Source organism: Anastrepha obliqua, chromosome 1, assembly GCF_027943255.1.
Source record: "Anastrepha obliqua isolate idAnaObli1 chromosome 1, idAnaObli1_1.0, whole genome shotgun sequence".
Lineage (NCBI taxonomy): Eukaryota > Metazoa > Arthropoda > Insecta > Diptera > Tephritidae > Anastrepha > Anastrepha obliqua.
The window spans coordinates 155318056-155606413 of record NC_072892.1 but is presented as its reverse complement, the minus strand read 5'-3'; the positions used below and the strand labels follow the sequence as shown (position 1 = coordinate 155606413).

Here is a 288358-nt window from a genome sequence, read left to right as displayed (position 1 = left end):
TTAGATTCGCAAAAGATGCAGGTTTATTACAAAAAGACTACTACAAGGAAACGTAAAGGCCAAGCTCCATCTGGTACCACTAAGGACCAATAGGTCCAATGTGATGGCTTTCCGCCAGTCAGGTCAACCTAACCTTACTTTTCCCATCGCAATGAGTTTTATAGACAACCGACAGCACCGGGTGAGCAGAAAGTCAACAACTAAGCGCGTTTTTTTGAAAGACCTTTTACATGTTAATTGTAAAACAGAAACAAAAACAAAGGCAAAGGCAAAAAAATCTCAAATTAATATGTTCAATAAATTCTTCAACAGAAAAAGAAGCAAACGCGCACAAGTAATTCCAACAAAATTGGTACAAAAAAGTAAAACCTGAGATGTTGAATTTTCATTAATCGCACATGCATAACATTTGACTGCAAATTCATTTATAAAATTCTTAGCAATTTTAGAAATTTGGGGCAATCGCAAATATTGCGCTTCGATCACGGCACCCAAAAAAAAAATCACAAAACCGAACTTAATAACAAACACCAAACACATTTCACTCAATCGCTTTAATTTGCGTTGCGTGCCATGTGTGTGTTAAATTCATAGATGCATTGCCAACAACAACAATAACAAAAATTAACAAATGGATAGTGTTGAAATGAAGAAAAAATGCGATATAAAATTTTAATTGCAATTATTACATAAACTTTGCTCCACTAAAGCAACACAACACGAAAACCAAAAAATACAAAAACAAAAATACAAAAAAAAAACATAAACAAAAAACAATCATCAGCAAAAGTAAGCGCCAAAAGACGCAACAGGTGGAGAGCAGCCAGACAACCGCGCAGCCATGCAGGAGCTGCAGCAAGCCAAGTTGTAGGAAAATACCGTTAAGAAGGTATTATAAAACAACCACACCACACACAGCCACTCACTCAGCAGCTGCATAGAAACATGCATCGTCACATGAAAATATTTATAAGTACCGACATATGTACACACATTCACACACATGTTTATATGTATATAGTAAGCAAAATATGTCATGCTCCGATGAACCGAAATGAATGCGGCCAATAGAGACAGGCGGTATTCGCATAAGCGGACAATCACAGCCCACCCCACCCCACTGCCGAAGAAGTTGCCAATAACAACAATGCCAAATTACTGAGTTGCCAGCCAACAAATATATCTATTTGTATATGAAGAAATGTGAGCGCGAATGCATGAAAGTACAGAAAAAGAAATTAAAAAAAAAACAACAAAGTAAAAAAGTGACTGAAAAATGTCATAAAAATAAAAATTATGCACTTATGTGGGCAAACCGTCTGAGGATCACATGTCTTTACTTGGCAAATGTGTATGTGTGTGTGTATTAAGGGGCTTCTTTTGGGGTCTTATAAAAATTCACAAAATTAAAAGAAAAAAATTGAAATCTTACAGTGAATGAAAATGAGATGAATATGAATGAACGAAAATTACAGTGGAAGGTATAGAGAGGCAGCATAGATACAGTATGGATGGTGAGACGGAGAAATTGGTTGGAGGTCACTCCTCCACGTTTCTTTGGGATTCATTGATGAATTTTAAGAGATCCGAAAGAGGAAGAGTATGAACGTTATACATGCTCAGAATATCGCCTAAGTCTGATGCTATGCAACGCCGGACAGTTATAGAGAAAATGATCTGCAGTGTCCTCATTGTGCATTGCCAATGATTCTCATGGTAGTCATATGCTGACCACAGGCATTGTGCCCTGTTATTACACCTATCAATGGGTTAGGTTAGGTTAAATGGCTGCCCTAGCTTATGGCACACTTGAACAAATATTGAAAATTCGTCCGTTGTGATGCTATACATGGGAGAGGAGAAAAGAGAAGGGAAGGGAGAAGGAGCCTTGGGATTAGGGACGCTGATGACCATGCATTTAACGACGACGCCGACGGTGGCTGAGTTGCGTTCGTAGTTAGCCGCAACAAGCTACTGATGAACTTCACCAAATTTATGATATTAAGACTCGCTATATCCGCAGGCGTAGCGAAAAAATGAGAGCCCAGATGTCTTAATCTTTGCCAGACGAGAGCAGGGCAGCTGAGAAGAAGGTGTTGAGATGACTCCACCTCGTCCTCCAGACAGCTTCTGCAGAACAGACTTGAGGCGATCCAAAGTCTCACGGCATGAACAATGTCCGGTAAGGATACCCACCAAATTCGAGAGCTGGGGCTTTGTTAGCCTTAGGAGTTCCCTCGAGCGTCCCCGATCTACCCGTGGCCAGAAGGATCTTGCGACCTTGCACGTTTGCGCACTAGGCCAGCGCCCGCTGAGTTGACTCGAGGCCAATCTTTCCAGGAGCAGACGACAGGATCTTAAGGGAACCCCAATTCTCTCATTTCGCGACGAAACCGTCTCCAAAGTTCCCTGTCTAGCCAGCTCATCAGCCCAACAGTTTCCCCCTATGCCGCTGTGACCGGGAACCCAAATGAGCCTGATGTCGAAGTATTCGGATGCAATCGAGAGAAGCCAGACATTCCCCCGATCAATCTCGAACGCACAAACAACGAGCCCAAGGCCCTAATTGCCGCTTGGGTATCGGAGTAAATATTTACTTTCTTAACGGTAATTACCGAGGTAAGCAACCAGTCCACCGCTTCCTTAATTTCGGATACCTCTGCTTGAAAAACACTACAGTGGTGGTAAATTAAGGCTACACCTACTAATACTGTCAGGTCTTTTCTATTAAGTTTTAGAAGAAAGGTGGCTATTTTCCTGTTTGGTTCTTTTACATAGCAATTGGCTACTCTGCAGGAGCCCAAATCAGACCAACGTCTTTTATAGGTAGACCTTATGAAGTCGACAATCCATAGTTGAATCGATGCGGAATTGACACCTAAAAAGGGTTCAGGGTCTAGTGGCGTACTTGCAGAGCCTTCATTTGCCAGTTTATCAGCCAACTCGTTCCCTCTTGTGTCTCTGTTGTGTTTTGCAACACTTTTCAGTTTTGTCTTCCATTCACCGACTAATTTCGAAGAACAGCGTGGGTTAGCAAGGCACTGAGAGGCAGCTTGACTGTCACTACAAATTCTAATACTACTACCCCGCCACTTTTTTTCAATTAGCCAGTGTGCTACATTCAAGATGTAGACTTCCGTTACGAATACCCTAGACATCTGTCTTATAGCGTATGAGTACTTAGTGCCTTCGGCTAAGTACTATCCAGATCAGCTACCATCGCTGGTGTTGGATGCGTCGGTGTAGAAAGTGTGCTGAAATCCCGTTAATAGGTTAGATGTTATGTTCACTTAGTAGTATCTTAGAAGCTGGACCAAGAGTAGGGGACTCGGTATAAGCCCCGCACAAACTGAAATAATTCTCTTTACAAAGAAACACAGGCTTCTTATGGTTTTTAAGGGAGTGGAGATTCTTTTGAGAGAGAAAGTCAAGTATTGCAAAAAAGCGGGGACTAACACCTCGTGTTACACAATAGCTCTATACTTTTGTAGTTACGCCAATCTTATATATGAAATACTTGTATGGTGGTCATCTGCGCCAAAGGCGAGTTACACTAAAACCATGACAAAGGTCCAAAACAACAGCTTTTTTATGAATCTCTGGTGTTTTAAGGACTACTCCAAACAAAGCGATGGAAGTGCTAAACGATTTGCCTGCACTAAATCTTGTAAGGAAACACTAGTCCGCTACTTCTATGGAAAAAACCGCCGCTAAAGAAAGTCGTGTGGTTTGGCCATACCTCTATTTTCCATGCACTGAATAGTCACAAACAAGAAAAACACTAGACTCACCTTCAACCCTCAAGACGAGCATACCGTCAAGAGGAGATTGGCAAACACCAAAGTCATGGAGAAGGGAAGAATTAAGTTTCTATAGAGATGGAGCAAGACGATAAGGTTGACTGTGGAGTATTTTCAAAGGAATTAGAAATGGAACTATCCGTTCGACTATCAGACTACTGCAGCGTCTATCAGGCAGAAGTTCTATAGTAGCTATAAAAAGAGTGACTACGTACCTAAAAACGCATGGCGGAACAAAAACTACACTATATATATATATATTCTCGGATAGCCAGGCGGCCATTAAATCAATGAATGCGGCTATGCTAAGACGAAGGTTGCCGGGCAGCCCTAAATGATATTAGTGTCGTATTCAAGGTCAGCCTCATTTGGGTTCCAGGGCACAGAGATATTGAGGGAAACTGTAGAGCTGATGAGCTAGCCAGAAAAGGTACTGCTCTTCGACTGTTCCGTGATATAAGTACCATTGGAATACTTTTGGCCACGAGTAAATTAATAATTAAAAACAACATTACCCAAGAGGCGAATAGGTTATGGGAAGAAGATACATGCGTAACAGCCAGGCTACTATGGCCGTAAATAAACAAGAAAAGGACAAAGGAATTGCTTAGCCTCAGAAGAGAAGATATCTCGAAGGTCGTGGCTTGTGTCACCGGCCACTGGTTATTTGGAAGGCATTCCTTGAGACTAGGAGTATTCTCCCATGAATATTGTAGAAGCTGTAGAGATGAGGAGGAAGAAATAGTAGACCACTTCCTTTGCAATTGTCCAGCCTTAGCTAAAATCAGAGCAGGTTGTCTAGGTAAACACTTTCTCAATTCTCTTACAGAACTATCTGGCGTGGGGATTAGCCCAATCCTGCGCTTCAAAAGAGCCACCAAATGGTTTCATGGAAGTAAGGCACCCGTGTCGCACAGTGGTATCACAACGGACCTGTGAGGTCTAAGTGAGTTGGTCATACGGACCGACTACCACCATAACCTAACCTAACCTACTCTAGAGGGACATAGACTGTTTAACCTCCCTCTTTTCTGGACTCTCCATCCAATGTCGTGTGAATTATTTGCCTCAGGAAATGAAATTTAAAAAATGAGACAAAAAAGTTCAGCTTCAAAGCTGCATCATCTTAATGTTTTTTTACGTAAGAGAATAGGTGAATGATGTGACAAAAGTTGAGATGTTAAAAATATTATATTAGTAGACTACTAATAAAATACTGAAAAAAGGTAAAAAAGAAGACATGAAGAGAAACCCACAAATATTTAGACAGGCAGCTAAGAAAATCAGCATCTTAATCCAAGTGATTCCTTGTAAAAGTCTATGCCTCTTCAAAAAGCAATTTAAAATTTTGAATTGCATGAAAGCACTCGAGAATAGTGTGCGACTGACTGTCAGCACATTTGTCAGCTGTCACTGGTCAGCTACCGCCGCATGTTAGCTTCTCTTTTTTTAGCTATTTCCTCTTTTTGTGTTAACAAAAAATTAACAAGCGGCGGACGACCAGTAATCAGTGCGCACGCGTAACTTGAGCACCTAAAAGTTTTGCTGTCGCCACAATGTCTGGCACGCAGTCCACGCCGAAATACATCAACGGAGGTAAATACATAATACCTGCAAATGTTTTATGATTATTATTTTAATTTATTTTTCATTTTTATTTCTTTTTTTTCCACTCTGTGACTCGCTGTTTTGGGCTGGTTGAAGTTTTTGACGTGGTGTGTCAGTTTATTTGAAATATTTTGGCGCAAACAAAGCAATGAATGAATGTGTGACTAGCCGAGCGAATAAATTACTGAATGTGGGGGAGAAGAGTAGTTGGGGAGGGAAGTGTAGTGTCATCAGCACCTTAGCACCTGCTACAGCAACATCATCAACAGCTGCTGCATTGTAGTGCCGTGCCATGTCAAAGCTCATAATTTATGAGGGCGCCTGGGTAGCGATAAAAATGCTGCTTAACGCAGCTGTGGAAAGGCAAAAATGCAAAAAAAAAAAAAAAAAATTAATTAAATGAATAGAAGCAGTTCAAATAAAAGTGAAAATGAATTAAAAAGTGAATTTCTTATATTTGCTATTGAGATGTGTGCATGAGCACCTCGTATTTGAACCCACTACTATTCGTGTAGTCTCTCTGTAAAGATTTAAAGACAATGCGATAGCCGTTCAAGCCAATGTTAAAATTTTTGTTTTCTCCTCGCTGCAACTGCATGTCGATTATTTACACCTTAAAGAATACATAAACTCTCTGCTAATATTTATGGCACTTGACTAGAAATAATTAATTCACAGATTTGCATTCGTAATTATAATTTTTTACAAGTGTCTGCACTGCATGCAGTTTTTTTTTTGTTTTTGTAGCCAGCTCACATCTTTATGCACACTCGCTTTTATTGCTTTCTGTGATATTTAGTTTGATTGCATGCCCGCAACTGGCATGACAGAAATTTGTTTAATGGTGTGAGAAATATTCAAATTATATGGATATAATCGTGATAGATCGCGCAGACTAAGTCATGGTTCATTAAATCCGCCTTAGCAGGTTAATGAAATTTAATGAGATGAATAGTGGATCTACACTAAACTAAAATTTTTTATTCAAAGCATTTAATGACCCTTAAATATTTTCTTTTCAAGGGTAATCTTTAGAGAATTGCAAGCAAAGAAATGAAATACAAAGGAAAGGGTGGTCCATCCCGCGTTTGGAGCTTAATTCCGCTTTTTTCTATTCGAAAATTTTCATTTTTTATTGTAAAGAGGAAACTTGTTTACTTAAACATGGAACAAAATTTCACTGAAATGACTTCCTTAGCTGGGCTTGCAGTGGCTTTTTCGTACATTTTCGCGAGTTTCCAGTACACGAACAGTAACACATGGGCTGCCGGACCTAGTACATAGATGGCACTAGTTTTAATGCACTCACCTCTTTTTCAGTTAGTGCTAACCTTAAAAAGACAGCTGTTCAAATTTCATGATCTTCTATTCATTAGTTCGTAAGTTTTTGTGGAGTGGAGCTACTTTTGTTATTTTCAAATCAATGGATCAAACAGAATTTCGTGTTTTAATTTTGCTTGCTGCTTATTGATGGGAAAAAATGCCATTAAAGCGAAGCAATAGCTTGAAATGTGTTTGGGGACACCGCTCCAACAGAAATAACAACAAAACGATAGTTTACTGACTTCAAACGTGGCCGTAGAAACACCGATGATGGACAACGCAGTGGACGACTAAATGAGGCGGTAACACCAAAAAACACCAAAACCGTTTTGAATGATGGAGAGGTGAAGTTGCGTGAGTTAGCTGGCATTTTAAAAATATCAAAAGAACATCTTGGGTTTATATTGCATGAGCATTTGACTATGAGAAAGGCAGCGGTAGTCAACGGTGCTCTTAAGAGAATTCTTCCAAATTCTTCTTCCGTGGACCGCAAGGCGCCAAAGGCACCTCCGGGCAAGTGTGGTGGATTCAGTCATCTTATATGCTGCTCCTATATGGGCAGGAGCTAAGCCATCGAATGTTAGACTAGTAGCTCAAGTGCACCGACGAAATGCACTAAGAATCGCGTACGCATATAGGAACCGTATCAGACGACGCGGTTTGCGTCATCGCTGGAAAGCTCTCAATAGATATACTTGTGCAGGAAATGATACAACTTTATGACAGACAAGGAGTATTTGAAGCGAAAGCTGCATAACGTCTCCATTCGTTAGAAAAGTGGTAAAGCAGATGGGACTCGTTTGTTAACGGACGTTGGACCAATAGACTTATCCCGAAAATTAGCCAATGGGTGACCAGAAGGTACGGAGACATAGACTATTATTTAACCCAAATATTGAGCGGTCACGGATGTTTCTTGGAGTGCATCCATCGTTTTCACATAGAGGACACGTTCTATGCAAGCTGCAACAATGCAATAAAGAGCGCGGAGCACGTGTTCTTCTACTGTGATCGTTTCAACGAAGAACGCCGCACGCTTGAGTTAGTCTTGGGGGAAATGCTGCACCTGCAACGCGCGGAGCGTCAGCGCAAAACGAATAAAAAATCAAATCAGCCCTCGATAGGAGGTGGACTGGACTGTCTGCGAACTGACGACAAATCACAGACGGTCGAGTCATTTGCTCACGACGGCATAAGACGGTAAAATATTACCGCAACATCTTCTTTGAGAAGATGAGAGGAACCTGAGAGCATGCCCCATATACCACTGATACTACGGCACAGAGACATTAAAATACGAGCCTGTAGTATGAAAGTTGGCTACAAAAATCGGTAAAAACCCAGATCTGGGTGAATAGAATTGGTCCTTTATGGATGCCGTTTTGGGCGCAGCTGAAATATTGCAGAAAGTAGTCTCGAGAAGGGGTGTCTCCCCAGAAGAGGAGGAGGGATTGTTTTAGTGGCTACACCATTCTACGCAGTTGACGACGGTCGCTGTACGTGCGAAGGCATGTGGAACCCTCCTCACCCACCACAAAAAAAAAGAGAAAGATCTGTTCAAAATGGAAACACCTACCGGGAAAGTAGTAGTCCAGCAGTCCGTCTCGCCTCCGTTTGGCAATTCCTGTGGAGTTAAACAAGGCGACTCGCTACAACCGTTTTCAACATCCTACTGCATTATGCCATTAAGGATGAGGAAAATTTGGATTCGCTACGACTGCTAGAATGATGGATTGCTGCAGCTATGTAATGGCGAGGACATTGTGAAGTACGTCAAATCCTAAACACTGCGATAGTTCAGTCATATTACGTGCATGAGAGATGACCGCGTGTTAATCGTGTCATACAACCCCGGATCGCCTAAAGCACGACGACGTCCAAAACTAACATGGTTTGCACAAGTTGTAATGGACCTGAGGGTACTGGGTGTTAGAATCTGGAGAACTGTTACCCAGGATCGAGATGCGTGGAAACGAATCTAAAGCTCACCCCGAGCGGTAAAGCTGTCCGACGATGATGACGATGAGGATGGTTCGAAGCATTTAAGGGATAACTTGCCATAAAAGTTAGTTAAAAGTTTTTTCAAAATGTTACGTTTTTGGTTCACGTAGAATATGGGAAGCTGAGAGCAAATAGTTTGGGCTTGTTTAAATCGATTACTTACTTTACTTTCAAACTTATCTAAAGAGTTTTCCAATAACAGGTGATATTTTGAATAGCCTGCTATTTCGGTAGATGTCACTTCTGATGCTGTAATTTTTTGATATTTGACAAGTAGAAACTACGCCATTAATAAAAATGGAGCAATACACGCTTCAACAAGGCATTGAAATCATTAAAACTCACTATAAAAATGGTGAAAATTTGGCAGAGACGATTCGTAAACTCGAACACTTTCGGGTCATCGTGAAGCACCTTGTCAGACCGCAATACAGAAATTGGTGAAAAAATTCGAGCTGTTGGGATAAGTGAGTGATGTGAAGAAAATAACCCGTGCATCTCGCTCAAGAACAGCCGAAAATATTGCTGTTGTAGCCGAAAGTGTAGAAGAAACCCCAGGTTTGTCCATTCCTCGTCGTTCTTTGAAATTAGGCATTCCACAAACGTCATTACACCGTATTTTGCATAAAGATTTCGGTCTTATAAAGTCCAGTTAACACAAGAACTCAAGCCGGTCGATCATCAACAAGGTCGTGCCTTTGCTGATTTGGTCGTTGAAATGCATGAAAATGATCCGGAATTCCATCGAAAAATCATATTGAGTGATGAGGGAGATTTCCGCCTCGGTGGCTTCGTCAACAAGCAAAATTGTCGAACCTGGGGCTCAGAAAATCCAAGAGTTATTTTTGAAGGGCCTCTCTATTCTCAACGGGTGACTGTTTGGTGCGGTGTATGGTCCGGCGGAGTCAATGGCGCTTACTTTTTCGAATGTGAAGCTGGAGCAACAGTTACGGTAAATGGATTGCGCTATCGAGAGATGATTAACGATTTTTATGGCCGGAATTGGATGGTATTGATCTGGACAACGTTTATTTTCAATAAGACGGCGCCACGTGCCACACAAGCAACAAAACCATTAATCTTTTATCAAAATACCACCTCTTATTGGAAAACCCTTTATATATTATATATCTATAGCATATCTTCGAAAATATCTAAAATTAGTTCCTATAATTTTGGCTGCATATTTTTTTAAGCCTTAAATATAGATTTAAGCAAAAAAAAAACAACAAATCAAATTAAAAAAAGAAAAAAAAAACAAATTAAAAAAATATAAAAAATAGCAAAAAATGCTTTTTTTTGCATCCCCTGACGCTTTACTTAATAAACGAAAATTAAACAAAATATTTTGATTGTACTTTTATTAAAAAAAAAAAACATGTCAATGCAAATGTGTTCTGCAGTGATGCAAATTGCAAAAAAAAACAAAAAAAGTTTAATTAAAAAAACCCAAAATATACTGGTTATATCCTGAAAATGATTAAACCCGGATTTCATAGAATAATCAGTATTTGGCCAAAAATAATAAAAATGTATTAGCATACAAACTTTTAATGCAAATACGTTTAAAAATATAACAACGGCATTACCAAAAAAGGGGAAGCAGTCTGTGGTGAAACAAAAGCATCAAATAAATTAAGCAACAACCAACTGAATAGTTAACGAAATTAAAAGTGGCAATAACAATAAATAACAGACATGGTGACAGATACAGATACAGATAGCCAGCCGGTGTGGTTGATGGTCACCTTACTTTACCTTACCGAAAAGGTAATATGAATAATTCGCACAAAATCAATTGGCAACTTTCAATGAATAATAATTTTCGCATCGAGAAGAATAATTTCAGACGAGTGCAGCCTTTGATAATAAATATAAGCGCCAAAAACAAAAGCAACATACCAATGAGAAGCGAAACGGAAAGATGCAATTAAAAGCAGTTAACCAAAGTTGGAAAATAAGCCACTAAGCGCACAACAGAAAATAAGGCACAAGAGGGGGAAAAAACCGAAAAAAAATTGCTCATACAACTCAATGCATGTGAAGTGCGTCAACCGCAATACAATATTTGACATTTTTCTGTGGCACTCGCATGGCGCATGCGTGACTTCCTCTCCTAACGTACACATATGGCTTGTTCGTAGGTAAAATACTTATTTGCTGGTTCGTAAAGGGGTTGTCGATAGGAGCATAACAGTTTTTTTTAACTGATTACGGGGAAGGTCCTTCGGGGCTTAGATTTGTATTATGGTGAAATTCCAAAACCACCAAGAATTGGAAAATCTACCACACCTAATTCTCTTTTTACACGATTTATTTTTTTCTACACAAATTTGATTTAACAAGAGTTAAAACGAAAAAATAAAATCTTGTGAAAGACAGGGAGCTTTAAAATTTTTGAAAAGTACACACTGGTTTGTCTTGGTAATGTCCTTTCGCCCCTACTTTGGCTAGTTGCTATTGACGAAGTTCTGATAATGCTAAATAAGGGTAGGGGGCCGGGACTGTTTCGCTCAATCATGGCTGAGATTTTGGAAAAGTCATTGGCTGTACTCAGTCACTAGGCTGTCACTTGCGGCCTCCGAGTTAACTCTGACAAAACAGAGCTGGTGATATTTACCAGAAAATATAAACCTCCACCCTTTCGACTTCCTAAATTAAACAACCACTTTCCCCACTCTCATCGGAAGTTAGGTATCTTGGAGTGATACTTGACTCCAAACTCCATTGGAAGCTACACATTGAAAATCGGGTAAAGAAGGCGAGTATAGCCTTCTACTCGTGCAAATCTCTGTTCCGTAAAAAATGGGGACTCAAGCCACAGGTCGTGCTGTGGATGTACAACGCAGTGGTTTTGCCAATTTTAACGTATGGATGTCTGGTTTGGTGGAAGCTCTTCAGAAGGGCTATAATAACACTAAACTGGGGAGGGTGCAAAGGACTATATGCATTGGCATCACCGGAGCATGTAAAACTTGCCCCAGTGCTGCCCTGAATGTTCTTTGCAATTACTTGCCATCGAATTTTTCGTTATTTTCATCGCAGCTCAAAGTGCAATCAGGTTAAAGGAGATTGGATGCAATCTCTCGAGGTACATGGTAGCATTTTCGGGCAGTTAATATCGTATTTCTCCGAACTTCGAACAGATCTCTCTATTCGCAAACTAGAGTTTGAGGGTCGTGCTAGGGCAATCTTTCCAAATAGGCAGGATTGGATCGAGGAGAAAATCTGAAGCTTGCACCTCTGTCTTCACTGATGGTTCCAAGATGGAATCGAGGGTCGGAGCAGGGATTTTCTCTAGATCAGCCAATTTATCTATCTCCTTTAAACTGCCGAACACTGCTAGTGTTTTTCAAGCAGAAGTGTTTCGGATCCTGCAGGCATGAAAAGTGCTTAGGGAACGCGAGAGCGAGGGAGATATTAAAATTTCTATGATAGTCAAGCCGCGATTAAGACTCTGACGACACCATGGTGGAGAACGAAATTAATAAACTTCTGTTAGGAGGAGATTAAATCTCTTGGATGTGCAGTTATTTTTTCTCTGATCTGGATTCCAGGACATAGGAACATAGAGGGAAATGAAATTGGTGATGAGCTTGCCAGGAAGTGGACTGAATTGGCCTCAGAGACCTCCGCCCGGTCATCGGCATCCCCTAACAGTTGTTAAAGGGGAACTGCACAAAATATTTCTCAGGAAAGCGCAGAAAAGATGGAGCTTCATTTCTTCATGTGCTATTTCGAAAACCCTTTGGCCCCAATACGATATACGAAGGACTCAGAAAGTCCTTTGGCTTCCTCGCCATTCAATTTTCAAATTCGTATCTGTGTTTACCGGTCATTGGACGATCGGCACACATGCGGAAAAGCTAGGTTTACCATTTAAATCTCATTACAGAAGCTGTGCGGACCTTTCAGAGAAGGTGACTGTAGAGCTTTTTTTCTGTAAATGTTTGGGTTTGGCAGCTAGACGACTAAGGTCAGTGGACGCTCCTTTCTTCGACAGCCTGGGGCAGTGTGCCAACCTAAATCCAATCAATCTCCTCGGCGCTTTAGTGCTACTTGACGAGTGCCAAGACCGGCACTTCAACCATTTCACCTACCTACCTACCTACACACTGGTTTTAGGAGAGATAAGAACAAGTCCCCAACGTGGCTTCTCAATAGGCTATTAGCCTGAGTGTGTCCCACAGTGGACAACTGCTTCAATCTAATATTATCTAGAGCAGTAACCAAATAATAGAGTACCTGCTATTTCCGACGAAGTCCCCACATATTTCTCCTTGGACTCATAGTAGGTCCAACACGATTTTGAGGAATATTTTTATGTGCCATTCGAAACTAACATTGTCTTCATATGGCATATCCCCTATCTAAAAACCCTTTACGAGCATACAGACGTTTACTTAAGCGATTCGTGGTCTTACTTTCAAATGCCTTACAAGCACATTTCGATTGCTGTTTCACACACCGCGTTTTGACTACTTTTTGCAACTACAAATTAAAAATTGCTAAACGGTACTTGCATGCACGTTGGTCAATTGGTCTACCCATAAATACTTTTGCGCCAACATATGCAGTACAGATTACGTACAAACAAGTCATCAGAGCTATTACGTTAGCACATTTGTCCGCAGTAAATGGCGCAAACAGTTGTTGTGAGCGACGGTAGAGGGAAGTCGTGTTATAAAAAACCAAATTATTCTTGTTGCTTTGAGTATGGGAAATGCCATTGATGGCTGGGAAAATTCACATATGAACGATAGGCGGTGGTGTAGCCTGTCTTCAGTCCTTGACCTGTGAATATCTATTTTCAGTAAGCAGTTCGTATGTTTAAATATGCGCTTATATTAATATGATTAATAATTTTGACTCAATTATAAGTAAGAAAATGTAGACGCTTTTTTTATGTTTCCGAGGTTGCTCAAATATGCCGACGGTAGTTGAAAACTTGCAGAAAATTTTCACTAAGAAAACAGCAACTTATGATGACCGAGGTCTGTTATGAACAATCCAGGTTATGAGGTTTTAAGAAGATAATTAATGAGGCTTTTCAAAATTTAGCCATTTATTTAAAGCCTCCACAAAAGAGAATCAAATTATAACAGTTTATTGTTGCTGAATTTAAATCTAGAATTTAAAAGCTGCGGATTCAGTTTTTCTTTAAATTCGCTACTTTCAGCCGAAAATTAACACCTTGGGGCAGATTTATTACGTATTCCAGCCAGTTTCAAACTATGCGCTGCTTTTATTATAAACACAACTGTACGTGCTTAATGGGATCGATTAAATTACCTTTGTACGACTGCTGAGGTCGATGGGTTTTGAATTGCTGGTGTAAAAGAATTTCATCACTTACCTGGAAATAAATGAAGAAGAAAATTTTACAAACAATTATAAAACTTTGAAAATAAATAAATAATAAGACTAGAAAAAGTTAACTTCGAATCAAATACAAGGTGAAGTCCAAAATAAACAAGACTGGCGTCATAAAAATGTTTTTGATTCCACCTTTTTTTAATGTGTGCGTTGGAAGTTACATCCCTAGCTGACTTCCAGTGAAAGCTTGGTGACTTTCGGTTCAGTGGAAGCGAAGTTATTGCGTCTAAAGTGCCAGTATGTTTGTGTCATCGGTACAAAAGTGAGTTTCGAACAAAGAGCTAATACGAGTATCAAATTTGGTTTTAAAATCGGTAAAACGTTTACCGAAACATTTGAATTGGTGAAAAAAGTTTATGGCGATGATTGTCTATCTCGTGCCAGAGTTCATGAGTGGTTTACACGTTTCAGAGATGGTTATGAGGACGTACAAATGTAAATGACAAGGAACATACGGGCCGCCCAAACTCAGTAATCACAGAAAACTAACATCCACATTGTTCGTAAATTTATCAAAAATGAACCGAAATCATCGTTGAAATTCATGGAATCGGAGTTGAATATCTCCAGAACATCGATTTATTGCATTTTAACAGATCATTTGGGCTTACGAAGGGTCTATGCACGTTTCATTTCGCACAAGTTAACTGAGGACCAAAATTTGCTCAGAATTCAACATTCAAAAGACCTCATTAAAGAGGCGAGAAAAGACGAGAACTTCATTTACAGCATTGTAGCTGGTGATGGAACGTGGTGTTTCCAACATGTTTCCTGAAACTAAACGTCAAAGTGCTCCAGACGAACCACCACCCAAAAAATCGCGTTTTGAGAAGTCAAAAATCAAGTCGATGCTCATTTGTTTTTACGATTCCAAGAGAATTGTCCACAAGGAATTTGTGCCAACGGGCCAAACCGTCAATGCAATTTTCTATCTTGGCGTTTTGAAGCGTTTGTTGCATCGCATTAGTCGAATTCGCCCCGAATACCGCGAAGGAGGAAGCTGGCGCTTATTGCATGATAATGCACCATCTCATCGATGCACTCTTGTGACTGATTTTTTGACTACAAATCGCATTTTAACCATCAATCACTCACCGTATTCGATTTGATGTGGCTCTTGTGACTTCTACCTATTCAAAAAATTGCATTTGGCCATGAGAGGAAAACATTTTGCGTCCGTAGAGGCCATCCAAAAGGCTTGTACCGACATCCTGAAGAACATTCCGGTTAATGACCTGAAACACTCTTTCGAAAAGCTTTTGGAATAGATAAACTCGAATTTATCAGAATAAATCTCCTGTCGTTTCTATTTTAGCTCAGTTTTGTTTATTTTAGACTTTACCTTGTATGACTAGCAAAAGAAAGCTCCGAATCAAATATTACACCCAAGTCTTGAATTTATCTTACAAAAGTAATTTAGAAACACTTATTTATGTTCAGCAAGAGACGATTATTGACAAATCAGTTACTGAAATTATCTAAATCAATTTGCATCGATTCTGAAGCGAGAGAGCTACTGATCGCCAAATCAATCTGAACGTCATAAAGCAGAAGTCTTGTTGACGAGAAGCAAGAGCAAATGTCATTGATAAAATAAATATACATATAAATATTCAGTTGGCTCGTACACTTCTGTTAAGTGTTTGGTAAACAGAACAAAAAAATGCAGAACCCCAGGGCAAGCAACGAAAGGAAGAGACCTAACATTTTCGACGAGCACCAAGCAATGGCGATTGAGCAAGTAAGATGAGATCCAACTTAAGAAGGCAGAGTGGAAGCCAAAGCAGGCTAGTTTTTTAACTAATATTACATGGGAAACTCGATCAAAATCCCTGAAAACCCTGAATGGCAGGCAGTGATACAATAATCCGCTGCAAAAGTCGCAAAATTAATACTTCAAATCCCAAATGCTATGAAAACACCCTGTCAATCCATTTAAATTTCTTTGAAATTTACATTAGAAAAAAATTATTTTTACCAAAGAAAAAAAACATGATTTTATGCTCCCTTTAATGCAACTTTTTAGTGCGCTGCCAATCAACTTTGCTACAATCAAAGGAAATCGAATAAAAATCAACAGGGAGTTGAATGTGCGAATATACAAGTAAACATACGGAGCGGTTGGTTTTCTCGAGTATATCTGGAATTGGCTATTATGTTTTTTAATGTCCAATTGTATATATGTATGTATGCATGTATGTATGTATATAATTTAATATCGACAAGCGTTAGAAGAATTGCACAAGACATAAACCTCATTTGCAATGACGCCAAAGAAAATCAGCAGCAAAATGACAACAGCAGCACATGAAAAGAGAATAGAAGTGTAGCAAAGACATACAGTTGTCACACAATTTATTCGTACACTCACAATTGATACTTAGCACAAAATTTTAATATATTCGTAAAAAATAACATTTTTACTCAATATTTAAGGAAGCAAAACTTCCAGATTCATTTCTGGAATTAGAGAACTTAAAGCAATAACGGAATTAGAAAATAAGGCAAAATTTTGTGCAAAAATATTATTCGCACGAGTACTTAGCCATATAAAGAATATTTTATTAAAAAAATAATAGAAAAAACGAGTATTCAGTACTTTGTTGGGTAGCCTTTAGCTTTAAGGTTAGGGGTAGTCAGAATTAAAAAAAAAAATAGATTTTTTTTTGCATTTTCTTAAAATATAATATCTTACAAATATTGTATGAAAATTTGAAATGAATCCGACAAATACTTTTTGAGTTATTCAACAATTAACAAAAAGGGCGCTCGGGCGCTCCGGAGCGTTCGCAAAACTTTAAATGCGTTTTCTTCATAATCACTCATCATTTTTTCGAGCTTCTGACTGCCCCTAACCCCTTAATAACTGCTCCCAAATGCCGATGCATACTTTTTACCAATACCTTGGTTTCATTAGCTAAATAAAGCTGTCTTAAATGACGCCTTTGATGTTATTTTGTGCTTTCTGACTCTCATTTCTCAGAGCTCCCAGACATACTCAATTGAGTTCAGATGATTGAGGTGGAGTTTCAAGCTGTTTACAGTGCTAAATAAACCATTATTGCACGAGATATTATATGATAAGATGAGTGTTTTGGCTCATTGTCTTATTGAAGCAAGAACCCTTGAGTCTAACCCTTCCAGTCCACGTTTAACGGCACTATCATGCAAATTATTCTTCAAAATGTTTAAATACAGATGTTGTTAAATACAGATGAAGAATCTGGCTCTTTTATATAGCATTTGGCGAACTCCAATATCTTTTCTGAAATGCAGGGCTTGCCGCGTTTCACTCTGCTATAATAACCGGCGTTATGCAAAAAATTACGGACTATTTGTGGGCTTACTTTTTTATGCAAAGACTTTTGAATATTTCGACATAGTATCGTGAGGGTTATTTTAGGATTTTGCGCGACTGATGGCACTATGTTTTGTTCCTCACGTCGAGTCAATATTTTTTGCCTTCCGGTTGGTGGTAATTAGCTTCCAATTTATCAGCATTGACGTAATTAGCAGTAACACTTTGCACCGCAGAACGCGATTTGCCAATTGTTTTGCCGCCGATTTCGATTTGTTTTTCAAATAAGTTTATTTTTACCTCGTCTGCAAAAAATACGGTTCTCCAAAATGCTGCGGTTCTATTTAGATGGTTACGCGGAAACCGCAATCTCTTACTTCTATTCCTTGCACTTACGAAAGGTTTAGTATTATTAAATTTGCTTCCCTCAGTATTTTCGGAACAGTTTCTGGATGGTATGTCTTACCTAAATCCTTTTTGGTCATTTCAGTTAATTTTGAGGCGTTTGTTGCTGGGTTTTTCTACACTTCGCGCACTAACCACTGTCAAAGTTGTATTTGGGGCCTGTCGTCCCTTATTTACCACACGATTTTCATGCATAAAGCGTTCAATAACTGATGAACTGTTGACAGACTTAAATGCATTTTACTATACGATATTTCTTTCTCGAAATGCTCCAAAACTAACTCGCATATTTCTATCGAAGTACGAGGTCCCATGGTTAAAAAAAAAAAAGATTTCGTTTGTTGAAACTTGCCCCGGAAATAGCGGTGCTTTTAATGTATTAAGCTGTGGCATTAATTCTCTGTATGTGCTTTTTTTTTTGTTTAGCATTATAATGAAATGTGTTGACACTGTTTTGTATTTTTTGTTAAAAAATGAAATAAAGAAAAATAAATAAAAAATCTGCATACGCTGTTTTCCCATTTTCGCAAAATATTGTGAAATATAGAACACTTTAAAAAACTAAACTGCCGACAAAGTTTTTTTTCCAATATATTTAACACTAAACCTACCGATACTTTATGTATTCCTATTCCTACCAAAGTGGGTCAAATGACCCGCCTTTAAAATGTTATATATATTACTAAATCTAGCGAAAAATATCATTTAGGCCAATTTGGTACATGAATGAAACAATTGTTTTCATTTAATGATTCAAAATAGTTCATATATTAAATTTAAAAAACATATGTTAAATAAAAATAGTTTATTCTTTGCTTTGTTTGTGCTCCTGTTGAAAATCTTCTTTCGGCAAGTTCTTCAGCTAATTAAAATAAAAATTGTTATCTAGAGGTGTTTTTGCTGATTGTTTCTCTATATAAAACTCTTGAGTTGATTCCAGCCAGGTCAAGAATATTGAAGAAAATCTGCGCAGGCCATCTTTGCGATTTTGATTTCACTGAGTATTTTCTGGCCATCTGATTCGTCATCTCTACACCGTACTTAGTATTATTGTAAAATCTTATCGTTTCTGGTATACGCTTGCCATATGTTTCAATGCTTACAGATTTATGTTTTGCGCTTAGTAAAAGCACTTTTTTGTTTGTCTTACTTTTATAAATGGTAAGTGAATAATGACTCGATTTATATAGTATTGTTGAGAAGCGTGGCGCACCATCTTTCTTCTACTTGGCTAATTTGGGCAGTTCTCTTACGTTTCCGCGAATCGTTTCCAAAAGAGTGGTTCTCTTTTCTAATAGTTTCGTAGCGAGTGAAGCGCTTGTAAAGAAATTATCTGTAGTGACGCTTCTTTCGCATCCTGTGAACGGTTCCATTAGTTTGAGAACAACGAATTTCGCAAGCGGAGTTGAAGCACCTCTTTTTTCTTCCTTTTCCAAATATGAAAATCCATTTATGATGTATTTAGTGCTAACATCAGATGCTAGCCAAAATTTGATACCAAACTTATTCGGTTTGTTCGGCATATATTGTGTAAATCTACTTTGTTTTCGAAGAGCTGTCTCTCGATAGTTACATGTTACACAGGCTTCTAACAATTTTGGCTATTCTTGATGAATTTGTACCATACTTCTGAGATTAGAGCGAATTTATCATTTTGTAAGCGCTGGCTTCGTTGCTGGCTAGACCCCATTTAGTGATAGATATGACATATTCAAATTTTTTGCCTGATATAAGCCACGTGCATATACATAGAAGACCAATAAATACATTTACTTTTGCAGGAGTAAAATTCCATTGAGCTCCCAATACTCGAGAGGCTTCGTCTTCTATGCATTTTCTTATGTGCTCCATTACACGATTGACAATAATCAAAGAAAATGCAGTTCTTACTTTGCCCTTCATTATATTTCGTTTGGCATACGCTGTCGGCCTACAACCTCCCTGAAAATATTATAAATTGAAGAACGTCCAGGTGTTGAGCTTTGTTCTATTTCTTGCCAAATTGTACCATCAGGCGCAATTTCAGTACATCGGTCCTCCACATATTTTTCACTTTCTGAACTCGATAACGGTCTTTTACTCGTCTTCGCTTTCTTTACCTTCGCTTTCTTTACCTGAGGACTCACATTCATCTGTACTGTCAAATGAATTATTATATTGTACTATGTTATCTACTTTACTTTCAGACAGTTGCTCCTCACTGAATTCCGAACACTCTTCATCTATGTTATTTATAACTTCCAATGATTTCAAATATCTTGAATGTTTTGACATTTTTGGGATAAAAATTATATGTAAAATTATCAAATAAGAATTTTTTATTCACAAAATAGCACTATAACTTGAAATTTTTACTGTAACGCTCGCTTGTAGTAGAACGAAATTGGCTATTCATCCGTCAGTCTGCAATAAATATAACTCAATGGAGCGAAATATATCACGTAATAGGAAAAACGGCTCAATCAAGAGACACAATCTGTGCATGGGTCAAATGACCCGTTACGGTAGTTAGAGCAGATCACATATATTTCTCGGTAAAACAATTAGCAAGAGAGGAGTAAATTTTGAAAAATACATTCGATGTATTTTTTAATAAAAGTCGTGAAAGAAAACGGCGATTTAATAATGTTATTTCCAAAATCTTCTGAAAAAAAGTTTAAAATGGGTCATTTGACCCGTCATGGTAGGTTTAGTGTTAAATATTGCTTGGTGCCCATCGTACTGTCAATAAACACAAAGGCTTCTTCTCCTTTACTTGAAATGCATCAGAAAACCATAATGGACATTTTTCCCAAGTTTAACCGTGGGAATTATATTTCGATTTTGTAAAGCTGTCAAGGGCTTGCGCCGGCTTGTTTTTGCTTCTAGTTGGGCTGGCTGAATTTTTTCAGTCAAAGTTCTATAACTCCTGCAGCTTTCCTCTGATTGAACTCGGTTTAAAAAATCAGTCAAATGAGCTTAAAGCCTCACTAGTTCCATGTTGTAATACACCAATATTTTTGTCTCGTCGCAAACTATTTACATCAAATAATCTTCTGGTTCGAAAATGTGGTTCAAAGCTAAAGAGCGGCGTTTTTCTACATTTTGTGCAAATGAATGAATATTTGTGGTGCAGTATGGCTTGATGCACTGCTTCATAAGAGACAACCACACTCCTCGTTAAGCTCCTTTGCAAGTGCTCTTCAATTTTCGGATCATCAAGTCTGAGTTGGAAGTTTGCATCTGGGAATGGATTGCAGACAGGACAGCAATGGCTTTGGTTGTGCGCAGGGCTGATATTCAAAAATTTGCCCTTCAAAGAGCAATTGAATTGTATATATCCACAGAAGAATTTAAAGCATCGTCACACTGGTTGGACAACTTCCTTCAACGATATGAACTGTCTCTAGGGAGATCAACAACATTGTTTTAGCTGTAAGGCAATGATGTTGTTAAGCGTGCACTTGCGTTTAAGCTTTTTGTTGATGGCATCGATTTTTCGAAATATCAACTCTCCAACAAGATTGCTACGGATGAGACCGCGGTATACCTAGGCCAAGGAGATCAAACGGCAGTTCACCACAAGGCTTCTTCGTTAATTTACGTTCCTTCTACCAGTTACGATAGTGCTGGTGTTATCTGTATTTTGGCGATTCGTCTAGATGGCAGGAAAGTATCGCCATTTTTAATCACTAAAGGTAAAAAAATACCAGATTCAATGTGTTTCAGGAGTTTATGCCATTGAAAGTGAAAAAGTCTGGTGCACCCAAGCAGTTATAAGAAAGTCACAATAGGCTAGTTTGGGATTCAGCCCGTACTCACCGCGCTAAAGACATGAAAAACTTTCTTCCTGAGCGAAGGATTGATCAAATAATTACTCCGGTAGGAATGACTGGTTACCTCCAGATACTTGACATTGCAAAAAACGAGTCATTCAAGGATATTTGCGGATGGAAATCAATGAAAATATTGAAAACAGAATGGTGAGAAATCATCGAGGTAATTTTGTAAAACCAGCTTACAAGAAGTTGTGAATTGGGTATAAAAATTCATGGCACAAAGTAACTGATAGTGATGTTTCCAATGCACTACGAACAGACTACTTGGACAAGAAGTATTCATTTAACGATAGCTATATCGCAAAGCGTTAAGTTTTTCCAAAGTTTTTTTTATTAATTTCCTTTATATGCTGTGAATAAATATGAATGAGTACAGAAGGGAAGTCGAAGATAAATAAAGAGTGCTATTTTTTGCTATTAAAGTCGAGAAATTGAATTTATTTTCTATATCAAAACTCACTCGTGACATACTGTATATCTATTTCTACGTAGTCTATCAGTGAGCTATTTATATGCTGCAAGTAGTTTACCAGATCGAACGACATCTGGTACAAAACAAACCAAAAAATAATAACTCATTAGATAATAAGAGCAACGAGCAACGAATAGAAAACATCAGCACAAGCATTTACGAGTAAGAGTAGAATGCGCCTGTGCGCCTAGTTCGAACTCATGCAATTCAAATGCGAGTACCTACGATGCACAGATGCAATAGACGAGAATGTATATAGGTATGCATGTGCATGCAATGGCACCGACTAGTTAGTTACTTATGTGTATGAAAAAATAGAAAAAAATAGAAAAAATAGAAAAAAAGAAAGAAAAACAACGTAGCAAATGACACTCAAGGCCGTTGGAGGCTACTAACATGCGGATCAACGTCTACACTATGTAAAAGCCAGCTTGCCAAAGCATCGTCAATAGTCGCTGCTGCTGCTGTTGTTACTGCTGATGGCTAATACTCGTACGGCTGTGAAGCAATATGTAGCAGCTAATGGTAGTGGCGCACGCTTTGTTTTATTTACTTATTTTCAATTTTTCTTCTTTTTGCTAGTTTTAGTTGCATTTGTTGTTTTTTTTTTCTTTTTGTTTGTGCTCTTTGTAAGAATCGCCCAGTTCTCAAGCCATGCAGAGTTATAGATAATTGCACAAGCGGTTTGCAGCGTGTTAAGCAGCATTCAATGTTGCCGTTTCGAGTTTCTGTTCCACTGCCGATAATTGAGGTATAAATCAAGGCGATTTTGTGGCAAAATAATAAATAACACTCTTTTTTTGTATTGGTTTGTGCTTTCGCGCCCATTCAAAAATCGTGCAATTTTTTATATGAACAGGAAATCATTTACAGAATTCAAGAACTGGTCATATTGTCAAAATGTTTCGTGTACTTGTAGCAACAATGTATTTGGGGCGCGCATGCCCAACTTTATCTGTAATTCATGACATTTGCTTTTTCAATTTTTGTTTTCATTTTTTTACATTTTTCGATTGCAAGTTCAATTTGGTGGTGCCGTTTGTGCGTGCTTTTAAGTCATGCGCTACTTGAACATAAATGGTTAATCTCCATGTAACATTAAATCACTAAAACCTTTTCTACCTGATTGGCGCAGTAACCACATAAGCAATTTTGATCGAGTTCAACAAAGCGCACTAATCGTTCCTTTTTCCGAATAACTGGCAACAATTAGTACGACCAAGTATTTCTCCGCTGGGTCGTTCGAACGCGGAGTAGACCTTCCTTTTATTCTCTTTCTCCGCCACCAACTGATACGGCTTGAAATATAATACTTTCAGTGCTGGAGCGTGTAACACCCATTCCGCTTGACTTTAACACTCTGCTCTATGCCTAAACCATAGTAAAGGCCCCGAAAAGGTCTATCAATTACAGCTTCAGCAGAATCCTTCTCCAAATACCGCTTCAATAGATTTTTTTATTCTCTAAGCTTTGGTTACGTACAAAGCAGCATGGACTCTGTGAGGCACGTTCCACATTTTTTATTTGTCAAAAGAAGACCTTACTGTTCAATTGTGTCTCATAAGTACCAAGTGGAATTAGTTGTAATTGGGTTAATGTCAACACTAAATGTACCACCATACCATGCCAAAATACATCAAATAGTATTGTATGTATCTACTATATTTTAGAAAAGGTAGAGAGAAAGGTTCAAATCCCTTTGAACTCTATCTAAGATACAAAGTAAACTTCTGAAACCAAAAGTATTCATAACTGGAGCAAAAAGTTTTGAAAATGTTATGTTTATGAAATTTTATGTTTCTAAAAAAATGGTAACGATAATCTATCATACAAAGAATCGAAAATGTAAGGAACAAAGCATTTGAGTGATAAACAAAAGTAGAACCCTATCAGATCAAATTTCAAATTTCAGTTCAACAATTCTATAAACATGAGGGCTTATGTTCCATACAGGAATAAAAGGATCAAATATAGCCCTATAAACTTCTGGAATCGAAGAAATTACAATTATCAATCACACTAAAATGTCCTTTAAAGGGTTGATATTTTTCATCCAGCATACTGTATACGCCATATTGAATTATAATGCTGAACTCAAGGCGAATTCACAGAAGGTAACTTCACTATAACAGCTGAATTTAATTTTTTTTGTTTTTGATTTGCTGGTTGGGATATCAAAGTGCCCTGCCTCTTTGTGGCTGCCTTATTGGTTTGTTGACATACTCATTGAAATACCTTTTCATACGCCAACTACCAAATTGCAGAAGCAAAATACGTATAAGTGTTGTTCTTCCGCGAGCAAACTCATCTCCTACGAATTCGCCTTAGTTGAACTTATACGTTCCACTGTTGTGAGAGTGACCCTCGATGTCGAAGCGACCGCTCCATATGTCCCTATTGATATTATTACCATGATGTACATCCATCTCAGGATTTTTGGGCTATAGCCTCAGGATTTTCCTGCTAGACGTTTGCAGATCATGAGAGTCTTTGTTGCTTTGTACAAGATGCGTACGCATGCCTCTTCCAGCTAAACTTGACATTCAGGAGAAGGCTTAGAAACTTATCTTCGTTGATCAAACCAATAGCAAGCCTGTCCATGCTGATCTCTTTCATTCCTGGTGAAGCTCTTTTCCTAGCTCTTTGCAGTATATCGCAAAGAGTGTTCTCGAACCCGCCTCCCGCAATAATTACAACGTCAACCACGTATCCCTGACAACGGATTTCATTGTTTGTCAGCAAGTGAAGCAGGTCATGCAGAGTGTTTGATCCGTTTTCATTATCAATAATTTTAGCCATTGTTTTTGGTACAAAGGAGGCGAGACTGATTTATCTGAAGTAGTCCTTTTTTCCTACTTTTGGTATAAAAATAATTTCTGCTCTTCTTCACTGGTGGTATGTAGGGCAGCGCAAAACGTAATTTTTTTGGTGGAAATAATCGTCCGAACGCGTCAACAGTCAAAGATTAGTGAACAAATTTCAAGAAACTGCTGCTGTGGAGGATAGAAAAAGGCACGTAGACTGGCAGCCCAAACACTGTACGTTCTATTGAAAATATTGCTGCTGTAGCGTGAAGTTCTGCTGAACAACCTTCAACATCGATATTTCGGCTTGACGTTCTCAACGAGTAGGCATTTATGAATCGACTGTTTACCGGATTTTACCTGTAGGCCTGGGTGTGATGTTTTGTGACAAGCCCCAACAGAAAACTGTCAAAATTTCTACTAAACTTGGAAGGAAGGTTGATTGTCGGCACTATTACAGGAGACAACCCATGGGGTCAATATATGACCACCATTGGAATCATTGAGGACCCAATGTACCCGTCTTGCTTGGAAGAGGTAGCACTGAGCATTTTCTCTGTGGGTCTTCTGCCTTTGCTGGAGCGAGGCTACGAGTTTTGGGTTCCGATGTCGTGAAAATGAGTAATATTCTTTCTCTAAAACTGGAGGACATTTATAAATTTACCAAAGAATCTGGAAAATTCTCACAGGACTAACTATCTCTACCACTATCTCTGTCGCTATTCTTTCCTATCCCTTTCTCTGATACTTTTCTCCTTCCCTCCTTGACTATCTACCCTCTTTCCAGAGCTCTAAATACAATGGGCTTTTTAGGCTGAGTGGTTTAGAAGCCATCAAATCTCTTGGTGCTCTTTGGCTCGACCAATTCAAATTTCAAAGAAATTTGTTTAAAATAATTTTATGACATTTTTTATATTATTTACAGTCATACAACAAGCTATAAGTAAGTATTAACAAAACAAAAATTTACTTTACTTGAAAAAAAAAAAAAATAATAATTTATGCATTATTTGCACATTTTAAGCAAGTAAAAAGGGAAATCTGTATATTTTCTGTCCATTTGATCCGCCATCGCAACTAAAAAATTTTTTTTTGGAATAAAAATTACAAATTGATGCTTGGAATTTAGAATAGCTTTACTCTTTTATATATTGTATACATATTTTTCTGATTTATATAGGAGAATGGAAAAACGAGGCATGTTATCCTTCGTTTGTTTGCCTGTTTTGGGTAGTTCTCTTTTATTTCCTCTGTGTTGTTTTCTTGGCCAATAATTTCGTAGCAGTGACATGCTAGTAAAAAAAGCTATCGGACGTGATATTGTTTCCACAGCTTGTATATGGTCCGACAAGCTTCAGAATAACATGTTCACTATTGACGATGGTTTTTATTCACTTTTCCCCAATAAGGGGAACCATTCAAAACCTACTGGCTACTAACATCTGATGCAAGTCCAAATTTGATGCTAAATTTTTTGGATTTATTAGGCATAAACTGTATAAACTTGTACCTGGCTCTTGCCGGAAAAAATTGCTTGTTAATTTTGCCTTGCTTGACTTTTTTCAGTAAGCTAGTCCCATATTTTTGAAACAATTGCAAATTTATTTGTTTAAAGGCGTTTAGTTTTTTCAAATTATTTTGCCAAAACAAATAAATCGCAGGATTTGCTTGAATTTATCTCTGGGCATAGTTTTTCTAAAAAATACGGGACCCAACTTTGCTGACTAAAAATAGCTCAGTTTTAAATTTTTTGTCTCGTAGCATATAAAATACCTACAAATGCACGTATTTCCGGTAATGATGTTGTCCAATCGTACCCCAAAATTCGGCGGCATTCTTCTTTTGTAAACTTTTTGAAGTGAAACTTCTTAGACGTCGATGGACGAGCGAGAATGGAGAGTAAAATATCAAGGTCATGCAACGTTCTGCGCATTTTCGTTCCGCGAGAGAGAAAAAAGATATAACGTACAGCAAAAGGGGAGAGAGAGCTATATATATATCTTAGATACACTTTAGGCTATTTTTACGTGAGGTTGCTACTTTCTAGTGAGAAATAACTACTTTTTGGCGTTTGTTTGTTGGTGCAAACTTGTAGGAAATATATTTTTGGTGCCTCCTTTTTGGCGTTGTAGATATTTCCTTGCTTGGTGCCTACTGCTTGGGGCGTTTTTTGGTCCCAATTTTTTTGGCGTTTGTTTTTTTTTTTTTTGGTGCCTAATTTTCGGCACTTATTAATTTGTGCCGTTTCTGCGGTCCTGGAATCGCTGCGTTTGTGTGGGTGATAAACGCTCGGAGTAGTGCGCGTTGTTGCCACGATTTTTGTTGGGCGTTTACCTACACCGGTCGACCCTTCTCCGTTTTTTGTAAATTTTGTCTATTTGTATTCTCTGCATATGTTGTGAATTTATTTAGATATATATTCTTTCTCACTCTCTCTCTCTCTCTCTGTCATTTTCTCTCGGGTATCTCCCTCTTTCTTTGTCTGCTTTAAAAGTTTCACTTCTGTTATGTGTACTCCGCCGGACGCACTTTTTTATATGTTCGCTAATATACAAGTAATTATCTTTTATCAACGAGAATGCATTGACGAGATTATCTGCTATAATGCTCATTTTTACATAGCCTGTTGGCCCTTTCACATTCTTGAAAACACAAGTAGATGGTGGATTTTAATCACACAGTACTATCGGCCTGTGTTTCGGTGACCTGAAAGGTGTTTATAGTTTCTTCCTCAGAGCCTGAACTACTAGCACTCTACACCTTTTCCTTTCATTTTCGTCGTTGTTGATCGCCTCTTCAACGCTATCTTCAGCATGAGATATCTCATTTTAAATATAATTCGTTTCATCTTCAGATGCAATTTCTAAATTTGTGGCATCTGATTCTATATCGGAACACTCTTGACGTATGTTCCTTAGCATTTCGAATAACCCTCAAAAAAAAAAAAAAAGTAAATAAAAAAATGTTATTCTAATCCTAAGCCGAACTGGTCATATAATACTCAATTACTCAATTCAATAATAAAAAGCATTTGATTATTTAAAACTTTTCAAGTAGTCAATATAACTGTTTTTAATCAATACAGTTATAACATATGTATCTATGTACACCGGAAATGAAGGAGGTGGAAGGCAACTATAAAAAGAAACTAAATTATTAGAAGCTGTGTCAGAATTGAAATTGAAAATCAGTCAAAATTACTTCTTTAGGCATTCTAGGAAATAAACTATTCCGTTTCATTGGCATATCTGAGTACAGTTTGCACCAAAGTTATGTAGCCATGAACATTCCGCAATATTTCCCTATAGAAATATTTCACAGTAGGCACGCGGATATGGAGGTTCATTAACAGTGAGCGACCCATTAATTTAATAATAAAGTCAAATTATATAAAAAATAAAGAGCAAACAAAAGACCAAAAATAAAAAACAACAACAACAATAACAAAACAAGCAGAAAAAAACCAAAAACAAAAAAAATCAAAAAGTAGAAACTATTAAGAACAATGACTTTGAATTAGCGCTTTACCGCAAACAATTCAAGCCCAAACATGCACACACAAACACTCCACTACATACATTCAAATGCCATATAAAATTCATAATTAAACAATGGAATAACCAACTTTGCCGCCATTAGTTAGTATCTCATGACAAATTAGCGAAAAAATCTGTAATAAAAGCGGCCAAAGCTCCACTAAGCGATTATGAGCAGTATAAGTAAGTAAAAAAATAGGAAATAAAAGAATTTTAAATAACTGGAGCTCATAAAGGTGCAGATTATACATTTGAACTGCGAAGAATGACAGACAAGCTGTTGGTGAGCCTGAAAAAGCGTGGTAAATTTCGGTAGAAATAAATAGCGATTTTTTTGAAGAATTAGAAGGCGAAGAATTAGTTGGGAAGGTGGCACGAAAGTGAATGTGAATTGCGGCAGCTGTGGCAAAGTGTTGCAATGCAAAGCTATGAATGCGAGCAAGTATAAGGAATTCAAGTACATTAAGTTTGAGAATAAATAAAAATACAAAAAAATGAATTATGTATCACTTGGTTTGCCCAAGTCAGGCATTCGCGCGCCCATTCCGCTGTCTACTCCTTTGGCATATCAATCGAACCGAATGGACATTCATACTAACGTCCGGCGATTGGACAGTGCTGCAATTGTCAAAAATCAGAGCTGAAGTATGCAATTGCAACACAACGACAACAAAAGTAGCATGCAACAGCGCGACAGCGGCAGCGCGACACTGGTAACCAAAAATCGACATTTAGTCCGAAATCATTTTAAGCGCAAAACCAAGTTTTCGTTCGTATTTACAACGAATCTAGTTAACGACAATAGTTTTGGCGTTTTTTGACGTTCATCGATGGCAACCGCTGATTGATAGCAATCAAAAGTTACAAGCCACGGCGTGCGCTGCGCGAACGCCAAACCCAAAAATAGCCAAGCATCACTGAGAGGCGTTCGAATATCGACTGTCGACTGCCTCCTGTGACCAATTTAAGTATCGTAATATATACTTGTGGGCATTTATTTTTTTGTTGTTGTTTGATTTTACTGTTGCAAATTTAAATGTGCCAGCTAGCAGCCTCCGTGCTTAGCACATTTTTTGCCCAATTTTGGCATTTTTTTAATTAAATAAACCAAAATAACGGGCTGTGTGAAAATTCTCGCCCAATTAATTAATTGAATGACTAAGACGTTTTGCTTTATAAATAAATATAAATAAAGAGGCATAGGAGTCTAAGTTCGGGCGTAAAATACGATCATCAGACCCATCATTTTGACTTATGGAGCTTGCGTGTGGTGGGAGGTGGTGCACAAACAATCCTACCCTCTAAAGAATCTCATAAAAGTCCAACGATTAGCTTGTGTAAGAATAACAGGTGGGCGCCGATCAACGCCTCAGGCGGCGCTGGAAGTGATCCTACATATTCCACACCCACTGATGTTAAGGGATAGCGTCCAAATCTGCTTCCAGGATCGAAGCAGCAGGCATGCTAAAAGAAAGCACGCACGGTCATACCCTAGTTCCACTATCTGTGAAGCACTTGCAAGACGCGTCAAAAACAGACTATCTGGTTCCCAAGATAGATTTGAACAAAGACTATAAAATACGCATACTCGACAGAAAGGAGTGGCTGACCAGAGTCAAATTGATAACCACATTTATAGTGACGGCTCAAAGATAAGCAATGGCACTGGATCGGGGATATACTCGAAACAATTATCTTTTTATTGTTCCTTTAGATTCCCAAATCGGCGAAGCGTCTTCCAAGCTAAGATCTACGCTATATAGTAGACAAAGCAACCAAAACTACAAGACTAATAGTTTTGGCACCATTTTTGTTGATAGTCAAGCAGCGATCAAGGCACTGGCCTCAGCGGAGGCCAGATGTGTTAGGTAATGCAGAAGGTCCCTCTCGCTTATCAAACAACACAACACCACACTGTGTTGGGCCCCCGACCGCTCTGAAGTGGAGGAAAAGTGAAAGAGCGGATGAGTTTGCAAGGAAATGCTCTGCACCGGACTTTCAGCGAGTGGTAGAGCACATAAGCATTCCTGTAAACGAACTGCATACTGCGATTGACTTGAGCATAATTCGCGGAAACCAATAGAAAGTGGTCACTGACCACTAACTGCAGGCTCTCCAAAGCGCTCTGGCCGAAACTGAATCTTAAAAGGACAAAAAAAAAGGCAGACCGCTGGGATTGAACAGAACAACTACCAGCGTCCTCACAGGTGTCCCTCACAAAGACTTTTGCAGGAGTTGCGGAGCTGAAGAAGAAATTGAGTCAGTACAACACCTACTCTGTAAATGTCCTGCACTTCAAAGAAGCCGTGCCAAATATCTTGGCGGGACTAGTTTAGTTACCTGCTTAAAAAGATCTAGGTGGTTTAGTGAGAGGATGGAAATGAAATGGAGGTATCACAGTGGGTCTTAGGGCCACAGAGTGTTTTGTCATAGACAAGCACTTTGACTAACCTAACCCAACCTGAGTTCGAACAAAACACTTTTTTATGAATCTACGCATTTCTTTGTGCTGCAAAATGTATACAGTACTAGCCTTAACCACTATTAGTTCGTACCCCTACGATATTTCCTCTTATGCACGCCAGTCCAAAATATAAGCAACGCGTGGTTTTTTTCAGAAAAAATATAGCTCAAACTACATTAAAAAGGTTATAGGATCACAAAGTTTTGAACATTGTGCAACATTTTTCAAACTTCCAGCAAAACTTTAACTTTTTTACCAGATTTTTGGGAACTTCTGGAATGCTGGGTATGCATTTTTGTAGCCCATTGAATTTTAGTTTAAGAAAGTAAGGAAATGCCATTGATTTTTAACAATTTTTTTCGCTGAAGTGTCATACATTCAAATTTTGAAATTTGAAAAGTCGAGCCAAGAAGCACCGACAGATTTGGTAACTCTTAAAAACACTCAGGCTAAAAGCCCATTGTATTTAAAGCTCTGAAAGTGAAAGGGCAAGGAGGAAAGGAGAGAAGTAACAGAAGTAAAAATATAGGTTAGGTTAAACGACTGCTCTAGCTTGGGGCCCACTTGGTCAAATATTCAAAATTCGTCCGTTGTGATGTCATACAGGAGAATGGAGAATGGAAAGAAGAAGGAGCCTTGGGATTAGATGCACTTACGACGACGCCGACGGTGGCTGATTTACGATTACGATTTACGAAAAATATAGAACAGAATAGAGAAATAGATGTAGCTAAATCTGAGAAAAATTTCCAGATCCTTTGATAAATCTGAAAGTATCATTCAGCTTGAGAAAACGAATTTTACTCGTTCTCATGACATTGGAACCCAAAAATCGTAACCTTGCTTTAGCTAAGGCAAGACACTTAGAGTACAAAATGCTCAGTGCTATCCGTCTCTTCCAAGCAAGACAGGCAAATCGGGTTCTCAATACTTCCAATAGTGGTCATATGCTGACCTCATGGGTTATGTCCTGTAATAATACCCACCATCAACCGAACGTCTTTCCTTCCAAGTTTTAGTAGAAAGTTCGACAGTTTTCTGTTCGGACTTGTCACAAAACACTTTGCAGTTCTGTAGCGTTCTAGATCGGACGATCGCTCTTTATGTAAATTGCATACGTAATCGCTGATCCACTTCATGATTCCTGAAAAACTGATTCCGATTATTGGCTCTGTGCCCTGTGGGATAACTGCTGATTAACAGTTGGCAATTTCTTTTCCTTGGTTCTCACAACGCAGTGTCCTGGAACCAAGCTTATTTCAACTTGTTACAGGTTGAAGATTCTCCTTACATTCTTGAAAAATCTTTGAGGTTTGCTTTGCGTTCTCCAGAGCTTTAAGGCCCGTCTAACTGTCACTTAAGACTTCAATCTGTTCCCGCTCCATCTTCTCTCAATTCGCTACTTGCAGAATGCCAAAAATTTCTGTTTGTAAAATAGTTGCCATTCCCCCCATGGCCTTAGCCTGTCAGGCCTTACTTGCACACAAAGTACATGCCCGAATTTTTTAATCTGAAGAAGAGAATTTTAGTACGAAGTCTTACAGCCCACTAAATCTTAGTATAACAAAGTGCACGTTTAAAGTGGCTAAAGCGTTTCGTTGATTTTTGATGATTTTTCCCCTGACGGTGTTGAGCACTTGCTGCATATAATGAATGCAGACTTTTGTTTTTATATAGACAGACCCATATCTTTAAACAAAGCTGCATATAATGAAAGCTGCTTATATTTATTTTATTGTCTATTAAAATTAAAACATCACACTAAAGTCAATACAACAAATTCCAACAGCTTTACTTGTGGGAAATAATTGAGTAGCCAAGGTTAAGCCGCATTTAAGTAGAAAGTATTAATTCATGGTCCATTAGATTAGCTATTCATGTCTAAGCATTGCCACACAGAGCCACCTCATTAAATTAAGAGTAATGAAAATAACTAAATACTAACTGCTCAATTCCCACGGCTCACGTAACACCATTTCACTCCAACAAATTAACAATACGGAGCAAAAACAAAACACAAAAAACCCATTGTATGTGTGACTCATGCAATACGGGTATTATGCAAAACGTATTGGTTCACACTTCGATTTTGAACAATTCTCAGAGAACGCGTGAGCAACGCCCACACTGGAGCTATTCGCTGCTAGACGAGACTAAAAAAAACAAACATGGAGCGACAAGTCAAAAGGGTTCGTGATATTTAAATAAATAAAAACCAAAAACAAAACTAACTAGAAAAACTAATAACGGTATACTTTACATGCACAAAACATGTGGCGTGTGTGAGCGGTTATTTGTTTGCTTACCTAAGTACTTAGTCACTTGACCTCAGGTGTGCGCCTAGCCTGAATAGGTCAAATCGGTGGACTTTTATGGTTAGAATGCAATCACGACTACGTCAACGCATACATGAATATTCGGGCTGATACTTGAGAATGAATTTAATGTGGAAATTATTTGGATATGAAAAAAATAAAGCTGAAATAGGAAATAAATGACATCAGGGCGAAGAAAAAAAAAATGATAAGAAAACTTAGCTCACTCACTCTATTTATTTATTAAACCAATGAATGAATGAAGGCTAAGTGGACATATTTTAAGATTAATAGGCAATAAAAAAAAGAAAGTAATAGGTCTATGAATAAGTTCGTGCGGTTTTTTTTCGAAATTTGAATTTCGGATCATTCCCATGGCTTTTAAACGTTTGGAAATGGTTGATTGATCAACTCCCAAAGTTTTTGCAACCTCTTCTTGCGTTTGAGCCGGATCTTGATCGAGCAATTCCTCCAATTCGGTATCCATGAACTTTGGCGGCGCGGCCAAAATCACCACTTTTAAAGCGTGCAAACCACTTCTGGCACGTTCGCTCAGCTAGAGCATGCTCACCATAAACTTCCACCAAGATACGATGACTTTCGGCTGCTTTTTTCTTCATATTAAAATAATGAAGAAGAATTCCCCGCAAAAACACATTATTTGGCACGAAATTCGACATTTTCAAGTGTGGTAAAAATATTGTTGTTTACGCTTCAAATAAAAAACTTATACTGACGTTTGTGCCTTACGACAGTAGCTCTCCAATGAATGTTTGGAAATGTGGATCGATGGAATAATAATCAAGTTACGCCATCTGTTGTAAAACCGCACGAACTTATCCATAGACCTATTACAATTCAACTATTTATAATAAATAATCAAAGATTTTAATACGTGATCTATTGAAAATGAAAAATCTATCTCTACAAATTAGAGATTTTATTAAATTCAATTAGGCTCTAGTAATAGGAGCATTTCGAGCATAAAGGGATTTTGAAAGACCGAGATAGAAGAACTCTGACCTACGCAGAGCTCTGACCGGAATATTAAAGAAAATCCTCTCAAGAAGCATAGGGCAGTCAACAGCCCCACGGATTAAGTCGAAAATGAAAGATAAAGATAGGATTATGCTCCTGCTTTGCAATGATTTGAAGTTGTTCAATAAGCATAGCGCTTCATATGTAGGGATAGGATCCGAAAAGCGTAAATTACGCAACGCGAAATGTAAGAATTATTTCTGGAATAATATGGAGACCAAATGAAAGATGCATACTCCAGTTTGGAACGGACAAACGCCGTATACAAAAGCTTCAGCGTATAAGGGTCGGAGAAATCGCCTAACAAAAGCAAGCATGGCGTAAGATTTGGCAATAATTAAATGTATATGACTAGTAAAAGTAAGCTTCGACTCCAATATTTAGTGGTGATTCTAGATAAATGAAATTAAAATTATTGCAAGTTAAGCAAAAATATTAGCTTTCGTGGAAGTCAGAGCTTCGAATTTTCATTTCTTTGAGATGATGCCAGAAAACTTTTTAAACTACAAAAAACGAAACAAAAAAAACTTGCAATACTAGCTAAGAGTTTTACTACGGAATAATTTTAATTTTAATTCTGGGCGACCAAACGTAGTCAACTTTTCGTAACCAAAACACAATGCAATATCTGCAATTTGCATTGAAACCTTATAAGAAGGAAGCGAATTTCACATTATGCGACACATAAACCCTCTGCCCCAGTTACCTACTCATATCCCTAATCCAACTGAATCTCTAATAGGCGCGCGCACCATCTGTAATCGAATATCTCACATCCATATGTACACACACACATACATACATGAAGCTTATGCAATAGCAAAAGATTACCAAACTTTGTCTAGTTTGTCTAGCAACATAGTGTCATAATAATCTGCAGTATTGTTAGCGGAGTATAATATAATCTGGAGCTATTGATGTCCAACGGCCAACGGACAGCCGCCAAAGCGACATCGCACTCCACGAGCACGTACTTAGTATAACTACAACGTACGTACAGCTGTGTTGACAATAATATGACAATAAAGTTTTGAATATTTATTTGTTTTTTAGTAATTTTTTTTATTCATTTATAAAATAAGTGTTTTTTTATAAATTAAAATTTCAAGTTTTGTACAAAAATTCAAAAAAATTTTAAAATTTGCATCACAATTTCAGACTTTCTAGTCAGAAGCTTTAGAAAAATTCTGGGTATGCAGTTTTGTAGCCCTTTGAATTTTGAAAAGCACTGCTGATTTTTGGCAATTTTTGTTTTGTTGCTTATGCTAAACTTTTACTTTAAATTCTACTTTAACTACAAAATTTAAAATTTTAATTAAAATTTCCTGAATTTCTTTAAATTTCATATAAAGATTGAAATGTTGAGATATAGGGTGTTTTTTTGTAGTATGAAGTTTGTATGTAAAAAAAATTTAAAATAATTAAAAAAACTTAAAATTAACAAAATAAAAAAAATCCTGACTTACATATATTTTAAGATTTGAAATTTTGAGTCATATCGTTTTAGTCGTGGAATAAAAAATATATTTTTATAAATAATTATAATAATAAAATTATAGCTTACATTTTTTTCAATTTTGTACAAAGTTTGAAACTTTGAGGTGCTTGATTTTTGTTGTGGTATGAAATATATTTTTATAAAAAAATTAACTAAATAATATCTAAAAGTGTTAAAAATTCTGATAAAAAGTTTAAAATGTTGATTAAAATTTGTTGTAGTATGAAATATATTTTTATAAAAAATGAATAAAATAATACTAGTTTTTCTAAAAATTCTGACTAAAAAGTTTAAAATTTTAATTAAAACTTGTTGTAGTATGAAGTATATTTTTATAAAAAAATTGAATAAAAAAATACATAAAATATTTCTAAAAATTCTAACTACAAAATTCAAAATTTGTATTGAAATTTGCTGCACTTTTTTTAATTTTGTACAAAGTTTGAAATTTTGAATTATATGATTTTTGTTGTAGTATGAAAACTATTAGAAAAATGAAAAAAAGGACCCAAAATTGTCTAAACAATCTGACTACAAAGTTTAAAATTTTGAATAAAATTTACCGAATTTTTTAAATTTCGTAAGATGCTTAAAATTTTGAGTTATATGTTTTTTGATGTACTGAAGTTTTTCTGAAAATTCCGACTAAAAAGTTTAAAATTTTAATTAAAAATCTTTGTAGTATGAAATATATTTTTATAAAAAAAAGAGTAAAAAAATACATAAAATTTTTCTAAAAATTCCAACTACAAAATTCTAAATTTTTATTGAAATTTGCTGAATTTTTTTTTTTTAATTTTGTACAAAGTTTGAAAATTTGACTTATATGGTTTTTGTTGTAGTATGAAAACTAGAAAAAAATGAAAAAAGTACCCAAAATTGTCTAAAAAATCTGACTACAAAGTTTAAAATTTTGATTAAAATTTGCCGAATTTTTTAAATTTTGTAAGATGTCTAAAATTTTGAGTTATATGGTTTTTGATATATGAAATATATTTTTATAAAAAAAATGAATAAAAAAAACCTAATTTTTCTAAAAATTCTAACTACGAAATTCAACATTTTAATCAAAATGTGTTGAAATTAATGCCCAGAATTATTCTAACTATTCTGACGAAAAATTTCAAATTTATTGAAATTTTTTAAATTTTGTCCTTTGTCAAAAACTTTGTATGATTGTTTTCGTAGTATGAGTTGTATTAAAAAAAAATGGGAAAAATTAAAAAAAAGGAAAAAATAATAATAAAAAATACTAAAAAGTTCAAACTTTGCAATAAGCTCTGCTCTACTATTATTATGAACACAGCTGTACTATATGTGTGTACGAGTACATTACTTAGCAATGGACCGCAAGTTAGACGCGGCATAGTGTTGGCGGCGATGTCCAGCTGATTTAAAATGTAATATATTTTCCAAGAAAAAACAAAAAAAAAAATTTTAAACTTGGATAAAAAATAACAGCCAACCAGAGCACAAAACAAAACTTGGTGCAAATACTCGTAGAGTAGCAAATTTAGTAATGAAGCAGAGTTGAGCAAAAGTGAATGCCTGACAAAGATGTTTCACACACATACCGACCATATGTATGTATGTATGCACCTAAGCATAAGCATATAATCTTCAAACAACAACCACAACAAAGTGAGGGAATACGATAATTTTTCATAGTCGCATTTCAACCAGGAAAACACTCAGATAATTGAGCAAAACGCGTGAAACTGTAATTGCTTGGGTAGCTGAGATGGAAAAGCAACAACAATAACGGTGCAGTGTGCTCTGCCCATTGGCAGTTAATAAAAATATTTTTTATTATTATCATTTTTTTTGTTGGAATTTCATATGCAACAAATCTAAATTAGGCAGCAGCTGAGATGAAAAGGCGAAAACAAAGAAATAAAAGAAGTGGAAAAAATTGATTGAATTGTAAATGGTGCAGCGAGCAATCGATTCAGGAAGCGCCACCAGCTGATAGTCGAGTTAATGAGATGACCTCGAAGATATATTTTAATACACGGCACGAATTTTTAATAAAAATAAAATTTGTAGGCAATTGGTTTTGTTGCTTGGGGTGTGGCGCGCGCAATGGCCATTCACGTTTGTAGTTGTAACACTTAAAAAAACATATACAAAAAAATTAAAACTTCTTTAAAACGTTTTGCATACGCCCCTTAAACATGTGGATGCAGAAGTACGAGTATATACATATATACATTCTAGTAGGGATGCCCTAATTTCTGTACTTATTTTATCTTACGTTAAAGTTAGTAAACTTTTCACTTCAGCTTCTTCTTAATTGGCGCGATAATCGCTCAAGCGGTTTTGGACGAGTTTAACAAAGCGCACCAGCCGTTTCTTTTTCGGAGCTAACTGGCTCCAGTTGGACACATCAAGTGAAACCAAGTCCTTCTCCACCTGATCTTTCCAACGCATAGGTGGCCTTCCTCTTGCTCTGCTACCACTAGCTGGTTAGCGTCGAATACTTTCAGAGGCGGAGCAATTGTATCCATTCGGACGACGTGACTTGCTTCTATGTCACAGTAAAACTCGTACAGCTCATTGTTCCATCGCCTACGATACTCGACATCACCAACGTGCAAAGATCCAAATATCTTCCGCAGAATCTTTCTCTCAAATACGCCCAGTGACGCCTTGACGGATGTTGTCATTGTTCAAGCTTCTGCGCCATACGTTAGGACGCGCACGATGGGAGTCTTATATAGTGTTAGTTTTGTTCGTCGGGAGAAGACTTTACTACTCAATTGCCTACTTACTCGAAAGTAGCACTTGTTGGCAAGAGAGATTCTACGTAGGATTTCACTTAATCTAATTGCTAAGAAATTAAGTAAATTCTCTTTTTCTTCAAGGGAAAATTGCATGTTTGAATGATCCACGACATCCCCAGCTAAACTTTGAATCTTTCTAAAAAACGATACATGAGTAATGGGATTGGCAAGTTATAAATTTTTATAAAAATAGTTAGCTTAGGATGAATGGCTGCCCACGCTGTTCTTGGACAAAGAATCGAAATTCGTCCGTTGTGATGGAGTATAGAGGAAAAACAGAGTGAGAAGAACCGAACAGGTAGAAAAAGGAAGAAGGCGTTGAATTGGAAGATTACGACCAAACGGCGGCTAATTACATTTGAATTAACCGCTTCAAGCTACTGATGAAATTCACCAAGTCTGTGATATTTAAACAAGCAATATTGGAGGTGTACCAAACCGAAAGAGCCCAGCTTAGAAGAAGGTGCTAAGACGTATCCAAACGGCTTCTACAGAAAGAACTTGAAACAATCCTCAGTCTTTGGAGAATGCCTGGTAAGGACACCCACCAAGTTCGAGAACTGCGGCTTTGTTAGCCTTACAAGTTCCCTCAAGCGCCCCCAATCTAGCCGCGGCCAAAAGAATACCGCGACTTTGAGTTGACCACAGGTAATCAAGGAGAGCTCCTTGCATAGGCAGTTCATCCGCCTTGTAAGTTCATGCAATGCTTCTGCGACCAGGTCGCTTTTTTTGCCCCTTTGCATACTAACCCAGCGCTCATTGAGTCGACGCGAGGACCATCTTTCCAGGAGTAGACCATAGGTTTTCAAGGGTCGCCAGTCTAGTCAGATCATCAGCCCAGCAATTTCCCGCTATGTCATTGTGAGCAGGAACCCAAATGAGCTAAATATTGAAGTATTTGCATGCAGTCGAGAGAGACATCAGGCGAAGACCGAATTTTAGAAACATTTTTCGAATACGCTCAATCCTACTGGTGGCAAACTGGTTGGCCGGTCTCCAAATAAAGCATATTCAAGATGATAGAGAGAAAAGCTTATGATATATGGATCAGAGAATTTAGAGGCATTACGCCTTACAAAACCTAGTATAGGGAGTAAGACCTGTATAACTGGCAGGCCTAGTAAAAAAGAACCTGCTATCGAAAATTACTCCAAGGCCTTTAATTTCACAAACGCTTTTAAGGACACAATTTGATAAAATTCAATTTGAAGGCAAAATGTTAAAAACCTTTGCATAAACCATGTGAAACATTTGTGCAACTTCAAAGAGAGTCAAGACTTCAGGCACCATAAGTCAAGACAGTCTACAACCTTCTGAAAATCAGTAACAGCCAAAGGGCTTTTAACTACCGCAAATTTGAACTTAATTATGAACTACTATTGATTTTGTAGAAAGTCAAACTAAAAACTTTTCGTTTTCTTATTCAGTTTGTAAGCAAACATTAAAAAAACTGTATAAGTATAAAATTCTTCAAGAAAACCTTTTACGCATACTAATAAATTTGAGCGCTTAACATGACACGCCTAATGTTTCATTTTCACTTTCAAATTTTACATCCAAGTCTGGCCAAATTATAGTTGTAGCGCGAGCGCGAGCGCATGCGCCCAATCACCCCCATTCAAACCACCGCTGTACGGGCTTACACTCACATTTATGTACTGCATATAATTATGTAGCACTGCAATGCTCTAAACGGAGCATAAAAGTCTATTATTGAGATTTGCTACAAGCACTAAACTCTTTCATTTAGGAGAAAATTGTAGTGCAATCAGTTGGACGAGGGTTTGAAGGAATTGTTCAAGTGCGGTTAAAATGAAAAAAAAGGAAAAAGAAAAAAAAGAAAAACAAGAGAAAAAAAGAGAAAAAAGAGGACAAATGTGATAATTTATAGGAAACGGTAAACTAAGTTTAGTTCAACACCCGTACTAATGCTGCTGGGGTCAATCAAAATAATTGGTTTATGTATTTGCAGGTTTTTTATACATTGAATATTACTGCAAGAAAGTACAATACATATATTGCGATTATGAAGTATTTTCATCAACATACTGCATATACCAGCAGTTACCGGAGCTCCTACTTTATATCTAAATAAACCAGCAGCAGAAGAATTTTTAAAAATATTCAGAATATTTTTTATGTTAAATATTGTTTGTAATTTTTTTTTATAAAAATTTAGCTCGTTAAATAACATACATCCACTTAACCGAAGATTGAATCTTAAAAAACAATTCAAGTAAATTTAACCAATTGAAAACTTTATATTAAAATAATGTCAGAATTCATAGAAAATTTTAGATTATGCAGTTTCAAAACTCGTTCAATTGTAGTCTGTTAAAGTCCTCGCCTGATTTGAAGTGGTGATTCTTTTAGGTGTCTCTTCAATAGCGTGTAAAACGGAAATGAAAAAATTTTCTATTTTTGTTGTGAGTATTTTATTTTTTGATTTATTGTTAAAAAATAAAAATGTTGTTTGGTCATAAAAAGTCCGTCCAAAAAGCTGTCAGCGTTCAAAAAATGATCTTACAAAAAAAAAAAAATTTAACCAAATCGTGTCATCAAAGATGAAAACCCGGTCTTTGAATCGTTTTTTTACTTTGAAGGTCCTATAAAACAACTAAAAAAATTTCTTTCCCGAATGATCGTAGTTCACACAATAACGACATCAATTCTAAGTCATTTAAATTTTATTTCATCAAAATCGGTTCAGTATAACCGGCTAAATCTGTGCACTGTGTCCATATGAAGACCATTTTTTGAAGGCTGGACGACTTTTCAACGAAACTACAATAGTATGGCTCCAAAAAATGTTATTTTTTAACAATGGATCAAAAAATAAAATACTGAAAACACTTTTTTCATGCTGTTAAAGAAGCACCTAAAAAATACCATTTCAAATGAGGCGAGGACCTCAAAATATAATTCTGAAGCGGCTCAAAATTCGCGTTGCTTTTGATCATTTTTTCTGCGCTTTTTTTCAATATAAAAACCATTTCGCGCATGCGTTGTACAAGGTGGCAAAAAAGGCTCACGTGCGATGCCATTTTGCACCACCTTGTGTGAAAGTAGATTCAAAAACTCCTCTTTGCGGAAAAATATAAGCAAAAATCAGAGTGATTTTCAAGCCACTTCAAACTTAAACTTTTTATACTAAAATTGAATGGGCTATAAAATTGCATACTTTAAACTTTTTAAAATTTCGGGTTAAAAAATATAAAGTATAAAAAAAATGTCCGAAGAATCTTCTTGAAATTTGGATTTTTGATTTATACAGATTTAGGTTATTGAATGAACTATGCTTTTATAAAAAAATAATGAGAAATATTTCATATAAAAATCATTGTGAATATTGTAAAAATAATCACTGTACGCAGACTTTTGCTGCTGGGTGTTTATACCACTTTGATCAAAAAGTTTCCGGAAAATTGTTAGAAAATTCAAAATATAAGCTTATTCTTCAAAACTGATATTATCGCCTTCAAAGTACACTTCAACAACTGCAACGCACTTATGCCAGTGGTTGATCCAGCTCTCGAAATATTTGTGGCAATCTATTTTCGGTATAGCCATCAGTCTTCGTTGTTTCATTACTTCCTATAGTGGTTTTTCGATTCGATTCGCAGGAAGATGAATTCGATGACTGTTGGAATCGTATTCGCTTCATTCTTCCATGGATAAGGACGGCATTGTGCGACGGTGCACAATCCCCGAGTTGTTTTCTCTCAAATCCTTTCTTTTTCGGAGAATTCCTTCTTCTCTCTTTCTTTTTCGATTGAAAACGACGTGGTTTTTTGGTATTAGTTTTTTTGAAGCTCTCCATTCATTCGCCTAATGTTTGGATTGCTTGTCGTACTCATAAGCCCATGCTACGTCTCCTGTAATGATGCGTTTGATGAATGTTGGGTCAGACTCAGCCTCGGAAGTCATGTCTTTGGCAATATCAATGCGGTTCCTCTTTTGAATAATATTCAGTTCCTTTGGGACCAATTTTGCAACAACATGGTGCTAACCCAAATTATTAATACACCCCCATGTGGCCTCCCAAAAACTACAGAAAGGACTTGATAAAATAACTCATTAGTTGAAAGAGTGGCGCATTAAGCCAAACGAGACAAAATCTTCCCAAGTCACTTTTACACTAAATTGAAAAACTAATGTCTCAAAATATCTCGACATGCATCTTGATAGCAAACTTACATGGAAAACCCATATTTTCACCAAACAGAAGGCTCTAGAAATAAAGCTCAGAAGCCTATACTACATAAATCAAACTTCTCATGTTTCTCTCGAAAGCTCTATCTTAAATCTTGAAACTGATATGGGCATACCGAATTCAACTTTGGGGCACTGCAGCTAACTCCAACATCAAAATACTTCAAAGATTGCAGTCAAAAACCCTCAGAATGATCTCAAACTCCCCTTATTATATCACAAATGCACACATTTCATTCTGATCTCTAAAACCCACAATAATTGAAGAAATAAGAAAATATGCCACACCACATAACACACGACTCCAATCGCACTCAAACCCTCTTGTCACAGCAAGTCCCATAACCTTCACCAGACTCAAGAGAAAATCTACAAAAGACCTTATATAATATTGTAATAAATATTCTAAATTATTAAGTTCCTTAAAATTAGTAAATGGGTGCATTCCATAAATGTTTTTCTCTTAATTTAATAAATAGATTTAAGAAAAAATATTGCTTAATATTTAAAAAACAGACCGCAATAAAGAAAAAGACTATAAAAAAAATTACAATGGCCTGAACGGATCCATAAGTAGTGTTCAAGTCCTCTGCTAGCTCTTTGGTTATTAATTTGCGTTTATTGGTAAATTTTTCTTTCACTTTATTGCTGTTTTCAAAAGTTCTTGTTTCCGACGGCCTGCCACTTCCTTTGCCATCCTCGATGGACTCTCGATCTCTTCTAAAACATTCATCGCATGCAGTAGAACGCTTTAAAATCATGCCGGACTGTCAAAATCATGTTTTGCTCATTCAACCCAAGAACACGCAACTATCCCTTAGCATTCTCAAGGGTAGATTGCAGACTGACTTGGAATTGGGGTACTAACGGCTGTTGTTGTTGAAAACATCTTACGAACAGAAATGGTTTGATATAGAGTGAAGCAAGCATAGCCCATAACCCTGGTTACAAGGTGCGCAGGACGCATAGGGGCACCACCTGCCATGTCTGACTTGGTTCTGCGGTCCGGCCTCATTGAAGATAAGCAAACCTCAGAGGATCAACAATCTGCCAAAATGTGCGAGTAGAATCTGAAGACTACACCTCTATACAATCAGCAATCTCTTAGCGACACTAGGGATCGATTGTGGTCTAAGGGACGATATTGCTAATCACTCATGTTGGCCTAACCTACCCTAAAACTACATACATATATATATCGTGATAAAATACAGGGTGGTATCTAAGAACAATTTAGCGTTTTTACAGAATAAAAAGCTGCGCTTCTGCTACTCCGAGCCTTGCAACTAAACTTAATATCTTTTAAAAAATCTTACTCAAAGAAACTGACCCACCTCATTTCGTTTATTATCTTAATCGCATCATCATCATAAATTCCTAGAGTTCCAGTGTGAAACATAGAGCCTCAACGAACTTCTTCTATTCGGGTCTGTTTTGGGCCAACATCTTAACTTCATTCCAGCTAAGCTGCATGGCGCGGGTTTCTGACTGAAGCAGTCGCTTCCAGGTATTCGCTGGTTTTTCACATCTGCGGCTTCCTTGGGGGTTCCAGTCAATGGCGACCTTTGTTAAGTCACTATTTCCTATACGTAGAAGATGACCAATCCAGCCCTATTTTCTCTTTCACATACTCTGTACATATTTTTTTGCATGCGAAATCTAAAAAAGCACGGAAGAGATGTTCACTCAGGGATATAACAAAATACCTACTAACCCAGTTAACAACCAACGTGACCAGTTTTTCACAATTTCTTTCAGCAAATATGTGAGCTGAAATTTAATACTGAATATGTCTAGTAATTTATACTTACACAAGAGTTATGATCTATAAGAAAAAAAAAAAAGACAAGAAACAAAAACCAACACAGACCAGGTCAAATTACTGCAAATAAATCGTAATTGAAGCTTTTGTTTAAATTACGCAACTCAATCGAGATTCGATGGAAACAAAAACAAAAAAACAATATACAAATTTAGATTAAAGCAGCGTACTAAAATGATTTCGAACTACGATGTGGCGAAAATTATATTACACATTTCTTATTTTCGCCGTCGTGTCATTGGTAAGTTAGTCATTTGCCTTTCTTTTATCGCTGATAATCAAGAAATCTATAAAAATTGTACTTGTAAAAGGTGATCAGATTGGATGTACTTTTTCCAATATGATTTTTTTGACAGATCGCTACTGACTACTGTTAAACTAACATAATTTTTTTCAGTATTCATTGACATTTTATCATGTTACGCCTCAATAACATTTACAAATCGTCCAAATATATTACGAAAATCGACGCTCAGTGCATCGCGCGCTTAGGCCAATTTGTGGTTACAGCGATGAGGCCCATTTATGGCTAAATGGCTAAGTCAATAAGCAAAATTGCCGTATTTGGGCTGAAGAGCAAGCCGACGCCACTCAAGAACAGCCATTAGATCCATTGAAATCAACCGTTTGGTGCGGCCTATGGGCTGGAGGAATCATCGGCCCACATTTCTTCAAAGACGAGGCTGGCATCAATGTAACAGTGAATGGCGAACGCTATTGTGCCATGGTTAACAACGTTTTGATGTCGAAAATTGAAATACGTGACCTCCACAACAATTGATTCCAACAAGCGGGCGCTTCTTGTCATAAAGCTCGTGAAACAATGGATTTACTGCGTCGACGCCTCGGTGAGCAATTAATTTTTCGCCACGACCAGTGGATAGGCCAACAAGAACGTGTGATATCACACCTTTGGACTTTTATTTGTGGGGGTATGTAAAGTCTAAATACTTTGTGGATAAACCAGCTTAGATTGAGGCATTGGAAGCCAACATTACTAAAGTTATTTACGAGATACCGGCCGAAGTCCTCCAGAGAGTCATTCAAAATTGGTGTTTACGGATGACAGAATTACAGAGCAGTTGTGGTCAACATTTGAAAGGGATTATCTTTCAAAAATAAATTTCATGAATGGTTCTACACAAAAATAATAAAGATTGCTTTATCAATTTGAATTTCCGTTGTTTTATTTCAATTTAAAATTCGATACCTCTAAATTTCCAAATTAGGCAATTTTTTTCCTCTCTTCTTTTATGATTTAAGGATAAACTTCCTTCAATTAAGTAATTCTAATATCTCTATTTTGTATTAATCCCACGCTTTCATAATTACTGAGTAGTTCCAACAAAATTAATTTTTGTCGGGATACGCCGGCCAGCGTAACTGAGTGGATTTTGTGCGTGGCAGCAATCGGGTGGTTCAGCGTCCAAATGCCATGTGGGATATTTTACAAATAAATATTTTTAACAGCGATCGTCTTTAGGGTAATAACGGTTAGCCTCTGTACAAATTTCTGCCTCGGTACAGATTCTCAAAAACAATCTAAGGGAGAGAGAGACAACTCATCAGCTCTAAGAAATTACTCTACTGCAAGTGCTCAAGAGCAACTTTTTTCTAATAGCGTTCGCCCTGCCCCTCACCAGGCAATTCAAAGCTGGAGGTGTATTTCGGCAAAGCAATGTCGGAACGACATTAAAAAATAAAAAAATATAAAACCCTACTTCTCCCTCCTGCTTTAAGTACTTAGGTCGTGGACTTATTAGTCTAGCCGCTTCTCATAAACAAATTTGGCTTCATCGGTTTATTTGTGTTCCAGATTTAAGATCAGCTGATTTAAAAAATATGGCTTTGAAACAAATAAACGAATGCGTAAAATATTTTAAGTTTCACAAAATTTCTATACCTCCACAGCTTTTTTACTAGTGTGCGAGTATTATTTGGCGATATAACATCGAAATGCTCCCATAAGCAATTTATTGTCTTGACAACTGGTTCGTATCATTTTGCATTAAATTGATCAAGTTGGCGCTTCTCACACTTGTCATTTTGGGTTATTCAATACGTTTCACGTAAATTACCAATAAATAATTAAAATCTCAAGTGACGATTTTGCAGCTGCCGCACGGCTGCTATATTCAGCAGATGTAGCGAAATCTGCCTGGGTCGCAATGGCATGGCATTGCATAGCCGCGGCATTCAAGACGAGACTGCAAATTCATTTATGTATGAATGTATGTGTGTATGTATGTTTGTATGTGGGTTCACCACCAATCGAGGGCTGCGCATGCGGTGTAGTAGCATTTGGCAACTACATACATACATACATATGCACATATCTCTCTTGCATTTCAATTGGTTTATTGTTTCTAATTTTGATATCGGAATTTTTGTATTAAAATTTGATTGCCGCAAGCTTTGGTATTTTATTTTGACTTTAGCCGGTATTTGGAAATTTGATTGCTTTTGTCATTTTTGGTTAAAAGAAAATGGCTTTATTTTGTGCGATTTTTAAGATGATTCTGCGGTGAGTAATAAACGATTTATCAAATGAAAAAGAAAATTACCACTTTTTCGCGTAATTTTTGATCGTAAATGTCACTACTTTAAAATGTGGTGTTTTCAATTGCATGATCCTACCGACTCTAAATCCATTTTCACTTTGAGTTTTTTTTAAAGAAAATCGTTCAATATACGCACTCGGTTACACAATTATAGAACTATCTCATGTTGATGAGTTTAAACAATTTATTTTATCTTATAATAATTTTTTTTAATAATTATTTTGTACTAACTTTTTAATGAAAATATAATTAATCTTCATACAAAAAAAAAACAATCCAAGTTTAAAAGTTTGTGCAAATAACAAACCAATGCAACAAATTTTCAATAAAATTTCAAACTTTTTAATATGAATTTTTAGAGAAATTTCGAGTATCAAGTTTTATAAAGGGTCCGCCATATAACTTTACGGAATTAAAAATGCTATAAAAAAGAAACTACTCAATATTTTTCCAAACTGTTTTTTTATTTTGAAGTACAATCCTTCCGGTTAATGATGGAACACAACTTCATGCATATGGCTGCCTCGGCTAGCCATGCACCATCCCATACGGCGTCATACCAAGGTCTTTACGCACAATTCGTCTCAATGATATCTCCGAAATGTCCAATTGTTGAGAACGACGGTGAACTGATGCTCCTGGTGATTCACGAACACTCTCGGCCACAGCTGCAATATTTTCGGGTGTACGCACGGTTTTTGGTCGCTCACGCGTTGGTTTGTCAATAAGCAACCCAGTTTCTCTTACTTTTTTCGCAAAGTAACGCACATACGCTTCATTCGGTACTTTTCTTCTTCCCATTGCCGTACGCACTTTTCGTACACATTCTGCAACATTACCATGATTTTCAAAGTAATGTCGCAATATTTCCCAGCGTTCTTTGAGCGTATACACAACCATTTTCGTTCAGCGGAAGAATAAAACTAATTTTCTGTCAAATCAAATGACAGCTAAGTGTTACCATTCTTCAAATAATACCTAGTTCAAATCCGTAACGATAGATGGCGGGCCCTGTATACATATATACCTATATAAAGGGTGTTTTTTTTAGAGGTTAGGTTTTCAAGATGAAATAAAACGTATATAATTTAATGTTATGGCCAAGAATTTAGCTTTATTATAAAGATAAGGGTTTGCCATTATGTTTTAAAAATGATTTCGGGCAAGTGGCCGCCGCGGCTGGCTCGAATAAATTCCAGCCGAGAGGCCCAATTTTCGACCACTTTTTGCAGCAATTGGGGCCGTATGTCAGCAATAACGCGCCGAATATTCTCTTCCAAGACGTCAATCGTCTCGGGCTTATCTGCGTAGACAAACGACTTCACATAACCTCACAAGAAATAGTCCAGCGGAGTTATATCGCACGATCTTGGAGGCCACGCCACAGGTCCACGGCGCGAGATAATGCGCTCACCAAAAGTTTCCTTCAATAAATCGATTGTCGGTCGTCCACATAAACATCGTCCAATTCAGGCACGAAAAAGTCATTAATCATGGCTCTATAGCGCTCTCCATTGACTGTAACATTATGGCCGGCTTCATTTTTAAAGAAATATGGACCAATGATTCCCTCTGCCCATAGAGCACACCAAACAGTGACTTTTTGAGGATGTAACGGCGTCTCAGCAATGGCTTGTGGATTATGTTCACTCCAAATGCGACAATTTTGCTTATTGACATACCCATTCAACCAAAAGTGAGCTTCATCGCTGAACAAAAACCATTATTTTCGAACCGCGCGAACCGAACCATTATTTTCGTAATAAATTTGCACGATTTGCAAACGTTGTTCAGGTGTAAGTCTATTCATTATGAAATGGCAAACCAAACTGAGCATAAATCAAGTGACAGCTGTCAAAAAGACCATCTACGAAAAAAGTAGTGCCAACTTGAAAACCTAACCTGTAAAAAAACACCCTTTACATGGGTCATGAAAAATTTGTTTTCTGACACGGCTATAAAAAAAAATAATCAATATTTTTTCAAAACTTTTTTTCATTTTGAAGATTGAACATTGTCATTTATGAATGAAAAATAATATCGTTCAAATGACTGCAACTTCGTTTTCGAGTTTTAAAGCATCAATCGTCTCCGAATGGTTCGCATAGCATTTGTCCTTAACGGCTCCCCACAAAAGCCGAGCTTAAATCACAGCTCCGAGGCGGCCAATTGATATCGGAATTCAAAAACGGTAGCCAAAAGTTCGAGTGTAACTTTGGCAGTGTGACAAGTTGCACCGTCCTGTTGAAACCAAATGTCGTCCATGTCATCCTCTTCAATGTTTGGAAACAAAAACTCGTTGAGCGTATAGCGTCCCATAGCTTGAAACTGCAGGCCCCTCCATTTGTGTAACAACATCAAGACGCACACCACAAATAGGAGAAGGAGCTCGGCCAAACACCCAAAAAGGGTGTACGCGCCAATTATATATATATATATATACATAATGGTCCACCCAGGACTGTAATGCCAATATGATTATGTAGTTAAACCGGGACAGATATTTAGTTTGTACGTGGCTACGATGTGGTAGATGCCGAGCGCTCAACGCTTTCTGTGCCTAAAAAAAGAGGAAACAGTTTTTTCTAAAGCAGTCGTCGGATCTCGGCGAGATATGAAAAAACTAAGAGTTCATTTCTTCAATGAAAAAATGTGTGTTAAAAAATATCTGTCGTTGATAGACGACCTAGACGACTAATTGAGGCCGTCGTCGATACGAATGTTGAGGCTTGTAACATAAATTGCAGGAGAAGCTCGGCTAAAACAACTAGCAAAGGATGTGGTACTACGATCTTAGAAGTTCTAACAAATGATCTAAGAATGTAAACACCTTAAATTGGCTGCCTAGTTTGCGTTAAAGTACACAGTCAAAGCAAGGAATAGGGCTGTATAAATCGATGCATCCTTTCAACGCCTTAGCTCTTTAATCTTCGAGTGCTACAAACCCAAATGTGCGGAGTGAATTCGCGATTTAATTTTAATGAAATGTGAATAATTTTTTCATTATTATTATCACTGAATTTAACAATGCGATAAGAAAGATCTATTATGCACGCCTTCATGGATTCAGAGTATTTCTCTTTTCTCTGCATTTTTTATGCAACGAAAATCTCGTAATCCAACGATCAAATCAATGACACAATCTTTGCTTATTTGCATTTAAATTTTCACATAATTTATTTTGCTGCAATTTTCACAAAAATAGGTCAAAATACAAGCAAGCTAAGTTTTTTGGCGTTCATTCTTTAAAAATTGAATATCACAAAATCAAAAAAAAGTATTGCAAGAGTTGGCAAAAATTGCTGCTGTGCGATTCAAATTAATAAATGCAATTTCCCATGATGTCAATAATTAGCAATCGCATTCGCAACCACATTTCAGCGAACATTTGTTGCACGTCAAACCAGAGGTGCAACCGAAAAAACTCTATGCAACTATCATTAGTAGCGGTAAACAATATTTACTCTGATGTACATACATACATTCACACATATATACATACATACATTCATACATGTATACATATGTGCATATGTTTGTTTTTCTTCAAGTATGCACCAGCTGAGCTCTTCAAACTTTGCACGATTGTTGATTTACTCAACCGCAAAATACGACCTCCTCACTGCAGCTTTGAAATTCATCGGTCCCTTACCTCTTCCAGCAAGTACAAATAAAAAGTAATTGAGTGTGAAGAATTACGATAATTGGCATTTTTTTTTACAGATGAGTTTACAGCAAAATGTGTTTTTAGCCCATCTGTTATGCTACACCAGGACCCTATTTGTTTTACACGTATGTTTATATGTATGTATGTGTGAGTAGGTATGTACGGTGGCTTTTAGTGTGGTTTCTTTATGGTTTCTTCGCCACACTTGACATAATGAGAGCGCAAATTGACGTCGTTTAAACGCCTTTAATGATCAATTTCAGAATCAGTCATAGTTTTGGTGGCACATGAGCTTTTGAAATTGAGGTTATGATACTGCATTTCACGGTCATTGCAGTAAATTTTGTGACAGAAAAATTGGGAAATAGGGTATACGTTTTTTTTTAATTGAGCTTTGAAATTAAAAACAATATTGTATTTTTTGCTTTAGAGATTTTCAAAAGCTTATTTGTACTACATAAATCTCGAATCTTTAGCAAAAAATTATTAAAAAGGAATTAAAGTATTTTTTTTTTGTTCAACGGCCTTGATAATAACTTTTGTTTCTTAGTTAAGTTTACGTTAAGATGGCGCACAGTGCGGAGCAATTGGAAGTAGAATTTCATAATTCATTACGAGGGTTAGATGAGATTTGTGGTGGTTGTTCGATAAGGAGAAGCACTCAGTCAGGAAGACCATTGTACTATACCCGGATAGATTACAGTAGAAATTATAGAGAGGCAGGATAGAAGCAATGTGGATGGTAACGAGGGTTACGATATGCTTACGAGGGTCGCTACTTATATTTCGGAACTAGAGCACTTTTAGCGTTGACAGACACCATCTGACGTTTTTATTAGAAAGTTTGGCATATTTTCCCACAAAAGCTCTCAGAATTTTTTGATATGTGAGCGATATTAGTGTTGTTTGCAGTGGCTTTAAAAATTCAGCTCAGCCAAAAAAACTTTGAGCGATTATTTTCCACAATTTTGGACGTCGATTAATAAGTTAAGAATGCATCGATGAACTAAAATTATTATACGACGAGCAATCACCAGCCTTCAGCATAGAATTTCGCTCACCGATGAATTCTGGGTAGGTCGTCCAAATTCAGTTGTTGTGCCAGAAAATATCGATGATGTGCACAAAATAGTTGAGAGAAATCATCATGCCACACACAGTTTGATTGAGACATCCTTTGGCATTTGTATGAGGAGCATCAAAAGATATAGCATATGGCCACCTTGTGACAATTAAAAAAAAAACACCCAGAAAGCTCAAGCCGTGCTTTGAAAATTACTTCAAACGAAATACAAAAGTGTATTGATCATCATGAAGAATATTTTGAAACACTTTTCCGAAGCCTAATTTAAAAAAAAAAAAAAAAATTGGCTTGAACTCTGAAGCAAATAGTCCGAATTTTCGCTTTGACTGCAAGTAAGACTCAGTCTGATAATCTCTTAATTTCCGTCCTCCCTGATGGGACATAGGGCCTCTACAAAACGCTTCCAACGGTCAAGATCCTTCGCAATGACTTTGACTTCTGTTGCAAGTGCATCTTTTTTTCTACCGCCTTGCGGGTTGCAGTCGAGTGTTTGGCTGCATACTTCTTTGGCATCCTTTCGATGAATATTGCCAATCTACCTCCACTTTCTCTGCTTTGTTGCAGCCTGGATGGGTAACTGATTACAATGCGCCCAAAGCTCTCTGTGGCTGATTGCTCTGGGCCACCAAATCCGCAATAAACGTCTTGAACATTTGTTGACAAAAACTTGCAACTTATTTGCGAGCAAGTCTGTCATGAGCCAGGCCTCACAGTCATATAAAAGGACCAATTTGAGTTGAAAATACGCAGCTTTGTATGTGTGGAAATCGATGTAGAATTCCATATCTTGTTCAGCTGAGCAAACGCGCTACGAGCTTTTGCGATTCTGCTTTGAATTGCAGCAGCCGAAATATCAAAAATCAAAGAGCAGTATCAGCAATTTTTAAGGAAAGTATTGATTTCATTTCAAGAATTGAGAATTTAATTGAATTAAATCATACAATAACCTCACTTCGTACTCAGTCTCGTTCGGGGTTTGGAGTTAGTGGTTGGATATTTAAATGTCGACTTAACCAGTGAACTCTGCTAGAGAAGCGTCTTCTTACAGTTGCAGATAGGGAGCTCTAAAACCTCAAACCTCATTTTCAATCATTCGCCGAATTTCTATTCTTGGGTACAAAATATGTGCCGAATTTGAGTAATACAGTAACAGAGAATCACACTTCTTTGTTTTTAGAAAATTACCGTGCGTAAGCACGTCAGATATACGAGTATACCCATCACTCTCCTCTCTGAAAACGAAACTAAAAGAGGAATTACCTTGGAAAACGCAGTCGATATGAGAACACTCAACTTCGTAAAAAACTGGCAAAATTATTCTAAGGACTTGGAATACGAAAACTACAATTTTTATTTTATCACTATCTAGGAAAGACTACAAATTATTGGTTGGAGTACTGACACGACACTGTCACGCGAAGGAAAAGCTAGGGGTACTTTGGAACACCTAATTTGCTGCTGCCCTGCCTTTTGTAGGACTCGGCAAATGTGCCTAGGATCAGCATATTTTTCATCCTTGAAAGATATTGCTAACAAAAGGCTGAACAGCTTGTTAGAACTCGTGAAGAGGAGCTTTCTCATAGCAGAAATATACTCGGAGGTTTGCCTGCCGAGGGGCGACTGTTATCAGAAAAAACTATTTCTTCATTTTGGTCTTTCACCGAGATTCGAACCCACGCACTTCCGCATGGTAGTCACGCACCAACCCATTCGGCTACGGCGGACAAAATTATGCTACTCTTAAAAAGGAAACTCACTGGGGAGCTTGGGCCGAACTGTAGGTTGGATAACCAATTATTGTGAATTCTGTAGCTTTTAAGCGTTCTTCGAAATTCGAACGGTGTGAACGATTGGGGTATCTTGCACAGACAGCATTCTAATATATACTCCAAATTACCAAGTTTTTTCTGTAAGACTACCGCACTTGATAGACATGGTAAATTAGCGTGGTATTGACCATTCATTGAAGGTCTTCGTCTTCCACAGTATTACAAAAAGAGGCGCGTCAAAATTTACTTCACAAAGCTCATCAAAAGCGGTCGATCTTGAGCTATTGCTTCGTGGTTCTATATTCCGAAATTCTTGAGATCGTTTTCCACTGCGTCTAACCATCGGTTTCTCGGTCCGTCTTTGACCTTGAATCACCCTGCCTTGCGTTGAATCACATAACATTAGAGATTCAAATACTTAAAATGCTGCATTGCTTCAAAAGTATAAGCTCCCACATGGAAATTTTGCACCTGTTTGCGACCTACGCCTTGACTTCAGCAAATATTTGCTTTTGCTCTCGTTTACATTCATTAGAAGGTAGACGCTGATTTTTTCACACTGAATCTCATTGATGCCCTTTCTGCTAACTCTTTCTTGGACTCCGCTCCCTATTGGCATATACTGGTTTCATCAGCGATCACAATACGGTGAAAATCTCGTTCACATTACTCTGGCACCACTTCCAAAGAACTCTATAACGTCGTAACTTGTCGAGTGATGTCCAGGTCCCTAGTGCGCGCTTATTTCTTGTGCGAATGCTTCTTCTTTGTCAGTACTAATTTTTGAGCTTTTGGACCGTTCACTACCGTCACTCAACAAATTCAATGAACTGAAAAAACAAACCGCTTGCAATAATTCACTCAACAATTTGCTCTAGCTAATGATTTTAGCATTTCATAAATTGAGTTTTTGGTGCAAGATGAAAGAACACACAGCGATGACAGCGTGAATAAATTCCAATGCAACTGGCCAAAAATTTGCGTTGACCGCTTCATATCCCTTTAGAGTGTTTACACATAATAACGCACGCACGCATATTTGCATTTTCAATTGAATTAATGGAAATGCCATCATCGCGGCTAAACTCTTGCAAAATACCACGAAAAAGCGCTTAATTTTTTTTGTTCAATTTTACTGGCGCATTTTCACACTTCAATTGATTGGTTGGTTAGCTCAGATTTTTTGGCAGGTGTTTGCTTTTCCGCAAATAAACGTATTTGTATAATTTCAAATTTGATTTGGTCGTTGACTATGGATGATGATGGATATCGCCGAATTCCTGATATGTCACATTTAATGTGCATATTTGAAATTGACGCATATTTCCTTCGTTAGGTGTTTGGCCGAGCTGCTCTTCCAATTTGTTTGTGAATTTGTATGCTTTGCCGAAAATGTATGATGACCAACAGTTTGAAGGCGTTTGCGAACAGCAGATGATTTTTATCTGAAGCTATTTTTATGTCAGAAATTCACTGCCTCCTGCCACACTTTGAGTGTAAAAACAATGGAAAAAATATTTCCATAATTTAAAAATGTTTTACTATTGTCTCATATCCATATTGGGGTTCGAATCCGAGACCAATAGAAATGTAGTGACGCGCAAAAGCACTCGACTAAGGATATCGCACATTAACTGATGCAAATAATCGCATCTATGCATAATACAGCTGCGGGCATAAAAATTGTGGACAATAAAAAAATAAATAAAATATTTTGATTTATTTTTTTTTGCGATTTTTCTATTCCATTCCAAGCGAACCAAGTATCTCGGATAGTATCGTGAAATCTTCCCCAAGTTTTTTAAAATTATATTTTACCATAAATAATAAACAAAAAATTATAAAAATGGAGATACTATATTACATTTATTAAGAAAATTTTTTCCATAAATAATTACCAAAAAAATTCTAAAAAATGGGGATATTACACTTTTTAAGTACATTTTTTCAATATATATAGGGTTTTTTAATAGGTGCGCTTCAACTTTTTTCCGATAGGGAGGGCGAACGACGCAATATTTTTTATTTTTCGCTTGTCATTTGTAAACTTCATTAGTATACATTTCATCATGGAACGCTACACACTTGAGCAACGATTGCAAATCGTGCAAATTTTTTATGAAAATAATCGTTCTGTTGCTGCAACTTTAAGAGCATTACGGCCATTTTACGGTCCATTTAACAAGCCGTCCCGTTTTGGGGGTATGTGAAGTCATTGGTCTACAGTAACAAGCCGGCGACGATTTGTGAGCTCAGAGCCAATATTGAACGCGAAATTGCTGGAATTTCGGCCGATTTATGCAAAAGAGTAGTCGAAAATTGGGTTCAACGATTGGACTTCGTAAAACGTGCACGCGGTGATCATGCAAAAGAAATCGAATTTCATACTTAAATGTATATGTTCAAACTCGATAATAAAAAAAAAATAGTTAAAAAAGTCAAACCATTTGTGTTTTATTCAAAAAAGTTCAAAAGTTGAAGCGCTCTTACTGAAAAACCCTATATTAAACCAAAAAAATATATATAAAAAATGGAGATACCACATATTACACTTTTCAAGTATATTTTACCACAAATAATTTAAAAAAAGTTATAAAAATTTTAAAAAGACCCGAAATATTTCACTTAAAAAATTCTATACCAAATTTTTCACCATTGAATAAATCTCAAAATTATAAATTTTTTTTCTGTTTACTTCTTATTATCCTCGTATCTACAAACACACAAATTTTGCAACAAATTTACAATGCCAAATATATTTGAATCACCTGATACGATTTAAGTCAGACAAAGGCGTGCCTATCTTTTTTGGTACCCGAGTCTTCAAACTGTGCCAATTATTCTACAAGGTGAAGTCCAAAATAAACAAAAATCGGAATTGAATATCTGCAAAACATCGATTTATCGCATTTTAACTGATCATTTGGGCTTACGAAAAGTCTGTGCACGTTTCATTCCGCACAAGTTAACTGAGGACCAAAAATTGCTCAGAATTAAACAATCGAAAGACCTCATTAAAGAGGCGAGAAAAGACGAGAACTTCCTTTACAACATAGTAACTGATAATAAAACGTGATGGTGTTTCCAACATGAACTTGAAACTAAGTGTCAAAGTGGCGAATGGAAGGCCCCAGACGAGCCACCACGCAAAAAATCGCGTTTTGAGAAGTCAAAAATCAAGTCGATGCTCATTTGTTTTTACGATTCCAAGGGAATTGTCCACAAGGAGTTCGTGCCAATGGGCTAAGCCGTCAATTTTTTATGTTAGCGCTTTGAAGCATTTGTTGCATCGCATTCGTCGAATTCGCCCAGAATACCGCGAAGGAGGAAGCTGCCGTTTATTGCATGATAATGCACCATCTCATCGATCCACTCTTGTGACTGATTTTTTGACTAGAAATCGCATTTTAACCATCAATCATTCACCGTATTCGCCTGATATGGCTCCCTGTGACTTTTACCTGTTCAGAAAATTGCATTTGAACATGAAAGGAAAAGCTTTTGCGTCCGTAGGGGCCATCCAAAAGGCGTGTACCGACATCCTGAAGGACATTCCGGTCAGTGACCTGAAGCACTCTATGGAAAAGCTTTTAGATCGCGCAAAACAGTGTATCGAGGTCAGAGGGGACTATTTTGAATAAATAAAGTCGAGGTTATCAGAACAAAGCTGCTACTTTAAAAGAAGATTTATTTGGTTTTTGAGTGATTGTCAAAATATGCGGCAAATGTTTTTGTAACGCCGAAATGTTCATACAACACAGGTATATACCTATGAAATGAGACTTTCATGGGACTTGATTAGTCCATAGATGTCGCTAAGAGTATTTTTAAACCTTCCCAAATGTGTTGTTTTTTTCGTCTGCCATCTGCCAGCAATATTCAGTTCATTGCATACAACAATGCATTTTTGTCGATCTTAAAAATGTCGAAATTCGTGCCTTCAAACTACTATTTGCGAACATCGTTGATTTTCTGAAATTTTTGAAAAATTCCGAAGTGGTGATTTTAGCGTGGAGAACGAGGACCGTGGCCGGCCACCGAAAATTTGTGGACGCCGAATTGCAAGCATTGTTGGATGAAGATGATGGTCAAACGCAAGAAATGATGGTAGAGCAGTTGGGAGTGACCATTTCCAAACCTTTGAAAGACATGGGCATGATTTTAAAGGTCGGAAGATGGGTGCCGCATGACCTGACTGAAAGGCAGCAAGAGAACCGAAAAACCACTTGTGAAATGCTGCTCTCCCGGTCCAAAAGGAAGCGTGGTATGATGAAGGTGAAACAGTTGGCGGTGCACGCTACCAACGACAATTGGCCGATTTGAGCAGCGCTATACACCGAAAACGCTCAGAATATGCCGATCGGCGTCAGAAAGAAATTTTTCTTGATGACAATGCACCGCCACATCAAACAAGAGCGACCCGGGAATTGGTGGAGACGTACGATTGAGAACCGCTGGTGCTATTATTTTGAAGATTAAATTTGTAAACATTTTTTGTTAATAAATGTTTGAAATAGAAAAAAAAGGCTCATTTCATATGTACGCGAGTGAAACTAATGCCCACGTTTGTCGTCTTCTCAAGGTGCTTCACATGACGATGGTGCAATATCAGTTCATGCACAGTACCGATTTTTCTTGTGAATAGTACAACAGCCAATTTTGCATGAACTTCATGAAAGCTTGTAAGATTGTTTTTGTTACTGTAACAGCAGTTGGATACACCAAGTGAGGCCAAGTCCTTCTTCATCTGATCTTTCCAACGCAGAGGGGGCCTTCCTCTGCCTCTGCTACCATCAGCTTGTACCGCATCAAATACTTTCAGAGCCGGAGCGTTTGTATCCATTCGAACGACATGACCCAGCCAACGAAGCCGCTGGATCTTTATTTGCTGCGCTCGCTTCTCTATCACAGTAAAACTCATACAGCTCATCGTTCCATCGCCTGTGATATTCGCCGTTGAAAACATGCAAAAGTCCAAAAATCTTTCTTTCAAACACTCCAAGCGTCGCCTCATCGGATGTTGTCATTGTCCACGCTTCTGCACCTTACGTTAGGACGGGAGAGATGAGAACCTTGTAGAGTGTTAAATTTGTTCGTCGAGAGAGGACTTTACTACTCAATTGCCTACTTAGTCTAAAGTAGTACTTGTTGGCAAGAGATTCTTCGTTAAATTTCAGGGCTGACATTATTATCAGAGACTTTTTTTGCGTTCCATTATTACTGTTTTCTTTATTCAACCAATTCGCCTTGGAAATAATAATTTTGACAATTGAGCTCAAAAAGCAAAAAGAAATTACATGCCACTTTTTTTTGTAATACTGCTTTCACATTGAACAACTTCGCCTTGATCCTTCTACATTTCTTAAATTTTTAATAACTTCAATATTCATTGGATAATAAATTACTCCAAAAATTAGCGTACCTTGCCAGAGTCTGTTACCCCATAAAAGGGTCTCTATCTTTATGCTCGCAACTGTATGCATTCTATTTGTGTGCTATAATGCGCTGATAATTATACGCATGTGTAATATATGTGTGCGTATGTATGTATGTGTGTATTAGTAGTTCGTTGTGGGAAAAGCTGCATTTTATTTTGGCTATTTATTCTAGCTGATGGATGAGTTTTATATGCAGATTTACGATCATTGCGATATGCATGTGCCGTTATGCAGACAAACACACAACAAAGCGAAAAAGAAATTATGGATTTTGTTGTTAATATGGCTCAAAAATGGCAAACATTCGTCAAAATTCCCGCCACAAGCGCTTTCATAGTTCGGCTGAGTGAAGAGTTTTTACAATTCTCCCCTGCCATGGGGAAAATACATAAATGCAAATTTGTGTTGCAAATATTTACTGTTGCCATTTAGAGAAGCATTAGAGATAAGCTGTTGTTACAGGGGGGCATTAAGCACTCAAGCACAGGCGTAATGCGTGATTTGGTGGTTAGTAAACTCTTGTGGGTATTTAAATTATGAAAAGATATTTGTCAAATACAATTTTAATACGTATTGCATTACCGAGTTAACAATTATTGCAACCCACTAAATAATTTTTTTATATCATTAGCAATAAAGTGAAGATTATGAATATGGCAGGTACTTATAAATATGTGAATGCAGCGAATGTTATTAGATGTTAACATGGTAATGATACTGTAATGACAATAACTTAGGGTAAATTTTTTTTTTTTTTGGACCAATTCTAACCATGCATTTGAAGATATTAAAAGCAACAAATTGAAAGCCTTTTTGTACAATTTTTTTTTTTTTTTTATATTGGATGAGTGAGTATATTTTAAAGATTTTGAAGACCTTAATTCCACAAAAAAATATTTATTTCAAATATTTGATTCAAAGTACTTTCCTTCGAAGTCTGCAACTTCTTCCCATCTTTGAGTGAGCGCATAAACACCGCCCCAACGGAACCACTCATCTTTGACTTTAGGCTAAGGGCTAAGTCTTAACTCATTTATCTTAAAAGTGTTTGAAAGATTGATTGATAATCATATCCGAGAGCACATCGAATCCAAATTATCTCCAGCGCAACACGCTTACCTGAAAGGGAAATCCACGGAATCAGCCTTACACGAAGTCGTAGGGACTGTGCAAAAATCTCTGAAAGGCAAACAATGCACTTTGGCAGCCTTCATAGATATAAGCGGTGCTTTTAAAAACATCAGGGAGGAGTCAATTGTCACTGTGTTAGATACACTAGTATGGAAAAACCTACCTGTCTCTGGATCTAGGTGGAAAAACCTACCTGTCTCTGGATCTAGTTCATGCTAGTCTGCAAGGAAGGTAATGCGGTCCCAAGAGGGACTATAGTCACTAGATTCGTTCACAAGGGGACGCCGCAGGGTGTACGCCTTTCGCCACTACTTTGGCTAGCTGCTATTGACGAAGTTCTGATTATGCTAAATAAGGGTGGGGTTAAGGTAGTAGTACCGGGACCCTTTCCCTCAGTCATGGCTGAGATTTTGTAAAGGTCACTCGCTGTACTTAGTCGCTGGGCTGTCACTTGCGGCCTCCGAGTCAACTCTATCTGCTATATACCAACCAGAAAATATAAACCTCCACCCTTTCGACTTCCCAAATTAAACAACTACGTTCTCCCGCTCTCATCGGAAGTTAGGTATCTTGGGGTGATACTTGACTCCAAACTCCATTGGAAGCTACACATTAAAAATCGGGTAAAGAAGGCCAGTATAGCCTTCAACTCCTACAAAGCTGTGGTTTTGCCGCACGGATGCCTGGTTTGGTGGAAGCTCTTCGGAAGGGCTATAATAACACTAAACTGCGGAGGGTGCAAAGGACTGCATGCATTGGCATAGCCGGAGCATGTAAAACTTGCCCCAGTGCTGCCCTGAATGTTCTTTTGCACTTACTTCCCATCGACTTTTCCGTCATTTCTATCGCAGCTCAAAGGGCAATCAGGTTAATGGAGATTGACCTCTGGAGACAATCTCTCAAGGGACATGGTAGCATTTTCGGGCAGTTAACACCGTATTTCTCCGAACTTCGAACTTCGAACAGATCTCTCTATCCGCAGACTAGAGTTTGAGGGTCGTGCTAGGGCAATCTTTCCAAATAGGCAAGATTGGATCGAGGGGAAAATCTGCACCGAAGCTTGCACCTCTGTCTTCACTGATGGTTCCAAGATGCAATTAGGAGTCGGAGCAGGGGTTTTCTCTAGATCAACCCTTTTATCTATCTCCTTTAAACTGCCGAACAGTGCTAGTGTTTTTCAAGCAGAAGTCTTTGCGATCCTGCAGGCATGCAACATGCTTAGGGAACGCGAGAACGAGGGAGATATTAAAATTTTCTATGATATTCAAGCCGCGATTAAGACTCTGACGAGACCATGGTGGAGAATGAAATTAGTAAACTTCTGTTAGGAGGAGATCAAATCTCTTGGGTGTGCAGGTAACTTTTCTCTGATCTGGGTTCCAGGACATAAGAACATAGAGGGAAATGAAATTGCTGATGAGCTTGCCAAGAAAGGGACTGAATTGGCCTCAGAGACCTCCTACACGGTCATCGGCATCCCTCTGACAGCTGTTGAAGGGGAACTGCGCAAATTATTTCTCAGGAAAGCGCAGAAAAGATGGAGCTCTATTTCTTCATGTCCTATTTCGAAAACCCTTTGGCCTTAATATGATATACGAAGGACTCAGAAAGTCCTTTGAACTCCACGCCATTCCATTTCCAAACTCGTAGCGGTGTTGACCGGTCACTGGACGATCGGCACACACGCGGAAAAGCTAGGGCATATTTAATATTACACTTCAATCCATTAAAGCATCTTAAGATTTGAGTGAAATTTCTGACAGTCGTTTTTCATTTACAAGCCACATTAACTTCATCTTATCAACATCATATTGTGTCTTAGGCTTTGTGAACCCTTATACCCTGAAATTACTGCTTATTGTTCACTCCAGGTTTCAATACTCCGTTTTTATTTGGAGGCCACACCATAAATTTTTAATTGATAGCATCGTACATGCCCAAAAAGTTTCTGTGAAATTTATACTAGGATCTGTAAAATTTTACTGATCCTATCACATCTTACACATCATGATTGCTATTCAATAATTTGAAGCCTTGAGAAAGTAGAAAATCGATACTTGGGCTCTCGTTGGTTTTCAATGTCCTTAAAGGCGAAATTGATTGCCAATGTCTGCGTAAATGTATTAATTTTCCTACACCTCCTAGAATTCCTCTTACAACACAAATTATGGTCGCAATGCTCCCATTGAACGATATCTTCGGGATTTTAATGAAATCTTCAATTCTAACTTTCCAGATTTCTCATTTTCTAAGAAAGAAATTCCTGTACTATTGAACTCTACACTCCGAAAAATTGTCGCCTTATAATTTTCGGAGAACATTTTATCTCTCTTAGCTCTCTTGGATAAGGCAGCCTATCAAGCTGTCAGACCACAGAAGTATTTTCCAAGCGTAAGTTTTTGCTGTGGGGAAAGCCGCCGAGCTAGCCTACACAAAAACAAGAAAGAACTCAAAAATTAATGTATACGTGGACAGTCAAGCAGCAATAAAAGCAATAAGCTCATATTGTATTAAGTCCAAAAATGTTCGACGGAGCAGGGAGGCCATAGAAAGGCTAGCCGCAAACAGTAGGCTGCATATCTACTGGGTACATGGTCACAAAGGCATTATGGGGAACGAAGTAGTAGATGAGATAGCAAAAAGTGCTGTTAGACTTTCTTTTGAACAAGAGAGCGACATACCAAAACCGCTAAATACAATATACAATGAAATGGAAGACTACATGAAAAGGCGAGTGGAAGCTAGGTGGACAAATCTGACCACATGCAAAACAGCAACAGTTATGTGTAGAGCTAACGACAAAAAACTGACTCAATTCATACTTACGCTCTTGCGAAAGGACAGCAGAACTATTATAAATATGCTTACAGGTCATAATCTATTGGCTGCACATGCGTACAAGACAGCAATGGCTAACACAGACAAATGCAGAGAGGATGTTGAGAAAACTTTAGAGCACCTTCTGTGCGTTTGTCCGGCATTATTAAAAACGCGTTTAAAATGCCTGGGAGCCCGATTGTTTGAGGGTCTGGAGGACGTCTCAAAAGCGGATCTCCCAGCGCTGCTTAGATTCGCCAAAAGCGTTGTCATCCTTCTTGATGTCTACTTTCAGAATTCATAGAGGTCGGTATCGCTAGGGACCAAAAGGTCTATGCGTGGCTTAATGCCAACTTGGTTAACCTAACCTAACCTTTACCTCTCTTGACTTTTTAATGACCTTTAATTTGTTTTGAGAACTGGCCTAAAATGCCCGTTTAAGTAGAAGTTAGAGGTTTAAATTATACAATAAAATAATTCCTCGTTAAATTCTACTGCAGGAGTTTGAGGGCAGACATTTTATTTGAAGTCGCTATCTGGCGTCTCATTTGTTCGCTATTGTTGCCAATCGGTTCGCGAAACTACAACGTTCGCAACAATATTTTCTATAAATTTATCTCACTTTAGGGCAAAATGTTAAAACTTTACGAGATGAAAAAAATTCGACACTTTGGACTGATACTTTCATCGGCAAAGTTGTACTGGAAGACATCCCCATTCATAATTATAATCGCCTGCTCGTGTTGAGTCACATTTTTGTAAAAATGTTGGGCTGTGTTGTTATTACCATTGGAAAAAGCTAAGCACGTCATATCGAGGTCCCGTATTGTATCCACTAACAATTTAGCATTTGATGCAGCAATAGAACCGGAGTTATGGAATGAAATTTTGAAAAAAAAAAAAGATTCTTGTTAGAACTCTTTCCACGAATGATCTTCTTTATTTTCCAAAATATAAAAAAAAAGAAAACCCTCGAAGTTTCCTTCTTCAGGCGAATACATGTTTTTTTGGTCATAATTGAAACCCAAAATTGGTCTGAGTGCGCGTTACACAATTTTCACAGAGCGTTGATTTTCGTTACACAATTCAACGATTTGTAAACGTCTTTGAGACGTAAGTCTTTCCATGATGAAATGTCAATGAATACTGAAGAAATTTATGTATTGGATTGCCCAGAAAGTAATTGCCGATTTTACATTTAGACGGCGTTAATAATTGTTTTGAACAGCTTGTGACCATGTATTTATTTTAATTTTTCTTTTGACAGTTATTAGCTGTCAATTTTACTTGTTTTAGAAAAAAAGTGCGCGTAATTTGGTTTATATTTATTTGTTTGGCGTCAATTTTAATATAGAGCCCACAAAAGGGCATTTTCGTCATATTTTATTTTATTATTTCCATAAAGGAAAAATCGCAGAGAAGGTTGCTAAAAAGTTGCGTGATTTGTATCGTGATAAAGCATTAAAAGAAAGACAGTGTCGAATTTGGTTTATCGAATTCTGTTCTGGAGATTTTTCACTTAAAGATGAGCCATGTTCAGGCCGGACAAGTGATGTCGATGAAGACATTATCAAGGCTTTAATCGAATTTGATCGTCATGTAACCTTGCGTGAGATTAAAGAGAAGTTAAATATAACAAAAGCCACCGTTAATTAGTATATAAAGAGTCTTGGACTGGTAAAAAAACTTGATATTGGTGTAACACAGGAATTAAAAGAAATTTAATCATTTAACAAACCGAATTAACGCTTGTGATATGCATCTTAAACGCAATGAAGTTGATCCGTTTTTGAAGCGGATTATCACTGGTGATGAAAAATGTATTGTTTGCAATAACGTCAATCGAAAACGATCATGGTCCAAGCATGATGAAGTGCCACAAACCATTTCAAGGAAGGATGTGGTATATTTTGAGCTGCTTCAGAGGAACCAAACGATTAATTCGGATGTCTACTGCCAACAATTGAACAAATTGAATACAGCCATCAACGAGAAGCGATCAGAATTGATCGATCGTAAAGGTGTCATATTTCATCAGGACAACGCTAGATCGCATACATCTTTGGTCACTTGCCAAAAACTGATAGAGCTGGGCTGGGAACTTATGATCATCTACCTTATAGCTTTGACCTTGCACCGTCAGACTAACATTTGTTTTGGTCTTTGCAGAACTTCTTAAATGGTAAAACTTTCGGCAATGACGAGGCTATAAAATCGCATTTGGTTCAGTTTTTTGCAAAGGCCAGAAGTTGTATGAATTTACCGGAAAGATGGCAAAAGGTTATCGAACAAAATGGAAAATATATAATTGATTAAAATTCATTCTAAGTTTTAATAAAAATGTATTTACTTTTTTACTACCTTTAAAAAATCGGCAATTTCTTTCCGGACAAAAACACCTTATTGTTAAAAGTACCTCCAATCTGACCACCCGTTCATATATTACTACAGAATGTAATGTAAGTATGTATTTCAGAGTTTTTATTCAAAAGTGTTTAAGGAGAAACAAGTTGCCTTCAAATGAATTTCGCAGAGTCTTAAAGAATCGCTAATCGTTTATGAATTTTTATAATTTATTTATTAAACACTTCAATGCAAGTCGGACTCTCACAGCTGCCGTCCACACTCCAGTTACTCCCACATGGGAAACAATAATAGCCTCGACTGCTGGGAAACAATAATAGCCTCGATGCTTTAATTATTGATTTGAACAGTAGCACAAAATCGAATTATTCACAATAGTTTCATAAAATAAAATATAAATTCCATAAAAAAAGAAAAAATGCTTACGCAAACCTAACAACAACCAATCGGTTACAACCAGCGTAACCAGTGAAGCCACATCGAATGAGCTTTGACGCGGCGCGTAAAATAACAACAAAGAAAGCAATTGAATGGAATGAAAAATTTCAATATGAAAATACTAAAGAAAAAAAAAAAATCAAATAAGACGATATAATCGAAAATTCGTAAAAGCAAAATAGTGTATAAGTCATACAACTGCAGTTGGTAGCCATAGAAGTTGCGTCCGAACCATTTACGCAATACTGCAGCGAGGTGTTACACTTTTCCGTGACAATGGATGAAAAGGTGAAACGACAGCAACACAGCAAATGAGAGGTGGCATGGCGGAAGGTGAGTGACAGTGCAAATAGAAATTGTACTGAAACTGGTTTGATGTGGCCCAACTGCCTCTGCAAGTAGGTAGCTGAGTGTCGAAAGCGCCGATATATCTAATTAGTGCACTAACCAGAGTGATTTATGTATGACTCAGTGTTTCAATAAGAGCTACTAATTAAACATCACTCATACGCCATGCAATACCACTATATGCACGTATGTGATGTGTGTGTGTGAGTGCGTGTTTGTCGGAAATTCTGCCAGCTGGGCAATCGCAGGAAAGTTATATTAGTTCGCTGAATGGTCTCTCAATGTGTGTCTGCATAGCTCATTTCCCCTGAAAATTGTTGTTACGTGCAAGGAATATTATGCCAAATGGAATTTATATTGGCTAATGCGACATAAGATATTAATTGAAATATGCAAACAGCAAAAAGTTCGCTCATAAAAATTTGCATGTGTGTAACATTTGGAGTAGGAAACTTTTCGATATAATCGTAAAACAGCATTTTAAGACATTAATGTCAAAAAAGTTGCAAGAAATCTATAAAGGCATATACAAATACGTATACATATATGCATACATGTATATATTTGTATGTGTGCGCAAGTGTGGAAGAGTAGGAATTGCCACAGCTGCTATTCGCCTTCTGCTATTAATCGCCAGCGTATGGCCAATCTGTAGCAGCATTTCAAGCAAAGAGGCAAATATGTATGCATGAGTATGTGAATGTATGTATGCGAGTATGTGTATGTGTGCATTTGAGTATATTTGCATTGGCAACACCATTCAAACGTTTTAAGTGCGCACTGGAGATGCATTGAGCATTAAACCCACTGCAGCTGCCAGCAACACGTTCCAAGGCATGTGAGTACACATAACATAACATAGCACAGCATATAGTGGTGCTCATACATACATACATATGCACAGAGGCGCTCGAATTTTGCACCACTTGTACCCCATTTGAAATTGCAGGCCCATGAATACGCTTATATCGGTAACGGTTAAATGGCCAAACTCTAGCTGGTATTGATGGCAGGCATAAGCAACAATCTGCTACCAAATAGACAATGCAGTGGGATGTAGTAGACTTGCGACGGTGCAAAGCGAATGCAGCAGGCAACTGGTCACTTTTCTTTGTGTGACTTACAGATAAGAATCTGAAATGAAAATATGGAGACGACTGTTGGCCAGCAGGAAATTTATAGGCACCAATACAAAAAAAAGAAGATAGGAATTGGACAAACAGGCATTTTTCGAAATTTTTAACGGACAAGAGTTCTTTTCCCCGCAAGAAAAGTTTGAAGTTGAGCGCTTGATCATGAATTTTCTTTTAAGGTAAATATTGTTAAAAAATAGAATTAAAATAGTTAAAAAAAAGAATATAATTATGTATTCATGCAAGCTTTTCTTTTTAATTAAACAGAAAATCAAAGTAACAAAACCACTTCAAATAGCAAAAGAGCTATTGCTTGAACAAAAGAGCAGCTAACAGCTGCTTACCGGTTATATCAGGAATAGCATTCACATAAACCATATATTTTTTTATTGAACTACAGAATGAATGAAAAAAAATAAAAAATAAATAATTAGCGCGCACACTTCGGTTAGGTGTTTTGGCCGAGCTCCTCCTCCTATTTGTGGCGTGGGCCTTGAAGTTGTTCCACAAATGCAGAAGCCTACAGTTTCAAGCCGACTCCGAACGACACATATTTTTTATGAGGAAATTTTTCATGGCAGAAATACACACGAGTGCTTTTAAAAAACTTTTTTTTATAATTTTGCTGCTTCATGTAGGAGATTCGAGCCTATGCCTTCCCGAATGATAGTCACGCACCAACTTATTCGGCTACGGCGGCCTTTGTAAAATGAATTATAAATAATTATTAGGAAGTTGAATTAGTTTTAAAGGTGACACACAGATGGCGCTATTTATCACTTTATCGCGTTGGCAATACTGAATATATATTCATGACAAAGCCTCATCCATAGGCTTTGTTTATCAGTATCTGTCATTTCGCTGAACTATGAACAACTCAGTGTTTTCGTGCTCCGAGTATATCAACTTTCGTGGCGTCGAAACGCAATTTGCGGGAAGCTTTGCTTTTCTGCTTCAATTTGAAAAAAAATACAGCTCAAGCCCGTGAATTGCTGCAGGAGGCCTACCCAGACCATACTCCGTCGATTTCAACATGTGAGTACTGGTTTCGACGATTCAAAAGTGGTGATTTTCACACCGAAGACAAGGAGCGTCTTGGCCAGCCCAAAAAGTTCGAGGACGCGGAATTGGGGGAATTGGTAAACGAGGACTCGTGCCAAACCCAAGAAGAGCTTACTGAATCATTGGGCGTTGATAAATCAACCGTTTGCAAGCGTCTAAAAGCGATGGGAATGATCCAAAAGCAAGGACATTAGGTCCCGTACGAGTTGAAGCAGCGCGACGTCGAACGGCGATTTTTTACGTGCGAATTGCTGATCGAGCGACAAAATCGGAAGGGTTTTTTGCATCGGGTGGTGACTGGCGACGAAAAATGGATCCACTACGATAACCCAAAACGCAAAAAATCATGGGGTTTGCCCGGCCACGCATCAACATCGACGGCCAAGCAGAATATTCACGGCAAGAAAATCATGCTCTGCATTTGGTGGGATCAGGTCGGCGTGGTATATTTTGAGCTGCTCCAACCGGGCGAAACAATCACGGGGGATCGTTACCGACTGCAATTGATGCGTTTAAGCCGGGCATTGAAAGAAAAACGCCCGGAAACGGTAAAAAGGCACGACAAGGTTATTTTGCAACATGACAACGCTCGGCCGCATGTTGCTCAACCTGTCAAAAAATACCTTGGAACGCTTGGCTGGGAAGTGTTACCCCACCCGCCGTATAGTCCAGACATAGCTCCCTCCGATTATCATTTGTTCCGGCATATGAGTCTCGATTTGGCGGACCAGCGGTTCTCCTCGTACGAGGCTACCAAAATATGGGTCGAATCATGGATAGCCAAGCAGCGGCCAGAATTTTGGAGAAACGGCATCCGGAAATTGCCCGAAAGATGGGCGCAAGTTGTAGCTAGCGATGGCCAATACTTCGAATAAAATATTTTGTACCGTTTTTTCACAATAAAGCCCCAAATCTTCGAAAAAAAATCTTTAAAACTAATTCAACCTCCCAATGTATTACAACAGGAAAGGCACCAACAACTTAGGCCGGAAGCATCTTCCTTAAAATGAAATCAAATGAGACAAAACAAAAAAAATTTAATTTGAATTTTTATTGTACAGGGTGAACGATATGAAGTGTTACCAACTTCACTCTGCTTGTATTTGTAAAATAGCTCATGACATCGACGTCAAAATTGTTCTAATGACAGTTCAATATATTGTTTATAAGACATCAAAAGCATTTGCGTCTCAGTTTTGTTGAATTTTTTTTTCCTGTGATAGAATTCAAACGTAATAGATTGCGTTATATTTGCATGGAAAGTCACAACCAGCCATTGTTCGTGAGCTCAGTCACCTCAAAGTGAATAAAATGTTTGTGTATCGCACTATAAAACGTTACAATGATACTGGTAGCATTGTAAAACGCTATGGAGATGGACCAACAAAAACTGCAACAACGCCAGAAATGGTTCGGAAAGTGAAGGCTCGACTTGAACGAAATCCACGTCGAAGTGGAAGAAAAATGGCCAAAGAACTGAAAATATCGCAAGACAGCATTCGACGCATATTGGAAAATGAGCTCAAGGTCAAGGCTTACAAGCAAAGTCAAGGCTTACAGCAAAAAAAAGTTCGGTGCGAAACAGCAAAGGAGTTGTTGCGCTTGTACGAACGTGGCGAATTTCCTAACATTGTGTTTTCTAATGAAAAAAATTTCCCAATTGAGCAGTTCATCAACACTCAAAACGATCGTGTTCACTTGACCGAACGCTCATACGAAAATTTGAGCCTACGTATGGCCACTCGAAGCAATTTCCCATCGCAAGTAATGGTTTGGGCCGCAGGGACCGCTGATGGACGCTCGCCAATCGTTTTTATCGAGCCTGGTGTCAAAGTGAATGCGACTTATTATCGGGAAAATGTTTTAGAAGCTGCTTTAGAGCCGTGGACACGCAAACATTTCGGTCGTAGACCATGGACGTTCCAACAGGACTCGGCACCGTCTCATAAAGCTCGTGTGAACCAAGAATGGTTAAAAAATCATCTTCCACACTTCATTTCGTCCACACAATGGCTTTCGAATTCGCCAGACGTAAATCTGATGGACTATTCCATCTGGTCCATTTTGGAGAGCAAGGTGAGGACTAAAAAATGTGCCAGTATGGGTGCGCTGAAAAAAGCGATTATACGAGAATGGGCAAAATACCTCAAGATCACATTCGTGCAGCATGAAACTCATTTTTTGACCGTTTGAAGGCTATAGTCAACACAAAGGTGGTGATATCGAGCTAAAGTGAATATATGTTAAAATTGTAATAATTTTTGAACACTTTGGTGTTTTGAATAGGTAACACTTCATATCGTTCACTCTGTATACGAGGGCAGTCTACTACGAGGAAAAACTTTATATTTTCTTAAATTTTCTTTCTATTCATATTTATTTTCTTTACTTATTTATTTTTTATTTATCTATAATTTTTTATTATAATAAAATAGTTATAAAAAAGTATTATTTATTTGTTATTTTTAATTTTTATTTTTTATTTCCCTATTATTTTTTATTTTAGTTCATTTATTAGTTATCATTTTTTATTTATTTATTGTTTCTATTTATATATTATTTTTATCTATTTGTTATTTTTAATTTTTATTTCTTATGTTGCATTTTTTAGTGGTTCATTATTTTTCATTTTTATTTAATATTTTTTATTTTTTAGTTGTTTATTATTTTTCATTTTTATTTAATATTTTGTATTTTTAATTTGTTTATTATTTTTCATTAGTTATTAAATTTTTTTTATTTATTTATTTTTTTTATTTATTTATTATTTTTCACCTTTTACTTATTTACAACATTTATTTTTTACTTACTTATTACTTTACATTTGCATCATTTGTTTTTTTTGTATATATTTTATTCTATTACTTTTTTCTTCTTTGTTTAGAACTCTGTTTTTTGTTGCTTTATTCTTCTTAAATTTTTTTATACTTTTATATATGTATATAATTTTATTTTTAAGTATTTATCATTTTTATTTTTTGTTGTAATTTTGATATTTGTTTCGTTTTTTTACTTTTTATCGCATTATTTTATTTTCATTTTTACATTTTTAATTGTTTTATTTTATTTCATTATTAAATCTTGTTGTTTCTTAGAACTTTGTTTTCTGTTTAATTTTTCTCAAATTTAATTTTTTTATTTTTTGAATTTTTTGTTACCCTTTTTTCATTTATTGATTCTCTTTTATTTTTATTTTATATTTATTTAGTTTTTTTAATTACATTACTTGCCTTTATAATTTATATTTTTAATTTTTTTTTGTTTTTTGCTTTATTTTTATGAAATTTATATTTTTTATATTTTAATAAAAATTTTTTTATTTTTCATTTAATATTTACTTATTAATTTTTTATTCATTTATTTATTTTTATATATTTATATATTTTTTTATTTTACTTTTCACATTTTTAATTGCTTTATTTTACTTCAGTATTTGTTCTTATTTTTTTAGAATGTTTTGTTTTCTGTTTTTTTTTCTCAAGTGTAATTTTTATTTTTTTCATTTCTTTTACTTATTTTTCATTTATGATTTATTTACTTATTTATTTTTTGTTTTTTATTTCATATTTATTCAACCATTTTGTTTACTACGTTATTTGATTTTAATATTTATATTTTTTTGTTTTATTTTATTTCATTCTTATTTTTTCTTATTTATTTAGTACTTAGCTTTCTCTTTTTGCTCCACTTTTCTTAAATTAATTTTTTTTTTGTTTTTATTTTTTCCTTGTGTTGTATTATTTTATTTATTTATATTTTTTATTGTTTCATTTTACTTATTATTATTTATTTACTTATTTTTTTGCTTTTTTCCTAAATTGTTTTTCTTTAATTTTATTTTTTAATATTATTTTAGTAACACATACGAGTACAACTTCTATATTTTAATATTTAATGAATCTTTACATCTTTACGAAGATAATTTCCTAAAGTTAGCCTTTGTAATTTTGTTTTTGTATGATGTTATATGAACAAAAATAGTCTACACAGTGCATCAAATTTCAGCACCAAACAAAGTAGTGAGCGAGACTCACCTCTCGAGTGCAAAGTGTTAAATTCCAAGTCAAGTCAACCGCTTAAGATTTATTCCTGCTATGACTCCAACAGATTAGAAAAATGTGGGTTCGAAAAATGTGAGCATAAAGTGTTCCGCACGGGTAGAGGCTTTTCAAATAACTTCAAAAGAAAAGTCGGTACACGGTGGCGCAAAATTAATCATTCATTTTATTTTTTTAAACTACTTTTTTAACTAAATAAATAAAATTATTTCAAGGGCGTGCAAAATTAATCATCTTTTTATGTTTTTGTTTTGAAGTGATGGAAACATTTATTTTCACCTTTACGCGCTTAATTGCTTATCTGTTGGTATACTGCAGCTGTCTAGTTCACAAGTGTCAAATGTCATTGATGTACGACGCCACCTGCAAACATTATAAATCTTCCAAAAAGGTGATTCATTTTACGCCACCTTGCATTTATACATATTTCCCTCCCTTATTCTTTGAGTGCTTATTTTGAAGGTATTAAAGCATCTTCCAAACAAATAAGAAACATTTTTTTTTTTATTTCTATAATGGCATATTCCTTAATGCCATGTTTTTCATTTTCCACTTGGGTGTTTTTCTTTTTGCAACAAATAGGTAATCCCCCTTTTAACGATTCCAAAAAGTTGGCCATATGTTTATTGAAATATATTGCACTTCTGTTGCAACCTCAGTTCGTAGAGATTACCACATCGCACATAGCGCTGCGGTGCAACAACAGTGCATGTGGCACATGTGTGTTGCACGAAAAAGGCTACAATGTATTGCACTTTGCACACAGTTGACATGCCAGAGACTGCGTGAGTGCAGGTCGGTTATACGCGCCTTCCACACAACTCAGAGTGGAGCGATTTTTTCGTGCGGATGCAACCGAATCGCGTAATCAAATAAATAAAAATATTTAAGTATTATTTGCTGTACTTTCCGACATATTATTTTGACATTAGTTGTACACTCGTTAATTTCTGTTTTTTTTTTTTGGGTTTTTTGGTTTAAATAATAACCATAAAAAAATTAGAGGCATAACTATTTTATCTATTTGTATTTGTAATGTATTTGCGGCATTAATTATCCTCGTTTTTATAGTTATTGTGCGCAGTTGTTCAAGCTGTGTTGGTACCACTAATTATATTTGCTGGTTACTCACAGTGAACTGCAGCAAAATTGCCACCACCATTCCACCATCAGCGCCATGCACATACATGCATACCTACATACGCACGTACATTGCACGTTCCTCGCTAGTTGCCTGCCTCTACTTGACAGTTCATGCGTTCCTGGGGCTTTCCAAAACCGCCAGCAAATGCATTTGATGGGGTGGACCAACTACCAATTGATGGCCGTAATTACTTGTGGCGTTTTAAGAGCAAATTGTACATTCAGATGGACAATAAAATTAGACTTTTCATGCATTCGCTTGAGTGTATGTGATAATTATAGGCTTTAGTGAAGTTGTAATTCGCCTTTAATAAGTGCGAGAAGATGTTGAAAAAAAATTAAAAAAAAGAACTAAAAACTAAAAATATTACGGTATTAGAGAACGAAAAATGTGTGACTTTAAATATTCAAATTACTCAAATTGGCTTCAGTCAGAAAACGATATACGATTTATGTTTATGAACAGTCCTAATGTTCTCATATTCAGACTTATTATAAGCTATGAATCAGCCACATCAATAGCCTGAAAAATTTGACAATCAGCAATCATAACATGAATAAATAATCGTGTTCGATAACACAAAAATTTGTAATAGTTTTTACTAATTTTTGGAAACAGGTGTTCGTTAGCGCCATAAAATTAACGATCGCTCAAAAATTGAGAGAGCAAAGTAACTTTTCGATGCAAGAGAGACGCTCATTTTGGGGTAGAGAAATTTTAGCCAGTAAAAATTATCCTTCAGGAAAATATGTAATGACTCATGTTTGAATTATTAAAGGTTTGCTCACTTGAGACACATTCGATTTTTGACTCTCGCGATTTCTATTAGTTGATCGCAATTTACGTTTACCTAAATGCAATACTCAATGTGAGGCAGAAGCCTATGCGGCAAACATGACTAATTAGGCAAATGTTCACACAAATTGTTTGTGCATTTTGACTGCTGACTGTAGTAATTATGCTGGCTCTTCAGTCAATGTTACAACGAGAGTAATGTAGTTGTAATTATTCAGTCTGTGCTGTTCTGTCGGTGCTCCCATCACTGTTAGCATTAGCGCTCAATCGGACTCATTAAAATCGACCACTGTTAAATCGCTTCCATTAACTGCGAAAAAGTTCGCTCAACCCATAATAATATCTCGGCTGCTGAAACAGCACCGTCATTATATGTTGTTGCTTATCGTGCAGTTGACATTCTTTTGGCGCCCTCGTTGGTGGCAGTCGAGAGAATTCATGTTAAAGCTGAATCGGAGACATTAACTTCGGCCACTGTTAAACTACCGATATATGAGCTGTAGAAATAAATAGTTCATTCAGCCAACTGTCACATTTCGACTACTAAAACAAAATTTTCATCACATGTTGTTGCACTATTTATACCAACGATGCTGAGGTACTGGCAGCGCTGCTTCCGTTCGTGCTGTTCACATGCATGCTCTAACTAGCAAAATCGTCACTCTGTATTGGCCTCTGGTAACGATACAGCATGCTTGACTGCGCTTTGTATGTGTTAGTGCAGTCGGGTGGCGTCGTGTCACACATACTTGTTGTCGGTAAAAATCAAAAATTTTAGATATTAGCGTCAAGCACCCGACACGCACACATATAAAATTCTTGTCAAACAATGCTTGACCGTCACCAGAGGCCATATTGTATGAAGTTTTCTCAAAACTTGAAATCTCTCAACGGAGCGCTGATCCAATGCATCAGGTGCACGATGGAGAGAACAATAGCAGAGAGAATTTCATTACTGCAGCAGGTGCATAATGAAATAGAAATATGCACTCAGTTATTATTGGTAATAACGCCAGCAGTGAGAGTGTCATTTTTGACTTCAAACTCTTCTTCTCTAGCCATATTGGCTTTATTTATGCGATTTTTTTGCAATGATTGGCTTTATTAGACGTAACTCCAAAGACTTTAAACCATTTCCCCCCCCCAAACTAATGTGCACAAGTACTAAAACGGTGAAATTTTAGTTTTTAATGATATTGCTGAGTTGTACACAAAAACAAAAAAAAATTAAAAAAATACGATGTTGGCAATGTTAAGGTAAAGTATGGCAATATTAACACACCAGAAAATAAAGAAGTCTGTTAATGTTAAATGCTAATAGGTCTATGAATAAGTTCGTGCGGTTTTTTTTCGAAATTTGAATTTCGGATCATTCCCATGGCTTTTAAACGTTTGGAAATGGTTGATTGATCAACTCCCAAAGTTTTTGCAACCTCTTCTTGCGTTTGAGCCGGATCTTGATCGAGCAATTCCTCTAATTCGGTATCCATGAACTTTGGCGGCGCACCCTCGCGTTCTTCGTCTTCCAAGCCAAAATCACCACTTTTAAAGCGTGCAAACCACTTCTGGCACGTTCGCTCAGCTAGAGCATGCTCACCATAAACTTCCACCAAGATACGATGACTTTCGGCTGCTTTTTTCTTCATATTAAAGAATTCCCCGCAAAAACACATTATTTGGCACGAAATTCGACATTTTCAAGTGTGGTAAAAATATTGTTGTTTACGCTTCAAATAAAAAACTTATACTGACATTTGTGCCTTACGACAGTAGCTCTCCAATGAATGATGTTGGAATGTAAAGTGACAGAGAGAGAGAGAATCTAAAGATTCCACTTATACAAAACAGAAAAACAACAACGTAACCAATGCTGTTGTACCGTATTTTAGTTAAAAAGTGACAAAATTAGCAAAATTAACACTCCAGTTAACATAGAAATATGTTAATGTTTGAATGCTAACCTAACGTAGATAACATAGAACTGTGAGCACCCTAACTGTTTTAAAGGGGGAATGTTAAGTAATAGAGAGAGAGAGAACCATATAATTTTGATTTGTGCGGCTTTATTACTATGGCGAGTAAATTTAAAACACATAAAGTTGAGGAAGAGGAAGACAAAAACTGATAAATTGATAGTCTGTACCCTATATTACGTTTTTTAAAGATCAATATTACCGATGAAAGAGGTATTTAAAAGTATTTAAATTTAATGTTTGAGCTACTCTAAATCTAACTTTCTTAAAACACCTTTTTTCGAACTTTCTTCCTTTTGTTATACACTAAAATCGCGAAGCAACATCACTTTCGAACAGTAGGTCACATCAGCGGCAAAAAAGGAAAAGCCTCAGACAAGTTCTGGACCTATAATGAGGCCATAGATAATCTTGTGCCAGATCGGAGCTTCTTTTGTTTTCCAAGATTAATAATATGGCAGCCTCAGGAATTATTTTTCAGATTTTCGAGAAAACACGGACAATTAATTGTTAAAAAAAAACGAAATTTTTTTAAATAAAAATCCTTCGATCAGGCACGAGTTTTTTATGTTTTTCAAAAGCAGTACACATTTTATTGAAATCTACGGAGCGCTTTTTACGTTACAGTGATCACCAGTTCATAAACCATAGTTTTGAGAAAAACGCATTTAAAGTTTTGCTATCGTTTCTGGAGCGCCCGAGTGCGCTTTGTTAGTTGTTGAATCACTCGAAAAGCATTTGTCGGATTCACTTCAAATTTTCACTTAATATTTTTAAGATTTTTACTTTAATGAAATGCAAAAAAAAAATCCAATTTTTTATTAATTCTGACTACCCCCAACCCCTTAAAAAGACAACTGGGTAAATTTCATGATATTCTATTCATTAGTTCGTCAGTTTTTGTGCTAAGAGTGACGCTACTTTTGTTATTTTCAAAACACTGGATCAAAAAGAACTTGGTACTTTTATTTTACACTACTTTTTGATGGAAAAAAAACCGTTCAACCGAAGCAAATGCTTGAAAAGTATTATGGGACTCCACTCTATGAGAAACAGTAACAAAACCCATCGTTGCGGACTTCAAATGAGGTCGTAGAGACACCGCCCAAATGAAGCGGTAACACCAGAAAACACCAAAAAAAATCCACAAAATCGTTTTGAATGATCGAAAAGTGGAGTTGCGTGAGTTAGTTGACATCGTAAAGATATCAAAAGAATATCTTGAGTTTATATTGCATGAGCATTTGACTTTGAGAAAACTCTGTTCAAAGTGAGTGCCGCGTTGCTCACTGCATCATGACCGCACCGTGTAAAACTACATAAATTGAACTTCGAATTGCTCCCACATCTACCGCATTCGCCAGACTTGGCGCCCAGCGATTACTGGCTGTTCGCAGACATTAAAAAATGGCTCGCCGGTAAGAAATTTCGCTCGAATGAAGCGGTTATCGCTGAAACTGAGAACTATTTTGAGGCATAAGATAAATCGTTCAACAAAAGTAATATTGAAATGTTAGAGCGGCGCTGGAATGATTGCGTTGTTTTTGATGGAAATTACGTAGATGAAGAAAGTTAAATTTGAACAAAAAAAAAACACGTCTTTTCTTTGTTAGGCCCGGGACTTTTCCGCCGATGTATTAACTATTAACTAAATTACTTGACCACACATTACGTGAAATGCTGTCCCCCTTCGCGTTTACATCAATGAAATAAAATTTCAAAAAACACACAAATATTTGTTTTCGTGACGATAGATTAACGGACAAGCACTGTTTTGAAAATGTACAATTACAATTTATTATAATTAATAATTTTTTTTTACTAACTTAAGTTATTTTGTGACACATATAATTGAGAATAGTATTAGAAATACTACTGCTCTAAACCACAACGTCAATGTACAGCTTCTGTTAAGGAGAGGCGGATGGTTAATCGTTGCCAGCCGTTACATGACAAATTGGCCTTAATTTGGTACTGGCCTCGGTTCATGACCAGGCAAATCTAAAAGCGGCCAATTCAAATAAGCTGTTATAGGTATTAATAGAAATATAAAAATATGACATACGAATGCATTTGCTTCAAATCAAATCTACTAGTTGAGCTGAGGAAAAGTTTGAGAAATTTACAACCAAAAAAAAACCATCACATATACATATATATGTGTGCGATACACATATTTATGTATATGCATGTACTTATAGCAATTTTACGACCAAAAAATAAAGACTATATATATGTAGACAGTGTGGAGGTGGGCAATTTTCACTAATGACCAACATTATACATTACACAAATAAAAAAAATATATATATATGTATATATAAATATAAAAATTTCTTTTTTTCCCATACAAGAATTCAAAGGCATTAGCATTAGGTCCAGAATCAATCAGATACGCTGCTCAAAATGATAATGAGTATTGTGCCGTTCGAACAGTCTTAGACTAAGCCAACGGTTCGTGATCCTCCTCGTCGGCTCGCAACCAGCTGCAATTGAGTATTTCGCGTAGATTCCAACGCGCATGCGGTTCGGGCTCCAGCAGCACCGCCACCGTAGCCTTTGCCTGCGCTGATATGTGATCTTGCAATTTGCGTCGAAATGCGAACTTCTTACTCCGTTGATCGTCCAGCAACTTACTCAGGTTGCTATCGTCGAATGGCATTTTGGCATTCAACATTATGAATAGTATGACACCAAGTGACCAAGCGTCCGCTAGTTTGGGATCATATGGACGTCCGCATACCACTTCGGGTGCAGCGTATGCCGCCGAACCGCAATAGGTTTCCGATTTAATATCACGTCCGCTTTCGTCGCAACAATAGCGTGCGAAGCCGAAGTCAGCCAATTTGATATTGAGACGCTTCGAAAGCAGTATATTCTCGCATTTCAGATCGCGATGGGCGATATCGTGCGAATGCAGATATTTGAGAGCTTTAGCCATCTGCATGAACCAGGCTTTCGCTTGCAGCTCCTCAACCGGTCCCGACTTCTTGATATGACTCAATAGATCACCATTCTCTGCATATCGCATGAATATGAAGATTTTCGGGCCACGCTGTAGAATGCTGTGTATCTGTATAATGTTTGGGTGATCGATTTTCGTTAAAATTTCCAATTCGCGCGGAAAGAATTTGTGTACGAAATCCGAGGGTGCCTTAGCTTTGTCAATTATCTTGCAGGCCAAATGTACACCGTGCCCAGCATCGTCTGCATAACCGGCTGTAATTACGGTCGCATAGGAACCCTCGCCAATTTTGTGTCCGATATTGTAACCACGCTGAGCCAAGGCATCGATATCGGAGCTGCGCGTGTTCAATTGGCGACTGGAGGTTGTCGAAAATTTTGACATAATTGTTGGATTTTTATAATGTTGAAATTTTGTATAATTGCATCTGAAGATGGTACTCTGATGATTTGAATTTGCACTCGAAAGAGTCGACCAAAATAATGTTTATGCAAACTTTTATTGATATCAAAGAATTTTTATTAAAAAAAATATAAAATTTAATCTCCTTTCAAAGAAATTTTGACAATTTTGGAAAAGAAGCTATTGAGAAAAGAGTTTCTCCAGGCAGTTATCGTTTCATTCTTTTATCGGATATTTCGTTGTTTACTAATTTATTTGCTGTTTTTCTCGCAGCAATGAACCGGAAACTCAACGAAAACGTTAGAAAGTCTCGCTGCACAAAACAAAAACAAAATAAAAAAATTTTCCGAATGAATTGTATGCATAATTTTCGCAAAATAAACAAAAAACGAGCTGAGCATTTGTACAAGGTGGTGCAAGATGAAACATCTAATTTTGTTTTGAATAACTTTTTTACTATTATAAATAAAAAAAATGATTCCAAGGTGGCGCAAAATTAATCATCCTACTTCATTTTTGAATAACTGCTTTACTAAAAAAAATTTTTGTTTTGAGCGATGAACATTTTTTTATTCGACTTTTAAGCGCTCCATTGCTTGTCTGTTTGTATAGTGCAGCTGTCCAGTTCATAAGAAGTGTCAAATATGATTGACATACGATACCATTCGCAGAAATTATAAATCTTCCGATAGGGTGATTAATTTTGCGCCACCTTGTATTTCATAGTTTGTTACCAGAAAGTATCTCACATTTTTTTTTTATAAAATAATGGGCTCAATAATCTTCAATATTTCATTCGTCCTAATTTATTACTACTCTTTGCGGAGCCAACAACTCTGTGCACTACTGAGCGAAGATCAAGAAAATCGCGAAATAGAGAGATTGCAGAGGATGTTGAGGATTTTTGTTACCGCGCATTACTTGACAACCCAATATACCTATAATTATTAAATTTCAGACAAAACGGGGAATTTCTTTTTAGATATCGCCGGAGAAAAAACATTGCCGGAGAAAATTGAGATTCAAACCGGGCTAAATTCCTCACTGAGCAGAGAAATATACCACCGATAGTTTGGGAAATGATGTCATTTTTTTATTTCTGAGGACAATAATTTCAAATTGGCATAGGAAAATAAATAAATTTATATTAAATTCACTCCTGATTTTTTTACCTGCCTTCACGCAAGCTCTTTTGTAACTGGTGTTTCGTACTTGGTCTTTCACCTCCTGAACTATTTTAAGCTACCTATTAATGATAATGCAACTCCTAAAATAATCGATTATTTTTTTTTTATCAATTTTTTTTATTAATTTTTTTACTAATTTTATTTTTTATTATTTTTTATTTTCTTCCAGCTCTAGTTGCCAAGCATGGCCAGTGTATACAGGTCAGTCCAGATCCGAAAACAAGTAACATCACACAAACTCTGCTCCGAGAAAATCTTCTGCTTGCCAAGGATAATGTCACTACTGTTGGCGACTCTATATTAAGTGCTTCCGAACGCAATCGTCGCTTGATACCCTACATGGCTTTCTATTTGCCACCAGACTTCCCCATCAATCAGCAATACGCCGTTCAAGGGGTAAGTAAAAATAGTTGGTTATGATTTTATCGCAGAACTGGATGATCGAATAGTAAAACTAAAAGTTGTTCTACACTTAAAGCTTCTAACCCAAGAGTAATGCAAAGTTTTTGGCAGGTTTGTTATTTTTTAAATTGTTCAATAATAACGAAATCAGAGTCAAAAAGGTCAGCCGACTTTGAAAAATTGCATCGTTCAAAAAACATTAGATTTGTTTTAGTTTTGTTCTAGGCAAGAAAGCTCTACTAAATATTTTTGTTTTTCAACTGAAAAAAATTAAACTAAATTATTTTGTTACTGGTGCATAACAAAGCTGAAAATCTCCAAATTCATGAAACACTCGCATCAGAAAATGAATGCCAGTTCTTATCTCTCTTTCTTCCTCCAATTTTTTCCTGCAGATTCACAGGAACTAAAATTCCGAGTGAGTTTATATAAATTTTTCCTTTTAATTTTCTGCATTTTTATGGAAAAAATAAAATAAAATTTCAAGACGATTTTTTGCCATTTTCAAACTTGCACTTTACACTGTACTAAAATTTTATAAGTTTTAAAACTGCATACCAAAAATATTTACAAAAGTTCTCTTAAAAACCGTGAAATTGGGATGCAAAGTTTGTGGAATTTTTCTAGTTTTTGCATAAAATGTGAAAATTTAACTTATATGGTTTTTGTTTGACAATGAACTACACTTTTATGTAAATATAATCAATAATTGTTTGCCGCCGCGTGTGTAAGAGAGGGAAAATTTCATTGGAAGGGGGCTCTTCAAAGTGATTCTTCTATAGATATCTAGTGAAATTTTTTTACCGCCTTGAGTATTTACTTAGTAACCAAAGGTTAAGTATGACTAGGGAAGGTTTTGGTAAAAGATAAGTATTCACACCCAAGAACATGGAGCCGTTGAGCCGTCAATTTCCATTTGCTCAGCTACCACCCAGGGATGATATCATTACTAAGGATTTTAATTTTGAGTAGAAGTGCAGGATCGATGATAGAGTAAGCTGGAGCTCAACTACTCTTGAAAGGAAACTCCAGATGGCTCGAAGACATCAGAAGGCATAGGCACTGGAATATATGGCGGCAAAACAAAGCGGTCTGTGCCTAATGAGGAGTTTTCCACCTGTCTATGTGCAGAGATCGTCAACTTAGACAGAAATCTCCGGAATGAGCGAATTGACATTCTGAGCGACAGTCAGGCGGCACTAATGGCATTGCCATCCTTTGAAGTTAAGTCTCATTAGTCCGTGAGTGCATCAAAAAATTCAATTTGCTAAGAATACACCATCCAACTTACTCGTTATTAATAGGGCACCACACTATGGGACACCACATCATTAAGAAGAAGCTTAGAAGCGAAGAGCGAAGGCAAAAAAGACGTGGGCTGGCACCAAATTATGGGGCAACGCCAGACGGAGAAGAGCTTAATGAGGATGTTTAATGGCTCATTCAACTTATAACCCTCCCGAAGGACAAACTGAGAATGTTCATGTAGTCTGTACGTAGCCATCTGCATAGGATTGGGATACAATCCATTGAATCCTTTCGTTTCTGCGACCTGTCCCAGGAGACTCTAGCGCACCTTAATCTTGAATGTGATGCTACAACACGATGAAGGATGAGATATCTCGGTTGGAAGAAAGGCGCATAGTTTTAGCTCGACCCAGCTCTATCTTAGGTTTACTAACAGAACTAGGTTTGAATGAGGCACTTTGATGAGTAGAGAACATAAAAGACCATGAGGTCGAAGTGCGACCCATATTTTCATTCATTCATGTAGTCGAATTAGCAACTTTGTGAGTTTAAAAAGACGCTTGTATCTGCTCATTCTCGCGAGATTCTTCCAGGTATAAGCTAAAGGCACTTTTCTACAATTATGCAGACTGCTTTTAGTTATCCCTGCACAATACAACATCTCTGATATTTTTTGAATAAAACCAGTAAACGAAGACAAATGCAATCGAACACTCGGTATGCCAGTTTTTTTTAACTCACGAGAAGAAGGGTCATTATGACTATCCGTGGCCACATGCCCGCACTTTATTTTAGTAATTTCTTCATTCAATTTTGCGGCTTCGTAATTAAAGTTGGGTGTGTATTAGGGCGGCTCGATTTAAAAATCGCTCATTGCTCTTTCAAAATCGTATTCTAGGGATCAAAATAAGAAACTTTGCCGAAGGAACCATACCTCTAAAACGAATTCTGATGTCCCCCAATTTGGGTCGAACGAAAAATCCCACTTTGACCCATTTAGAGTGCTCCAATCGAGTCCAAATGTACGACCCCCACTAACTTTGGACAGCCCCTGGGGGGTTCCCCATACAATCATTTCAAAATATCACCATTTTTGGCCTTTACATGAAAAAATCAGCTAAATGGCTGTTTTTTCTTTATTTTTAATTATTTATAATAATATTTATTATTTATTTATACTAATATTTATTATTTATTTATAATAATATCCATTTTTTCGCTTAAGAAATTTATTTAGTCAGAACATATGTAAATGAAAAAATTAATTTAAGTGAGTTATATAAAAGAAACTAAAAAGTTCGACCCAAATTGGGGGACATCAGAATTCGTTTTAGAGGTATGGTTCCTTCGGCAAAGTTTCTTATTTTGATCCCTAGAATATGATTTTCACAGAGCAATGGGCGATTTTTTTGCCTCCCCACAAAAGTAACTAAAAGTTCGACCCGAATTGGGGGACATCATAATTCGTTTTAGAGGTATGGTTTCTTCGGCAAAGTTTCTTATTTTGATCCCTAGAATATGATTTTCACAGAGCAATGCGATTTTTTTGCCTCGCCACAAATCGACCAGGCCTAGTGTGTAGGTAACATTTGTCTGATCTCCAGAACATAGAGAAAAATGAAACAACTGTGATGAGCTTGCCAGGAAGGGAACTGAATTGGTCTCAGAGACCTCCTACCCGGTCATCGGAATCCCGCTGTCTGTTATTAAAGGGAATTCCACAACTTATTTCTCAGGAAAGCGGAGAAAAGATGGAGCTCCATTTCTTCATATGGCATTTCGATAACCCTTTGGCCCCAATACAATAAACGGAAGACACAGAAAGTTCTGGGAACTCCACGCCATTAAATTTCCAAACTCGTAGCTGTGTTTACCAGCCATTGGACGATCGGAAAACCTAAGTTTCCCATTTAATTCCCATTGCAGAAGCTGTGGGGACTTTTCATAGAAGGAGGCTGTTGTGAATATCCGGATTTGGCAGCTAGACGATTAAGGTCACTGGGCGCTCCTTTCTTCTGGGGCAGTACCCCAACATAAGTCCCATCAATCTTCTCCATTACATCAGCAGCTCCCCCTGTTGGAGGTCTCATTCATAATGGTATCAAAACGGAGCTTTAGTGCTACTTAGAGAGTGCCAGAGTGGTACTTCAACCATTTCAACCACCTATATTTTCTACATGAAGTAAAAAATTTTAAGTTTTTCTTAGATAAAAAAACTGATACAGATTGAAAAAACTTTGAATTTATAAAATAAAACCCAATACGCAAAACATTTAAGCGATTTTCTTAAAAAAAAAGTATGAAATGTTGAGAGCGATACTCGCTGAAGTATTTTTCAACGACTGCACATCCCAAATTCGAAGAACTTTTCATTGAAAAAATTCCATTTCTTTCCACTAGCCCAAAAGTGCTCACCCAATCGCCACCAAATATACGAAACCAATAGCCGTGGAAGGTCATTTAGCACCAGGCGCCGTCGGTGGCCTTATAGCCGTGCCCCAGGAGTACATGCACTTACGCGCTCCACCGCCCAGCACCTTGAACAATGGAGACTTGGCATATGCACCAGCGCCACAGCCACAGCAGCATTATCTGCCAAGTGCAGGCGATGTTTACCATCAGCTACCCTATGCTGCAGGTCCAACGCCAACAGTCATTCCACATCACACCCCACCGCCACTATCCCAATCGGCGATCAATACCAAAGGCAGCAAAGTGCCTGTATTGCATTTGCTGCCTCCCGGACCACCGGGTCCAACAGTTGCACCGATTATCAAACATAAAGTAAGTGAAAAAGGGCTAAGCTAATTTGGTTTAGGGCATTTGCCATGTTTAACTAACGGGAAAATTAAATTCATTATGTTGTAAATGATTCACAGCACAAAACGGTACAACATTTTCCGCCCACAAAACCACCAGCATTGCAACAGCTGCCATATGAGCATTTGCCGCCGCCACAGCGCCAGAAGACGATGATTCGTCACAATGCTGTGCCAGAGCCGTTACACCAACAGCAACAATTACCAGTATTTACGTCGCAATATGAGCAGCAACAGCAACAACAACAGCAGCAGCAACAACAACAACAACTACAGCAGCAACAACAACACGCATCGGCACTGTTGTTTCGCCAGCAAACTCGTCCAAAACAATCCAAAGTCAATTTAACACCATTTACACCATCAAATACACTGCCCGGACATTTTATACCGATTATTTACACGCCAGTGAGCGACGACGGCAACGACGCCACTGCCATCATCTCCGGCAACAACAACAACAATAATCATCATGATGCTAACGCACTTAATTATGGCTATGGCAACCCGACGGTAGTGTTAGTTGATGATCTGTCGCCACCGATGCAGCCAGTCAATCTGCCACAACAACAACACCACCAATTCAAGTCAGTCCCACTGCAGAATCCCACAATCAGCAACGAATATACGCCAACCTCTCCGGACATACCAGTCGAGGCACTTCAGCAGCAACAGCAAAAATACATTACTGCAACAGGCGCACCATCAGCCGCGCTAGCGCCTCAACAAGCAGAGTTGCCAACGGAAAGCGCCGCCAGCGCAGCACTGATTCCACACTCAACGACAAGGTAAAATTTATTTCAGCCATTTCCCATACAAATAATGACAATACCAATTGAAGCGTACTTTTCGTTATGTTGGCGTTAGTGCCGTCATTTGGTTGACATTAAGTGTTGGGTGCGTTTTGGGGGAATTAAATATGTTGCAAGTAATAGCACTCGCACTCCTTTATGTGCAACCAATTGCAGTTAACTTTGTTTTCACATAAAAGTGAAGTGAACTTTCCAAAGGAGACACATTTGTCAAAGGAAAAAATTACGGCTGAATGATTGCCCATCAGCATCAGAATGATCATGAGATAGTTTTATTTTCGTTTTTTTTATTTTAAGTTTTTTATTTCATTTTATTTTTTAGTTTTATTTTTTTATGTTTTATTTTATTTCTTTTGTAGGTTTTATTTAATTTTTTAATTTAGAGAAAATTAAGGCTGAATGATTTAAAATTTTTTTTTTTTCAAAGATTTATTTTATTTTTTATTTTTAATTTTGTTTTATTTCTTTATGTTTTATTTTATTTATTTTCTATGTTTTATTTAATTTTTTAATTTAATACTTTTTCAGGGCCTTATATTTTTTTCCAAGTTTGATATTATTTTTTCAGATTTATTTCTTTTTTTAAGTTTATTTTATTTCTTATGTAAGTTTAATTTAATTTAATTTAATTTTTTTTAGTTTTATTTTTTCCCAAGATTTTTTTTTAGTTTAATTTTTTTTGTTTTTTTTTCAAAGTTTCATTTTATTTTTATAAGTTTTATTATTATTTTTTTTTTAGTTTTATTTTAGTTTTGTAAGTTTTATTTTTAATTTTTTAATTTAATTTTATTTCTTTTGTAAGTTTTATTTAATTTTTTAATTTAACTTTTTTTCAAAGTTTTATATTATTTTTTCAGTTATATATTTTGTTTTTGTAATGCAGGTTGGAATCTCGGTGAAACACCAAAATTAAGAAAAAAATTTTTGTAATAGCGGTCGCCCCTTGACAGGCAATGGCAAACTGCCGAGTGTATTTCAGCCATGAAAAAGCTCCTCATAAAAATATTTGTCGTTCGGAGTCGGCTTGAAACTGTAGCCCCTCCATTTGTGGAACAACATCAAGACGCACACCACAAATAGGAGGAGCTCGGCCAAATACCCAAAAAGGGTGTACGCGCCAATTTTTAAGTTTTTTTTTTTTTTTTAGTTTTATTTTTTTTTTTTTAAGTTTTATTCTATTTTTTTTTTATCTCAAGGTATAACTGTTAAGTTTTTAAGCCCATTTTGATGTATAAAAAAAGTTTCATTCATCTCACGGACATTGTCTGTTGGATTTACATCATTGAATTCGTATAACCTCGTAAGACCCCGTTACCACCTTCAGTTAATTTTCAGTTAAAATTGTATAAAGCCATAATTTTATAATTGGGAACCCGAAAAGGCTCGTCAATAGTTAGCATAGATTTTGTTTTGTTCACTCATTCATCACGCATTTGGATTTGGTAGGCAATAACAGTAAATAACGTTCCAGCGAGAGCAAAAGGAAAGAAGAAAATTTTTTATTGTGTTTTAGTAATAGTGAGCGGTGCCTAGCTTTAAAAAGTAGCAATCATATATGTGGGCTAAGTGCTTTCGTTTGTGGTGTCAGGAGGATAAAGTGGGTCACTGATTGACACGTAAAAAGGGATGCTAAGGTTAAAAAGTCCCACATAAATGATCTTCATAAAATTCCACTACAGAACGTTGGCACTAATATCAGATCTCGCTGTGTTATTTGCCCACATTAATCGCAAAATTAAAAATTTAATCGCAAAATATGACAAGATTTCTAAACCCTCATTTGCATCATCATGAAAAAAGTTGACGTGCTAGACTACGAGCCACAAAAGTGGTCTACTCATGAAGTGCTTTCAGGATATTGAGCTAACTTTTCTGTTCCAATAAAAAAATTAAATTTATTATTCTGTCTAATTCAATTCAATAATTAAATAAAAAATTAATACAAACAATATATACACACATACACATAGGGTCATTAAAATAGCTACCCACGCGTCCATATGGAAAATGAAAATTTTTTTAATGTAGGTAATAATAACAGATATTCACTTATATGTGTGTTTTTTTTCATAGATTTATAATAATTCAATCATCTTTTAAAACTTAAACTGGTGGCAATAGGAAAAAAAAGGAAATATTCAAGTGATCATTAAAATCGGTACGAAATAGAAATAGCTGCGATACAAAATGAACTTATTGATTTTATTAAAAATAAATTAAATTATGGAAGTGTAATCCATAACTATTTTTTTATTATTCTATACCACTGTGTCCACCGTGATTGTCTATGACGTTTTGTTTTCGATTTGGCATATTGAAAATCTTATGACAGCTTTCTGTGGGAGTAGAATACCATAGTTCTTTGATTGATTGCCATAAATTCTTGCTAGTTTTGAATGTTTCCTTTCCAATTCGCTTCTTTAAATCTCCCCAAAGATGTTCAATGGGGTTTAGGTTGATCCATAACTTGAGCATTATTTTGTAAAAACCATTTAAGTACCAACATTGAGGACTGCTTTTGGGTCATTATCTTGCATAAAAAGCCACCGAAATGGCATATTCTCCTCAACAAATGGTAGCATCTCTTCTTGAAGTTTGTCCTTGTAAATAAATTTGTCCATTTTATTGGTTATGAGGTGAAAAAGTATTTGAAGCAAACCCTGAAGGAGAAAGAAGGAGAGGCCGGCCAAGGAGACGATTTTTGCAAGACGTAGAAAACGATATACGAAGATGAAAATCTCACAACATAGAGCGAAATTGGACTGTCGAGAAGAATGGAGGCGTATTGTAGAGGAGGCAATTGTCCACTGCGGACTGTAACGCCAAGATGATGATGAGGTGAATAAGTCCTACTCCATTTCCAGAGAAACACCCCAAAATCGTTAGGTTGCCCCCACCGCGATTGACGTTTTTTTGGAGAACCGCTTTTGCCCTTTAGGACGTCTGACATTTAGCCCAGCATAATTTCCAAATAAATTTATCTTTGTTTCAGCGCTCCAAAGTCACACCATTTTGTCGTACTAGTCCACAAAATGAATTGTGCTTTTGAGAAAAACTTCCCCCTTCCTTAAATTTGCATGTTTCTATAGAGGAACTTTACGAGCTATTCTGGCTGGTAGGTTTATGTTGTAAAGTACAATCGACGCCGTACAGTTACCGCTGATATAACGTTGTGGATTTCAGCTGCAACGGCATTTGATGATTAAATAGAACAATAAATTTAATTTGTTTAATTGGAACAGAAAAGTTAGCTCAATATCCTGAAAACACTTCATGAGCAGACCACTTTAGTGGCTCATAGTCAAGTACTTGTACTCTTGAAAAGAGTCGCAATTAAATTATCAGCAGTGCAAGTCATTTTCTTCTTGTCACCATGAAGTTCTGTCGATTCCTGGGGTTTAGGACATTTACAACAAAATATTTTGACCGTCCAAGTGATTCAGCGAAAAATTTGTACGATTTTTTTTTGTTTTTGAAGATAGACAACAAGTCTCCGTTCAATATATTTCAAAGAAATTCATATTATTTATTAGTTTTTAAATTAATTAATCAATTACATTCAATATTTTCTACTCATTTAGTTAAAATGAGGAGTTATCCGCAAAGTACCTGTTTTAGTGGCTATGCAAGATTACAATTTATGAAAATAACCGAATCTGTGCAATCAATAACGCAACTTAATATAACGGTCGTTTTAAATACACAACGAAACAGTTATGCCATTTGTAAAAAAACCGAAATTTCAATAATAATTTTAAATTTTTTCGAGCGGCACATAGAAATCGTTAGATAAAGACAGTGTACCTATTTTAATGACCATGTGTGCATATAAGAAGTATTCCAATTTCTGCTGACCTTGAAAAAATGCTTTCCATTCAAGTATGGCATGCAAATTATTATTGGATAAGATTGTTGCATAATCGCCAATGCAATGAAAGCAAGTCAATGTTAAATGCAATTAAAATATATTTCATCTGGCAAGCAACAGGTGCAACAAAGAAAAAATATCTTTATATGCGCATATTGAAGATAATATAATCACATATGCACATGCATACACACACACACATACATCTGTAGGCGCTTTAACAACCACGCCAAATGGTCATGGCTTGCATGCAATTTCCAGTCGCTGTTTACGGTTATGGCCACCAATGTTCACAATATATAAGCAAATACATACATGAGTATGTGTATGTGTGTATGCATGTAGGTCACTCATACTCCAGTTATTGACGAAATTAATGTAACAACTGCAAATTGAAAATGCATGTCATAAATGGCTACCGGCGAACACGGCAAATTGCAGCGATAATACGTGTGTATGTATGTATGTATATGCATGTTTATGTGTGTGTGTGTGTGTAAATTGCAGCATTGCTTTCGTTGCATACCGCTGCAGCCTCCTACCGTTCATGGCAATGTCACAGCAATGCGGCACATGGGCGGTTCGCAACAAATATACCAAAATGTATGTGTGTGCGTGTGAATGTGTTTGCATGGGAGTAGAATATAGCCAATAGCATAAACTGTAGCGTCATTTAACACAGTTCATTACTCATATTGTTCTTATTGAGATAACGGCACAATTTCACTTATCGTCAACCACAAATCGCGCCAGCTCGCGCACGCACACACTCATATCATACACACCCATTCATGCTCTCAGGCTCTCAGCCTCTCATTCGCTTATTATCTATCTTTTGTATGTGGTAATTTGTAGCCCAACCTATCACATAATCAATGAGGCATCAGCACCTGTTCATCCATTAACAACCACACCGCAAAAAGACACACTACTGAGCAACGCGAATCAACAATCGCAGCAACTACAACTACAACAACAACAACAAACACATGCACATCTACATCCCCATCAGCATTCGCATTCGCATTCTCATACGCAGCAATCTCATCGCCATTCAACGCGACCTCGCCAAAAACATCCGCATTTCCAGTCGCCTAGACCGGAGAATTTTTTCGACGGCACTGACACGACACAGGAATTACAACCACCACAACAGCAGGAAATACTGCATCAGGAGGATTCCTACACATATTTGAATGATGAGTCAATGACGCCACAGGAAAAATACGTTCGCTATTTACAGCAGCGCATACGTTACAATAAGCAGCAGCAGAAGCAACGTGACCGCGCTAAGGAGCGTGAAAATTTCATTGTACAACAACAACAAGAACAGCAGCAACAGCAGCAGCAGCAGCACTCAGAGTATGAGCAGCAACAGCAACAGCAGTTGGCGCATTTACAGCAACCGCAATCGCAAATTGTTGTGCTAAGCGAGAATGATGGTCCAGCAGCCGCACCCACGCCGTCGCCCTTTGCCCCTCTATCCAATCAGCAACAATTAGACGTGGACACACAAGGCAACTATCCACAACACAGCCCTATAAGGCATGCCGTGTATCCACATCCAGAGTTGCCTGTGCCGCCGAATCATCAACCGCAAACGAATGTAGCTACGATTAAGCAAGTTGTAAAAATACCGGTGCGCACTTTGGTCAGTGAGGCATTAGATGCATACCAGCAACAACAGCACCAACAACATTTGGTGGGGCAGAGTGCAGGTGGTGGCGTCTATAGGCAACAACCGCAATTCACAAACGGACTAGGGTAAGTAAATATTCCATGCAAACATAATCGAACAATTTTTTGTTTTCGTTTTTGGTGGTGTGAGAATGTAAAATTTGCTAATTGGCGCCAAAGTATTATTTATGGAATTGAAGTATTAAAAATTCCATAATTCGAAATGAAAAAATTCGTTCATCAAAGGCTTTACATAAATCAACTCATAGTATGGTTTTCATGTTTTGGAAAATGGAAACATTATATTCTAAGTAATGTTATTTATTTATTTTGCTTTATAATTACACGATCACAATTGGATTGGTTCAATATTCAGCTTATGCCGTCATTTAGAGGATTTCAAGCTTGGGAGTGGAATAGTGTTCGATAGGGATCGCTTTCGATGGTTTTGGAAAAATATAGAACCACCGAAACAGTACTCGGATCTTAACCCAGTATAGTCATTTACCTGCTACTTGTAGTTTAAATATTGTAAATTACTGGGAAAATACAAAAAATTATTCGCGGAATACCTTCTACTCAAATATGAACGAGACGTTATCAATAGCACGGTCCGCGGATGACATATGGCAAAAATAAATTTTTTGTTTTTTAGTAGGACTGTTATAAGCTTACATGGCAAATTTCAGCGTGATATGTCACATAGTTTGTTTTCTGTGCTACTGTAAACAAGTCAAGCTCGAGTGTGTTCTTCGAATTTAACGATGGAAATTCAAGTTGAACAAAGAATTTGTTTGAAATTTTGTTATTCCAACAAAATTTCGGCTTCAGACGCCTTAAAAATGTTGCAGACAACCTATGGGGACTCTGATCTATCGCTTGCACGTGTTTTCCAGCGGTACAAATCGTTCAAAGAGGGCCGTACATCAACCCAAAAAACCACGCCAAAGTCGCTCAAAACTTAAGGTTATGCTGACTGTTTTTTTCGATTACGAAGGTGTGGTGCACACGGAGTTCCTTCCGCAAGGCCGATCGGTTAACGCTGAATATTATTTAGACGTTTTAAAGCGTTTGCGAGAGAACATTCGTCTTAAAAGGAAGGAATTGTGGGACAACAAGTCATGGTTCTTGCATCACGATAATGCACCAGCTCACACATCACGTCTTGTTCACGATTATTTGAACAAAAATAATGTTAATATCGTTCCGCAAGCACCGTATTCGCCTGATATGGCTCCATGTGACTTTTTCCTGTTTCCCAAGCTCAAGTTGCCGCTCCGTGGAAAACATTTTGAGACAATTGAAGTCACAAAAGAGAATTCGAAGAACACACTCGAGCTTGACTTGTTTACGGTAGCACAGAAAACAAACTATGTGAAATATCACGCTGAAATTTGCCATGTAAGCTTATAACAGTCCTACTAAAAAACAAAAAAATTATTTTTGCCATATGTCATCCGCGGACCGTTTTATTGATAACGTCTCGCTCATATTTGAGCAGAAGTACAACGGAACTATTTATATTTTCTTTGATATACTGTGTATTCAACAAGTGATTTTAATCGCGGATAAAAGCACGTGTTCTTAAAAAATAAAATGGAATCTTCGGACGCGTATAAGAGCCATATTTTGTATTTTTTTTATAAAATTGGTAATAATGAAACAGTCGATATGATAGCTCAGAGGTTAAATTCATCGCATCGAACAGGTCACAAGCACCTGGTTCAGTTGAGAAAGGTTTCAAAGCTGGGAAAATGGGTTCCGCATAGACTTTCCGTCGCCAACCTTCAGAAGAGAGTGAATGTGTGTTCTCAGTTGCTGCAACGGCTTGAAAATGAAAGTTTTTTGAACCGTATCATTACTGGTGATGAAAAATGGGTCCTTTACAATAATCCTGTTCGCAAACACCAATGGTTAGATAAAGATGAAACACCAGAACCGACCCCTAGAGATGGCCTTCACCCCAAGAAGATTCTCCTGTCTATTTGGTGGGATATGGCCGGTATTGTTTATTATGAACTTCTGGAACCAAACCAGACGATAACTGCTGATTATTATTCCCATCAGCTATCAAACCTGAATGTGGCACTTAACAAAAATCGACCGTCTTTAGTGAATAGACGCAAAGTTTTGTTTCACCACGACAACGCAAGACCTCATACTGCAAGGCAAACATTAGGCAAGCTGAACGAGCTCGGATGGAAGCTAATGCCGCATCCACCATACTCTCCGGATATTGCACCTTGTGATTATCACCTTTCTGTGAACTTCAATCCCATACGAGTAACAAGAACTACTCCTCAAAAGATGCTATAAAAAGGGATATCGAAGCGTATTTTGGCTCCAAGGACAAACAATTTTTTTAGCAGGGAATTAAAAATTTGCCTAAACGTTGGGAAGACATTGTAAATAATGAAGGAAAATATATTATTGATGAATAAATACTTTAAACATATTTTTTATTAATTTTAAACCATCTTTAAAAAACGCACGAACTTATGGGCTGACCTGATAGTTTAAGGACCACTCAATAATGTGAATATTTGTATTATATATGTATGTACTTTTAGGTACATAGGCAGGTAGTTAGGGGGAAGTGGTAGTCGCTTCAAATGTAGTACAGGGTCCGGCACTCGAAGTGTAACCAACATCAGACCGCTCGCGCAGCTGATCTACGGGCTAATGGACAGTCCATAGTATTGTTTATAAGCGCGCGTAAGCATTTTGCTGAGAGTAAACGCGAAAAAAACAGTGATGGATTTCAAACGTAATAAAACCAGCGATTGTTCGTGAGCTCGAGCACCTTAACATAAATAAAGTTTTTGTTTATCGCACCATTACTCGTTACAACGATACCGGTAGCATCGCGAAACGTCATGGAGGTGGTCATCAAAAGACTGTTGCACGTAAATGATTCAAAAAGTGAAGAAGCGACTTGAGCGAAATCCCGGACGAAGTGCCAATCAAATGGCGAAAGAACTGAAAATATCTGGCCTAGTATTCGCCGCACAATGAAAAATGATCTCACAGTCAAGCCTTACAAGATCGCACACCAAAGGAGCAACAAGTCAGACTTGAGAGTGCGAAGGTGTTGCTTCGCTTGGCCGAAAGCCGTCAATTTCTGAACCTTGTGTTTTCTGACGAGAAAATTTTCGAAATTGTGCAATTTGGAAACTCCCAAAACGATAGGGTTTATCTGACCGACCGTTTATACGAGAATTTGAGTCATCGATTGGCCACCAGGAGGCAGCACCTGCCACAAGTAATGGTTTGGGCCGCTGTAACCGTAGATTGGCGCTTTCCAATCGTTTTCATCGAGCCTGGCGTCAAGGTAAATGCAAAATATTATCGGGAAAGTATTCTGGAGGTTGCTTTGAAGCCGTGGACAGACAAACATTTCGGTGGCACACTATGGACGTTTGAGCAGGACTCGGCGCCATCTCACACAGCTCGAGTGAACCAAGAATGACTAAAAAACAACGTTCCGAACTCCATAACGGCCACACATTCGCTCTGAGTTTCATCAGACGCGAGTCCGATGGATTATTATTTTAGGAGAGCGAGGTCCGAACTAAAAGATTCAGGAATCTCGAGGCGCTGAAAAAAGCCATTGTCCACGAGCGGGCCAAAATACCTGCTAGCCATATTCGTGGAGTTTGCGATTCGTTTCTGGACCGTCTCAAGGCCATAGTCAAGGCAAAAGGTCATATGGAGCAAAAGTAAATTGATTCTTAATTTTGTATTATTTTCACACATTTTTCCTCTGAATTGAATTTTCAAACTAAATTGATGGCCTTTTTAACTGGTTTCACTTCGAGTGACCGACGTTGAAATTTTATCATATTTATAACTATCTAAGTTAATGAAAGCTCAAGGAACCCTGAGGACAGGAAACATTTAGATGCTGTTGGGACAGAAGTTTCTCATTATGAAATTTCAAATTAATTCTCATAATTTGGAGTTCCTTCTATTTGTTTTTAAAATATGTTATGCAACTAAAATCATGCCTTTTAAGGCGCAAATATATATCTAAGAACAATTGAAAATTCATTTAATAATTTGAAAAAAAAAAAAATGATTACTTAAAAAAAAAGTATTACTTAAAAAAAAATTATTACATTAAAAAATATTACTACATTAAAAAAAATTATACCAGTAGTAGAGAAAAAAATTTAGTGTCGCTGGCAAGGGCCGAAATATTTTCGCTTTTCGTCATATCTTCGGCATTTACGAACTGATCTTGAAGTATGATATATGAATGTTTTTTTCTCAAAAAGACAATTTGTATTATTTCTATTATTGACTTCAAGTACCCCTGTTCTAATTCGTCGCCTGCGGCTTATTGGCAAAGACTTACGAGCTCAAAATCTTCGTATCAAATTTAACTTCCTCTGCGGGAGATAACCAAAACCTCAATTCATTCATAACAAAGTTGTATCATTTGCACGTGTTGCATGTTACTTGCCATGGCGACGGTTTAATAAACAATGCATCTGGCGGGCGATGTCAAAACAACATGGCCGCCACAGCCTGTTAGCATCCATCCGCCCCATTAGAAAACCTGGTATAAGAAAGTGATTTGTATAAATGAGCACAAAGCGGTAGAAGAGAAGATTAAAGCACTTCACATACATTTGAATAGTCCGAATATAGCATTAAGAGAACATTCGATCTGTTAGCGCTGCCCAGGCCTGAAAATTCAGGGCTCGTCTCCATTCTCACTGAGCCTTAGCCCAGTGACACCCACGTTAGATGGTTGGGGGTAACTTAGAATGATTACTGAAAAGGCCGCAGGAGTTGCAGCTGAGGAAACGCAGAATCACGCTTGGAGAGTTGGAGTGTAATTCTCCGCAGGATTTGACCAACCACAGCATTCGAAACATTAACAATTTTATCAACTGCGCTGGCAGATTTTTACACAGCCATCTGTGAGTTAAGGCCTCAAAACGGCATTTCATTGTTACCTGGCGCGTCGAGTCTCTTCGCTACCATTTGAACCTAACATAACCTAAAAATTTTGGTAGCATGTTGCTAAAATTTTGCACACTAGCATTTTAATATGAAGGTAAGGCATCTATATCGTGTAAAAGAGAGCCTTGGAGTTAACAAAATATTAAAACAATAAACAAAAAAGTTGTAATGAAATATTTTTACTGTAAATAAACAATTTTTATTATTGCAAACCGAAATTTTTGCGAGTTCGCAGTTGATAACTCTTACATTTGACATTCACATACTTGCAACCACCCGCACAGGCCTCCAACAACTCAATACATCGATTACATTGTCGACGATCCCAAACAATCACTCGACGAAGAACAACAACACAATTCAGCAGCATCGGCTGTGCCACAAAAATCTGCACCACAACAAAATGCTTTTATTGTCATTTCAACTTCATCGCCACCAATGATTGCGCCCGCCGGCATTAACCAAGAGTACTACGACTCCACCAGCAGGCCTGTCTACAAGCAACAACCGACACTACGTTTGCAGCCGCTGCCACCGGCAGGTAAGTCGCACAACTACGCCACAAAACGTCCAATCGTGGCCACAGCGCCAGCGCCACCACAACCACCGCTACACATACCGCAATCGAATGCATCGCCGGCGGCTGTTAAACCGAAATACAATTTTGGAGATGTTATAAAATCCACAGCACAAGCAGTCAAACCGAGACCATCGCACAAGTATTCGGGTGGTATTGGCAGTAAGCTGCCACCACCCGCCGCACCGCCACCGCCGCCACAACATCACGATAAGCAACAAGTAAATTTACCAGAATATTATAATCCACCAGTGCCAGTGGCATTGAAAACTGCGCCCGTCGCCGATGCCAATCAATTGCCCGACATACGCTCATCTTCGCTGGCGGAAATATTGCACAAACTACAGGCAAGCAATCACTTGCCGAGAACGCTGACGCCGGAAAACATTGATAATTCGATTAAGACTCTGGTCATGATATTGGAGAATCTCAAGCAAACACAAACAATTGTGCCAAATCCATCGCAACATCACGACAAACCTGCTTCCTCGCCAGACTACGACTACGGCACGGGCAGTGAAGAGGTGAATAGTGGTGCGCCTGACCTATCGAGCGTACTGTCGCCAGTGCTGCCAAGTAAGTGTTGACATCATAGCGAATGTGCGTTGTGATGATGTGAAAATATTTTAATATTTATTCTATCGTTTAGACAAGCATCCAGGACCGAGCACGGGACGTGCCGGCATCGATTATCCCAACTTAGCTGAGATACCACAAACCAATTTCAATTGCGCGGAGCAACGGTATAAGGGCTTCTTTGGTGACCCCGAAACGAATTGCCAAGTGTGGCATTATTGCGATTTGAATGGCGGCAAGGCGTCATTCCTCTGCCCCAATGGTACCATTTTCAGTCAGGTAGGTGGCAAGAATTAGTCATTTGCACAGAAGTATGCGCTAAAATATGTGCGATGCTCGTAAGTGCATTGGTGTAAAGCTTAAAGTCGTGCTTGTCCTACTTTCAAAGTCTAACTTATTTATAAAAAAGTCGTTGCATAAAACGTTCCTTAAAAATATTTGGATAATACTGCTGATGTGATAGCTTATGACCGGGAATAAATTCCGATTGTTCCGTCAAAGATGTTTTCAAATAGAAAAATAAAAATTATTTAAAATATTTCGGATTGTCCGATTTGATCTGCTGCAGGCAGACGGTGATGTTCAAGGGGGTATTTTGAGTGCAAGAGGCTCCTGAATGAGTGTGTGTTGAATAAGTGGCAAGACCGTTGAGACAATAGTCTCAAAGGCCTTGTGACATATGAGTAAATTCGGGATGTTTCATTTGTCGGGGAAAATCCGGATTTTGGATTTTCCCTTAGCCTGAGCTTCCTCCTTACAGGGCATAGGCCTCTTAATGCGTTTTTGCACGAGAGGCTGCTGTCTATAAATGACGAATGTATGTATTTGTCGGTCGCCAAGAGAGGACTGGGTTCATGTCCTCTGCGAATGCCTGATGTACTCAGCCATTAGGAATCTTGCGGGTGTGGAGATTAGTTGGACCGATGGACGGTATGATGTGAGTGGTGTAGTCTTTACCCTTCGGAATGTCGAATTGTTAGGTCAGTAATATTAAGACGGCGAAGGAACTTTTAGGCGTTCAGTTGATTAGCTTTAGCTTGTGTGTGCTGTTGTGGGATTTGGAGCTGTATGGAAGCTCAACTGGTCTTGGCTACGGAGTCTGACCGAAGAATTAAATCTGGTACCATGTGGAACAGGAGCCCTCGGACCTTGCTTCGACTTGTTCTTGAGGTAGGTCCCTCGTGGAGTATGTGTGTGACCTCGCGTTGTCCTGATGAAATACAACACCTCTTCGGTTAACTAATCCTGGCCGTTTCTGTTCAATCCCTAGCTTCAAACGATCCGGTTGTTGGCAGTAGAAATCTGAATTTAGTATTTGGCCATACGGAAGCAACTCATAATAAATAATTCCTTTCAAGTTCCACCAAAAACACAGTTGAATCCATTACTGATCCCCAGTCACCATCCGTTTAAAAAATGGATCGATTTCATTCCGTTTGACCAAGACTTCGGAAATGGAAATTCGATCTATTATAATTTTTGGTGTTAATTGGTGTGGCACCCAAACATCGAGCTTCTTTTTGAATCCAGTTTTGCGCAAATGGATTAAAATTGTTGTTTGGTCGATCTTTATCTGCTGGGAGATGATACGACTACTCAACTTCGATTATTTCTGTGATTTTATCGACATTTTCGACGACTGGCCTGCCTGTGCGACTGTGATTTGTTGTTATTCCCGCTTTTACCTTAGTACCATTCCTTCTGCATCCTTACTGACGTCGAAGGTCAAAAGGTTCTCCCCATCTTACCTAACGAACACAAGTCCGATGCTTCTGATGGATCTTCCTCTCAAGGGAGTGCGTGACGGAAACAACCGCCATGCTCATAAGCTTTCCTCCTATAAATATATTCCATCATTACCTCTAAAAGTTGAGGGCTATTTTCAGTGGAATCGACTTGGTGTACTTAACCATAAGTTATGTCTTTCTGTGTATCAACATAACAACCGAGAAGAAATGTTCGAGTTAAGTGTCGGACGAGGTAGGCTGTAGTAGTAGATTCCTTCTATCTCTTTCAGCACAGAGAATTTGAATGAGAGCCAGGCATGAACTCACGGGCATTTTTAAACAGCGTCGGACGAGGTGGGTTGCAGTAGAAGAAGATTCCTCCTATCTCCTCCATCTTTTGACCGAAAATATTACCAGCTCCTCATACAACGAAGTCAACCTCTCGTCCTGAAATAAATTTACGTAAATAAACCACGGCGCTATCCATGACTTTTGCTGTTGTTGTTGAGAGCACATAATTTTCTTTATACAATAAAAAAAATACTGCTGAAGCAAAAATAATTGGTCGGATAATAATCCAACCCTAGACCCGGCTGTCGTTGAGACGATGATTTGCCTCGAATACAACGTGACCGTCGTGCTCCCAGACAATCAATCAAGGGAATTATATGATTTTCTTAACTAACCTAAAAACTGTGCGTCGACAGTGGCCTAGCGGGTTTCGAGGACCATACGCACTGTGGACATAAAACAATAAATGAACGGAAATAAATTCTTATATGCGGTACAAATAACCACAAAAAAAGAAAACAATAATTGGCGTCTACCCTTCTGTTAGGTGTTTGGCTGAGCTTCTCCCGCTATTTGTGGCGCGCGTCTTGATGTTGTTCCACAAATGGAAGGTCCTACAGTTTTAAGCCGACTCCGACAGCAAATAGTTTTTTATAAGGAGCCATTGTCATTGTCTTCTGAATGGTAATCACGCACCAACCCATTCGGCTACGGCGGCCCCCAGTGCAACTATATGCCCCTCCACATTTAGGACACCAAAAAGCTAATTCGCTTTCTACATTTTTCAGATTGCCCTCACTTGTGACTGGTGGTTCAATGTGAAATGCTCTACAACCGCACAACTTTACGTCCTAAACGAGCGGCTGTACAAATACATTTTACCCTTTACGCCGAAATTCCCAGAAGACTACAGTGGACCGCTTGTCGATAAGTATGCATAAATATTGTACCAATCTAACCAATTTCCAATTGCTAATGCCTCCTTACTCCCTTGCAGATATTTAGCAATGAAATTCCAAGAAATGGAAGAGAAGATGCGAGTTGAAAAGGAGAAAGTGGACAAAACAGCAATCGCCGCAGTAGTGGCAGCAACAACCGCCACACAAACGAGCAATCACATTGAAAGCGAAGAAGTCAGTGGCGGAGTTGATGTGGAGAACAATAACAATGTCGCCGACGACAACGTCAATGATGCAGAAGTGACCACAGTGGCAGATCCGCGCACATTGCCGAGAACACTGAACTCGCCAAACAAACTGGGGGCCATTAATGCGCACGTTAGTGAACAAAGCTCTGAGCGTAATTTGCTGATCGACGATGAAGTCGATGATATATCACAACGCGGCAGCGTAGATACATTTGAAAGTTCTACCCAACCAACGGTGGCGGCAGCATCAGTGAACAAAGACGATGGTCTACTCACACTTAGTCAGAAACCCATTGTGGTCTCCTCAACACAAGGACCAGACTATGATGATGCGAACTTAGATGAACGGCACATACCATCGCAGCATTCCATACGAAATGCTGAAGAAGCAACAAGTCGAGCGGTAACAACCGAGACTGTACAGCGGACACCATCACAGACGGCGCCAATGCAATCACAGGCGCAGTTGTTGCAACAGGACAATCATCAAGAACATCAAGAACAAATAGAAGCATCGCCGAAGCCAGTACGTCAAACGTCAAATATCGATGTGGAGAAAGTGGAAGTAATCGAAATCAAAGCAGAAGGTGCAGCTGGTCAAATGGGACCGAAAATGTACTATGGCGCTGAGAGTGCAAAGGATGCGCGATAAATGTGAAAGGATAGGAAGTGTAGGTGGCGGACGAGAAGTGGGGGAAGATGTGTGAAAATGTGAAATGTAATTCAAATGCAACAAAATGATGTTATCAACATGATTTCTACATACACACACACACACATCTATACAGATATAGTTTTCTTACGTTTAGCAAATAGGCAAATATGAAGTGGAAGAATTGCTATTGGGAGTCAAATAGTGAAAGACGATCTGGTTAGATGGCATTTGTATTTGCTATTTCAATATTTTCTTCATGGTATTATTTATGTTTCACTTTTCTACTCTAACAAACACAAAAGTAATTGTAGCACTAAGTTTTTTGTTTCTAGAAAATTGGTTAGCGACTAATTTTAATTAACGCTTGTTAATGATTATTTCTATTACTTGCCATATTCATTAACTGCTTGTTTTTGTATTTATATGCAAAAACTAAAAATTTAGTTCGTAGTGACGTAGATGATGATTAGTTTAATAGCAATGTAAATATAATGAATAAGATTTAAAATTAATGAAAAATTAATAAAAACTTATATAAAAACGACAATAATGGTACTGGACCAATTATTACAAGAACACTCCGGGAAATTGCAGTGTTCAGTAGTCACAACACTCCGACCTAAAAAGGTTCCAATAGGGATATCGCGGCTAAAAATCACAAGAGCCGACGGCCGAGATCTATTCAAAGCTGGAGGCGAAAAGCTAGCACACCCGTTCCCATGGCAGCCAACTTCTTTTCAGAGCTGGTATTGAACCCAACCCTAGACCAAAGGTATTCTATTGCTGTATATGCCACAAACGGCTTCACCCGAACTCCACCTCGGTTAGGTGCAACAAGTGCAACGGGTGGTGCCATCTTAGGACCTGCTCAGACCCAGTGAGTGGTCCACACGGTATGTGGCCACATGTTGCTCTCGACACCAGACGACCCCTGCCTCAACGGCTACATCCTCAAATGTGACGGCACGTGACACTACCGCCACAAACCACACGTCAACGGTGAGGAGCCCACAGGTGCAACACAACTCCCTCACTGACTCACAACCCTCCTGCTCCAAACCCAGTGCGGGTTCAAACCAGCAGCTCTTGGTCCGCCGCACAGTTTGTTCCCTGTGTCAGACCAGAGCTCCTCGAACCTGACAACAGTCAAGTGCAATGCTTGCAATGGCTGGTGCCACTTTCGGAGGTGCTCTGGCCTGCGCACCACCCGTCAGTGGACACGCGACTACGTTCCCCGTGTTACAGTGGGCTTCGGGCTTGGTAAGTCTACTATTGGAGAAAACCCACGAACGACAAATCGTCGATTTGAAAGCTGCTTTCGATAGCACAAACAGGAACGGCCGCTTATGCCGCTATGACTGACTTTGGTACTCCGTAAAACTTATACGGCTGTGTAAAATGACGTTGAGCGCTACGGTAAAATCCGTTAGGATCGGAAACGACCTCCTCGAGCCGTTCGATATCAATCGAGGTTTCAAACAAGGCGATTCCCTTTCGTGTGATTTCTTTAATCTCCTATTGGAAAAAAATATTCGTGCTGCTTAAACCGAGAATCATACAAAGGGGACTTTTGGCCAACACTTCACTTTTGACAACCGCGAATTTGAAGCGGTGAAGAACTTTGTTTACCTAGGTACCAGTGTTGACAGCCATAACGACGTCAGCCGAGAGATTAAACGAAGGGTAACTCTTGCCAACAGGTGTTACTTTGGCCTCAGTAGGCAATTGAGAAGTAAAGCCCTCTGTCGAAAAATAAAAACAACGCTGTACAAAAGTCTAATAATCCTCGTCTTTGTATACGGCGCAGAAGCTTGAACGATGACGACAACTAATGAGCAACCACTGGGAGCGTTCGAAAGAAAAATTCTCCGAAAAATCTTTGATCCTCTTCGGGTAGGCGAGAATGAGTTCCGTATCCGATGGAACAACGAGCTGTATGAGCTATACCGAGATGTGGACATAGTGAAGCGTATTGAAATACAGCGGCTGCGCTGGCTTGGCCAATGTCTCGAGGATGAGGAAACCCACTGGGGACGACGAGGCTCTTACTACGTTGGAGGAATCAAGTGAGGCATGCAATCAAGAATACAATACAATACAGGCAACGTGCAAAATTAGCAGAACGTTATAACCCATCTCCAATCTCAAATAAACGTCAACATTGATAAACATGAAACGAAGGGACGCCTGGAGCTCACGGCGGTGATAACTGGCTTTTGGGCAATTGAAGAACAAGCAGCTAAAATGGGCATCCCCCAGAACGCACCCTGGCACAGAAACAATTTTTCTTTTCCTCTATGCTTGCAGGCAGTACTTGGGGCACAGGTAAAAAAATGTTGCAGCCGACATTTAAAGCAAGCCGGCCGGTTTTGTATATATATATTATGTTGCTCCTGGCTGGTCACCTAATACCAGCGAAAGGCATTGGAGAAAGCTCCAGACAAGGCTACGGGATGCCTCTTGAGCCGGACAGTGCTTAGATAGACAATAAACGTCATTTATCGGGAGACGATTACCACCTTCCTAAACTGCCGACCTCTGAATGCCGTCATCGGAGTAGAACCACAGACAGACGAAGAGCTTTAGCTACTTCGAGAAACCCGCGTAACTTTGGCTCAATTACGATCTGGATATTGTGGTAAGTTAAACTTCTACTTATCCAGAATCGACCCCGGCATTCTCAATAAATGTCCTGTCGAAACAGTATGTTTTCTGGGTCTACTGTTAGATGAGTTAGACAAAGACGACCAGTGACTACACCGCACTGACAGGGTTTAGTAAGCTGCTACAACAACAACACATCTTTGGATCGGAAATCTCCCACGTGATTGTCGAGAGGCCCATGCATCCTCGAATTGTTACTATTTGGTGCGTGTTTTGGAGCGGGGGCACTATTGGCTAATTTTTCTTTGAAAATGCTACTGACAATGCCATTTCCGTCAATTGTGAAAGCTGATAGCTGAGGCATGATAAACGATTTTTTGTGGCCGGAAGGTCTTTCGACCCTCCACATCAAAGCGAGTTGTTTCACCATGTCGCTCATTTGCGCCACGCCCACGCCCAACGGAAAAGAAACACGATGTGACCAAAGATTCGTTCTATGAGCGCCTGGAGGATGATAATGTGAAGTCACACGGTTTGAAAAATTTATTTTTTATTAGTGTTTCTTCATCCGCTATTGCTGATCGACATCTTTTTCCATTGACTTTATTGGTATTGTTGTTGTTGTAACAGCACAAACCGGATATAAATTCGGGTCGTTGCGCTAACGTCGAACCGACTGCCATGGGAACGTCCATTACCTCTGTCATGTTTATTGGTATCAGTGAGTCTCCCTCCTTCGGTGACAACCATCTAACATAGGCTTTGATACCTCAGTATAGAGGTATTTTTTCCAATAGGATTTTTTCAACAGATCTCGCGTTATCTGCCCAACATTTGGTTCCAACGCGACGACACTACTTACCATACAGCTCGTGAAACAATGAGCTAGATTGACAGTGTCGCCGTTTCGGTGAGCAATTAATCTCTCGTCTCAGACTAATCGATTGGGCACCAAGGACGTGTGATATCAAACCTTTGGACTTTTATATGTGGGGGTATGTTAAGTCTAAATGCTTTGCGGATAAACCATCTTCGATTGAGGTATTGGCTTCCAACATTACCAGAGTTATTCACGAGATACCGACCGAAGTCCTCCAGCGAGTCATTCAAAATTAGTGCTTACGGATAACCGCATTACGGCACAGTTGCGACCAACATTTGAACGGAATTATTAAAAAAAAAAAAAAAATTAATGTCATAAATGGTTGTACACAAAAATAATGAAGATTGCCCAATCAATTATTATAGAATTTTCGTCGATTTATTTCAATTTAAAATCCGATACCTCTAAATTGATTACCCTTTAAAATAAAATAAATCGATTTTGTAAGGTAGTGTTTTTGTTGCTTACTTTGTCACACGCCTATGTATATTTTAAATAAATTTTACTGTTATTTCGTAGTAATACTTGTAACAGTTAACGCCTCAATTGCAATTCCCAATTTTTTTCCTCAATTTTTTAAAGGGCTTGTTTAACAGTTACCTACTTTTCAAAACTTTGATTTCATCCCAAATATTCCTTAGTTACGCTGTTCTAGTCGTAACAGCAAAACACATTCGCCAAAACTTTTTGGAAATGCTGCTGAATTAACAGCCCTTGCCCGGATTTAAATCCGGGTTGTTCCGGTACGTAAAATTGATTGTGGGAGGAACGCATTAGATATGCTACTTACCTTCTGTGCTTTCCGCAAACTTTCACGCGACATTTTCACTGATTCCAAAATGTTTTCTATTTCACCTCGCATATTTTCATTCTACAATATGAAACAAAAAAAAAACAACAATTTATTTAAATAATAGACATAAATAATTTATGACATCAATCACTACATTAGCAAAACTCCTCTTCACTAACACACACACACACACCTCAATTCCCAACGCAGTCCAGCGGTGGCCATGATGATTTGACATAAAACACGTACTGCAACACACCGATTTGCATGTCCGGCAATAGCGATCCGTAATATTGCCATGCTGACGACAGCGTCCTGGACGCAGTACTTTTAAATCTCTGCCTGCATTCCGTCCATTGTCGAGCGCGACGAACGAATGCCGCTTCAGGGCCTTACCGTACATATGTATAGTGTCATAGCAAATGCGACAATAATAAACTTTACACTGACGACACAATCCCATTGCTGGCTGTAGCTCACACTCCGAACAACGCACGCTAGCCGCTTGTGGCTGTGCCTGTACGCCAGGAGCTAGTGCAAGCTTACCACTGGCGGTGGGTAGTGGTGTTGGACCATGGCAAGATATCGTTAATGAGTTATTTGCCGAGCTCTCACGGCGATAGAAACGCAAATGATTCAATTCACCAATCAAAAAGAAATTCATGTAGAAGAAATCGCGTACATTAAAATTTTCATGTCGCTGTTGAATGTAGTGTCGTTGTTGTTGTTGCACTGCAGTGCAACTGAGTGATGTGGACGGCGGATTGCCTTTGTCGATAATGATTGGATTCTGACAAACGCTACAAACGAGATTCTGGTGATTTTGATAAATACAATTTTCGCACATATTATGTCCGCAGCTGAGTAGGAACGGGCGATTGCTCTTGACGTGAGCATCTGAAAAAAGTAGAGAGGGTTGTAAAAAATAAATAATAAATAACACAGAAATATATTTTCATAAGTAAATGATTTATAGGCTGTAATACGACAAAAACTAATAGGACTATGTTTAAGTTCGTGTGGTTTTTTTTCGAAATTTGAAACTTTATTGACGTAAAATGGTTACAAATTTAATATTCAAAGTATTGTCCATCGCTTACTACTACTTTTTCCCATCTTTCTGGCAATTCACGGATTCCCTTTGTGAAAAATTCGGTCGGTTTTGCCGCAATCCACGAATCGATCCATTTTTTGACTTCATCGTAATTACGGAAGTGCTGGTCAGCCAGGCCATGTTGCATCGATCGGAAGAGATAGTAATCGGATGGCGCAAGGTCTGGACTATACGGCGGGTGGGGTAGGACATCCCATTTGAGCGTTTCTAAGTATGTTTTGACCACTTGTGCAACATGTGGCCGAGCATTGTCATGTTGCAAAATAACTTTGTCGTGTCTATCGGCGTATTGCGGCCGTTTTTCTCGCAGTGCTCGGCTCAAACGCATCAATTGTCGTCGGTAGACATCCCCCGTAATCGTTTCATTCGGTTTCAGTAGCTCATAATACACAACACCCAGCTGGTCCCACCAGATACACAGCATAACCTTCAGGCCATGAATATTCTGCGCCGACGTCGATGTTGAAGCATGGCCAGGGTATCCATACGTTGCCCGACGTTTTGGATTGTCGTAATGGACCCACTTTTCATCGCCAGTCACAATTCGATGCAAAAAACCCTTTCTTTTGTGCCGTTGAAGCAGTTGTTCGCATGCCATAAAACGGCGTTCAACGTCTCTTGGCTTCAATTCATACGGCACCCAATGGCCTACCTTTCGGATCATTCCCATGGCTTTTAAACGTTTGGAAATGGTTGATTGATCAACTCCCAAAGTTTTTGCAACCTCTTCTTGCGTTTGAGCCGGATCTTGATCGAGCAATTCCTCTAATTCGGTATCCATGAACTTTGGCGGCGCACCCTCGCGTTCTTCGTCTTCCAAGCCAAAATCACCACTTTTAAAGCGTGCAAACCACTTCTGGCTCGTTCGCTCAGCTAGAGCATGCTCACCATAAACTTCCACCAAGATACGATGACTTTCGGCTGCTTTTTTCTTCATATTAAAATAATGAAGAAGAATTCCCCGCAAAAACACATTATTTGGCACGAAATTCGACATTTTCAAGTGTGGTAAAAATATTGTTGTTTACGCTTCAAATAAAAAACTTATACTGACGTTTGTGCCTTACGACAGTAGCTCTCCAATGAATGTTTGGAAATGTGGATCGATGGAATAATAATCAAGTTACGCCATCTGTTGTAAAACCGCACGAACTTATCGATAGACCTATTATTTCACTGTTTTCATGCTTTTGTATTGTTCTTAAGCCCTGGTCGTAAGTAGAACTAAACGTAAAACTGCAGCTTATGAAGTTTGGCGATTCCCAATCGGTGGCTCAATCGCATTCATAGATATGAAAGAATTCTGGTATACAATGAAGCCAATCAAATAAACAACAAATAGTTGTTGTTGTTACTGCTACAACAACCAACAAATAGTTTATTTACCCTCTTAGCGATTAATTGGGTGGATTCCAAGTCATTACTGTTTACGTGGACGAGATCCTGAACAGACCACTCCAGGATCAGACAGTGTACAGACAGGCCTCAAACGACATTCATCGGGAGACCCTTACCACCTTCTTAAGCTCCCGACCCCCGAATGCCGTTATCGGAGTCCAACCACCACCTATTGCAGACGAAGAGATCCAGCTTCCCCGAGAGTCCCGCGTAACCTTGACACAATTACGTTCTGGATATTGTAGTAAGTTAAACTCCTACTTATCCAGAATCGACCCCGACATACTTAACATATGTCCGGCATGTGAAGGGACACCTTTTCACATGCCCCATCAAACCCACTCATCTAACACCTCTCTCCCTCTGGACCCAACACATCGAAACGACCGGTGATTACACTACACTGGCATGGCAAAGATACTGCTAGAACAACAACAACAACAACAACAACAACAACAGGGATTTGAAAGGGCATCTGAACAGCTACTTAGTGTCATGCGGGGTACATTCACATGCTGGACATATATTGGGTAAGTCGGGTTCGATTCTAGATAAGTAGCAGTTTAACTTACTACAATATTCTGACCGTAATTGAGCCAAAGGTACGCGAATCTCACGAGGCAGCTGAACCTCTTCGTCTGCGATGCACAGTGGTTGGGCTCCGCTGACGGCATTCGGTTGGCGGAAGTTTAGGTAGGTAGTAAGAGACTGCCGATTCATGCCTGTCTATAGAATTTAAAGCGGTGCCTCCTGACTAGCCTTGGAGGTGGCTCGGCCTCCAACAAATATCGTTAGGGGTGGCTCCTGCGCCATTCGGAGGCGGTAGTTTAGGTAGGTAGTAAGATACTCCCGATGAGTCCCGTTTAATGATTGTCTATAGACCATCTGATCTAGTAGATGTGTGCGATGCTGGACCTCGTCAGTGTCATTAAAGAGATGCCTCCTTGCCTCGCCTTGGAAGTGGCTCAGCCTTCAACAAATGCCCGTAGATGTGGTTCCTGCGGTAGGAACACAGCAGGAATTGCTTGCTGAGCTCCTTAACCGGAGGTGTGTCCCTGCCCGAAGTGCTACCGGCTAGTGCTTTGAGGACCTCAGTGGAATTTGCGGTTATATGTGCCAAAAAGGAGAGCATACTATCAAAGGTGACCAATACTTTGAGGTTGTTTACAGTTGGTATAGGTGTGTTGTCGACTTTAACTCTCCATTAGACAACTCTTTTAAAACCTTTGGTTGGGCACCCGGCTCTGGCCTTTTTGCACTCTGTTCGAGGAACCTTTTGTGAAAGGTTAGCAATAAAAATATATTAAATTTACGTCCAAAGTCGAAAAAGTCTGAAAAATTTTGGCCTATTAGAAACGTGTTCCCAGCAAAGTAATTGACCATGACAGTCGGTTCACGTTACCAGAACGACCTGGATTTATATCCGGCCAAGGACTGTCACTCCAGCTGCACTCCACCATGTATGGGGAGCTGTTTTTGCTGTTACAACAACAACAACTGACAACAAAATAGATTGTTTATTTGAAGAGAAAGCCGCCACATATGTATGTACATACGTGCCGTACGCCATGCCGGAATGCACAAACACTGGCAACTTTCTACTTTGCCGTACGGAAAGGGCGGCGAGTGTGTCAACTGTTTAAAGAACAACAATTTTGTATAGCGCAAATTTTTGTCGATGGTGTTTTGTTGTTATATCAAATTAAATGCAGAAAATAAATGATATTTAAATTAATGGAGTAAATTCAAACGCACCTTCATCTTTTCCATAAAAGCTTGAAAGAGTACGCGAAAGGCTAGGCTTTATCAAGTTGACCTATCCTGAAGTTATTGTCGCATCCACCGTCTACGACTACCACAAATTGTCGTTTCCACGACAGTCGGTTCTACGTTACCGAAACGACCCGGATTTATATCCGGCCAAGGACTGTCACTCCAGCAGCATTCACCGTATGTAAGTATGGGGAATGTTTATGCTGCTACAACAACAACCACAAATTGTATTAAAACCCTCTTTCGCTTCAATAAGCACTAATTTTATAATAGATTTGACAACCAACAAAAACCTGTTTACACACAACGAAATATAACATTTGCTTTCATGACAAGAACATCTGTTGCTTTTTTGTTTATATGCGGCAATACTTTAATTGTGGCACCTCGTACGTTTTACACGTCACGCTATTCAACAACGTTACCGCAACGGTCTCATTGTGATAGCCCCATTAATGGAGAATGGTGTACGCTGTTACAACAAAAACAACTAGGCATGAATGCGATTCTCTACATGGATCTGTGCAACGATATGGGCACAACAACAACAAAGTCACATCACAGCATCGATGTAAGTACTTTATCACGCTGACTAGAATATATTCTATCATTCTTGCTACATTATCAAGAGAATTTATTGCTTTATTCATATCTTTATTTTCCAGCGCATTCATAAATGCATATGCGTATTTGTATGTGCATATGTATGCATGTGTGTATATGTAATCAACATTGTTTCCATGCCCGTGCCAACCTTAGGAAAACGCGATTGCGTTCCAAACAATCGCCTAACACCACAACGAAAGGGCAGAACTTTCAACAAGTATACACCGAGCGCCTTTTTGCGAAACTTACCGCCCATGCGGAGATCATAGTTGGTTGAATATTCACTGCGACATTTAGGACAGCAAAGTGTATTCCTCAACGCAGTAGCAACAAATTTCCGATCAAATAATTTTGCCGGCAGACTTGAGCTTTGCATTTTTTCATATGCACTATTTGCGGGAGCGCCCGCTATTCCGCGAGCATTGTTCTTTTTCGATCCAAGAGGAATCGTATACATGTTTTAGCACTAAATCGAATTGCACTGGAATATAACTTGAATATTTCCAACTTCACAACTCAAAAACAAACGGTATTTAATAATTGGCGTGAATATGCAAACGGGAAAATGCGAATCAGTGTGCAAAAACAAACATACAATAATTGTGTTACTTAGAAACGAAATTGGAAAGGGAACACTTGATGTTGAGTGCAGAGTTGCATTGAAGTTAAAGAAAATATTTTAAACGAATTTAGTGAGATGAATTAATACTAAATAACGAGAATAAATTAAATAAGTTAAATAAAAATCAAATAAGTTAAATATAGTATTGGCTCTCTATTGCATTCTTATCATTTTATTGGATTCTTATTGAATTTCGAAGAGTAAAACGAAACAACAAATTTAAGTTGAAAGTAATTAATTTTTTTTTTATGTTTCTTCTTTCTAGAAGGCCACAAAATTCCAAAAAATTGCTGCAATACTGTTCACGCAAATTAAAAGCTAATTTTTATATGATTTGGGAAAGTAAATAGAAATTTAAATGCAGGTGTGACAGCTTGATTTTCGTGTCTAAAGAAGTGAAAAAAGGTGAAGAAAATATATTATACCAGCAAACCCGGCCCCCTTCGCTGGGCACACTTAAATAGAATAGATATGGTTTAGAACAGAAAATATATGGTTTTCATATTATTTATTTCTTTATTCTTTATTCAAGCGCTTTGGCATAAACAATATTTTTTGTTTTTCTATTTGTTTTTGAGTAAATATAAAATATAAATTGAAAATCAGGAAAAAAGAAGATTGTTTTTAAATTTCAAATCAATGCATATGAATAAACAATCGTCTTTTTTCCTGATCATCCATGCATTTTTCGTTTCAATTTATATGTTTTATTAAGCATTGGAGCTTTTTCAACCATTATCCAGTTATATTTTTCAAAAAAAAAAAAAACGAAAAAAATTGTTTTTTCCACGAACACATAATTTCATTCGGATTTCACATTAAATTCTCAAATTTCGTAAGAAATTATTCACTGTTCCAAAATCCACTCCAAAAAAATTCACAAACAATTTTTACATGTTGCACTTACGTTTTTTCCTTATGGCATCCAAATCAGAAAGAAATATTGACACATTGTAACTCACACTGTCAATTTGACAGTTCAGTTCCGCCCCAAGCGTTAAAAAGTAAGCGACATTATGGCTGGTTCAAAAGAACGCTGTACCCGTTGCCAGTGCTCCGAATTACAACCAAACTTTACGAAACCCATTTTCAATACTTACTTAACAATGTGTGTAAGTTTGGTTTAATTCGGTGCAAAGACACGGCGGTTCCACGTTTTGGCATATATTTCGAGACCCTAGTCATCAATAGGTATGAAAATTACCCCGTATTAAAGCACTTATCAACAGCTTTCATTTGATACCCATATTGTACATACACGTCCGAAGGTTACCCGGGTCCACGTTTTGACCTATATCTCGAGACCCTATCTACCAATAGGTATCCAAACTATACGGAAACCATCTTCAATACCTTCTTAACAATGTGTGTAAGTTTGGTGTAATTCGGTGCAGACACGGCCGGTTAGCGAACACACACAAAAAGTTAACTTTATTTTATATATAAGATTTTTTTCAGTTTGTGTCCGAAAAATCCAAATATCTTACGGAACCCTATTTTTTCCCAAAATAAAATGTAATCCATGTTACTCTTGGATAATGTAGTTTTCGAATGGTGAAAGAATTTTTAAAATCGGTCCAGTAGTTTTTGAGCCTATTCGTTACAAACAAACAAACAAACAAACAAACAAACAAACAAATAAACAAACAAAGTTTTCCTCTTTATAATATTAGTATAGATGTATTATATAGTTATGACCTGAACACAGCCAATAATTTCTATTTACATTTAAAAGAAAATTATGCACAGATTTGCTCATAAACCAATGAGACTAGTCGATGTTTTTCCCAGCTTCGTTTAGCTTTTAAGTTATCGAAATTAAAAAAAAACACACACATTTATCAGGTTTTTAATGAACGAATATGCAATTTAATATTAAATGTGTACAGTAAAATTAGAATTAACAATTAAATTTCTTTGTTTGTCAGAAGAGAGTTTCTTTGTCAGAAGTTTTCGTAAATGAAGTTTAAGGAAAATCCAACACCGAAGATGAAGTTTGCTTCAACAAAACAACGCGAGCGCTCACCCAACGGCTCCCACAGGCGAGTTTTTGAGCACTCAAGAGATTGAATTAATGGGCCATTCGCCTGACAGCCCTGATTTAGCACTTAATGATTTCTTTTCGCTCCCGAACATCAAAAATAAAATGGGAAGTCAACGTTTTTCAACGCCTGAAGAAGCCTTTAAACAGTTCTTTTTGGAGGTATCAACTTTTGAGTAGCAAAACTGCTTTGAAAATTGATTCAAGGGAATGCAGTGGGGTATTGACGTCCAAGGAGAATATTTTGAAAGTGTATTGATGTCCAAGGAGAATATTTTGAAAAATAAAATAAACTCATTTTCAATATTATCAGTAAATTTCATTATTGGGCGCAAAATATAAAAAAAAATACGTGCAGTGTTTCCTTCTTTAAAGAGGAGAATGTGTTTAGTTGGACCATACGTTTGATAGTAAATTCTTAGAAATTGTTAAAAATAAAAGAAACTTCGCTTGGGTAAAAATCTTGCAGTTATTGCAATGGTCACTCTCGATGCTAAAATGAACCTGCATATTCATTTAAAGTCTGCTTATTGTATCGATGAGAAGGGGTTAAGAGCGACATCAGAAATACTTTCGGCATCAGCGCCAAACTGTCTCGAAAACGGGCGATGAATTTGAAAATTCTACTCTATAAGAATACATATGAATGTGGACATATGTTCAAATTCAGGTGTCACCGTTCGTTTTTTCGCGATTTTGACAACTGGCTGACGTCATGAGTTTGAATAATACAAAACAAATGAACAAAACAAAAATGGGAAGAAACAAGGAAAAGGAAGAGGGTTTACTTGTTTGTAAATACTGCAATTGGAGAATTTGTGACTTCTAAATCAAACCAACTAATGAAAATTAATGATATTTTCGCTAAAAAAAAGGGACTCTCATGGTCTATGAGTGGCTTCGGCCAGCCGGTATAACCTAATCCAATGAAAACGAAATGCCCCGTGTTAAATTGTGAAAGTATAAATTATAAAAGTACCTCCAAATGCAGTTCTCATGCCGATGCCGCCCTGGCAAAAAAGTATGAGTGTTTTTTCTTTTTTGATTTCACTCGGGAGCATAGGGCCTCGACAAGACTCAGTCTTGCGTTGGTTTCGTTAACCCTACATAGCTAACGTTATAGAACTAACTTAATAAGCTAACCATTCGACTTTTTGACGAACATATTTTAATATGATTTTATATTTAACTACTAAAAGGTATTGACACACCACAGCTCTTTCTTTTCTTTGCTGTTGTATCTCCAGACGTCATAGAACTTCTACTGTCCGATGGAACAGATGCGTGGTCAATTGGATCTTCAGTATCTTGTTTAGTATTCAGCACATCTCGTATTAGGTCCTTTATTTTTCGTGTCATCGTTGGTGTTTCGAGCCTATGTTTTAGCCATGGTTCTACAAGTTGTTCATGTAGCTTCTTCAGTTCCTTTCTCGTCGCATGAGGACACCAAATAAACCATCTTGCTCGGCTTAGGATTATATGATAAAAGAGTAAGTGGCCCATCATAGCAAAACTTGGAAGTTCCGACTCTTCTAGCTCTATTTTTCTTCATCGCCTCTGGTATTTCTTTATTTGCCCGCAAAATTCCGACAATAGTTAACTTGTAAGGTTGCTGTAGCAAACTTTTGGCTAATGGGATAGACGTAAACCAATTGTCAGTGGTTACATTTCTGTTTGATCCATGAATGCTGCGAGTAATCTCCTTGACAACATATTCTCCGAGGGGTAGTCCTCCTGTATTAGTTCCCTTTCCTAGATATGGCATGACATCAATCATATAACGAGTACCACTGTCACACATCATTTCAATTTTCAGGCCATACTTCGCCGGCCTATTGGGGATATACAATTTAAATTTGTAGCGCCCTCGGAATGCCAGCAGTTGCTCATCAATAGTTACATTGGTACCAGCAATATAGTTTTCTCGACACTGCACCATGAGAATATCCCATATTTTTCGTATTGGTGTGAGTACATCAGACTGGATGGTTTGAGTTCTTAGATCACGATCATCAATCTAATGCACCTTACAAAGAAATCAAACCTTTCACGACTCATACAAGATACATAGCGAGTTCCGCAAAATTCTGTACTAAATAATTCATCGCTTGTGAGATGATTATCCTTAAGGGCAGCTGCCAATATAAATATGCCAAAAAGAGCTTTCAGTTCTTCCTTGCAAACATTATTTTGAGTTGAAGTTTCAGTCTTATAGGTTTGTTTCCTAATGGCAATTTCAACATTGGTCCATCTTAAGATTTCGTCACAAATTTCGTCAATCAGAAAAGATTCAAACAATCCTAGGGGTTCTGTAATATTTTTCACTGATCTGGTTGGCCCTCTTGCCATGCGGACAATATTTATAACTGAAGTTCGCGATGATGTCTGTCCTTTTCTAGTTGACCAAATATGATGATTTTTGCCTCGTAAGCTATTTTGAGATAAGATAATAATATGACTGGATGCTGCTGATGAACCTTCGTGTTGTCGATTATCGGGTGGATTGGTGTTGGATGGATTTTCATTTGGCCCTTCAACGTCTGAAGATGAAGAACCGTGTTCAGAGTCTTGGTTCAAGGGTTCGTCTTGGTAGTCGCTTTCCACATCATCCAATGATAAATTATCCTCCGTCTCAGTGCCAGAAAAATCGTCACACTCTTCATTTTCGAGTGTCGCAACTATATCTTCATCTGTGATTGTTGGCCTCACCGCCATGGTTAACTAGAACATATTAAAACAATATTAAATGTAAGACATAATTTAGTACTAAGTAGATGCAAAAGTTACACAAAAGCTAAACATTCGACAAAATGACGACTACGAGCTAGGTAAATTAAAAACCAAAGTACTTAACGGATGCGCACAAGTGCCTCACGTCGCAGCTCGGCGGTCACTGAGTTGGCTCAAAACCTTAAATGCGTAAGCTAATCGGTGTTAGAGGGAGATAGGAAAATGTTGCTAGTAGTCGTAATTTTGACAAACGTTAGCTTTCTAGGGTTAATCTATGATGTTTGATAGGGGAGGTGATTAGCCGGCCGCTTCCTGAGTAGTGAGAATGTCCATCTGTCGTTGTTTAGAAACAACGCTTTCTAAGAGCGCCATCTGTGTTTCACATTTTCCTGCCAGAAGGATCGCTCAGATGGTTGAGGCAGTGCAGTGCTTGGCAGTTTCTATTACTTTTGCTTTCTCTTCCTCTTCACAAACAAGTATTTTCCCTTCCTCTTGTTTGTATATTCTTAAGGGATGACGTCGCAAATAAAAAAAAAAAAAAAATTATTTTGAGAGATAAAATCTTTATTTTGATCTTCATACACTATATTGCTTGTTTGTCTGTCTGCAGCTGTCTAGTTCATTATCATCAATTTCCAGAGTTCCAATGTGGCCACAGAGCCACAACGAATTTCTTCCATTCGGGTTTGTTTTGCGCGAATCTCTTAAAGGGTTAGAGGTAGTCAGAGACCCGAAAAAATGAAAACATAGCATTAATAATCATGTTTCGACTTGACTTTAGCAAAATTAAAAAAAAAATTAATAACTGTAAAAGTTATCGCTGTTTGTGTGGAGCCCATTTCAGAGGTCCAGAAGTCCATCAAAAGTCGTTGGAGATTCATCTAAAATCACTCGGACAAGAAAAATAAGTTTTATTAATAGATAATCTTGTGCCTGATCTCAGCTTTATTTTCAAAATTAACAATACGGCGGCCTTAGGAAATGTTTTTCAGATTTTCGAGAAAAAAACCGACAGTTAATTGTTAAAAAAAAACGTCGAAATTTTGAAAAACAAAATTCTTCGACCAGGCACGAGTTTTTTATGTTTTCCAAAAGCAGTATAAATTTTATTGAAACCCACCAAGCTGTTTTTACTTTACAGTGATCTCCAGTGCAAAAAACATAGTTTTGAGAAAAACGCATTTAAAGTTTTGCTACTTGCTCTCGAACAACGTTGTTGAATAACTCGAAAAGTCGTTGCTGGATTCACTTCAAATTTTCACACAATATTTTGGAGATATTATACTTTAGGAAAATGCAACCAAAAAATCAAACTTTTTGAAAATTCTGCCTACCCCTAACCTCTAACTTCATTCCAACTAAGCTGCATGATGCGGATTTCTGATTCCATCAGTCGTCTCCAGGTATTCGCTGGTCTTCCACGTCTGCGGCTTCCGTGAGGGTTCCAGTCAATGGCCGCTTTTGTCTAGTTCATAAGTGTCAAATATTATAGACGTACGTTTTGAGCAGTAAATGCCCACTCCCACTCCGTCTAAAGTTCTAGAGCCGTCTGCGTAGATGTGAAAAGTCCTATGGCCAGGCTTCATGCATTTGTGCCATCCTTCCTCTTCAATTGTAGTACGAAACTTTCTCTCCCAATTAAAGTACGGAGTCATGTAGTCCGTGCAACCTGAACTCCACTTTCCTATAGAGCTGTGCCCGAAGGTTCTGCAGGTGAATACTCCAGCAGCCACCAACCTCCTCGCGCCAGGGTTTCCGCCATAAGGTCAATAGGTGGCATGCTGAGTATCATTCCAGCGTCGCTGTTTGGAGTGGTTTTCATCGCTTCTGTTAGGCACAGAGCAGCGAGTCGCTGAATCCTTTCCAGTGGATAAATTATAAATCTTCCGACAAGGTGATTAATTTTGCCATGGAACTGAATATAACTTTTGAAGTGAAAACTTCTTTAGAATCGTTGGGAGTGATTTGAGAAAAAGTGAAACGAAAAAAGCGACACTCTTGGCTACGAATATTACATATACACGTAGCGACGAACTAAATAGCTTTTAGGCCAGCGCCGACAGCATGGCGCGATAGCCGAGCGGCTAGCAATGTGAGCTTCCGATCCAAAATCCTTGGTTCGAATCACAAGAAAAAAAAATTTTTTATACAGTTGTTTTATTTTATTTTATGATATGTTTATGAGGAGCTTTTTTTCATGGCAGAAATACACTCGGTGTTTTGCTATTGCCTGCTGAGGGGTAAGCGCTATTAGAAAAATTGTTTTCCTTAATTTTGGTGTTTTCACCGAGATTCGAACTGACGTTCTCTCTGTGAATTCTGAATAATAGTCACGCACCAACCCATTCGGCTACGGCGTTTGTTTAATTTTACTGATGCAAAAATGAGGAAAAATATATGAATAAAGTTTGCTTACTGTTTACACATTTTCCAAAGGTGACGGAGAACCAAAAAAAAAGTCGATTTTCAAACAAATACGAGTGCATATGTGTAATTGTGTTAGAGTTTCGGTCACGCCCCAGCAAAACCTGCGTGCATATGTGTTTGTAACATTCAAAAAAAATGTAATTGTGTTAGAGTTTCGGTCACGCAGGTTTTGCTGGGGACGCTCATAATAGCAACCGCGTGTGTATTTTTATATTCCTAAATATTTTCATTTTTAAATATTTACCGCAATTATGCCGAAAAATAATACAGAAAAGTGTCGTGAGTATCGACAGAAAAAAAAAATCAATAAATAGCATCACGGAATTCATTCACGAAAATTTAATAAAGTATACACCAGAAGTATCGCGGATACTTAGAAAAGATTACAATAAAGTTCCAACGATTTTAAGTGGCGATTTTAACGTAAATTTTGCATTGGGCACAGCGGTTCCTTTAATTGACGTTCTCAATACAACATTCAATTTAAAAATGTGTAACAATCGCACTGAATCGACAACACGATCAAAAACAACCATTGACGCGGTATTTCAAAGATATGTTGACAACATCGAAACCAAAACATTGGTGTCATATTTTAGCTATCATAAGCCACTCGTATCATTTGTTGAAATTGAAAACATTGAGATGAATAATAATAAAATGAAGAAAATAAAATATGAACTTTATAGCAATATTATAATGAACCTATAATTATCCCGCTTATAATGCTGCTTTCGTCTCATTCCCTCTCAGTTTGTTTTACGGAAGGTTTCACTTCTATCGCGTCTAACCGTTAGACTGGTGTATTTTTTTTTTCAAATATTTATGTAGCAATTAACGCATATTTATTTCAATTCTATTAAAGGTGGCACCGGTAAATCAGCTGACTTATTTTTTTTTTCTTTCGCTGTGTCCATGTGTTTGACAGCCGAGAATGAAACAAGGCGAATTCGTTATTTGTTTTCTACTTTTCCAATACTTTGCTTTGACATTCAAGCGTACACAACATTGTTGTTGGTATAGTGCCGTTACCTTTAAGGGGGTCTTCTGGTCTCCAGCGAAAAAAAAATCGATTTTTTTTTTTTGCATAATTTTGTTGTATGTGTATGCGAGAATACGCCACAGAAAGGATTTTTTGAAAATCGCATTTTTTCACATTTTTCTGGGCACCGAAGTGTACCCTCCCCCGGCCGTTTTATCATAAACTTTATCTTTAAACGCGTTTCCCCGAAAATCGTGTTTTTTAAGCATTTTGGTCACACTTTTCATAGTAGTTATACTCCGATTTCAATGGTTTTGGTCTTAAAAGGTTCGGAAAACTTACCGCTAAGTTTTCCCGTGTAAGATTTTTGAAATTTTTTTTCATTCCATTTTTATAACCTTTTAAAGTTCAAAAAATGAGCAAAAAAAATTTTTTTTTGCAAATTGTTGCAAAACTTTTGAAAAAAAATTAAAAAAAAAAATCTATCACGGGAAAACTTAACCAGGGCAACTCTGAAGACAACGCATATCTAATTTTTGCTTTCTGATTACCCAGGTGGAAAAACCGTGACCAAAATGGAGACCTGTTTCGTTTGGAGGTGGACGTCTTCAGCGCCATTTCAAGGTCGCGGGTGTTAATTTTTTTTAAAGTCAAAACCATTTTTTAAAAGCCAAGACATGTACCTTTAAAATAAAAAAATTTTTTTTTAAAATATTCACAGGATTTGTCACAATCAATCCCCAAAAAAACCCTTCATTTCAGGGCCTCGAGACCAGAAGACCCCCTTTATGAAAACGCCTTGGCCACTACCTTGATTACGCCTTGAGCTTTTTCAAACTTCTTCTTTTTCCTGATTGGCGCGATAACCAAACTTACCCTTTCAAAAAAAATTAAACAACACCCCATTTTTTGCAACAGAAATTTATTCAAAAATATTCAGGTGCGTGCACACCAAAAGTGCATTCCTCACCCACCACCACCCCTTTTCCACTTATAATACATATACATATGTATGTACATATATATTAATAAATTTAGGTGCATTAGCATGGAATTTAAGAAAACATGGAATCCATCATGTAATTTTGACGCTGGCGCCGATTGGATTCGTCTTGGCGAAACTCGCGCAACTCCTCATAGACTGGATCATCTGTTTCTAATTCATAACGGCACATCGGACAAGAATTGGCCTGAAATGTTGAAAAATGTGAAAATTTGAAATGAAACAAAAGAAAATCGCAATAAATCCAATATCAAATACAAATATCGCAATTCGTACCTTTTTCAGCCACAACAAAACGCACTCCTCGTGAAATTCATGCTTACATGGCAAAATCTTGTATTTCTCATCGACTTCCGCAGCCTGCTTACAAACGGCGCATTCCAGTTCCTCAGCCACCTCCTCCTTGGTAATAACGTGCTCCGGTAGAGCGGCAATGGCGCGCTTTGATGCTTCCGGCACTTCAATCTCCATGTCGATGCCATTCATGATGGCCAAGACTTGTAGGCGTTTATAGTGTTTGGCAAAATCATTAGGACCCTCGGCGCCGGTGGGTTCGTGGCCCATGTCCTCGAAGTAGTCTGCCATTGCCTAGAATGGGAAGTGCGGCCCAGAGAGAGAGAGAGAGAGAGAGAGAGAGAGAGAGAGAGTGCAAAAATGTTGAGTTTTGAGATTTTGCAAATTTATTGATTATTTTTTATTATTATTATTTTATTTCATAATCTCCTTTAAGGATTTCTTTAAAAGACTGTTTGGTGAGTTTAACTTCAGATCGTTGGCTTTATTTAAGTTCTTAATAATTTACGTAACTATGCTATAATGCCAAAAATTGCAATCGAACATTGCGAAAAAAGTATTTATTTATGTATGTAAGTCATTTCAAAATTCACAGCTGTTTGAATTTATGATTTTAAAGTAGTAAATACAATGCATTAGAGAATGTTGCGCTTTCATTTAAATATTTGATGTACTCGTACATGCGTATGTATGTATGTGTGTATGAGACTTTTGCGTCTCCTTCATTTTCACAAATTCCATAAATTCCACAAATTTCCCTTACAAATTGTTTTCTATATTATTATTTTTTAAATACATTTATACGTATATTTGTTGGTGTGTATGAATAAATACTTGAATGCTTGCTGGTAATAAATTCAACCCTGAAAATTTGAGCAAATTGTACGCAGCAAAAGAATTTTTTTGGAAGAAAAGAAACATTTCCGACTATTTAAGTGTACGAAAGTGTTTCATTAGAAGCAAGCGGAGAACGTTTTTTTGTATAAATATTAAGAAGTTCTTTAGAATTACAGCTTGAAAAATAAAAACATGCTTTATAGATAGATAAATTGCTTATAATAGATAAAATGAAGTTGAAAAAATTTTTTAGGTTAGAATTATCGAAATAAAAAAGAAGCGTTTTAAGGGGTTAGGGGTAGTCAGAATTTTCAAAAAATTGGATTTTTGTGTCTTTTTGCACTTTCTTAAAATATAATATCTTAAAAATATTGTGTTAAAATTTGAAGTGAATCCGACAAATACTTTTCGAGTTATTCAAACAATTAACAAAAAGGGCGCTCGGGCGCTCCGGAGCGTTCGTATGCTGAAAAAACAGTGCGTGTAGCGTAGTACACATAACAGAAGTGAAACTTTCAAGGCAGACAAAGAAAGAGGGGGAGACCCTAGAGAATAAGAGAGAGAGAGAGAGAGAGAGAGAGAGAATTGGCGCGTACATCCTTTTTGTGTGTTTGGCCGAGCTCCTCCTCCTATTTGTGGAGTGCGCCTTGATGTTGTTCCACAAATGGAGGAACCTACAGTTTCAAGCCGACTCCGAACGGCAGATATTTTTGTGAGGAGCTTTTTCATGGCAGAAATATTGTACACTCGGAGGTTTGCCATTGACTGCCGAAGGGGCGACCGCTATTAGAAAAATGTTTTTCTTAATTTTGGTGTTTTCGACGAGATTCGAACCGACGTACTCTCTGTGAATTTCGAATGGTAGTCGCGCACCAACCCATTCAGCTACGGCGGCCGCCGATAAAGCGAAAGAAAGATATATATTTAAATAAATTCACAACATTAAATAGACAAAATTTACAAAAAACGGAGAAGGCCGACCGGTGTAGGTAAACGCCGAACACAAACCGTGGCAACAACGTGCACTACTCCGAGCGTTTATCCCCCGCACAGACGCAGCGATTCCAGGACCGCAGCAACGGCACAAATCACCGCAAGGCAATACCAATAAATCCGACACCGGAATGGATAGCACTTTACAGTACGCACAAGCGCTGGCCAGGAAACGGATATAAGCGCCAAAAAGTAGGCACAAAAAAAAACCCAAAAAATTGGGACCAAAAAACTCCCCAAACAGTAAGCACCAAGGAAATATTACGGCAAAAAGTAGGCACCAAAAATATATTTCCTACAAGTTTGTACCAACAAACAAGCGTCAAAAAGTAGGAAGTGTTATTTCTCATTAGAAATTAGCAAGCCCAAAAAGAAACTCAGGAAAAATAGCCTAAAGTGTATCTAAGATATATATAAGGTATAGCTCTCTCTCTCTCCTTTTCCTCTACGTTATATCTGTTTTCTCTCTCGCGGAACGAAAGTGCCCAAAACGTTGCATGGCCTTGACATTTTACTCTCCATTCGCGCTCGTCCTTCGACGCCTGAGAAGTTTCAATTCAAAATAGATGGTGCACGTATGAAAGTGGCAGATAAGCGCGCTAACGATAACACTCGAGAAGGTAGACAGCAGCAAATTGATATTTTGGAAGCTGCTATGACGGACGGCTGAAGAACTATTATATGGCCCAGGAATAGATGACACAGTGTAAGTAATTAAATAATTCGTATAACTTTACTAACTGGGACATGTGGCTAGAATGCCAAGAGAGCGATCGACGAGAAAGGCCCTGTCGAGAACGATGGCAAGAAGCTGTGAAGGAAGCAATGGTTCACCAAGGACTGTCACGCTAAGAAGAAGAAGAATAGCTCTACATAAATCGATAGCAGAACTTTAAATGCGTTTTTCTCAAAACTATGTTTTTTGAACAGGTGATCGCTGTGAATTTTTACAAATAATTGTCGGTTTTTTTTCTCGAAAATCTGAAAAATATTTCCAGAAGCCGCCATTCTGTTAATTTTGAAAAAAAAGCTTCTTTCACGCACAATATTATCTATTAATAAAACTAAGTTCTCGTGTCCGATTGATTTTAGATGAATCTCCAAGGACTTGTGATGATCACCGCAAGGGACTTCTGGAGAAATGGACTCCACACGAACAGCGATAACTTTTACAATTATTAATTTTTTTTGAAGTTTTGCTAAAGCCAAGTCGAAACATGATTTGTGAAATAAGGCAATTGACTAACAAAAAAAAGAAAATATGGAAAATCATCATTTTTCGGCGTTCTGACTACCCCTAACCCCTTAAAAGATACAAATTAATGCTAATATATTACTGATAAAAATATATATTGTAAATTTTTTCTTTCAAATATACGCGTACGTCTGTAAAATACCATTAATCTTGAATTACTCTGAAGCCATATTTTTTTGAATTTTATTTGAAACGAACTATATCTATAGTTTTTGCATGCACTGTTTTGAGTTTCACTGTTTCACAAGTTTCATGTTTTACGCTATACTTATTTGTGTAAAGTTTTTAGTATTTTTATTTCTTTCAATTCTTCCCTAAGGCAAACAATTACACATACATATGCACATAGTTGTTATATAATATACACTAACTATGCCCGTACATGTAGGTATGTATTTAGCTAAGTATAATTTGGGAGTTTTTTTCGTTCCTCAAGTCTAAAATGATATTTGGTTTTTTTTTTTGTTTTCATCAGAGAAATTAGTTCGCTAATCTCCTTTCGATGTAGTCTCTACACTAGTTACATTAGGACTATATCTCTATGCATGCATTAGTTACTTAGTGCGGCTGCTAAAACTAATTTTTTTCAGTGGAAGAGTTCTAAATACGTATTTGTGGATGAGTGAATACACTGCACCATGAGGTGACAAGAAAAAATAATTAAAATAACAAAGTTAACAAAGGCTGATACTAAAGGAGGTGACGGAAAAACATCTGTTTACATGCCATTTTTTTTTTGGATAGGTCCAAATGTATCCCTTCTTAGGCAGTCTCCGTGGCCGAATGGGCTGGTGCGTGACTATTCCGACCTTTCGATAGGGGTTGGATGTGAAATCCCGCATGAAAGTTTTTAGAAAAGTTTTTTTGAAATAGTGATCGCCAGTCGGCAGACACTGAGCGACCTGCGAGTATATTTCTGCCCTAAAAAAGCTCCTCGTAAAACACCATCTGCCAGGCGAAGGCAGCATAAAACCAAGCCAAATAAAATATTCTATCATTCTTGTCATAAAACTATATAGGCTCCTCCATTTGAAGAAAAACATCAAGATGCACATCACAAATATCAAAAGGATCCCCGCCAGTAACTCAACAAAGGATGTAAGCATCAATTATTATTATTATTTAAGATTAAAGAGCATACGAAATCACCAGATCCTTAAATCAGGCATCGACCTTCTCCAAGTGTTTTTTGGTCGACCGCGACCTCTGCTCCCTTGCGGGTTCGAGTCCAGTGCCATTCGCGTGATGATATTCTAGTATTCGTAGTTTAGTGTGCCTGGAGATTTGCGAACTCCCCCATACCGTATGCATTCGCCCAAATGCCGTTATTGTGGTTAACTTTCATGGCCTTGGTCTTGGCAATGTTGACCTTCAGTTCGACAATGCGTGCCAGCGCGACTAGTTTGTCCGCCTTCACTTGCATGTTAGTGAGTTTGTGAGAGAGGAGGCAGATGTCATTGGTGAAGTCCAGGTCCTCAAGATGTCTGTTTTGTGCAGGGTGAGTTGGCTCATGACGTCATCAAGGGCGATGGCGAAGAGAAGGGATGACAGGGGACAACCTTGCCTTACGCCTTAGTTCGGAGTGAATGGATCGCTTATATCATCTTTGTGAAGCATTGCCAGTTCGGAGTTCTAATAACGGGTAATTTAGGGGAAACTCACTTTCTACTCAACGCCACCCATATTGAGTCTTGTTTGATAGTGTCGAATGCCTTCCTAAAGGCAAGGAACAGCATGTAGAGTGGGAAGCGCCACTCAACTGATTGTCTACTATAATCCGAAGTGTGTTGGCTTGGTCAACACAGCTTAGATGAGGGTGAAATAATATGTTCAATAAATTTAATGTAGAATAGCGGAACCAATTTTTTTTTTAACAAATTAGTCCTTTACTTCCTTCACATATGACTATTTTATGTCGTTTTCATTAGAAAGAGGAAAAAAGTAGCTTAAAAAATGCCATCAAAATTAAATTAATGTAAGTCCCGCATTTGTGTACTGCTAAGTCTTGGAATACCAGCCAAACTAATAAGGCTCATTAGTGCAACGTTTACAAATAAAAAGGGCAAAAGTGACACAACAGATTCTTTGTCTATTGAATCTGGTGTAAAACAAGGTGATACCCTCTCAACTGGCATATTTAATTTGTTGCTGCACTTCGTCGTAAAGGAAGTGAACAAAGGTGGTACCTTGCAGCCTGACTGGCACTAAATACTCCAATCTGTTTACCGCCCCATCTCCTCGCAATTATCCATTCTTTTACTTTCAGAATGGCACAAATTTCTGTTTGGAAAACAGTTGCTATTCCTCCCATAGCGAGGCGGCCTACACCGGTGCAAAATTATCATGTGGGAGCTTATACTTAGGAGGCAGATCAGCATCTTGTATTTGGGAGTTATGTTCGCTGTAGCCGTGGTTCAACTTCTGCAGTCAGGGATCGCATCAACGCCGCCAACAAAACGTACTTTAACTTGTTCAAGTCCCGACCCTTGTCTAAAACTACAAAGCTAACTATGTATGTACAGTGTCCGGCACTCAAAGTGTAACCAACTTCAGACCGCTCGCGCAGCTGATGCACGAGCATCGACTTGAGCGAAATCCCCGACGAAGTGCCAATCAAAACGCGAAAGAACTGAAAATATCTGACCGTAGCATCTACCGCTTACTGAAAAATGATCTTACACTATCCAAAAGGCGCCTGATCTCACACCAAAGCAACAACAAGTCAGACTTGAGAGAGCGAAGGAGTTGCTTCGTTTGGCCGAAAGCGGTTAATTTCCGAACATTGTGTTTTCTGACGAGAAAATTTTTCAAATTGAGCAATTCGTAAACTCCCATACGATTAGGTTCATTTGACCGACCGTTCATACTAGAATTTGAGTTATCGATTGGCCACCAGGTCACAGCCAAACCATTATGGGCCGCTGTAACCGCAGATAGGCGCTCTCCAATCGTTTTCATCGAGCCTGGCGTCAAAGTAAATACGCAATATTACCGGGAAAGTATTCTGGAGGTTGCTTTGAAGCCGCGGGCAGAAAAACATTTTGGTAGCAGACCATGGACGTTTCAACAGGACTCGGCACCGCCTCACAAAACTTGAGTGAAGCAAAAATGGTTATCTGTAGAATATTCTCGCCGAATATCATCAGCAATGACAAGCTGTAGAGATCAACAAATGTGGAGCTTATCCTATGCCAAATCAAATGCAGAAAGTGGCTATGTATAGGTCACATGCTTAGAAAACCATCAGATAACATCACGAGAATGGCACTGGACTGGAACCCGCAAGGGAGCAGAGGCCGCGGCCGGCCAAAAACTACTTGGAGAAGGTCGATGTTGGGCGAGCTAACAGATGCCGACATCACATGGGACGGCGCAAAAACAAGTGCCCAGAATTGTGTACGATGAAAATATCTTGTCGAGGCCCTATGCTCTCGAGTGTAGTGAACAAATATTAAAAAAAAAAATCGCTCCCAAATCTCATATGCAGGTAGAAAGTTAAATGACGAAATGTACTTTAGCGGATTGAGACTACGAAAATCTCTTTGGTATGGATGGCAAACGCTTTTTTTTATCTTAAAAACTTACACACTCCACAGACCGGACTTGGAATTCCACGAGCACAAAACCAATGTTAAATCAAGCAACTGCAGTTAGGAACTCAGATACTTTTGAGCCACGATTTGTAAATGGAACGGACTAAAGTAGTACAACAACGATATGAAAAAAATATGGTCACACCAATATGGAGGCCATGGTAGCCGAGGAGCTTGAATTTTATTCGGTTGGTGTCAGATTAAGATTTTTTTTTATAACCGTCCCATCTCGGCAAACAATGGAAAGTCACAGAGTGTACCTCTGCTGTGCGGAGGGCGCTTAAACTTGCAGAAGGCTTCACCAAATTCGAGGTAAAGTTCGGTCAAACATCAAGCAAAAAAAATATTTTAACATAAACATCAATTTTGAATACATTTGTGGCTCAAAAAAGTGACAGAAACTCGCTACCTTGTCGCCTCGTTAAGAAGTATACCCCCTCGCTTTTGTAAAACATATGTAAATATTTCAAATTTATTTGAAAAGGAGTTACCCAAATCAATCTTTACTGGACAGATATTAGTTGATAAAAAAATTGCCACATTTAAGTATCGGAAAATCCGGATATGATTCTATAAAACTACAGGTACAGATTGACATTTTAATGAAAATTTTAAAGCGGTAGTGACCCAGTTTTCCCAAACTGCTATTTCGGCTAAAGAGCCATGGTTACCTACATACCGTCCCCTTTTTGTGCTAACCTCGTATCTACAAAATCATAATTTTCAGTAAATAGATAAAAATGTTTAGAGTTACTTAACTTCTACGAATAGTTATAACTTATTTGATACGATACTTATAGTAGATACGAGGTTTTTGAATTCGAGCATGTAGATACGAGAAAAATCGAAACGCTCTGAAAAAAACTCTATAATTACCATGAACATTGTATGTTTTGTTTTACGTAACAGGAGTGCTAAGGAGTGTTTTTCACTAAAAATCTCAATTTCGAAAAAAATGAAGTTACGAGGTTAACACAGAAAGGGGACGATACGAATTTTGGACTGAAATTGAAGATACGAACTTGGATATTTCGTTTCAGTTTCCGTGAGATGGAACTTGCTATGTAACCATCAAACACTTGATATTATTCCACTAAGTACGGCATCCCATGGTGAAGATTTTTAGAGGTGTGGTCTTATTCGACTCTGAGCGCATTAGACAAAATCCGCTGATAGGCTGACGTCATTTGGGATATGTTTACAAGAAAACGGAGATTGTGTTGGTGAAAAAAAATCAACACTACATTGCCGAGTGTGTGAACCCATGTGAAATGATTGTGCAGCATTTGCCTGCCGAATCTCCTAAATGACGTGATAGCCGAAGTTCTCCACAGAATTTCCTTTTTCACCATATTTAAAGACCAACCCTTGTAAATCTATCATCCTCGCGACATCCATTGGCTATTTTATTGATGTCTATGGCTACCTCCAATGTGCTGCGATTTGACATCGTTGGACTGCCTTGTAGCGTGCAACTAAAAATTGATGTTATGTCAAGAGTTCAGAAAGGATTCCAACTCTCAGCTAAATAAATTTTTCACAAAAAATTGCACAACTTATTTTTCAGGAAATAGATGGAGCTCCACTTCTTCATTTGCTATTTCAAAAACCCTCTGGCCCCAATACAATAGACGGAAGACTCAGAAAGTTCTGGGGACTCCGCACCATTCAATTTCCGAACGGATAGCTGTGTTTACCGGTCACTGGACGATCGGCGCGCACGCGGAAAAGCTGGGTTTACCATTTAACCCCCATTACAGAAATTGTGGAGACCTTTCAGAGAAGAAAACTGTTGAGCACTTTCTTTGTAAATATCCGGGTTTGACAGCTAGACGAATAAGGTCATTGGGTGCTCCTTTCTTCGACAGACTGGGTCAGTGTGCCAACCTAAATCCCACCAATCTTCTCCATTACATCAACAGCTCTGGCTGGCTGTATCTGCCTGTTGGAGGTCTTTTAATGGTTTTAAAAATGCTTTTTAGTGCTACTTAGGGAAAGTGAGAGTGGCACCTTAACCATTTTACCTACCTATCTATTGCAGGCCAACAAAAAAAATCACTTATGGAACTGGTTTCCGATGTACTTTTGTGCGCTAAAGATGATTTTTGGGCTCCAAAAGTGTCCATCACGTAAGGGTTTTGAAAAAAGTGGGGGTAAAAACGCACACATTTCCATTTTGCGTCCGTCAACTTGGATCCACGTAACTGAATTTACATCGGATTTATAATCAATGGCATCCTTAGAAACTTCGAGTTCATCCCTCTGTCAACAGATCAGTGTATACCCTCGTTTAGTCCAACCGGAACATTCTCCACTCACATCCCGTCAAGGGAAGAGTGGACGGAGGGCTACACTTGGGGGCAGGGCCTGGTGAACTTGTTCACGGATGGATCGAAGTTGGAAGGAAAGGTTGGCGGAGGAGTCTTTTGCGAGGGGCTCCCCATCAGACTCAAATTCAGGTTACCGGACCACTGCAGTGTGTTCCATGCAGAGGTAGCCGCAATCAAGGAAGCAGCTGATTGGCTGTTCAAATGCGTACTAATAGTCAAGAAAGTAAATATTTACTCCGACAGCCAAGGGGCAATAAGGGCCCTCGGGTCTATAACGGTGCATTCGGAATTGGTCAAGGAATGCTTGACCCCACTTTCGACTGCGTCCGAATTCTTTGACATCAGCCTCATCTGGGTTCCTGGTCACAGCGACATTGCGGGAAACTGTGACGCGGATGAGCTGGCCAGACAAGGGACATGTGAGGTGATTTCCCCGACTACCTGCGGTCTGCTCCTGGAAAGATGGGCATCGCGCCAACTCAGCGAGCGCTGGGCAAATACACAAACGTGTAAGGTCGCGAGATCCTTCTGGCCACGTGTGGACCGGAGGCATTCGGGCGAGCTTCTGGGGCTGACAAAATATCAGCTCTCTAATCTTGTGGGTTCTCTCACAGTACACAATGCGCGAGGAATGCATGCTGTGAGACTTGGAATCACCTCGAGTCCTTTTTGCGCTGGATGTATGGAGGATGAGGTGGAATCATCTCAGCACCTTTGCCACGCCTGCTGAAATAGCTGACATTAAAAATCTGATGAATTTCATCAGCAGCACAAAGCGATTGACGCAAACATAGTCATCGTTCGTAATCCGCACGCTCCTAACCATCCCATTACCACCTCTCCCTGCATCCCATCGGTCTTTCCCTTTCACCTCACCTCCTTCATAATGGTATCACAAAGGACGAATCTTTCTTCGTCCAAGTGTGCTCACTCCCTGGGCAACCGTACCAACCTAACCTAACCTATAATCAACGGCCACAAAAAAGCTCCTGTGATATAAGTTTTATGATCTTAACTAAATTTAAATTAATAACTCGCAATTCGATTGTAATCGCTGAGCCTTAAAGGGTTAACCCCATTTAATTCGAAACGGTTGACTGCTTTTTTGGAATTTGCATTTATTATAGAGATTCACACTTTTATTCAAATATAAATTAGGCTCTAGTGCGTCACATCGAAAAACACGTCTTTATGGGTATTTGACCAGACTTTTCTCAATACCGTGACGTAATGGGCACTTATGGACGTGAAAGGATAGTTTTCAGCACGCAAAAGTATATGGGAAAATAGTCGTACAACAAAATAATAACAATAAAAAAATAATAACAATAAATTAAAAAAAAAAAAATAAATACAAAGTTCATAAAACAAAAAAAATAAAAAAAATGAATAAAAAATAAATAAAAAATAAAATAAATAAATCAATAAAAAAACAAAAAAATAATAACAAATAAGTTCATAAACAAAAAAATTAATTTATTTATAAATATAATAAGTAAATAAATAAAAAAATCAAAAAAGTTATAAATAAAAAAAACATAGAAAAATATATAAAAAAAAAATAAATCATAAAGATGAAATAAAAAACTAAGTAAAAAATAAATACAAAAATTTAAAACAAAAAATAAAATTAATGAATGAAAAAATAGAAAAATATATATAAAAAATAAATCATAAAGATGAAATAAAAAAGTAAGTAAAAAATTAATAAAAAAATAAATACAAACAATAAATAAGAAATTTATAAAATAAAAAATGAAAAAATTTAATAAAATATAAATCAATGAATGAAAAAAGGAAAATAAAAGAATAGAAAAAAAATATGAAAAATATAATTAAATTAATAAATGAACGAAGAAAGGAGGAAAATAAAAGAATAGAAAATATAAATATATAAGTAAATAAGCACACGAAAAAAAAGTAAAAAATTTTGAAATAAAAAAATTAATAAATAAAATAAGAAAAGAATGAAATGAAATTAAATAAAAAAATAGAAAAAATAACTAAAAAAACAATAAATTAAAAAAAAATAAGAAAAATAAAACAAAAAATAAATAACAAAGAAAACTAAATTAAAAAATAAATAAAATAAGATATATAAATAAAAAAAAAATAAAAAATAAAATTAAATAAAAATAAATGAATAAAAAAGGAAAATAAATGAATAGAAAAAAATAAGCAAATAAACAAAAAATAAGAAAATAAATAAAATAAAACAGAAAAAATACATCAATAAATAAAAAAATAAAAAAATATATAACTATATAAATATATAAATATATTAATAAAGAAAATAATAAAAAAGTAAAAAATATGTAATATAGTAATTGATTAATTGAGTAATAAAAAAGCGAACATTTTTGAAAAATACTTGACGGTGTTCTGCAGCATTTTTAAAAATAAACCAGCCGGTGGCCAACCTATAATTGTCATAATGTAGAAACATGGCCGATGACCAAAATAAAATAAAAAAATTAAATTAAAAAATTAATAAATAAATAAAAAAATTATTAAAAAATAAAAAAGTTATAAATAAAAAAGTTCTTAAAATACTTTAAAAACATTAAAAAAATAATAATAAATAAAAAAATAATATACATATATTATATAAATAAAAAAGAATAAATAAAAAAAAATTCAAATTAAAAAAAAAGTATTAAAAAATAATAAATAAAAAATATGTAGACCAGTGTAACTGATGTATTATTTCGAAAAAAGACTTAAAGGTGTATTGCAGCATTTTTAAAAATAAACCAGCCGATGGCTAACCTATAATAAATATGTCATAATGTAAGAACATGACGGAAGGTTCTCCTATTTTGGTCGCAGCTGTAAGTGCATCATAGCGGAATTACAAGTTTTAAGCTCCTTTCTTAACAAACAAGCAAAAAACCTTAATTTTTTTAATATCATTTCTAATCACTACTTTCCAAAATGGCGAATTCACATCGCTTGGGTAGCGAAAAAATTTCATAATTTCCTTAAGTACATAGTAAATTAATGTTCCAGTTAATTGTTTTTTTTTTTTAATTTATGCGCACCAAGTAAACTGATGAAGAGTGACTGGGCACGTAGGCGCCTAGTACCAACATATCGGCATGCCAATTTTTTTCATTTTTTTTATTTTTCATTTCTTTTTTTTAATGAAAAATAAGTGCATTGGAAGCAACACAAAAAAAAATAACCATTTAGCCAATGCAAAGAAAACGATAGTACAAACCTGTTTTGAATGGACGTAGTAAGCAATTTGGAAACTAAAACGCTTGAGAATTTGATGAAATGTTGCTGATGATAAAACTAGAAAGTAGTAGAGAGATGCCATATAGAAGAACTATTCCAATTCAGAGATGGAGAGAAGAGTGTGAAAAAGGCGTGTCGTAAATGAAACAAAAAGAAGAGGATATGCGTTTTTTTTCAATTTTGGATTTTAATAGAGTTTTCGAAAGGCATTTTATGCATCAGTTTTTTTTTCTTCTATTTTTCACTGCATTCGCTAAAAATATGTATTTACAAACTATTGAACAATTTGGGTTACATTGCATACATATACAGATATATATGGGTTGTGGGTGTGTGTGTGTGTATGCTAATAGAGGCATAAGTATATGCATGTAATTGTAATTGTAATTGTATGCGTGTGTTGTAGTTAGAAAACTATTGCTATTACAATTTGAATTGCAAACAAAATGCCTAAAAGTTGTAGGAGTGTGTGTGTGTGTATTTGTTTTTTTTCAAACTTCTTTTGTTTTTAATTTTAATTTTAGTTACAAAATAGATTTATATAGGTATACGTATATATGTATGTATATAGTTGTTTTTTTCTTCTTTTTTGTGAAATTGTATTTCATAATTAAATTACTCATTTACTTCTTTTTTTATATTTTAATTGGTATAATTAATTTTTAATTAAATTACTTGCTTGCTTTTTAATTTTAATATTTTTTATTTGCGTTCGCTTTATATTTATTTTTAATTGATTCGCCACCAGCCAACTGCAATACTTAAAAGTTTACAAATGTTGCATTCAGACAAGTACATATTTACATACATTAAATGTAATTATTGTTTCGAAAAGTGTTTATGCAAATTTATTGTATATATTTTTTTGTTGCTTATAAATTTTTCCATTTATTATAATAATGTTTCGGATGCTTAGTAATCGATAAAGACCATAACGCTACACTTTTGCTTTTTAATATCATATTTCGTAAATGATTTGCCACTTGCTTTTTATTTTTTGCGCCCATTTTTCGCTTCATAAAAATACCTTTCTCGATTTTGCTGCATTAGCTGTTACGAAAATAAAATCCTAAGTGCACACTTCTAATATAGCGGTTATCATCATCAACGGTTCCTGGCTACAACAACAACCGTTCCCACCGCGTTCACAGTCGGCTCTACGTTACCGAAACGACCCGCATTTATATGCGGCCAAGCACTGCCAGTCCAGCAGCATACCCCGTGCATGCATGGGGAATGTTTATGCTGCTGCTACAGCAACAACAACAACATCATCGGTTTCTGTTTCTCCTATTGGCGCATAGGGTCTCATATGCAGTAGTACTGCCATGCCAATCAATGCATTTTTCTACGGTTTGCTGATTTCTTGGTGTTGCCTGCTTTTAGGCGTCACTGTATGAAAATGCTATGCAGTTGTTGTTAACATCTGCCATTTAGTTGCCCTACTCTGATTAAGCAGTTCTTTCACTACATTTTTGTTGCTCTCTTTTTTATTAAAAGTGCGCAGCGTATTTTTTATGTATGCATGGAAATACTTACTCGTTTAGTTGTGTGTGTGTGTGTATAAATTATGAATGCTCGCACAAAACTCACTAAATTGTTGCAGTTACTACGTAATAATTAAATTACATACATACATATCCAAACTAATAGTAATTAATTTAACAGTTTATGTATATATATTTTTAAAAGTCGTACATTCACTTGCATCAGCGCAGGTTGCACTGCACTGCTAAAAACAAAAACAATTGCCAACATATCTCTGAAACGATTTTTGAAAGGCGTGAGTGCAGTTTATTTTTATTTTTTTGTAATTATTATTATAATGGTTTTGTTTTGTTGGTGGCATGCATACACATAGAAGGAGGCATACACATAATAAGCATACTAAGCTTTACTGCAAATTAAATTTCTAATTAAAGTTATACCATTTAAAGTCTACATTCTAGTTGTTGTTTTTTTTTTTTGTTTTCCAGCTCCCATTAGTGTTAGGAGGTTGCATAAGAACGGCGCTTTATGCTTATTGAAAAACAAAAAAATAAAATAAAATAAAATACAACAATAAATAATTACAAGTATCGCAAACATGTAATCGTAAGTACTTTCAGTTGTTCACACTGTGGGTGGCTATGCGTGTGTGTGTATTCACTACATCGCGCATCCTTCCTACCCCGCAATTAATGGTCCCGCACACAAAGCGCTCGCTTACCTAATTAACTAAATAATTATATAGTATGTCCAAACTATTATTTTTATATAAATTTAATTTAATTTAAAATTACTTCACTCCCTACGCTATGCGCTGGCTTTGCAGTGTTTGGCAAATGTTTAAAAATTTAAATATTTCTAAAAACTACAGTTTACTCCGCAACTGAATTGATTACAAAAATAAAAATTTAAGCCCCAAACTGTAGCATAAACCCCTCGTACACGCTACTCATTTCTTGTTTCTTCTCTGACGCCACCGCCGCCGCTTTCCGCCCACTCGTCTGCGCCCTGCCGTTCCTCCTAATCCGTTATCGAAATTTGCGCATACCCCACCAGCGAACGATCGTCGAGCACCTCGCCCGGCTGCACGCCCGAGTTCAATTGGAACGTGATCGTTCTGAGTATGGCACGTTGTTCGATCAATTGTTGCAGATGCAAGGCCATTGGTTGCGTATCCAACGCGTCGACAAGTCCGGCATCGACCAATTCCATGGCAATTCCCTCGGCGGAATCTTTGCCGACGGCAAATTCAAAACGTATATCGTGCAGTTCGCGTCGCTGGTTGCGCATGCGCAGCACCAGATTGACGGGCGGTGCATCACCCATGTCCGCCATCGATGTAGGCATTGGCATTTGGGCGACACCGGCAATGGCTTGTGCTATCGCAGCATCTTCGGGTTGAATGTAAACGGCTGCCGGTGCTGGTATATTCATAACTGGTACTGTGGCCGGTGTTAGTATGTTCACGACTCCTGTTGCTGCTGTCGACGTTGGTATATTCACACCTACTGGTGGTAGTGGTGCTGCTGCTGCTACTGCTGCTGCCGGCGCTGGTATGTTCACAGGTGCTGTTGGTGTGTTCGCGACTGCGGGTTGCTGTGCTGGTTCCGTAGCGGTTGCTGTCGCATCGGAGTAGTCGTCATGATCGCTGTCCGATGATTCGGCGCGTTCCAGGCGATTGATCGGTCGATCGTCCGATTCGGAATCTGAAGAATGATGCTTGCCACCGTTGTCTTCCTCCTCACTGGACCACACCCACTCGCCGGTGACGGTGCGATGTAAACGACCGGAGGCGCCCGGTTGACGTTTGGCGGCCTTGTGTACGCGCGTCTCCATGGATGGGCCGGAGGCGAGCAACGTTTGTGTGAGATATTTGCGATCTTTGGCCTTCTTGAAGAAGGCATGCTTCAGCAATTCACTGGCGGTGGGTCGTTTCGAAGGCTCTTTTTGCAGACATTCCACAATCATTTTCCGGAATGTCTTACCGTAGGCTTTGTATTGATCTTTTTCGTCCGCGCCGGTGTCCAATGTAGGTGGATCATTCTGCAGTGTCAGCATCAACACTTTCATGGGAGGATACTTGTGGTAGGGCGCAGTGCCGGTTGCCATTTCAATAGCCGTTATGCCAAATGACCAGATGTCGGCCTTAAAGTCATAGCCATGATCCTGCTCCATTACCTCGGGTGCCATCCAACATGGTGTGCCAACGAATGTGTGACGCACCTTCTGACGTGACAGATCACGTCCGGTGGCCAGCCAAGCGCTAACGCCGAAATCGGCAATTTGTATGGTACCATCGTCACCGATCAAAATATTACCCGCCTTAATGTCACGATGTATCTGGCCGTTCGAGTGGAAATACTCTAGACCCTTGAGTACCTCCTTCAAAACAGTGGCAATTGTCGGCTCATCGAATACGCCATGTTTGCAATTCGCCGTGCGCATTTTGTGTTTAATAATGTCCAGCAGTGAACCGCCCTCGAGCAGACGCAACACTAGCCACAGCTCTTCGCGTACCACAAACGATGTATAGTAGGTGACAACATTTTCGTGATTGCACGAGGACATCGCCTGGATCTCCTTGAGCAATTCATCCATAGACGTATTCCATTTCTCCAAATTGATACGCTTAATGGCGCATTTCTCGTTGCGTGGCAGACAAAGCGCAGCATGCACGACCGCAGTGGCGCCCACACCGATCACATCGCGCAATTCGTAGTCGTCCTTTGAGTTGGGCCAAGGCTGTTTCTCGGAGGCCGAGTGTGGCACGGCGGCACCTGCATTGTTCAAATTAGCGCTGGATGCCATTGTTAGCGATTTGCTTTGGATATTCGGTGTGCTCTTGAATGTGGATAATAAGGTAGCCGTGGCTGTGAAACTCTGTGTGGCGCTGGCGCTTACTTTAAGTGGCTTCTGCAGATGATCAGCTGTAGTTGCGCACCTGCTTTCTAAGCGCAAATTTGTATATGTTTTCGTTGCACTTAAAGTCTTGACTGCGCCGTTGCCGTTCGCTAGCGTTTGCTCTCCTTCTGTTGGTGTAGTAGTTTGACTTCTTATTGGCTGCTGCAATACCACTGCGATCACTTCTTCCGATTTGCTTGCGTGTATGTGCTTATGGTTATTGTTGATGGAATCGAAGTCTTCGCTACGTGATCTGTAATAGGCTGGCGTATCGGCGCTTATCTCAGGCTCAGCAGCGGTTTCGCTTGGCAAAAACGTCTTACTAGTCGTCGAAATAGTGCCTTTCGATGTCAGACAGAAGGTCAGTATTCCCTCTTGCTTATCGAAGAATGCAACTCCTGAAAGAGAGGAGAATGGAAGAGAAAAAAGATGCCGCTATTGATCTTTGTACTTTGATTTAAGATTTTTTTTTATTGATTTTCATATGTGTAGGTATGTATAATAAATGTATATTTGAGTAAGCCGTTCTGTTGACTGTGATTTTACGGGAGTCTAAAATTAATGCCACAAATTTTACTTTACAAAAGCATTTAAGTAACTTTAATTATACAAAAGTGGTATTACAAAAGAAATTTAAATGGAAAAAGTGCAACGTGAAGTGGTGTGAAAGGATACATGGTGACATTGTGAGTTTTGTACTAATCGTTTTCAAACCGGCAATGAAGAATTCGACGTTTTTCAGCCGTAAAATACTCGTTGTAGCTACTTAAAATAATTTACTTTGGAAATTGTCCTCGCTACTACTACAGAAACAGCTAGGCCGTAGTATTACAGTCCAGTCCAGCAGTATTAAGGACTAGAATGATGAAACAACAAACAAATACTTGAGAAAATGGATTTAAAAAGTTTTACGGTATCAGATTCAGCGATTAAACTACTTTTTTAGTACAAAGACAAGCAATATAGAGAGACAAAGAAAGAAATGATCGGAAATGCAATGAAAAATGATTGCGAAAATTGTTGTGAAAGTTGAAGTGCGTCGAATTTCAAAACAATTAAAGCAAGAAACAACAGAAAATGGTGAACGAGGACAAAACGAAGCACCTCCTGCCATCAAACAAACAGTCGGGGCACTCGCTTTTAGACACCCACGGCGTTGTAAGAGACTTCGTTTATCTAAGAATCATCATTAACACCGAAGTCTTGTCAGCCTTGAAATCCAACGGAGAATTTCTCTTGCCAACAAGTGCTACTTTAGACTAAGTAGGCAACTGAGTAGTAAAGTCCTCTCTCGACGTACAAAACTAACATTAAAGTCTAACTAACATAAGCCTCGTCATGCGCTTCCTAACATATAGCGCAGAAGTTTGAACGCTGACAACATACGATGAGACGTCCCTTGGGGAGTTCGAGAGAAAGATTCTGCGGAAAATTTTTGCAACTTTGCACAATGAGCTGTTTGAGCTTTACGACGACATGGACATAGCGCAGCGAATAAAAATCCAGCAGCTACGTTGGCTGGGTCAAATCGTCCGAATGGATGCAAATGTCCTGGCGCTGAAAGTATTCGATGCGCTACCAGCTGATGGTAGCTGCGGAAGAGAAAGACCTCACTCCCAAAATCGTTTAAGCGGTTATCGCGCCAATCAAGAAGCAGAAGAACAACAGAAAATTTCGGTTGTACGAAAATAGGAATGTACTCATATTTCCTGAAAAATAAGTGAAAAAGCCGAATTTGGCGAACCCATCACCGAATATTTCCTAAAAAGTTGAGAAAAGGCCAGAGCGCCAGAAGCGGAGCGCCAGCTCAAGAAGCGTCAAAAATACTAGCCTGAGGAAGGAAGAAATGTCTGGAACGCAAGAGTAGAACAAAAACTTTTGAAGACAGAGGTTCCAAGAGAGAGTGAGAGACAGTTCATAGAAGGAAGCAGCACAGAAGTTTGTGCAAGAATAGTTCGGTGATGAATTTAAGACGCTGATTAACTACTCAACGCCCTGCCAAAAGTCGATATTAAGTCCATTCCATTTTAAAGCGCTTGAGAGATGCTGTACGTCGCAAACAGCCAGAAATGTGGGCAACAAATTTTTAGATTTTGCATGATGATAATGCGCCATCGCACCGTATTTCTCAATTCAATAGGATACCCCAGCGAGGAAATAAGAAAGATGGTTTTATTTTCGCTGTTAGTTTAGGCTAGTGACGGGAAGCATCCTGTACTTTGGTAGCGATTCTTTTATGAATCGGAAGTTTTTAGTTTTCTATTTTCAATCTGCTCAGGCTTGGGTCTCCAATTTAAAAATGACTTGCTTTTTTTTTAGGTTTGGAAAGTCGAGCCATGAATCATCGAGGGGTTTGGTAACTGCTACACCAATCACGCTTAAAAGCCCATTGTATTTAAAGCTCTGGAAAGTGCAAGGGAAGATAATCAAGGAGGAAAGGACCGTAGTTGAAAATATAACATAGAATAGAGAAATAGAGGTAGCTGAGAGAATTTTTTAGATTCTTTGGTAAATCTGAAAATATCCTCCAGTTTGAGACAACGAATTTTACTTGTACTCATGACATTGGAAAAGTCGAAGTCTTCCTCTAGTAAGTGCAGGACGATCACAGTGCAAAATGCTCAGCGCTATCCGCCTCCTCTAAGCAAGACAGGGTCCTCAATGATTTCAATGATGATCATATGTTAACCCCATAGATGGTGTCCCGTAATAGTGCCGACCATCAATCGAAAGTCTTTTTTTCCAAGTTTTAGAAGAAAGTTCGACAGTTTTCTATTCGGGCCTGTCACAAAACACTTTGCAGTTATCGGACCATCGCTCTTTATGTAAATTGCATACATAATCGCTGATCCACTTCATGATTCCTGCCCAACTGATTCCGATTATTGACCCTGGTCCCTGTGGGGTAGCCGCTGATCAATAGTTGCCAAGTCAACGGCAATTTCATTTTCTTGAACGGCGCAGTCTCCTGGAACCCAGATAATTTCGTCTTGCAACAGATCTGACATTCTTCAACAATCTTTGAGGTTTGCTTCGTGTTCTCCAGAGCCTTTAATGCAGTCTGACTGTCACTGAAAATTCCAATCAGAAAAGCAAAAAATTTCGTTTGGAAAACAGTTGCCATTCCTCCCATAGCGCAATTACTATCGTTTAAGTACCATCCGGCTCCAGACCCTATTTCATTCTTGGACCCATCGGTAAAGAAAATATCCGTCAAACTACTTTGAATGCACTCTGGATTACTGGATGCATTCTGAATATTCGACATCAAATTTTCTTCCAATTCGAGTACTTAGCTACTACTTTAACCCGTTGAGTGCCACCCCGGTCTCTGGGGATCGGCGCTGATCTTTCCCCGTGGCCAACTACGATCCTTGGGGGCCGTCGTTACACTCTTCGTGGGGCCGACCGTATTAAAGTTAAAAGATAAATGTTACCTCAATGAATGTAGTCAAATATACTTTTAATGAGCTCTATTGAAGCATTCCAAGCAAAAGTGTGGCCGAGATTTACATAAGTAACAACTTTTTTTTGTTAAATTTTTGGCTTCCTTAGACAAAAATAATCTTGAATTTTCAGGCAGAACAGTATTTACGAACTTTATGAATGTCTCCTTCCTTTTTCTTTAATTAAAGAACCATTTTTCCTTACCAAAGTAAAATTTGTTCGTCTAATCGCTGTATCAAGTCCGTTTACCAATTGTATCCGCGAATCCGTAACTGATGTTTTTAGTCGAGTTACTTCTTGAAAGAGGAATAGGGAATAGATCGCTGATAACATTACATAATGTTAAGGTAGTGAAAAAAAGGTATGTGTCAAAAGTTCGCCATTTTGTTGTTTTTCAAAAAAATGTTCTCATTGTCACGCCTGCCAGCATGACAAGCCTACGGAATAATAATCAGTTTAACTTTTTCGTTTCATATGTCCTGAAGAGCTCAAATCCTGTTGACCAGCAAATCTATTTTTTTTTAAAACGCGTACTTTGGTGCCACTCTACTGTACAAAAAAATGTAAAAAAAAAAATATTTTTATATACTATACTCTATTTGATGTCAATAATAACATACTAAAAGACAAAACGATTGCATTTTATTTTCTTTAAAAAAAATTCCTAAAAAATATCTATAAAAAATGAGTATTTGACCAGACTACTTCCTTAAGTACCGATTCTACCCAACACTGGTTAAGACACCTATCAGCCTGCTCTCGTACACATTTTTTTTTATAAAAAGTACAAAAAGAAAAAAAATTGTTTTCAATTGTGCATATGTGAGTCAGTCATTTTAGTACACTCCGCTTGTTTACATAAAATAAAAACGCGACAAAAAGATTACAAAAGCTTACAACGTGGAGTTCCCACCAAGCCAGTCCATTCTAATTTTAAACGTTTTTCCATTGAACCAAACTGCTATATATGCGCTGTACTTCATTGGCTAACTGATAAGATAATTTTGTTAGTGTAAATGTTATGAAATGACTTCGAGAATAGCTTCGAAAAAAGATACCGCAATTTTTGCTGTTCTAGAAAACCACCTGCTAACGAACTGTTAACGTCATTACGTGCCTATATAAGCGGAAGTCAAGTGAGGGCAATGGAAAACAAAGAGCAAAGAGGTACTAATGAAATATGCAAAGAAAAAAATTAAGTAGAATTTTAGCAGCAACATATGAAAAATCTATTGTATGTTTTGTTTTTATTGCGACTACTTGCTATGCATACGCATTTAAAGTGCAAAAATATAATTCACGTGGCACTCATTAAAAAGCACTTTCCATGAGGGGGAAGGCTTCGCAGCAAACCACACAATTAACCTAAAAATAATTGGAAAATGTTAAAGAAATCAATGGGAAATGCAAACACACATTAACATATACGCGCATATACATATGTATGAATGAGATCGATAAATTTTGTAACCACTAATCGTTGTTGTCGGCAAATTTACAGATTTTGCATGAATGTGAGTGAGTGGGCGCGTGAGTGAGCCACATATGCAATGGGAGACTGAGAAATAATAATGAAAAAAAAAAAAAAATGAGAAAGCATGTGTGGGAAAGTACGCCATGAGATAGTCAAATTTAATCACAATTAAATTCAAATCCAACAATAAACAACAAATACTAATGAGAGTAGTGCACAACAAAGCAGTGCAGTGCCGTTCAATAGAGCGCATGAGAAGGAGAAGCAAATACAACCCACTACACCGCGAAGGAGCTCTCTAGTAACATACATATTGTGCAGCCAGCGTCATCGCTTGAGTTTACATGACTGTCGCATTGCATAGCTACATACATAACTGCCGTGCTGTCTGACACTCTGACAAGCTTGTATAATACTGCAGCTTTTAAGTATTTAGTCTGGCGCGAACACATTTCTAACCATATTCGTCATTCTTATTGTACAAAAATCGAAAAATTAATAGTTAGTTAATGGGACCAATGCAGTGCATGCTTGTGTGTATGTTTGCGTATACACACCCATGTGCACATATGCAGTTTACAGCGACGCAGCGAACCATGATGCGACAATAGTAGAAAAATTTGCCACAAATAATGGGGAAAAGCATGGAGATGACGAGCTCGCGCATAGGCATACAGACGTTGCAACCATTTCTATCTATTTCAGTCTATTATTAGATACCGTAATTAAGGTGCAGGTAATTGATTTCATCAACAATGACAAGAATAACAACTATCTAGTACTACAAGACTAACAACAATATTGGCATAGCGCATCGCAATCATCAACATGATTGCCAAGTATTTGTTGTTGTAGCTATATTTAAAGTGTTATGCATCTAATAAAGTATGTACATATGCACTTTAAAGTTGTTGGCGCAAAATTAGCACAGTGAAGGTGTGCAGAGTGGAAAGCGTTCACGATTTATATGAAATTAACCCTCCGTTAGACACCCTTTTTAAAAGCTTCGGTTGGACAGCCGGGTCTGAAGTTTTTTCGTCCTGTTCGAGGATCTTTTTTAAAAGTTTATATCTATAAATCGATAGAAAATTTAATTTTAGGAAGCTACCTGGAAGCTCTATTCGTTGAATTCACATCCAAATTCGAAGAAGTCTGGCCAGACCCGGGTACTCAACGGAGCGCTAACAAAAAAAAAAAAACACAAATTATTTAGTACTTGTTGCGTTTCAATTTGAAAGTCCAATATTTCCGCGATTTATTTTTATTAGATCTCTGCCGAAAGCGTGCAATGGGATGATAAGGGAATTCAAATGTGCCTTATCGGTGGCTAGCCATTCCGCTGAAATAACATAAGAATGTAAAATACCCAACAAGAGCGAGAGAGAGAAAAAAACTATGAGATATACAAATATATGTATGGAGATACACAACATAAATATGTATGTATGTGAATTTTCAAAATTTCTATGTACACTGGCGGTTAATAAAAATGCACCACTTTCATAGAAGTAGCATTGAAGTGTCATAACGGTAAATTTGAAAAGTAAAAATTCTTACGCTGAAAAGACCTTCGAATGCTTCATAATTCAAGTATTAAGCGGTTAGTGGTAGTCAAAATTAAAAAAAAATTGGATTTCCTTAAAGTATAGTGTCTTAAAAATATTGTGTTAAAATTTGAAGTGAATCCGACAAATACTTTTCGAGTTATTCAACAATTAACAAAGGGCGCTTGGGCGCTCCGGAGCGTTCGAAGGCAAGTAGCAAAATTTTAAATGCGTTTTTCTTAAAACTATGTTTTTTGAACTTTTGATCACTGTAACTTTTACTCAACCCGAATTTTTTTTTTAATAAAATTATTTTAACTTTTTTAAAATAAATTCCTTATATTGCTGACATAAAAAAGTTCTACCTAATGAATTATTAGCCTCCAAAGCGACAAACAAAAATCTCGTTTAAATTTGAATTAATAAGAAAGGTGCAATTTTATTGCTCGCGAGTGCATGCATACGAGTATTAATCATTATTTCTGACAAAATCCAAAATCAAAATAAACAAAACTACTACGTATTAAGTTTTAGTAGGGCTTCATTATCTACATTTATTTTTAGTTAATTGCGACGTCAAAGGCCGTTGTAATTAATAAAATCTGGCGGGGAAGTCTTGTCTCAGTTTAATGGAATATTTTGTTTGGAAAAATAATAATCATCAACTGGCTCATATTTTGGAACACTGAAAAGGTTTCTTGGTATGTATGGGTGTACATATATCAATATTTGTATGTAGCTTCAACTGGTTTCCACGACATTCATTCCAGCCATAGAACTATGAACGCAGGCTGCGAGTCAAAAAAAAATAGGCTTCCGTTTATGGCGAATGCTTTTCACTGTGTTTACACTGGTTACTAAAATATTTGTTATTTAGCTTTTTCGATAAGTTATATGCACAGCAAGAATTTGCCAGAACTAGGCGAACATTTTCGGTTATTGTTTATTTTGTTTGTTATCTCGCTGTGCATTTAGGGTTGGCCCCTGCCCTTTCTTCTCCACGAAACTGTCAGTGCAATTTGGCTTATCAAGGCTACGTTTGACGAATGCTGCAGAAGTCGTGGCAAAGAACATAGTTGACGTCATAATTTTGCGGTGAAATTAATGCACACAATTTAGCATCTGCATGTCGCGGCGAGCCTATGAGCCACATCTGGAGCGGCAGATTCGAATTTTACAGACGCGAAGTGAATATTTTATTTGCTTTTCGGACTTTTGCTTGGAACAAATTTTTTTTGTATTCGTTCGCTTTGTAATTTGCTAATTTATTCATGGGATGTAGATATTTCAGGGACATTTAATTATTATTATTTTTTTTTTGAACAAATCCCATGAAAATCTTCAAGGATATTGAAGAGCAAAAATTTAAAAAACAAAATAATATTTTTCATTTTTTACAAGAATTGCTATGGGGAAAAATTATTTTTGAATGCTTTTGACATTCTTCTTTCATTGGACACCCATGGGACATATTATTTTATAGATTTGGGATAATTTTTATAATGCTAGACTATGAAGTCCTTTTAAAAAAATGTTAGACCTAATAATGCAAAATTAAAAACACAAATTTACAAATTTACAATTATATAATACCGCTCACATATCAATTTTTTCATAAACATTTTTTTCATTGTGAAAAAAAGTGAAAATTTGTCGCATTGTGTTATAGCTGGTGTCCACAAGCAGAGATTTCACTGTGCAAGTACAGAAAACCAAAAACGTATATGACTGGAAAAACCAGTATAAACTATGATATTTTAGGTGTGCGGATTTTAATGCGCGGAACTGTATATACACCTAAACGTAAATACATACATACGTACAGATATATGTACATATATTAGGACGGCAAAAAAAAAGAGAACAAAAAAAAAATACATATGTTTTATAGCGAACCTGAAAGCTTTCAATATTAAAAAAAAAAAAAATTAGAAAAAAAAAATTTATATAAAAATATAAACAAATAAATAAAAAAATGTAATTAAAAAACAAATATTCTTTTTTTTATATTATTTTATATAATTTTATTTTTTATAATATCTGATCTCATTTTCTGAATTATAGTGAACCTGATTCTCTCAAAATTAAGAAAAAATTTTAAAAATAAAAAATAAAACATTTTAATTAAAAAAAAAATAAAACATTCAAAAAAATTAAAACATTAAAATGTATAAATTAAAAATTAAAAAAATATATATTCATTTTCTAGAATAATATATTTTTTTTTATATTATTTTATTTTTTTTTTAAATACTTGATCTCTTTTTCTGAATTATAGTGAATCTGAATCTCTCAAAATAAAAAAAAAAAATTTTTAAATTAAAAATTAAAAAAAATATATATACATACATTGTGTAAAATAAGTACCCGGAATTTATAATTTAAACTCTCCCGGGAATACCTGACCACTTCAAATTTGGTTTTTTCATGTTGGTACAGATGTCCTTGAATGCACAAGCCTTATTAGACCGGGATCTATCACTTAGTGTGTTTTATTCTGCAGTCAAAGTGAGTTGATCTTTTGTTTACTTGGCGAATTTTACTATGGATTTTTGCAAAAAGAGCATCGGAAGGAGGTCTCTGAAGACATGGTTTCCCGAGCTAATACGGTCCCTACGTTCATGAAACGCATAATAACTGGTGATGAGACATGGGTCTACGAGTACGATATGCAAACCAGTCAGCAATCGTCTGAATGGCGCTTCGAGAACGAGCCGTATCCAAAAAAACTACGCCAAAGCCGGTCAAAAGTGAAGGTTATGCTCACGGTTTTCTTTGATTACCAAGGCGTGGTGCACTCTGAGTTCCTTCCAGAGGGCCAAACGGTTAATAAGGAATATTATTTATCCGTTTTAAGGCGTTTAGGTGAAGCCATTCGCCGTAAAAGGCCCGAAATGTGGAAGGACAATTCGTGGATTCTGCACGACGACAACGCGCCATCGCACCGAGCCTTAATTGTACGCGAATACAAGACCAAAAACTTAATAAATACTATCGAACAGCCACCGTATTCGCCAGATCTCGCACCCTGTGACTTTTTTCTCTTCCCAAAACTAAAATTGCCACTTCGGGGAAGGCGTTTTGAGTCGATTGAAGACATTAAAAAAAATTCGCTAAAGGAGCTGAAGGCCATCCCGGCGCCGGCCTACCAGCGGGCCATGAATGACTGGGTTGTTCGTTGGAATATTTGTATCGGCTCAAAAGGAGCCTATTTTGAAGGCGATCCAACAAATAATGATGAATAATATGAAAAAGTGTGTTTTTTTTTAAATTCCGGGTACTTTTACACAATGTATATAAGTAAAAAATTAAAAAATATTTAACACATCGGTCAATAAGTCCCGGGCTTGGATAAGCAAATAACATTTTTTTTCACAAATTCTTCCTTATTCATCAATGTAGTCAGTCCCCTTTGACGATGATACAATCATTCCACCGAGTTTGTAGGTTTTCTATGCCTGTTTTGTAGAACATTTATCTTTGGCCTTAAAATACGCTTCAGTTTTAGCGATAACTTCCTTATTTGATTGAAATTCCATTGCCTGGAGTATTTTTTCGTAGGTCTGAAAACAGCCAGTGAGTGAGGAAGTTATTCGAAACGTAATTCGTTCTATTTGACAATCGTTTTCATCGATTTGTGACACGGTGCATTGTCTTGGTGAAAGAGGACTTTTTTCTTCTTCATATGGGACCATTTTTCTGCGATTTTCTCCTTCAATTGTTCTAATAATTCACAGTAATAATCAGAATTAATTGTTTCCCCTTTTTTCAAATAATTAATGAAAACCTTTCCAGCTGACTGTTGCGTCTTTGATCGCTTTTGACGACTTTCACCGAGTCCAGGCCACTCAGATGACTGCCGTTTCGACAACAGAGTCCGGATAACGTTTATCGAGCCATTGCTTTGCTTCAACGGTATTTTTTTTTTTCATAAGAAAACAATGAGAAATCAAGGCACGAAATTGCTTTGAATTCATTGTTTTTAAAAATAGCAAAAGTAGCGTTACTTAAAGCACTGTAACTTGGTAAATAATAACCCGAATGTCTTGAAATTTTGACACTATACCTTTAGAGGCTAGCACTATTAAATAACAAAATCTATACAGTATTAGTGGCGCCATCTAGAGGTCAGGCCCGGACTTGTTGCCCGAAGTGTTATATCCATTTTCTGAATAATATTGTTTTTTAATAGTATTAAATATTTTTTAAAAGTATTTATTTTTTTAAACACCTGGTCTCATTTTTTTTAATTATAGTCAATCTGAAAGCTCTCAAAATTAAAAAAAAAATTTTTAAATATTGTATATTTTTAATATTTTCCTATTTTTTCTTAAACTTTGTCTCATTTTTTGAATATTTATGCGTAGAAATTAAAAAAAAGGGACTAAATTAAATCTGTAAAGATTTAATTTTTTTATCGACCACCGTAGCCGAATAGGCGAGTGGTGCGTGACTATCATTATAGGTTCGAATTTCCGTTAGGCCGCTCCATTTGTCGGAAACCTCAACACGCATATTACAAATAGGAAAAGTAGCTTGACCAAAATCCCAAAAAGGGCATAAGCGCCAATAATATACACAAAGTGGCGCAAAATTAGTCATCCCATTTTGTTTGAATAACTTTTTTACTAAATAAAAAAAAAACCAGAAAATATTTTTTGAGTGCTAGAAATCTTTATTTTGCTTGTCTGTTTGTATAGCGCAGCTGTCTAGTTCACAAGTGTAAAATATGATTGCTGTATGACGTCATTTGCAAAAATTATAAATCTTCCGATAGGGTGCTTAATTTTGCGCCACCTTGTATTAAGTAGCTTGGGGGAAACAGAAATCCATTATTTTTGCGCAAATGGTTTAAAACTATTTTATGCTCGCTCTTTGGCTACTGGGCGATACTACGACTACTAACTTGCCGGCCAACTTCGATTATTTTTGTGATTTTATCGACATTTTCGACGTTATCGACATTTTCTTTAACATCAAAAATGACTGTAGGGAATCGACGAAAGCAAAATTGCACGTAATGAGCTGTTGCAGCATCGGCACCATAAACACCGTTCATAATTTCAGCGGCCTGGCTTGCATTTTCGCCTTTAATAAAGAAAAAATGTAAAATGTACCGAATTCTCTCTTTGTTCACTTCCATTGTTAACACCCTGTAACTCACAACTGAATCGAATCGAATAAACAGACAACAGATTTTTTTAGAGTCTTTAAATTTGAAATTCTTTAACCGATACTTTACGAGATATCATCACTACAGCCATTTACCGAGAAAATAATGTATTTCAATGCGTTGGCTGCACGGCTAAATATTAAAAAAAAATATATATAAAAAATATTAAATATTTTTTTTTGCTACATCAAAAAAAAAAAAAAAATTAATTGAGCCACCCTAAAACATACTATGTATTTCAATTCGTTCGCCGCATGGGTAAATATTCGTATTAAAGAAAAAAATAATAAAAAATAGTTGAATAATTTTTTTTTCCACATCAAGAAAAAAATTGTTTTTGAGTCATCCTAATGCATATGTATGGATTTCAAAACGTTGGCTGCACGGGTAAATATTAAAAATAAAAAAATAAATAAATAAAATAATAAAAAATAGTTGAATAATTTTTTTGTCCACATCATATATTAGAAAAAAATATTTTTTTTTGAGCCACCCTAATGTATAAGAATATGTATGTACATATGCATGTCTATTTATATAATATTTATAATGCTTCTGTTTGTGTATAATAAAAAGTCTTTACTTGGACAAAGTCGAAGACACTAAAACTTTCCACAAATTTTGTTGCCATGGGCGAAAGCAGAGCATCAGAAAAATATTATCATTGCACTGCACGGGCAAGAAACACAAACAAAAAGTATGCAAGCAAACAACGTCAGTAATATGAATTTGATTAGGCGGCTACTTATGATGCGCTGCGCTGCTAATGACTTTGACAAATTTGCATTAAAAAAGTGTTAAATAACAGAAATTCGAGAATTTTACGAACGCCTCTGGTTACTCATAAAAAAATTTGCTTTTGTTTTTTACACGGCACATTAAAAGAAAACCCGCTTCATTTAAAACGTAAAAGTCATTCCAAATCAATTATGTAAATTGAGGAGGTGTAAGCACTTTTGGTCGCCTACCAACTGTGGGGATTGAATTGGAGTGGAAATAACGGAGGGGGCGGAAACTCGTTTAACAGGTGGTTCGCAAATTAATTTGTTATATTTTGCCGGAACACCTCACCGCGGAAGTGCTGCCGTCAGTCAAAGCATTGTCCAAATTTGTGAAATTCGCAAAGTGGTCGGTCGGCCGCTGATCAACGTGGACTTTGCTGCCGGCAAGCGATGAAGATAACAAAGGCGATAAAAAGTGTTGCGCTGTAGCATTTGCCCCCTTTTCGTTTTTGTTTAAACTTAAAAGTCACGCGCTTCACTCGAATGATAAATCAGAAAATGCTAACAAACGAAAAAAATGCAGCCGCGGCAACACCAAAAACAAAAACAAATATACAGTAATATGAGTACGAGTATGAGTGTGTGTACTTGTATGTACATATGTGTGCGTCGGTGATGTACCACCAACAACGCTAAAAATAAATAAATGCAAATAAGAAGAAAAGTTTTTAGTAAATTTTTATTTGTAACAACGGGAAAGTTAATTATTTTTTGCGTTTTCGCTTTTTAGTGCATTTTCGAACAACTGGAATTTTAATTAATTCGTCTTTGCGCGTATTTGCCTTCAATAATTTTTTATACATCTTCATATATAGTTGTACACGTAAGTGGTATAAAGGAATGCAGATGATAATTTGGTGTGCAATAAATGCGACAGAAAATATGGGCAAATTAAAAATCTTCGACTTCAGTTTTTGCGCAAAAGTCCACCGAAAATGGTGGATACAAGCCGCAGTGAATGATGGAGAGTTAATGAACTGCGGCTTGCCAAACTGGAATTGTTTGGTGGTTGGTGGTGTTAACGGATTTTCCGCTGATCGCGCAACAATTCAAGTTAAGCTACTAATTAAAAAAATTATTACTTGACATTAAACCGCTTTAAACTAATGGGAGAAGTAGTTTTAAGCAGATACATTTTTTTTTCTTTTCATTACAAGAAATAAGAAAATATTTTTTTAATTAAAAGAAAAAAAAATTTTTTTTAATAAATTTTTTTTTATAAAAAATGTTGTTTTTCATTAAAAGAAATTAAAAAAATATTTTTTTAATTAAAAGAAATATTTTTTTTTAATTAATTTTTTTTGTTCAATAAAAAAATTCTGTTTTTCATTAAAAGAAATTAAAAAAATTTTTTAATTAATTTTTTTTTTCATTAAAAGAAATAATGTTTTTTAATTAAAAGAAATATGTTTTTGTTTAATTATGGTAAAAGAAATATTTTTTTTTTTAATTAAAAGCAAAAAAAAAAAATTTTTAATTAAAAGCAAAAAAAAGCCTGTGTACATGTGATTGAGCGCAGCTGCGCACATTTACAGCGATGCACCGCCGAATGGCCGCCGTGCGATCGATTGCCGGTCGATCACACGATACTCACGCTTTAATCAGATGACAACAGAGCGCCGCGCTGCAGGGCGATCACAAGTTTTGAGTTCAATAAATTCTCAATGGGTAAATGCCAATGACAAGGCAAAGCGAGTAATGCACAAAAACAACAAACACAGTGGAGAGGAAAACTATAAAAATAGTTGAATCGAATAAAAAATAAAAAAGTAATTTACGGCCGTTAAAATCGCAGTCAATTTTGAACTGGCATGTGCCAGGAATTAAGCAAAAAAAATAATTTGTAATAAAAATTAAAAAAAAATGAAGGGTAATTACAATTTCCCGCTGTGATCCAATGCATCTTATGCGTGAAGCGAAATTATTGAGCGCCGCAACAAATATTAATTTGGAAACTTTCCGAGTTCGAATCCCAATTTGAATTTATAATTTTTACTCCTTCACACAGTTTATTCTCACTTGACTCAAAATTCCAGTTCGCTCAAATTTTATTCCTTTTCTTTCTATAAATTTCTTCACAATATATCGTAAAAACCAATTTTGCACAAATTCTGTGCTTTCACACAACGTTTTTGTATGCCACAGTGATACTAAACATTTAACAACAAAAAAATGTGAAAAAGGCGAAACGCGCGCGCAACTTTTTGACGCGTCTTTGCGTGCGTGCATACACCGCAGAAAAGCGTTAAGTTAGTTTAAACGTCGCCGAACAACTGAGCAAAGACAGCGGAAAATAAATATGAAACCTCTGTGACGCGCCCCAATGCCTCCATGCCCCTACACCACCTTTGCAGGCTTGTCAGTTGTTGCTTTCAGTTCTATTTTTATTTTATATTTGTTTGTTTTTTGTTTTTTTTTTTTGCTTGCGCCACAGCGTAATAGCCGCGCTTTGGACGCTCTGTTGAGCAATGGAGCGCGCGCGGTGGTGATGATGGCGGTAATCGCTTGCGCACGTAACTCACAAGTGGCTGTGTGAGCGCGAGCAATGCAATACGAGCAGCAGCAGCGGCGAGAGCGGCGCCAAAGAGCAAACATTGAACGAGTAACAGGCGCAAGAGTGGATTGGGTGTCGGGTGGCACGAGGCGTTTAACGCCGCGAATGAACAAAAGTCAAAATAGTTAACGGCTATAGAAACGAGCCGAGGCAGTGAGTGGCTGCGGTAGGGTGGTGGTGGCGCTGCGAAGTGACACATGTTCAGTGCCAGCACCTAGAGTTGGGAGCGTCCGCTATAGCGCCGCACAGTGTATTGTCAATGTAGAGCGAACGTAAAAAAAAAAACTATTTGGAATGTATTTTTCTTTTGTAGGCGTTTAACGGAATTTTTGAACGCTGGGTGTGTCCGCTCCATTCGAGTGTATGCCTTATGAATACCTATCATGGCAACATCTATAGGAAACTTTAGTCACTGTTTAATGCTCTTTTTACTGGATAGATACGTTCCCAAAAAATGCATGTAAAAAAATTCGTTTAAAAAGAGAATTAGTTGAAAGCAATATTAAAAAATTCTTTTTAGAGTTCCCTTAAGAATTTATTTCGAACTTAAACATTTAATTGTAAAAATGTATTGTAAGAAATAAATAATTAAACGGGAGGACAAAATCTAGCGAGTCTCAGAGACTTTTCCTGAGACTAATTTAAACGCTTCGTAAATGCGTCGAAAAATCTCACTTTTGCTCTATTACACCCTTTTTGGATGTTTCGCCGATCTCCTCCTCCTATTTGTGGCGTGCGTCTTGATGTTGTTTCAAAAATGGAGGGACCTACAGTTTCAAGCCGACTCCGAATGGCAGATATTTTTCTTAGGAGCTTTTTAATGGCAGAAATACACTCGGAGGTTTGCCATTGCCTACCGAGGGGCAACCACTATTAGAAAAATCTTTTTCTTCATTTTGGTCTTTCTTCATTTATTCTATTCAAGAAAAATTCACTAAATATTGAAAATCGTGTTAAAACAAACCAATTCGTGTAACACAATTTGTGAATTTCAAAAATTAGGTGTACTTCCTTAGCTAATATTTGTAATTCACAAGCATTCAATTTTTTTTCCAAAAGTACGCCAAAAACTCTCCGCCGTGCGAGCAAGCGATGCAGGGAGTGTAGCCTGCTTGAGTAGGTTGCCTGATTTCCATTCGATTCGATACTCAATCGATTCATGAAAAAATCTAGAAATCTACTTTTGCAAGCGGGGCAACTATGTTAAGAACTCAGGACATAGCGATACATTAGCATCTTCACCAGTTAATTTCGAGAATTGTCAATGACAAATTTTTACCAAGGTCTTTTTCTCATACTCTCAAAGGGTACTTTTTTTTTAACTGAACAAGGGGCATATCGATGCATTAGCATCTTCACCAGCCAATTAATCGCAGGACGTCAATTTTAAGATCAGTTTTCAGTAAATAAGTGGTTAGTTTGTTGTGCACCTCGCTTTTTATACTCTGAACTCTGTCACCAGTCAATTTCGGGAACTGTTTTTTTTTTTTTTTGCCTTTTTTGAAGACAAAGAAAGACTATCTTAAACAACTCTGTATCCATTACTGATTTCTACACAACACTGATTTCTTGAATTGACCTAGATGGCAGAATCGCACTGATTTTTAGTTTTCTGATATATAGGTTAATATTTCATTGCTATATTTTCTATATTAAACAGATAAACATAGAATTCTAACTTGAACACAACACTACTGTAATTTATTACAATCAAAGAGTATTAAACAAAGTGAAATAAATATGCGACATTTTTATCAATGCTTACATATGTGTCAAATGTTGTCATTAACTTTGTTTTTTCAACCAAAAAATTCAATCTTGACATTGACCAATATTTGAACGAAAAAGGCAAATATTCGAGAAAAAAAAAAACAAATAAAAGTAATGCCGAACACTTGTTGAAATAATAAAAATGTTGAGTGTGAGATGAATATATATTTTTTTCTATTTTTTCTAATATACAAATAAATGTAAAGAAAACAAAGTGTTTATTTTTATGTTGTTAAATAAGCGTACGTCAAATACTTATTCCATTTCGTTTACCACACTTTGTTTACAATATAAAGTCAATATAGCTCTATACAAGGGTAGGCGCGTAGTTCTATGACGGCTTTTGCAGGCGCGTAGTTCTGTGACGCTTATACTGGCGGCTTTTGTCTCTTTGGTGGTTGATTCACATTGAACATTTCAGGCAAATATTTTGATAGAAATATAGCCCCAAAAGTCCTATTTAACACTTTGACCGCTTTGTGACGGCTCCATTGGAACAGTCGTTTTTAGGTTTTATTTAATAGGTTTTATGTAATAAATATTTATATTTTTAAATATCCTATTAAATAAAATCCAAAAATAATTTTTTTTTGGACATTTTACTAACTACCCCGTTGGCGTTCAAAGTATTAAAGGGACTTTTTTTAACCGGCCGTTGGACAAATTTTTTAAATCCTTCGGTTCGACACCCCTGCCTGGTCTTTCTTTCGTCCTGTTCGAGGAACCCTTTTAAAAGGTTATATCCATAAATCGATAAAAATACATAATCGGTAAAAGTGCACCAAAAAATAATCTTGTGAAACTTTCTTATAAATCATTGGCAATAATATTTCAATCAGAAATCGACTTAAATAAAGGGGTGCAAAATTAATCACCCAACGGAAGATTTATAATGTTTGCAAGTGGGGCGCGGACAAGCAATAGAGCGCGTTAAGCTTAACTAAATATTTCCAACACTCAAATCAATTTTTTTTGTATTCAGTAGAGCAGCTGATTAAAATTTTTCACATTTTTTGGTTTCTAAATTAGCATTTTTTTTTTACTTACTCTAAACTGTCAATCCTTGTTTAAAGATATTGAAATTTTATAGACCAAAAGAAAAAACGAAGTACATTGCTCTCGTTGTTGTTGCGCCACTGCTAATAGCTGTTCAATGTACCTTGACTTATAGCACCTTTTAAACGTAGAAATATAAATATTTCTATGACTAAAATCTAAAAACTTTGAACTACTATAGAAAAGCGATCTGTACTTTGCGCCATCAGGTGGCGCGCTAGCAAATAAAAATAGTAATGTTCGCCATGAAGATCGCATCGAGGATGGTTAGGTTAGGTTGACCTGGCTGGCTGAAAGCCATCACATAGACCTATTGACCCTTACTGGTACCAGATGGAGCTTGATCCTTACGTTTCCTTGTAGTAGGCTTCTTATTCTGCGTCTTTTGTCAGTATACCTACGATAGTTCTGCTCTCCTTTCTAGACAGGGCTAGTACGAATCTGGCGTATTTATCCAGGATGTTATGTCACGCACAAAGGAAGTATTCTTTATGTCAATGAAAATATTTAAAATAGGTAGCATTTATAGTCACGCTGCTACACTGTAACAGAGATCGGCGCTTAGCGGTTAGCGTTAGACGCAACGTGTCACTGCCTAGCAATACGGGCGCCCTGTCGAAAAGTACACGAGCGCAACTAACTACATATATCTTATACGTATGTGTGTATGTAGTAAACATTCAGAGAACTGTGTATGTATGCACGTAGCAGCGAGAAATGAACGAATGAACTGCAGTGAGACACGTTCGACCAGATGAATGAACTGGCCAAAGCGAACGGACAGACATTTATTATAAACATGTGCAGACACAGGGTTACAAAAAAAACACAAAAAAAAAAAAACAATCACGAGCAAGAAAATTGTTTTTTGTTTTTGGGTTTTAGTTGGTCTCCGAAAGTTTGACGTTCAAGCGCTCCAGCAGTAACACTGTATGTGTATGCATATACGTATAAGGTGGCACAAAATTAATCATCCAACTTAGTTTTTGAATAACTTTTTCACTAAAAAAAAATAAAATAAAAAAAAAATGAAATAAATAAATAAAAAAAAAATTTAATAAATAAAATAAAAAAATAAATAAATAAAATTAAAAAAAATAAATAAATAAAATTAAAAAAAATAAATAAAATAATAAAAAAAAAAATTAAATAAATAAAAAAAATTTAGAAAAAAAATGAAATAATTAAAAAAAAATAAATAAAAACGGAAAAAAAAAAAAATTTATAAATTTGCTTGTCTGTTTGCCCAGTTCACAAGGTGGCGCAAAATTAGTCATCTAATTTGGTTTTTGAATAACTTTTTTACTCAAAAAGAAAAAAATAAATAAAAAAGAAAAAAAAAAATAAAAAAGAAAAAAAAAAAAAATAAGTAAATAAATAAAAATTAAATAAAAAGAGCCATGATTTGATAGAAAATTTAATCTTAGAAAGCTAAGAGGTAGAAGTGTACCAAAAAATAATCTCGTGAAACTTTATTATAAATCATTGGCAATAATATTTCTACATAAATGAAAAAAAAAAAATAAATAAAAATTAAATACAAAAACCATGATTTTGACCTTGACGCGTTCCATTGTTTGTCCGTTTGAATACTGCAAATTCTATTACTGCCCAGTTCACAAGTGCCAAATATGATTGACGTTCGACGCCATTTCCGAAAATATATGTAAATATTCTGATACGAGTGATTAATTTTACGCCACCTTGTATGTATGGGTGTATGATGTATGCGTGACGAACAAAGGAATTCAGCAGCAGCACCTGTTGGGTTGGCACGTCTGTGCGCCATACCAGCCCTTTACGCAATAAAATATTGCATCAATTCTATACTCGTTTTTGTTTGCATTGTTTTAATTTGCTTATCTTCGAACGCATATATGTATGTGTGTGTGTATGTAAGTATGTTTTGCGAATAGTTGCGCCTATCTTCTATTATTTATTGTATGATTCTACGATATTGTGGGTAGGCCACCAGTAGTGAGTGAGTCAGTGTTATCATACTGGTCCACCCAGAAAAAGAAGCGCACAAGACCAAAAAAGCAAATGAGAACCAAACAAAAAATCACAAAGAACAAAAACAAAAAAAGCCAAAATTCGGTTAATGCGGCTTGATATTTTTTTTTGGTTAATGAAATTTCAAGGTTATTGAATGTGGAGCTATGATTTAGGAATGCCAATCAAGATTTAGCAAATGCGCAAATATGTGAAGAAATTCAGGTGGTGGTGTCATTTTTGATTGGACTTAAGTTCTAAAGAAACCACAAGGCATGCATTGCAAGTACTTAACATCGAATTAATTGCTTTAGATATGATGAACAGAGAAGCGAGGAATTAGTTGAGGTATGTATTATGCATACATACATACACACATACATACATACGTATATTTATTTAATCTACGGCGTTTTGAATTTTGTATTAACTTTGTTATTTGATTTACACCCCATCAAATGAGGATTTTCTGATGTCTATCAAAGTAGAATTTTGAAGAAATACAGCGGATATTGGCTGGTATTGGTAAAAGTGCATGAAGTCATACTTTATGATGAGTAAGCCACTGAAGAAAATTATAAAATGGTAGGTATAATTAATTGGGTAAGGTATATGATAAAAATGGTTTTTAAGTTGTAAAGTAAGTAAATAAAAAAACAAACAATTTTCTTACTGCATTTATTAAATTGATATGATGGAAAATTTATTGGTGAAACAAGGCGAAGTTTGTTGTTGTGGGAACAACGCTTTAAAGTACAAATGGCGCGCGGTTGAGCCAGGTAGGTAGCAACACTTACATGGCTGTATCTTTGTAAGTTTTGCTCCGATTCATCTAAAATTTTCACAGAATATTCTTGAAAGGTTCTTCATTTAAAAAACCAAATAAAAAAAAATTCACAAAAAAAATTTAAAAACGTTACCCCCCCCCCCTTAAGGGGTTAGGGGTAGTCAGAATTTTCAAAAAACATTTTTTTTTTTGCATTTTCTTAAAGTATAATGTTTTAAAAATATTGTGTAAAAATTTGAAGTGAATCCGACAAATACTTTTGAAGTTATTCAACAATTAACAAAGGGCGCTCGGCCGCTCCGGAGCCGATAGCAAAACTTTAAATGCGTTTTTCTCAAAACTATGTTTTTCAAACTGGTGAACACTGTAACTTAAAAACCGCTACGTAGAATTCAATAAAATTTATACAGCTTTTGAAAAACATAAAAAACTTGTGCCTGATCGAAGGATTTTTTTTTTTCAAAAATTTCGATTTTTTTTTAACAATTAACTGTTGGTTTTTTGCTCTAAAATCTGGAAAAAATTTTCTGAGGCCGCCATTTTGTTCATTTTGAAAAAAAAAAGCTTCGATCAGGCACAAGATTATCTATTAATAAAACTAATTTTTCTTGTCCGATTGGTTTTAGATGAATCTGCAAGGACTTGTGATGTTCACCGCAAGGGACTTCTGGAGAAACGGGCTTCACACAAACAGCGATAACTTTTGCAATTATTAATTTTTTTTTTTGAAATTTTGGTGAAGTCAAGTTAAAACATGATGTTTTTATGCTATGTTTTTATTTTTGTTAAATAAATTAATTAAGTAGCAAAAAAAAATTCGTGAAAATCATCATTTTTTCGGGCCTCTGACTACCCCTAACCCCTTAAGTCACTTCAGATTTTATTTATTTTCAAATCTAAAAAATGAGCCCTGCGGAAAAAAATTATTGACGGTGATTAAGTGATGTCGTCTGTTTCTGCCTATTTTGAAGATTTTGCCGAGATAAATAAATCTCATGAAAGAGCTGAGTAGGTAGGTAGTTAGGTGAAATGGTTGAAGTGCCAGTCTGGCACTCCTAAAGTAGCACTGAAGCGCTGTTTTGATACCATTATGAATGAGACTTCCAACAGGCAGATATCTACAGCCAGCCAGAACTGTTGATATGATGGCGGAGATTGATTGGATTTAGGTTGGCACACTGCCCCAGGCTGTCGAAGAAAGGAGCGCCCAATGACCTTAATCGTCTAGCTGCCAAGCCCGGACATTTGCAGAAAAAAAGCTCTACAGTCTCCTTCTCTGAAAGGTCCTCACAGCTTCTGCAATGGGGGTTAAATAGTAAGCCTAGGTGTCTGCGTGTGTGCCGATCGTCCAATGGTTGGTTAACACAGCTACGAGTTTGGAAATGTAATGACGTGGAATACCCAGAACTTTCTGAGTCTTCCGTTTATTTTATTGTAGCTTCTGCAATGGGGGAAAGAGTTGTATTAGACTTAAAAGAGAATAAAATTTTTGTGCGAAATACAAGTTCATATTTAATTTCACACCCATTTCCCAATTCCATTCCACCAACTTTTTGCCAGCCCTCGCACAGTCAACATTTTCGGTCAATGCGTGTCCATTGCCTTATTATAGCCATTATTATTGTTGTTTGTGCTGGTAAGAATTTGTTGTTTTGCTCGCAAAGTTTGCTTTAGCTGTAATTTACCCATTGACATCAAAATATTCTTAAATGTACATAATTGACAAACCGAAAAATGGCGCATAGTGTTGCGGAAGTTTTCCAGTGAAATTTCGAAATAAATATTTGCTATGTACCGAGTAAACTTTGGGTGCGGTACTGTGAGAAATGGGCGGATTTTGTTACTGACCAAATAAAACAGAAACAAAAAAATGAATAAATAAATAAACAAACTAAATATTGGGGGAGGTGGCAAAAGGCAAATAAGTATGTAAATATGTATGTATGTACCTACCTGTAAATAGTAAAGCGAGAAAATAAAACATGGACGAAGAATACCTACATTTTTAGATATTCTTCAGCCAAATTGCAGAAAATAAACCTTCAAGTGCGGCCATAAAATGAATGCCGTTGACGCGTTTGCCATGCGAAATGACGTCTTGTCTGCGCGATCAGCGCACCCTACGTCAAGGCGAAGCAATACAAATGAAGGCCGGCCAACAACAAAACGAGTAAGCAAAACATTTTTTTTGTTTCACTTCACTTTTGGATTTTTTGGTTTTTTATTTTTTGCACAAATTAGCGAAATAAATTAAGTGAATTATTTTCGCGCAAAAAATGGAGAATTGTTTATCCTCAGCTAACGGCGCGGAAACGTGAAAGTTGAAATATTTAGTGCAGGGCAATGTTCATCTGCGACTATCAACAGCTCAGCCATTATAAAATGCAGGGCTCATACGACGTGGGGTAGTCTGGTGAGGTATAAATTTGAGAAGGGTTTAGCAACTTTTTTTTTATACAAAGCTATTAATTTTAGACAAAGACTTGAATAAATGATTAGGAGGAATATTTTGCTTAAATATATAAAATTTATTTTGTAGCAATATTGCCTAAGATTTGGCTCATGTTTTTAAGTAATTGCCCCAAAGTTTTACGGAAGATTTAGTTATAAGTGGAGAAGCTCTAAAATCCCATCATTTAAATACCTCGAGTAAGTGCATGTTCCGAATGAGTTGATGAAAATAAAGTTTGCACTGGAACGCCACGGTATTTCGCGCCCTCTATTCATCACAACGCCTCATCCAAACCTTGACACCTCAACAAACTTAAGATGAGGCTGGGTTGGGCTTAGCGTATGTACCTTTCCTTTGGCCACATTTGGCCAAGATATCTAATACTTCCTTTCGCTATAGCATCACATTTGCGAAGAAGATGTGTTGGAGCTTACGGCGGTTGGTCACAGAAGCGACAGGAGAAACGACAATGAAACATATTCCCAGCCTGTGCAGATGGCTGCGTAATATGCAGTGACCTGTGAGAATGCCAATGAGCATTTTTAGTTTGTCTTCAGGAAGGGTTATGAACTGCCTAAACCTTATACTCCCTCATTAAGGACTTCATCATGCGTAGCCCCATAATTTGGTACCAGCTCATATCTCATCTCTTAACCTTAGCTCTTCGCTTCTAAGCTTCTCTTTGATTACATTTTATCCCATGCTAGGGAAGGGCTCGGGTGCTATTATTAACGAGACCGCAGCCTCTCCAGCCAATTCATTCTCTACCAGTTTCTTGTTGCACTCAAGAACTAATGATGCCTTAACCTCAGAGGATAACCCTTTATAGGGAAGCTACATATGTCTGCCGGCCTTAAAATCAATTTCTGACAATACCAAGTTGATGAGTCTGGCAAATAAGATGGATAGATGTGTAGTTTGCAGGTAACTCTATCGAAACAGCGGAGGAATTTACATACCTCGAGCGGTGGTACGGATGTGGACATACGTTCCCGACTCGAAAAAGCCAGAGGGGCATTCGAGATGTTGTTCCCTGTATGGCGAAACAACAACCTGAGCTCCAGTTTAAAGGTACTGTCGGTACTGCGGTACAGTAGCTCTACTTGGAAAATCACCACCGCTATAACCAGTCGTTTACAAGTTTTTGGTAAACCGCTATCTGAGGATTATATTCAGAATTTTTTGACAAGGAATTGCCCGAAAAAGCAAACATGGACCTGCTAGATATTTGGATTAGAAGACAGCGAAGAGGGCCATGGAACGGAACCCACTCACAGCGAGAGGAGGAGCACCAAGGCAGACCAAGGGAAACCTGGAAATGTGGATCGCGAGACGGCTCAAATCGAGTTAAACTGGAAGAAGGTGAGGGTGTTGTTGATGCTCTATGGCCCGCTAGGGATTCACGGAAAAAATTATGATGAATCGCAAAGGATGGCAAGGCTTTGAGTTACATTTGACATCGAAACACAACAAAGTTAGTCTTATTTGTGTGCGTGGACATTGTGATATTACAGTGAACGAGTTAGCTGATAAATTGGCAAATGAAGGCTCTGCAAGTATGCCACTAGGCCCTGAACCCTTTCTAGGTGTCAATTCCGCAACAATTCAACTATGGATTGATGTAAGGATGGTGAGCAGCTAAGTGCTTTCTGAAAGGACCAAATAGGAAAATAGCTACCTTTCTCCTAAAACTCAACAGAAAGGAAAGGAGAGTACTGGTGGGTGTAATCACAGGGCACAACGCCTGTAGTTCGCATATGGCTGTCATAGGGTCCCGATATGGCTATCCTGTCTTTAGGATGAGGACACTGCAGAGAATTTTCTCTGTAGCTGTCCGGCGTTTCCTAGAATCAGACTTAGGATGTTGGGTTGCGATATACTGAGTATGGATAAAATTCATACTCTTCCACTTCCGGATCTCTTAATATTCATCAATGAGTCCAAGAGATTTGTAGAAGAGTGACCTCAAACTAATTTATCCGTCTTATCACCCACTTTTTATCTTTTCTATCTCTCTATTCTTTTTACTGAAATCCATCCGGGTGTAGTACAATGGTCTCCTGACTGAGTGCTTGGACTTATCCCACCCCCACAAATTTAATCTAATCTAATCCATCTGACTGTCGCTCAAAACGGTAAATCGCTTATTCTGCATGTTGCTTTCTAAGCTGATCTCTGCGCATGGACAGACAGCATACACTTCCGCCTGGAAGTTACTGGGGGAAAACCCTCTTTGTTTTTCGGTCATATAATCCAGCGCCTATGTTTCGAGGTGTTCTCCAGCCATCTGTATACCTGTTTACGGTAGATTCTTGGAGTTTCCTTTCGAAAGCAAGTGAACTCCACTTACTTTAGCGTTCAATTCGATGCTGAACTTCTTCTCAAATTTAAAAACTGATATCATCAGTGGGTAGCTGGGCAAGTAGGAGCCGGAGGCTCGCCGATTTCATGTTCTTGGATGAGATTACTTTTCCTTTACCAAAATCTTTCTTAGTCATATTAAACAAGCGCTAAACATTAAAACAGCTCTTGGCTGGTTGCTGAAACGCTGTCTGCTCGAGCATCACCCCGATCGCAGTTGTAGGGTGGGTGCGTATCGCTCACGTGAGACTGAGTTAGTACTAGCCGTAATGTCGAGAGGACGGTCCTCGATACCCACGCGATCGCTCTTCATGTTATAATTGGTCCAATTATCATGCTGTATATCCGTCTCATGATTATTGGGCTACAACCCCAGGTTTTTCCCTGCTAAACGTGTGCAAACCATGAAAATTTGCGTTGGTTTGGTCAAGGTTGCGTCAGCGTGCCTTTTCCAGTTAAGCTTGGCATCCAGGATAATGCCAAGGTATTTAATTTCGCCAACCTTTCCAATAGTAACCCAGACTACATTGATTTCCTAGTAGGGCTCTTCACTTAATGAAGCAAATGTTGGCAAATGTTTTGGACGGGTTTAAGTTCAGGCTCACCTTAGCACAACATCTCTTTATCAGCTTTAGAACTCTTTGTATATGTCGCAAAGGGTATTGCAAGTGTATTCTCTACTCATAATAATTCTCTTCCATATAACGAACGCTTGACATTTTTTTATCTGCAGAAAATGCAAAAGATCGCCACCAAAAAAAAAACAAACATTTCAAAAATCAACGCAATTTTTTAACCACCTCAATAGGCTTGAAAACTAAATACTCATAATTTTCCGAAAATTCTGTTTAAAAAGTTTGAAGTTTGAATGAAAGTTTTAAGCTTTCAGTTGGTTGTTTCTATTAAACAAATGAAAATAAAATAAATAATAAATAAATGAATAGTGAAAACTTTCCCATATGTCGCGCTGTTTTTATTATGAACACAGGTGTTCAAGCATTGATCCCGTTTTTTTTTTAACCATTAGCGCCCACTTTGCACCTGTTGCTTGCAAGTTTTTGTTATAACTTTAGAATTGTCCCTAATAGCAAGAGATCGATGGGGAGAGACTGCGGCCTGTTTTGTTTTGCCGGCATCTGTTCAATCTATTTTTTATTTTTTCAATTACAATTGAGTCACACTTACAAATGATAGCACATGGGCATACATGGGCCCTAATTTTAGGTAATTGAGATGCAATAAATAACAACAAAAAATAATTATAACTTGTAGTTAAGTTTGGGGTAAAAATTAGTTAAAGGTATGGAATTTTTTTTTTTTTTTTTTCAAATAAGTCCCCAAAAAAAACCTTTATCAAGTTGTAAAATAAAGTCAATAAATAAAGTCAAAATCTCACTACTTAAGTGGAGACAATGCTGCTGAGCTTAGTTGAGGACATAAAGAAGTGACATAAAAATGTATTATTGCATAATACCAGCAAACGGTAAATGCTACTCAGTCAATTTTTGTTCTCCGCTCGCGAACAAGGCAGATGCTGCTGAAATGCCTCTGAAGCGAGAAATGTTAATCGGTGCTTGTTTAACATAACTGTTGTTAACATTTCTTAGCAACATACAAATAACATAGACGGTAGATGATTTAACAGAGAAGTGTTTAAAACGAAGAAAAATTGATGTCTGCTTAACATAACTGCTGTTAACATTTACATGCAAATAACATAATAGCACTTCGCCTATCGACTGCTGTTAACACATCTTAGCAACATACAAATAACATCGACGGTAGGTGATTTAACAGAAAAGTGTTTAAAATGAAGAAACGTTAATGTCTGTTTAACATAACTGCTGTTAACATTTCTTAACAACATACAAATAACATAGCCGAGAGGTGATTTAACAGAAAAGTGTTTAAAACGAAGAAAAATTGATGTCTGTTTAGCATAACTGCTGTTAACATATACATACAAATAACATAATAGCACTTCGACTACCGGAGTAACAGAAAAGTGTTTTACACGAACGAAAATTGCAGCAGGAAGTTAAAAAAATATGTTGCATATAGTTTATCTGTTGAAAGCTAACTAAAATGACTTACGCTGCTTAAACTTTGGTAAACTTTTTATTGAAAAATAATAAATAAGAATGCAAGCAATTGTTGTAGATAAGGAAATAATTAAAATGAGCAGAGATTTGAAATGGCTAAAAAAAAAATTAATAAAATAAAAAAATCGTACCTCGTGAAATTTGAAGTCATCTTTTTCATTGAACAAACCTTTTATGTATTTTTAAAAGTGTTTACATTCGATAGTTAAATAATGGCCGTTAATAGCTGCAGGTCAGCGTACGCAAACATAATTTTTTTTTACCTCACTGTTGACTGCCTCTTCCTACACTTCCCTCATCGTATATTGTTTTTACATTTTTGCATGCTTTCAATGCTTTCAATGAATGACGTTCATTAACCTGTTGCGATTGTTGACTTTGTTTTGACACGCTTCGATATGAATTGAAAACAATGGCGTAAAATAGGAAAAATGTGAAGCGTGCAAGATTATTGTAATATACACATACACACGCACACATGTATATGCAAATGCACATACATATATTACGACAAGTTTGAGTTAAAGTTCGAGGAAGCTATAAAACAAGTGTTGCGGAATGTAAAAGATTAAAAGTATGAGTAAAAATTGCAATTAAAATGATTTAACACAGCAACAAAACCGATTTTTTAGGTTAGATAAAAACATGCAAAAGCGCGCCTAATGCGAATGCCAATGAAACAGACGAATTGTGGGGATTTATTAGAAGAAAATTGCATGTTTTGAATTTTGGAGGATATCTTTTTGAACAAATAATCGTAGAGCAGTCATATTAATTTTTATAAAAAGGAAGCACTTTTCAGTTAATTATGCACCATCTCGCTCCTGAGTATAAAAAAAGAAAACTTTTCGCACTACTGCAGTGACTGCGACCTTCGGAGCATAGTAAAGAACAAGACACACTCTTTTAAGAAGAAGAAGAAGACTTACTAAACAATGACCCGCGTTTATGAAGACAAACTAAAGTCCAACAAAATGACGAAGTTTCGTAGAAAAAATTCAAAACATCTGCTACAAAACACCTGTCAGTGCAACGCTGAAGCTCTTTGTCTGCTATAGACTACAAGAGTTAGTGAAGTTGATCAAAACCTCTCCATGAATGTCACGGCCAGTGGTGAGCATGCACCAAAGTAGGAGAGAGCGTGACGCCTTTTGTTCTTATTTACTTTCGTACACAAACCAATGCAGTTATTCAAAGGCGCAGGCAATAAGAAAATATATCCAACAAAAAAATGTCCGTTGATTGGTATAGGAGTGTGATCTGTTAGTTTCTAACAACAATGAGAACTTACAAGATTGCAACAACCATGAGCTGTGCTCTTACAATAAATAAAAAAGAAAGAGAGGGGTGTTGTAGAGAAATTCGCTCATGAATAACAATAAGAATTAAAAACAATACAACAATAAAATTAATACAAATATTAATTCTGTTACAATAAATAAAAAAGAAAGAGAGTGGCGTTGTAGGGGAAATTCGCTCATGAATAACAATAAAAATTAACAGTATTCCAAGAATAAAATTAATACAAATATTAATTAAGTTACAATAAATACAAAAGAGAACAACGTTGTAGGGAAAATTCGCTCATGAATAACAATAACAACTAAAAACAATACAACAATAAAGTTAATACAAATATTAATTAGCAATAAAATAGCAATAAAAATTAAATACATTTCAACAATACAACAATAAAGTTAATACAAATATTAATTAGCAATAAAATAATAATAAAAATTAAATACATTTCAACAATATAACAATGAAATTAATACAAATATTATATCATTAAGTTAGCAAATCAACTGATTCTGTTAAATTCTCTGAAAGCTGGATGGCGATTCGCGGATATCGCCGCCTCTGTATTCATCCCATCGTGGTTAAAGACAAGACAAAAAACTTCTGTGGAAACCGCATCTACTGTGCAGCATGTGCCCTAATAACTGTCGCAATACTACCTTGATCAAAAAGTTCCCGGAACAACGCTAACGTTGACGTTCAAAGTCAACTTACGCACCAACCCATTCGGCTACGGCGCCCCTATTGGGGTAAATTTAAATAAATAAAAAAATTAATTAAATTCCTCAGCATAATTGGAACATTACGAAATCAAACGCAAATTTTACTTTTTTGCAAATAAAATTTCACGCATAACAGACATTTATTTATAATAAAACCAAAGGTAAACACAAACTGCATGCGATCGTAGAAAGCTGAAGAACGACAAAGTAGAGACGAAAAAGTACAACAAAGTATTCTACAAGAATTTTTTGGCAATAGTTGTAAGGAAATTGTGTTGTGGATTTGTCGGTATTTGCTGTCTTTTATTTTATTTAATTTTGTTTTTTTGCTGTTTAAATCGTGGGTGCAGGTGGGCGACAGGCGCCAACGTCTGGTGACACGAGAAATGTAGCACAACGGAAGCCAAATTACATGAAAAGTAGCAGGCGATCAATGTGGTATTTTTAGAGGCTTTTTAAATTAGGCGACGACGCGACAAAAGTCACACACACATTTTGCCAGCATGCGGAGAATCATTTGAACACGAAACTATGTAAACAAATGTGGGTCATCAAAAAGTGATGTAAATTTTTTTTCTTTTTATAAATTTTTTTTACGCTGAAATGATTATTTTTAAAGATTGAAAAAGTAAGGGGTGTTTTAACAAAGGATCATATTATTGATTAATAAAGCGTACAGATCTGAAAGTGAACGCGTGCAAAACGGAGTAGCGACGATCGCGCGTCTCTCCAGCCACATCACTGTTGGCGGTTACAATTTTGACCTGTAAAGGCTAACTGGTGAACTTAATTTTAATTGGTGTTCCTAATTTGATGCTTCCTAATTGGTTTTAATAGAATGTGGCACATCTTAGCAGTCGTACCTTCAAGCACATGCTCTTGAATGTGACATCCCGCACTTGTTTTTAATACAAAAAAAATTCTGTGGTTTAAAAAATCGTTGCTATGCGCATAATCCGAAAACAGCTCAGTCCCTTCAGGCGAATATATCATCAGAATTTTGTTTAAGATAGTCGCATAAACCATTAAGCAGTACCTGAAAGGAAGAGCCTGGCTGCATCGCCTATTTATACGAGTGCCATCTTGAAATCGTAAACCATAATTTTTAATTAGAAAGATTTATGTTTTCTAAAAAATTAAAAAATGAAACGAAATCAAATGATTGCTCATTTATTTAATTAATTTTGCTTTTTTTTTAAATTGAATTTGCAACACCCTTTACTTCCCCCACATAAATGGACAAAACGTTTCAAGAATTATTTACGAGCCCACCTGATGTTGCCGCCTCGAGAAATCATGTGATTAAAAAACTAAAAAACTAATTAATTCATTTTTTCTCAAGCCTTGTGTGACAAGAAATGCTGCTGTTGACATTAAAGGTGGACCATTTCCGGTGGAGATGCCGCTTCTACGAGGCAGGCGGAATTTCATTTCAGCCACAGAAGTATTTTCCCCTGCTTTCAACTAAAAACTGATCACAGACATACCTCAACTCAAAAAGCACATCGAAGTGCCATCGTTTATGGATGGTGAGAATATTTGGTTTTTTTTATATTTGAGTTTCAGTGCATTCGAAGCGAGAATTTTGCTGATTTATGTGTTCTGAGAGATGCAAATGGGCCCTTGTATTCTCAAACCAAATGGAAATCCAAATGCATGAATTGCATTCACGCAAGTTGAGCCTGTTAGGACAGGCACACCGGCTCTGAGCGGATTCTTTTTTCTATGCATGCATTCCAAACGGATTTAGCGGTGCAGGCAATTGGCTGTTCACACTCTTTTTTATTATTTATTGCGATAGTCAAAGGGGTAATACCTTCGAAACTAGTTGGGATTACTTTACAGATATGAGTAGAGGTCACAGTCACGGTGTATAGAAGGGAGAGGTCAGGCTACGAGAATGTCACACTTGTATTTCGGTCGCTTTTGAATACCTCCTTAATTAGTAGAGCAGATGTTAGTAGCGCTCACAGCTGACAGGAAATTTTATGGCTCATAAATTGGCTGGGATTTGGCATTATTGAGATGATTTCGTAGAGCAAATGAAGTGTTGGGGTTCCTTTTGCTACTTACACAGCTACAGTAAATTTTTGAAGAGGCGAACCTTAAGTCAGCTTATCCCACTGCCAAAGCTCTTCGGAGAACGAAGATGTGAAATTATCTCAACATCTATTCCACAGCTTAGTCTGCTTTCACGAGGTATATGCTTCTGTGTTTCTGAAGTGCCATAGGCGGTGGGTTATATTCTTCTTCTTTCACAGCATTACAACGCGGGTGTGTCAAAGCTACCTTCACAATGCTCTTCCAAAGCGGTCGATCCGGAGCTTTTGCTTCGTAGTTATGTATTCTCAAATCCTTGAGTTTGTTTTCCACAGCGTCTATCCATCGGTTCCTCGGTCTACCTTTGGGCTTTACGCCCTTTAGCTTTTCTGTCATGGATGAGTTGTATTAGCCTTTTGCAAAACTTCGAATGTAAAAGGTGACTCTCTAATTTAAACGCGGCAAATTCCATGTCTGTATCATCTTTGGCTATTAGGCCACGCAAGCGTCATTTTAACAACTAGAAGGGAATTTCCGATTTTCAGAATAACTGAGACCGCAGAAACGTTAAGAATATTCCAGAAGGCTTTTGACGACCCGGTTTTGTTAAAAAAAAATGTATAAATGGTACAAATATATTCAAGAAGACAGCAGAAGTCTAGAACAAAGTTGGTGGTCAAAACCATGCACAGTGCAACGAGACTTCGGTGCTCAAAAATCAGCGATTCACGGTCTCATTGATATGGTTGTCAAATCGACCTCAGATGCGTTCCTAATAACATTCAATCTCTTAGAAAAAGAGCCTCGTGTGAGATGATTTTTCACTAAAAGACAAAGACCTCGATGGCTCTCACATGGGGTTTTTTGCTCATTCTCTTTTTAAGAAGTCTTTGAAAATCTTCATGCATTTACACGCTGACTTTTTGCATGCGGCTATGCTTGTGTGTTTTTGCTTTGATCATTCGTTCGTTTAGCGCGAGTCTAAAGTACACTTGAATAAAAATAGCAAAATGTGAATGCGATGAAAGCAAAATGCCAAAAAAACAACTCGATTTCGCATGCGTACCCCGAAGACTCGAGTAATTGGCTCAAAGTTGCTTCAAAGAAGTATGAAATCTATGCTTACAACCTCGAAAGAATCGACCATCCATGCGTACATTCCATTAAAGATAAAGCAAAACACACACAAATTTGATTTCTTTGTTAAACGTGATGCAATGCACTATGAAATCCTTACAACTGGCCTTTTTTAAAACCTTCGGTTGAGCACCCGGGTCTGGCCTTTTTCGTCCTGTTCGAGGATCCTGTTTAAAAGGTTATATCCATAGGTAGGTAGGTAGGTAGGTAAGATGGCAAGAGTACCCCAGGTATACCACAAGTAACACTTACGTGCCGTTTTGATACCATAAAGTGGACCACTACCTGTGAAAGGATTAAGGGAGGAGATAAAACCGTCTACAGCCATCCAGTGCTGTTGATGTAGCGGAGGAGAGAAAAGGGATCTAGGCTGGAGAATTTCATCAAGTCATCCCCAAAGGGGACGCTGAGGAATCTCAAGCGTCTAGCCGCCAAAGCCGGACATCTGCAGAGAAAGTGTTCCACAGTCTCTTTCTCTGCAGGATCCCCACAGCTTCTGCAATGGGGGTTGTACGGAATTCCAAGCTTCTCCGCATGAGTGCCGATCACCCAATGGCCAGTGATCACCGCAATTAATTATTACAATAGAAATATATTAAATTGACGTCCAAAGTCGAAAAAGTCTGGCCAAAGTTTCGAATGCCCAACGGAGGATTAATTTGGAATATTGCGCATGGCTTTCGTGGCTTTACGCTGGAAAGAAGCGCGACTGGCAGGACAACTCTTGTGTGCGATATACCTTATGATCAGAAGGTATCGGGAATGTTTAAATAAAACCAAACAGAGTTAAATTTTCAGGCAAATTTACTTTATCTCCTTCAAAATATGACCCGTCTGAAGCAACACACATGTGCCAACGTTTAACCCAGTCCTCCATGCACCCCCCCCCTTCAGCTCCATCGTCGCATTCTCTTTGATCTCCTCAATCGACTGAAATCTCCTTCCACGAAGTGGTAACTTCAACTTGGGAAACAAAAAAAAAGTCGCACGGGGGTGAATACGGTGCTTGCACGATGGTATTTACTTGGTGTTTGGTCAAATAATCCAGCACAATTTGGGCCCGGTGAAATGGCGCGTTATCATCATGCAAAATCCAAGAATTTCCACATTTCCGGCGCACAGCATCTCTTACTATAAACGCTTCAAACGGTCTTCATTGACTGTCTGGCTCGATGGAAGGTACTTCTGGTGCACTACGCCTTCGGTTCGTTTAAATTAAACATATATACATATATACAGCGTTTGATTGAAAAGTAATGAGTCTTATTTTTTTAAGCAGTTTCATTAAACCTTTTGGCTTATACAACTAATATTCTTCAAAATAGGACCCTTGAGAGTCAATACACCGCTGGTAGCGGTCCTTCCACTGCATCCGCCGGAATCACGTTCAATTCGGCTGTCATAGTTTTGGAGTCGAAACGCCTCCCAAGAAGAAGTTCGGAGGGAACAGGTCTGGACTGTAGGGAGGGTGGGGAAGCACCGGAACCCCCATCTTGGCCGATGCAGAAGTGCAGAGGAAGGCGGTGTGCGCCGGCGCATTGTCGTGATGAAGGGTCCAATTGTTGACGAGGTCGGGCCAAACCCGGGCTACTCGGTTTTTCAGCCGAAGGAGCACTTCTTTGTAAAATGCCGTCTTTACAGTGCTTCCTGGAGGTACAAACTCCTTGTGGACGATGCCTCGAGAGTCCAGAGCTTCCAGAGCGCTGTTCGTCTTCGACGTCCTCCCGGCCTTCCTTGAACGACTTGTGCCACCGTTTTACCTGGGCACTGCACAGAGGTTGGTCCCCGTAAGCCTCCTTGAGTAGCTCAATGGTTTCGGTACTCGTTTTGTTTAGTTTTACGCAAAATTGGATCGAGTAACGTTGCTCCAACGATCGCTGCATTTTCGCCACTGCAAAATCCTAACACACTTTTAAAAAAGCTTTCACGCGTGGAGCGATGTTGACTGCACCGCTGTTGCCAGCGAACTGGGACGGTTTCTAGTGGAAGGGGAAGGTCCAACGATCATTTTCCCCCACCAGGCGATTCGGTTTATCGCTTGGCAGACGCTCCGCGCGGGAAGGCTAATTACTTTTCAATCAAACCCTGTATAATTGGCGTTTACACCCTTTTTTGGGTGCTTAGCCGAGCTCCTCTTCTTGTTTGTGGTGGGCGTGCGTCTTATGTTGTTTCACAATTTTTTTTCATGAGGAGCTTTCTCATAACGGAAATACACTCGGAGGTTTGCCAGCCGAAGGGCGACCACTATTAGAAAAACAACTTTTTCTTCATTTTTGTGTTTCACAGAGATTCGAACCTACGGTCTCTCTGAATTACGCACCAACCCATTCGACTACGATGGCCGGTGAAAAATTTAATTAATTTTATTTACCGTTTCATACACACGCACACACACGCAGTACTTATTTAAATATTTTCACTCGACTGTCACAATCACGATTATTCAATTTCGCTGCCGCCTCACAGCCCATCATCAATCACAATGACAATCCTACGATATTGAAATTTCATTAAAGAGTAATTAAAAATTAATTTCATGTTGATATAGAAAATGAATGATTCGAACGTTAAATAAATAAGAAAAAGGTTGTGAAATTATGAAAATAATTTTTCAACTGAAAGAGTGATTACGATTTATGGCAGGCAATGATGGAGATCGAACGAAGAATTTTTCGCTTAATATTTATGATAATTGCGAAAACGTTTAAACATTCACCCACTTTGTCTGAAACAGAAGGCGTCAAGGAACTTCATCGTCAATCGCTCCTCCACAGGGAGCTGCAAACGGAAGCTAATGAAGCAGCAAGCAAAAAAAAAAAAATCAAAAGTACAGGTACAACGCTTCAAGCAATCGGCGCGCACAGCTGCCTATACAGCAGACGACGATACACAGCAAACACGCGCGTTACACGTTAACTACACAACTGACTCTAGAAAAAAAAGTAGAGCGATTTGTAAATCGAACAGCAAAAAATCATGCACGAGAATATATGAACGGCAATGTCAAATTAGTGGAGGAATTTTTTGAAAAAAAAAAAAAAAAAAAAAATTTTTTTTGTTATTTTATTTCATTTATTTTTTGTGTCGTATTATTGTGCTATTCTATACAAAATTCAATTTTTTACAATTTAAATTTACTAAACAATTTTTGTAAATTTTTATTTTTTTTTTCGTTAACCTTAATGAGGCAAACGGTACCACGCGGCACGTACAAGCGCGCGTAGCGTATCACAAAGCGCTCACAAATCACAAAATCGACTGAAGTTAACGATTCCTTGTAATCAAACATTTAAAATAAGTTTGTTTAAAATGCCCATATTGTACGAGTAGTAGAATATAGCGCCGACATACATATTATACATACATACAAATATACATTTCGATATGCTATTGCGACTGACTGGGCCACCTATCACCCGCTGCATGTTGGCATGTGTGTGAGGAGGTGGGCAGTAAATACTCGAGTAGCGAAAGTATTTTTGTATTTGTACTACCTTCTCGTGTGTTTGTGTGTGTATAACATAATATAGGCGAAAATGTGTGAAAATTGTTTTTGTTCGTGCATTTTTTTTTAATTTTGTAGCTGTCGTTGTTTTGTTAAGCTTCCTGAAATGCATGAGTTAAATATTTATGCATGTATTTATATTTAGATATGTAGATTTATATGTATGTATGTATGTATGTAGGTGCGATTTGTAAAGCGAAATTAAGCAGTGTGAAATACCGAAATGGAGACATGTCAGAAATGTTGGAAGCCAGTCCACAAGTAGCAACAATTGAGTACGAGCCTATCTATTTCGTGGGTTTGGTTATTAGAAGTGGTGCCGGATAGACGATAATTTGGGCTTTGTTTGTAATTTTGCGCCCCATCTATTGGAAGCGCTTTTGAGAAGCTTTTTTCTAATACACATAAGAAATTAGAAAAAAAAACGATAACTACAAAGGATATGTGCGAATTGGGACTAACTGGATTTATGAATGAGAGCTAAGATGTCTAAAACTTAACCTCCCGAAAGCAGGACAGCTGAGAAGAGATCCTTCTTATGCTTCCTTATGTATGGGACCACCACTGTCACTTCAGTAGCATATCCCAAAATTTGACGGGCAACAACAACATTCTGACTTTATTGCACCAGACCATAATCCCTGCATCAACTGCAGGAAGGAGGAGGAGTCCGATTCTCTTTCTCTTTCTTGATTGGCGCGATAACCTTTTATGCGATTTTGGCTGAGTTTAACAAAGCGCGCCAGTTATTTCTTTCTTATGCCAACTGGCGCTAGTTCGAAACATCGAAACAAGGGGTGCCAAGTCCGTCTCCACATGAACTTTCCAAAGCAGAGAATGCCTTCCTTTTCCTCTGCTACCATCAGAGGGAACCGCATCAAATACTTCCAACGTAGCCGCTAGGTTGAATATTTATTTGTCTACGTCGTTCTACAGCTCATACAGCTTATCGTTCCATCGCATACAATACTCGCCGTCACCAACGAGCAAAGGACAAAAAATCTTGCGCAGAATCTTTCTCTGAAACACTCCGAGGGACGCGCCATCAGACGTTGTCATCGTCCAAGCTTCTGCGCCATACGTTAGGACGGGCATGATGAGAGCCTTATAGAGTGCTAGTTTTGTTCGTCGAGAGAGGACTTTACTAATCCGATTACCACCACTAAGTGGTAGGATTTTGTTGGTCCCAGATGCTATGGTTTACCACAAAAAATCGACACGGCAGGTTAATATTCCCAACCAGCGCCGCCTGAGTTGACTCGATGCCCACCTGTCCGAGGACAAACAACTCCCACGTGGAAGTTACCCACTTGTCGTGTGATTACTTGCAAAATCATGGATACCTGGTACGCATATTAGCTTGATAATGGCATATTCTGTGGCGGTCGAAAGGTGTGTCAGTCATTCCACCGACCATCTTCGGACCTACCCATCAAAGAGCCTAGCACCTTGATATCCGTTTGGCTGTCAAATAAATAACAAAAATGTATTTCTTTACACCACATGACTCTTACACCAGCAGACAATTAGCTACCTCCCTACAGTGATCTGGAAGCCTAATTTACACTTGATGGAGAATTCGTCGTCTCATACTAGTCTATGAACTTTTCCACACAATTTCGGACCATCGCACAGATTTACAGGTACTCGTCTTCATTTGTTACACTTCGTTCAATCCCCCTTTAGGGAATGTGGGTGAAGAACGATCCATTTGAAATCAACGTAGTTTACACTGCTGAATCCTTGAGAAAATGAACTCATAGAGCAATTATGTAAGGATTAACCCACAGTGCAAGTCTCTTAGCCTAATGGTGGCACGAATAGTGGACAGTTTTTTCCTCACAACATGGCGTTGAGCGCAAAAAAGGGTAGATTTATACAAAGTTTTCTACTGATTCCAATTAGGGATGCACATTGCAATTCCTCCAGATCCCAACTCACGAAATATACTCTAGTAAATTTCGCTAAGCAAGATTTTTATTCAACATTTTTGGTTTTATTTTAGTTTCATATAGTCGAAATGTAAAATCTTAGGCGCAGGCGAAGTGGGGGTGGGGTAGTTAGAAGTATGAATTGTTGCGGTTGCGTTAACCGCTTTATGCTGCTAATAAAGTGCATCAGATTTTTAATGTCAAGACCTGCTATATCAGCAGGCGTAACAAAAAAGTAAGAGCCAAGATGCCTAAATCTTAGCACCGCGATAGCAGGGCAGTTAAGGATTGAAGATGATTCCACCTCATCTTCCTACGCAACAATGAGATAGTCGATCAACAAAAATATTCACAAGTACGAAAAATGTGTGCGTAACAGTCAAGGCTCGGTTCGATACCGCTCCTGTCACGATCAGTCTCAAAGAAAATTTAGTTTAAGCGAAATCGAACGCTATTCCGCTCTTAGTGAATTTGATAGAAACGCTGTGTGTGTGACGTCAAACTAGTCCAGTTGATGATTTTGAACATACAAGTTTATTCTGTATGTGAAAGCAAAACACAAAAATCGAGAAAATTCGCTACTAGAGAGTAACTATTCTCACTATTTTCAATGCTGCCAACTCTTTTTGGAGAGAGTTTCATGAGACTGGCTTTTCTTGCTTCAGGAGGGCTTCGGTTGACTCAACTTTGCAAATTCTCTTTTGTTGCTGCCCGTCGTGTTCACACTCGGCTCTCCTTTGCTTGCACTTATTTAGTTTCTGGTCTACAATCAACAGCAACATTGAGAAGAAAGAGAAATCAAAGGGTTTTGACAAAGCGTGAGCATCACAAGTAACGAGTTGAAGCAACAAATGTTTGTCTCTATGACGGGGGTCTTACTAATACCCATTAAGTGTTTGCAGGCATACGTAATTTTTTACAGCTCCTTTCCAGTGCTACCAACAAATGTTTATTTGTGTCAGTTGCTTCATGTATTCACCACTTGCTAGCCAACACTTGGTGAATCGAATGTAATTTCTTATGTAATTTCTTCTTCTTCTTGCATTCTTATTTGCGTTTTCAAATTTCTGCGAAAGGGTGACACTTAAAAATTATTCCTCTCTCTGCGCAATCTTGGTTGGAGTGCAGTAGTGAAGATGGTAGAACCGTGATCGGTTTTATGAGGTTCAGCGGTTCAGAATAGAAACATTCCATGGTAATTATAGTACGAGGACAATTTTTAACAATTTATTTGTTTCTTATTTAATTTTAATAATTTTTTAATGAAAATATAGTTGATTCTCCTCCAAAAAACATAGAAATTTAAGTCTCAAACTTCGAATTAAATGAAAGAAAATTTCAATTAAAAGAACTTCATAGCATTTGTTAGCAAAATTTCACATTTTTATTCTAAGTTTTAGAAAATTTTCGAGTCTCAAGCAAGGCGCATTCATTGAAGGTGGTGGCACTAGACCAACAACAAAAATTTGTACGTTTGATTATCACGGCAAAGTATCGGCAAAGACAAATAATGAATTCGCCTTGTTTCATTCTTCGCTGACAGCCATATGGACACGGCGAAAAAACAGCACATCAGCTGATTTACCGATACCATCTCAATAGATTCGCCTTGGTCTAAAGATCTGTATTAAAATTTAACATAAATTCAAAATTAATAAACTTCAAACATGTTTTAGCAAAACGTCACACTTTTAATCAGAACTTTTCGAAAAACTTCGAGTCTGAAGCCTTGAATTAAAATTTAAAAAATTCAAAGTAAAAAAACCTCAATCATTTTTTAGCAGAACGTCAGATGTTTTAATCGAAATTTTTCGACAAATTTGGAGTCTGAAGCTTTGAATTAAAATTTAAAATAAATGCAAAGTTAAAAAATTTCAAAATTTGTTTAGCAAAACGTTACATTTTTTTAAACAGAATTTGTAGAAAAATTTCGAGTCTGCAGCTTTGAATTAAAGTTAAAAAAATTCCAAGAAAAAAAACTTCAAACATTTTTTAGCAAAACATCACATATTTTAATTAGAATTTTTAGAAATATTTAAATTATTTCTTAATAAAGTGCAAGTTTGAGTTAGGTACAAAATTGGGTTAATTTTAAAAAAGTTGTTTGCTTACGACGAGCAAATGATTTTATAAAATATTTTATGATGATTTTACAAAACTTTTTAAATGTGGCAACGCTTCGATATTCCAGTTAATTTATGATAGATAATTCAGATTTTGACGACAAGACAAAGCCTGATAGATAAGTTGATCATCAGGCTTACCAATACACTGAAAGACGTGTCAATAGGATGTTGACTTGCAAGTTTGTTGCCTGCCAGTAAATATTTTCAGCGCTTGGCATGTGACACGACTTGCGGGGACTTTCTAATGCAAGCGGACGACGGCGTAGTAACGGCAACAGCGACAACAATTTCACAATTCCTGTCACTTCCATTTATTACTGTGCAAAAATAATTAACATTCGGCAAAGCCAACTGAATTGGAATGAATAGTTGCAGTTGGAGCCAATGGCAAGCGGTTTCACATTTACGCGTAAAATCCGAGCGTGAAAATTTTACTGTTTATGTTTACACTCACTTTAGCAAAATACGTATTTTTGTTACTGTTTTTTCAAGGCAAACACGTAAATAGTACCAATTTTTTGCTTCTTTTTGTCTTCATTAGCAGAGCTGTTGCGAATATGTAGTTGCCAAGCACATACAGGCACACATACATACGTACGATGTGTTGACGTATTTAGTAGGAGTTGTGCTACACGGCGCGACTACGCGAGCAGCAAGAGGATCAAGTCAAATGATCAATTAGACTAAAATTGAATTTTGTGGTGTATAAACGTGAATTAGCAGTGTTAAAAAAAGCGGTACAGAGTCGGCAACCCAACCGATTTGCAAATGTGTTCGCTACAAATACTGCAGCCAATATTGGTGTGATTGGGGGGATGGTTGGTGTTAAGGGCGCGATTGTGTGTGTGCAGAATTGTTTTTGGCGCCAGCAGAGCGTTAGATCAATATTAAAATATCGACCGCTGCTAACCAACCACCACCAAACCAACACACAACTCCGAGATTTACGATTTCGAACGTTATTAATGACCTGTGAAAATTTTTATACTTTCGCACTCACACTTGACTTCGATACACGATTCACGTCAGCCACTTCGATATTGTTTACTTTTCAATATTATAAACTAAACACACGAGTTTAATACGTTTTTTTATTTGAATGAGCCAATAATAAAAGCCGAAATATATATTTTGAGTGTTTTTGTTTATTATTCGCACTTTGAAATGTTCACGCTTCACTGGGTTGTATGAAGAATTGCGCTAATTAAAATTCACGTGCATCTACGACATCGCAGCAGCCAAGAGCTAAATGCAGAAATAGCCAAAAAGTTGCTTTTATCAGCGCTTTAAATACAACGATCAGGCAGCGAGCCAGCGAAACACAGCCAACATCACCACAAGCACAGCGATCGATGGTAAATAATGTGCGGTAGACGCGCGTAGCCAAGAACCTAAAGAAACCGCACCGCTTTAAATGAGCATTAACCCTTTAACGGTTATGGGACACATTTGCAGCAGCCACAAAAATATCCGTGAAGTTCTCAATGTGTGGGACTTTTGGTTGGTTTATATTTTTGCAAAAGGTTCTATAAGGTTCTTGGAAAAATTTTATGAATGGATCTTAAATTATACAATTGTTAACTTATCTGTATAGTATTGTAGACCAAAATTATAAAAATTAAAAAAAAAATAGCAAATAAATAGAAAAATAAATAAATATGTATGTATAACAAATGTAATAAAGTAAAGAAAATAAAAATAAATAAATGTAGAAATAAAATTAAAAAAAACAAATAATAAAAAATAAATAGAAAGAAAAAATTAATAAATAAAAAAATACAAAAAGAATAAAAAATTAATAATAACAAAATTAAATAAAAAATTATAAAAAATAAATACAAGATACAATGAAAATACAATAAAAAATAAATAACTAAAAATAAATAAATAATATAATAATAAAAAATAAAAAAAAATGAAAACAAAAATAAAAACAAATAAATAAATAATAAAAACTTAAGAAACAATAAAATTAAATAAATAAAAAATAATAAACAAATAAATAAAAAATAATAAATAAAACAAATTAATAATAAATAAGAAATTATAAAAAATAAATACAAGATAATAAAAAATAAATGAATAAAAAATTAGAAAAAATAAATACAAGATAACAAGAAATAAATAAAAATAAATAAGTACATAATTAAATAAATAAATAAAAAAATAAATTAGAAAATTAAATAAGTAAATAAAAAAATAATAAATGAAGAAAAAATATAGAAATTAAAAACGTAAACTAAATAAATATATATAAGAAAAAAAAACAAAATAAATAAATAAATACATATATAAAAAAAACCAAGTAAAAAAAACTAAAAAATGAAACAAAAAAATTAAAACTAGAACAGTTGGAAACACGAAAAAATGAGTAGTTGTCTTTTCTTTGCCAGTCTAAATGACTACCAATACAGGGTGTAATCGACAATTGTATATATTGGGTTGGCAACCAGGTAGGCAGGTATGTAAAATGGTTGAAGTGCACCTGGCTATCGAAAAAAGGAGCTCCCAATGACCTTAGTCGTCTAGCTGCCAAACCCGGACATTTACAGAAAAAATGCTCAACAGTCTCCTCTCTGAAAGGTTCTCACAGCTTCTGTAATGGGGGTTAAATGGTAACCCTAGTTTTTCCGCGTGTGTGCCCATCGCCAAGTGACCGGTAGACACAGCTACGAGTTTGAAAATTGAATGGCGAGGAGTCCCAAGAACTTTCTGAGTCTTTCGTATATCGTATTGGGGTTAAAGGGTTTTCGAAATAGCACATGAAGAAATGTTTTTATTAATTTTGGTTTCACCGAGTTTCGAACCAACGTTCTCTCTGTGAATTCCGAATGGCAATCACGCACCAACCCATTCGGCTACGGCGACCGCCTTAACATGAAGAAATGGAGCTTCATCTTTTCTGCGCTTTCCAGAAAAACAAATTGTGCAGTCCCCCTTTAACAACTGTCAAGGAGTGAATTGGCAACTAAGTAATTGCGAATTTTTTTTAGAAAATCAAAGAAAATTTTTTCATGGAACTAAATAATTTTATTCTGTAATGTATTGCCCATTTCGACCAATGACCTTTTGCCATCTTTCGGGCATCATCATAATCCCACGTCCATAAAACTTCTGGTTTTTATTAGCAAAAAACTGAATCAGGTACGATTTGACTTCATCATCATTATTGAATTTTTTACCATTCAAGGAATTTTGTAAAGATCGAAACAAAAAGTAATCAGATGGTGCAGGGTCAAGACTATATGGTGGATGTGGCAAAACATCCCAACCAAGCTCCAATAATTTTTGCCGGGTGGCCAGAGATGTGTGTGGCCTTGCATTGTCATGATGGAATAGAATATTTTTTCGATTTGTCAATTCGGGCCGCTTTTCTTCAACTGCATTGTTTAATTTCCTTAGCAGTTCAATGTAGACATCAGAATTGATCCTTCTGTTGGGTGGTAAGAGTTCAAAGTAGACAATTCCTTTGTAATCCCACCAAACTGATAACAAAACCTTCTTTTGATGAATATCAGCTTTCGATGTGGTTTGAGTTGATTCACCTGGCCTGCTCCACGATCTCTTCCGCTTGATATTGTTGTAAACGATCCATTTTTCAGCGCCAGTTATCAGTCGTTTCAAAAATGGATCATTTTCAAATCGCGTTTCTTTAGCAAATCGCAGCTGTTAATGCATTTGTTTCAGTTCGTGAGGAGCCCATGTATCGGGTTTTGGAACATAGCCAAATTGCTTTAAGTGATTTTCACATGAAGCTTCTCTGCAATCTCACGTGTTGTACTGTGACGATCCGAATCGATCATTGCTTTGATTAGAGCGTCATCAACTTCAACAGGACGACCAGAACGTTTTTCATCTTTGAGTGAAAAATCACCAGAACGAAATTTGGCAACCCAAAGGTAAATTTTGACACTGCCGTGCTTTTAAGGCTTCGTCACCATAAACAGCACATAACTTTTTATGACCTCACGATGCGGTTTTCCCTTTGCGGAAATAAATAAGCAAAATATGACGAAAATGTTCTTTTTGATTTTCCATTTTTCAACGAACGCCAAATGAAAACTACGCAACCGATCAAAAAACTTTCTTTACTGATTAACGGCTGAATTGCCAACTATCAAACAACAAAATGAACATTTGAACTACGTCTGCAACCCTAAAAATTCAACTGAAGCCATTTATGAGTGAAGCCCCCAATTACTTAGTTGCCAACCCAATATATATATTTTTTACTTTTATCTAATACTTTTTCGAGCTTGCAGGCGCCGTTGAAGGGTTAAAAGCGGCTCAGTCCTATTTATTTCTCTCATAAAGGGACGCTAAATTTCTGTGCAAATTTATGGAAATTATTGCGCGTGGCAGTTCAAAATAGATCAGATACGATCAGTATTGAAACGATCGCATATTTGTATGAGCGGCGCGAAAATTAAAATACTAAGTCAATAAGCATCGCTGACGCTTTGCTCTCAGGCTACATCAGCAATGAACTAAATTATTATTTGAGGCAATAAAATATCTACGTTTATATTCGACTACTTAAACATACAAACGCTCATGCGCAGCAATGTGGTCTTAATTGAACGCATCATACACCGGCACATACACATACACGTACACACACGCAACTGCACAAATGGCGGTTGGCAATGGCAGCGATGCCATGGCCTGCGTCTGTTGGTCTACAAATTTGAGGTGTTGCTGATCGCTGTCTTTAAACACTTTTCGCACTTAAGCTAGATGTATGTGTGTATGTGTATTTGTGTGTGGGTGTGTATGTGTGTGTGTAGATAGCCGCAGAAATTTTAATTAAATTGTTTACCTTTCGAATAATTGCAAAAATAGAATAAGCAAAGGTAACAAATAATTTGAATTTTTGTTTTTTGGTTTGCGGTTGGAAGGATATTCGCACGGCCGTTGAAAATATTTGTTGATCGCAAAAATGTTAGTTCCTGCAAATAATTTCGTGTTGCACGATGCGTTTGTGTGACGTTAGTCATTGATTGTCATTGGAGCTTGAAGATGTCGTTACACTTTGTGCCGAATTTGAAGGCTCGCTAGCGGAAACGTTTTCGTAATGTGGTTTAGTTAATTGGTTTTTAATTAAATACGCTAATTGTTTTAGTACCTAATGAAAATGATTACAAACCAAAATAGAGCATACATTTTTATGTATTCACTTTTTGTAATTTCTAGGCATTCTTGAAAATGTATTCGATTAAGTGTCAGCTTGCGAAGTAAATTGTGCGCAAAACGGAAGAAAATTAGCAGTAGTCGCACAATGCCATGACAAAAGCTTTAAATAGTCCAAAAAAGTCAGTAACTCATGCACGGTATATACCTTTGAAATCAGACTTTTTTTCAATTTCAAACGTTTATTAACAAAAAATGGTTACAAATTTAATCTTCAAAATAATAGCCATCGCTAGCGACACATTTTTCCCATCTCTCAGGCAATTTGCAGATGTCGCGCCAAACAAATTGGCCGTCTTTAGCCGCAAGCCAATCATCGAGCCATTTTTTGGCTTCTTCGTGAGAATTGAAGCGCTGCTCGGAAAGTGCGTGCCCCATCGATGCAAACATCGAATGATAATCGGAAGGCGCCAAGTCTGGTGAGTAAGCCGCATGCACCAGCGGTCCCCAATCGTACGTCTCCACCAATTCCCGGGTCGCTCTTGTTCGATGTGGCGGTGTATTATCATCAAGAAAAATTACTCGGCATATTCTGGGCGTTTTCGGTGTATAGCGCTGTTCAAATCGGCCAATTGTCGTTGGTAGCGTGCACCCCGTCAACTGTTTTACCTGGTTTTAATAGCTCGTACCAAATCATATCACGCTGATCCCAGAAAACACACAGCATTGCCTTGCGGCCGAAGCGATTTGGTTTGGCCGTTTTTTTTGGCTTGTAGCCGGGCGGACCATACGATCGTTTACGCCTGGGATTGGAGAAATACACCCATTTTTCATCACCCGTAACGATTCGATACAAAAAAGACTTCCTTTTGAACCGGGAGAGCAGCATTTCACAAGTGGTGTTTCGATGTCCGCAAATCGTAGTTTGAAGGCATGCAATTCGACATTTTTAAGAGCGACAAAAATGCATTGTTGTATGAAACGTAACAAACAATGAACTGATTGTTGACAGATGACAGACGAAAAACAAGGCATTCGGAAGGGTTTAAAAATACTCCTAACGACATCTACGGACTAATAGCTGAAAGTCCCGTTTCATTGGTATAGACCGTTGAATGAAGTCGGCTGAACAGAGGTCTGGGAGTGGAAGAAAAAAAAAGGATTTTTCTCGCAGTCACAAGCCAAAGAAGTGGTGTCATTATTTCGAAAGAACTTTGCCTTTCACTTCGAGATGCTGCGAAACAGACCCATATATCCAAAAGTTACGTCAAAAAATGTGAGCCGTCATGGGACGCCTGGCAGATGTGAAACATTTTAAATATTTTCCTCTGTGACTTCAGTAATAGTTATATTCGATGTTTCCTCTGCCGGTATTACTGTGACGATTGGTCGATGATAACTAAAGTACGTTACAACAGTATTGGATGAAATATTATCAAGATATCTCACAAATACAGCATCTATTGTTGTTCCATATTTGGTAGTAGATTCTCTTGGATTGTTGTTGATTTGCAATTGGAATTCTTTTTGAAGTGTGCTTTGAGTGCTGAATTTTTTTTGATTTTTCAGGTGGCGCAAAATTAATCATCCAGTTTTGTATTTGAAAATTATTAAATAAAATTAAAAAAAAAAAAAAAAAATATATTAAATAAAAAAATGACTTTGAGTGATGAAATTTTTTGACCTTTCTGGTGGCGCAAAATTAATTATGCAGTTTTGTGTTTGAAAATTATTAAATAAAATTAAAAAAAAATTAAATAAAAAATGACTTTGCGTGATGAAATTTTTTGACCTTTCTGGTGGTGCAAAATTAATTATCCAGTTTTGTATTACGTCAGTATAAGTTTTTTATTTGAAGCGTAAACAACAATATTTTTACCACACTTGAAAATGTCGAATTTCGTGCCAAATAATGTGTTTTTGCGGGGAATTCTTTAATATGAAGAAAAAAGCAGCCGAAAGTCATCGTATCTTGGTGGAAGTTTATGGTGAGCATGCTCTAGCTGAGCGAACGTGCCAGAAGTGGTTTGCACGCTTTAAAAGTGGTGATTTTGGCCGCGCCGCCAAAGTTCATGGATACCGAATTGGAGGAATTGCTCGATCAAGATCCGGCTCAAACGCAAGACGAGGTTGCAAAAACTTTGGGAGTTGATCAATTAACCATTTTCAAACGTTTAAAAGCCATGGGAATGATCCGAAATTCAAATTTCGAAAAAAACCGCACGAACTTATTCATAGACCTAATATTTGAAAATTATTAAATAAAATTAAAAAAATATTAAATAAAAAAATGATTTTGAGTGATGGAATTTTTGAATTTTCAGGAGGCGCAAAATTAATCATCCAGATTTGTATTTGAAAATTATTAAATAAAATTAAAAAAGTAATAAATAAAGAAATTATATTGAGTGATGACTTTTAACCTTTACGCCCGCCATTGCTTGTCTGTTTTTATACAGCAACTCTACACTTCACAAATTTCAATTATGATTGACGTACGGCACTATTTGTAAAAAATATAAATAATCCGATAGCATGATTAATTTTGTGTCACTTTGTATGATAATCAAAATGTGTCTTTAAAATATGCCTTCCTCCATAGGCTTAAACTTTTTATTTAATTTCAACTTTTGCTCATTACGAGCAGGCATATCTCGAATTTGCTATTAAATAGGTTTGAACTTTTCATTTCGAATTAATAAAGCAATAAATTTGGCATTGCAAAAAAGTTTCACTTGATTTAAATAATTGAGTAATGAAACTTCTGGCATTGCAAAATAGTTCCACTTGATTTAAATAATTGAGTAATGAAACTTCTGTCTGCTGTGGCTCTGCTTTCTGTGACCTTTTGATATTTTTCAACTCAAACACTGACCTTCGTCATTTCTTCGCACAGAGAGCACGCCTCAAAGGTGCCCATTCTAGCCAGCCTTCCAGTTTCCCATGAATTCTCTGTAATCGAATTCCTATTATCTACATAGCAAATTACCGAACACATTCAAAAACACATAACGCACCAACATTTACTAAGCACTCACGAGCATCCAACTTGCCGCTCTTTAGCAACTCTACATTTGTCTCTCTAACATGGCACACATACTAACACACTTTAACCCACATCATTTGTGAGTTGTTCCTTTGAAATTGGCTTAGCACTTCTCATACTACTACACACGGCAAGCGTCGCCACGCCAACGATTCGGTTTACAAGTGAGCCAATAGATGTTTAACATCAACAGGTGCGCAAAAGTGAAGCTTACGATCATATGAGCCCTTGATCTTGAAACTGATATAAGCCAAAAATTTTAAAAATCTAGTTTATCAGCTATTTCATATCACATCCTAATAAAATAACATAATTGGAAGAGATTAGCAGTATGCCATGAAAATTATATTATATATATAATTGGCGCGTACACCCTTTTTGGGTGTTTGGCCGAGCTCCTCCTCCTATTTGTGGTATGCGTCTTGATGTTGTTCCACAAATGGAGGGACCTACAGATTCAAGCCGACTCCGAATGGCAGATATTTTTATGAGGAGCTTTTTAATGGCAGAAATAGACTCGGAGGTTTGCCGTTGCCTGCCGAAGGGGCGGCCGCTATTAGAAAAATGTTTTTCTTAATTTTGGTGTTTCACCGAGATTCGAACCAACGTTCTCTCTGTGTAATGGTAATCACGCACCAACCCATTCGGCTATGGCGGCCGCCATGAAAATTAACACGATAAAATGTGTTTATTTTTTGGTTGGTAAACAAAATGCGGTTACTGTTTTTTTCGATAGTGGTATAAGTCAGTCTGTTCACAAAATTTGGCAAAATAATTAGTAATTTTGTCATGTCTTCAGATAACGGTTCAGGAATGATTAAGTAATCCTTTTAATTAATATACGACGAAGAAGTATAAGTAATGCTCCCAAGAAATGGAAACGAATAAGATTAATATCGTCTGCAGATGAATCAGTTCATACTTTAAAAGTGAATTCGGAACCCTTACAAATGGAAGAAAGCAACATGAAATCAAGAAAGAGGACACGAAATCAACGTAATTATGCACAAAATATAAGAAAAATGAAGAGAAATAGTGGAGAGGAATATGAAACAAAAAAGTCTAAGCAAGTGAGTGGTAAACTTTTCGAAAATAAAGATTGCCTTTGTTTCAAAAAATGTAAAAATGGAATCGGATATGAAGACAAGAAAACTAATTTTGATTCTTTTTGGAAATTAGCAAGTTTCGAAAAACAGAATTTTTTTCTGTATGGTTTGGTTCGAAAACAATCAATAAAACAAAGACGACCCCGAAATTACGAAGGGTATATAAGAAAATGTGGTTTTAAGTTTCATTTAAATGCACGGAATTCAGAAGTTTCAGTTTGTAAAACTTTTTTTTGGATACTTTCAAAATATCTAACAGAAGATTAAACCGTGTCTTAAATGCTAAAACACCTGGAACGGATGGTCGTGGCAAAATGGCTGGTTCATCTAGATAAACAGATGAAGAAATTAATGTGGTACGAGAACATATTCTGAGCTTTCCAGCATGTGAGATCACATCACACTTTATGTCGAAAGTATCTAAGTGCTGACTTACATACCTTTCATTGAGATAGGAGCGTAACACCTCATAGTAACTGTGCGGCAACGTTTTTTTTTTTTTTTTCAATTTATACAGTAAACCTGGGTGCCAAACTTTATCGAATGTCTGTGGTACATCGAGGAAAGCCGCAGTGCAAAATTTTTTTTCTTCTAGAACTTTGCGTATGGTGCTATAGACACGGTGAACTTGTTCCGTTGTTGCGTGCTCTTAGCGGACTTTTGATAGGATAGGGAGAAGACTAATCGGTGTGTACGGAGTAATACCTTCTAGTGGTTTACCAGGCTTGGAGATAAGGATAATTTTGGATTGCTTTGGAACATAACTGGTCAGCAAAATGGCGTTGAAGAGTTGCGTGATGTATTTGAAGCCTGCGTACTGGAGTTCTTTTAGGACTTTGCCGGTTTGAAGGTCATATCCTGGAGCCTTGTTTGCTTTGATGACTATAATGTTTTTGTTGATTTCCGATGTTGTTGTAGGTACAATCGGCAGCGACATTTGGTGAGGAGGGTGGAGATACTCAAAGCTGTCGGTTTTGTCTACTGGGGATGGGGTTGGATGCGGAGTAAATACTGATGATATGGCAGCCGAAGTTACTCTCACAATTTTGCTTCGGTTAGCCAAACATTGTAATTTATTATGCACTTCGAAAATTGTTTCAAGCGTATGCAGAAGTGTATTGACCTCCAAGGAGTATATTTTGGAAAACATTAAACCCATGTTGTTGTAGCAGCAGAAACATTCCCCATACTTGCACGGGGGAGTGACAGTCGTTGAGAAGTTATAAATCCGGGTCGTTCCGGTAACGTAGAACAGACTGCCATGGGAACGAACATTAAACCCATCTTCATGATTACTGTATTTTACTATGTTTTTATTATTGAGCGCAAAATGTAAAAGGCAACCCTCGTATTTTTAGCTTATTATATAACAAAAGCCATATCAATCCAAGTTTCAAACTTTAGAAACTATTAGAAAAATTCTATATAGCTTCTGCTCAAATATGAACGAGACGGTATCAATAAAACGGTCCGCGGATGACATATGGCAGAAATAAATTTTTTGTTTTTTGGTAGGACTGTTATAAGCTTACATGGCAAATTTCAGCGTGATATGTCACATAGTTTGTTTTCTGTGCTACTGTAAACAAGTCAAGTTCGAATGTGTTCTTCGAATTTAACGATGGAAATTCAAAGAATTTGTTTGTAATTTTGTTATTCCAACAAAATTTCGGCTTCAGACGCCTTAAAAATGTTGCAGACAACTTATGGGGACTCTGCTCTATCGCGTGCACGTGTTTTCCAGTGGTACAAATCGTTAAAAGAGGGCCGTACATCGGTTGAAAACTTGCCTCATGAACGTCGTCCAGCAACATCAGTAAACGACGAAAACATCGGAAAAGTAAAGGAAATTGTGCTTGAAAATCACACAAATCGCAAAATCGGTTAACGCTGAATATTATTTAGACGTTTTAAAGAGTTTGCGTGAGAACATTCGTCTTAAAAGGAAGGAATTGTGGGACAAGAAGTCATGGTTCTTGCATCACGATAATGCACCAGCTCACACATCACGTTTTGTTCGCGATTATTTGAACAAAAATAATGTTAATATCGTTCCGCAAGCACCGTATTCGTCTGATATGGCTCCATGTGACTTTTTCCTGTTTCCCAAGCTCAAGTTGCCGCTCCGTGGAAAACATTTTGAGACAATTGAAGTCATAAAAGAGAATTCGAAGAACACACTCGAGCTTGACTTGTTTACAGTCGCACAGAAAACAAACTATGTGACATATCACGCTGAAATTTGCCATGTAAGCTTATAAGTCCTACCAAAAAACAAAAAATTTATTTTTGCCATATGTCATCGCGGACCGTTTTATTGATACCGTCTCGTTCATATTTGAGTAGAAGGTATCATACTTTTCATCCCAATTCCTCAGTTTTTAACACATGGGCTGAAAAGTTTCGGGCCTAACATATAGATAGCTCTCGTTTTATTGCATTCACCTCTTTTCCAGTTAGTATTAAACATAAAACAAAAGCTGATTTTGATGTTTTTGTTTCATGAGTTATTGGGCTAAGAGTGACGCTACTTTTATTATTTTCAAAACAACAGATCAAAAAGAATTTGGAGTTTTATTTTACACTGCTTGTTGATGCGAAAAAATACCGTTCTAGTGAAGCAACGGCTTGAAAATGTTATGGGGACTCCGCCCCATTAGAAACACTAATAAATCGATGGTTTGCTGACTGGCTTCAAACGTGGTCGTAGAGACACCGTAACACTAAAAAAATTCAGAAAATCGTTTTGAATGATCGAAAAGTGAGGCTGCGTGAGTTAGCTGACATCGTAAAGATATCAAAAGAATGATTGGCTTTATATTGCATGAGCATTTGACTATGAGAAAGCTCTGTTCAAAGTGGGTGCCGCATTTGCTCACTGCACTAAAACTACAGGACTTGGCGCCCAGCTATTCTTGGCTGTTCACAGATCAAGAAAAAAATGTTCGCCGGTAAGAAATTTCGCTCGAAGGAAGAGGTTATCGCTGAAACTGAGAACTATTTTGAGGCAAAAGATAAATCGATCTACAAAAGTGGTCTTGAAATGCTAGAGCGACGCTGGAACGATTGCTGTTCTTGAAGGAAATTACGTAGATGCAGAAAGTTAATTTTGAACAAACAAAAACGTATTTTCTTTGTTAGGTACGGAACTTTGCAGGCCATGTGTTATAGCTTTTTTATTGTATAATAAAAAATAAAAAGTACAAATAAAAACAAGAAAGAATCCCTTTGAGTTTTTATAATTTTTTCCCAATTTTCTCCATACACAAATGCCCGATGACATAGTATCATATAAAAATAATGAGCACCAAAAATAAAAACAATAAAAATAGGTCAAAATGCAGAGGTGCTGTCTTTTGTCGCGGGCGGGAAGTTGTAAAAATGCATGGCCTTGTCCTATTCAGCGACCTATCAAGCAAAACTGTATGGAAAACACTGATCTAAATTAAGAATTCAGCAACTAAATGCTTACCCACGAATTAATAATAATTTATTTAACAGCAGCCCACACGATGATCTCAACGAATTTCATTTGGCTAGTTGTTAGCACTTCCTATGCGCCAAGTGTGAAAACAAATCACGAATTTTATCAAAGTAATTTTTATGTCCAGCAGCAACAAAGAATACTTGCAAATATAATAAATTGGGGGGCAAAAAGTAAAAGCAAAGCGTAGCTAAAACTTGAAATTTTCAAATCTGTTTGATGAATTTATTTAAAGAGAAAAAAGACAAACATTTACAATAAAACGCTAAAGAAGAACCACTATGAGGCGGAAAGAAGCAACAAAAGGGCGCTAAATTTATGTGACTGCATTGATGGAGAGGACAAGGCGTGTACACCGAGGCGTGTACTATCAGAGTAAATTAGCCTATAATAAGTGGACATGTGCACATTTCTTTCATTTCTCAACGTACTGGGCGCATAAACTATTCGACGACACTTTTGCCAGGAGAAGACGGCGCAATGCGCGTCGACACAAAGGCTGAGGGCTACTAGTGCTGCACCTCGGCCGGCCGAAGAGCGCATGGGTTCAACGCGTGTGCTGCTAATGGCTTTATTTTTTGCTTCTCAAATGCACTTGTAAATTAGCAATTATCATTAAGTTCACAATCAGCAGGTCTTTCACGTGATCAAAGCGAGCGACCATTTACGAATTTACAAGCCTACCCCCGATAGGCAAAGCGGCCGAGGGACAAAAGGGACATATGCACGTTTAGAATGCATACCTACACATATGCATACATAGGTGGCATACACGGCTAACGAGCGACAGACATACAAATGGTGGGTAGCCAGCCAGCCAGACCAGTAGTGGCATTGGGGCACTCGCAAGTTCAAAGTCAATTTTTAAATTTGCCTAATCATTTGCACACATACAAGCGCACATAGCATAACCATACAAATATACATACACACACATACATACATACATACATATATGGTACCTATGCGATTTATGTTCTTGATCGTAGCGGAACCTGCTGTCGTCCGTCGTTACAGTTCCTCCTGCTGCTGCTGCTGCTGCAGCTGTTGTCACAAATAATTGTCTACAGTTGAGTGAACGTGACAATTGGGCGCCATTAGCTCAAGTCCAAACAGCAAACGAGCGAATATTTTAAATGATTTTTTATATATATACACACACACACACACACACACACACACACATACATACATACATATCTACCTACATACCTTCGTTTTATGTAGATTAATGGGATAGAAAAGATGTAAGCAATCAGCGCGGGTGGTCAAGGGTGCGAGGGGCGTTGATGCTTGTAAATTGTTGAAAGCAAATAGATTTTACAAATTTAATTTTTTTTGTATTTTGTGACACTTTTATTTTTCCTTTGATAGTTTCTTCCATTGCATACAAACTTACGCGCTCTACTTTCTAATGTTTTCCATTTTTCTGTGTAAGTAATTATTTATTTTTTGTTTTTTTACGATCAAACATGCGATCGTGTAATTTCACCGACACAATTTGTCGCTGTTAGCATTTCTCCACCCACAAGAGGGCCGTTGTTGACTTAACAAATTCAACTATTTTCAATTAGCGCGGGGTCAATGCAGTGCAAACGGATATTTTTTTCAATAAAAATATATTCAAGCGCGAGTATTAGGGATGCCAAGCCCCGTGATCGGTGTTTTTTCCAGTTCCGAAAATCTCGGGATCCCGAAATTATTAAATATCGAATTAAAAGGAGAGTAAAATCTGTTTTGGTTTTTTTTATTATAAGAGGAATACTTATTTATAATGATTACTCTTTTCAATAAATAAATAAATGAAAATCTGGTTTTTCACAAAATTTTATTGCAGTAAATTTAATCCATCTTTTCACGAATGTGAGGCTAGAAGGCGAGGAATGTTGACACGTCTCGGCCGGATGCGGCCGCAAGAGATGCAGCCCCATTCAGCCCTTTCTTAACTTTATTAAGGCGACTGGGTTTGAGGGTAACTGCAGAGCCAATGAACTAGCGCGTATCGGGTCCAAATTCACCGATGAGTACATAGACAATGACATAGGCATACCCTTACAAACATGTAAGCTACTCATCCTTAAAGAAATAAGGAAAGCAAACGAAAGATGGCGTATTGAAGCCACCTGCAAAATCGCTATCGAACTGTGGCCGACTCTCAATGCTAAACTCACGGAATCCCTGCTAAGAAAAAAAACATATAGTCTTAGCACACTGATTTCAGTTTCAACGGGGCACTGCCTACTAGGTCGGCACGCCCAAAGGATGGGTGTGCAAGCACATGACTTCTGTAGAAGTTGTCTTGATGAGAAAGAGGAAGAGACAATCTTGCACCTTCTGTGCCACTGCCCTGTTCTATCCAGACGTAGGTTTACTATTCTAGGCAGACAATTTTTTAAGGGGGTTGTAGGGTTTAGCGCTAAAAAAAACACTTTTTTTTGAATTTTTTACAGAAATATGGCTTAAGATACTTTAATAAAATCAGTTGCATGTTATTGTACATCTTTTCAATAAGTTTTTAAAAAATATTAATAATAAAATATTGACAAATAAGCCCATGACAGAGTTTTTTTGGAGATATGTTTTTCGAGAGGTGCTCTGCGGTGCCAATCGGCATTCGTCGTAGAATCATCTGAAACTAAAAAAGTCGAATTTTTCAGTTAAAGTATGACGTAATGCTAGATGAGTGAAGAAAAAAAATTTCGATTTTGTGACCCTACCCCCCCCTTAATGAATTGGACGATCTCAGTGCTGCAGAAATAGGAGATATTCTAAAATTTTTGAAAAGCACACATGGAGAAATAGGGAAAGCTCCCCACGCGGCATCACAATGGGCTATGAGCCAGAGTGTGTCCTTCAGGACAACCGCTTCGACCAAACCAAACCTAACTGGGTTTGGATGAGGTGGTGGTAGTGATGGAGATGTTGTCTGAGTGGAACAGCCCATACCCAATTAGCACACAACATGCCTTTTTGATACACAGCTTGCAGAACCACTAACTCTTATTAGTTGACCATCTTTATTTGACTATAAATATGCTTATGTGACCTGTTTTCTTTACTGCAATTTCTTTCTAGTTAACCATTGAGAATTCCTCCAACATTCTATGTCGTAGAGCACCCAGACTTGGGCACTCATACAGATAGTAAAAGACTGTTTCCTAAGGTTCTTGTTGGTTGCAGCTCTACATCTATCGTTGCCACCCCGTCTTCCTGGCATGGTCTCCCAAAAGCCAGTGACCGGTTTTTGTTGACGTAATTCTGAAGATGTCTTTTCTTGGCTTTCCTAACAACTCGTCAGTTCTGGATTTGTTGCAATTGGGCCACGTTTGTTCAGGTATTGGGCAGATATCCGTGTTACTCCACCAGTCAACGGCCTACTTCTGGAATAGCGAGAAGATCTGCCTTTTGCGCACGCCTTGGGGACCGCCTATTTCTATCGTATCGGGTTCGTTATGGGATGTCCCCTGCCTTGCCAGTTCATTAGTTTTCCCATTTCCTTCTATGTTCCTATGGCCAGGTGCCGACATGAGAGTAATGTCTGTCGTGCGTGGTAAAGCATTTAATTCTTTTTTGCATTGTTTGGCGACTAGTAGTCCCGGAAAGGGTGTCTCCCCAGAAGGAGAGGAGGGGTTGTTTCAGGGAACGGCGATCGCTGTAAGAGCGAAGCCTCACCCAACCAAAAAAAAAAAATAGCATTACTCTAATATAAAATTTCCTCTTTTTGCTTTATTGAAATGTACGGCGTGTGAAACATTGCCAATTTAAGAACCAGGGTTGGCTCTTCACGAAATTTTCAACGATTTTCTTCTATGCTATTTTATAGGTTTTCAGTTATTGAATTTTTGCTCATACTAAAAAGGTTATGTCTCAAGGTGGCGACGAATTCCCGAATCTCGGGATCAAAATTTCCCGCTAATATTGGTATCCCTAGTAGGAATGTTTAAATGTACGAGTATGCATTGTCACATATTTTCTATTCGAATATCTATGTAAAATATAATTCTAATAACGTTAAAGATCTAATTTTTATTTCTGCACTTTTTTGTCCAGAAAACGAAAATCTTCTTACACACGTCACGGCTGAGAGAATACAGAAAGTTGAATCTCTACTCGGCTTTCAGTGAATTTAACAGAATAAGTTTTTGAGTTGACCTAATTGTAGAGGTTTCTTTAAAGCTTTTTTTTCCAAATACCTTTTTCTTTTTATTCACTTTTCTATTATCTTCTTTGTTTAAATTGGTCTAACTTTACTTTTAATTTTTGTTAACATATCGTCGCTCTTTTGACATTTCTTTTTTAGTTCGCTCACACATCTCATCTACAAACACGGCACGGCAAATATAACTTCTGCTCAAATATGAACGAGACTTTATCAATAAAACGGTCCGCGGATGACATATGGCAAAAATAAATTTTCTGTTTTTTGGTAGGACTGTTATAAGCTTACATGGAAAATTTCAGCGTGATATGTCACATAGTTTGTTTTCTGTGCTACTGTAAACAAGTCAAGCTCGAGTGTGTTCTTCGAATTTAACGATGGAAATTCAAAGAATTTGTTTGAAATTTTGTTATTCCAACAAAATTTCGGCTTCAGACGCCTTAAAAATGTTGCAGACAACCTAAGGGGACTCTGCTCTATCGCGTGCACGTATTTTCCAGTGGTACAAATCGTTCAAAGAGGGCCGTACATCAACCCAAAGAACCACGCCAAAGTCGCTCAAAAATTAAGATTATGTTGACTGTTTTTTTCGATTACGAAGGTGTGGTGCACTCGGAGTTCCTCCCGCAAGGCCGATCGGTTAACGCTGAATATTATTTAGACGTTTTAAAGCGTTTGCGCGAGAACATTCGTCTTAAAAGGAAAGAATTGTGGGACAACAAGTCATGGTTCTTGCATCACGATAATGCACCAGCTCACACATCACGTCTTGTTCGCGATTATTTGAACAAAAATAATGTTAATATCGTTCCGCAAGCACCGTATTCGCCTGATATGGCTCCATGTGACTTTTTCCTGTTTCCCAAGCTCAAGTTGCCGCTCCGTGGAAAACATTTTGAGACAATTGAAGTCATAAAAGAGAATTCGAAGAAGGAACTGAAATCCATACCGAAATCGGCCTTCCAGAAATGCTATGATGATTGGAAAAAACGTTGGAATATGTGTATCGCCTCCAATGGTAATTACTTTGAAGGAGATAATATAAAAATTGAACAATAATTAACCTTTTGTGTTTTATTAAATCAGTCTCGTTCATATTTGAGCAGAAGATACACATTTAGAGAGAGCCCTGGAAACTATTCCAGCGCATGGAGAATATTTTGAAAAAAAAAAAAAAACCAATAAAGGCCATTTCCGTTTAAATACTGCTTTGTGTTTTCGATTTTCAAAATATATAAAAGTGTCACCACTCGTATGGTAGAAAAATCTCTATTTTTTAATTTATTAATTTTTTTAATTCTAACAGCTAGTTAGGGTTGAATCCATAGCATTTTACTCTATTTTACATTTACTTCTATTTCTATTTTATGTTTAGAGGGAATATGAATCCATTTTTACTCACCTCAACGATGTTTAGCCGCGATCTGCTTAGATGTAATCAAAGTCAATGCTCTGAAATTAGAAGTGAAAGAAAACGTAAGCGATTAGATTTAAGGCAATCAAAAAGTGAGAAAATTCATTGTATTTGTTCAAAAAGGGACACTTGATTTAGATCATTGGCCGACATGCCCATCAGCACACTTTGAAATGATTCAGAAAATACTTTCTGCCCACAGCAAATGAATTTTTCCGAAAAAGAAAATGTTAGACCCATCAATGGATCAATTTCTGGTCTATGTGCGATCTACAGGCTCAACCAAGTGCATTTAAGAAAGTCTATGGTTAAAACTATTTGTAAAAACTTTGAAATTCTCCGGAGAGTAAGCCGCGTAGTGACCGGTCCAAGAAGCTCAACCAGAAAGATGGATCCTTTATTCGCAAAGCAGTGGATCAGAATCCGAAAATACATGCTACTGATTTGGCCCAGGAGGTAGCCGAGAGGTCTCAAATTGTTGTCCACCCACGTACAATAAGCAGGGCCCTTAATAATGAAGGTTACAACTGAAGAACTCCTCGCAAGGAGCCCCCTATAAGCGAGAAAACACGAAAGCTTCTTCTGGAGCTTGCAAAAAAGCACGTTAACCCATCTTCGGCCGCTACAAGAATTCGACATAATTTTTCCATTTCCTTTTTAGTCAGTGCTTATAGGACCATAATCAAGAAAAATTAAAAAAAAAAAAAAATTCTGACCATCGGTGTTTTAGATATGGACTGGTCGAAAAATCGACCACTGGCCAAAAACCGTCAAATATATTAAAAAAAGAATACAACATTTATGAAAAAAATTTAGCACACGAAGTCAATTTATTTCATTTTATTTCAAATACAAATATTTTTTTGTTGTTTTATTGATAGAAAAGTCAGCTTACAAATTTTTATGATAATCATCAAAACATATAGTACATATGTAAATGAATAATGCACTTTTTGCAAGTAGAAATAGTATGTTTCTTGCAAAATTTACACCGCCAAAATTTGTTTTCAATGCTTCTCATGCCTTTCATTGATCCGAGGAAGGTTCGATGGACCTTCATCTCCATGTTCGTTTTCATACTCGTCCTCGTCCTTGTTCTATACTTTGCCACCGCATTATCATGGAGATCCACACCACCCATGCCATGATTATACTCTTGAATAGCTTTTGGCTGCGGGATAGTGATAGTTTGTTTTTTCTTCCGAACAATATCTTTTAGTGCTAATAATTGGATTGACTGTGGAGTTATTAGTTATAACATTGACTACAGCATTATCATTCCACCGAACAGTAAATATTTCTTGCTGATGATCAAGTAGTTGGTCAAATGTTCCTCGTATTTCTTTTTTTAAATTTCTCTAAGGAGAATCGCCCATTCTATTTTCGCGAATAGTACCAGTTGCAAAAAATCGACGTTCGTTCAGAGGGCACATTAGATGGTATGAAGAGAAAAAAATTATCAAAGAAAATGATGTGGCACTCGGGGTCAGATACATTGGCAAGCAAGTCTAAGACTGTTTGTGCGCCTAGACCAATAGTTTTATCGTGAGGGGTTGCTGCTCCCCCGTACAATGAACTAGAAAATAAGTACCCACTTTCAGATCACAAGCACCATGTTTTCAACCCAAACCGGATTGGCTTTCCCTTGATAAACATTTTGCAGGAGTGGCGTACAAAGTATGGAATCATCTGTTCGTCTATAGAGAGATTATGGCTAAAGACTCCAAACTACATAAACTTTTTGTTGAGAGCGTCAGTAATAGGACGAACTTTCGCAATACGGTCTGCTGCGTTTAAATTCGTGTTGTCAGCGAGATGGAAAAACTGCTTAATTTTGTTAAACCAATTACGACTCATAGCCTGCTTCACAATTGGAATTCCCATGTCCGGTCGAACAGACCAGTAGTGGTCAATGTGTGGCAAAGTATGGTACCCCGATAGGTACAATATTCCAATAAACCTACGTATTTCGATTGGCGTGATGTTAATTGGAGCATTGTGTTGGTTTGCATACTCATTTGTGAAAGTGGTAATATTTGTGATCAAAAAACAATGTAAAGAGATCATAGGGGGATTTTGAGCCTACAAAATAGTGCAATTATATTATATATACATATATAAAAAGGATTAATTGCTTACCAATTTCAGAAAACATTTCTTCCAATTTGATTGCTTCCACATTTATTACGGTCCTTGCGTATTGAAAATCTCTGGGTTTTCGCCATATGGGACGGGCAAAATCCGATTTACTCAAGCGAAAAACTCTAGAACTAAAAATCTTAGCGGAATGCCAACATTCCACCGCTGCATCCCTTTTAGGATAGTTCTGCCCTAGTTCGATATTAGACGAATGAGAACTAGTTCGATTTGTACGTATTTTCTAATAGTCCCGTACCATCCAATATAGGACAGGTTCGATTTTGGAGGTAAGGTACTAGTGCTGAACTAGAATTTTGGTTCACTAGTAGTGATTCTCCCTGAAGGGGTAGTACCTTTCCTATACCACAAAGATAATCACTTCCATCTCTTTCAATAAGAAAAAAATATTGCTAGATTTTGTTCTATCCTACATGACAGTTCCTGGCCAGCGGTCGATTTCTCGACCACTAAAGTTTACGTCCATGAAACAGTAAAAATTATTGCAATATCGATATGTTACTTTTTTGATTCTCTTAATTTCATCTTTTCTCTTCACAATAAATTAGTAACAATTATTTGTTTTTTTTGTTTTTCATTATTTTTTCATCTGCACAAAAAACACGTAAAAATAGTGATAATTTCATTCTTTTACAAAAATCTGCCCTGAACCTTTTTTTCTTAAAAAATTATGCTCTGGAAATTAACTAAATTCCAAATTTAAAACTTGTGAAAACTGATCAATAAATTTACATTTAGTTTCTGAGATATTGGAGTCCGAAGTTGGTGGTCGAAAAATCGACCAGCTGCCGAAAATGGGTTAATAAGGGAATCGAATTTTGGAAGCCAGTTTTATTCACTGATGAGTCTAAATACAACATATCGGCAAAGTCAAAGTTTGGAAAAAACCAAACACTGCCGTGGATCCTAGAAATCTGATTCCGACTGTAAAGCATGGTGGTGACAGTGTCATGCTTTGGGGAGCAGTTGCAGCCACAGGAGTAGGAAACCTCGTTTTCATTGAAGAAAATATGGATCGCTTTCAATACAAGACCATTTTGGAACAAAACCTGATGCCATCCGTGGACAAACTAAGCCTAGGCTCGGGCTAGATGTTCCAGCAGGATAATGACCCGAAGCATACTGCGCAGATCGTCAAGGACTGGCTGATGTATTACTCCACGGCAACTATAGTCACCTCCACAAAGCCCGGACTTAAACAAAAAGATTCGGAAGCACTCTATTACTAGTGCTCCAATCCTCAAAGAGAAGTTGCTGGAGGAATAGCAGAATATCTCAGTGGAAGAGCTTGAAAATTTAGCAGTTTCAATGCCCAGACGTTTGCAAGCAGTCATCGATGCTGATGGTGGCCCAAAAAAATATTAATTTCCACAAATTTAATCAGTTTTCCTAGATAATTCTTATTTTCTAAGTTCGTATCTACACTTTTGTCAGTGCCTTTTTTTGGCTTTTCGTGAATAACTTTTAAAGTAAATACTGAAAATAATTTTTTTTTTTACATTTGTTATATAATTAGACTTAAAACAAAACTGCATCATTACATTCCTTTTAAATGCTTTAGATCGGGAGAAATTAAGAAAAAGGAGTCTCACGGAGAGTTTTGTCTGCAACTGCATGTCTTTCCTTATAGATTTTTTAAACTCACCCAATCGATAAACAATCACCATTACAAACTTGGGTTATCAATTACAAATTTTTGGTAAAATTTCATACTAAATGTATAATGGCCTTTTTTCAGCAAAAACTTAACTGCATTTCAGAGCTCTGTTAAGCTTGAGAAGCATTAATCGTTTATACCGCAATAGAGTTAACTCGAACATCTGACTTTAGTTAGATTAGATTTTATACGAGGCTCGCACTTGACATTAGAGTAAATACGACTAACAGACCTGTTACATTTTTATGTTAAGAGGTACATGTACAAGTTTCATGTTTTTTTTTTTTTTTTTTTTTTTTTTTTTTTTTTTTTTTTTTTTTTTTTTTGTGAAAAAAATAATAAATAATATCGCTGTTTACAATATTTAATATAGAAAAATGTATATAATTTTTTTTTTTATGATGAAAAATGAATTTCTTATATACCTGCATATGTAGAAAGCATATTACACAAAACTTCATTAACGACCCCTCCTTTGTACATACAGTTTCGAATTTGAATGGACTGTAAGCGAAGCAAAAAACGTACATCTACCTACGCAAAGAATATTCGACATCGAAAAGCTGCAATCACAACAGACATCCAGAAGATTCGCCACTCGACTCTCACTCCTGCTCTCGGAGAGCACTGCCCAACAAACCAGCATGCGCGAGCAATGGAACAACATTTCTCGTTCCCTACGTACCGCCGCCGAAGAAGAAATCGGATTCCGGCGAGCCCGAAAAAACAATTGGTACGACGAGGAATGTCATGCTGCTGCAGAAAGAAAGGATGCCGCCTATAGAGCCACGCTGCGATCGGGCGCAACGCGAGCCATGTGGGATCGCTACACAGAGCTGAAAAAGGAAGAGAGACGTATTATCCGACAGAAGAAACGAGAGGCCGAAATACGTGAGTGCGAGGAGCTTGAGATGCTGGCCAATAGAAATAACGCCCGAAAATTTTACCAGAAAGTTCGGCGGCTTACAGAAGGGGCGTTTTCCTGTAAAAACAAAGACGGCGTCTGGTGACTGACGTACAGAGCAATCTTAAATTATGGAGGGAACACTTCTCGAACCTGTTAAACGGTGACAGCTGCGCATGTCATAGAGAATGTGAAGATCCCGATACTCCAATCCTTGACGACGGAATTGTCGTTCCGTTACCCGACCATGACGAGGTGAGAATAGCAATATCACGGCTAAAGAACAACAAAGCCGCGGGCGCCGACGGACTGCCGGCTGAGCTATTCAAACATGGCGGCGAGGAGCTGGTAAGGTGCATGCATCAGCTCCTATGCAGAATATGGTCGGATGAAAGCATGCCTGCCGATTGGAATTTAAGTGTGCTCTGCCCAATCCATAAGAAGGGCGATCCTGTAATTTGTGCCAATTACCGCGGGATTAGTCTTTTAAATATCGCCTATAAGGTTCTAGCGAGCGTATTATGTGAAAGGCTGAAGCCCACCGTCAACCAACTGATTGGACCTTATCAGTGTGGCTTCAGACCTGGAAAGTCTACCATCGACCAAATATTCACAATACACCAAATCTTGGTGAAAGGAGAATCGACACACACCATCTTTTCGTCGACTTCAAAGCTGCATTCGAAAATACGGAAAGGAGTTACCTGTATGCCGCGATGTCTGAATTTGGTATCCCCGCAAAACTAATACGGCTATGTAAGATGACGTTGCTCAACACCAGCAGCGCCGTCAGAATTGGAAAGGACCTCTCCGAGCCGTTTGATACCAAACGAGGTTTCAGACAGAGTGACTCGCTGTCGTGCGACTTCTTCAACCTGATGTTGGAGAGGATCGTACGAGCCTCAGAACTTAATCGCTCAGGCACAATTGTTTATAAGAGCGTACAAATGTTGGCGTATGCCGATGATATTGACATCATCGACTTTAACAACCGCGCTGTTAGTTCTGCCTTCCCCAAATTGAATAAAGAGGCAAAGCGAATGGGTTTGGTGGTGAACGAGGACAAAACGAAGTACCTCCTGTCTTCAAACAAACAGTCGGCGCACTCGCGTATCGGCACCCTCGTCACTGTTGACAGTTATAATTTTGAGGTTGTAAAAGACTTCGTGTATTTAGGAACCAGCATTAACACCGATAACAATGTCAGCCTTGAAATCCAACGTAGAATCTCTCTTGCCAACAAGTGCTACTTTGGACTAAGTAGGCAATTGAGCAGTAAAGTCCTCTCTCGACGAACAAAACTAACACTCTACAAGACTCTCATCATGCCCGTCCTAACGTATGGCGCAGAAGCTTGGACGATGACAACATCCGATGAAGCGACGCTTGGAGTGTTCGAGAGAAAGATTCTGCGTAAGATTTTTGGACCTTTTCACGTTGGCAACGGCGAATATCGTAGACGATGGAACGATGAGCTGTATGAGCTTTACGACGACATAGACATAGCGCAGCGAATAAAGATCCAGCGGCTTCGTTGGCTGGGTCATGTCGTCCGAATGGATACAAACGCTCCGGCTTTGAAAGTATTCGATGCGGTACCAGCTGGTGGTAGCAGAGGAAGAGGAAGGCCTCCTCTGCGTTGGAAAGATCAGGTGGAGAAGGACTTGGCTTCACTTGGTGTGTCCAATTGGCGCCGGTTAGCACGAGAAAGAAACGACTGGAGCGCTTTGTTAATCTCGGCCAAAATCGCGTAAGCGGTTATCGCGCCAATTAAGAAGAAGAAGTATAAAAAACACTCTTAATATAACATTTTTTTTGACTTAATAAACGACTCCTCTTTTGTGCGTACAAACTGAACTCTGACTGCACGTGTAAGGGCTTTTACATTGGTAACCGTGACTCGCACTGTTAGCATAACATTTTTAACGACCCCTCTTTTGTTCGTACAGCTTAGACTCTGCACTGTTAACACAACATTTTTTCGACTTTTTTAACGAGGTTTGTTCGTACAGCTAAGAATTTGATTGCATTGGTAAGCGATTTCACACTCTTAACTATAATTAACACTGTCTAAACTCGCAAAAATTCTATTGGAATTTGAGAAATTGAATATTTTGTTTTACTTTAAGCAGAAATTACACTTGAGCGCGGATAAATATGCGATTAGTTCAATACTATTTTTTGTACCGACGACATATTATCCCTTCATTTAAACTAAATCCACGTCTATTCGTTCAAATATCTGTATAAAAGCTCAACCAAGTAATTATTTTTCTACTTGTGAATTTACCTTGTATGAAGCCAGCACAAATTTGCAATAATTCCATCCACAAAAAGACATTTGAGCCAAGGAATAGTAAACTAGATTAATGACAATATACAAAACCACTAAAATTATAAAAATGTGAGTCTTGAAGGAAACCAATATTTAGCAATCACACGGCTAAAAATCGCGTAAGCGGTTAGCGCGCCAAACAAGAAGAAAAAGATTAAATATGCAAATGTTCACTAACTTTTAAGAGCACTGAATTTTATTTGAACTTTCAATTATTTAAACTAACTTTCAGCTCATAAACGGCCCCTTCATTACTGATCAACGAACTAGAGCCCCATCAAGGTTACTTGGATTAGGGCTGACTGTGCGCTACAAGCAAAAGAGGAAAATTCTCTATTTAACAACACCTAATAAATAAACAAAGGTGCACTTAAACACCGAACTTACATTCTAATGGTCCACTTCACCACTGATAAAAAGGAGAGTGCTATACCAAGGTTAGTAGCGGCTAAGGCTGAAGGTAGACTGCGCACTCTAAACGATAGTATTGAATTTATTGTTGTATGCAAGCAACATTAAAAGGCGGAAGAGTGAAAGCTATGGTTTTAATGTCGAGATTCTAAAAATACTTTGTATGTATAAACTCTCCCAGAAACTTATTTAACCAAAAAATTAAATACACTAATTATTGTTGAGTGATTTGGAGCGAAATATTTAATTACAGCGCGCATTATTATATTTCATTTACGTATTTACGAGCATAACTACAATGTTTTCACAACGAATTTTCTTTCGTCTTCATTTTGTTGCTTGGTTTATCTTTAATGGCGCTTTTCTACTTGTCAGCTTCCTATCGTCCCTTCAAGCTTTGTCTGCTTCAAGCTTTTCGATCACTTCAGACATATCCTTCATTTCATTTTCCTCGAGCGCACGAAACACCCTAACCGCTACAACTTTATTGACCACTAAAGTCTCTATCATCTTTGTTTGATGAAATTCACGCGTAATCTTGGAGCACACAACCCCTTTCTGGTCTTGCACCAATGTGTTGTCAAACAGTTTCATCACAGTGGTCAATTTGCGCAAATCATAGGTTTCCTCATCGAACGCCTTGCCCAACTTGAAAGTGAGAATTGTTGTTGATTCCTCTCCTCCACTTGGCAGTGTAATCAAATTGTGTGTGCTTTCGACTTTATGCAGCATAACGATCGGTTGTTGAGAGTTGCCTAATTTCCGTTGGACCAAACCCATGCCAAGCTCCTTAAGATAGGCATCGTAGTTATCACTACTTTCGAGTTTGTACTGCTTGCCCGTCCAGCAATTGATTTTCTTCAACATTTTATGTATTGAATGTTGAATGCGAAATTTGGAAAAGGCCAAAAGTTATTTTCATAAATATTTACAAAAGTTGTTTTTGTGTACTGATTTTTTCTTTTGACATTATCACAATTTTTTATTATGATTTGGCTCAAAGCGAATTTGTATCAGGTGAAGTTAATAAACAGATTACTTTGGTTTTTTATTCGCCACAACGTATAGAATATCAAATTGAATTATTTTATTCAAGGCGAATCTATTAAAAATGATATCACTACATCAGCTGATTTGTTATTCTTCGCCGTGCCCATGTGGCTGTCAGCTCAGAATGAAACAAGGTGAATTCATTATTTCTTTTCTAGTTTCCCAATACTGTGCTTTGACAATCAAACGTACAGAACAGTGTTTTTGGTCTGGTACCACCACCTTTAATAAATGCACCTTGATTTTGTTTGTAAAATTTCCTCAAAAGCACAACTGACATGAATTTGGAGCTAGAAGCATACGACGATAATGCGAATGAAACAGTTTTTCGTCATTTTAAGATATGCTGACAACAGGCTGGACATGGCGAAAGGAAAAACAAAAACAACAAATCAGTTGGTTTACCAATACCACCTTCAATAGATTCGCTGTAGATTAGACCCATATTTTGGATGCTGTCTTGACCATTTTGGAAAAAATGTTTTGGTGGTCGATTCTAATTACCAAATCTTTATGCGTTCATGCCAGTTTTTAAATTCTTTCAAATCTCCATGACTAATAAAGGCGCTTTCATTAAAGGTGGAGGCGCTAAACCAACAACAATGTTTTCTACGTTTGACTGTCACGGCAAAGTATTGGCAAAGACAAAGAATGAATTTGCTTTGTTTCATTCTTTGCTGACAGTCATATGGACACGGCGAAAAAACAACACATCAGCTGATTTACCGATACCACCTTTAATAAATAGATTCGCCTTGTGATTCATAACGAAATTTAGTAGTTGAATACTACGAACTGGGTTTCTTGTTTTTTGTTTTAGTCTTGAATGCATCCGAATTCAAGGGACAAAGTTTAGAGAGTTCCTTAAGAAGCAATATTCAGTCCTAGGAGTATTTTCATGAGAGTTTCATGCCCTTCTGGACTGTAAAAGCCAATTAAAAGAAATTTATTATCTATACCTGTCTAAATTAACGCTGGTGGCAAAATAAATTTTGACGGGGCATATGCTTGGTATGAAGGAGTGTATTCAGCTACGATATCTGGACTATTACTTCTACATACTGGAATGGCTCGAATTTGCCCGAGCCTTGCTTTATGGTGACTTCGTTTATCTCAAAAAATGTTGCCTTTTATTTACTTTTTTCGTGTTCGATTCTAAAATAAGTGGACAAAAAAATTGTCAGTGTAGAATTTAGTAGCAAGGCAGTGATTCCAATGATTCTGTTCCGGAAATATGAACGTCGAAGATGAGGCACACGGTCAATTGGCGAAAATATCGCTGAAATCGTGGAAGTAGTCGAGCTGGAACGGCATGTGAAAACTTATTTCAAAGCTCAGGGATTGCTAATTAGTAAGAAAAGTCTTTCGAATGATTTACTTAATAATTATTACATATTATTTATTTCCAAAGGCGAAATATGAATATAATTATTCTTACACATAAAAAAAGATGGAGCACTGGCTGCCAATACCTTCGGCTCGCTGATGTAAAGAAAAGAGATAGTTAGCTTAAAGGTCTTACATGAAAAAGTGAGACTAGAAAACTTGATTATTTAGGACTATAGTAAAAAATTGCATAGCTACGTAAGAAGATAAAATATTAAATTAAGTTTTTCAATCCTGATTGAACCAGACTTTTCTGACCTTTTTGATATCTTTTTCTGAGGAAGTAGTTTTTAACAGGAGGTATGTATTTGATTACGGAAGAAACTTTTTTCTGATTGATGCAAAATATGGACAGTCGTTGAGTAGATGGGAGACCGCTAAAACCAACGATGAGTGACAGATTTGCCAGGAAGGAGGACGGTAATCTCTAAAAACTTATGAATGGTTGGCGATTGCGTGCTCTAGTCGTAGGCGGACAAATGCTTTGATATCGTTGCTATGGCAATTAAGTGGGTAATTTGGTTTTATCCTCTTTGGAATATTTACGATATAATAGTGGGAAGTGAGTCTCCAAGTGACTATTTGTGCGTTATAGCGTCTGCGAGATATAAATTTGTATACGATTTTTTTTTTTTTTCAAATATAGTCAAAAGTTATAAACGGTTCTTTCGCAGCGAGTTTAGCCCGCTCGTCCGCTAAATTGTTCTCTTTTACAGTCTGCTACATAAGAGCCTGGTCACTGTTGCACGTAGATAAAAAATCAGAGCGTCCTGTTTCTTTTTCTATGACATATAGGTCACCTCAGTCCTTCATGCTTTTTGTAAAAAGTCAGCTGTCTGTAAAATTTAGTCTTCAATTGAGTGGTTTTTCGAAATGAGTGCTGTTTACGCCTCTCGCTTTGAGGCAATTTTTCTATGTTTGCATGAAAAAGAACCCAAATTAACGCGACTGCTGCTGCGAAATATATGGAAAAGTCGAAGCAGTTCGTTAGCAAGTGGATAAATCGCTATAAAAAGATCGGTAACGTTGATGATTTTCCTGATCGCGGAAGTGCAAGCAAAGTCTCAAAAAAAAGACGAAAAAAAGATTCTCGCATTGTTCTCGAAAGATCCAATATTGAGAGCAAAAAGTGTTGACATATCTTACGGAACGATTCGCAGGCTTGCCAATAAACTGAAATATCGCAGTACTTTGGAAAAACCAATGTTGATTGCAAAACACGTTGAAAACGAGTGGAGCACTAAACGGAGTTGTCAGTTGTTAGATTGACCATCTCAATCACCAGATGCAAATCCCATAGAAAATGTGTGGGCTCTAGATGAAAATGCAGCTTTGCCTTAGATCTACTTTCTCGACAAATTCGGAAAATTTCGAGGTCTTTTCCGGTAGAATATGCAGAAAAACTAGTGGAAAGTATGCCCCGACGGTGTCAGGCCATAATTGATAATGCAGGAGATTGGACTTGCTACTGAGGTGGTTGCATTGAGTATTGACGATCAAAAAATTATCAATAAATTTGCGAATTTTCGAAAAATCATTTGTTGTTATTATTTAACAGTGACCACGCTCTTATGTAACAGACTGTATGCCTGCATGGCCTGGAACCCACATGAGTTTTATGCGATCGCTATTTTCTAATAACTTGCTACGGATACCAGAGATGGTTTGCGACTTATTAATTGTGTTCATTATCGAGTAAATAACTGATTTGCTAATCATCCAAATTACTGTTTTCGGTAAAGAGTTTTTAGCGAAGATAATCGCATTGAGGATCGCTGCAGTTTCGGCTGTATAAACGGAGGAATAGCTAGGGATGATGTCTGCCGTTATTGCTTCTCCTTTCGAGTTGACAACTGCGAACGAGGTGTTAATATCAGTTTTTGAGCCATCAGTGAAAATTAAGCTCCATTCGGGAAGTAGAAGAGTTGTGACTTCTGCAAAAAGACGTTGGTGGCGCTAGTGTGAGTTTTACCATACCATATTTCCCTAAGTTTAATATAAAATTAGATTCCTTCATCAACCCGGGCGGAAAGAGTTCATTTTGGTGGAGTGAAGCGGAAGTGTTGCCAATATCTCTGGCGTAATCTATGCGCAGTGTAATCGTCAATTTGCGACTTGGAGTCTTACTTCGTTGGAGTTCGCCTATCACTGCTTCATACAGAGCGCGCTGTCGTAGCAAAGGAATAGCTCTTATACCTTTCTTTGTATTTGTCATGAATCTCTCTTCAATTACGGGGAAGCCTGCTGCCGTCAATATAAATTTTGTTGGTGATTTAGACATAGCACGAATGCTTCTGTTTACAGCCATGTGGTAAGCTGAGTAAAGTAAATAGTTGTACGTTGCTTTTCATTGCCACAGATGGGAAGGCCATGGTCTATATTCGATAATACGAGTGCCCTGTGGTTACATTCATTAGCGTTGAAGAGTTAATTAAACAGTTGTTTAGATGACAAGTATTTGATATTGTTTTAGGCGGACAGGATATTAATGAAATTTTGTTTGACTGTAAGATAATTAATACTATGTTACCTTCATAGTCGAAATAAAAAAACCAAATGTTGAGATCTTTCTATTTCTCTTAAGGCCCTTGCCTCATTTTTTGGCCAAACGAGGTTTGTTCAAAAAGTTGTCAGCCTTCAAAAAATGGTCTTCCAAAAAAAGGTATGTCGCTAGCGACACTGAATCCGATACTCGCAGGTGATTGACATCTAATAGACAAAAAGGTTACTGTTCAGCATGAATGTCGTTATCGCGTGAACTATGATCTACGTTTTTATACCTTTTTTTTTACTTTAAAGGTCCGAAAAAAATACTACAAAATGTTTTTTCCGGAATAATCGTAATTCACACGATCAAGACATCAATTGTACTTCATTTAAATTTTATTTAATCAAAATCTGTTCAGTAGAACCGACTACATCTGTTCGAGGTTCGTTCAAAAAGTAGTCCGCCTTCAAAACATGGTCTTCCAAATAAAGTTATGTTGCTGGCGACACGGATTCCGATTCTCACAGGTGTTTGCAATCAAAAAGGCAAGAAGGTTATTGTTCAGTATGAATGCCGTTATCGTGTGAACTATGATCGACGTTTTTAGACCCTTTGTTTTTCTTTAAAGGTCCGAAGAAAATACTACAAAATGTTTTTTCGGAATGATCGTAGTTCACACGATAACGATATCAATTCTTCGCCATTTAAATTTTATTACATCAATATCTATTCAGTAGAACCGACTACATCTGTGCCCATTGTCCATTTGAAGACCATTTTTTCAAGGCTGACAACTTTGTGAACGAACCTCGTATGACCAAAAAAACATTTAGTATTTATCAATGGATCAAAAAATGAAATACTAAAAACAAAAATTAAAAAAATCTTTTTTCGTTTCTGAATTACACGCTTTTAAAGAAACACCATTTCAAATGAGGCGAGGGCAAATTTGAAAACGAAGGCAAATCCACAAATTTCCGCGGTTTTCTTTAAAAACATTTTGAGAAGCTGAACGTGCTGCTTTTGGCATAAGCAACATTTTTGGGTCTTCACAAATTTATAGACAAAAAATTATTCACGTTTCATAAGCATAAAAATGGTGTGGAAAAAAATTACAACGGGAACAACAAAAAACATGCTAATTAATTGCAAATAAATAATTTGTCTGCCCATAAATTTCGCATTCAACGAAAATGTGCGAAAAATTATTAATCTGAACAGCGATGCACAGGGTGATTCAGTAATTCTTTTATAAATGAAACATAGTAAAATTTGTCGATATGAATTTTTTTCTTATTTCATCAAGTGTTTTAGTCTATGGCATTTGTGTGTGAAATAATGAGAAAATTTTCGAAACATCCGTTAAACGAGTATCACTACTCCTCTGGCAACACAGGAAGCGCATAGCGAAATTTTCCCTGACTTTTCAGCATAATTCGGGATATAATCATTTATCACACATGAAATTTCGTTCTTAGATCGCATACATCGCAATTTTCCCGTAGCGCCAGAGAGAGAAGTCCAAGTGCGTGCTCTTCTTGACTGGCGCGATAGATAACCGCTTAAGCGATTTTCGCCGGGTTTAAAAAAGCGCGCCAGTTGTTTCTTTCTCGTGCTAGCCGGCGCCAGTTGGACACCAAGTGAAGCCAAGTCCCTCTCCACCTGAACTTTCCTACGCAGCGGAGGCCTTCCTCTTTCTCTGCTACCATCAGCTGGTACCGCAACGAATACTTTCAAAGGCGGAGCGTTTGTTTCTATTCGGACGACATAACCCAGCCAACGTAGCCGCTGCATATTTATTGTCTATGTCGCCGTAAAGCTCATATAGCTCATTGCTCCATCGCCTGTGATGCTCCCCGTCACCAACGCGCAGAGATAAAGCATAATGGGAACTTCGTTCGAAATATGGCCTTTGTTTCATGCGCTGCGTTGCAAGTAGATCCGCCCTTTTGAAGTCACATATTGTCCAAGTCTATGCCATTTAATTCAGTCTCTAAAAAGTTTGTTATCATGTCATAATAACGTTCGCTGTTCACTGTTCACCGTCACAGAGTCACTGACATCATTTTTGCAGAAATACGGTCTAATGACGCCGCCAGCCCAGAAACCACAACCAAAACAATAACTAGAACTATGCACCTACAAGTTTTTTCTTGAATGACAAGCGCATTTTTAGTACCATAAATGCGGTAGTTATTTTTTTGGCCCATCCATTTAGGTGAAAACGTGCTCCATCGCTCAATGGCAATTCGCAATGAGGAATATCGCTTGCAGAACGACCATTTCCACAAATCATTTACGTCAATTTTACGCGCTGTTCAGCTGAGTATCGCTCCGTGACTAAGTTTGCCAAGGCTTGCAGTACAAATTGTCTCAATAAAAAAATATGAAAAAAATTAACATTTCACTACTAAATGCCAAAAATCTGCATCGCTCTTGAGTCACCCTGTATGTGACAAGATGCATTAAAATTTGTAAATAAATTTAGCGCAAAGAAGTTGCCCAATACACCTGTTCGCAATCAGCAACTGTTTATTTCTTCGAATTGTACGGCAAAGAATAAATTGATATAGTAGAAATTTTAAATGATAATTGGAAAAAATGCCCGATTTTCTCGAAAATAAATACTAAATTGAGAAATTTCAAATTTACTCGAGGGCACTGGTTTAGCGACAAATTAGTACGACAGCAATGCCACAAATAAATTTAAAAAATTTAAATTTTGTTTTTGTTTTTTTTTTTTCATTTGCAGTGCAAATTTATCGTTCATACTCAATATAAAATGTTGTACAAATCGCATTTGAGTGGATTAAATGGTAACACGTCAATGCAATGGAAAGTAAATTTTCGAAATTTATTGCAAGCGAAAGTGAAAGAGCTGTTGAGGCGAAATAATATTTATCTATGCACAAATGCGAATGTAAATGGTGTTGCTATAAATATGTCTAAACACTTGTATGTATGTATATGTATATATGTATGTGTGTATGTATGTACGGCAACACTGCATTCGGTGGATCTGCATGGTTTTTTTTATGTATTTGGATTTGTGGCGATAATGCCAAAGGATGTTGTGTCTGGGAATTCGTTTAAAAATAGAAATACAACAAAGAGGTAGAAATATGCGTCTACAAAAACAATAGATAAGCTAAATGTAATATATGCTGCAATAAATTATAAAATAAAAACAAAAAATAAAAAACAATATTAAAAAAAAAATTTTTTAAATTGCAATAGACTAAAAATAAGTTAGCTATGCTAATGAGCAACTAAGCGAAGCTATAACCAGTGTTGCCAGAGACAGTCAAAATGTTCCAGTGTGTGCATTTTGGTACACAAATTAAACAAGCCATAAAATACTTACGAATTCTTTCTATTGAAATTCGGTAGATACACCTTTTTTTGACGTAAACGACACAATTCATAAAATATACAATTAAAAATATATATCGAAAAACTGTATTGGACTTCAGAAAACTATAGGGTTTTCCAATAACAGGTGTTACAGGTGCATGGATTGCGTTATCGAGAGATGATTAACGATTTTTTATGGCCGGAATTGGATGGTATTGATCTGGATAACGTTTATTATCAACAAGGCGGCGCCACGTGCCACACAAGCAACGAAACCATTGATCTTTTACGGGAAAAGTTTTCGGCCTGTGTTATTTCTCGAAGAGGTGATCACAATTGGCCACCGAGATCTTGTGATTTAACACCTTGTGACTTTTTTCTTTGGGGCCACGTGAAAGAGAAGGTCTACGCCAAAAGACCAGGGTCGATTCAAGACCTCAAAGATGGAATTCGTGAGGCTATCGAGGACATAGGACAGCCACTTTGCAATTCGGTTATGGAAAATTTAATGAAAAGGATATTGTCCTGTAAGCGTGGTCGTGGTGGTCATTTGCCTGATGTTATTTTCCACTATTAACATCATACCTTCATCTTTATAATGAAATAAACATCCGATCATTTATATTAAAAAATAGCTTTTTTTTTTGAAAATTAAAATAACACCTCTTATTAAAAAACCCTTTATATAAACTAAAAATAAAGTAATATAGTAAGAGTACGAAAAAATAGCAAATTCATAAAAATTACAGGGTCTGGCACTCGAAGTGTAACCAATTAAAAAAGCCATAAATTTAGTTTGGAAAATTAATTTTATTCAATTCGAAGTAAGAAATGTATAAAATAATACAAAATTAAGAATTAAGGGGCTACATGGGTTTCGTTGTTTCAAAAAATCGATTTATATTTTTTGGGCTTATTCATTTCTACAACATCTCAGGAATATTATCCTAAATTTTCAAGTCGATCCGAATAATAAATTCGGAGATACAGCCTTTGGAATGTGTGCGCTCCAAGCCACTTTTATTGTTACTCAAAACTTTAAACGCGTTTTTCTCGAAACCGTGTTTTCAAAGTCGGTTGTGAAATGTTCTCGAAAACTTCTCAACCGATATTGATGAAATTTTACACAGGTGTTCGAAATACAATTTACTCGTGCTTGAACGAAGGATTTTTTTTTTAATTACAACTATTTAAAAAAAAACAAAATGTCAAGCCAATTTGACCGAAATTTTCATTTTTTGGAAAAATGTCTGCCAAAATTCCAATTTTTACTTTTTTTTCTTTCCTTCGTTCAAGCACGAGTCTATGGTGTTAACTAAAACACTTATTTTTGTTTTTTCATTTTTGATGAGCCTGTCAGGAGTTATGCTGACAACGCGGACGCACCTTTTTTTCGAGGGGTCACCGGAAATGACGTCACAATGGAGGAGTTTTAATTTTCTTTTTTTTTTAATTTCAGAAATTATTCTTTGAATTAAATAAATAATTTTTTACTTAGAAAAAAAATATCGAAAATAGGCCTTTTTTTACCCAACGAAACCCATGTAACCCCTTAATTTACTTTTGCTCGATATGACCACGTTTTGCCTTGTCTATGGCCTTGAGACGAATGGCAAGCTGCCAGAATGTGACTTGCAGGTATTTTGGCCTACTGGGGGACAATGGCTTTTTTCAGCGCCTCGAGAATGATTAATTTTTTAGTTCGGACCTTGCTCTCCAAAATAGTCCAAAGACAATAATCCATTCGATTCGCGTCTGGTGAATTTGAGAGCCATTGTGTGGACGTTATGAAAATCGGAACGTTGTTTTTTAGCTATTCTTGGTTCACCCGAGCTTTGTGAGACGTTGCCGAATATGTTTGTCTGCCGACGGCTTCAAAGCAACCTCCAGAATACTTTCCCAATAATATAACGCATTTACTTTGACGCCAGGCTCGATGAAAACGATTGGAGAGCGCCCATCTGCGGTTAAAGCAGCCCAAACCTGTGGCGAGTGCTGTCTCCTGGTGGCCAATGGATGACTGACATTCTCGTATGAACGGTCCGTCAAATAAACCCTATCGTTTTGGGAGTTGACGAATTACTCAATTTGAAAAATTTTCTCGTAAGGAATTACAATGATCGGAAATTTACCGCTTTCGGCCAAGCGAAGCAACTCATTCGCTCTCTCAAGTCTGACTTGCTGCTGCTTTGGTGATCATGGTGATCATGCACCTTTTTGATCTTGTAAGGCTTGACTTTGAAATCATTTTTCAGTGTGCGGTCAGATATTTTCAGTTCTTTCGTCGTTTGATTGACATTTTCGGGGCTTTCGCTCAAGTCGCTTGTTCACGTTTTGAACCACTTCACGTGACGTTGCAAGTCTTTTGATGACCATCTCCATGATGTTTCGCGACGTTACCAATAACATTGTAACGAGTAATAGTGCGATAAACAAAAACTTTATTTACTTTAAGGAGCGCGAGCTCACGAACAATCGCTGGGTGTGATTGTCCAGTCAAATATAATGCAATCACACTATTACGTTTGAAATCCATTACTGATTTTCTTCTTTCGCGTCTCTGTAAAGTCAGTTGTCTGACGATAGTTTAACGTGACAACGTCATAAGAAAATACTGAAGTAATGGTTGCAATTTTCAAAACAAAATTTAAATTTTATTTGTTTGATAGATATTTTGTATGGATATAGAGGAGGTAAATGGAATCGGTCCAGTTACATTTACACTAACGTGAAAAATGATGAAACATTTATCAAATTCATGAAAGATATGTTCAATTTCGATTGTGCATCAGAAGTTAATAAGTCAACAACACTAAGAGGCAACATCATCGATTTGCCTTTTTCAAGACACTTTACACTCGAAACACTCCCTTTCATTTCCTACGTTTCCTATCATCGTCCTATTCTCAACAGAGAAATGGTTCATTACCATGCACACAGGAAGAAGGCATATGCAAATACAAATATGTGAATTTATATACATATGCGCATACACATACATATTTATGTATGCTCACTCAAGTAGGAGAGAGCCAGATGTCGAACGTTGCCGAACGCGGGGGCCGATTGTGCTCTTTGTCGTTCCTTCGGCGCTCTCGCTTGCAGTTCAAGCAAGGTAACGACGCATGAGCAAGATAACGACGAATGAGCAAGATAACGACGATTGAGCAAGATAACGACACATTTTTTCGTGCGTGCAGCCGGCTAAATCGAATTATAAGACGTTATCACGTCAATACTCTGGATTGTCATTTAGCCAACTAACGCGAATGGTCTGAAGTTGAGGCTTAATAATACTTTATGGTTCAAGGGGCACCACGATCACTTCTCGTTAGGCTATGGCAAATATTGCAAACACTCATCAAGAACTATTTGCGTTTTAACGTTTTATGTAAAGACTTCAGGTAACTTCAGTTGTGTGGAAGAATCAGAAACTACTCGTATACGGCAATTTACGCTTAAGTGCAAACAATTTTGCATCATAATATTTGCATTTGCATTTGCACTTGCAAATCTTCGATAAATTTTTTTTTTATTTATTGCAAGCGAATGAAAAATTAGTTCTAAACATTTCGAAATGCATTCGTCGTGCTCGTGGGGACCAGTTCATTATTAAAAAATATGTATTTCGAAATTTCCAATTCCATCACGATTTGATTATCCGCTATTAATTGATGTGCTGTCATCAATAAAATCCAGCTTGACATTTTCAGCAGTTTGCAAAGTTGTGTTTTGGTTTTCCTCTCAAGCAGCAAGCTGTTGTAAGCTGTTTTTCCTTTTCTGTTTTTTTTCTTGACTTTTTTTATATATTTTTTTTTATTTTTTTCCTCTTATTGATTATTGACATGAATTGCCGTACTTGTGCATTTAATCAATCGTCAATATCTCACAAATCGGCACGAAATGCCACAAGCATTGGCCCACAAAAGCGTAATCGCTCAAAACGTTTACTGCTGGGCGGCTATTTTTAAATAATAAAAAATATATTTTTACATTAATATTTGCAAGCGTGTATGTAAATTAGTTGAAAAAATAAAAGAAAATCTCTCGGCAACGCCATGAGTAGCGGACTGTGAATTGTGAATAGCGTTTACAATGAGCGTAAACAATAACTCTGTATGTGTGTGTGTACATATGTAATTATTTTTTATTAATTATTTGTTTTTGTTTTTAGTCAATCTATTTTCATTCAATGCTAATTTTTTGCAAATTACCGTAAAAAAATATTTTACATTTTCGCTAAAACTGGTTTGAATAGCATTTTTGTAGTAGTAGTTGTAGTTGTAGTAGTAGTTGTTGTAGTAGTAGTAGTAGTAGTAGTAGTAGTAGTACGTAGTAGTTTTCTTGTTATTGTTGCACACGCGCTTCGGTTTCACAAAGAACTCGGTGTATATATAAATGTGGTAGTAAAAATAAAAAAAGTATAGCTCTTTTCATAACCTAAGCAACTTTTTTGCCGTAACTAAATATTAGTTTCTAATCCAGTTAAATCGAATCACTGAATTTGGATTCGTCTTTTCGCTTCGAGTTTCAGCTGGTAGGCACTGGCATTCATCCAACCTCGTTTTTGAATAACTTTTTGACTAAATAATAAAAGTTATACAGGATGGCGCAAAATTAATTATCCAATTTCGTTTTTGGATAGCTTCTTGACTAAATAAAATACCTACATATTCCAAAGTGGCACAAAATTAATCATCCATTTTCGTTTTTGCTAACTTTTTTACTAAATGAAAATAAAAGAAAACAAATCATACGAGATGGCGCAAAATTAATCATCCAATTTCGTTTTCGAATAACCTTTTTACAAAAAAAAAATAATTTGAGTGATGGAAATCTTAATTTTGATCTTTGCGCCCTCCATTGCTTGTCTGTTTGTATATTGCAACTGTTGAGATCACTCAAATATGATCGACGCGCGGCACCATTAGCAAAAATTATAAATTTTCGGAAAGGGTGATTAATTTTGCGCCACCTGGTATATACATACGTAAGTGCTTCAGCACAAAATGGGTTAAATCGGGCGATTCCTTACCATTCATAAATTAGCTTAGGTCGCTAGCTTATCACCGGCGCTTCGTATGTCGCCTATAGAGAAATGCATTGAGAAAAGTTTCGAAAGATTCACGGAATGCGGAAATAAGTCATAGAATTTAAACGCCAAAGCCAAAATAAAAACCTTCTTATTTATAATTTTTAATTAAAAAACTCTAAAAAAAGAAATATAAAAATAATTAATGTCCGAATCTCTCTGGTGTAGCAGTTTGCTTATTAAATAATGAATTTTTGGAATTCCAACAAAGTGCTAAAACAATGATGAGCAGTAACTTAAAACTACATAAAATCAAAACAAAAAAATTTACAAGCAAGACCTCAGCAATCCACATATTTGCAACAAAACGCGAAAAACCAACGCGTTAAAAACAATGAAACACACAAACCACAAACATCAACAAGAGCGGAAATTTCTGCTAAATAAATAATTTGTAAAATTCAAATAATTAACAAAGCGGTCATAAAAATGAGAGAAGTCAACAGCAACAGCAGCTGACAGCGTCATTAAGCATTCAAGCAACTGAAAACGAAAACTCTGAAATGAAAAAACAAAAAAAAAAAACGGCAATAGCAACGCTAATGACAACAACGATACCCACCCACTATTGCTGAGCTGGAAAGTGAGTGCGTCACACCTCAACAACACCCACAACCGCAAGCGGTCGCAAAGCCACGCCGCTTGCATTAGAAGATGTACGGAGAGGAGAGAGAAGTTAAGAGGATGGTACCCTACTAAAATTGGAAATATGAATTGTAGTTTGAAAGCAAAAAAAGTGTAAGTATTTAAATACAATAGATTTTTACAATTTGAATAAAGTAAAGAATGCTGCTCAACTAAGCGTCACAAACCGAAATTTGCATTTACGTTGCGCTTCCCAATGGCTGATGGTGTGCAACGAAACTGCGAGTTTTGCAAGGTCAGCTACGTACCCTCTAGTTAGTATTTATTTGAGTACTTAAAAAACTAAAAAAAAAAAAAACAGGCCTCTGATCGCTCATTCATTTGTGTTCGGCGCATTGCTGGATTCCGCAATGTGCGTTCGTTTGGTGGGAAATTTATGCCGCAGAAATTCCACTAATTAACCAACACAATTTACTATTCTAGTGATAACGGGTGATTTTTTAGTTATTATCTTTTTAAACAGTTGGTTTAAACAGCTGACGCACGTTTCGTGTTTTGTGTCACTGTCAAACATCTTCAGTTTGGTCTATAATTTAACCATGAATCGTCTTACAAACGAACAAAGCTTGCAAATCATTGAATTTTATTATAAAAATGAGTGTTCTGTTAAGAAAGTTAAAAGTCGAAAAATTGTGTTCAGCGACGAAGCTTATTTTTGGATCAATAGGTACGTAACTAAACAGAATTGTCGATTTTGGAGTGAAGATCAGCCAGAAGAATTGCAAGAGCTTCCAATGTATCCATAAAAGGTCACAGTTTGGTGCGGTTTATGGGATGGAGGTATCATTGGACCGTACTTCTTCAAAGACGCTGCGAATCGTAACGTAACGGTGAATGTTGAGCGCTACCGTGAAATTTTATCCAATTTTTTTTTGCCCAAAATGCAAGAGCTTGACTTGCATGACATGTGGTTTCAGCAAGACAGTGCCACATGCCACACAGCACGCGTTACAATGGACTTGTTGAGAGGCGAGTTCGGTGAACATTTTATTTCACGTTCGGGACCTGTCAATTGGCCACCCAGATCGTGCGATATAACGCCTTTAGATTATTTTTTGTGGAGTTATGTTAAAGCTCACGTCTATTCAGACAAGCCTGCTTCAATTAACGCGTTGGAAGACAACATTAAAGCATTTATATGTGAGATACCGACCGAATCATTGGAAAGAGTACGCCAAGATTGAACTAAGAAGATGGGCCATTTGAAGCGCAGTCGCGGTCAACATTTGCATGAAATAATCTTCAAACATTAAATTATATGGACTGTACTATCGGTTTAAATAAAAATGTTATGCATTATTCTGAATTTTATGTGTGTTTTTTTGAAAAACTTTTCTATAGCTCTTAAAAAATCACCCCTTAGATAACCAGCAGTTTTATCCATCTGTTTGTATTATACATGACTTAAAAAACAAATAAAAATAAAAAATAAAAATAAAATACAAAAAAAAAAAAATTAAATAAAATACAAAATAAATAAAAAATAATAAAAAAAACATTAACCCATTTCAAATGCAGTCTGAGAAAAATTGTTAAAAAAGAATCACCACCTAGGGTGCCACGCTGGATATTTGCATAAAATATGAAATTCGTTAAACCAAGTATGAATTTCTGCAGGTCAGATGCTAGCCCCGCCAAGAATTTCAAGTCAACTCATTTCCAATATTTTCCTGGTTTCTACTGATTTCCTCAATCTGTGAGTTTTAAGATGGGTAGGGGATTGGCCATCCGCATCCGAGCCTGATTCCGGGGCTGCCGGCTTTGCCTTTAGTCTGGCCAGGGGGATTCAAATGCATTTCCTCCTCGCTGTTTTTTGGGTTAAACCCTTCGGTCGGCAGAGCCTCCTTCGTTTTAAACAGGATGTACCACGCCACCGTTCCCATTCGGCGACATAAGATGGTGTTTAGTGGCCCATAGCCCATTGTGATGCCGAGTGGGGAGCTTATCCCTATCTCTCCTAAAACCAGTGTGTGCTTTTCAGAAGTTTTAGAATATATCTGATTTCTGCAGAACTGAGATCTTCCAACTCGTTAAAAATTTGTTTACCTAGAATAGTAAACCTACGTCCGGATAGAGCAGGATAGTGGCGCAGTAGGTGCGAGATTGTCTCTTCTCCTCCTCATCTAGACAACTTCTACAGAAGTCATGTGTTTGCACAACCTTTGGGCGTGTCTACCTATTAGGCAGTGCCCGTTATGACTGAAATCAGTGGGCTACGGCTATGCTTGTTTTGGCTTAAAAGAGATTCCGTGCGTTTAGCATTGAGAGTTGAGCACAGTTGTCGGGCGCTTCTGTAAATGGTTTCATTACTCCATCTTTCGTTCGCTGCTCTTGCGATTTCGTCAAGGATAAGTAACTCCCTATGTCATTGTCTATGTACTCATCGGTCAATTTGGTGCCGAGTCTCGCTAGTTCATAGGCTCAACAGTTATCCTCCATGTCGCGATGGCCAGGAACCCATGTTACCTTTAGGTGAAATGGCTCAGCCATCTCGTTAAGAAATGTGCTGCATTTCATGGCTACCTTGGAGGTTGTCGACTGTTTTTTCACGGCTTGGCTATCAGTTAAAATGTAGATATCATTTCCGGATATCGCATCACACTGTTTCAGTGTGGCGGATCCCCAGATGTTCGGAGTATACACCTCCGCCCACCCTGCCCACGAGTTTTGAGCCATCTGTGTATACATGAATGGACTCGTCCTATCTTACATCGTCCCGTTCCCACTCTTCCCTTGAGGGTAGGAGGGTCGTAAACGCTGTAATGGCAAGTGTACGCGGGAGTGCACAGCACACCAGTCCGGGAAGCCCCAAAGTGTCAGCCATGATTTTACCGTGACCATAATCCATGTTTGATCACTTACTTAGAGTGTTCAGCCTTATTTCCGCAAAGTGCATAGTGAGCACTGTGAAAGCAAAGTGTTGAAGAAGACGCCTAAATATCTAGTCCGTCTGAAATTCTTTGGCTGCCCTTCGACTACGTGGAAAATTTTACATAAGGATATTGGCTTACGTGCCTATGAAATACAACTCGTGCAAAAATTGAAGCCAAATGACCATCGTTTCCATCGGATTTTTGCTGATTGGGCTCATTTAGATTTATTGGAAAAAGTAGTCAAAAGTTGGACTGCTCGAATGGACCATGTAACACATGGTCTGAAAAGTCCCGGGCCTAACAATGAAAACACGTTTTTGTTTGATCAAAATTAGCTTTCCTCATCTACGTAATTTCCATCAAGAAGAATGCAATCAATCCAGCGCCGCTCTAACATTTCAATACCACTTTGAAGAACGATTTATCTTTTGCCTCATTTTCAGCGAGAACTGAACGAAATTTTTTGCCGGCGAGCATTTTTTTAGGTCTGCGAGCAGCCAGTAATCACTGAGAGGCAAATCAGGTGAATGCGGTGGACGTGAAGTTCAATTCATGCAGTTATGCTATTGTCTTGATTGACTTGTGATACGGTACGTTGTCTTGATGAAGCAAAGCAATGAGCAAACGCAGCACCACTTTGAACAGAGTCAACTTCTCATAGTCACATGCTCATGCAATATAAATCCAATCGTTCTTTTTATACCTTTATGATGTCAGCTAACTGACGCAAATTCATTTTTCGTTCAGTCAAAACTGACAAGGAGTTCTGTTGGAAGGAGTATAGGGATCTACTCAAAGTATACAAGAAAGAAATACGTACAGCCAAGAGAGAATCTTGGAAAGACTTCCCTAGTAATATGGAGGACACTAATGAAGTGGCTAGACTTAGGAAACTGCTATCAAAGAATCCGTCTATGCCAAGAACAATACGAAAAATTAACGGGGAGTGGGCTGACAGTTGTGAGGATTCTCTAGAAGACCTAGTCAGCATACATTTTCCAGGGTGTGCGAACACTACAGATCTCGAACCCAGAAGAGATATTGAGCACGACATCCCGACGAAAGTAATTACGACTAACGAGATAGAATGGACTATACAAAGTTTGGCATATTTAAATTGCCAGGGCTGGATGGAATCTTCCCAGCCATGCTCCAAAAGGTAAGCCATCTTGTGGTACCATGGTTACTCTCCTGTATTGTGGAGAGAAGCGAGAGTTGTGTTTATTCTAAAAGCCGGAAAAAGCAACCCTCTTTACTCGAAGGACTTAGTTTCTCCTGAAAACTTTAGAGAAGATTCTAGACGCACACATTAGAGACACAATTGCGCCGGACGAATTATCCAAGACTCAGCACGCTTATACTAAAGGCAGATCTACTGAAACTGCACTTCACTCACTTGTACTAAACATAGGAAAGTATTTCTAAATATATCAAGGGCCTTTAACAACGCGACGAAAGATGCTATTTTAAATAGTATAGAGTCACTTAATATGCAACCCGCGGTTTATCTATGGATAAATCAGCTACTAGCTAGCAGAAAGATAAGAGCGGAGTGGAACGATGCAAGCGTCACTAAATATGCATGCAGAGGTACTCCGCAAGGTCGGGTACTATTGCCGCTAAAATGGTTACTTGTAGCAAATGAACTGCTCAAGAAATTTGACGGAGGGGCACCAAAACTAGTGGCATATGCAGATGACATAGCTATAGTAGTTACGGTAAACTACCTGGTCACCATCAGTAATGTGATGAACAACACACTTATAACTGTACATCAATGGACATCTCGCGCAGAGCTAGGGATAAACGTCGGAAAAACGGACATGATACTTTTTACCATGAAGTATAAGGTTCCGACGCGTAACCTCCCGAAGCTAGGCAACAACGAACTACTTCTCAAAGATCATGCGAGATACCTCGAAGTAATACTGGACAGTAAATTGCTGTGGAAGCACAATGTTGAGGAAAGGGTGCTACACGGCAGTAGTTGAACCGATATTGCTGTATGGAGCCTTAGTATGGTGGAATGCGACAAGAAAACTGACATACTTAATGCTACTGGAAAGGATTCAGCGACCCGCTGCTCTGTGCATAACAGGCGCCATGAAAACCACTCTAACGGCGGCGCTAAAAATGATACACAGCATATCACCTATTGACCTTATGGCGGAAAATCTGGCAGCGAAATCCGCGGGGAGATTAGTGGCTGCTGGAGTATTCACTTGTGGAATTTGAATTTGAATTTAGGTTTAAGTTTAGGTTACACAGACTACAGGACTCCGTACTTTAATTGGGAGAGAAGGTTTCGTACTACAATTGAAGAGGAGGGATGGCACATTTGCACAAAAGAACGACATACAAAAACCGCTAATTAGCAGTACACAACGCAATGGACGACTACATGAAAAAGCGAGTGGAGACTAGCTGGACTAACATGCAAAACAACAAAAGTCATGTGTAGAACAGAGTCGTGCCGTTTCAAAAGCGAATCTCCCAGCTCTGCTTAGATTCGCCAAAAGGGTTGACATCCTACATGATGTCTACTTTTAGTATTCATTTTGGTATCGCTAGGGACCAAAAGGTCTATGCGTGGCTTAATGCCAACCAGGCTAACCTTCAAGCTAAGCTTGAACATAAGCCGGATGTTATATTCAAAAATGAATAAGTATATTGTAAAAATGCATGTCTGTGTCAGAAGAAAAGAACCGGTCTTCTTCTTGTAACTTCAAGATATGGTAAGTAGGTAAGATGGGAAGAGTACCCCAGGCACACTTCAAGTAGCACTTACGTGCCGTTTTGATACCATAATGTGGACCACTTCAAGATATATTTCGTTCTGCTTTTTGCTGCGTAATAGTCCCACTCAAGGTGTACAAAAATGTTGATAACTTTTCCGAGCGCAGCTTGCAGCGAGTGATGACAAAAAACAGGATAAAGTGATTGTCCAACTTTTTAAGCGGGACCCTTCTTTATGACATGCCAAGCACGATCACTGGCCTTCCCAGTCTCCAGACGCCAACACCACTGAAAATGTGTGGGGAACTAAGAAAACGCGTCTTGCTGGAAGGTCAGTCCATGATTTAAAGCAACTGGTGCGTCAAGTTCGCAAAATCTATTCCTCTTTGTCGACGAGCTACGCAGAAAAGCTGGTTCAAAGCATGAAGGAGATGCCAGGCTATACTCGACAATGATGAAAACTACTCGGCTCATTGAGTAATTGCGACTCGTAGTGTTGTACATACTTTCATGTAAAAAAAATTTAACTTTGCTTTTGCTAAATATATTGGAATTTTTTATTATTAAACTTTGCCTAATAAATTTTATTTTTTGAACCAATTTTTTTGCATATAATTTTTAATTTTGATACCCAAAATTAAGTGGAGACTATTATAAACATTTACTTATCTTTCAATGAGACACACTGTACGTATTGTAGGAGCATTCCCAAGCATCCAAAAATTCTCTCGCAACTTTATTCAAAAAAAGGCGGCCAAGCAAAAAATTCTCATTCGTAAATTGTCCATTAAACAGTTTACTGCAACAACTCTTGATATGTATTATATATATGGACATAATCATATGTATGTATGTGTGCGGCTCTGCATACATTATGCATGAATACAAGTTTATGAAAATTAAATTGTATGTACTGTGACGGTGCATGGTCATTCTATTTTTAGTTGACGAGGTCTAATCAGTAAATTGACAAACTGAAATGCAATCGTTTTGCATTTGTGTGTGTGTGTGTGCGTATGACAATCAGCGAAAAAAACACCAAAACGTCAATCTGAGATATGACCGCCTGGCCTGGGGACAGCCGCTCCAATCTGCTTGAACTGAACTCTTATTTTTGCAGTTTTTTTTGTTTTTTGTATTTTCAGTTTAAACTGCGCCACTTTGCACGATAAGCAATTTGCGTCGAAAATTATGCATGAGGCAAATGTGCCCTCATATTTTCGGAGGCAAAAGTTAAAAAAAGGCGAGATACAGGAAAGAATATTCATTGCTAAAAATAGCACACCGATTATATAGTTTATTTTTGTAGCAACAAAAATTCATTTATGTTTATCCAGCACAAAATGTGAAGAACAAAAAAAAAAGGGTGTGATGTGAATGCAATAATGATAAAATTTTACAGAAAACACTAAAATAAGGCAAATATGAGATGAAAATTCAAGATGAAGCGCAGGCAAGGCAGACAAAATTTACATGGGAAAAAACAAAGCTTATTTGTGTATTTTCTACTTCTAGATATTTACAGGTAAACAAAACATTACTAAAAAATATTTAACTGCCATTTAGTGTGAAACCGCAAATAGGTTCACGTGACCATTGCATTTTTATTGCTCACATGACGCTTTACAACACCGACGCGCCACTGTTAAATGCGAAATCGCATTTTATATTTTTAGCCATAAAACGACATTACCCCGCCACCTCCGTCGCGGCCCCACCCAGTAGTTAGCGCTTCATTGCACACAATAAAAACTATTTATACTCGCATGTATGTATGCATATCGATGTTAGTGTTCTTTTTTTTTAAATTATGCGTAGCTAATAAGCGATTAACGAAGTATGCATTTTTGTGCAATGTTTCCGACGAAAGCGCAGCAATCGAAGCTGACACGCCAATAATAAAAGGAAGAGCAATTGATTTTAAGGCGATGGTCAGGCGGGTGTGAGAGGTACATAGCAGCAAATGCTTTTTTCTGTTTTTCAAAAGCGGTATAAAATTTATTGAAATCTACCAAGCGGTTTTTAAGTTACAGTGATCACCAGTTCCAAAACATAGTTTTGAGAAAAACGCATTTAAAGTTTTTGTTTTGTTTGTTTTTGCCCGAGCGCCCTTTGTTAATTGTTGAATAACTCGAAAAGAATTTGTCGGATTCACTTCAAATTTTCACACAATTTTTTTAAGATATACTTTAAGAACATGCAAAATAAAAAATAAAATTTTTTGAAAATTCTGACTACTCCTAAACCATAAATTAAAATTTAAGTAACAAATTTTCTTTAAAATTTTTTATTAAAATGTTGTATACAGAATTTTTAAACTTTTTTTTCTATTTGAGTCCACATTTTTTTAGATCACTCAATTCGGGTAAGAAAATAAGAGTTTCAGACAAGCTTAAAGTGGCTAAAAATTTACGTTGATTTTTGACAATTTTTTGTTTGTTTTGCAAACGGAGTTGTGAATTCTCCTCGTCCTATTTGTGGTGTGCGTCTTGATGTTGTTCCACATATGGAGGGACCTACAGTTTCAAGCCGACTCCGAACGGCAGATATTTTTATGAGGAGCTTTTTCATGCCAGAAATACACTCGGAGGTTTGCCATTGCTTGCCGAGGGGCGACCGCTATTAGAAAAATGTTTTTCTTAATTTTTTTTGGTGTTTTCACCGAGATTCGAACCGACGTTCTCTCTGTGAATTCCGAATGGTGGTCACGCACCAACCCATTCGGCTACGGCGGCCGCCGTATTTGAAAAGAATCAAATAAATTTTCAGCAAAATTTTTATTTTTTATACAAACGTTTAAACAATATTTGGGAACAAAATTTTTTTAGACCACCAAAATCTAGTATTGTTTGTTTTCCTTGTTCATTCCTCTCGGAAGCATAGGGCCTCGACAACACTATTCCATCGTACACGGTTCTGCGCTGTTGCTTTTGCACCGTCCCATGAGACGTCGGCATCTGCTAGTTCGCGCAGCATTGACCTTCTTTAAGTGTTTTTTGGTCAACCGCGACCTCTGCTCCCTTGCGGGTTCCAGTCCAGTGCCATCCTCGTGATGCTATCTAGTGGTTTTCTCAGTGTGTGACCTATCCATCGCCATTTTTTGCGTTTGATTTGCTTAAGGATGGGTTGTTACTGATGGTGTTTGACCAGAATATTCTGCAGATGATGCGGAATATAATAAAGTATAAAAAAAATGCAAATTTGAAGTGGCTAAAAATTTGTCATTGATTTTTAATGGTTTTTTGCGTTGTTTTTTTTTTGTCAACGGAGTTGTGCATTTTTTTCCCCATATAAAAAAAAAACAAATGTCGAGCTTTCATTACTCCCTGTTTCGACAAGAAAACGCTGATCGCTGAACGCAAATCATCTACTTCGATATAATGCAAATAGGGAACGCTCTCGCAGACCTTATTCGATAAATCGCAGAACTTATGACAAGAGATTTATTGCATGCAAGTAACTGCCATTTTGGTGCTTTGAAAGCTATAGTTGCTGTCTTGCCATAAATTGTGTGAAAAATTTTGCAATGCAACGGCGAGAATAAATTCGCAGAAAAAAGTTCCCTTATTTTTGGTTTTGTTGTTTGCCTTCCTTAAAATTTTTTATACAGAATTTTTAAACAGTATTTGAGTCCACATTTGTTTAGATCACTCAATTCCGGTAAGAAAATAAGAAAGTTCAAGCTTAAAGTGGCTAAAAATGTTTTCAATATATTCATTGATTTCCATCCGCAAATGATCGTTTATTGCAATGTCAAGTGTCTGGAGGTAAGCAGGCATTCCTGCTGGAATCATTATTTATCAATCTTCTCCTCAGCAAGAAAGTTTTTCATGTCTTTAGCGCGGTGAGTACTGCCTGAATCCCAAACTAGTAAACCTCTATTCTGACCCCCCAACAGTGGTGGCAGCATAAAATCAACCCACTTTCTTATAACTGCTTGGGTGCACCAGACTTTTTCACTTTCAATGACATAAATTGCTGAAACACGTTGAATCGGGTCTTTTTTGCCTTTTGTGATTAAAAATGGCGATACTTTCTTGCCGTCTAGACGAATCGCCAAAGTACAGGCGAAACACGTGCACTACCGGTAGAAGGAACGTAAATTGACGAAGAAGTCTTGTGGTGAACTGTCGTTTAGTCTAGGAATACCGCGGTTGATATTTCGAAAAATCGATGCCATCAACAAAAAGCTTAAACGTAAGTGCACGCTTAACAACATCATTGTCTTCCAGCTTAAACAATGTTGTTGATCTCCTTAGAGACAATTCATATCATTTAAGGAAGTTGTCCAACCAGTGTGACGATGCTTTAAATTCCTCTGTGGATATATCAATTTCAATTGCTCTTTCAAGGGAAATTTTTTGAATATCAGCCCTGCGCACAACCAAAGCTATTGCTCTTCTGCCTGCAATCCATTCCCAAATGCAATCTTCCAACTCAGAAAATAACGGCTGCCGACCTGATCAAACTCTGCGTTTTTTCTCATTTTCTTGGTCGACCAGTTGACACAGGTAATCGTAATCTGCACGCCATTTACGAACCATACGGAGCTACGGAGCTCTAGCATATTCTCTTTACAGAATGCTACAAGATTTACACCCCTGGAGTCTTCCACGATTCTCTTTTTGTACTCGGCGGAATAGCTCTTTCGTTTTGTACTCAATTTAACTGGGGTTAAAAATTATTCACTTTCAGCTCTTCAGCTCTGGAATCGTCTTCACGTAGCCCCGAAAAATAAAGTCCAATGGGGTCAATTCGCTAAATCTCGGCGGTAATATTTCTATGTTTCGTAATAAAGAGAGTCCTGGGAACTTCATTTGCAATAGGGCAATCGTATTAGTGTAAGGATGACATATGATTTGATTTGGCCAATAACTATGGTGAAAACCAAAATTGTGGTGGGAACTTCGGCTTTCACGTAACGGGGGTAATTCGCCAGCCGAATCCTGCACGATAATTTCAAATATATCCACACACTCGCCAAATTTGTCATTGTTTAGATGGCGTTACATGGCGTTAAATTTTTTAATTATCACTACATTCTTGGCTTTTTCGTAAACCAACCGATTCATAACTCCAGCTACGTCAGCCTATCCGCTGATTTTGTCAAATTCGCTGAAAGCCGGCGGTCTGATATTGGCCACATCATTAAAAATTTTTGCACCATGGTATTAAGGGGTTATATTCAGTTAGAAGGCCGAAAAAAGCGAATTTTCCAGAATTTTTTCCGAGAAAACTTTTAAATTTATTGATCTAAAAATGTGTACTCATATTATGTTATCTTTTAACTATATTTTAAGACTTAGTATTAGTAAAAATATTGTACCACTGGAAAACACGTGCACGCGATAGAGCAGAGTCCCCATAGGTTGTCTGCAACATTTTTAAGGCGTCTGAAGCCGAAATTTTGTTGGGATAACAAAATTTCAAACAAATTCTTTGTTCAACTTGAATTTCCATCGTTAAATTAGAAGAACACACTCGAGCTTGACTTGTTTACAGTAGCACAGAAAACAAACTATGTGACATATCACGCTGAAATTTGCCATGTAAGCTTATAACAGTCCTACCAAAAAACAAAAAATTTATTTTTGCCATATGTCATCCGCGAACCGTTTTATTGATACCGTCGCGTTCATATTTGAGTAGAAGTTATGGCCAATCCTTGTAATCTCTCATCCGTAGTCTCGATTATTTTGCTCCTTTTTTGTTTTAATGCTCATTATCCTTTATCTTTTTATGAAAGTGAAACTCATTTTCTGACAAAAACCATATAAGCCCAATTTTCAAAGTTTGAACAAAAATTAGAAAAATTCCACAAACTTTTCATCACAATTCTACGGTATTTAAATAGAAAAAAATCGCAAAAAAAATGTTTCGTATACAGTTTTATAGCTTATTAAATTTCAGTGCAAGTTTGAAGTTGCTGAAAAATTACGTTGATTTTTGATAATATTTTTTCCATGCCGCTGCTGCGCATTTTCTCTACATAAAAACAATCAAACTGACTCAATTTCGTCTGCACTTCACCAAACCCCTATTTATCAAAAAATCCATTTACTTTGCTGCTGAGTGCGTCATGCTGATGAAAAGACAAAGGTGAAAAGTATCTACCAAGTACTCCGCCTTGATTCGCATTTAGAGCGTTGACTTAGTGTAGTGTCAATCTTTTCTAAGGTTCTTCACCAGATACTTATTACCCAATTTACCTATATACCTATAACTACGTGTGTATGATATATGTATGTGCATATCTATTGTATACTACTTAAGAAATTTTTATTTTCCAACAAGTTTTTGATCATTGACTTAGAAAACACAAGCAAAATACAAAATCCATTAGTAGATTTTTCCCAGATGAAAAGACCAAACAAATTGCATTAGTAAATTACTACGAGTAAACAACCGATAATTTCAGTAATTTTTCAATTTCTTTGACCCATTCATGGGCCAGCTTACACGAACGAATATGTATTAATAGGTACATGCTTGCGCATATGCAAGTCTGTGTTGGTGGCGCGTATGCATGTACATATGTATGTATGAATGATAAAAATAATTTATTGTACCATAAAGTGTAGCGAGGACGTCCTGCAAGCGCACACACAAACCCATCTACACATTCTATAAAGATTTTGTTTTTTCAACTGAAAGTGAATGTGATTGATATGTGGCATATGGTTGCTGTTGCTTCATGTGACGATAGCTGGGAATTCATAAATTAAATTGGCAAAGTACATTTACTTTCAAGGACATTGAAATATAAAGGTTTCAGGGGTAAAGAGGAAAGGAAAATATATTAAAAAAAAGCTATAATATATTAAAAAAAGCTATAAACCACATAAATTTTACATAGTGATCGGCGGGGAAAGTAATAGTCATACAGACAGGCGTAAGCACTTGAAAGCGCAGGGATGAGCATGAACCAATAAAGCAAAGATCTGGTTAAGGACTATCGCTTTTAAACCCAGTAATGAAAAGACGAGACACGTGAATTATATCGAGAAAACCCAGCCTAAGCGCAGATTATAATGAGAAAAGTTAATTTTGTATTGCGGAAAGGAAAATTTCTAAATGAAAAAAAGTTAATTTTAAACGAGAAAAAGTAAATTTATAAATGAAAAAATGCAAATTTATAAATGAGAAAATGTAAATTTATAAATGAGGAAAGGTATTGAATATGAAAAAGGTAAATTTATAATGAGAAAAAAATGTATAAAAAGAAAAGATAAATTTATAAATGAGAAAAGGTTAATTCATAATGAGAAAATATCAATTTATAATGAAAAAAAAAAGTAAATTTATAATAAGAAGACAATTCACAATAAGAAAAGGTATAGGGGCGCAACTAAGTTCCCGCTGTTTGTCAATAGATGCCGCCAGCAGTGTGTGCTAGTCGATTCTAACATAACCTAAACTTCATAAACCAAGCTTAGACGTATGGTAAACAAACTGCTTCGACACATTAGTAATTTTGTTTTGGTGTCATATACTTTTGGTTTTGTGAAAATGTCTGATTTTGTGCCGAATAATCGTCATTTGCAGGAAGTGTTGATTTCCCTTTTTCATTCAAACAAAACAAAACGTTTATGAAGATGCTGCTTTAAGTGAAACAACGTGCAGAGATTGGTTTCGTCGCTTCAAAGACGGTGATTTTAATGTTGACGTCCGTCCGCGTGAAGGAAGGCCAAAAACCTTCGAAGACGCCGTGTCAAACGCAACAAGAGCTAGCTTCAGTATTAGGAGTTACTCGCCAATCCATTTCCAAGCGATTGCATGCTTTGGGAATGATTCAGAAACAGGGTACTTGGGTTCTTTATGAGTTAAAACCAAGGGATGTTAAACGTCGTTTTTCCCCCTGTGAACAACTGCTCAGGCGGCAAAAAAGGAAGGAGTTTCTTCATCGCATCGTAACGGGTGATGAAAAATGGATTCATTACAGCAAGCCAAAGAAAAGAAAGTCATGGAGACAGCCCGGCCATGCTTCTACGTCGCGGCCTTGGCCGAATATTCACGCTGCGAAGGTTATGCTGGGACCAAGTTGGTGTTATTTATTATGAACTGTTAAAACCAAGCGAAACTATCACTGGGGATCGGTATCGACTTCAATTGATGCGATTGAGCCGAGCACTGCGCGAGAAGCGGCCGCTATGTGCGGAGAGACATGAAAAAGTGATACTACAGCATGACAACGCTCGGTCTCACGTTGCCAAACCCGTTAAAACCTACCTGGAAACACTGAAATGGGAAATCCTACAAATCCTACCCCACCCGCCATATTCTCCAGATATTGCGCCGCCCAATTATCACCTCCGATCGATGGCACATGGTCTAGCTGACCAGAGTTCCATTCGTATGAAGATATCAAAAAATTGCTTGATGCGTGGATAGTCTCAAAAAATGAACAGTTTTACCGTGACGGTATACGAGATCTACCAGAAAGATGGGAAAAAGTAGTAGCCAGCGATGGGCAATACTTTCAATGATTCACTTGCAACCATTTTTTCAGAATAAAGTTGTATTTTCACCAGAAAAACAGCGAGAACTTAGTTGTGCACCTATAATTTTGCAAAGAGATAATGCAAAGTGTTACTGAAATATGTAAATTATAGAAAACGCATTCCAAAATTGGCTCTAAAAGATCGATTGCCTTTAAAACTTAATACTTTGCACCAAAAATAGCTTTAAAAGCTTCTTTAAATGTTTGATGACTTAAATTTTTACTTATTTAAATTTTTTTATGGAATTTCCAACTTTTGACGTGATTGAATAATTACCTCGCTGAGATTGTATAGTCAATCTGCTCGGCAAACTTCAAAAATTTTGGATGACACATAGGTATTTCCAAACATAAGGAAGTGACTGTTGGCATTATTAATATGTTTGCAGAAATATTTTGCTAATAAAATAATAAAATATTCATTTAAGAATTTTCAAAATACAAACTTTTGTTGTTGCATATGAATGTGCAATCTCAGCATGTGGTATTTTTCATAAAAAAATTAATAAAATAAAATTATACAGTGCTGTGAATAATTATAAACTCATTGATTTTTTAACCCTTAAGGCATATAGAGGAAGAGATTTTTTTCACAATCTACTGTAATCAATTAGTACAGCCTCTAAATGTTGATTTTGCTAATGAGCAGCTATTACGCAATGACAATTTTCCCGTTATTTAAACAAAAAAATGAATTTGTGCTAATGTATCCTGCCGGTAAATTTTTGTTTTTGTAAGATGATTTGTTGAAATGTGGTTTAGACTGTTACTGATTTAAAATTTATTAACGTTGTGATCAAAAATAAGGGAGCGACTACTCAATAACAAGCAAAAACTATCTGGAGTTTATAATTATTCGAAAGTTTGCAAAAAAATTTGTATCTATATAGAAAAAAAAAAAACAAATTAATTAATTAATGAACACGAAATTAGTAAATAAACACGTTCACCTCCCATATAACGGTAATTTTGCAGAAAAAAGTGACATATCTATTATAAATGAAGCAAATTTCTTTAATTTTTATAGAAAAGATAAACCCAAAAAGTCAAATACGACATGAATAAAATTAAAAAAAAAGCGTGGTGCCACTCCCACTTTTGGGTAAACGCGTGTATTTCGTTAACGACTTGATAAAACTTCTTTAAACTTGGCACTTGTATTGCTCCCTACTTCATTTAGATCCGACAGAAATATTATTGAGATCGGATAAAAACCATGCCCACTTTTTTTATGTTAAGACCAAACCTCCGTTCGTCCGCCTGATGTTGCATTCACGGGTCTGTTGTAAGAATTTGAATATAACTTGGAGTCTTATGAAGATTTTAGGAATAACGTAGCATTGTCTCTGGTATTAAAGTAAAAAATCTGAGGGAGAACCAATGACAAAAAAAATAATGTTTCCCTAAAAGTTTTCAACAAAAACATAAAACTTTTACATTTATTCACAAAGTTCTTTTTATCCTATAAAATTACAAAAAAAAAACTTTATAAAACTATTTAAAAGAACCGAAGATGTTGCAATTAAAATTTTATGCATTAAATAAATGTCAAAATTAAAAACAAAATACTTAAAAAAAATATAATAAAAAAAAAATTTTTAATTTTCAAAAGAACCAAAGATATTTCACTTAAAATTGTATACCCAAATTTTCAACATGGAATAAATATCACAATTAAAAGAAAAGATAATTTAAAAAAAAATAATTACAAAAAAAATTTACAAAATTTTCAAAGAACCAAAAATATTTCACTTAAAATTGTATACCAAAATTACAACATGGAATAAATATCAAAATAAAAAGAAAATATAATTAGAAAAAAATAATTTCAAAAAAATAACTAAAAAAAAAATAATTTAAAAATTTTCAAAGAACCAGAGATATTTCACTTAAAATTGTATACCAAAATTTTCAACAATAAACATCAAAACTAAAAAAAAAAATAATTCAAAAATAATAATTAAAAAATAAATAATTAAAAACAAAACAATTAAAACGAAATAATTCAAAAAAAAAATTTTAATTTTCAAAAGAACTGAAGATATTTCACTTAAAATTGTGTACCCAAATTTTCAACATGGAATAAATATCAAAATTAAAAGAAACCAGTAATTAAAAAAAAAAATTACAAAAAAAAATTTTAAAAATTTTCAAAGAACCAAAGATATTTTACTTAAAATTGTATACCAAAATTTTCAACAGTAAATCTCAAAACTAAAAAAAAAAAAATAATTAAAAAACAAAATAATTAAAAACTAATAATAAAAAAAATGTAAAAAATTTTCAAAAGAATCAAAGATATTTCATTTAAAATTGTATACCAAAATTTTCAACATGGAATAAATAATTGAAAAAAATTAATTAAAAAAAAATTATTTAAAAAAAAATAATTTAAAAATTTTCAAAGAACCAAAGATAGGTATTTCACTTAAAATTGTATACCAAAATTTTCAACAATAAATCTCAAAACTAAAAAAAATATATTATAATAATTAAAAAATAATAATTAAAAATTAATAATAAAAAAAATTAAAAAAATTTTCAAAAGAATCAAAGATATTTCATTTAAAATTGTATACCAAAATGAAAATAAATAATAGAAAAAAATTAATTAAAAAAAAAAATAAGTTCAAAAAAATAATTTAAAAATTTTCAAAGAACCAAAGATATTTCACTTAAAATTGTATACCAAAATTTTCAACAATAAATCTCAAAATTAAAAAAAAAAAATAATTAAAAAATAATAATTAAAAAATAAATATTTAAGAACAAAACAATTAAAACAAAATAATCAAAAAACAAAATTTTTAATTTTCAAAAGAACCGAAGATATTTCACTTAAAATTTTATGCCCAAAATTTTCAATATTGAATGAATCTCAAAATTATAATTTTTTTTTTTTAATTTTTTAAGTTTCCTTTTTATTATACTCAAGACTACAAATAAACCAATTTTCAGTAAAATTTACAATGTCCAAAATACAAGGTGGGGCAAAATTAATCATCCAATTTTGTTTCTCAATAATTTTTTTCCTGAATAGAAAATAATTTTGAGTGATGCAAATCTTTTCGTCTTTTCTTTTCGTTTTTTCTTTTTCAAATATGATTGACGTTCAACGACATTTGCTAAAATTATAAGTGTGATTAATTTTGCGCCCCTTGTACTTGAATCACTTGACATGGAATCGCTCAACTGCTACCCTGTTAAGTATTGCTTTAGTCAATACTATCTATTGTGCATACTAAGCCTTATATTATATTCAGTTAACGCCTAAAAATGTGTGACAAGACTCCGCTGTTTGAATGAAGTTGCAAGCTCTATTTCATTGCACACCACTGTATGTATATGTATTCTACATTTTCCAAATACCAAACTTTCCCACAGAATTCTAAAAGGCGCTAAGTCATTCCTGTTTTTTTTTTTTGTCTTTAGAAATTTTTCACAATATTTTTGCACATCATTCGAGTGCTTCTAAATTTAAGTGCACGTTTTTTCCTCTCATAATTTTCTCACCGTTCTATTAATAGCGCAACATTTGCAAACGTCAGCCTAATTTTAGCATTTTTAATCAACAAATAATTGCACAAATTATTAAACGCTTACTCATCAACGCCGCTGTTTTTTTGTAAAACAAACAAAAAGATTCACCGCAAGCAGGAGAACGGTGAGATACCTAGAGCAACAACAAAAACCATCAGCTACCATCAGTTACAACAGCGAAAACATTTTCATCATCACCTACATTTTGTTTTGTTGTTGTTGTAATTGTAATAGTCGTGGATGGCGCGACCATCACCAGGGACAGATTAGAGGTGTAGAAACACACATGCACACATAAATACACATACATACGAATTTGCATACTTATGCGCACGGCAGTAAATTAACCTTCGCACTGATTCTAATTGTGATTTGTGGGTGAATGCGAATGGCAAATGGCGAATGGTGAAATTGTCTCGTCGCACTTAAAAGCCTACCTTGGGGAAGTTACCGTGTGCTCAAGTAAATAAACAATAACAAATTGTTTTTACATAACACAGCATGTCGTCAAGAAGAAATGCGACAAAGGATAGTTGCAAAAAAACACCGACAAATAAAATATAAAATGATTAAAAATGAATAAAAGAGAACTAATATATTAAGAGAAAAGTGTATTTTGCTTGTACAATAGACAGTTGACAACTACCCAGCTGGAAAGCCAATGCGTCTGAAGTGGATGCTTTCGATGTTCAATGGGGATTTTGCACAAAGATGCTTCCGGAAATTTTAATTGCTTCCGTGATGCAGACATTTATTTAGAATAGACACCAGATATTTTGCATCGCCATCGAATTTCGGTTAGTTAAAATGATGCGCCCAGAAATTGCGGAACAGTTCGAGAGGAGATTAGAAATTTTTGAAGTGAAACTTCTAAGGCGCCGACGGAAGAGCAAGAATGGAGAGTAAACTTTCAAGGCCATGCAACGTTTTGGGCATTTTCGTTCCGCGAGAGAGAAAAAAGATAGAACATAGAGGAAAAGGAGATATACTTTAGGATATTTTTCCTGAGTTTTTCCTTGTGATTGCTAATTTCTAGTGAGAAATAACACCGCCTACTTCTTGGCGCTTGTTTGTTGATACAAACTTGTAGGAAATATATTTTTGGTGCCTACTGTTTGGGGCGTTTTTTGGTTTCAATTTTTTTTGGCCTTTTCTTGTGCCTATTTTTTGGCGCTTATATCCGTTTCCTGGCCAGTGCTTGTGCGTACTATAAAGTGCTATCCATTCCGGCGTCGGATCTATGTATTGGTATTGTCTTGCGGTAATTATGCCGTTGCTGCGGTCCTGGAATCACTGCGTTTGTGCGGGTGATAAATGCTCGGAGTAGTGCGCGTTGTTGCCACGTTTTGTGTCCGGCGTTTACCTACACCGGTCGACCCTTCTCCGTTTTTTGTAAATTTTGTCTATTTGTATTCTCTGCACATGTTGTGAGTTTATTTATATATATATTCTTTCTCTCCCTCTCTCTCATCCTTTCTCGGGTCTCTTTCATTCTCTCTCGGGTCTCTCCCTCTTTCCTTGTCTGCCTTGAAAGTTTCACTTCTGTTATGTGTACTACGCTACACGCGCTTTTTGTCTGCGTCCTTCTTGAAGCTCTTACAGAAACTTCTACCTCTTTTGTATACCTCCGTTAATACGTTTTGTACTGAGGTCGAGAAAGTAGTTTCAAATAAAGCGTGAATGAATTTTAGTGCTAAAGTTGGAAAATATTTTAAAGAAATGGATCAACAATCACCGCACCGAATGGATCAACAATCACTTGGAGATGATTGTTTGTTTAATACGAAAATTTACGAGTCATACAAACAATTTCAGAAACGCTTAGTAAATGGAGGTAATCCAGAAAAGAAAGGAAAAGTGAGTGATTTCATTAAAACGAACGTTAAAATCACTGAAATGAAATTGGGAATTCCTCAAACAACTTTGTACCGCTATTTGACCAAGTTTTTAGGATTTCAAAAGCTCGGCTCGAGATTTGTGTAGCACAAGCTGACAGACGATCATGAAATCCACCGATTGGTGAAGAATTGTGAGTGAGTTTCTGGCAACCTGCGGCTATTATCTGTTCCAAAATTCAGAAACTGCCTTTGTTGATGAAAGGAAAGCGTTACGGTTCAATTGAAGCTACTCAAAACGCTGTGGGCACCATGAAATTCTAAAAAGTGCATAAATAGCTCGTTTGAAAACTTGGAAAACTCTGTTAATTGTTTATCGGTTTGAAGACGAATAAATTTAATAAAAAAATCTCTTTGCCACAAAATACAAACTGGTTATTTCTAATTGGATACGGTTCGAAATGTTTTTTTGGTATAAAAAAATTTATATTTTTTGGCACACAGGGGTGGTATTGCTGACTACGATCAAAGTATTAGGTGGCGCGAAATTAATCACCCAATTTTGTTTTTGAATAACTTTTTACCTAAAAAAAAATTTTGGAGATGAAAATCTTTATTTTGACTTTTACGCGCTCCGTCTCTTGTCTGTTTGTTTGTATACTGCAGCTATTTAGCTCACACTGTCAAGTATGATTGACGTACGACGAAATTTGCAAAAATTATAAATCTCTCGATAGGGTTAATAATTTTGCGCCACCTTGTATTTACGTATAGAGTGCTTCGAATCAGAATTCATTGATTGTAGTTGTAATAATATTAGTTTGGCGAAAAAGAAATCCATTATTTTCTCAGTAGATGGCTGTATTGATCGCTATCTCGTAAAGTATCGATCAACAATTTAAAGTTTATGCTCATTGTCAAGGTGACATTTCACACTAATAAAACCATTTACTGTTTTTTGTTTGTTCCATTCAGTTGTGAGTTACAGGAAGTTAACAGTGGAATTCAGCAAAGAGAAATTTCGGTACATTTTAGAGTTTTTCTTTTTCTTGAAAAAGGCGAAAATGCGCTTGCAGGCCGCTGAAATTGTGACTGGTGTTTATGGTGCCGATGCTGTACCAGCTAATTACGTGCAATTTTGGTTTCGTCGAACTCGGCGTTCGGGCATTTTTGATGTTAAAACAAATCTCGATAAAATCACAGAATTAATCGAAGTTTCTTTATTTAATTTTTAGAATATCAACATCGTTTTCCCTACAGGGTCTTTAGTCTAACAGCAAGTATATGCGTGTTTGTGTATGTAATAAATATACAAGTTTGCATTTTCAATTTGTATGCAAATTTTCTCAGTTTGTCAGTTGGTTAGTTGTAAATTCACGAACAATCCACTCATTCACTAACGAAGCCACAATTGCAACAAAAAAAAAACAACACAAAAACAAATAATAGCAATAATACAATGCGATAAAAACAAAAACATGCAATGAGCTATTGCTAATAACTACATATGTACATACGCCGTTATGTGCCAAGTACTGAGTGGATGAGTGATGAATGATGTGAAACAGCGACAATCAAAGAATCAAATGGTAAAAATGCCGTAAAATTTATTATTAAGCGCACACATTGCCACAGTAATACGAAGAAGCGGGCGGAGGGAATGGAATGGGGCATAAAAGGTGAAAAAATATCAGATAACTCATTCCCAATTTTTTTTTATGTGGTAGAAAAGGCACATCTATAAAGGTGAGGAGAGAATAAAGAAGGCAACAGTCGCATGGATGCAAGGACGCTATTGGCAACAGATGGGGCCTTCCGCCTAGAGTTGTATTTTGGCTCTATAATACCATAGTTAAGCCAATTTTGTTATATGGAGTCATAGTCTGGTGGAACTCACTAGAGAGGAGGACAACAGAGTTCAAAGGACTGCACTCATTGGAATCAGTAGGGTACTACGAACTACCCCTAGCGCTTAACGCAATGTTAAATGTGGTACCTGTAGACATTGCTGCACGTACCGCAATCAGTCAGGGGTTCGGGCTATAGGCTCGACGTCACTTATCGACACTCAAGCATCCTAAGAAACTTTGAGTTCATTCCCCTGTCGACGGTTCAATGTACAACTTCGCTTAGTCCAAGCGGAACATTTCCACTCAGATTCCATCAAAGGAGGAGTAGACGGGAGCTAAACTTGGAGACAGGGACTGGTGAACATGTTCACAGATGGATCGAAGTTGGAAGGAAAGGTTGGCGGTAGGGTATTCTGCAAGGAGCTTCCCATCAGTCTCAAATTCAGGTTATTGGACCACTGCAGTACGTTCCAAGCCGAGGTAGACGCAACCAAAGAAGCAGCTGATTGGCTACTGTAAATCTCATTACAGCACCTTATCCAGAGTCAGTTCCCTTATTAAACTCAGGATGGAGCTGGGTTGGATTGAGCGTATGTGCCTTTCGTCTGGCTGCAGTTGGCCAAGATGTCTCAACCTCATCCGCCCTATAGGGCTGCATTCCAGGGAAAGGTGCATTGGAGTCTTTTGAGATTGATCGCAGAAACGGCAAGAGACCGTAGACCAAATCCCGATCATGGAGATTGATCTTCTATGTATGTACATGTACATGTGCATTTTGTTGTTGTTGTGAAGGGAGGACCAAAGAGAGAGAGAGAGGTAGGTGTGGGGTGATTAAGAGAATGGATTTAGTGTGTGTGGAAATGCCTGTGTTGCGGTCTCGTTAACAGCTTTATGCTGCTGATGAAAGTTTATCAGAATTTTAATGTCAAGGCCTGCTATATCAGCAGACGTAGCAATGAAGTAAGAGCCAGGATGTCTAAATCTTAGACCTAGGATGGCTGAATCTTAACCAGCAGGGCAGTTAAGAAAAAGGTGCTGAGATGATTCCACCTCATCCTCCATCCAGCTGAAGCAAAAAAAGACTCGAGGTAGTTCCCTGTCTCGAAGTATGCACACCTCGCGGATAGTATCCTATGAGAACAACCAGGAAGTTCCAGAGCTGAATATCGTTGTTTCCGCAAGGACGCTGTAACCAGGAACCCAGATGAGCCTTATGCTAAAGAATTCTTATGCAATGGAAAGTGAAGCCAGGCATTCTCTGACCAGTTTCGAATGCACCATCATTGACCCGAGAGCCCCAATTGCCGCTTGACTGTACGGTACGTTTTCCACCGAGAGCCGAATGAAGGGAAGGGAAGGTGGTTGACAGATTCGCCATTGAAATCTACAATGACGGTTCTAAGATGAACTACGGTGTGGGAGCTGGCCTTTATTCGGAGCCAAGACTTCCTAGATTTCCTGACTATGCTAGCGTGTTCCAGGCAGTAGTATTGGCAATCATAGAAGCAGTTAAGCAGCTATCAAGCCATTAAATTCCAATTCCATTTCATCCAAACTAGTCGTACAGTGTAGAGAGGAACTAGAATTGCCTGTTCATTAGCTTCAAATTACTCTGATATCGGTTCCCGGTCATAGAAATATAGAGGGTAATGAGATAGCAGATGGGCGTTCGGCCCTAGACACAACAGAGGCGGTTGCAGTGGCTACCCCATTCAACACAATAAAAATATCCCTTACGTCACACTACTATGCTTTAGCCGAAAGAAGGTGGAAGGAATTAACTATAATACATGCACTACAACAAGAAAAACATGGCCGTCGTACAACATCCAGAGTATCCGAAGTACCTGTTAAGAACCTTTTTGTATAATATATTCATGAATGTTATTAAATATGAGATAGTATTTGCGCACAAATGACACAAATGTGCATTCAATTAAATAAAGTTCCGGCTGGGTGACATCATCGGCCCACATTGAGGCCGAAGAAATGGCGAAAAAAGTGAAAATGCAATGAAAGTCTATTGAAATTGTATGAACATATAAGACACTTACATACTTATGTGCATACGTAGGTACATACATACACATGTGCATTAGACCGGAGTGAAATACGTAAATTTTTTCAAATCATATCGTAATAGCAGGGAAAAGTTGCTACATATCAATACAAATTCAGGAAAAAAAAGAAATTTCAAATCGGTTAATATCTTCCGTTCGCGCATTGCATTTAAAATTTACAAATTTTATCCCAAATCTTGCTGATTTACGAAAACTTGTAGAAGTTGTAAATGATTAAAGATCGAGCTCACTTTTTATACATAGCACTTTCAGCATTGAGTAGTAGATTTTTATTTTTCTAATATATCCATTTCTGTGGTTCTAAGCGACACAACTTTCACCAATTTTACACCAAATCTACTAAGGAAGCCTATGCCAAATGAGGCTTGCGTGAAAGCGGCTTACGGCTACTATAACACGTCTGTGCTTTAGATCGTCTTCCACTTGGTTACTTGTATTCCATCGTCTTTCTTTTCATTTTGCTTTTGATTCTGCCATACCGATAAACGAAGTGCACAGAAGAGCTAGTACTCTCTGGTCATTACCAGTTCTGCTTTCACTCTTGTCGAACAGCGCTGTTTGGTCAAAAAAATGTCTATTCGATGTTCTTTTGAATTACATAGTTTACACAATTACTTAACATTAAATCGCTTCAAACATTTTAATCATGTCTCTTACTCCTAAGGACATACACTGCACATTTTTTGGTCCACCTAAACCACTGCTGTCATCGGTCCTTGCCACTAATACCGACATTATACAATGTTGGCAAGAAGTGAGGTACAAAATGACAGTAGAATCTTCTGCTGCCAGTTCTGGTCAGAAGTTAAGCTTCACAGTTGTAGCAGATACTGTAGCTCATAAGACTGAGTCCCTTTATTCTATGGCTTCGATTCCAATAGTTTCCCACACAAAAGTTGTACAAAAGATCAAACATCTACATGATCGATACTACACTCTTCGTAAATCTTATTCAAGGGACAAAGACACACCTGAGAAACAAAAGAAGTACAATGATTTTATTGAAAAATCTTCAAGTACATTATTTGACATTTCGTCCTGCAAGTGCGAGATGACACTCAATTGCTTTTGTCAAAGAAGCTTTGACAAGTGTATTTGTCCAAGGCCGGTAACTATCAACTGCACATGCCCTAAAGATAGAAAGATACCTCCATTAGAAATCAATTTTTTATATGCTCAAAGATATCTCGGACAAGGTAAGATTGGGACAGGAGATACCAAAGAAACTCAAAAGCTTACATTAAAGTTGCAGAGAAAAGCTCGTCACTTAAGTCAGACCAACTTACCTGGACCTTCTTGTAGCAGCATTGATTCTGAAACAGAGATAACTCCTAAAGTTGACAATGATAAGAATGATCCCGATTCTCAGACCTCACGCTCTATTTCCTCTCAGTCAGCAAGTTCAAAAAATGCACAGATGCTCTTATCACTTCCAGCAACGGCTTGAACAAGTGATCGTTTTGGAGTATCTGATAGAGCAGCAGCATCTATTGTGTCTAGTGCATTTAAAGACGTTGGTCTTATAACGGACAAAAATACTTCTTTTGTTGTTGATCGAAGCAAAATTAGAAGAGAAAAAGAAAAATTTAGACTAAAACTTATCGAATCGGGGAATGCAATAGAGCAATTAAAATATCCGATGTGTGTGTATTTTGATGGCAGGATGGATGACACTTTAGTTTTAGTTGAAAAAGGAAACAAACGTTATCAATCTATAAAAAAAAGAAGAGCACATTTCAGTAATAACAGAACCAGGCTCAGAGTACTTTCGTCATTTAGTACTTACTTCAAAAAGTGGAAAGGACACAGCATACAGCATTCCAAATTATTTTGAAGAAAATGGTATAAATCAATCTAATGTTGTAGTGATTGGATGTGATGGTACGTCAACAAATACTGGGTGGAAGAATGGTGCAATAAAATTCATTGAAACGAGTTTAAAAAGACCAGTACAATGGGCTATCTGTCTCCTCCATTTTAATGAATTACCTCTGAGGCATCTAGTTGAAATACTTGATGGTAAAACAACAGGTCCTCAGTCTTTCAGTGGGCTTCTTGACAAACAGCTGGCTAAATGTGAATTTTTGTCCATCGTTGCTTTTCAGAGGATTGAATGCTCTCTTCCACGAACGCTTGACACAATAAGCTTAAGTAAAGATCAGAAATACTTACATGACATTGCCATTGCTATTGATGCTGGTTTTTGCTCCTTAGATCTAGCAAATCGAGATACGGGACCAATATCACACTCTCGTTGGTTGACAATTGCAAACAGGTTCCTAGGATTATACATTTCTTTGCAAGAGCCATCTAAAAATCTCATTCAAATTGCAAAATACATTTTGACTGTATATGTACCTCTATGGTTCGAAATCAAAACAAATTCTTGAATAGTTGACGCACCTAAACATATTTTAGAATGTATTAAAATATGTAGAATCTTATCTTCACAAGTCCAGACAGTAGTTCATAAGGTCATTCAAACAAATTCCTTTTATGACCATCCAGAAAACATTCTTCTCTCGATGGTGGTAGATGACAGAGAGCATGTCCGCGATCTTGGATTGAGGCGAGTTCTGAAAATAAAAGAAATCCCTTCAAAAGACAAAAATATTAGAAACTTTTTGGTTCTTAAACTAAACTTTAAAGCAAATGAATATTTTGAATTAATTAATTGGTCTGAAATGAAACTTACCTGCCCCCCAATTTTAGACAGCCTTTCTTCTGAAGATATCTTGCATTTAATTTCTGATAAAGAAAAACCAAAACTAACCATAGATTTAACAAATATTCTATGCCATACGCAAGCTGTGGAGCGTTGCGTAAAATTAGTAACTTTAGCGTCCTCAAAAGTGTATGGGAACGAGAGATGTGATGGGTTTATAAGAGCAACACTCTCTTCTCGTACACTTATGCCTCAATTGGACACTAAAGCAGACTTTGCCACTCTCGAATAAATAATTTTTCATCTTTGGTTGGTTGGTTGGGAAGGGAGTGGGTGGAACTCGTAGTACAGTCACCTTCACGTGGTGAGTTCTGAGTCGTCCAAAAAGTGCGGGCCAAGAGCTGTACAAAACTTCTTTAAGACAGTGTGGTTAGTGGGCGCGCTAAGAGGGGAATAATTTATTCTACTTATATACTCAAGAAGACTTATACAAAAATTAAAATAGAGAAACTAACCACCCGCAATTACGTAAATTTATACAAAAAATGACATTTCCCACTTCTTTTCAGGGGCTGTAGGGGCTTTGATAGAGCGGTAGACGTTTTTCTTTTCAAACTGTACCTGATGTTGTAATAGTCTACAAAAAATGAACTTTATCTAACATCATTTCCACCTCTTACGATTTTTCGAATATTTGTTCAATTTGTTATAAAATTTGTAAATTTTAAATGCAATGCGCGAACGGAAGATATTAACCGATTTGAAATTTCTTTTTTTTCCTGAATTTGTATAGATAAGTAGCAACTTTTCCCTGCTATTACGATATGATTTGAAAAAATTTACGTATTTCACTCCGGTCTAATGTGCATGCAGCGAGCGGCATTTTCGTACACTTCGACAAATGCAGTGAATTTTTTATATGGAGCATATGCGCGACACGGTTAAGGAAGAATAAAATAACACATAAAAAAAAAAAATTAAGAAAATAAAAAAAAACAAATAAAAAAAACAAATAAAACAAAATCAGAAAATAAAAAATAAACAAAAATAAAATAAATAAAAAAAATTTAAATAAGATCAAAAAAAAAAAAAATTAGAAACAAAGAAAAACAAAAGCATAAAAAAAAATTATATAAAAAAATATAAAAAACAGAATTAAGAATTATACAAAAAAAGATTTAAAAAAAATTATAACATAAAACAATTAAAGTGTTTTTCAATAGGTGCGCTTCAACTTTTTTCTGATAGGGAGGGCGAACGACGCAATATTTTTTATTTTTCGCTTGTCATTTGTAAACTTCATTAGTATACATTTCATCATGGAACGCTACACACTTGAACAAATTTTTTATGAAAATAATCGTTCTGTCGCTGTTGCTGTTTTTCCAAAAAATCATCTTCAGTGATGAAGCTCACTTTTGGCTCAATGGCTTTGTCAACAAGCAAAATATGCGTTACTGGGCAGAAAGCAATCCACACGTGATTCATGAGGCAGCGTTGCATTCCGAAAAAATCACTGTTTGCTGCGGTTAACATGCCGGTGGCGTAATTGGCCCATATTTTTTCGTTGACGAGAACGATCGCCACGTTACTGTGAATGGAAACCAAATACCGCGACATGATAAACGATTATTTTTGGCCGCAATTGAATGGTATGGACTTAGACGACATGTGGTTTCAACAGGACGGGGCCTCAAGCTACACAGCACACGCTACAATTGATTTGTTGAAGAGTAAGTTCGATGAGCGCATTATTTCCAGAAATGGACCGGTCGAATGGCCGCCGCGCTCGTGTGATTTGACGCCTCTCGACTATTTGCTTTGGGGTTATGTGAAGTCATTGGTCTATAGTAACAAGCCGGCGACGATTTGTGAGCTCAGAGCCAATATTGAACGAAAAATTGCTGGAATTTCGGCCGATTTATGCAAAAGAGTGGTCGAAAATTGGGTTCAACGATTGGACTTCGTAAAACGTGCACGCGGTGATCATGCAAAAGAAATCGAATTTCATACTTAAATGTGTATGTTCAAACTCGATAATAAAAAAAAAAAATAGTTAAAAAAGTCAAACCGTTTGTGTTTTATTCAAAAAAAAAGTTGAAGCGCTCTTACTGAAAAACGCTTTACAAAAACCAAAATTATAAAAAAAAGAATTATACCAAATACAAACTTTTTACAAAAAACGGATTATAGAAAAATTATAAAAGAAAAAAATTATATATACAAAAAAACAAATAAAAAAAGAATTATAAAAAACAAGATTATAAAAAAATAATAAGATAAAGCAATTATAAAAACAAATATAGAAAACAAAAAATATAAAAAAACGAATTATACCATATTATGCAAAAATTATAAAAACAAAAAAAAAATTAGAAAAAAAGAATTTTACAAAAACAAAAAACACACAAAACAAGACTATTAAAAAATTAATTAAATAAAAAAATTTTTAAAACAAAAACCAATTATAAAAAAATTATAAAAACAATAAGAATAAAAAAAATGTAAAAAATTATAAAAAAAGAGTTATACAAAATACAAAAATTATACAAAAAACAGATTATAAAAAAATTTAAAATATAAAAAAAATAAAAATTAAAAAAAGAATTATACAAACAAAAACCATTATATAAAAAAACTAAAAAACAAATATTATAAAGAAAACAATTATAAAAATGAATTGTCAAAAAAACAAAAAATATACTAAAATGATTATTAAATAAAATATTTAAAAAAATTATAACAAATTAGTAGGATTTTTTAGCAACTTCAAACTTGAGCTTTATTAAAGAAAGAATTTAACCAAGTACAAAAATAAAAAATTATAAAAACAAAACAAAATTAAAAGAAAATATATATACAAAAAAAAATTATACAAACAAAAACGATTATAAAAAAAAATTATAAAAGACAAAAACAAATTATAAAAACATAAATGATAAAAAAATTGTAGAAAAAATTATAAAAACAAATTATAAGCACAAAAATTATAAAGAAAAATATTAAGATAAGATTATAAAAACAGAATTGTATAAAAAAAAAACTAGAAAAAAATTAAAAAACGAAAATTATACAAAAAAACAGATTTTAAAAAATATTATAAAAGACAAAAACAAATTATAAAAACACATATAAAAAAATTGTAAAAAAAAATTATTATCACAAAAATTATAAACACAAAAATATAAAGAAAAAAATTATACAAAATACAAAAATTATACAAAAAAAATATTATAAAAAAAAAATGAAAATAATAAAGGTTAGAGATAGAAAAGATAAGATCATAAAAAAAAGAATTATGCAAAATTAAAACCCCAAAAATTATACAAAAAAAAGATAATGAAAAAAATGATAAAATAAAAAAATTATAAAAACGAAGATTTTCAAAAAAAAAAGATTAAAAAAAATTACAAAAACTCAGTAGGATGTTTTAGCAACGTTAAGCTTGCGCTTTATATAACCAGAGTTAAATAGCCCTGCAGCCAAACCAATATACCAAAAATTTTGCTAGAGCTTCTAATTCTAATTCTAAATCCGTGGACTTGTTATGAAAGCTTTGTAGAACTTTTCTAATTTTTGTATACAGTTGGAAATGTTGTTTTAACTATTGGTTTGTGTTAAACAATGAGCTATACTTTTATAAAATTCTTAGAAAACATTCAAACAAAAACAAAAAAGAAGAAAGTTAGTCAATACTGGTCAAAATATTGAGCTGCTATCTCTTTGTCGTAGGCTGCATGTTTGTTTGTGTGTATGTATTCAATGGCATACTTTAGAAAAATATCAACCAATTAGGGTGCTTTTTCTTCTTCTAGTTACATACAAATGTCATTTTGGTCTTAGCCATTCGGTTGTCAGGTCATATTATTAACGATGCCATTAAATTTGTGTCTGTTTCTCGCAACCTCTGTTCCTCCGCTATTTCGCCAATTGTATTGAGACCCGTCCACTCTTTGATGTCGTTATATCAAGTCATTTTTTTTCTTGCCAATTCCTCTTCACCCTTCACTTCTTCCCTGTATCAGCAGTTGCAAAATATCGTATTTGCTGCTCCTTTTTATATGTGTCCGAAATAAGAGAGTTTTCCTCTTTTTATGTCCGTAAGCTTGATTCTTGAAGTTTGCATCATATTTAGCCCTATGTTAGCACACATTTTATATTTAGTCAGTTCAATCTATTCTCATCATTTTTCTATAGTACATTTCAAAGGTTTCTAGTCGGTGTATACTCTATGTAGTGTTCAACTGGTGAGTTGCGTCAAACAAATTGCGACCAAGGATTATGAGGAGAGCTTAGCGTTGTCCATCTTCCTATATTAAAAAACTATGCGCTTCAGCTGTATTGCTGCTTGCGCATCTCTGCTTTCGGAATATATGGGGGTGCTTACATTTATCGACACCCACACTGGCTCTACTGTGGCCACACCAAGATTAGATTGGCAAATATAGCTGGTTTAGTTTTCGATTAACTTCATTTGAATCTGCGTATGTGACTTGTGCTGTTGTTGTAGCAGTAATCCATGCCCTGTCAGTGTAGTGTATATCACCGGTCGTCTTTGTCTAACTCATCTAAAGATAGGCCCAGGAAACATGCTGTTTTGACAGGTTGGGCCCAGAGGGAGCGGGGTTTTAGATGAGTGGGTATTGAGGGGCATGTGAAAAGGTGGTTTAAGTCGTGCGGGGTGCCTTCACATGCCGGACATATATTTAGTATGGCGGGGTCGAATCTGGATAGGAAGGAGTTTAACCTGCTACAATTGCGCCAGTGTTACGTGGGTCTCACGGGAAAGTTGGAGCTCTTCAACTGTTGTAGGTGATGGTTGTGTAGAGGAGGTGTGTCCTGACGTGGCTGGGAGGCTGTGTCATCGACTTTTACCTTGAGTTGCAGGTTAACTTCCTTTGTCCGAGTGGTAAAGAGTGTCGCCGTGGACTTTTGTGAGGGAAAGTTGTAGATTCCTCGCAGTAAAAAAGCAAGAAAGGTCGGTAGAGGTAGACGTTCGCTTTGGCGCACAGGCCATCAATGTCATTTCCCGACACCATTATCTCTGGTGGTTGGGGGAGCTTCGAGATGTAGAAGTTGAACAGCAAGGGTGAAAGGACACCACCTTGCGGAACTCCTTGCTTTATCTTCCTCTGTTTGGAGATTTGGTCTCGAAAATTCACTAACGAGTGACGACCGCTCAGATAGTTTGCGGACCACCTCTTCAGCCCTGGCGGGAATGTCTACTGATATATATCATCTAGTAGCGTGGAATGGCTGACTGTATCGAAAGCCTCCTTCAAGACCAGCACTACTAGGACAGTCCTCGCGTTTATGACGGTGAGTGCTGTGCACTCGGCGGGAACCATGCTAATGTGGGGCTGGGGCCAGGTGTTTCGTGAAGAGTGGCAGTAGGAGGGCTTCAAGAGTCTTCACTACTGGGGAAAGGAGAGTTATCGGCTGATAAGATTCCCTTTGGTTGGCGTGTGATTTGTGTTCTTTTACTATGCCATTTAATTTATTGAAAACAATTAAAAATAGTACCACTTAAAGTGCTGTACCTGCGCAATGCGGTTTTTTTAATTTTAATTTAAATATGTTGAAGAAATTGTTCGGTTCGTTAGAAAAGTTTTTATAAAATTTACAATTTTTCTATATAAATATTTACAAATATAAACATTGAAAAAATAGCTAGTGGAAAGCGTTGTTGCTATTAAATAACGAGATTGTAGCTGGCAATCATTTTATTTTAATTTCATACATACATATTTACGTGTTATATACACGCCTCTAATTTTAAAATCGCAGTGACCAATGCACTCATTTTTTTGCCAGGCTGTTGTTGTTGTTGTAGCAGTTCCTTTTGCCAGGTCCTCCAGGCCAGTGACTTGAGTTGACTTTCACGGCATCAAGAGACTAAAATCGTTACCGGCACGACCCGGATGTATGTATGTATATGCGGCCAAGGACTGTCGCTGCAACAGCATTCCCCTGACATTTATGGGGAGTGTTTGTGCTGTTGTAAACAACAAAAAGGCATTTTATGACACACGCTTTTACATACACATATTTCGCAAGCTATCTTTAGGTTTACATAAAATCAATGATGAAATTAAATTAAACAAATAAACGACAACGAATAAAACCCTATTTATAATTGAAACTTGTACACCACTGCCAAGGAACGTGCCCTTTACACGTTCCCTGCCACTGCTGTTGCCAAAAGAGTAGTCATGGTTGTTTGTGTTGTACAGAAGCCGCATTCACTTCGTTGGCCTGACGTGTGTTCCAATTCCATTGGCTTTTATTATTTTGCCGCATAGCACCGCATGTCGCCAAGTCATTTTACCAACCATAAAATAACCACTTGCCTCTTTCGCCGCCCCCTTCCCCCCAAATCACATACTAGTGAATACCAAAGTAAGCAAGCAAGCATACCGGCAGTTTTGCTTTATTGCCTATCCAATATTGCTTCTAAGGGAACGTAGTGCATGGAACGCAGAGAATGGGGGATACGGAAACAGCAACAGAATGCAAGAAAAAAAAAACGATAAAAAATCCATTTTCGGAGCAGATGGAGGTCTTCCTTTATATGAAAAGCCGGAATATTTCCATTTTAACATATTTAAATAAGTATGCGACTTATGCTTGGTTAAAAAAACAAAAACAAATACATGAAGTAAAATGCACCAACCTGTTCCAATTTGTTTGGGACGCTGTCTGTCCTAGCAACAATAAGATGCAAATGCAAAGGCGTTGTGGCTTCGGTAAAAAATCGATTCAAATCTAATTAGAACAACTGCAACGTTGTAGAATCTCAGGTTAATTGAAAATTGATTTTCGCACTATCACCAAAGACTGTTGCCAGCAATTGAGTTTTACTCCAATTTTCACAGCTGATGTATTTATGTACAATTATGTTTGTCTACTCTTCACACACAATGTTGCACTAAGCAATAAAAGTTCGTCGTAGGTTTTTGCTTAAAAATGTTTACTATGCGGCACGAAATTAAGTTTCACCAAAGCTGAAGCTCACGTATAAACGAATATGCGAAAATACATATAAAGTGCAGACGAATAGCAGAGAATGATTCGCGTCTTTCGTAGTCGTGACCTGGCCTTTTTTCTGTTATATTTTCTTCGCTGTGCACTATTCGTTGCCGTTCACCCAGTTTGTTACCGTTTTAATTCAAGCAATTTTTCTTTAAATATTTTTGTCACAATGCGCAATTCCTAATACACAGAATAATCATTACTATTTCCCTATTTATTTCGTGAAATTTCACACGCAAAAACTATTTATAAAAACTGTTGAATAAAATTTGCAGCAAACAACCGCACGATTAACCACAAAATTGTTCAGTTTCCCAAAATGTTCTTTTGCTTTGTCGTGTTTCGCTTCGCTTTGTTTCACTTGTCACGGGCGAGTGTTGCCACCCCAGAAGGCTGTTGTGTTGAGTAGCACGTTTTATCAACACTGTTGTTAAAAATCAACTAGACTATAATTTTATTAGGGTGATTCAGCAGGAACGGCAACAAGTCTTATTGAGAAGGAGTTGCTTTATATAATAATAAAGAAAAAAATTAAATTCCGCAAAATGGTCATATAACTGTAGCTCTGTGGTTGTATTTACTTTGTATGAAATGTAAAGGGTGTTTTTTGAAGTGAAAACTTCTTTAGAATCGTTGGGAGTGATTTGAGAAAAAGTGAAACGAAAAAAGCGACACTCTTGGCTACGAAAATTACATATACACGTAGCGACGAACTAAATAACTTTTAGGCCAGCGCCGACAGCATGGCGTGATAGCCGAGCGGCTAGCAATGTGAGCTTCCGATCCAAAATCCTTGGTTCGAATCACAAGAAAAAAATTTTTTTTATACAGTTATTTTATTTTATTTTATGATATGTTTATGAGGAGCTTTTTTTCATGGCAGAAATACACTCGGTGTTTTGCCATTGCCTGCTGAGGGGTGAGCGCTATTAGAAAAATAGTTTTCCTTAATTTTGGTGTTTTCACCGAGATTCGAACTGACGTTCTCTCGGTGAATTCTGAATAGTAGTCCGGCACCAACCCATTCGGCTACGGCGTTTGTTTAATTTTACTGATGCAAAAATGAGGAAAAATATATGAATAAAGTTTGCTTACTGTTTACACATTTTCCAAAGGTGACGGAGAACCAAAAAAAAGTCGATTTTCAAACAAATACGAGTGCATATGTGTAATTGTGTTAGAGTTTCGGGACGCTCATAATAGCAACCGCGTGTGTATTTTTATATTCGTAAATATTTTCATTTTTAAATATTTACCGCAATTATGCCGAAAAATAATGCAGAAAAGTGTCGTGAATATCGACAGAAAAAAAAATCACGGAATTCATTCACGAAAATTTAATAGAGTATACACCAGAAGTATCGCGGATACTTAGAAAAGATTACAATAAAGTTCCAATGATTTTAAGTGGCGATTTTAACGTAAATTTTGCATTGGACACAGCGGTTCCTTCAATTGACTTTCTCAATACAACATTCAATTTAAAAATGTGTAACAATCGCACTGAATCGACAACACGATCAAAAACAACCATTGACGCGGTATTTTCATGTTGACAACATCGAAACCAAAGCATTTGTATCATATTTTAGCTATCATAAGCCACTCGTACCATTTGTTGAAATTGAAAACATTGAGGATGAATAATAATAAAATGAAGAAAATAAAATATGAACTTTATAGCAATATTATAATGAACCTATAATTGTCTTGCTCCTAATGCTGCTTTCGTCTTATTCTCTCTCAGTTTGTTTTACGGAAGGTTGCGCTTCTATCGCGTCTAACCGTTAGACTGGTGTTTTTTTTTATAGGTTAGGTTTTCAAGTTGGCACTACTTTTTTCGTAGATGGTCTTTTTGACAGCTGTCACTTGATTTATGCTCAGTTTGGTTTGCCATTTCATAATGAATAGACTTACACCTGAACAACGTTTGCAAATCGTGCAAATTTATTACGAAAATAAAGGTTCGGTTCGCGCGACGCATCTCAAGAAAATTTTGTTCAGCGATGAAGCTCACTTTTGGTTGAATGGGTATGTCAATAAGCAAAATTGTCGCATTTGGAGTGAACATAATCCACAAGCCATTGCTGAGACGCCGTTACATCCTCAAAAAGTCACTGTTTGGTGTGCTCTATGGGCAGAGGGAATCATTGGTCCATATTTCTTTAAAAATGAAGCCGGCCATAATGTTACAGTCAATGGAGAGCGCTATAGAGCCATGATTAATGACTTTTTCGTGCCTGAATTGGACGATGTTGATGTGGACGACCTTTGGTTCCAACAAGACGGCGCTACATGCCATACAGCCAACGCAACAATCGATTTATTGAAGGAAACTTTTGGTGAGCGCATTATCTCGCGCCGTGGACCTGTGGCGTGGCCTCCAAGATCGTGCGATATAACACCGCTGGACTATTTCTTGTGAGGCTATGTGAAGTCGCTTGTCTACGCAGATAAGCCCGAGACGATTGACGTCTTGGAAGAGAATATTCGGCGCGTTATTGCTGACATACGGGCCCAATTGCTGCAAAAAGTGGTCGAAAATTGGGCCTCTCGGCTGGAATTTATTCGAGCCAGCCGCGGCGGCCACTTGCCCGAAATCATTTTTAAAACATAATGGCAAACCCTTATCTTTATAATAAAGCTAAATTCTTGGCCATAACATTAAATTATATACGTTTTATTTCATCTTGAAAACCTAACCTCTAAAAAAAACACCCTTTATGTTTGTATGTGAAATTAAGGAACAAAATTTTATGTGAATTGATTTTCAACGTTTGAAATTATTTACGTACAAGCACATAAATGTATGGATATTTAGTTTTTTTCCTTGTTCACTCCTGTCGGGCCTCGTACACGGTTCTATGCTGTTGTTTTCGCGCCGTCCCATGAGATGTCGGCACTGCTAGTCCGCGCAGCATAGACTTTCTCCAAGTGTTTTTTGGCCGATGCTCCAAGTTGGTCGGTTCTCCAAGTGTTTGTTTGTTCTATTTGAAATAACTTTTTTTTTGGATCACTCAATTCCGGTAAGAAAATAAGAAAGTTCAAGCTTAAAGTGGCTAAGAATTTACTTTGATTTTTTACAAATTTTTGTTTGTTTTGCAAACGGAGTTGTGCATTCCCTTCCATATAAAAAGAAAAAAATTCGAGTAACCAAAACTTTGTGCAGAATTAAAAAAAAATTTCCAGCAAAATTTTTATTTTTTATACAAACTTTTAAAGAATATTTGGGCACACAACTTTTTAGACCACTAAAATCTAGTATTGTTTGTTTCCTGCTCTCTTCCGAGTTCCAGTCCAGTGCCATCCTCGTGATGCTATCTGGTGGTTTTCTCAATGTGTGACCTATCCATCGCCACTTTCTGCATTTGATTTGCCCAAGGATGGGCTCTTCATTCGTTGATCTCCACAGTGCGTCGTTACTGGTGGTGCTTGGCCAGAATATTCTACAGATGATGCGGAGGCATTTGTTGATGAAGAATTGTAGCCTCTGTGTGATGGTGTTAGAGACCAGCTTCGCTTCCGTACAACAATACAGACGCATGGACCGAATATTCGTAGTTTAGTGAGCCTCTAGATTTGCGAACTCACCCATGCATTCGCCCGAATGCCTGCACTTGCTTTGTTAAGCCTGCAGCTCACATCTTCATTTGCCGTTATGATGCAGCCGTGACCGGTCATCCGTCAACCAATATCTGCCTTGCGTTATTGTGTTTAACTCTCATAGCCTTGGTCTTGGCGATGTTGACCTCCAGTCCGACAGTGCGTGCCAGCGCGACTAGTTGGTCCGCCTTCGCTTGCATGTCAGAGAGTTTGTGAGAGAGGCTGTTAACCGCTGGTGAGAACAGTGACGAACTAATCACCGTCAGGGCCAAGCAAGGATGTCCCCGAGGGGGTGTTCTTTTCCCGCTGCTGTGATGCTTGGTCATAGACTCTCTACTAGTGGAGATGCAGGGACTCGGTTTTCATGTCCAATCATATGCGGACGATGTCTGTGCACTAACATCGGATAAATCCCTAAGGCGACTTTGCACGAAAGTGCAGACAATTCTGGACAAAATCGATGACTGGTGCATGAGACAAGGTCTCTCCGCTAATCCGAACAAAACAACCATAGTCGTGTTTACGAGAAAACGGAAATTGGATGGAATTAGTCCTCCAACACTGAAAGGTGTGACACTTGGCCTTCCCGATGAAGTTAAATATTAAGGAGTAATCTTGGATAAGAAGCTGACTTCGGAGATACACATTTCACTGAAGGTGAATCGCGTATTAAGGATTTTTCAGCAATGCCGCAGATCCTTTGGTAAGACCTGGAGTCTGAAACCTGCTGTGGTCCTATGAATATACACAGCACTTATCAGACCAATTATCACTTACGCTTCTGTGGTCTGGTGGCGACGGATCATGGTTAAGTCCACACTCCCAGAACTATACAGGCTGCAAAGAAGTGTATGTTTATGCATTACGGGAGCCATGAGTACAACCTCTGGTGATGCCCTAAATGCTATGCTTGATTTGCTCCCCCTGGATCTTAAGATACAACAGGAAGCAATAAAAGCAAAGTGTAGACTCCATACATATGGCACGAAGACTTTAGGTCACAGTGAAATTTTTGAGTTGCTATCTGAGCAATGTCCATTCTTTTTGACACATAAAAACGACCTGATAGCCATAGTTTCATTTGGAAGGAAATTTGATGTCAGATTTCCATTGCGTGAGCAATGGAGTAATCCAGAATGCATGCAGGGAGGTTTGACGGATATTTTCTTTACCGATGGGTCCAAGACTGAAATAGGGTCTGGACCGGATGGTACTTAAACGATAGTAATAAGTATCACTAGGCTTTGGGAGAAACAACAACTGTTTTCCAAACGGAAGTTTTTCCCATTCTGAAAGTAGCCCTGGAGAACGCGAAGCAAACCTCAAAGATTGTTCAAGGATGTAAAACGAAGCTTAATTATGTTGCAAGCCGAAATACGCTTGTACTTATATGGGTTCCGGGACACTCCGGTGTTCAAGGAAATTAAATTGCCATTGGATTGGCCAACTGTTGATCAGCAGTTACCCCACAGGGACCAGAGCCAATAATCGGAATAAGTTCGGCAGGAATCATGAATTGGATCAGCGATTATGTATGCAATTTACATAAAGGGCGATCGTCTAGTCTAGAACGCTGCCGAACTGCGAAAGTGTTTTGTGACAAGTCTGAACAGAAAACTGTCAAACTTTCTACTAAAACTTGGAAGGAAAGACGTTCGGTTAATGGTCGGTATTATTGTAAGATACAGCCCATGGGGTCAGCAAATGAGCACCATTGGAATCATTGAGGACCCGATGTGCCTGTCTTGCTTGGAGAAGGCGGATAGCACTGAGCACTTTGCTAGAGCAAGGCTACGAGTTTCGGGTTCCGATGTCGTGAGAATGAGTAATATTCGTGCTCTCAAATTGGAGGATATTTACATATTTATCAAAGAATCTGGAAGGTCTCACAGGACTAACTACCTTTACCTCTTTCTCTATTCTTTCCTATATCTTTCTGTGATACTTTTCTCCTTTCCTCCTTGACTTTCTACCTTCTTTCCAGAGCTCTAAATACAATGGACTTTGTAGCCTGAGTGTTTTAGGAGCCAGGAAATCTCTTGGTGCTTCTTGGCTCGACCAATTAAAATTTTGTTATCGTTTCTTCCGGTCCTCAATCATTAGTGGAACATAGGGCAGACCGTCCGCGTGAAGGAAGGCCAAAAACCTTCAAAGACGCTGAATTGGAGGCACTGCTCAATGAGGATCCGTGTCAAACGCAAGAAGATTTTGCTTCAGTATTAGGAGTTATGCGCCAATCCATTTCCAAACAATTGCATGCTTTGGGAATGATTCAGAAACTGATTCAGGGGATTTGGGTTCCTTATGAGTTACAACCAAGGAATGTTGAACATCGACTTTTCGGAAGGGTTTTCGTGACGGATGATGAAAAATGGATTCATTACAGCAATCCAAAGAAAAGAAAGTTGCGGGGACTGCCCGGCCATGCTTCTACGTCCTCGCCTCGGCCGAATATTCACGCTGCGGAGGTTATGCTATGTATTTGGTGGGACCAAGTTGGTGTTATTTATTATGAAAACCAAGCGAAACCATCACTGGGGATCGGTTTTGTCAAAATGTCCGACTTCAAATGATGCGATTGAGCCGAGCACTGCGCGAGAAGCGGCCGCAAATTGGCTTGATCCGTGGATAGCCTCAAAAGATGAACAGTTTTACCGCGTCGGTATACGAGATCTATCAGAAAGATGGGAAAAAGTAATAGCCAGCGATGGGTAATACCAATGATTCACCATTTTTTCCGAATAAAGTTGTATTTTCATCAAAAAAAAACAGCGAGAACTTTTTTTCAATGATAAACTTATTCAAAGACGAAATTAATAGATTAATCTTGTGCCACCTTGTACAATACTTGTTATCCAGCCCAAAGTTGGATTTAGTTAGTTCTAAAATGTACTTATTGCTTTTATCTTATAAGACACATTTTTACTTAACAAGGCGTTCTTTTAGGAATTCTACTTTGGTTAGAGAAATATTTCTTGTTTTGCGATTCGTGCGAGAACGAAAATTTCGTGTAAAAAAACAATTATTAGTGAACTGTGTTATTTGACGATCGTGTGAACAAAGCCCGTGTAAAAAGAGAGTCAGGTATAGTACTTAGTCAATTTTTTTCATTTCATATGAATGACCCTGCTTTGTGCCAGTCTAGCAAAAATCTGCCAAAATACTAAATAAATACTAAAACTTAAGGGCGCTCACGCTCACCAACGTAATCGTACGCCTGTATCAGCTGACACGATGAAACTAATGAGAGCCCAATGTAAATGAATTCCCAGCACCGTTCCGTTCCGTAGTATCGTAGATCGACGTTTCATCGTGTCAGCTCGTACGCCCGTACGTTTACGTTGGTGAGTGTGAGCACCATAAAGGTGCATAATCGCACTAAGGCGATAAACCCAAGTTTAGTTAACCTAAGAACTAAATTTTTAGAGCTGGGTTTATTTTTTCGACTATTATAGGACTAATTTAGGACTATGTTTTAGTAAGAACCAGAAAAAAGCAGTTGCGGTTGTTAAAAGGGAAAATGTTGATGAAATTTCCATTCCAGATGCAAGTGAACTTTAATACCAACTGGTTCTGGGTTTAATGTTAATTTAATTCGACTGCGATTAAAATAAGCTACTGTTTTTTTTCAACCTAAATTTGATAAATTTATATCTGGGTTTATTTTGACAACGCCAAAATTCGTTTAAACTAGAAGCTGTTTTAACTCACGACTATAAGTGCGGGCCTATATTTTCGAGAAAGCGAATCTCGTTTTTAATTAATAAAAATTAAACTTAAATTTCAAAATGTCGCTTTTACTTAAACGAAAATTGAACCTAAATTTCAAAATATTACTTTTACTTAATAAAAATTAAACCTTAATTTCAAAATGTCGCTTTTACTTAAAAGAAAATTGAACCTAAATTTCAAAATGTCACTTTTACTTACTAAAAAATTAACTTGAATTTCAAAATATTACTTTTACTTAATAAAAATTAAACTTAAATTTCAAAATGTCACTTTTATTCAATAAAAATTTGATTTAAATTTCAAAATGTCACTTTTACTTAATAAAAGTTTAACTTAAATATCAAAATGTCACTTTTACTTAATAAAAATTAAACCTAAATTTCAAAATGTCACTTTTACTTAATAAAAATTAAACCTAAATTTCAAAATATTACTTTTACTTAATAAAAATTTAACTTAAATTTCAAAATGTCACTTTTATTCAATAAAAATTTGATTTAAATTTCAAAATGTCACTTTTACTTAATAAAAGTTTAACTTAAATATCAAAATGTCACTTTTACTTAATAAAAATTAAACCTAAATTTCAAAATGTCACTTTTACTTAATAAAAATTAAACTTAAATTCCAAAATATTACTTTTACTTAATAAAAATTTAACTTAAATTTCAAAATGTCATTTTTACTTAATAAAAATTAAACCTAAAATTCAAAATGTCACTTTTACTTAATAAAAATTAAACCTAACTTTCAAAATGTCACTTTTACTTAATAAAAATTAAACCTAAAATTCAAAATGTCACTTTTACTTAATAAAAACTAAACCTAAATTTCAAAATGTCACTTTTACTTAATAAAAATTAAACCTAAATTTCAAAATGTCACTTTTACTTAATAAAAATTTAACTTAAATTTCAAAATGTCACTTTTACTTAATACAAATTTGAGTTCAATTTCAAGATGTCACTTTTACTTACTAAAAACTTAACTTAAATTTCAAAATATTACTTTTACTTAATAAAAATTTAACTTAAATATCAAAATGTCACTTTTACTTAATGAAAATTAAACTTAAATTTAAAAATGCCACTTTAGCTTAATAAAAATTTTACTTAAATTTCAAAATGTCACTTTTACTTAATACAAATTTGAGTTCAATTTCAAGATGTCGCTTTTACTTAATAAAAATTTAACTTAAATTTCAAAATGTCACTTTTACTTAATAAAAATTTAACTTAAATATCAAAATGTCACTTTTACTTAATAAAAATTTAACTTAAATTTCAAAATGTCACTTTTACTTAATAAAAGTTTAACTAAAATATCAAAATGTCACTTTTACTTAATAAAAATTAAACCTAAATTTCAAAATGTCACTTTTACTTAATAAAAATTAAACCTAAATTTCAAAATGTCACTTTCGCTTAATAAAAATTAAACTTAAAGGTAAAAATTAATTTTCATTTTATTTTATTTTATTTAAAATGAATATTTATTAATAAGTACTTAAGATTTTTATACATTTTGGTATCGTTTAAATTTATTCTCAGACTACTTATTACTTATGGTAAATCTCAGTACTCAATGGTGATCAAATTTGAAAATCAGTTAATTCATTCCTTACAAGGCGAATCCACACAAGGTGACTTCGCTATAACAGCTGTGCCCTGCTTCTTTGTTGTTGTCTTATTTGTGTGTTTACATTTTCATGGAAATTGCAAAAACAAAAACGTGTAAATGTTGTTGTTACTCTACCGAAGTCACCTTCTATGAATTCGCCTTGATTTCTTACTTCTATACAAGACGATAGAAATTTTGATATTCAAATCCACACACACAAATGTGAATACATGTAAGCTTTTTTTTGCATTGCTGCTATCACCTTGGAAGGAGCTTTGCCAAATTCATTTCCACTTATAGTTCCAATTCCACTATATTCTTCTATATTAGTCCTATTTGTTTTAAATGGCGTGAACAATTTTGAAAAATAGTCGTTTAAATTCAATCAGAATAATTCGGTTTTAACAAATGCGTTTGATCTCAGTGGTGGTAAAAGAAGTGCATCAAAGCAAAGTGTTTGGTGACAAGTTGAAAAAACGAGTGTTCACCTACTTTTTTGTCAATATTTATATAGCAAATCCAAAATTTTAACGACAAGTAGTTTTAAAGTCCGTTGTTGAATTTATACAAAGTGTGAGTTGGTGTAAAAGAAATTGTGGGAATTTTTTCATTATTAGCAGAGCAGGTGAGTGCATATTCGCAAATTTCTTTTCACGCCTACTAAAGTTGTTTGGATGACACCTAAACTTGCTTATATATTCTTCTGTCTGTATGTATGCATGTACACATATTCTTATGAAAAGTCGACATATTGAAAATTGCTCGCTTTGGTTGGCAAATGAAGAGGTTAGCACAAGGCGAATTTATTAAATCCACTTTGGGTTAGCACTTGCAGCGTGCAGTAGTGGCGGCAAGCGAAGCCGTTTATTTCAAAATGCCAAGTTGCCGGTGTGGAAAAGTTTCACATCGCGCATCATCTGCGATTTAGAAGCGGCATACAACTCGAAATGCACGCTGAAAATTGGAGGAGCAGTTTGATCGAAACAACTAACAAGGAGGTATGCGCCATACTATAGTCGCATTCGCGTATACAAAATTCTAGCAAAGTAGGGGAAATAGCGGAAGTTGAAAGAGCAACGTGAGTTATTTTGAGTAGATAGTTGAGGGAGATAGTTTGAGCTGATAATTTCTGCTAATCGAACACGACTGGTTATAATTTATGCAAATCAGAAACACTTATTTAGAGTTGTTGTATGATTTTCGTGGGTTTAGTGGTTTCCCGTTGCCTTCTAAAGGGTTTAGAGTTTTCCTTCTTCAATATACAGCAGCTCATTTTGAGTCAGACGCTGACCAACAGCCGCTTATTGTAAAACAGGCACTGAATGGATATTTTTTCCCCAACTCGATGACAAACATTGCAAACGTGTTGATATTTGCCTGTATTGGTCCACGGGTGTTATTTTATTTCCCCACCTACCCTACATATCTGTCGAGCATTCCCCTATCCGCCACACGGGGACGCGTTCGATGGGAACTCTACAGTGTGTGCCTACATAGCCTTTTTGAATTTTTGGAATTTTCGAATTCTATTTTTAATTTTCAATGTTAGCGAACTACAAGGTGGCGCAAAATTAATCATCCTATTGGAAGATTTATAATTTTTGCGAATGGTGTCGTACAGCTATCATTTTTGACACTTGTGACACTTGACAAATAGACAGCTGCAATGAAGAAACAGACAAGCAATGAAGCGCGTAAAGGTAAAAATATATATTTCAATCAGTCGAAATAATTTTTTTTTTAGTAAAATTAAGTAATTAGTAATTTAAAAACGAAATGGATGATTAATTTTGCGCCAGCTTGGAATCAGTTTTTAATTTATTAAACAAGTTATTTAAAAACGAAATTGGATGATTAAAATTGCGCCACCTTCGAATAATTTTTTAATTTAGTAAAAAAGTTATTGAAAAGCAAAATTGGATGATTAATTTTGCACCACCTTCGAATAATTTTTTAATTTAGTAAAAAAGTTATTCAAAAACGAAATTGGATGATTAAAGTTTCGCCACCTTCGAATAATTTTTTAATTTAGCAAACAAGTTATTCAAAAACGAAATTGGATGAGTAATTTTGCGCCACCTTTGAATAATTTTTTAATACACGTAGTAAAAAAGTTATTCAAAAAAGAAATTGGATGATTAAAATTGCGCCACCTTCGAATATTTTTTTTATTTAGCGAAAAAGTCATTCAATAACGAAATTGGATGATTAATTTTGTGCCACCTTGGAATCAGTTTTTTTTTATTAAAAAAGTTATTCAAAAACGAAATTGGATGATTAATTTTGCGCCACCCTGGAATAATTTTTTTATTTAGTAAAAAAGTTATTCAAAAACGAAATTGGATGATTAATTTTGCGCCACCTTGGAATCATTTTTTAATTTAGTAAAAAAAGTTATTCAAAAACGAAATTGGATTATTAATTTTGTGCCAGCTTGGAATCAGTTTTTTATTTATTAAAAAAGTTATGCAAAAACGCAATTGGATAATTAATTTTGCGCCACCTTGGAATAATTTTTTTATTTAGTAAAAAAGTTATTCAAAAACGAAATTGGATGATTAATTTTGCGCTAGCTTGGAACCAGTTTTTTATTTATTAAAAAAGTTATTCAAAAACACAATTGGATGATTAATTTTGCGCCATCATCTGACGTGGAAACGTGCACATTTTTACTGGTTTTCTGTTCGTTTAATATTTTGAATATATCAAATACCAATTAGCTATATTTCCATGATCGAAAATGATGGCATATGGATGCCACTGAAGTGTTTGTTGTATTTGAATGCGGAAGTCTATGCCAGCTTGAACGTGGCATACTGGCTAATTGAGAAAAAGTGGCGGCAGTCAAGCTGCACTTAAAGCCCTTGCTAACCCACGCTGCTCTTCGAAGTTAGTCGGTGAATGTAAGACAAAACTGAACAGTGTTGCAAAACACACCAAAGTTAGTCTTATTTGGGTGCGTTGACATTGTGGTATTACAGGGATCGAGTTTGCTGATAAACTGGCTAATGGAGGCTCTGCAAGTATGCCACTAGGCACTGAACCCTTTCTAGGTATCAGTTCTGCATCGATTGAACTATGAATTGACGACTTCATGAGGTCTACCCATAGGTCTGGGTTGAACTCGTGCAGAGTAGCCAAGGGCTTTGTGAAAGAACCAAATAAGAAATTGGCGACCTTTCTCCTAAAACTTAGTAGGAAGGACCTGAGAGTACTGTTGGGTGTAATCACAGGGCACAACGCCTGTGGTCAGTATATGGCTGTCATTGGGGTCATCGAAAGCCCGATATGCCTATCCTGTCTTGAGGATGACGACACTGCAGAGCATTTTTTCTGTAGCTGTTCGGCGTTTTCTATAATCAGACTTAGGCTGTTGGGGTGCGATGTACTGAGCATGGATAAAGCGCATACTCTTGCTCTTCCGGATCTCTTAAGATTCATCAATGAATCCAAGAGATTTGTGGAAGAGTGACCTAAAACTAATTTCTTCGTCTTACCATCCAGTTTTTACCTTTCCTATCTCTATTCTTTCCACTGAAATCTATTCGGGTGTAGTACATTGGTCTCCTGACTAAGTGTTTGGACTTTTCCATCCCCCTACAAATCTAATCTAATCTAGTCTAGTATTTTAATGTCGGCTAGTGTACACTCATTTCACAGTTAAGAGAATACTGACTTTGAACGGCAGATATTTATTATACGGAGCTTTTTCATGGCGGAAATACATTCGGAGGTTCGCCATTGCCTGCCGAGGGGCGACCGCTATTAGAAAAAACTTTTTCTTCATTTTGGTATTTCACGGAGATTCGAACCTACGGATTCTCGAATGGTAGTCACGCACTATTCACCCATTCGGCGGCCGCCGTGATTAGTTAATTATTGGTTAAACTGCAAGACGGTACCTATCGATATAATCATGAGCTGGAACTATTAGCAGAAAATGAAACTGTGGTAAGATTTATAAAATTTCAGAGAATAAGATGGCTCGGACACTTCTTTAGAAGGTCCAAGGAGAGAACAACTCGAAAGGCAGTTGAATTATGCCCTGTTGGGGGCCGAAGAAGAGGACGCTCCAGAGAGAGATGACTCGAAGACGCGGGAGGTGACCTTGAAAAGCTTAACGTGCGGCGGTGGAAGGAGGTAGCCTTAGATAGGGGCAGATGGCTCAAGGTTGTAAATGAACCAATGGTTCACCAAGGACTGTAATGCGAAGCACAAGAAGGAGAAGTAGAAGTAAAAGAAGAATAAGAAGAAGGAGTAGAAGAAGAGGAAGGAGAAGAAGCTATTGGTACAAATGTGGATGATTTGGATGCAGCAGATATGTTATTCTATGGTGGCGGGCTTGCGGGACCCTACCAGACAAACTGGGAGTTAAGCAAAATCATAATGCGCACAATTACAACTTTTACAACTATTAAAAAAAATATATTTTGTTAAATTTTTTTGCCTACATTTTTTCCTAGCTCTCTATGTCTCTCGTGAATTATTCCAGAGGCAGCGCTTTAGATTGAAAATTCCCAACATAAATTTGGATAAAATACAGCAGATGTGTTATTGTTTTCTATTCTATTCTTTTTTGTTTTTTTTTTTTTGGTGGGAGAGGTAGGATTCAACATGCCTTCGCACTTACACTTGCCACCGATGTATGCTAATTATCTACTTAGCATACCCGTGACCTTCGCTGCTTTGGTAGCCGCATTCCGCATCTGGGCCCAGAAAATAAGCCTTCAGTCAAATTGGATACCTAAGAATTTTACTACTTTTTGGGTCACTAAGGACGTGTCGCCTATTTGCATGCTGACCGCGAATGTCATGTGACCTCGTGTGATAAGGATGACTTTTTTGCAAGTTCCAGGCCGTGGTCCTCAAGCCATATTTGCGTCCTCAGTGTCCCGAGCTGGTGTGACCAGCGCATTCCACTGATATGTATCTTCTAGCATTTCTATGCTCAATATCTTATTCTCGTTCAGATTCCAGAGATAGGGGCCGTGAATAGATCCTTGAGCTGAGCCAGATGTTATCGCATTTGTTTTCTGACCATCTGCCACGCCACTCAGGTAGCTCTGTAGAATCCTTAGCAGGTATGCAGATATTCGAAACCTTTCTCGTAGTGCCTTTATAATGTCCATCCATCGTAGACTGTTAAAGGCGTTTCGTACATCGAGCGTTGCCAACACGGTGATGCAGTTCGGGTAGTGGCGTCTGCTTTGAGCGCTGCTTACCACCTCTTCTACTGCGTAAAGGGTTGATTTTCCGCGTCGGAAGCCGTATTACCTTGCTGATAATCCTCCTGCACTCTCAACAGCCTCTGCTAGTCTGCACTGTATGAGTTTCTCAAGCAATTTCCCGACGCTGTCCAGCATGCATAGTGGACGCCAAGCTGACGGTTGCGCTGGGTCACCCTTAGCCTTACTGATCAGCATCAGGTTCTGTATTTTCCACAGCTTAGGGAAGATGCTTTGAGCAATGCATGTGTTGTAAACATCGAGCATCACATCTGGTCGGCTTTCAGCCACAAGTTTGAGAGCTTCAGCTGGGATGCCTTGCTGGGCCTTTTGCTTTTAAGGCTTCTTGCCGCGGTTTTAAGCTCTTCCTTATTGAAGGGTGGGAGCATCCCGTCACCTTGGGGTCTCGGTCCCCGCACAGCATAGGGTGCTCGGGGAACAGCCTGCCCACTATTTTGCTGATAGCAGCACTGTCTAGATGTACGGCTGTGGAGTTGGCGTTTTCAATTTTATAGCCCAGACTCGAAGGGTTGCTATTTAGATCCCTTCGAAGTTTCTCCCATTTTGACTTCTTACTGGCGATGATTGCTTGCTTCAGCACTTTTCGGGATTGTCTATTGCGATGGGTATGCGCGACCCTGCCAGACAAACTGGGGGTTAAGCGAAATCATAATGCACGCAATTACAACTTTTTTGCTTTTAATAAAAAAAGAAATAATTTTGTTATATTTTTTTTTTATTTCGCTATATTTTTTTATTTCGTTATATTTTTTTGACCTTCATTTTTTCCCTTGCGCTCCATTTCTTATTTGGTGGTTGGGGAAACTATGCATTATTCCAGTGTCAGCGCCTTAGATTGAAAATTATGTACTATACTTACATACATAAATATGTGCGAATAAGAAAAAAAATTCCAACAAATTTTTTTTACGCTAACCTAGTTGGCCATGAATTTTTCACACAAAGTAAATATTTCTCAAGTAGCTGCAAAAAAAAGACAAAAAAAAGTTTTCGAGAAAATTTGAATTTTATTTCCATTCAGCAGTGAACGACGCAGGATAAAATTAAAGCAAAGCATTTACGCAGAAGATGGTGCGCAGCATTTTCTCACAACGCTACAATTACGCAAAAATCCGCGTCAACGAGGCACTGGATGGTAAGCGAGTTGCATCTGAATCAAAATTATCAAACTGATTTTCAATTGCCACACTTTTTTGCTGCGCAGATGTCTTTCGACGCATTCCGATTTTTCCGAAAATTGCCAAGCTACCGAAACTGAAGCGCACCTACTACATTGCCACGCCGAAGCCGATGGTCGAGAAGAAGAACAAGACGAAGGCAAAGCATAAGAAATCGCTGCCTTCCTCCGATTGGTAAGCCTCAACCGAAGCGCACGCTCTGCTTGCAGCCGCACAAGCGCAGGTTGTTAGATTCACGTAAATGCACACATACAAACATATTTTTTTCTTTTTGTTTCTCATACACAAATGTACATACAAAAACAAAAAAAAACTTGGAAAATATTTTGTACTCTATAAAATAACAAAAAAAAAAAAACAAAACACTTCAAAGGTATGACAGTGATTCGATACCGATGACAACGCGCTATGAACTCGAAATGATTTTGGATACGCCGCTTATGGAACGTTATTCCGGCCACAACTCAAAAGGCACATTCAGCCACGTCTACTGGAAGGCACTTGATGCGGATGAGGGGCAAACGCACGCATCATTCACACAAACGGGCAATGGACACATCAACAATGCAGAATCGACAATGCGTAAAAGTCAAGCCGTCAGTAGCAAATCACCATCCATTGGCCAACCGTTGGCGGCGAACATATCGACGACATCCAGCACATTGACGACGGTGACAACGTCGGTTGCAACGTATCAGGCCTCTCTTGGTGGGTACAGTGTGAAAAAGGAGCTGCCCGAACAACCTGCGCAGAAATATGTGCATGAAACGCCCAAAAGTTTGGCAGCTACAAGGGAATCGCACGACTTTGAATTCGCAGTGCCCGAGCTGAATAAGCGGCGCCGCAATAAACATCTCGAGAAGAGCTACGAATGCGAACAGTGCCACAAAAAGTTCGATCGGCCATGGGTGTTGCATGGCCATATGCGTCTGCATACTGGCGAGAAGCCATTCGTGTGCCCGGTCGAGGCGTGCCAGAAGCGTTTCGCTGATCGGTAAGTAGTAAATATGAACGACGGAATATAGAAATTATGAAAAGTGGATGGATAGACAGATTTTGAATTCATTTTCCAATTTAATTGTAGCTCGAATTTGCGCGCTCATCAACGCACCAAGGGACATCACAATTGGAGTTATCAGTGCCCGCAGTGTACGAAGGCGTTTAGTCAGGAGAACTACTTGAGTCGCCATAGTCTGGAGGCTTGTCGTAAATTTTTAGCATCACACAGAAATGGTTGAGATTCACCGATACACAACAACAATTCATAGAGCAACCTGTTCTTGCCACTGTGTCTTAGCGCGTAGTATTTTTGTTGTTATTGTTTTTGTAGTTGTATTTTTAGAAACATGAGTTTTTTGTGAAAGCATCTTATTTGAATTGTATTATTTTGAAAATAAACTGCATGACAATTTTTAGAAATAGATAGGAATTTTCTACTGCTGATGGGACTCACGTAAATTTCATTTATGGAAGGCAGGGCTGCAATCGGAAGTGGGTGAATGAGGCTTTACTAAAAACTAAATAAAATAATTAGGTTAGGTTAGGTCAAATGGCTGCCCTTGCGAGGGGCCCACTTGGACAAAAATTAAAATTTGTCCGTTGTGGTACCATACATTGGGAAGGGAGGGGACCAGACAGAATACAGGGCTTGGATTAGAGGATTTGAGGATGACGACCAACGAGTGGCGCTTCAAGCTGCTGATAAATTTCACCAGTTTTGTCATAGTTAAGTTCGCAAAATACGCTGGCTTAACGAAAAAGTCAATTAACGTGTTCTTTGGCAAATTTTAAGTGTGCCGCAACGTGCTTTTTTCATCCATAAAGGAATTTTTCATGGACTTATATATTAGGTTGTAGAATAAGTTCGTAGCGTTTTTACCGAAAACTTTTATTCAAACAAAAAATAATAATTATATCAATAAGTTAATCAATTATATAGTCGCCGTTGCTGTTTACAACCTCTCGTTTAATTTGTTGATGCCCTTCCGTCAGAAATCGCCTGGTCTGGTGTCAAAGAAGTTGTTGAGCCACTTTTTAAGGACCTTTTTGTTATCGAATGTAACGATTTTCATATGGTTTGACGGGGAGCGGTAATCGGTCTGTACAAGGTCCGCAGAATATAGCGGATACTGAACGATCTTCCATTCGAGCTCTTGGAGTCCGGCTTTGACGACTTGTGCAACATAGTGTCTGGCGTTGCCGTGAAGGAGTATGGTTTGACCATCTCGATCAGGTTTTTTCAGTCAAATAGCCTCATTCACGCGGTGTAGCTGGGCAATGTAGAGCTCCTTGTTGACCGTGGCTTTCTTTTCGAGCATTTCCCAGTGCACCATCTCCTCCCAGTCCCAACAAACACATATCATGATCTCCTTCGGATGAAGATCCGGCTTTACTCTCGGTTTTGGCGTATCGGCTGGAGCCACCCACTCCTTTCTTTGTTTCATATTGATATGTAGGCACCATTTCTCATCTCCCGTGACGATTCGGCACAAAAAGCATTTTTTATGACCGCGTGTTGCTCGATGGCGGGCGAGATGCTGGGAAACAATTTGACGGCGACTTTCTTTGTTTATTTCGTTGAGTTCGTGAGGCACCCAGACTCCCAATTTTTCGGGGAATCCTATTGAATGAAGGTGATTGAGAATTGTTTTATGATCGCAGTTCATTTTGTCGGCCAATTCACGACCGGTTTGGGGATCGTTCTCCTTCATAAGTGATTTGGGACGTTCTTCATCGAATTCAGAAGGCCTTTTTGCGGGACGTGTCCCTGACGTCAAAGTCGCCATTTTTGTACTTTGCAAACCATTTTCGTGCTGTAGATTCGCCTATGACACCTCCTCTGAACACGTCGCCAATATCCCGGGCTGATTGGCAGCTTTTTGACTTCGATGGAAAGTGAAGAAGAGCATCGAAAGTGTCGAGAATGTTGATTTGTGCCTCCTAGGTATTCCATTTCTAAGCCTCAAAATAATAAAAAATTGAATAATTCAAAAATACAATTAACATAGTTTTGTAGAGCAGAAAGAGATCTATGCAATGAATACTCACCCTTTGCCAAACAGCAAGCAAATCGTTGTAAAATAAAAGAAAATATAAAAACGCTGTGAACTTATTCCCCAACCCAATACATAATTTGCGCTCCAACAAGCGTCTACAAACTGTTACGTCACTTGCATTAAAATCTAAAGGTTTTTTTATTTCTGCAAATGACGCTGTAGGTTCTTTTTTAGAGACTTGGCGTATATACCGATCGTCTTCTGTGGTTGTTTTGCATTTACGACTATGTTTTTCCGGTGCAGCTTTATACGATAGGGCGTGCGCTATCATTCGATTATGAGACTCGAGTATTTCCTTCATTTCTCAACATATTTTACCTTCTTTTCGAATATCTTTAATGATTTGACGCTCTTCTTCACTGCAACTATGTACCTCAAGATAGTGCTTCGCATATCAAATTAAAAATTCACGGGTTGACTTGTCAGTCGAAACTCCAAATTGAGTCTCACTTTATTTGATTATACAATTCTTAAACTAAGCTAAGCTGCTGTCGGTTGCTGTCGCTTTGTTATTCCACAGAATTTGATATTTAAGTCGGTGTCAGCAGTTTCGGTAGGAAAGCGGTTGCATTCCTTAACTTGTTGTGCTATTGGTTTGTTATTCCAGAGAATTTGATATTTAAGTCAGTGTCAGCAGGTCGGTAGGAAAGCGGTTGCATTCCTTAACTTGTTGTGCTATTGCTTTGTTATTCCAGATAATTTGATATTTAAGTCAGTGTCAGCAGTTTCGGTGGGAAAGCGGTTGCATTCCTTAACTCCCCCCTTTGTTAGATGAATTGTCCCGATTCAAAGATGAATAGTAATTGATCCTTTCCATCATTTGATCAATGGACATTGCTGGTTTTTGCATCGGAATATGTTCGATTTTAACTTTGGTTTCCTTATTTTTTCGACATTTACAAATTATTAGTATTGCTATTATTAAACTTATAATAACTATTAGACTGTAATTCATTATTTTGCTTTTGTTTGCTTCGTATCTGAGTTCTGCAATTTGCTGAATATTTTCAATATTTCTAAAATGCATATCTTCCATACTTAAATTCTTCATGATTGTTATATTAATTAATCTGACTGGGTTTGGTAAAAGTTGTACTGCGAGAGGTTTACGATGTTTATAAGTTACTTTATCAATTTCAATATTACAGTCTTCAAATCGTATCAAATAATTTCCGTTAATAGTAAAATTGTTAGAACCACAGTTGTGATATACAGTTTGATTCTTTGCATTGATTACATAAACATGGTTTGTATCCATTTCAATTACTTTTGATTGGTTATTAATCATATATTTACAGTGCATTTTACTCTTAAATAAATTTTCGATACATTCATCTTTATATTCTTCCAATTCTTTCTTGAAGGAAGTCTTTTTATATATAACACCATTTAGAGATAAGATTTCATTTTCTTGGATATAAATTTCTGCTTGATTAACATTGGGTATAGGTTGAACATAGATTAATTGATAGGTTTCTTTAGTAAAACAGGGAATTTTAACTAATATTACAATATTTCCGTTATGAGTGACAATCACAATTTTGATCTTACTTAATTTTTCAAAAGTTATATTAAAGTTTAAACTGTCGTCATCTGTAATAATATCCCTGCTCAGAAGGTTATTTTGGCTTGTCATTAGGATTTCTTTGATTCTTATGATGCTAGTCTCAATATACATTAAATTTTCTAACAGTTTGTTAGTCCACTTTTCTTTTGATAATTTGTTTAATTCTGTGTTAACTTCATTAATATTTTGAAATCTTCTTTGACCACTTGTTTTTTATACCTAGGTTTTAGTTTACTTTGATATTGATTATCTTTTTCGAATATTATTTCATTTTCATTAAATGTCCGCATTTGTCTATTTTTATTTCTACTACTCAATGTCGTTATTTGTGCGTCTTTTAGCTTGTTAGGCAAATCGTCATGCTTAACTTTATTATAAAGAATTTCGAAAGGCTTTTTGTCTGTTACTGAGTGTACTGTTTGATTATAGGATTGGGCTGCTCTTATTATTACTTCTATATCATTTACTATTTCAAACTCCTCCCTAATGCATTTTGCAATTTCTATTATTGTTGAGTGGACTCTTTCTATTTGTCCATTAGTTGTTGAATGCTTAGGGTCGCAAAATTTAATTTGTATTTTCATTCGTTCTGCAAAAGATTTAAATTGTGCTGAACTAAATCCCGGTTCGTTATCGCAAGTTATCCTCTTTACCGCTGGGAAGCTTTGTAAAGCTTCTAATACTTTATCTTGTAGTTTAGTTTTATCATCAATGTGTTTAATCACCAAAAATTTCGAGTATGCGTCTATTAAAGTTAAGAATTTTAAGTTTAGCGCAAAGAATATGTCAATGTGAATCTGTTCTCCCTCCTTGTTTGGGATTGGAGCCTCGCCAATTGGAATTTGTTTAGGGTGTCTATCGTATTTATTTTTATTGCAGATATCGCAGTTTCTAATAAATTGTTTGAATTGTTTTTTCATTTCAGGCCAGTAGTAGTCCTTAAAAATCTGTTTGATATTTTCCTTATAATTTCTGTGCGCCCTAGTGTGGGTTTGTCTCACAATCTTCTCCTGGTCCTCTTCGTTAATTACATCCATTGCTATTACGTCTGTATGAAAAATTTTCTTTGCTATTCTATTCCTTAAAATTTGTTTTACTTCATATAAGTCTTCCATATTACAATGAATTCCTGTTAGGAGATTCTTATTCAATCGTTCTCCTATAATTTCTTTTAAAAACTCCAAGTCTTTATATCTTATATGATGTCGAAACGAATTAAAATGTTTCGTTCTAAAATGGTCATTCGTACTATCCTTGTTTAATACTATTTGCTGTGGAAAGGAGTTTAGAGGTTTCTTAATTGTTTTAATGTGAAAAATATCTAAGCTTTCTGCTGAATGTGCAGTTTCTGTTAGGTCGTCGTTGCCATTTTCTAAATTATTATTGTTTAAAAACTGTCTAGAAAGAGCATCTGCTATATGATTGGTATTCCCTGGTTTATATATAATTTTAAGTGCATATTCCTCTATCAAGGCGTGCCACCTTTTCATTTTAGAATTGGGGTTTCTTGCCGATACTGCGAAAGTTAAAGGTTGATGGTCTGTGTGAATTTCTAAATCCGCTACTCCGTATAAGTAGTTTCTTAGACTCTTTAACGCCCATACGATTGCGTATAACTCCTTTTCGTTTGTCGCATAATTTTGTTCAGTTTTGTTTAGGGTTTTTGAAATGAACGTAATGGGCTTATTATCTTGTGCTAGTACGGCTCCAATTGCTTCATTGGAGGCGTCTGTTGTTAGTATAAATTTCTTGCTAAAATTTGGTTGTGTCAATTCTACTTGTTGAATTAATTCGTTTTTTAGTTTGTTTACTGCGTTTAATGCCTCTTTATCTAATTCAATTATAACTTTTTTTGACTGATTTTGAGAAACTCTTCCGTTTTCTCCTGCTAAATACTTTGTTAATGGCTTTGTTATGTGTGCATATTTGTACACAAACTTCCTATAATACCCTGTCATTCCCAAGAAGCTTCTTAATTGCCTTAGCGTTCTTGGTACAGGATAATTCCTTATTGTTTCGATTTTTTTTTCGTCCGTTTTAATAACATTATGAGCTACTTGGTAGCCCAAAAATTCTACGTTTGACTTGAAAAATTCTGATTTCTCAAGTGATATTTTCATATGTGCTTTTTGCAGTGTATTTATTATTTTAACTAAATGTTCATAGTGCTCGTCAGCGTTGCTAGAGTAAACTATGATATCGTCTATATAGACGTGACAAAATTTTCCTACGTATTGACGAAGGATATTATCCATAGCTCGTTGAAATATTGAAGGAGCATTCCGTAATCCAAAAGGCATTCGAATATATTCGTATTTGCCGTTGTTCACGGAAAATGCTGTTTTTTCAATATCTTCTGGTTTCATTAGTATTTGATGGAAACCCGATTCTAAATCGATCGTAGAGAAAACTTTCGCTTTCCCTAAATTGGAAAGTATTACATTGCAATCTGGGATGGGATACTTGTCTGCTACCGTTTTCTCGTTTAACTTTTTGTAATCAATTACCATCCTCATTTTTGGAGTACCGTCTTCATTGGTACCTTTCTTGGGAACCACCCATATGGGTGAATTATAGGGGCTCTTGCTTTCTCTTATAATATTTTGTTTTATCAATTTTCCTATTTCTTCATTAACAAATTCATTGGCTGATAGCGGGTAAGGATATTGCTTACTCCAAATAGGACTGTCTGTAATAGTCCTGATTTCTGCGTTTACGTCCGTTCTAAAAGGTAGCGACGTATCTATTTTTCCATGCTCATTTAAAATCATACTTTTTATTTCCCCTACTTTATGCTCGTTGTTTTTTTTTAAGTTATTTATTTGTCCTAACTCGATTTCGTCAAGGGTGTAAAATTTCTCTTTTTTTCCATTTGTTAAGAGTGTATTATCTTTAAAATTTAATTGTATTTTCGCTTTGCTTAGCAAATTCATTCCTATTAGTATATCGTTTTCTAAATTTTTAACTTCATAAAATCGTGTTGAGTGGTTAAAGATGTATGCATTATAACAATGCGTAATTGTTGTATAACCATTTATCGTTCTTACGCGTTTTGCAATTTCTAATTGCTCTCTATTAGGTAGAATGTTTGGTTTACAGAAGCAATTTGTTGCTCCTGTGTCTATCAATACTTTTAATTTTCTGTTTGTGCCTCGCAGTTGTCTGAATATGTAAGGCAAGGGGTTGCTTTGTCTAAAAAAGCAGTCTCCTGTATATTGTTAATTCTTTGTTGTTTCGGTTGGGGTTGATGACTATTACCTGACCCGAAACTTCTTTTTGGCGTTCGCTCTTCCGGGTTATTATTAGATTGGTAGTTAGGCTTATAAGTATTCTGCCTTGGTTGAGAGTTGGTTTGTTGTTTAAATTGGCCTGACCTATCCACTTCCATCGGTTCTGGCTTAGGTTGATTTTGCCAACCAAAATTTCTATAACTGTTGTTCTGTTGACCGGCACGTTGGTCAAAACGTAAACTATTCGAATGTTGATTATAACTATTTGGTTTAGGGAAATTCCTATTATTATTGTTAGAATTCCTATTTCTGTTCATTTGACTTCTGACTTGACTGAATTCATTAGCGAATTGGATTCTAATTTGGTTAGACTCCATTTCTTGGGCCTTAGCTAATGCATTGGGTAGATCTGTGGGGTTAATGGCCATTAAAATATTATTTAAAGGATAATTTAATCCTGTTATAAAAACTCTCAGTGCATCTGTCCGATGTCTTTTGTTGTATTCTTTAGTTATCTCTGATCTATTCCCGTAGGTCATAATAGTTTTATTGATCATTAATGTCAATTGCGAATTCACTTTGTTATAATAATCTACTAAGTTCAAATTCGTTTGCCGTATTAGATTCAATTCTTGTTCTAATATATGCAGAGGACGTTTATCTGCATAAGCAAAGTCTAGTCGGCTTATGATGGCCTCAAAATTAAGAACTGTGCCATGATTTGTTAGAGTATCGTTGGCTTCTTGTGTAATTTTATTCCTGAGAATAGTTAATGCAGCAAAATATTTCCTACTTCCTTTAACGTACAATGAAATAGTATTATGAGCTGCTTCTCTCCAGCTCACGTAGCCCTTACCATTGAATTCGGGTAATGATTTTATGATATCTAAAGTCTCACTACATTGAATTGTTTCTGAAATGCTTTGTGTCTCGAATTCTGTCACATTATATGTGTTTGTCAAATTTCCTAATTGAAGTCTTAATTGCTCTATTTCAATTTTTAAATCGTGTGTCTGAGCTGCAATAAGTTGTGCTAAAATTTCACTATCCGTACTCATTTTGTCCCTTTATAAATTTATTCACTTTGTCACTTCACAATTTATTCCCTTAAAATTATTCACTTAAAATTATTCACTTAAAATTATTCACTTAAAATTAATTTGTTTACTTTTCTCCGCTGATAGGATACTTGATTGCTGTGATTTCTGGTAGAGCTCCTTCGTCCTTTGGAGGTCCTTAATGTCCAGATATCTAGGATAACTTGATTGATGAGTCTCAAACTACGTCAATTTAAGTTAGTTGATTGTGGGCACAGAAAATAAAAATTAACACTTATTGCTTTATTTCTCCTTTTTTCCCAAGGATACTTTTTATAGCAATTTTAAAAACTTTGATCTTAAGGATTGTCCAAAGTCCTTTTCCGATCAATAATTAACTTTTATATTCTTAGGCCCCTTGCGTTGGGCGCCAATTAAAAATTCACGGGTTGACTTGTCAGTCGAAACTCCAAATTGAGTCTCACTTTATTTGATTATACAATTCTTAAACTAAGCTAAGCTGCTGTCGGTTGCTGTCGCTTTGTTATTCCACAGAATTTGATATTTAAGTCGGTGTCAGCAGTTTCGGTAGGAAAGCGGTTGCATTCCTTAACTTGTTGTGCTATTGCTTTGTTATTCCAGATAATTTGATATTTAAGTCAGTGTCAGCAGTTTCGGTGGGAAAGCGGTTGCATTCCTTAACTTATCATTTTTAGAAGTACCGTTAGAAGAGTGCATTGCGCACATGTTCTCACATACGAGTATATGATAAAAAATTTCGACTGAATTTAGTGGACACTCCATTTAGAACACAGGTGTATGTATGTATGTACATGCTCTATATAGTTTGAGTTCCATCATACATGTGTGGTGCAACAATATCAAAGAGTCTCTATAGTGAAATAAATATTTAACGGTACTGTAATATTACAATGTTTACAGCATCATTTCGTTCCTCTCATTTGCTCTCTCGCTCTCTTGAGCCGGAAGAAAAGAGCACACAACAAATTTGCGTAATTTGTGCTCTTGTAAAGTTCGTGAAATGTTATTGTATTGTATCATATTTGAGCAGACCAATTTTACAGATTTCGTGGCAAAACCGTAAGAGCAAGTGGAGCAAATGGGGTTGGTGTTGGATAGAGTATTTTACTTCCGCGCATTTATCTGCATGTGCGTTTGTGTGTGCATAGGGCAAGTTCAGGGCTGTTCATTGACAGTCCTTGCAGTCGCAGTTGCCCTTGATGTTCTTGTTTTCTTATAGATATATGATACTTTCAGGTACTTACATACATGTACAGATGTACTCATGTATACACGAGTATATGAGTGCATGTATTCACGCCTATATGTATATATGTTTGTGTCTAGTTGGTTACTTAAACTGCTTGATTTTTCGGTTTGTAGATTTAAAGTAATGAAGTGTAAGCAATAACCTTGCAGCCGCTTCTCTCCAGCTCCTCTAGCAAGTCACCCCTCTCTGCTGCGACAGTTTTATCGCTAATCATTTTATATATTAGCCCAACACCCCAACGTTTGTTTTCCCAGCATCGGAAACATCAAGCGGCTGCGAAGAAAACATTTCTATCGTCAACAACTTTTGGCGTCAGTGGTGATAATTGGGCGGTTCCTCAAAGAGTTATTTTCGGATCATAGACTGAACTTTTTTGAAATCAATTTCGTTCAGAAAACCTTTTCTCCCGTAGGAAACCTAGAAGAACTGACTGGACTCTCTTTCACAGGGTGTTCAATAAAAATTTGAACAGGAGCCATTTTTCAAATTTCCACTTCGGAACAATTGGACATGCAAGTTGAACACAAAGAAAGTCGCCTTCAAATTTCTTATCAGCATCCCGCCCACCATCGAGCAACACGCGGTCATAAACAGTGCTTTTTGTACCACATCGTCACGAGAGACGAGAAATGCTGCCTATACATCAATATGAAGCAACGAAAGGAGTGGGAGATACGCCATAGCCGAGAGTCAAACCGGATCTTCATCCAAAGAAGATCATGACACACATATTAACAAATTTTTCTGTGTAGGAAAATCGTATTTTTCTAAGTACAACTTTGCAACCGCATCACAATTGTTTAAACATGGGTTTTTCTAGCACACTTTTTTGTTATGAGGTAATTAGAGTTATTGTTGATAAATTATATAGTGGCTTGAGCAGCTCAATTGGCATTCAGTTCTACATTAAATCTTCTAGCAAAAGGAAATAACCACTTACTTTGTCTACAATGAAACTCCTGGGTTCTTTCCTGATTGTTGCAGTTATGTATGGATTTTTATTTCTCAATCAAGCATCAGCAGAGGAGAAAGAGTTCCTTTGAATTCTGATATCATGTTTAAGTAATAAATAAAACAGCATTAAATTTTCTTCATTATTTTCGCCATATTTGGCTGGCGATCTATTAGGTTAAGTTCGTTGCTTTTTTACCGAAGACTTTTATTTAAACAAAAAACAATTATCATATATCAAAAAACAATTATCATATATAAACTTCAAGAAAGGCTTTACGGTACGCTTCCCACCGAGAGCCGAGTGGAGCAAAGGAGAGGTGATTGGAAGACACGATATCGAAATCTATACCGATGGTTCTAAGATGAACTGTGGTGTGGGAGCTGGCTTCCATTCGGAGCCACTCAACCTATCTCAATCAATTCGTCTTCCTGATTATGCCAGCGTGTTCCAGGCAGAACTTTTAGCGATCAGAGAAGCATGCAAATCCCTAGAACTCTACAAGGTAGTTGGTGCAAGAGTAGCTATCTTCTCAGACAGTCAAGCAGCTATCAAGGCCTTAGACTCCAACTACATTTCATCCAAACTGGTCCTACAGTGTAGAGAGAAGCTGAAACTGCTCAGCCATTGGCTTGAAATTACCCTGATATGGGTTCCCGGTCATAGGAACATACGAGGCAATGAGATAGCGGATGAGCTAGCAAGAAAGGGCTCAACACTAGACGTAGCAGAGGCGGTGGCAGTTTCCACCCCACTGAACAAACTTAAAGCATCTATTGCTTCACACTATCATGCTTTAGCCGAAAGAAGATGGAAGCAAATACCTACATGTATCACAACAAAAAACACATGGCCGTCATATAAAATCCATAGGACGAATGACCTGTTAGGATGTTCTCGGCCAAACATTTCACGTATCACTGCAACCCTTACAGGACATTGGAAAGTAGGGGATCACGCAGCTAGACTCAACCTACCCTTTAATCCTATCTGTAGAAGCTGGGGGGGGTGAAGGAAAGTCTGTTCCACTATTTATGTGAATGTCCGGGACTAGCCAGGGCACGACTCCGATCCTTCGGTAAGCCTTTCCTACAGCAAATTAAGGAGATCTCAGTCATCGAAATAAAGGATTTGCTCCTATACTTGGACCTCACTAAGTGGATCTGACCCGGAAACACCAAAAAAAAAAAAAAAAAAAAAAAAAAAAAAAATGCAACAACAACTCATCATTTCACGAGATAGTGGTATTAAAACGGTGCTGGTCACTAATTAGGAGCATTTCAGCTAAGAAATGTTCAACCACCTCAACAACAACAACAACAACAACATCATATATCGATAAGTTAATCAATTATTTATTCGTCGTTGCTTCTTACAAGCTCTGGAATAAGTGTTTATGCCGTTCCGCCAAAAATCGCTTGTCAAAAAAGTTGTTGAGCCAGTTTTTAAGGACCTCTTTTTTATCGAAGGTAACGCCCTTCATATGATTTGACGGGGAGCGAAAAAGATGGTAATCGGTCGGTGCAAGGTCCGGAGAATATGCTGAATGCTGAAGGACCTCCCATTCGAGCCCTTATGGTTCGGCTTTGATGACTTATGCAACAAGGGGTCTGGCGTTGACGTGAAGGCGTTTGACCATCTCGATCAGGTATTTTCAGTTGAATAGCGGCATTCACGCGGTGTAACTGGGCAATTTAGAGCTTCTTGTTGACCGTGGCGTTCTTTTTGAGGATTTCCCAGTGCACCATGTCCTCCCAGTCTCAACAAACGCATATCATAATCTCTTTGGGATAAAGATCCGGGTAGACTCTCGGCTGTGGCGTATCTCCTGGAGCCACCCACTCCTTGTTTTGCTTCATATGGATGTGTAGGCATCATTTCTCATCTCCCGTGACGATTCGGTACAAAAAGCGTTGTTTATGACCGCGTGTTGCTCGATGGCGGGCGAGATGCTACAAATAATTTGAAGGCGACTTTCTTTGTTTTTTTTTTTGTTGAGCTCGTGAGGCACCCAGGCTTCCAGTTTTTCGGTGATTCCCAGTGATTGAAGGTGATTGAGGGCTGTTTTGTGATCGCAGTTCATTTTGTCGGCCAATTCACGACTGGTTTGGCGCTCGTTCTCCTTAATAAGTGATTTGGGACGTTCTTCATCGAATTCAGAAGGCCTTTTTGCGGGACGTGTCCCTGACGTCAAAGTCGCCATTGTTGAACTTTGCAAACCATTTTTTGCTGTAGACTCGGCTATGGCACTTTCTCCATACACGTCGCATATGTCCCAGGCTGCTTCGGCAGCTTTTTGACCTCGATGAAAAGCAAAGAATAGCATCGAAAGTGGCAAAAATGTAATTTCTTGCCTACTGGGTATTCCATTTCTAAGCCTAAAAACTAATAAAAAGTTTAATAACTCAAAAATACAATTAATGAATGAATACTTCGCCTTTGCCAAACAGCAAACAAAAAAAGCAAAAAAAAAAAGAAAAAATATAAAAACGCTATGAATTTATTCCCCAACCCAATATATTGTTTTGCTCTTTTTACCTAAAGTGAAAAATGAAATAAAAGTGGAATCGAATCAGATGTTTATTCTTGTTGTCTAGAAGAGCGTGGGAATATGTGCGTCCATCGAGAACCAGTTACATTCCAAACAACTAATTCTGTTGTTGGATCACCCTTTATGCTTCAATAACTACTCAAATAACTTACACCTAATTAACACTCATTCTGTAGAACTAAACACCTATTCATTGTAAATTTGCATACACACACACACACATTGTCAATCAGACTTATTCTTGCATTCTTGTATTCTTTCGCTTGTACATAATTAGAATGAATTTCAATAAATGAATTAGTCTTATCGCTCACATCAAGCAGTTCGGTACTCTTTTTTGTTTTCGCTGCGCAAGATATACACCCCCAATTTTCTCGGTTTTCGTCATCCAAGAAAAAGGCTTCTTGGATCATACATTTTGGCGCCCAACGTGGGGCACGTGTATGTCCTGCATAAAGTGAATCGCTTGATTCTTCATCATCTAACGGCTGGAGCAATAATAGCAATCAATAATTCGCATTCCAAACATTATTTTGAATTATTGTTGCTGCATTGTAACCTCTTGCTAGTAGGTAATTCCTATCGTGGATTTTTTCTGTCGTGCATATTTTTGGCAAGCACACAATAAATTTCGTCACTCCAAAAGGTCGAATTCACCGTTCGTTGGAAACGTATACCGCTACGCTGCTAAAATAAGCCGTTAACATCGCGTCGTTTTGCCATCGCTACTTTCGCTGCTCTCGCACATTGAAGCTGCGCTGTTTGTGCATTTCTTCGTATTTTTTTTTTGCTGTCGCCTGCGTCAACATTTGACCGCCAGCACAGCAGTCAGTTACCCAGCAGGAATATTTTCGCAACATCACATCGTGTTTAGCAACCATGTCTCTTGAAGAATCGATCGTCGAAGCGGCAAGGGAGTCAGATGATAAACTTTCCAATGCTGAGCTTCAGTGTCGACTAGGAATACTGGAATCTTACTTCAAGCAGGCCTTATCCGTCCAAGCTGATATTGAGGATTTAGATCCAATTAACAACGGCCGCGCAGATCTGGAAGATAGCTACGTAACAGTTAAGCTGAATATCCAAGCGCAACTTGGAGAAGATGATAACAGTACAGTGCACTTCCCCGAAACGTCAACAGCAGCAGTTGTTAAGCCCTCGTCACATCTGCCAAGATTATCATTGCCAACATTTAATGGCGATTACGCAGACAACAAGAACTTTATCACTTCATTTACCCAAATTATTGCTCGTGAACCGAGGCTGTCGAACATCGAAAAATTTAATTACCTTTTAACTTGTTTAAAGGGTCTCGCGCTAGAAACTGTTAATGCATTCCAAGTCACTAGCGAAAACTATCCGAAGGCTTTGGATAGGCTCAAGCAACGGTTCGACAACCCAAGGTTGATTTTTTTGGAAGGCATTGCCTCACTGTTCTCATTAACGGCACTGGAAAGGTCGAACGCTCAACAGCTGCGCAGTTTAGTAGACAAGGCATCGGTAATTTTTAGCTCCTTGGAGTCAGTGGGAACATTTGCAAACATCGCACAAGCATTGTTAATTAACATTGTGATGGGCAAGTGTGATCAGCAAACCAGAAACAAATGGAACGAGTCACTGGACTACAAGTCGCTTCCAACTTGGTCACAGTGCACTCAAGTCGTGGAACGACATTGCCAGTTCTTGCACTCATGCGAGTCATCGTCACAACGAAAACCCGAGTCTGGCAAGCAAAATCGCGTAAGCAATCGCATGCAAAATTCGGCATTTGCTATCGCTAACTCTAATTGTGTTCTTTGTTCCAGTTCCAACCATAAACTCGTCGGTTGCTTGAGGTTTAAGGAGATGAACACAAATCAACGCTTTGATCTCATCAAGAAGCATGATCTATGCATCAACTGCTTAGGCAATGGTCATAGAATGATTCAATGTCCATCCAAGAATCGGTGCCGCTGTTGCAATCGAGCACACCACACGTTGTTGCATCATGAGAATGCATCTCAAACCACTCAAACAACTCCAGTGGCAGGTCCCGCATTCCAGCCTTCGGGGTCTACTCGACCTACATGGCAGACTTCATCGCAAGAATCGACAGCAACCCACTCGCACATGGGTGCATCGGAAGGTGGCCAGGTGATTCTTGCAACGGCTATGATCCTGGTCAAGGACGCTACGGGTACGTATAAGTTGGGCAGAGCTCTCCTAGATTCATGCTCTCAACTTAAAACTACGCCTTCGTCGTGAGAAACATGATGTAGGCGTTCGAAGCATTGGAGACTCGCTAACCAGTCTTAAGACGCGTACGACCACGACCATCAAATCGCGCACTTCAGCCTTTCAACTGTCACTTCAATTCGGAATCACCTCGCACATAGCATACCAGCCAGATGCCGAGATCGACACGTCCGGTTGGAGCTTGCCAGCCAATACCAAATTAGCAGACGAGATGTTTTTTAGGCCCCGGCGCATAGACCTGTTGTTAGGAACAGAGGCCTTCTTTGATGCTCTTGCTGTTGGCCAAATTCGACTGGGTCCCAATTTACCCACGCTTCAGAAGACGTTGTTTGGCTGGGTCGTCTCTGGTTGGTTTCGGGGTGACTATAACGTGACGTCATCATCTTGTCTGCTGTCAAATGAAACCTCAATCGACGAGAATTTGCAACGCCTATGGCAACTGGAAGCCATCGACACGTCACCAAAACCAACTCAGCCAGACTATCGAATTTGTGAAGAGCATTTCACAAAAACAACTTATCAAGACCACACTGGTCGAATTACTGTAAGTCTGCCATTTACAGACAACCCAATTTGTCTCGGAGATTCCTTCGATATCGCTCGTCGGCGATTCCTTGCGCTTGAGAGACGTCTTCTACGTTCGCCCGAAATCCGTCCGCAGTACATTGCATTCATGGAAGAGTACGAAAGTCTTGGCCACATGTCAGTAGTAGCACACCCCAACTTGAAAGAGCCACACTACTAAATGCCACATCACTGCGTGCTTAAACCTAGCAGCACGTCAACCAAATTGCGAGTAGTGTTTGATGCCTCGTGCCGCACCTCAACACAAACATCATTGAACGATCATTTGTTAGTGGGGCCCACAGTTCAACAAGATTTATACATGCTTCTATTACGTTTTCGTCTGTATCGTTTCGCTATCACCGCAGATATCACTAAAATGTACAGGCAAGTACTCGTAGAAAATAATTGTCGACAATTTCAATACATACTTTGGCGAGCTTCTCCAGATTCAGATCTCCGCACGTACCAGCTTAACACTGTAACATACGGAACAGCTTCGGCTCCAGCAGAGTTCCCGATCGGCGCTTCAGCAATAAAATCATTCTTTTATGTCGACGACATGTTATGTGGTGCCGACGATATAACCACGTTACACACACTCAGGCATGAAGTTGTTGAAGTACTCCATCGTGGACAGTTTCCAATATCGAAATGGCACTCAAAGCACCCAGACTTTAAGGAAGGTCAAGCAACAAAGGAGCTTCATATCAGCGACGATTTTGTGACCAGTGCGTTAGGAGTAACATCGCATCAACGAAGCGACGTATTTTCGTTCGGCTTTAACCCGAAACAGCAATACAATTCGGTTACAAAGCGGACAATATTATCTATTGCCTCATTGCTGTTTGATCCACTTGGCTTGTTGTCACCACTGATAATCACTGCCAAGATTATCCTACAAGAGCTATGGTTATTGAAGCTCGATTGGGACGAGTCTGTACCTCAGCACCTACAACAAGTTTGGACAAACTGCTTAGCATCATTAAACTCGATTTCGTCACTCATCGTGCCTCGTTATTGCTTGCAACCAACCGTACGGAACACACAAATACACAGGTTTTGCGACGCATCAATTCGAGCATACGGCTGCTCTGTATACATACGTACGGAAGACTTGGATGGACATGTTGAAGTTCAGTTATTTACATCAAGGTCAAGAGTTGCTCCAGTCAAAAGGCAGTCGCTTCCCAAACTTGAACTTTGTGGTGCGCACCTTCTTGCATCTCTCTACGCAAAAATAAAAGATGTTTTTACTGATCAACCTCTAAGCAGTTACTTTTGGACCGATTCACAACTAGTACTGCATTGGCTTCAACAGTATTCAATAACGCTTTCGGACATACAAGAGTTGACTGTAGGTGGACACTGGAGATACGTACCAACGCGCGAGAATCCTGCGGAAAGTGTATCTCAAGGCTGCCCTACTGCAGAACTTAAACAGTCGAATTCGTTTTCAGGTCCAGCTTTTTTTTTCAAGATCAGACTAAATGACCAAATCAAAAACCACCAGTTGACCTCGACGGAGACGTCATCAATTTGGAAAAACGCAAAACGACACTCACCACAATGATGGAGACAAACTACATTCTCAACATCATCAATGGCATTAGTTCGTACCCCCATTGCTTACGTCTAGTCGCCTGGTTATTCCGATTTTGTGATTCGTCCAGAAAGAAATCAAGGTTCACTACCGCTTCACCATCGCCTGACGAATTGCGACGCGCTTCACATTGCTTAATATGGAACATTCAACAGCATCACTTCTCTGTCGACTTTCAGTTACTAAAGAAAAATCGATCGTAAAAAGTAATTTAAAATTTTTGACTCCATTTATAGACACTTCGACTGGATACGAGCTTATCAAGGTTGGCGGCCGTCTGGACTACACCGAGTTACCAGGCAGCCAAAAACACCCATTGCTTTTGCCCAGTAATTCACAATTTATTTTGACGTATGTACGTCATCTACATCTGCGGAATTACCATGCAGGCCCAAAAGCCTTAGTCGCCTTGATCCGCCTTGAATATTGGATTGTCAACGCCAGAGATTTGGCCCGTCGCGTCGTTCGTTCGTGTGTGCATTGCGTTCGATACAAGCCTACCTTGCTGCAGCAAGTAATGGGATAACTACCAAGAGAGCGTGTCCAACCAACACGTCCATTTGAACGCTGCGGAATCGACTTTTGCGGACCAATAAGCACTTACCTGCGAGTTCGAGGAAAGACACCTACCAAATCATACTTGGCGATATTTGTTTGTCTTGTCACTAAGGCGATTCATATTGAGGTGGTCTCGGACTTGTCTACCAAAGCATTCCTGAACGCTCTAAAACGTATGGGTGGTCGGCGAAAGATGCCGTGCCACATTTTCTGCGACAACGCCACAAATTTTGTAGGAGCATCCAACCATTTGCAAGAGGTCAAACAATTTTTGTTCAAGCAGGAAACCCAGAACGAAATTAACAAATATTGCTCTTCCGATTTTATTAATTTCCATTTTATTTCACCTAGGGCACCCCATTTTGGCGGCCTCTGGGAAGCAGCTAATTGGGTAATACAAGATTAACATTTGAAGAACTGAGCACTGTAGCTGTGGAAATAGAGGACATACTAAACTCGCGTCCGCTCTCACCGCTATCATCAGATCCCAATGACTTTTTGAGCACTCACTGCTCGACATTTTTTGGTCGGGTCATCGCTACGTGCCCTACCCGAAAGCTCACTCGATGAGAGAAATATCTCGAATTTGGATCGATACGATATGATCACGGCCATCAAGCAACGCTTTTGACGCCGCTGGTTTTCAGACTATGTCAATGAACTACGCTCACGAGTCAAGTGGACGACACCTACACCCAATCTTGCAGAAGGTACGCTAGTGATCATCCACGACGATAACCTCCCACCACAACGCTGGAAGCTTGGTCGCGTTGAGTCGACCGTACGTGGACGAGATGGTCATGTTCGAGTTGTGCGCCTCCGCACTACTAATGAAAGCTGTCGCCGGTCTGTTCACAAACTTGCCATCCTGCCAGTGTCTTGAAAGTGCATCCTTTCAACGGGGCCGGGATGCTGGATCACCCTTTATGCTTCAATAACTACTCAAATAACTTATACCTAATTAACACTCATTCTGTACAACTAAAACCCTATTCATTGTACATTTGCACACACACACACACACATTGTCAATCAGACTTATTCTTGCATTCTTGTATTCTCTCGCTTGTACATAATTAGCATGAATTTCAATAAATGAATTAGTCTTATCGCTCACATCAAGCAGTTCGGTACGTTTTTTTTTTCGCTGCGCAAGAAATACACCCCCAATTTTCTCGGTTTTCGTCATCCAAGAAAATGGTTTCTTGGATCATACATCTGTCTTATCTATAATCCAGTTCGATTTACTGCAGGGATCCCATCATTTGGAGTAAAGTGAGTAGCTGTAAACTTTACAGCGGTCAACAACAGAAACAAATTGTTGGAACATTGTGGAGAGAGCTTTTTGCCTCCCCTTCAATACGTGCGCGTTACTAGCAAGGAACTTTTGCCGGTATGTACACATTGTGGTACACTTGGATGTATGTATGTATGTATCTGTAAATGAGCGTTATGTATTTGTATATTTGTATGCAGCAACTACCCCTCTCATGAGAAGTGACTGAGCAAATTGCTAATCTATTTGATTTACAATGACCCAAAAGTGGGTATTGGTAAATGAGCTTGAAACAGGGTCAAGGTCAACAACGTGCCTTTTACACTTACACGTATGTATATATGTACGTTCATTGTGTATACAATACACAAAGTATGTACAGTTGTCCACAAAAAATAGGAGTGCCGGCATGAAAAGTGTGCAATGTTAAATTTTCAATAAAAGAACCGGGTGCTTTGAAAAATTTTGGCACAAAATAAATGACATAAATTGCATTTATCTTACTGCAGTTTACCTATTTCAAACAAACGTAAAGAAAAATTAAAATTTCAGAGCCTGGTAGATCTTGACTCTGTAAATGAAAAATTTGTAAATATTTTGGCACCTCGAGTCACGAGCACTAACATAAATCTTCTTGCCCTCAACCAAATGATCTAAAATTTAGTTTTTCGTGTGGTGATCAATCTGATGTCTTTGAAATTTAAATAGGTCGAGCCAACGAGCACCAAGAGATTTGTTGGCTCCTAAAGCACTCAGGCTAAAAAGCCCATTATATTCAGAGCTCTGGATAGAGGGTAGATAGTCAAGGAGCAAAGGAGAAAAGTATCACAGAAAGAGATGGGAAAGAATAGAGAAAGAGATAAAGGTAGTTAGTCCTGTGAGAACTATCTAGATTCTTTGGTAAATCTGTAAATATCCTTCAGTTTTAGAGAACAAATATTACTCATTCTCACGACATCGAAACCCAAAACTCGTAGCCTTGCTCTAGCAAAAGCAGGACACACGCAGAGAAAGTGCTCAGTGCTATCCGCCTCCTCTAGACAGACATATCGGTTCCTCAATGATTCCAATGGTGGTCATATGTTGACCCCATGGGTTGTGCCCTGTAATAATACCGACCATCAACCGAACGTCTTTCCTTCCAAGTTTTAGTAGAAAGTTTGACAGTTTTCTGTTCAGACTTGTCACAAAACACTTTGCAGTTCTGTAGCGTTCTAGACCGGACCATCACTGTTTATGTAAATTGCATACATAATCGCAGATGCAATTCATGATTACTGCGCAACTGCGAACCATACATTACTTACTCCCTTACATGGGCTGATCAAGAATCACGACATGTTACCGGATTAAAGCCGACTGTAACAAGTCTCGACAGGCGTCTCTGCTCCGCGTGCGCCTTCTCCAATTTGTTACACCAAGCGATGATAGGGTTCCCTCAACTTGGTTCTTCTACCGGTGGCATGGTCTTTCCCTATGTCGTTGTCTTCTAACTTGCCATCCGAACACCTTCTTTGCTGGAGCTTCTGCATCCATACGCTCGACGTGGCCCAGGCAGCGCAAGCGCTGTATATTGATGCGCTTCACTATGTCCCTTGCTTCAGCGCCTTAGAGTAACACGGGCAAGATGAGCGTCATGTAGAGCGTAAGTTTTTTTCGGGCGGTAGAGGTCTTTGCTACGCATTTGCTTACTGAGACCATTGTAACACCTATTAGCAAGCGTGATTCTTCGGTTTATCTCCAGGCTGACATCGTTTGTTGATGTGATGGCGGTGCCAAGACGGTGCCTTGACGATTTCAAAGGTATAGTTTTCCGGTCAAGTGCTGGATCCAAAGCGCCGTGTATCTTTCCTAGTGGACAGCATGTACTTCGTCTTCCAGACCCACTCTTTTTGACTCTCTTTCGATAGCGGAAATTGCTGGGGTAACATCTCGCTTGCAATTCCTTATGACGTCATGTCATCAGCACATGTAAGGAGCTGGACACTTTTGGTGAAAATAGTGCCATTTCGATGAACACCGGCTCTCCGCAGTACCCCTTGCATGAAGAAGTTGAAGAGGTCGCACGATAGTGGATCGCCTTGTCTGAAACCTCGCTCGGTATTGAAAGGTTCGGGGCGGTATTTTTCTACCTTAAACAGAGCTGGACGTGTTGTTCAAAGTATTTTTGCAAAGGCGGACGGTACTAACAACGTCTGTATGAGCTTTACGACGTCATAGACATAGCGCAGCGAAGAAAGATCCAGCGGCTTCGTTGACTCAGTCATGTCATCCGAATGGATACAAACG

The 288358-nt window shown here is 37.3% G+C and overlaps 8 protein-coding genes across 12 annotated transcripts; 3 read left to right on the top strand and 5 right to left on the bottom strand.

The window, feature by feature from the left end:
• Positions 1-78653: 78653 nt before the first annotated feature.
• Positions 78654-79898, bottom strand: LOC129238167 (testis-specific serine/threonine-protein kinase 1). Its single transcript, XM_054873239.1, has one exon. It carries the CDS (start codon positions 79702-79704, stop codon positions 78799-78801), a length of 906 nt encoding a protein of 301 aa, XP_054729214.1. The 5' UTR covers positions 79705-79898; the 3' UTR covers positions 78654-78798.
• Positions 79899-80072: 174 nt separating this feature from the next.
• LOC129237954 (daxx-like protein) lies at positions 80073-102062 on the top strand. The gene is made up of 9 exons (XM_054872958.1): positions 80073-80079; positions 81079-81305; positions 84960-85343; positions 85439-86166; positions 90914-91822; positions 96991-97859; positions 97933-98138; positions 100666-100808; positions 100875-102062. Exons 1-9 carry the CDS (start codon positions 80073-80075, stop codon positions 101674-101676), a joined length of 4275 nt encoding a protein of 1424 aa, XP_054728933.1. The 3' UTR covers positions 101677-102062.
• Positions 102063-103023: 961 nt separating this feature from the next.
• Positions 103024-111435, bottom strand: LOC129237944 (uncharacterized). The gene is made up of 4 exons (XM_054872947.1): positions 111100-111435; positions 106153-106856; positions 105957-106037; positions 103024-103194 (listed from the first exon to the last, which is right to left on the bottom strand). Exons 1-4 carry the CDS (start codon positions 111305-111307, stop codon positions 103024-103026), a joined length of 1164 nt encoding a protein of 387 aa, XP_054728922.1. The 5' UTR covers positions 111308-111435.
• A 9144-nt stretch (positions 111436-120579) lies between these two features.
• Positions 120580-251080, bottom strand: LOC129238017 (E3 ubiquitin-protein ligase RNF181 homolog). Of its 2 annotated transcripts, XM_054873143.1 has the most exons (4): positions 250412-251080; positions 196168-196217; positions 120932-121243; positions 120581-120842 (listed from the first exon to the last, which is right to left on the bottom strand). In XM_054873143.1, exons 3-4 carry the CDS (start codon positions 121238-121240, stop codon positions 120708-120710), a joined length of 444 nt encoding a protein of 147 aa, XP_054729118.1. In that variant the 5' UTR covers positions 121241-121243; positions 196168-196217; positions 250412-251080; the 3' UTR covers positions 120581-120707. The 2 variants fall into 2 exon arrangements, with proteins under 2 accessions (XP_054729058.1, XP_054729118.1); XM_054873083.1 differs by lacking the exons at positions 196168-196217; positions 250412-251080 and adding an exon at positions 121463-121703 and having other exon boundaries at positions 120580-120842.
• LOC129237881 (serine/threonine-protein kinase OSR1) lies at positions 133682-182859 on the bottom strand. 2 transcript variants are annotated; one of them, XM_054872886.1, is made up of 2 exons: positions 182660-182859; positions 133682-137984 (listed from the first exon to the last, which is right to left on the bottom strand). In XM_054872886.1, the coding sequence occupies exons 1-2, from the start codon at positions 182835-182837 to the stop codon at positions 135706-135708; spliced, it is 2457 nt and encodes an 818-aa protein (XP_054728861.1). In that variant the 5' UTR covers positions 182838-182859; the 3' UTR covers positions 133682-135705. The 2 variants fall into 2 exon arrangements, with proteins under 2 accessions (XP_054728861.1, XP_054728940.1); XM_054872965.1 differs by lacking the exon at positions 182660-182859 and adding an exon at positions 172999-173113.
• LOC129237934 (sodium/calcium exchanger regulatory protein 1-like) lies at positions 204034-204510 on the bottom strand. The gene has a single exon (XM_054872938.1). The coding sequence runs from the start codon at positions 204508-204510 to the stop codon at positions 204034-204036; it is 477 nt and encodes a 158-aa protein (XP_054728913.1).
• Positions 251081-260178: 9098 nt separating the features above from the next.
• Positions 260179-267547, top strand: LOC129253266 (zinc finger protein SNAI1). 3 transcript variants are annotated; one of them, XM_054891568.1, is made up of 5 exons: positions 260179-260350; positions 265996-266106; positions 266176-266323; positions 266523-267143; positions 267234-267547. In XM_054891568.1, exons 2-5 carry the CDS (start codon positions 266040-266042, stop codon positions 267385-267387), a joined length of 990 nt encoding a protein of 329 aa, XP_054747543.1. In that variant the 5' UTR covers positions 260179-260350; positions 265996-266039; the 3' UTR covers positions 267388-267547. The 3 variants fall into 3 exon arrangements, with proteins under 3 accessions (XP_054747543.1, XP_054747541.1, XP_054747542.1); XM_054891566.1 differs by having other exon boundaries at positions 265993-266106; XM_054891567.1 differs by lacking the exon at positions 260179-260350 and adding an exon at positions 260650-260723.
• A 13165-nt stretch (positions 267548-280712) lies between these two features.
• LOC129237929 (uncharacterized) lies at positions 280713-282813 on the top strand. Its single transcript, XM_054872924.1, has 2 exons — positions 280713-282009; positions 282209-282813. The coding sequence occupies exons 1-2, from the start codon at positions 280713-280715 to the stop codon at positions 282811-282813; spliced, it is 1902 nt and encodes a 633-aa protein (XP_054728899.1).
• The last annotated feature ends 5545 nt before the right edge of the window (positions 282814-288358 follow it).

What these genes read in the sequence shown, in the direction of transcription:
- LOC129238167 (XM_054873239.1), bottom strand. Translation starts at nt 79,704, where the DNA reads ATGTCAAAATTTTCGACAACCTCCAGTCGCCAATTGAACACGCGCAGC.
- LOC129237954 (XM_054872958.1), top strand. An exon ending in ATTCCACACTCAACGACAAG is followed by an intron (nt 86,167 to 90,913) that starts GTAAAATTTATT and finishes GGTAATTTGTAG; the next exon opens with CCCAACCTATCACATAATCA. An exon ending in ATGGTACCATTTTCAGTCAG is followed by an intron (nt 98,139 to 100,665) that starts GTAGGTGGCAAG and finishes TACATTTTTCAG; the next exon opens with ATTGCCCTCACTTGTGACTG.
- LOC129237944 (XM_054872947.1), bottom strand. Translation starts at nt 111,307, where the DNA reads ATGTATACGATTCCTCTTGGATCGAAAAAGAACAATGCTCGCGGAATA. An exon ending in CTATGATCTCCGCATGGGCG is followed by an intron (nt 106,857 to 111,099) that starts GTAAGTTTCGCA and finishes TACTTTTTTCAG; the next exon opens with ATGCTCACGTCAAGAGCAAT. An exon ending in GGACTGCGTTGGGAATTGAG is followed by an intron (nt 106,038 to 106,152) that starts GTGTGTGTGTGT and finishes TTCATATTGTAG; the next exon opens with AATGAAAATATGCGAGGTGA.
- LOC129238017 (XM_054873083.1), bottom strand. Translation starts at nt 121,495, where the DNA reads ATGTTCGATTGCAATTTTTGGCATTATAGCATA. An exon ending in ATTTTTGGCATTATAGCATA is followed by an intron (nt 121,244 to 121,462) that starts GTTACGTAAATT and finishes TTCCCATTCTAG; the next exon opens with GCAATGGCAGACTACTTCGA. An exon ending in TTTTGTTGTGGCTGAAAAAG is followed by an intron (nt 120,843 to 120,931) that starts GTACGAATTGCG and finishes TCAACATTTCAG; the next exon opens with GCCAATTCTTGTCCGATGTG.
- LOC129237881 (XM_054872886.1), bottom strand. Translation starts at nt 182,837, where the DNA reads ATGACTAACGTCACACAAACGCATCGTGCAACACGAAATTATTTGCAG. An exon ending in TTTTTGCAATTATTCGAAAG is followed by an intron (nt 137,985 to 182,659) that starts GTAAACAATTTA and finishes CCTCTCTTTCAG; the next exon opens with GAGTTGCATTCTTCGATAAG.
- LOC129237934 (XM_054872938.1), bottom strand. Translation starts at nt 204,510, where the DNA reads ATGTTGAAGAAAATCAATTGCTGGACGGGCAAGCAGTACAAACTCGAA.
- LOC129253266 (XM_054891568.1), top strand. Translation starts at nt 266,040, where the DNA reads ATGGTGCGCAGCATTTTCTCACAACGCTACAATTACGCAAAAATCCGC. An exon ending in CGTCAACGAGGCACTGGATG is followed by an intron (nt 266,107 to 266,175) that starts GTAAGCGAGTTG and finishes TTTGCTGCGCAG; the next exon opens with ATGTCTTTCGACGCATTCCG. An exon ending in CAGAAGCGTTTCGCTGATCG is followed by an intron (nt 267,144 to 267,233) that starts GTAAGTAGTAAA and finishes ATTTAATTGTAG; the next exon opens with CTCGAATTTGCGCGCTCATC.
- LOC129237929 (XM_054872924.1), top strand. Translation starts at nt 280,713, where the DNA reads ATGTCTCTTGAAGAATCGATCGTCGAAGCGGCAAGGGAGTCAGATGAT. An exon ending in CCTGGTCAAGGACGCTACGG is followed by an intron (nt 282,010 to 282,208) that starts GTACGTATAAGT and finishes CCTCGCACATAG; the next exon opens with CATACCAGCCAGATGCCGAG.